At 42.7% G+C, this 288,358-nt stretch overlaps 2 protein-coding genes across 2 annotated transcripts; both read left to right on the top strand.

Moving 5' to 3' along the window:
- Positions 1–3,006: 3,006 nt before the first annotated feature.
- On the top strand, positions 3,007–20,104 carry LOC130147020 (uncharacterized). The gene is made up of 2 exons (XM_056333735.1): positions 3,007–3,164; positions 18,285–20,104. Exons 1-2 carry the CDS (start codon positions 3,123–3,125, stop codon positions 19,296–19,298), a joined length of 1,056 nt encoding a protein of 351 aa, XP_056189710.1. The 5' UTR covers positions 3,007–3,122; the 3' UTR covers positions 19,299–20,104.
- Positions 20,105–47,026: 26,922 nt separating this feature from the next.
- Positions 47,027–284,352, top strand: COL22A1 (collagen type XXII alpha 1 chain). The gene is made up of 65 exons (XM_056333390.1): positions 47,027–47,259; positions 72,778–72,945; positions 78,467–79,033; positions 117,778–117,852; positions 133,838–133,949; positions 141,650–141,773; positions 143,817–144,092; positions 145,139–145,219; positions 145,823–145,936; positions 146,531–146,575; positions 151,894–151,947; positions 152,728–152,763; positions 172,167–172,220; positions 173,916–173,969; positions 175,326–175,379; positions 182,287–182,340; positions 185,199–185,243; positions 189,877–189,930; positions 191,711–191,764; positions 193,496–193,531; positions 195,110–195,139; positions 196,001–196,054; positions 197,012–197,065; positions 208,886–208,939; positions 217,789–217,842; positions 218,217–218,270; positions 219,252–219,305; positions 220,780–220,833; positions 221,245–221,280; positions 223,721–223,783; positions 224,986–225,039; positions 226,318–226,359; positions 228,266–228,298; positions 231,853–231,906; positions 232,415–232,468; positions 233,607–233,660; positions 235,891–235,944; positions 237,474–237,527; positions 238,682–238,786; positions 239,284–239,328; positions 242,038–242,115; positions 246,549–246,584; positions 247,581–247,634; positions 254,877–254,921; positions 255,370–255,417; positions 257,450–257,563; positions 257,742–257,795; positions 260,029–260,082; positions 260,893–260,946; positions 262,453–262,506; positions 263,802–263,855; positions 264,654–264,707; positions 266,605–266,658; positions 267,257–267,301; positions 268,266–268,319; positions 269,337–269,390; positions 271,974–272,027; positions 274,572–274,643; positions 276,395–276,430; positions 276,693–276,737; positions 277,040–277,219; positions 279,464–279,530; positions 280,897–281,079; positions 281,452–281,529; positions 282,477–284,352. Exons 2-65 carry the CDS (start codon positions 72,849–72,851, stop codon positions 282,662–282,664), a joined length of 4,851 nt encoding a protein of 1,616 aa, XP_056189365.1. The 5' UTR covers positions 47,027–47,259; positions 72,778–72,848; the 3' UTR covers positions 282,665–284,352.
- The last annotated feature ends 4,006 nt before the right edge of the window (positions 284,353–288,358 follow it).

Raw genomic sequence — 288,358 nt, 5'->3', positions numbered from 1 at the left:
TGGCCACCTTGACCACTGGAAGGTCTGACGTTGATGAACTAACCTTGCATGAGCCAGCAGCTGCACATTCAGGTCCTGGAACTGTTCTTGCTCTTCACGCTGGGGTGTGTGGACTGAAGTTGTCCTTAGGAACTGGTGCTTCTGTGAAATTTTCATTCCCATTTTGTCTCATACAATGTCCACGAACAACAGTACCATTAGTCTGAATTTTCCCATATTCATAAGCAGACAGAAGAAACATGCAGTTAAGCAAGTTCCTATGCAGAGGCATAATTTGGGGAATATTAAGGGTCCTGTCTGCACTGTCCCACATTGTTTGGATGGATGTGGTTAGTCATGGTTATTGCTGGAAGTCAATGCTTATCTGCCACTACTCAGAGGTACTTGCAGCTCCCCAGCTTCCATCCCTATGGCAGGGCAATCTTGCTACCCAGTGATAGGAAATGTGGATACCAGAGCAGGAATTATGATTATTTGCTTACAGGGCAGATTTATTTACAGGGCAGATGACTAACCTTTCAGAATACTTTCAAATGACAGATCTTTCAGAATAAATAGCATAGGGGGGAAACATCATTTATCTCCTTGTAAAACACTCCTCTACAAAAACAATAAAGTCTGCAGATTAAGACCATGGACTCTTCAAACCAGAAGAGAGAGGGCGCTGGCCTGCCCAGTGACACCGGGGGCACCAGCCATCATCCTGGGTTGTATAACTCAGTTCTTTCCTGGTACAATCCCATCATGATCAGCAGTCCAGGCTGCACAGATCACACTTTGAATAGCACAGAGCTTTAATCTTCATCTTTCCAAACTCAGCACTGCTATAACCTTTGTCTCTGCTGACAGAAGAGTTTCTATCCCCAGCCCCTCTGATGATATGTCTTGCCTTACTGAATCCAACAATATGAGGAAATATTTTGGGGCACTGGCACTGGGCTGTCTGTGCTGCTGAAGTGATGGAAGGCTCCCTCACATACTTTTGGTCCATGACAACCAGCACCCTCCCAAATGATTCCTGGGCACAGGCTGGCACTTAGGACTTGCCAGGAACCACACAAATGGGTAGACTGAATGCAGTCACCCTCTTTAGCAGGCTAGTACACTTTATTATCACAGACATGGAGTGCACCATGCATGCTGGCATCAGTATGAAAGAATGTACCCAAGCATGTTTAATTTATTTGTATAGATTAAATTCCAGAATGTTCCTAGAGTTCTCAACGTTTCGTTGCTGGTTATCTGGAACTGAACTGATCTGTTCCTGTTGGTCCTGATAAAAGCCCAACCCCCCTAGCTGTTCAACGCAGAAATGAAAAATAAATAGGTTCAGAAACCATTCTGTGGCTACAGTACAGCAACTGGTTGACAGAAATTGTGAATAGTTTGCTTGCCACAGTAGAATGGCTTAGAAAAACACCAGAGGCAATACTACTGCAAACATGACATTCATCAGTACATCTGATGAGAGGCTGCAAATAAGCAGTGACGTTGCCAAGCATCTGTCAGTGGATATAGGGAGGTATTGGCCAAATGGGAAACATCTGCATCTTCTCTAGACAAGAATCAGTGGAAAAAATGAAAAAGTCTGGAAATCAGGCTTGTCTTTTAAAAAGACTCATGGGTGTGAGGGAGCATAGAGCAAAGCATCTGTGTGCTGTCAGAAGATCCATGTAATTCTGATGACCTCACCATGGGACTATATTATGGGAAAGCAAAACCTGGAGATGGCAGGCCACAGGAAGAGGACAATGCAGAAGAGCTGGGCATAAGTGACAGTGAAGGGTAGCTAAGCAGTACCAAACAAACACAGCCAAACAGTACTGCAAACTGTTGCTGGTTTAAGAACTTGTTGGAAGGAACAAGCCTAAACTCAGATACTTATCTTGCTACAGTGGTGCTATCAGGTAACAGGGATCCACATGTCATGCCTTCAATGGGTGCTTCCTTCCATAAGGGCTGTTGTCAGGCACAAGGAGCTCTTAGGATGCAATTGGAGTAAGCCAAGTACTAGGAGGCTGGTATCCTTAGCTGGGTAGTTTCAGTTGTCATGGTGGAGACATGGTGTAAATCTGTTCTCCTCTCCCTGCCTTTCACTCCTTACCTCCAGGATACCCAACCCTGCTGTTGTTTGACAGTTGGTCACAGAATCCACTCTCCACACTACATCTCTGTTAACTCAACTAATTCAGTCTGTATCTGCATTGCTGTCATCTGCCAGATCTGGTAGACTAGGCTCTCTCTTGGCTTTTGTTGCTCAGCCATTTTGCCTTGTTCCCTTTTGGCACATAGCTGGGAGTGCTGTCAGTGGACCAGGATTGGGACTGTTAAAGTCTCTGATAAGAGTGTACTAAGACTTGCTGCACTTTCAGCATGAACTTATGAAGGTTATTCTACTCTGTGCAATGAACACCTATAGTCAGTGTATCTGCCTGGGTAACACCAAAGGCTTGACATGGCTTAAAGCACCTTTTGCTCCACATACCTCACTGTAGGCTACCAGCCTTCCTTGGACTTAAGCACCCAATCATGCACTGGAATATGGACATAACATAAATGACTGGGCTTTTAGAAACCAAATATACCCAGAAACTGCATCACTGATTCTGATGAATTTCTACTTAGATGCTGAAACACAAATGTGGGGGCATTATTTTAGGAATCAACACCTTAACTGTGGAGCAAGCATGATTTGAAGATTGTGGGCCCACATTCTCCTGTGAAAAGATAGCAAAGACAAGATGAAAGACAAGCAGGGCACAGAAGAGAAGGAAAAAGAATGAAAGGATGGAAAAGGTGCATGGTAGGTGAAAGGTGGAGGAAGGGGATTCTTTAAAGATGGGTTCTTGAAGTAAGGATACTCCTCTCTTTAAAGAAACAAGAAGAATATAACACACTCACATTTGCTTTTTTTGGCATACAGAACCTGTTCAGTCCATAAGTGACTGCAGTAATGCTGACTCTAATCTCCCTCTTCTTATCTCTCTGTAGGATTTCTAAGCCTTTCAGTCGTCCTGAGCAAGCAAGGCACTGGGTCTCTGCATCTCTGCACACCCTGCCACAGCAGCTTGAACACTGCAGAGTAAACAGATCTCATCAGGAGGAGGAGACACTTCTCAGGGATGATAAAACAACGAGCAAAGCAAGAATTGCCGGGCCAGCTGGTAAGTGTGGAAGTGATGGGCTTCTTATTGATTGTACAGGAGTCTTGCTTAGACACATGGCTGGAAATTTTCACCTTTGAAAACATTACTCTGAGAAAGCTGAAAAGAGAGCAGAAGCCAGTGCTGATAAGAAGGGATCAATGCAGACCATGGATGGAATGTTATTAATAAGTGATAAGACTGAACTTGGGAGCTAATCAAATAAAAAAGACATTTTCTAGTTGGGCCATTGCACAGGCACTTGATTGCCGTAGTAATGGCAATGCAGAGATTAGAAACAATGAACTGTACAGCAAAAACTGGCTGAAAATCTCTCCTCATGGAAGCATCTATTTAAAAGAACGGTTAAAAGAGAACAATTTTCTAGAAGAGATATATTTGAGGATATTTAACAGGGGTGATGAACAGGAACCAGTGATCTTTGGAGCACTTAAAAATTGAAATTAATGCTGGCAAAAGATGCCAGATAAGCTTACACACTCAATTCTCCTAGTTACTACTAGCAGGGTGACAATTCCACGCAGCTGGAAACTGAATGTCTAGGCTCTACAAATTTCTTCACCTGCAGGGATCATCTCCCATTATGCAGTATGGTTATTCAGTCTTTGGCATCTTTCTCTGAAGCATCGCTTGATGTAAGCTTTAGAGGAAGAGGCCTGTAGCTGGGAATGAAAAGGAAGTATTTTCCCTAGCTTCATTGCATCCCCAACAATGCCTAGTCTTCCTATCCAGTCCTCTAGGATGGCTGCAAAACCTGGGAGACCTCTACTAATCTCTATGTATAAAAAAAGGATGGAAGCACAACTTTTCTGTATCCTTTCTTACTACATTTCTTAGGTTTTTTTCTATAAGTAAAGCATGTTTATAGCTTTTCATGACATATTTGTCTTTTCTGTTGAAAGCTCCAGTGTCTTCTCATAGATTAGAAAATTGCTACTACTAAAATAGACTAGCTTATACAGTCACTTAGGTAACTCTAAAGCCAAGCCAATAATAACAACCACCATCCGCTTTTCACTACTGGGGAAAGGTTACATGAGACTTTTAAGCCTGATTTGCCTAATTTCCTTAAGGAGATCTCAAAGATCCAAGAATTGAATGAGGAAATTAATGGGAGGCAGATAAGAATGCTGGTCTTATCTCTACAATAGGAAGAAGCAGCTACGGGGGGAAAATCCCACAAGAAGGGTATTAGACACAGGGAATTTGTAAGGTTGGGGTCCTACTGGGTAGTTTTCCAAATGAAGAATGTAATTCAGATGCCTGTTGGAGAAATGGGGAAAGAGCTGCCATTTCTATTCTAGTTTCAGCAGTGCTAGTCATGCTGCTTTCCCAGTGCATCGGTACTATAGAATTCGAAGAGCACACAAAAAACTATGAGAGGCCTGAGGTACAATGCTGAGAGTGAATCTGTGTTTTGCACAGGGTATAGGTCATGTCCTCTACCTGAACTATGCAAACCTTCCATAGCTCATGAGGATAAAGAAACTCATCAGGACCATGTTGTGAAATGAAACCTGCACATCCGTGATGCAGGGTGCTCGGTAGCTTTGCAGGTGTGTGGTACCATGTAACTTCTTAGATGAGTCCAGAGCAACTGGCTGTGCAATGATGACAATATTTTGGGAATCTTTCCTCACCATCTGACAGAACAGACCGTAGACCAGAACCACCACCACCACTCCCCATCCAGCCACCCACTTTCCAATCAGCACCTTATTTTTATGAGATGATGATGTGATGTCAGCCTTAAGACCATGGAGACATTTATTTAGTCCCTGTTTAACATGGGAACCACACCAAGAGAGGTTACGTTTGCTTTTGCTCCTGAGTCTGAGCACTTGGAGATTTAAGAGCTGAAATCCATGGTAATTCCCTCGGGTTTTTTGTAATCTGCCTTGAAGGACTGGACCAAATGTCCTGCAGGGACCAAGAGGGCTTGATTTGTCATTACTTCAAACAAGTAAATATATGCGACTTAAGCCCAGCTGTGGTCTGATATGGCAAGAGGAACTAAAACCCCTGTGTGATTAGTATACAGTTTATACATATCTCCAGTACCCAAGGTGTTGTTCATTGCTCTGAAATGGCTAAAGATCATCTTGAATGCTGCTGCTCACCTTCTCTGATTCCCTTTAATCCCTACACCCTTGCTTCAACCCTTCCTGGGAAGGAAATGCTTAAAAACAACCCCAACCAGGGGCTTTACTGAGGGTAATAAGACACGAATGGTACCAACTATGTAACCAAAGCAGCAACACACATACCATCCAGCTGCTAAATGAGACATGTAGACAGTATGGTGAGTTGGGCAGGATGGAAAATAAGTAATAGTTCAGACCTGAAGTAGACCCTTTAAGGAGATAGTTTATCAAGGTAATTAATGACAGTAGCCACAGAAAACATCCTTGGTCTATGACATACATCTTCTCAGGTGAGGAACCTAACCAGAGGTACAGTCCAGAGCCATGGAGGAGACAGAGAGCAGAAGTAGGACTCTTCTTTCTGCCACTTGATCAGATGATAATGTTAAGGAAAAAATCTTATTTCAGTGAAGACTCCTTTTCATATGTATGATGTACCTTTCTGACTCATTCTAGGTTTCTCCATTCCTCTATTTTTTTCCACCAGAAACAAAACTGTCAGGAAGGACAGCCAGCACATGACTCCATTGAATGTGGACCCCTTCCCCTAAAAACGTTCCTAGAGGTGGGGAATGAACAGCCAATGCTACTCTACGACCAATGCTCTGCAATGTCTGTTCACATGTATTTGCCCTTTTAGCTACCTTTCTGGGTTATTTATTAGATATGTTAATAGCACCTAAAGCCATCTGGAGAAGATGATATTTAGTTATTATTCAAGGCTATAAGGAACAAAAGAAAATGTATCAGAAGACAATTAGAGAGCTCCCTTTCTGTCCCTTGAGCTGTTAAGAAAGTGCTATGTACTAATAGGTTTAACTTCCCTTCCTATTATGCTCTGATAGGATTTACCTTTCAAAGCACCCTGACAAGATAAGACGATAGGCTGCTGAACTGTAATAAGTGACACGGGTACACAGAAAATGTGTTTGTGTTTCAAGACACACCAACCTGATGGCTAAGGTAGGCCACTGTACCTCTCATCAGAGAAAACAAAAATTGTTCCAAGTCTTACAGAAAAAGCCTCCTTCACAAGTGAATTGCAAGGATGATGAACAGAAGTTGTGGTGCGAGAGAGCAAGGGGAGCCACAGTTCTGAGGAGACGTTCAAAAGGTCCAAGAGCTAAGAGCACGCTAAGGTGCTAAGAGGTGCTAAGAGCAGGCATCTGGGTAGTCTGGGGTTTTCTGGAGATAGTGCTGTTATTGGTGACTATGCTGAACATAAAACTGTTGGTATAGACAGAGATACTTTATCAAAGACAAAAGGCTCATCCTACTGAAACTAATGAGTGCACAATTCTATTAATGAGGAAAACTTGGTATTTTTCCAGAAGATCAGGAGGAGGCAAGGCTCTACTAAGACTTGAATTTGAGGCCTTGCATGGAATTCAGAAAGGGGATAGGTTTCATATTCACACTTCCCCACTTGTGAGCAAGCTTGACGGAACTGTTTGCATGTATGTACTGACTCACATGTACAGGTGTTTGCATTGGATCCTCAGCTAAAGGACATATATAATGGCCAAGAGGTATATGGGTGGGAGGCTTCGTTGTTCTTTAGCCATACACAAAACCGTGTGAAGACTGCATGCAATTTGTAAAATTGTTGTTGCAAATTTGGAAAAGCCCCCATCTTTATTCTGCCTTTGTTGAAATCAAGGGCAGGGTCATCATTGATTGTAAAAGGTGCAGGATCAAGGCCTTTTAGGATCTGGAGGGATTTTCCAGGGTGTACCTCTGTGTTCCAGTATAGGCATCCAGCTTCCAATAATACTGAAGATTTCCTTATTGGTTTACTTGTAACACCCACTAAAGTGAACAGAAACACTCCTAATGAGAGCTGAATTTCTGAGTTCAGTGCTACAGTCCTGAAGGCAGAAAAATAATAGTTTGTTAGGAGGGTCTTCAAAACACATGGGTGGTATTCATGAACTTGACTGGTGGTACACATTATACTGGAGAAGGCTGTGTCGCCTTAGCTCTAGCTTTAGACTATGCTCTACGGTGTTGTGGTTTAACCCCAGCCAGTAATTAAGTACCACACAGCTGCTTGCTCACTCCCCCCTCACCCAGAGGGATGGGGAGGAGAATCGAGAAGCAATGTAAAACTCAAGGGCTGAGATAAAAACAATTTAATAATTGGAAATAAAATAAAAATGAAAGAGCAATAATAATAATAATAATAACAATAACAGTTATAATGAAAAAGAGAGGGAAGGGAAGGAATGAAATCCAAAGTGAAGGGACACAAGAAACCAAGTGATGCACAGTACAGCTGCTCACCGCCCACTGACTGATGCCCAGCCAGTCCCTGAGCTGAGATCCACAGGCCCTGGCTGACCCCCCCCCAGTTTATATACCAAGCATGACATCCCATGGTATGGCATACCTCTCTGGCTGGTTTGGGTCAGCTGTCCTGGCTGTGTCCCCTCCCAATTCTTTGTGCCCCTCCAGCCATCTTGCTGGCAAGGCCTGAGAAACTGAAGAGTCCTTGAGTTAATATAAACATCTCATAGCAACCACTAAAACCATCAGTGTGCTATCAGCATTATTCTCATCCTAAATCCAAAACACAGCACTAGGTACTAAGAAGAAAATTAATTCTATCACAGCCAAAACCAGGACATACAGAAAAGTTGGAATTGCCTCCATGCCCAGCTGCTCATGTAGCAGGAGAAGAGATCCTTGTGAATTTGAGGAGAACAGCTTACCTGGAGAAGCACGAGGCTGCCTTAATCCTGGCATTGTGACAGAAAGTTGCTATTTTTCCAGGCTTTGTTTGTTCTTTGGAGTGAAATGTGTTTAATTCTCAGGAGAAAAGCTATTTTCTTTTCCTTCCTAACTGGTAATGGTAATAAACAAGAGGAAAATAAATAAAACAGAGGGAGGTGAGTACAATTGTCAAAATTCTCAGGGAGCTGGCAAGACCAGATTCAGAAAGTCCACAGTGAAATGAATGGAACCCTCTCCCACGTGCACACTTGGACTAATGGGAGCATCTGCAAGTAAGGGTGTACTATTAATTGGCAGAATCACTCTAATGGCACTAATATGTAAACATTCAGATGTTCTCAGGCTTGGTAGAATAAGTACTCCTTATTCCAATAACTGTACATGGTTCCTTGTAAGTCAGGAGACAAAGGGTGGAGCCAGCGCTGTAGTTGCAATGAGCTTTTATCTGTATCAAAATTGGTTCTTTTTGTCCAGGAGTTGAGCACAGAGTCAAGGTGAAGCAAAGGGTCTATTTACATTTCCAGATTAAGTAAAGTCAAATGCTAAGTGTTGAATCAAAAAAGCAACTCTTGACTGATGGACTAGAAAATGCTCAAAAGCACACAAGTACTATGATATCATACCTCATGGTTCAGAGGAAATGAAAACTGCTGCTGGACATTCAATGGTACATTAAGTGTCTCCAGGACACTACCAGTGATCCATGTGGCCAGGAACAGCAAGTTCTGCATGAGATAATTATTCTAAGATTTCAAAACAGGACCCGCTGCAATTAATGCAGCACCAGCACTTGTGTCCTACATGTCAAAGAAAGGACACAAGAAATGCAGTGAAGGATCCATCAAGTCTTCAATGACCTTTTAGTAATGAGCTAGGTAGTGTAATACAGCTTAGCTCCCTGGGTTCCTAAGGATGGAGGGAAATTGCTTGGCACAGTTCAGTTAGAGATGTGTTGCTTTTTTTCAGACCCACAAACATTAAAGGCAAATATATCTGCAGAGGTATTTGCACCCATAAAGCTGCGTGGGAAAAACAACCCCAACAAACCAAAAAAACAACCCCGAAAAGAATAACAATAAAACCCACCACCACCTTTCTTTATGCTGGGATCAGGAAGTGATACAAGATCTTGAAACCTGACCCAAGGGGCTCTCAAAAGCCTCTGCCCTTCCCAAAAACATTGGCTGAATGTTGAGCCTGAAACAAAACCAGAAAGGCAATTAGCTCTCATGAACTCTGTATGCCACAGGGACAAAATTCCGAAAGGGTTTTTAGCTCCTCATAGCACACTGCTTGGCTTAGTACTTTGAGTTTAACAGGACCATCTGGTTGGAGCCCTGAGTGTAATGCAGTTATGTGCCTAAGTTTTATTATTACATCTTTACACCCTCCACCCCCCTCGCCAAGGAACCTACCTGCTTATATTATGGACTCTACACTGCAGGAAACACAAAATTGCCCAGCTGGCTGTAGCTAGACCGAGAGGCTGCAAGGAGGAAATGGGATAAGAATTTAATTCTCAGTAGTTCACGGATAAACTATCTCCAGTTTTCTTCAGCTGGGACAAATTGCTTGGAGAAGGTATTACAGTGTAACTTATCTGCCAAAGCTCTCCCAATATGCTTTAACCATTCCAGAACAACTCCTTTATACAAAGGCATGAAGGAATCTTTGTGTTTGGATTATCTTCTCCAAATAGGGGAATTAGTCAGAAATTGCTATTCTGGTTGATTCCATTTGAATCTTTAGAAAGCTGCTTTACCCCATAGATCCAAAGTAGAACCTGTTTCATAGTAAATATAAAGTGAAATAATGGTGAGAGCAGTGAGACCCAGTAGAGTTGTTAAATCGTTTATACCCCAGGTCAGCCTGGTTTTGAGAGGTTTAAACGATGCACAGCAGGCAATCCTACCCTTTAAGTCAAAGGAAACGAATTTGTTCACTCTAAGTCACAGTGTCTGGGAAGACTGGGATCTACCTTCTTAGTTTTTTTGAAGAGGTGTTCTCTTGCCAGAGAATGTTTTTCCTTAGTTGTGGATATTTTTCCCGTTTTTCATTCAGCAAGCAGTGGTACAGATTTTGGCAATGTCACCATGTAATCATGCTTTATTTCAATGGGTAGACTTGAATGGGCTTTGCTCCTATGGTAACAGATTTTTCGCTGCAGTTTTTCTTAGCTTTTTGAAGATGCCATTAACCACTGTTCCCATCAGCCTGGGTCTCTATGTGACTTGGGCTATCCAAGACTGGATCTCAAAAGTGTCAAGGTTACACCAGGCAAAGGAAAGGAGAGTGAGTGACTGGGAAAATGAGATCAATCTTTTTCATCTTTTCCCTAATCCTGGACTAAGCAGAGGACAAAGCAGCCCAGCAGAGCTTATAGGAGCTAAATGGCTGCTGCAAATTTTGCCAGTCTCAATGGTCCCTTGTGGAGGATCATGCGAGCGGGATCCTTTCTGCCCCATCCTGGTTCCTCTCTGTGGCAATATGCCCTTTGCTCAAAAGTGAGTAAAGGTCTCACTGTGCCAGCCGCCACAGGGATCTACAGCTGCTTCTTGAAGACATTATCTCTAGGGCTATGTCAGCAAACCAGGTGGAGTTACAGCTAAGATTTTGGCAATATCTGCAACTCTGGGCTTGTGTTTAAGGTCACATTTCTGTAGCTGTGCTTGCTTTCATTTAATCTTGTTTGCTCTGACGTCAATGCAAATGCAGCAGCAAGCCCATGCTGTTACACGCTCTATTATTATGTTTTTTCTCTCTTAAATCATGACTAGCTTCTTACGATTGAGTTAGATTTACTATGGAGAGGTGCAGGTTGTTTTAACAGTGCAGTAGCTACTGTGTTGGCATATTCTATCCAAATACCGAGTGTCTGCACTTCATAATTCTGTTCGATTGATTCTTGTTATAACAGCCAAAAAGCTGAGTTCACTGTGAGCTGTGTGTGCCTGTATCCTGGTGCAATTCAGACCTGAATGCTAATGTATTAGTCCTGCCTATTTTATACATAAACAATTTATTACCTTCATATGAATTAAATTTTCATGACATAGATTAATGCATTCTGCCTACCATCTGGAACGTCCTACAGTGGTCTCCAAATGGTGCAGGGATCCACATGTCATTGAAATGGAGCCCTTCGCAGAGCAGAGCACAGAAGCTGAGTTACACTGCACAACTTTAGGGCCATTGGGTAGCATGGAATAAATCATCGACCTGTTGAAACTAGAGGTAAACCTAGGTTGGAAGAGGATATAGTGATTTTCTTGAGCGCACAGCAAATTTAACAAACTCCCAAATCTTGCAAAATATCTAAAGGGCATCCCTTGATTGCAAGGCATAGAGATGTTCAGTGACTTGTCTGTGGCTGTGGAGCAAGTCCATAGAAATGTAGTAACAGTTCCTCCATCCCCTGCGTGCCCACTGCACTGCTCTATAAAGCAGCCTCTGTTTGAAGAGCAAAAGGGAGAAGAGTCAGATAATAGGCTTGAGGATAAAAGAAGTGACATCAAAATCTTTCAACATCCATGTCATTACTGGATCAGAGGATGGGCTGTCGTTGACTCTTCTGGCCTTAGACGCTACAGCATTCATCAAGAAAATTGTAAGTTTTCAGGGAATTGGAAAGCTGTGGACTTTCAGGTCATGTTTAATCATTTTTTACAAAGAAGCTCTATTTGTAATACCCCTGCTGTCAAAGCATCAGTGGATTAACAGGACTAGCAGGTAATTCTGCTTTAACATCAATACTGGTATAACACTATATGCTGCCTACAGCTTAATAGGAACATTTGAAAAATGTATTTGTGGAGTGACAGTATGAAGTAAGTAATAGCTGTAGAATGTGGGTAAGAAAATTATCACAAAGGGCAGAACAAATATTCAGGCCTTTTCCCAGCCATTAAAGGGATGGAGTCTTCTTTGCAGGCTCCAGTCCACTGCTGGCTCCCTAGTCTGAGTTTCCCTCCTTTACCTCTAGCCACTGGAGCCACAAATTCTTTGCAGTGAGACATGATCACCTGGAAGATGAGTCAACCCACCACCTAAAGTACTGTCTGAAGTACCTATTTTCAGAGAAGGTGAGCTGGTCATCCTCCGTTCCTATTGAGGGTGCCCTAGACATCCAGCTCAGACTGGACTCCTAACAGTTGAAGAGAGCAGAGCTTACTCCTGTCCATTGTGCACAGTCTTCAAATAGCTCAGAAATGTGTTCTTGAAGGCACTCCTACTACAGGGAATCCTCTGGTCTGATGAGACTACACCTGAATCAACCCATTGGGAGCCTGCCCTGACTAAAACATGAGGCAAGCCTGGGCAAGAAACAATCTCAACCCCTTCTGTTGGAGCTGTGGAGATGCAAATGTGCTGTAGGAAGGGGTAAGGAAGTGAGAAAGGAGCTTTTAGCCTTGTAACTGGACATTCAGGGAAATTTTAATACTGAAGCCTCTTTATATTAAATTGACTTTGTCAAAGGGCACCTCCAAGGATGCCCTTACTGCCAGCCTGTGTAGTCATGCCAGTTTTTCATTTCTGGCCTAACTGGTCTAACAAAGCAAAAAGGAATAATGCTGTGGAGAGATGGGGTATGGGGGCTTGAAGGTCTGTCTTTTAAGTAGTTAATTTCCTAGCCTATATGTTTTCAGAAAAGGTAATGGCACTGCTGACACCTTCTTTTCAGAAGACAGGGATCCTCATTCTTCCATTCTGAATGAAATATTGCAGGGGATTGCTGAGAAAACATGCTTGTCTCCCTGGGTATTTCTGAGTGCAATGGATGAGTGGCACCCAGAGAACAGGCAGATTGAATGATAGCAGAGTTGCTCGCACTGCCTCCAAGGTGCTGGTCTCTGTTATCAGTTGGGATAGTGCAGGGTACCAAATTAGTTCCTAGACACGAGCTTCCACTGTATCAGATAGCTCCATCTTTCTGGATTTTACAGTGCCAAGCTCTAAATTAAGAAAAACCAGCAAGGAAAGGGCTCAGTCTCTTTATCTTTTCAGGTTCTGCTCATGCTGCTATCTTTGTGGGCATGTAATGTAAGCAGGAGTTGGTAGTTAGCAGGGGATATTGCATTTTTCATTTCTGCTTCACTCCACTCACAGCAGTGAGAAGATTTAGGCCAGTGCTGTAAGTCACACACACACATACACCCCAGTCAACATGGGTCCAACTGCAGGTGCAGACTTTTACTTCTCATACAGTCTTGTTGAAATGGCCAGGATTTCCAGGTGCTCAGGACTTTGGGAAATCAATCTCCTTACTCTGACAGCTGAGGCTAAGATTTTTGAAGCTGAACTGAGGATTTTGAGTTATGAGTTAGATCCTTAAATAAATTGGCTGAATTTAAGAAGTGCAAAGCCAGTGCTACTGTTGAAAAACAGGTCATTTATTTATATCTTAAATCTGGATTTAGAAATCTAATATTAGTTGCTCATTGTTAACAAATCTTTGTCTTGGTCTAAGTTAGGAATGATGTCCCTATTTAGATGTGGAAGTTGGAAAAGTTAGCTTACGTGACTTTACTTGTCATCACAGACTGCCAATAGTCCAGGACTAGAGTTCTACACCTTCCCTTCCTTCTTGCATTATCGCAAAACCCTACAAGATGCTTCCCAAGACTTAGGTTGTTCCATAAAGCTTGGCAGTCATATGGGAAGTCTGGAGACTCCATGATTTGCAGATTGGGTGTGCCTGCAAGGGCAGGTCTGCTGCAGGTTTCCTAGAACTCAGGCTGCTCTCCTTGTGTATTCAGGGAGGAGCTGTTAAAGCAATGATAACATTAGGAATGAGAGTGCGCCAACTTGTATGAAATGGTGCAATTCCTCTTAAGATCCCCCAGGGTTTATGAACAAATTTTAAATATGTTTTCATGAAACATTCCTTTACATTAACGATTGCAAATACAAAGTCATGTCCAAAACCTTCTCTCACCTACAAAATAAAACCTGTAATGTAAAACCCAGTCCTCTATGAAGCAAAACTTGTAATTAGGATTTGTAAAATCCTACAAAATGTAAAGAATTTGGCAGAGCATCATTGAGAAAAATGTTGTATACATGTTTAGCATTACTTGACATAATTTTCAAGTAATTATAGATTTTTTCATGTTTATTCAACAGATATCACCTTCTGTAGAGCATTTTTTTTTCTAAAAAATAAGTTCTCTGGAATTGAACCATTTTAGGGAAATAACATAATTCCGCTTCACCTGTCACTGTGTAACTTGTACTGTATAGTATAGTTATATCTAAAATGCTCCTATGGGTTACAAGAGTGAATCAGTACCAGTTTACAGGGGGGAAACGGAGTTACAGAGAGACAAAACATCTTCCCTGCTATCACATGAATAACTTGTGGAAGATAAGGGATTTGAAATGGGTTCCCTGATACTGGGCTGGTGTTCAGGCCATTCAACTGTCTTTCCTTTGTTCTGTTTTGATACTCTTCTTGCTGTTGTTGTTTTAAGATACCAAGTAGTGCAATGGAAAGGGAATTGTGGCAGAACGACACCATCGCTGGATCCTGCTCTGAGGAGACTCAGCAGGGACTTGTGTGAAGTCCCCTCACTCACTCCACCTTGGTAGCTGGCTGTTTTGGGATCAACGACAGCTATGTGTGATGTTAGCACTGTCTTCAGTACTGCTGATTAGACACTGTTACATTTTAGCTTCACCAGCCCGATGGACCACCTGACTTCCTAGGACCCACTGACTCACAGTATTGTTTTTTTAAATTTTTTCTGGTACAGCAAATGATGATGTAAATATCTGACATTGCAGGTGTGATCTTTATGCCAGCTGACAAAAGCTGACAGGACACTGCGAGGCTGGAGGTTTAAGGAATTTCTGAGAGTTATTCGGATTTGGGGATTTGGGCTGTTTGCTGCGTTGTCCATTCACAGTGACCTGAGCTATTTAATGTATATGCAGAAGCTGCAGTGGAAGAAAAGCCATTCATTCCTGGATGTTTAAACTGAATCGTTTCTCTCCCCTGTTGAATGACAGCACGTGTAATGGATGTCCATGTGACAGAGGGCTTTTCAGTAGCAGAGTTTCAGGCATCACACAGAGAATTAAGGCACACTGAAGGCTTGGTGTTTATTTTGGAGCTGAACCCAAAAACCCTGCACTCTGGGGACAAGCTTTCAACCAGATAAGCCGAAGGATTTGATCTGTGAACTTCCTTTCTTAGGTATTTCTGTCCTCCCCTTTGAAACACAGCAATCAGTTGATACACGTGATGATGGGAAGGAAAAGCATCTGAGTTGTGTAACATCTGCTTATCACTACAGATTATCCTGTAGCAATGAGATTAAAGCTTTTCCTCATGTAGGAATAGCTTGGGATTTAGAGTTGGGTTTTGTTTTGGTTTTTATTGTTGTGGGCTTTTTTCTTCTTATGTAATGTACTATAAATTTGGTTTCATTGAGCAAGGAGAGGAAACTTCACAAGTGTGACTGAGAAAATGGGGTTCCTTAAAGGAAGTGGACATTTTTAAAGGATTCCTTTCAACCATGACATATCTATAATTATATATGCTATAATCCCAGTATTGCCTCCTGGTGGTTATGTCCACAATAGGACTGAAATGGGGAAGCATTATGGAGCCATACAGGGAAGTGACTTCCATAAAATAGTGGTTTCATCACTTGTGTAACAACAGAGGCTGAGGACCAAGACTGGAAAGGAACCTCAGCTCAATTTCTTCTCTTGACCTAGTCATCAAGTTGGTGAACAAGGTTTCAAAACGGCATAAAAATTTCCTAAGACTGTATTGCAAATCTCACTTTCTGCCTATACGCCAATTGTCTATACGCTCTGCAATGAGCAGACTCCTGAAACTGAAATGAAGTAAAAAGAGCAGAAGCACCTCTCTCTGAGGACCATCCAGTCTGAGCACTAAGACAGCTTAAGTAGAGAGCCATTGGATTGCTGTTTATGGGGGACACCAGCTTTCCTACATGTGAGGCCACTCTGTGCTAATTTGCCACTGGTCTACAGTGTATGCAATAAATTTAGTAAAATAGCAATAAAGTACTGTAACCCTTCTGTCTCTGCCCTTCCACTACTCAGCAGTTTATATCAGAAGAATCAGCAAGCTGAGACCAGGAAGGAAAGTATTTAAATTATATGAAGGTTTAGGTTTCTGAATAAAGACTGGTGGTCCCTTTGATAATACCTCTATCGTAATACTTTGATCCAGAGAGCTTGAAGCAGTCATTCTTTGTATGAGTGTCTCTTTGACTGCAAAGGGAATTTTAGGCACAGAGCAATTACCTACACAAGATTGGGCCAATTACTTAATTAATTTTTAAGTAGGAGTATATGCATAGCAGATGGACATTTTGAGAAGGTACTGAGTAATGTGTGCAGGGTAACAGAGGATGCAGCTTATCTTGCACATTAGTTTTGGATGGGTTTTAAGTGTATTAACATCAGAACTCCAATCGGATTTAGGTGGTGTGTAAAATTTCTCCACACCTTCTTAACCTGGCTGAATTTTACTGAGACGAATGCAGCACAGAATGATCCAATCACTTAATCACTCCTGTCTGAAAGTAGCATGAAAACAAAGAATAGCCACAGCTAGAAAGAGGCATTGTCTAGGCACGTTGACCTATAGGCTTGGATAGGTGGCTGGGTTTTAGCTGGATACTCACTTTTTTAAGGCAGCTAAAAGGCTTTTCAACCAAGATCTTTTCAAAAGTTATAGTTTGTAGGCACTATATTGTTCATCTTTTCTTACTTTCCATTCCCATACCTCACTTTGCATTGGAGCTTTCATTCTGTCTCATTGCTTTATGTGCCTGCATTTTAGGACAAGGGTTTATTTATGTTTATTTTTTTTCACTTCACATTTAAAGAGCTATAGGCAGCCTTAAGTGTTTTCCTGGAACACAGCAAGACACAGAAAGGGCAAGAGGAGTATCCTTTTTATTTACTAATAATGATGTAATGATACTAAGCTCAGGGGCTTAAAAAAAAAATAAAATCCCATCAATATCAGTGAACAGGAATTACCAACGCAGGTTTGGTTAGGTCAGATGAGAGGAGCTGTGAAGTAAAATAGCTCACGTTCTCTGTATGTCAGAGGAAAAACAAGGTAATACTATCATTTCAGAAAATATATTTATGATAATAAGGTCCAGAAGTCCAAGATACAGTCAGGAATATTGCTCTTGACTGTCCCATAAAATGTATAGTCTGTACAAGAAACAGAGTAGGAATGGAAAAGAAACCTTAGGGAAGAGGACTTACTCCTTTAGGCAGGAGCAGGGATACAGCCCATCTCCCGATGACACCCATGAAGCCTGTAATTGCCTACACAGCACTAGAGTTGAACAGCAAAGCTCTGTTTACAATGAGGTACTTATATTTTTGATGAAAATGAGGACTTTTTCCCAACCATGACATAAACTTTCTGTGAACAAGGTGAAGAAACGAACTCCAGGTTTGCCACATCTGCCTTTAGCAGTTCCTTTAGCACCTCAGAAGTCTTGCTTTTGAAACTGAACAATATCCACAGTATTATGAACACCATCTAGGCCTATTTAAGGGTATTTTTCTATTGACACAAGCAGAATCATCACTGGCTTAATTGTCTGTCTTTCATGGAAAAGTACCTTATGGAATCAGGCAGAATTTTGGCAGAAATTAAGGTACTTGCCCTCCCCTATCAAGCATATGTCAGTATACGCTCAGGAGTGTGCTGGATGATCACTCTCAGCAGAAATGCCCATCACTTCAAATGTCAGAGGAAAAGGGAAGGACCCACACCTGAGCCTCAGGTAGGAGCTGCCCCAAGCTAACATTAATTCTCTGGTATTTTCCATGTGTTGTGGAGGTCCTAACCTTCCTTGAAATTAATGACTGCAGGTTACAGGCTGGTGCTGCTCACTGCTTAGAAAGGACACACAGTATTTGGGACAGAGTAGGAGAAAGAATGGCAGTGCTGTTTGAGATGCACCAGTGACTCTCAGGGAGGAGACAAGCACTGATTCCTCAGTTGTCAGGCTTATTTATTCTCTAGACACGGAGACTAAATTTGCCCTTTATTTTAGATTAGCCTGGAGTAAGACAAAATATGGAGCACAGTACTTAGGATTTATAGTTATGAGGAGTATGCTTCAAGGGACACTAAGCTTGCACTTCTGTCAAACTCCTGAACATCATAATAAAACCCAACCATGATTAATACAATGTACGATAGTGATCCCCACATTTGTTTGCTTTCTTTAAGGGTGCTCCAATGGCTGAAGAAAAGCCCAAGTATAACTGCACTGTTAGTGAAGTCACCATTGTGAACCTGCAGCCTGAGAAAAATCCCATTCTCATCTTGCCGGGAGGGAAGCCAGGAAGTGAACATAGAAACCTTGGTTTCCAACCTCCTTCTCCAAGGATTTCAGAGAAAACACTATCTAAGGGAGAGAAAAAATTGTGGCCAGAAAAGGTGAAAAAAGAAGGAGCTTTGTCTCCCAGCCTGCATCGTGCAAATGAGATGTGTAGCACAGAGAACATCACCCTGAAGAGGCCAGTGAAGCTGGCCCCTCTGGAGATCCCTCTGGAAGTAAAAGAAGCCCAGCTCCAAAGGATTATGAGCATCCAGAGAGAAGCCCAAATGGCTGCTCAGAAACTGACGGTAATCAGCTCCATCAGCAATGAACCCCATGTGAAAAGGGTAAAGAATCTGACTCAGGGGGAGTTAGAAAACCTTCAAAAGATAAAGCTGAGTGAGAAGGCTTCTCTGGAGAATAAAAATGATGCCCTACCCCCTAAAAGCAGCAAACCCCTGGGAGAAATTCAAATTATTTTGCCTCCAGAGACAACCTCTAAGCTGACTAAACAACCAGGTGTTGAAGAGGCTCCCAAGACACTCCATAAGCCATTAATCCCCACTCTCCAGGTATCTGACATGCATGAAGAGTCTAACAGACCTGACAACACCCCTGATCCTTGCCCAAATGCTTCTCGGCGCCGATTCAGAGTAAGGCACATGAAAGAGCCCCAGGAAGACTATGGGAAAGCTAAACCCTTAAAAGTCATGGATGCAAGTGTGGGAGAAGGCAAGCAGAAATCTCCAGGTCAACGAACACAAAAAACCCTTAGTGATGCAAGCAAGCTCATTGAAAATGTGGCCAGAAAGCAGAAGGAACGAGGAGCAAAGCAAACAGAAATGGATGAAGCCTCTTTTATGAGGAGGCAGACTACTCGAAGGATGGCCTTGGGAGACATCGTGCAGGTGGATGAAGACTGAAATCATGCGTCATGTAATGCATAGGAGATCTAGACACAACAGCTACCCAGTAAAATATTTTAGACCGACTGCTTAGACAGCAGTCTTCAGAAGAGTGTCTGGAGATATTAGTAGACCACACAGTGAAAATAAGTTAATATTGTTGAACAACTCTGTAATTTCTGAGATGCTCAAACAAGTGGGTCATAGGGCAAATGTCCTCCAACTCACCTAACAATAGAAAGGACCCAGCTACAGTCCTGAGTCCAGCATGGAATACAACTTTATGAGATGCTTATGGACCATGCAGGAAAAATCTGGATGTGGACTGGGTGGAGAGACCAAGAGAAAACCAGGAACCTAGAAAATACTGTACCTAGGGCAAGACAAAAGGAAACAACATTATTTGCTCATGAGAATACAGCCCTCCCACTTTCAGCTGTGGCAAGTTTGTTTCAGAAGGACAAGACTAAGATATTCTTCATATCTATTGTTGGCAGAACAAAAAGTAATTAGCTTAAGATTTAGCAAGAGACATTTAAGTCAGAAAAGGAGAACTACTTTTAAGGACAATAAACACTGAAGAACGCTGTTTACAGAGATGGGAATCTCTGCTACTGAAATTTTAAATAACACATTAGACAAACACCTGTCAAGGATGATTTCAGATGAGTTAATCATTCAGACACAAGGGCCAGATGATCTGTAATGTCCCTCAACCTCTGTTTTCTTATATTGTATGGTCTGTCTTTTCAGTTGTCCACTTGCAGAGCTACTAAGCAAGCCATGTAGTACAAAAGTGTACAATAAACGCAACTTTTCACCGAGTCTTCTTCATTGTCTTACAGCTAGTGTCAAGGTGTTAACTGTATCCTTCAGAAGGCAGTATCTATTAAATGACGGCTGTTTCTTGATTTCTTCAGACCTACTTATGCTCGTTCCCTCCCAATGTCTTGGTAAAGGGAGGAACAGTTAATCCTTATATTTTCATTGTCTTGTCTCAAAAAGCTCTGTCTTTCACTTTTTACCTGTTCACCTTTGGTCACCTTTTAAAATCATCATAATCTTTTGAAAACTGAATATTATTTTTATGTATAATTGTCGTGGTTTAACCCCGGCCGGCAACCAAGCACCACACAGCCACTTGCTCACTCGCCCCGCCCCAGTGGGATGGAAAGGAGGATCGGAAAGGAATGTAAAACTCAAGGGTTGAGATAAGAACAATTTAATAGGTAAAGCAAAAGCTGCACATGCAGGCAACGCAAAGCAAAGAATTCATCACCACTCCCCATGGGCAGGCAGGAGCTCAGCCACCCCCAGGACAGCAGAGCTCCATTATGTGTAACGGTTACTCGGGAAGACAAACACCATTATGCCAAATGTCCCCCCCTTCCTTCTTCTTCCCCCAGTTTATATACTCAGCATGATGCCATATGGTATGGAATATCCTTTTGGCTAGCTTGGGTCACCTGTCCCGGCTGTGTCCCCTCCAAATTTCCTGTACCCCCCCAGCTCTCTGGCTGGCAGGGCCCAAGGAACTAGAAAAGTCCTTGATTTGGTATAAACATCACCCAGCAACCACTAAAAACATCAGCGCGGTTATCAACATTGTTCTCAGACCAGAGCCAAAACACAGCACTGTACTAGCTACTAAGAAAATTAACTCTATCCCAGCTGAAACCAGGACAATAATATGAAATAAACCAAGCATGCACAGACTCAACTTAGTCCCAGAAATCTGTTTTAGGGGGCAAAACCCTATTTTTGTGGTTTTTTAAACAGCTGTTATGACAAGCTGCCAGAGATGCTAGCACAGAGCAAATATTAGTAAGGTTAACATGTAATGCAATTTGCCTTGTACATGGCTTTTACAGCAAAAAAGTCTTCTGGTAGTTCACTTGTTTGGTTGCTTGATTTGTTTTTTCCTAACGGTAGTCTTTCTGCTTATCAAATGGTCTTGGAAGCTGGAAGTTAAAGAAACAATGGTGAGACTTGCCATAAAATTACAAGAGTTGGCAAAAATACATGGATGCCTTTCGAAAAAAAAGAAGGTGGCTAGAGACAGCAAAACTTGCCTTTAAACATACTGAGGCTGGTGCAAGAAGAGAAAAGAAGAACAAAGCACCTTACTACAGAAAAGCGGTAAGCCTACTTTGCCTTTTATTCTTTCTTCTGTGCACATAATGAAGATAGCCAAAGACAGAGCAGACAAGGTCTTGGAAACTATTTGAGTCTTTTACTGCATTCCAACAATACTAGAAAATGTGAAGCTTTTTTTTTTTTTTTGGATGACACATTCCTTGGTTGTTCTCTTAGTAAGAGAAAAGCCAGAATCCAGATATTCTTCTTTTCATTCTTGAGCGTTTCTTGCTGAAGAGAAAATAGACATTACCAGGACTGAAACTATGCCTAGGTTTGTCACAGAAGCAGAGACAGTACTTACACAAATCAGTCACCCTGTGACTTGCCAACAGCTTTATCTGTTAATTTTCTACTGTGACAGTAACTGGGGAATTGAGGGCTCAAAGCTATGCAGGCCAGGTAATTCAAGATGAATAAGGACTGTGGTAATAGTTCAACACCAAGCAAGAAATTAAAATCAGATACTAATCCAGGAATAAAAAATGCAAAAGGCTGTCCTCCTTGTGATGTCTGGGCAGTAAGGAGAAATTGTTATTTAACTCATAAACTCAACTGCATCTCTGACTTACTGCACCTACTTAATGGTGAATATGAAATTGCAACCTCAGTGTGTTTTGCTGGCATCTCACAAGTTCCCAGCCAGACAGTTCCACCCAGCGTTAATGTGATCTCCAAAGAAAATGCTACCAAGATTTGCAGTGTACAGTAGAAGAGGGATGGCATGAGAGAACAGCTGAGTTCTTGAGTTTAGCCTGGCTCAACTGAGAAGCTGTTGCCCTTTGTTAAACTATGATGTACGAAGGTCCCTCAAATGGGTGTATGAGCTCACCTAGTTGAGACTCTTGCCTTGGAAATACAGTGACAACTCGACTAGCATGAACAAACTGCAATTGTGTGGAACTGTGGGAAGGTCAGTATATGTATCAGAATGACATGGTATTGCTCTACTCTTTTACTTAGCTCTTTTAATGCAACTAAATGCATTAAACCATGTGTCCAGGAACAAATTATGAAGTGTTGCTTTAAAAATGTAAAGCGGTGAGAATGAAAAGAATTTAAAGGTCCCAACTTTCTCCTGTGGTTCCAGTGGCAAATTGTTGTTGCATGCATGGGCAGCAGACCTTTGATTAGAGGAAGGGACTAAAAAATCTCTTCTACCTCCATCATTAGCAAGATCATTGCTGAAATGGTGTCTCCAGGATCCACTGTCCAGCTTTACATGGAATTTCATGCTCTGTGTCCCATGCTTCAGAAATCATCTTAATGTATTGGAAAAGTGCTAGATGGCTGATCTGAATTCTGGGAAACACACCTTCTGTGTGACAGGGAAAAGGATTGATCTGTAGTTTATCCAAAGTTCTTTAAGAAGAGAATAAAATAAAGATATAAACAATTTAGTGGAAGCTGAATCTTAAAAATTCCTACAAGAACCGGGCGCAGCATTTTAACTCAGGCTGCTGTCCAATATAAATGCATGCTGTCCTGGTTAGACCCTCCCACCACCCCCTTATGCTGGCACTGCTTCTCAAACAGTGGTACAGTGACCTGGAAGAGGCGATTTAACATAGCAAACTCCCAAAAAAGTTTTCAACTGGGATCTGTCCCAGTCTTGATTTACTGAATGGCTTCAGCAGTGCTTGTGTCAGTATGAAGGAGGGAAGGACAGGGAAGGACACATTCATTCACTGCATGTATGCACATACTAACTGTACTTGTGTCGTGCTAAACTGTGTCTAAACTATACTCTAAAGACAATAAACTACTGCATCAAAATGCTAAGGAACACAGTGGGCTCTTGTGACATGATACAAATACTTGAAAATGCTTGGCTCTATCCTTAGACTCCTGTATACTAGAGAATAATGGTGGCTTTGGTTTAGAAATGCCTGGCCAGTGTCAGCTGGAATAGCAGTCAAGGGAATACCATACTCTGTTCTGAATCTGTGCATCCTTCTGTTCTACTATGGTTTTAAATCTATTCAGTCTGAAATGTGATGACAGTCACATGTTTTCCATAATAGAAAATTGTATCAGTGCGGGAGCATCAGGGGAGCTCATACTTACCCAAACTATTAGAGCAGGTTGCTCCCAAAATTTTGCTTTTTGCTAGTAAAATAGGTATGACTCGATGCTATCTAATGGCATGACAATGTGTGCTTGCAGCCCTGAGAGCCAAGTGTATCCTGGGCTGCATCAAAAGCAGTGTGGCCAGCAGGTCAAGGGAGGTGATTCTGCCCCTCTACTCAGCTCTTGTGAGACCTCACCTGGAGTACTGCGTTCAGCTCTGGGGCACCCCACATCAGAAGGACATGGACTTAGTGGAGCAAGTCCAGAGGAGGGGCAGAAGATGATCAGGGGACTGGAACACCTCTCCTATGAAGACAGGCTGAGAGAGTTGGGGTTGTTTAGCCTGGAGAAGAGAAGGCTTTGGGAAGACCTTATTCAGTATTTAAAGGGGGCTTACAAGAAAGACGGGGAGAGCATTTTTAGTAGGGCCTGTAGCGATAGGACAAGGGATAATGGTTTTCAACTCAAAGAGCATAGACTTAGATTAGATATTAGGACTACATTCTTCACTATGAAGGTGATGAGACACTGGCACAGGTTGCCCGGAGAAGCTGTGGATGCCTCATCCCTGGCAGTATTCAAGGCCAGGCTGGATGGGGCTTGGAGCAACCTGGTCTAGTGGAAGGTGTCCCTGCCCGTGGCAGGGGAGTTGGAACTAGATGAAGTTTAAGGTCCCTTCCAACCCAAACCATTCTATTATCCATTCTATGATTCTATGATAATGGTTGCTCGCGTATAAAGTGAGTAATGAGGAAGCAGTCCTGTGCACACATAAAATAACAATTAGAGGGCAAATGTAATTTCAGAAGAATCCCATTGAAAAAGCAAGATTAGGGCAAAGGAGGGATTTTTGCCAGAGAACTCTGGCCACATCAAGGTGGATATTGTGGAGGGGAACCGAACTCTGTTACCATTCACATGCTGTACATCTATCAGCACTCCATTCAATTGCTTCGTCTTCGGACTGACATCAGAGAAAATCTGACTCAGTAGCATGTTTGAACTGGGGATGACACAATCAGTGGAGCTGAGATCTAACTGACCTATAAAAACATTGTCATATTGAGTATAAAGGGAAAAAATCTAGCAACTGAATAATGAGGAGGATCCATTCTTACATTAAAATGTTCATAAAGGAATAAATAGTGCTTTAAGGATTCATACCCATGTATCTGTTCAGCAGACAGTTCCAAAAGAAAACCTCTTTGATTGTAAATTCAACTCTTCTGCCTTTACTTTCAATGTTTTTGCAACTCAGAAACCCAGGAGGTAATTTCTGCATTGTAAAAGCAAGCTCCATTGCTTTTCCCTACACTGTGGAAAAGCAGGACACAAAGATGGTCTCCACTCCAAAGATTTTTTAGCCTCAATGTAAAATAAAAGAACAGTCAGTGGACACAACAAACACAGAGCAAGTGGAATAGTGTGATCCTTTCCAAATCAGTTGTGAGCAAAAGTTGCAGACTAGTGGTACGATTATCTAATTTAGGAACAGTGCATACTTCATAAATAGCACCTTCCAGCCCCAGAGAGTTTTACAAGCCTCACAGCACAGCAAAATAACACTTCCTGGGATGAGGAAAAAAGGGCAAATTTTTGATTGATTCATAGACCTCTAGAGCCAGACATGGTAGCTCATTGGAAGCGTGAAGAGGACAACCCAGAGATAACTGGATCCCAGTCATGACTTGAAACAGATGGGAACTGTGAAACAGCCAAATATCTTGGCTGTCCCCTACAATGTGCAGAAACATCCCTGGAGACACTGTCTGGGTATTCGCTTGCAGTTCTTTCTCCTTTCAGCCTGCAGCAGGAAAACTCAGTCTTGGATGGAAGGCAATACAAAAAGAATCAGGGAAGCTTTTAGAATGAGGACCTATCTCAGCAGACTGAGATAATTTCTTTATCTTTATTAATATGTACTATTAGATTCACTTTGCAATTGCTCTTACATTGTCAGTGACTGCCATATGGATTTTGTGGAGAATTGTAGGAAACAACAATGCAGTCATCAACAGACTAGAGGAAGGGAAAGATTAGAACCAGAAACATGTAACCAAGAAGGGCTCCAGAGGCTCTCCTCACTCTGCCATTCATGGTTACTGTAATTTTTTCCCTGTCTCTTCAAATTGCAAGGACTGGAAGTTTTAAAAATCCTAGTCAAAGTCTCCATCCAGCAGTTCATGCAAGTCTAGAGGAGCTTGGGTCAGGTTCACTAATAATGAATCAAAGACTCTGTGCTAGACGCTGTCCTTGCACTCCTCTGGAGTAAATCACAGGGAGCAGGTCTGCGATCCCACTTTTACTGACTCACTTGGAGTTTAAAGAACCTGTAGGGCTCTTTCCAGAAGAGCTCAGCAATTAGCAACAGTAGGGAAAATACTGTTATTCTAAACTGGGATTTCTAGTTGTCAGTGTGGGGCTGGGAGACTGTAAACACTGGCTCTGGTTTCTCCTGTTCATGTAACCTGAGCACATTAAACTCTTGGAAAACAGCCTTACAACTTCAGAAATGAGCTGGCACCATGCTTGCCTTTGGCATCAATGTGCTGATGCTCTCAGACTGTTTGTACCAACAGGTTACCTTAATTTTCAGTTTGTGAGAGACATGATTTTAAACATAATCGTTTTCTCTGAATATTCACTGAGGCCCTGGGGGTGACATGCTTTCAGGCAATTGCAGCAGAAAAGTCAATAAAAGGAGCAGTGCTAGAAAATCATTAGCAGAGAGTACTTTTAACTTTGTTCCTTGAGTACTTAGGCTTCCACCCTGGGCAGGCTGCTGACACTTCTTTCTCCAGGAATTGTAGCAGCAGCACTGAAATCGGTTCAGTTAAAATAAAGGATGTGTGGAGCCCCCAGCTAAACCCAGAGGCACACCCAACTGATGATCTGTTAGAGGTACAAAACACATAGTGCATTTTTCTTCATCATACTTCTTTTCTTGTTAATTCCTGCTGGAAATAGGAACAATAGCATTGAAAGGCTTTTTGAATGTTTCTGGCCATGTAACGAACAGAAAGCAGTGTGTATGCGGCTTGTGAAAGCATCAGCCACGTTTTCAGAGCAAGAAAGATCCAAAAAGTCCAATAATGTTGAAATGAGCAAAGAGCACATGAGATCTTGGTGTGACCAAGACTTTTAATTTTGTTCTGTAGTCAATGGAAATCTATCAGCAGGACTTCAGTGAATTTCTGAGGCAATCTTTTTTTCTGAGGCCTCCTGCAGCTATACCTATCCAACTCCTGATAGACACCTGAACAGGGATTTATTCTAATAGTACTACACTGTATGTTAGAGATGAGTCAAATGCAGCGAGAGATACCTCGGCCCAGACAGGAGGCACTAAAACCACCTCAAAATCAAACCCCCAGTTGTCTGAGGTGAAATTCACGTGGGTTGTGTAAGCTAGATCTTCTTGGCAATCCTGACTTCAGATGGCTCAGCTGGTTTGTTTGGCTAGTGTTTGTTTTATTCAGGCTGCACATTTTAAAATGTAGGTGCAGCATTAGCATGAGAGTCTAGGGGTAAAATTGTTGAAAAGTAGTTGCTTGACTACAGAGCACTTAGCGGAGAAGGAAGTGTGGATTTTCTCTTGTTAAGAGAAAATCCCCAAAATGTTAAACATTTTGGGGAAGACTTTCCCCTTATATTTCCATTTCCACGCTGTGCATTGAGGTAAGGAAGATCACTTACCAATTACTGTCAAGCGCAAAACAGATTTGTAAGAGGGAAAATTATTTTTTTTATCAATCAAAATACATTCTGATAATGAAAAACAAAGACAAAAATATTAAAACACCACCTTCTCCCCTCCCAAGGGTCTTTCCCAGTCCCAGCTGCCCCCCGGGCTCCCGGCCCCTCTCCCCCCCGGGCCGGGGCCGGGGCGGGTGTGGGCCGTGTGCCGGCCCGTGTGAGCCCCTCAGCCCCGCTCCTGCCTCCTGCCCCGTCTCCCTGCTCCAGCGCGGGCCCTGCCCCGGGCTGCAGCCCTTCAGGGACCCCCTGCTCCCGCCGGGGCTCTCCAGGGCCGCAGCTCCTGCAGGAAAGAGCCCCCAGCTGCGGCCTGGGGCCCTCCCCGGGCTGCAGGCTGGGGCTCTGCCCCGGCGGGGGCTCGCCAGGGCTGCAGGGGAGCCCTGCTCCGGGCCTGCGGCACCTCCTGCCCTCCTCCTGCTGCGGCCTGGGGCTGCCTCTGCTGCTGCTCCCCCCTCGGCTGCCTCCTCCTCTGCCTGGGCCGCCTGTGGCCCTTGCGGAAACCTGTTGCCCCCCTCCCCGGCGCCCCCGGCTTGGCTGAGGGGCTCAGCTGTGCCCTGCGGGGGGGCGCTGGGGCCGGCTGGGACCGGCTGGGGCCGGACCGGGGCAGCCCCGGCCTCGCCTCACACAGGCCCCCAGCCCCGCTGCCAGCGCCTGGGCGCGGGAACTCTGTACACTCCAGAGTTGTCCCAAGATGCTCACGTGGATGGCAGGGGGCAAGCTCTGGATTTACTGTCTTTCCAGAGGCTGCTCCTCAGCTGTGAGACTATTTTGCCACCTATGAAAGGTCCACGCAGCCACATTGATGCCCAGCTGGACGCAGAGATGTGCTACCACTCTTAGGTAGACAGAAAAGCCAGTACCAGTCCCTGGTCTTGTCCTCCAACCAGCATACCGTTCTATACGTCCAGAGGCAGCAGGATGTAAAGTCACATTTAATAACCTCTTAGTCCTGACAACCTTGCTGTATTAGGAACTGAGGTGTGGAAGAGTGGTTTATTTTTCCTCTTGGAAGTGAACATCCTTTTTCATGTCTATAATTCAATTACTGTTTTTTCCATCACCAGGTTTCCTCTGCTCATCGTTTTCTCATTTTAGAGATCTGTCAGTGGAAGGTAATGAAAATGTAAGTAAACCAGTGTTGTGTGGGCGGGAAGTAAACTTTGGTGTTAAGTTAAAAAAAAAATCACCATCTGAGGTCTGGGTGCACTTCCAGTGGTAATTCACTTGGTAAATCAACGAGTTTGTCCTATCATCAAGCTGTCATTTCTAAGCAGCGCTGCACCAGGTTCCTGCCAGAGACTATTAAGCAAGTCATTATTATTTCAGCCCCATTAGCTAACGGGATACACCTCTCTACCCAAGTGAAGATGCTAATCTGCTTTTCCTTGAGGCAGTATTCAGCCTTTTGCTTCTGAGATGTGGCTTCCTACAACATTACTAAATATCAGCTCAGACCTGGTCCCTTCTTCATCTGGTTGTGGTGGCAAGTAGTGAAGACAAGCTTGGGACCAGGAGCTACAGGAAAAGAAAGAAACCCACAGTCCTAGTTTCCTAGCTGAACATGGTGGTCAGTTCATTCCACCTGCCGCCTTCCTTCGCTTATCTTTGGAAACTTAATATATGCCGTGAAGTCACTTAGGTGCCTTTGAAAATTTCTCCCCTTGATTGATCCCCAAAGGATCAGACTTGGAGTTTCACTCTCATTTTGTCAGAGCTAGCCAAACCTGCTGGGCTTCAGGACCCAGAGAGTTTCCTCCTCTCTCAGCCTGATACCTGTGAGGCTGCTGTTGTTTTGTGTTGCTCAATCCTCTCCTCCCCTCTGGCTGATCAGGACTGAAGGCTGCTATTGGAACATACACACACATGATGTGGGTCTCTCCAGCAGCTGGTCTGGCACCCTCAGTCTACCCAATACCCAGCCCCTGGACCATGGTCTCCTCTGATTGCTGGCACCCAGATGTCTTATCCCAGTCACCAGCCAGCCCACCTTACAGCTCACTAGCGTTGACACAGGCAAACTTAGAATAGAGAGGGTAGTTGGAAATATGATTTCATGGGGATCTGTCTCTCCAGTGAAACAAATGTACTCACCAGTAACATGGTAATACATCCAGATCCTTTCCCCTTTATTTCCCTGCTTTTGTTTCTCTCCAGTTCACATAAATCTCTCCCTTTCTCCACCTTCAGTTATTTCACTAAACACACCATAATACATTTTGCACATTTCCATAATCACCTTAAAACATGCCATCCTAAACTTTACACAATCCCCAAATGCTTTTCCCATGGTAAGTCCTATAGCTGTTGAGGTAATGAACTGTTCAGGTGGCAGTTTTCTGAGGCAGGAATGTCTTTTGTTGGCTCCTCCTGGGGCCTTCCACACCAGGACAACGTTCTAGTCCTTCTCCTTTGAATGTCTGAGGAGCAGCTGGTTCAGTGCTCTGGTTTTCATCAGTTAGGCTTTCACCATGCAGGTAGATGGTGAACCTGTGCTCAATGTTTTGTGCTCTATCCCCGCTCATTACAGACATTTTCATTGCTGTCAGCATTTAACACCTGTCTAATGGCCTAGTTTTAATGGGTCTCTGCACTTCTTTTCTGAGTTGCTTTGTTTTAATAAAATGTGAAGAAAATTTTGGATTTTTTCTTCAAACATCAGCAAGCAGCTCTGTCCTGCAATCCTAGGAAGGGTTATTGCAGCAGCACTCCAGCAGATGGCTGGCTTCCGTCATGAATAAAACTCTCCCAAGGAAAGCACATCATGCAGCAGCACATTTGCAGGAAAGAGCAGAGATTTATTTCCTTTGGCTATTGATTAATACAGCAGCTTTCTTTCCACTTTAGATTCATTAATGAAACTCGAAATAAAAACAACCCTGCAGTTAAAGGAAGACAATTATGACAAAGTAAATTGCTGACATGAAAAGATTCACTGTCATCTGAAGAAAAGCCACTAAACTCCATTCCTGGTTCAAGTCTCTTTCTTAAGAACTGGTACTGCTAATGAATTTAACAGTTATTCTGGATGTATTCTCTTTGGATCATGCTAAAGTAAGTGTTGTTCCCCTTCCCTAGAACTAAAGGGAAAAGGCTGAAATTACTTAAGGAAACTGATTCGATTTGTCTCAGTAGGAGAGTGAAAGATGAAACAAAAAAGGCCAGGTGAGATCATCTCACAGTTCTTGAACATTCAGATCTGTGAATTAAAGTGAATGTGTTCAACAAATACTGGGAGCTGCTGGACTCAGGCTGCTCCTTACAGAAATGTGCCCTGAAATCTTACAGCTTTCAGTCTCGTGTGCACAAGTAGGTAAATGACAATTCTTCCCAACTACTGAAGTAAAAGAGGGGAAAAGAGAGCCTTGACTCTGTGTCAGAAATTACATACACAGAAGCTTAACCATAACTGTCGCACTGGTACCATCAATGCCATCTCTTCAATAGCTACGCTGACAGACAATTTGATGTTTGCCACTGCATTCAGTAAAAGGGTGAAGTCATGGTCAGGGAACCACACTTGTGGGGTGACTACTGTAGCATAGATCACAGAAAACAGGGCTTGCAGGACTTCCAGAGACTCTCACCTACTCTATGTTCCTGTTTCATACAAATCTGTCCTAGCAGTACTTCCTCAAATTCTAAAAAAAATAAACAAAAAACAACCAACCCACCCCCCCCAAACTTTCAGAGAATAAAGATTTCACGTCTATTTCAGTAACCTTATGAATACCGTTTTTTCTCTGACAATTTATCTTTATCCCCCTAAAGACAACTGAAGTCTAATGCTTGTTGACCTAACCTAGATGGGTATGCAGAAAAATCTACTCCCTTCTCCTTTCAGCAACCTCCTACATATTTCAGGATTTCTGTCATGTCCACCCTCAATTTCCTCTCTGCTAGGCTAAACAATTTGTTCTTTTCAATCTGTTTCCTTAGGTTATGTTTTCCTGACTTTTGAGCATTCATCCAGCTCTCTGAATAGTGTCTGGTTCAGCCACTTGTAATATAGGGCCTGAAACAGAACAGAGCACTGACTGTTGTGAAAAGTTAGTGTTTAAGAGTACTGGATAAGCATCTTTTGGTCTGCAAATGAAAGCACCTGTTCTCCCATATGGCTGTTGTCAATTTAACATGCACCTTTCTTTTTTGTTAGTGTAATGCCCTCTCCAGGTGAACAGGTGAAAGGATTAAACATATATGCCCATGTTCTAAGTAACTGTATAGAAATTTATATTTGGAATGTGAACCAACCTATAAAGGTACTTTGAAAAAAATACTTTGAAAATTATTTCAAGGGTCTTCTTTTGCCACAGCACTCTCCAAACTAGCCGGCTGCAGCAAGGTCTTTTACCATCTCATACCAGCATACTCTTCATACCAGTCCCTCTGCTGCCCTCTCCTCATCTCACCTTACCCAGGACATGTGTCGTGTCTTCTCTCTGCTTCCACCTCCTCCTCTCTCTTCCTTAGCTGCTCTCCCTTCATTGCCTCTCAACCACTTAACAGAACCAGCCACGGCTGCACCTTATCGACATCGGCCAGCCTGCTGCCCCTGAAGCCAACCCGCAGCTGTATGTCATCAATATTAACCCAGCTTCTTTCCTCTACACATCCCATCTGCACCACAGGAACAAACAGACCCATAGGTACTCCAGGACAGTGTTTTCTGTCTGATGGTTGTCATCTTTGATATTTGAAGAAGGTATCATTAACCTCATAGGCAATCACTGTGGGATGCTGTGGGTATGCGAAAGTGCTTTAATTCTGTGAGAGAGATTGGCTAATGCTTTTAAGTCTGATAGTTTATGTTCTCTTTTGAAAGCATGGTATAATTCTCACTCATGAAACTTGGTCAAGTTCTCAGACTGCTAAATTGTTGGGTCCAGCGATCTGTCACATTCCATTAAATCAATTTATTCACCTTCCTTAAGAATTAATAGATACAGAGGAAGTGACATAATGGTACTTCATGACTTCTGCTGGCTTTTGGTAAGACTCAACATGACATTTGCAAATATACACAATGAGCAAAAGATGACATGTGGATGACAGATTGGAAAATCACTCCTAAAAGTATTCGGTCAGTTTGAGTGGAGATGCTGAGTAGGCTCTTGGCAGAGTCTGTACTGAATTCACAGTTACTGAGTTACCTTCAGCAAAGATTTGGGTGATGGAAGAGAGTGAATTTTAGTAAATGTACGGCTAGTACCATGACAGTGGAAAAAAAGCTGACATTACATTATTTCTCTTTATCTGGTTTTATTTATGAATAATTAAGCATGTGCAGTTACTGACATAGACTTCAATACACAAACTAAATGGAGAGGTATGAGCAAAAAGCAGCAAAGCTGGCAAAAGCTTTTGAGACTATGAAATAATCTGGCTTGTTTAGGCTGGAAAAGAGTGCTGAGGGGGAACCCAATAGCACTGTTCAACTATCTAACCAGATATTTCCTTTGTTTTAAAGAAGTAACGATTATCTTCACCCAGTTCATTCCACAAAGGCAGCATATATCTTAGTTCATGGCAAAGGACATTTAGGAAAAACTTTCTAAATGTAAGAACTGTCAAGTATTAAGAAAATAGCAATCATTTCTGAGGGCAATTATCATTGCCTAGGTTAGATGGGCTTCCACTGGGATGAGCTAAATTATCAGGTTAATTTGGTAGCTTACATGGCAAACCCAGTCCATGAGGCACGTCTATTTAGTTCACAGCCTTCCTCCTGTAGAAGACTAGAAGAGCTGATAGAGGTATAAATGTCATATGAGCAGGTTAAAGCCATTTCTTGAGCTTCCAAAACTGTGAGTCACCCGTGAAGGTGGCTGAGGCCAGATGACATGGATATAGGATTGATTAGGGAGGTCATTCTAGAGCAGGGGTCCTCAAACTTCTTAAACAGGGGGCCGGTGCACAGATTAAGTGGTAGGAAGTCATCTGCAGCTGCTTGGTTTCCCCCCTGCAACCCCAGGCGGGGGTGTTCTGTAAATACCGGGGTCCAGATTGAGGACTCCTGTTCTAGAGGAACTGTGACCTTTTATATACTAATTAGTTCTGAAATAAATCACTTGCAGAGCTAAATATTCACATTTTTCCTTATCCATGTAAACCAGGTTCACTGTTTGAACAAGCCATCAGGGGCCAGACTGTGCTGCTTTGCCATCCAAACTTCTCTTAAATGGAAGAACTTCATAGAGCTGTTTATTTGCCTCAAACCATGGTCACATTAAACCACAGGTAATCTTACCAGGGACTGAAACCCATAACTTTCAATGGAGCTGAGCAGAAGCTTTTTTCCCCAAACTGCATGTATTTTAGTCATTCATTTATGCGGGGGAATTCATAATGGTTGATAAAATACATGGAAACAGACAGTGAACACAGGAAAGGGTCAAAACCTTTAAGAATCATTGATCTCAGTGTCCTGACAACATGCATATTTTTGCACAGTGGGGTGAATTCTGTAACAGACTCGTTGGTGACACTCATGGAATGAAGCTCACTGATACACCATGTAGCATTACCACTCCTTTGAGTCTTTAAATGACACTGCAGACTCCTAAGAATGTGTTGGAGAGAATGTGACTGTGCTGCTGTGCTCACTGTTTTGCTTCATTTGTGATGGGAGTGAGACATCCTACAGTCATCACAAGCCATAACACTTAACTAGGATTTTCAGTTTAGGAGAGGAGTACTCAGCACCGACAGAAGCAGGGGAAGTTCTCAGCTCCCTTTGAGGCTGAGATAGATCCTAGAGGGAGAAATTTTTGAAATAAGTTTTGAAACTCACTAAAATTACTGAGCCAGATTTTGGCTCCATTGTAATATTTCTTTTCATCACTAGTGAGAAAACGACAAAAAGTCCACAAAGAATCTGTTGTGATGGGGCTTTTCACCAGACTCACATAACTGTTATTCCAGCAAAAGGAGCATAACAAGCTGAAAAGACTGGACAGAGATTAATGTCCTACCTGATGAAACAAGAGCAATTCTTTAACTGCTCTGGCATTTGGGAGGGCAAAGAGGTGTTAAAGGTCAAATCAGCCTTCCCATTTCTTAGCTGCGCTTGCTGAGCATGAGTGATTGTTGTGTCTGATGCTGTCACTACCAGAAAAGGGTCTGGACTTGCCCAAGCTAAGCCCCAAGTACAGAGCCTTCCTTCATGCATGTCATAACTGAGTATCCTGGGAAACCCATAGCGGAAGGTCAGACATTCATTCTGTGCATAGGGTAGTTAAAAGGACTTCATAAAAATTATATTTTGTGAGGCATACAAACAAAGATAAGATTGCTTCACAAAGTTTTGCCCTAACTAAGATTTTAGCAAAAATCCTGAAAATCAGGAATTCTAGAAAGAAAAAAGGTCATTTTTAACAGGAAATCTTTTTAGTGAGGCTTTTTACCTCACGTTGCTGCTCAGTTTTTCTTTCCTTATTTTATTATTTCTGTATCTTTCTTTCTTAGGGCAATTGACTGAATTTCCTCACACACCCCTCTGTGGGACAAAACACTAATGGCTAATCCAGAAAACTGTTGCTGTCTTATTTTCCTGTAGTCTGGCTATTTATCCTCCTCCAGAATTCCTTGGGTTTGTCTTACTGTATGTTTTTTTCCTGGTGACTTTCAATGGGGCTGTGTACATCCCTAACACAACCAACTGCCTTCCTTTTCCATGGTCTTCCTAAGGTTTGTGTTATCTCTGATTTACCGCAGTTAACTCCCAGATGCAGATTTCCTGCAAGAAGTAGCAGAATTCTACTGCAGAAAAGGGAAAATTCCATTATGGGAAGTATTAATGGGCAGGATGATCAATTGTTCCATTGCACTCAGAGCCTGTGAGGCCTCATTTGGAGCACTCGATGCAGTTTTAGGCATTCAACTCTATAAAACTTTGTCCAAGGGAGACAGTTTATATGAACAGGAAATAATCTATGAAGAAATACATCTTTGCTGTCAGTTAAGTATGGGTCTGTTTACTCCCAGGCTAAGCTCACTTACTTCTCACATCGTTTACCACAATTTGTGCTTTGAAAGAGGATTCATCAGCCTGAGTTCCAGAGCTTACCTTGACGTTCAGTGTAAGAACAACCTCAGTTGCTTAATGTAATACAGATTGAGCTGAGATGTATCTGAAGATGTCTGGGACAAATCCTCCAGTGAACATCCCAGGAATGTACCAATCATTCCTTGAGAGGCGTCATGGTAGCAAAGGACTAATTAACACCTCACCCACTCCAGCCTGGTCTTCCTGGGAACAATGTAGGTAATACCTTTCAAGTTATAAGCATACTATAGGAGGAGTAAAACTAGCAACGTAAGGAGAGGAACAGATGCCTCAATGTGCAAAAGCATGCTCTTCCAAGTATTCTGCACATTGTGGTGCAAAGAAGTCTTCTAGAGTGCAAAAGCTGCTTTGAAGCAGGCCAAGGTAAGCAGCTCTGCTGCCGGCATGATCAATTCTCATAGAGGTAAGTAGGTAGGTTAGAAGAACTGCCACAATGGACTTCAGGAGAGCAGACTTCAGCCTGTTTTGTGGCCTCGTTGACAGAATCCCTTGGGAGACAGTCCTGAAGGACAAAGGAATCCAGGAAGGCTGGACATTCTTCAAGAAGGAATTCTTAAAGCTGCAGAAGCAGGCTGTCCCTTTGAGCTGAAAGATGAGCCAGTGGGGAATAAGACCGGCCTGGCTGAACAGAGAGCTTTGGCTGGAACTCAGGGAAAAAAAGGAGAGTTTATGAGCTTTGGAAGAAGGGAAGGCAATTCAGGAGGACTATATGGATGTTGTGAGGCTATGCAAGGAGAAATTAGAAAGGCCAAGGCCCAACTAGAATTTAATTTGTCTAGTAGCTTAAGACAATAAAAAAAGTTTTTACAAATTCATTCACAGCAAAAGGAGAGCTAAGGAGAACCTCCATGCTTTATTGGATGTGAGGGGAAACATAGTGACAAAGGATGAGGAAAAGGCTGAGGTACTTAATGCCTTCTTTGCTGCAGTCTTTAATAGTAAGACCAGTTGTTCTCAGGGAACCCAGCCCTGAGCTGGAAGACAGGGACAAGGAGCAGAATGAAGCCCCCATACTCCAAAAGAAGACAGTTATTGACCTGTTACAGCACTTAAACACACACACAAGTCTATGGGGCAGGATGGGATCCACCCAAGGGTATGGCAGGAGGTGGCTTAAGTCCTCACCAAGATACTCTGCATCATTTATCAGCAGCCCTGGCTAACAGCAGACTGGAGGTTAGCCAGTGTGACACTCATCTACAAGAGGGGCAGGAAGGAGGATCTGGGGAACTACAAGCCTGTTAGCCTGACCTTGGTGCTGGGGAAGGCTATAGAGCAGATCATCCTGAGTGCCATCACACTGGACATACAGGACAACCAGGTGATCAGGTCCAGCCAACATAGGTTTATGAAAGGCAGGTTCTGCTTGACTAACCTGATCACCTTCTATGACAAGGTGACCTGCTTAGTAGATGAAGGAATGGATGTGGATATTGTCTACCTAGGCTTTAGTAAAGCTTTTGATATCATTGCCCATGGCATTCTCCTGAAGAACCCAGCTGCTCATGGCTTGGGCAGATGTACTGTTTGCTGGGTAAAAAACCTGGCTGGATGGTCAATCCCAAAGAGTTGTGGTGAATGGAGTTACATCCAGCTGGCAGTCAGTCACAAGTGGTGTTCCCCAGGGCTCAGTACTGGGGCCAGTCCTGTTTAATATCTTTATCAGTGATCTGGATGAAGGGATCGAGTGCACCCTCAGTAAGTTTCCAGATGACACCAAGTTGGGCAGGAGTGTTGATGTGCTTGAGGGCAGGCAGGCTCTGCAGAGGGACCTGGACAGGCTGGACCAATAGGCCAAGGCCAGTTGTATGAGGTTCAACAAGGCTCAGTGCCGGGTCCTGCACCTGGGTCACACCAGCCGCAGCGCTACAGGCTTGGGAAAGGTGCCTGGAAAGCTGCACAGCAGAAAAGGACCTGGGGGTGCTGGCTGATGACTGGCTGACCATGAGCCAGCAGTGTGCCCAGGTGGCCAAGAAGGCCAGTGACATCCTGGCCTGTATCAGAAACAGTGTGGCCAGCAGGACCAGGGCAGTGATTGTCCCCCTGTACTCAGCACTGGTGAGGCCGCACCTCGAATCATGTGTTCAATTTGGGGCCCCTCACTGCAAGACAGACATTGAGGTGCTGGAGCGTGTCCAGAGCAGGGCAGTGACGCTGGTGAAGGGTCTGGAGCACAAGTTTTGTGAAGAGTGGCTGAGGGACCTGGATCTGTTTAGCCTGGAGGAAAGGAGGCTCAGGAAAGAGACACCTTATTGCTCTCTACAACTACCTGAAAGGAGGTTGTATCAGGGTGGGTGTTGGTCTCTTCTCCTAAGTAAGAACTGATATACTAAGAGGAAATGGCCTCAAGTTACACCAGGGGAGGTTTTGATTGGATATCAGGAAAATTTCTTTCCCACAAAGGTTTGTCAAGCACTGGAACAGGCTGCCCAGGGAAGAGGTTGAGTCACCATCCCTGGAGGTATCTAAAAGACATGCAGATGTGGTGCTTAGGGACATGGTTTGGTGGTGGACTTGGCAGTGTTAGGTTAACAGTTGGACTTGATGATCTCAAGGGTCTTTTCCAACCTAAATAATTCTATGATGCTTCCCTGTTACTGAGGAAGGAGTAATGTTCATGTAATACAGTTTATCAGACTAGCCAAAGGAGCAAGACCTCATGATTCACTTGCTAAACTGGTGTTTTGCTTTGAACAGCACCTCTTGCTTTTTCAGCCTGTATTTTGAGGAAAAATCTTTAGTGATTTTGGGAAAATGCAAAGCTTCCCCTGAACAGCAAATGACATCAGGAATTTGACAAAGATATCTGTTTTAAATATATGCCACTTTCCCTGAAAGCAGCTACACTTGGCCGGTAAAAGTTGAAAACTTATGACAGTCTCTCAGGCTCCCCCTCCAATGCAAGTGGCAGTCTTTACCTTACAACTTCCTACAGTGTGTAGCACAGTACACAGCTTCACAGTAGTCGGAAGTCACCCAAGGAGTCTCACTGAAGTTGGTATGAGATCTTGTCCTAGAAAGAGAGCTGAATAAGGAGATAAAACTCTCTAATAATATTAAATCATTAATGTTAGAAGAGAGATAAACCAACTGCACACAGTGACAGAAAGATTTCATGGCACTGAAGGATTGGGAAGTAAATCATCAGATGAAATTCCTTATAGATAAAGATAAAAGGGTGCAAATGGGAAACCAATCCCAAATTTATACACAGAGTGATAGGTTTTGACTAAGCCTTCTTGAGATTATATTAAGTAGGTTTATGAGAGACTCAACAGCAGTCAAAGACTGTTTGCAATTGTGAGGCAAAAAGTAAAGAGCAAAGCAATAAGCATTGTCACTATATAAATCTTGGTATGAGAAAATCCTGAGTACTGACTCTGGCCCTTGTTGCTTCCCAATTACCCATCTTAATATGGATAAAATAGAATTTGAAAAGGTACAGAGAAGACTGAAAGGGATAGTTAGATATTTGAGAAGGTTTTCATATGAAGATCAAAAAAACGAGGTGCAAGTCTTCACCCTGCAAGACAAGAAGACTGAGGAGGAGTATAATAGAGGCTTATTGAATCATGGATGATATGGAGATGTTGAACAAGGAGCAATTGCACTCTAGCCTAATAAAAGTACTAAGAGTCATCAAATAAAATGAGTAGATGCCAAATACATACAAAGAGTTGGTTGTTTGCACAATATGGTAAAGTTTTGAAACTTTCTGTAGGCTAAGCTTGCATGGGTTCAAAAAGGAGTTGTACATTTCATGAGGTAGAAATCCACTCAAACCTGTTAGATACCACCCTCTCATCTAGGAACAAACTACACTGCAAATCACTGGAGCAAGGGAGATTATTCTGGGAAAGCTTCACTGTTGATTTGTCCTGGGTTTCTCTCGGCATGTCTTATTGGTTATTAGTGGAGTCAAGATCAGGGGCTAAGTGCAACTTTGGTCTGACTCATTACAGCTCTTTTTATGTTCTTGTAATTTGCTAAAACACATATGTTATCCCACAGTCTTCAGAACACGACCAGTAAAATCATTCTTCTGGCTTGCCACTCTACTAAAGTCACCCTCTCATATTGCCCTAAGCTGCCTGATGTGCAGTCTGTGAAATTCAAGCTTCTTTAGTGTTCCTTCAGGATTTCACAGTTGTTTCTCCTCCCAAATTTTCCATCTGTTCATATTTTACATGATGTCTGACGACCAAACCTGCAGCCCCTTGCATCCAGCAAGACAGTCTGTCTCACCCAGCTGTGTGCTGTATTATACACAGAGAATAATCTTCAAAGTTACTCTCCTCCTCTCTTTCACCTCAACTCATCCCACCTGTCTGATAGGACAAAACTTGTCTTCTGTCCTCTCCTCTCTAAAAATGTCTCCTTTTTTTTTTCCTCATACTTCTTATGAAATGATATGTCAGCTACTGTGTTAATATTTCTTTATTGGGACCAAAAAGAGATACAATCAACTTTTCCATTGAAAAATGTATTTTATATTCATAGGTTTGTTTTTTTTTTTTTTCCACTACCTTGCTCACTCTGTAAATATATAGCAGCTGGGTGCATTTGTTGTCATCACTGCTGGCACTGATTTTTCTTTGTATTTTGAAGTCTAATAGAAAGAAAAAAACCACCAGTAAATATCTGTCTAGTAAATATACTATGCATGAGTTATGGATATCTATGTAATACATTCATATACTATTTCCTTTTGACCTCTTCATCAGCTCAATACTCTTTAACCTTTCTTCCCAGACTAATGGTAATATTTCAAACCTAAAAAAAACTTTAGGCAGTTACCATGTAAAATAAGTTATCCTGTATGAGAATATCATCTTCCTCTCTCTAACTTACTCCTTAAAAATTTCCATCTATGTTTGTCTTGGCTTGAGGCCATGAATAACCATATCCAGTCTAAGTCATTATTTTTGGCTTCTGTATATAAAAATCTACAGAACTTTGTTTTCTGGAAGTCATGGGAGATTGAATTTGACTTTATCTTTGGTTAAAATGAGATTTCTATCTCCCAGTGGGATACCAAGTATGACTTACAGACTATGAAGGTACCAAGATACAAAATTATTCACGTTGGAAAGTTATTTCTGCACTGAGAATATTATTTTGCATTGAAAATGTATGGAGAAAAATGTTCTAGAAATACTTCTGGGTTTTGAAAATGGCTTCACAGGCCACACTTGAGTGGTGTAAGCATGGGAATCTATGGTTGGTAGGATAAACAACATCAGCCTCCAACCATTTAACATACCAGACAACAGGCTAATACAGTCAAAAAGGATGCCCAGCTCCTTTGTATATGAGTGATAGCCTCATCTCAAATGTGCATTGTGAAAGATTTTACACCCACAGTACTGGTCACCCTCAGGTATTTCCTTTGTGTATGACATACACAGTCTCTTACACCTGATTTACTGCTGGTAAGTTCAGCTGTAAATTCTCCAGCATGGTTCTAGAATTAAGCAATGATTCAGCACATGAACAAGTTTTACTGATGTGGAGCTGTTGCAGGATACATCAGCCAGCACAGGCTGGAGAACAAACCATTTCAGATCAATTGCTTGTAAAAATAAGGGTCACAATGCTGACTATAATATCAGAATAGATCTCTTTTCTTATAGGTATTGTTGCAAGCTCATGACTGACCACAAGGATGTAAAGCTGTTTAATTGTCTTATTCAAAATATAGATTGTGATATTTCATATCTATGTTGGTACCCTTAACTCTAGAGTCAGAATCATATATTTCCTTTTTTTCTTCTGGGTCTTTTTTCCAAAATAGCAAATGATAGGATGAAAGGGAACGGCCTCAAGTTGTGCCAGGATATTGGGAAAAAATTCTTCACTGAAATGGTTGTCAAGCATTGGAACATCTGCCCAGCGAAGTGGTTGAGTGACTATCCCAGGTGGTATTTAAAAGATGTGCAGATGTGGCACTTGGGGACATGATTTGGTGGTGGACTTGACAGTGTTAGGTTAATGACTTGATGATCTTAAAGGTCTTTTCCAACCTAAATGATTCTATAATTCTTTAATTCCTGCTCCTATTTTATTTGTCTCTGTTGAAAGAATGACTGATTTCAAGGCAATATTAATTTTAAAGAGATGAGAATATATGCAAAAGTAAGATTACCTAGAAGGATGGTATATAGCACTTACCTTTTCTCTCAATCCGCATTACACCCTCAAGAGGAGACTGAAAATCCCCACTATTTTCATTTTTAAAGGTGAACTACACCAAGTAATGTATTGGTGATACTCAGCATAGAGTTCTACCCTTGGTATATGTGATGCCTTTGAGTTTAGTGAGCAGGGGTGTTTGTAAATGAGTTAGGACTGTGGAATTCCGGATTCTTTTCTGATTGTAAGGATACTGAGGTGTAAGTGGAAGAGGGGGAGAGAGAGATGTCTTGTTGTCCTAACAGAGATGGAGATAATTCATTTAGGTTTTACTTTCAGCAACAACTTTGGCTCCACTGAAATGCCAGTAAAAAGGCATTGATGTTGATTTACCACACCATAAGGAAATGTGAAGTTGAAGTGTGCTCCAGATAAATCCTTGAAATGTTGTTCAATACTAAGGAAGAAAACTGTTGTTAGTCAACAGGCAATCTCCATTTTGCAATTAATTGGCTACCTGAGCCACTGAGTCATACACATATTCAGAAGAATCCTTTCCACTGTATCAGCATCATTAAAACTGTCCTGATTTCAGGTGTGAAGTGATTTATTTTCTTGCTCCAGAACTCAACACCACAGAAGTTTATCACCTATAGCTGAGGGAAAAGAAACAGCATTTAGTTATAGAACTGTACCGTCACCTACGATCAGCTATCTGATTTAAAGAAGCTATTAAATCTATTAGTAGTCTTAATTTGTAATAATTAAATCAAAACCATGTAAAATGTGATACTTTGCCCTCTTTGATATTTATATACCTGGCTAGAACTAAATTATATGTTTGGCTTTTGCATTGCTTTTGCAGACTATTGTGGAGGGAACCATGTGATTAATCACATTTATATATATAAACCATATTTTTTTTTCAGTCTTTAAGGTTTTATTCCAAGAAGTATTGTAGGATTAGTAGAAATGTTATTTGTTGTTAGAATAACTTTACAAGTCGTTTCACTAAACTGTGAGGATTCTATAATTCATGACTTTGTAACTTTTAGTACTGGACAAAATGCTGCATTCAATGCTTATCAAAGAAATTATTTATGAGTCAGAATCTGGATATTATGAATCCAGTAATTCACTAACAACAACAAAGTAAGAGAATAACAACTAAACCCAAAATAGCATAGTGTCATGATACATGTATCATATAAAACCTGCAACAAACCAAACCATGACATACTGCACAATAACGAGACAGAGAACACAATGCATAATGCAGCACAAGACAGCACATATATTCTACTGCAGAATTCAGTATTTTTCTTTCATTGCTTTTAATAGGTTTTGGCATAGAAAATTCTACACTGTGGGAAAGAAAATAAACCATTTCTATGCTAGACAGACTTTCTTTTTAAGAGAGACCATTTGAATCTGCTTCATGCCTTGAAATGTAAGCCATTTGGGACTATAACACATAATGTGTACAAGAGAATATATATAAAAATGTAAAAGGCACAGGAGTATTCCCCAGTGATGCAATTCCTTGTGTCCTAGGAATTTATGAGTTGCCAACACGCAGCTACTGCTCTGAGTCTTGCCAGCACCAGAACTTTCAGGAAATTTGTGAAAGAAACCTGTGGGAGACCTGAGACACCATTAACCAGGCAAAAGAAAAAGCAGAGTTGCAGCAAAGTTACTCAAGAAAAAACTGGCTGATGGTTATGGGGATATGGTTCTATCTGTGATCCAACTGGCAGTTTCAGGCAATGAAGGCACTGTGATCTGCAGACTGCATAATCCCTGGGAGTGAGCTATTGCAGAATACGTTGCCACAAAAGGTTTGAAACTAATATTTATACAGATTCAAATGTGGCTGGTTGAATTTACTGAAGAAGAAAGACTGTGAGCTGTTCAAGCCACACACCATGTCTTTGTAAGGAAATGCCCATGGCACAATTGCACACTGAGAAGCTATTCTGGGGGAGCATTGTGGAATGATTACTGTTTTCTTACATACCTGCTGAGGCATCCATTCCTGAAGATAAGGTATCAGGCTACACAGACTTTCCTCCTGACGTGGTACAGCCATCTCTTATATCCCTAACCTGGGGTGAAAATGGAAAACAAAGGCTCACAATCAGAACAGAGAGAACTGCAAGATGTGGGGAAATTGGGCTATGTATCCATGCATCGATGGTCGTCATAGACCTCTGAGCTGCTGGTTCAGTGTTGCTTCTAGTAGAAATCCTAGTAAGACAGCATCTTGCATTACCATCTACATTTTCTTAAAACAGTTTCTGTTTTTCCTCAGATCACTGGAAACAAAATATCTGCAAAGAGGAATGTTTTCCTTTCTGTTAATCACCTTGGTACAATGTAAAGGGAAGCAACAACCTTAACAACTGAGCTTGCCTGAAGTATGTTGACAGATGATCATTATATGCTACAGCTGAAATACTAACTGCTGCAAAATATAAATACACACTAGGCCACTGTTACAGACAGAGTGAGAATATTAGTTTTACTTCACTGTATGCAGCACTCATGTTCAATACACTGCTTGCTTTTATCTCTTACAGCTGATCAAGCTAATGTGTTGGTGAAAAGATGCCTTTCCTGTTAGAGTCACCAAATTCTTGGGAAGGTCAATCTTTAGGGAGAAAGCCACCAGCATCCCATAGACTTAATATTTTGACATTTGGTAAAGGTAGTATTTAATCAAATATTGGCTTGAAAAACAAAGCAGCCTGAAGAAAAAGGTATGCAGAAAGTTGGCATAGATACTGTAGCACTCTATTATGGGAAAAATTTTGGTTTGCTACTTTAGCCTAGAGTTGTTTTAGCCTAGAGTAGTGGCCTACTACTAGTCTACTACTAGTAGCCTAGTCTACTACTAGTACTAGTCTACTACTAGTAGCCTAGAGTTTGCTACTGTAGCCTATCTCTGTTTCTTTTGGTGCAGTTTATGAATGCTGGAAAGGGAATAGTCTGAAACAGATGATTCCTTTTCAGGTTTATAGATGCATATGCAGAATTAGATTCTGCATCTATTTTTTTGTAGACTAATGAAAGGTTGATTCTGACGGAAGATCTGTGAATAAACTCTGCATCCACTTCAAAAGCTGGGCAGAGATTACGCAGGTTGTGGGTCTTCAAGAAATCTCTCACCTTCCTGCACTCACCTACAGATGTTTTCTTTCATGCCTCTGAACAGATTTTCTAATAACCTGTGCCTAAAATGCCATCTTGCAAAGAAATTTTAAACAGCCACACTATGAAGAGTAACTTCATGTCCCAGTTCGGTAAATACATACCTAAGTGCTTTGCTGAATCAGGCTTTCACTTGGATTGAGGTAATGATCCCTGCAGGAAACCTGAAAGGCAACAGCGGAACTGATGATCCTTCTTCATTAGCAAAGTCTTTCTATACCCACACAGAAGATAAGGAATGTGTTCTGCCCAAGGAAGGGGGGAACTGATAGATTTAAAAAGTCTCTTACAAATGCAGAAGATAGCTGTGAATTGGTCTTAATAGCATGCAAGGGATAACATTATTACACCTTCTGCCATCGGCATAGCAGGGAGAAGACTGGGGCGAGTGAAAATAACAGCTATCGCTAGCAGGAAGGTCTACAGAAAGCGCTAGAGAGCTGCCACCCCAACCATCTTATGGGACAGAAATCCTCTCCAGTCAAGCACATTGCAACTGCATGCACCACAGACTTTGGTACCTGAAATAAACTGGACTCCATTTAACCCCCATGTCTGTCAAAAGATGTTTAGCTGTATGAATAAACAGAAGAAAGGGGCAGCGTGTAAAGAGGATTTTATTTTGCTGCAGGTATTATGTGGGGAGAAACCCCTTAGAGGTACCCAGTGGCCCACTGACCTCCTGAGCGCTCTGGATGCTGTGGAGCATGTGGGGGTAGTTGGTGGGCACCATACAACCTGTGTAACTCCGTCTGCTCCTCACAGCAGTCAGAGGCAAACCCCCAGAGATCCTGATCACGGGGGGCAGCTGTGGTCCTCCTGTGTATTAATTTACAGCAGACACTTGCCAGATATATACAGGCATGTGGTGAGAGAGGCCAAATGAAAAAAAACCCAGCATCTAGTTCATTTCAGTCTCCTCCTGCTGGTAACTTCTACGGAATGCTAAAGTAATTTATTGTAAAGATTTAGTTATGTTTTAAAATATTGTAAAAATTCTGCTCAGACCTTGGAATTATGCATATGTATTTTAAAATTTGAAATTATACACACATTTATATAGATCTATATGTATATGTTCCCCCACAAATTTTGCAATACTGCAAACTGAATTTGGTCAATGATTTTTCTTTGGAAAGCTGAAAACTTTGTGGAGAGGGGTCTGCAGTGCTCCTTCGGCTTGAAGGTGAGCTGTAACATACCCGAAATCCGTTTCTTCATCTGTTGATACCATGGAGCAGACAGAGCAGAGAAAATAAAACCATAATGTGCCACCAAAGTTGTGCTGACATTCGTGGAGCTGAGCAGTCTCAACCTTGCTGACATCTAAGGCCTCAGTCCTGCACTGGGGAATTTTCATAGATGCAGGAACATCTCCATAACCTGGTCTCTACATCCTGGCTCACAGACCTGCACTAGATGGAGCAGCATTTACAGCCGTGCTGGATAGCTACCTGGATAGGCAGGACACTGCTGACACCCTTTGTATGGCCTTTGGCCATTTGGGACCAGCAGTCTGGGACTGACTGGGCCACTTCGTGAGCCTCACAGCCCACTGATGGACACCAGCACCCATGAAGCAGCACGGGACTGCGATGGAAACGCTTCCTAAGGAGGAGAAGCTAGAGGATGTGTGGCAGCAGAGAAGATGGAGGGATGTGCCTGGAGGAGGGTGAAGGCCTCAGTGGCTCCAGTAGACAGGTCAGAGTTGGAACTCAAGCAAAAATATCTCAGCCGAGGGCTTTTTATTTAGACACTGAGCTCAGGGAGGAGGTAAAAGCAGAGGCCACCTGTTTGCTAAATGAGAAAGGGCATTTCCTCCCCGCACTGCTCGGTTCTCGGTCCCCTCCGGGGGGACACTGCCCCCCCTCTCGGAGGCCAGGGGGCTCGGGCTGCCCCACACGTCCCTTGGGTCGGCGCCCCCGGTCACCTTCCCTCAGACACCTCCCCCAGCCCCACGGTCTCAGCCCCCGGATCTCTCAGTCCTGTCGCTTCCCCACCCCCGCCGAGTCCCTGTCCCTGTCCCCGTCCCCGGGCCGCCCCCCGCCCCGCCGCCCTCCCCGCCCAGCCCCTTCCCCTCCCCTCGCTCCTTAAACCCGCGGCCGCCGCGGCCCAGCCCCTCTCCCGCTCCGGCGCCCGGGCCGGCTCCCGCGGCCGCCGCGTCCCGCTGCCGCCCTGCCCTGCCCTGCCGCCGGCCGGCTGCCCGCCCGCCGCTCGGATCGCCCCCCGTCCTTCCCCCCGTCCTTCCCCCCGTCCTTCCCCCTCCTTTCTCCTCTCCTCTCCTCTCTCCATTCCCCCCCGCCCCGTTTCCCCCCCCCCCAGAGGATGCAGCGTTTTGCCCATCCCCGCTCTGTCACCAGCATGTCCCCGTGAGCGCGCGTGTGCGCACGGGGGGTTCAGGAGGGGGGTGTCAGTGTGCCTGGCTGTGGCTGGCTGCGTGTCCGTGGGTCCCTGTGTGCGCTCCTGGCCCCGCACGCCCACCCCCCCCCCCCCACCGCAACCCCGTCCCGGGCGGGCTGCGGGCGGCTCCGCGTGCCCCGGCTGCGTGCTGAGCTGAGCGGGGCCCGGGCGCTGGGCACCAGCCCCCGCCTCGGTGGTGCTGTGCTTGTGCAGGTAAGAGGACATCTACGGGTTTACAAGCCTGGCACCCGGGGCACTGCGGCTGAACACAACCTTCGCTTTGTCCGTTTCTTTCCATTTTTTCCCTAGCGCAGACAGGCAGCTCAAGTTCAAAAGAAGAATTTTTTTTTTTTTTTTTTTTTTTTTAAATAAGAGGACATGCAGGAACAGGATCTGTCTTTTACAAAGAAAATCCAGAAGGAACTGTGTTACGTTATTCTGACTCTGGGTTTCTTTGTTCTTTCCTTATAGTCAACAAAGTTTTCAGCCCACAGTCTGCCTCGGCACCCGAATCAGGCCTGGCTCAGCCCTCCGGTTGTGCTTAGCAGATGCAGAGTGGGTTCACTGCAGGTGATAAAGTGGAGTCGAGGGATGTGTAATGCCTTCATTGAAGAAAGCCGCTGAAAAAGTTCAGAGCTGACAGGACGTTTTCAGATGTGAAGGTTACATTACAATTACTGGGTTTAGGGTTGCTTCTCTTAATCTTGTATGCCTTGGGATTTTGACGACCTAACACCTTCTTGTATTCTGTCTACGTGACACTTTAGTTGCTATCAGTATGTGGGAATACTATGCTGTGTTAACAGGGTAATGTTTTCTTCAGTTCATGTTTATTACAACTGTGCTGTGCATCACTTTCTACCTATAGCCTCTAAGTCTTCCTCTAAGCTGCCTAATTCAGCAATTCCTTCTTGTCTGTATTCTTACAAAGCTAGTGTTCTTTAAAAAGTGTACTGACTGCTTCACAGCTGACACTTTACAGGCATTAGTATGCACACCGTGCTGTGCCTGTTTGCACGTATTTTGATTAAGACCTTAAAATAACACAGCCCATCTGCGCAGTGTGGACACTAATGGAATCATTCTCAGGATGATGCACCTGCAAAATCTGTGTATGTAACTGTGTGCTTAATTTTCACCCAGGATTACTCTAGATGCATGCCTGAATCTCTTATTCTTTTACAATTGCCTGTTTAGAAATCTGATTTGTGGGAGTTTGTATAAATACTGAAGAATAAATATTAATTGATAAAATAGTAGGGGAAGTTTCTCAAATAGGTTAGGCAGACAATTGCAAGGTTTATTCCACTTTAAAAGCTTAATTACTTCTTTTTAAGAGTAGGTATATACTAATTTTTACTCAAGTTTCAGTCCTTCTACCAACTGTCATGCATATTTCCCAGTGTGATGCTGCTATTCTGAATATAGAAAGTTCATAGTCCACAGTTGGGATGATGCTCTGAAGTAATTTTCAGTAAGACATATCAAGTACGTGAAGATATATTGTTAGAATTTACATCATGAAGTGTTTAGGAATGCTATTACAAAAGAAAGTTCTGAGCATGTATTGCAGATTCACTGTGTATCTTCAATAAGTGTGTTGTGTTGCTTCTAAGAGGCAGTGTGCTGTTTTGGGATCCTTTCTGGTGAAACTGAGGCTCAGTGAAGTTAAGAGTCCCATTCTGAACTTAGTGGGCAGCCGACCAACTGATGAATGTCATCTGGTTTAGGTTAGGATTACTGCAAGTACTTTGCAGAAGGGCAGCTCTCAATACATTGCAAAGCGAAGGGAAGAAACCACGTCTTCTGACTTCCCAAACAGCAGGTGATGGTGCCATTCTCTTCTGGGATCAGTCTGGGGCCAAATCTTGCTTGTTGTATGAGTGCAGAGAGTATTCTCTTTAAGTGTTTGTCTCTCAAATTTGAGTGAAACCAATGCCATGAATGAGAAGAGGCTTTAAGTTGGAATAGCGCATCTGATGGAGGACTTACTGTGAGGGAAGTATCGGTATGACTCATGAATATGACTCAGTGTGATGGAAGGACAAGGTCCCCAATGAGGACCTAATAAAGGAAGAATTAGCTGGAAAAATTAGTTTGTTTCTTTGGTCTGTGGGAAGCTTTTCCTGAGCTCAGAGACCCAGACAATGTGTGGGTGAGCGTGTCTGTAGCACCTATACATACACATAAGTCTTTTCTTGCTTCTGCTGATATTTCATGTCATTTTAGGGCAAGCATCCTTGCTACATGCTGGAGCTAGCTTTTGTTTCTGGCCTTTATGATACTGAAAATAATAGGAATAAAAGAATACTTTTATTTCCAGCATGTGATAACTTTCTTGCTAAAATACATTTCTGCGATTTCTTGGTAATTACCTTGGTTTCAAAGGATATTTCAATTTGTCATACTGCAACGCTTTCTTCTAAAACCTGTTTTGATTAATCACTGCTGGGTGATTGCAATTCCTCCCTTTTAAAAGCCATTCTTAAACTCTTCCCCTTTCTCATGATGAGGAGCAAAATCTTTAAGAAAAAACCTGCATCATATCAACGTCTGTCTGTACCACCACACCTGAGTAATATGGGTGGTACTGGGCAATTTCAGTTGTTCAGGCAGTGCCAAATTCCCCAATCTTTCTTAGATAAACTTAATTATATACTGTCTCTGATGACAGTGAAGTATCCCCTTCCAGCCTTTCCAACTCTGTTTTCCCTAGTGAGGAGGACGGGACAGTGCATTTCTGCCTTTACAAGTAGCTCTTTAGAGAGCAGCCATTCCTGCAGGTCTTTCTGTGGCCAAAGGAGTCTAAAGACAGGAATACTGGGTCCGTCTTGGATGCTGCTCGCTTTATATTAGGCACTACCACCTGTTACAAAGATGTTTTGGAGCATGACAGCTCCAGTTTTGGGAATGAGGAAAGGAGGAGACAGTATCTACAGAAATCACTAAACTGTAACTGAGGAATTGGGAAAATATTTAGAAGTTTTTTTAAGAACAGGAAAAAAGTAGGAAAATAAACATATTAGAAACTATCCTGTCATATTTGGACACCAGCTCACTGTTAATTTCCTCCATCATATACTTTATTTTACTCGATGTTTTTGTAATGCTTTGTTCCAGTTACTGTTGAAGGTTTTCTGGTCCCCTTCAATAGAAGTCACATCAGGCTTTTGAAGTTGCCATGAGTTGAGATGGCTCTGTCCCAGCTCAATTAGCAGAGCCAAGCAGAAGCATGTATTTTGTAGACAGAGAAACTTCTGCAAAGACCTCCCGTTGTGCTTCTGGAAGACTACTTAGATGTTTTAAGCTTGAAGTGGTCTGCTTAAGCTGCACTCAGACTTACATTTTCCTTGGCAAGCAAGTATGCAATCTTGTGAGGTAGTAAGTGATGACATTCATTTTAAAGATTTGCATTTCAAATTTGTTTTAAAATCACTGCTAGGTTTTGGGGTGTTTTTCAGGGGAGAGGAAGTGTTAGTCCTAATGATCTTGACTTATAGATGACATCATGGGTCAGTAAATTGAAGGCAAAGTTAAGGATTTTTGCCTCAACGTTGCAGCTAAAAGCCCATTGGGCTGTAGTCAGGGGTCGTGGATAAAGGACGTTGCTCTGGCAGATGTGCTGCACAGTCTGTAGCAAGTCAATGGCTCTGTGCAGTCAGTTCTTTCACCCATGAATGACAGATAATATTAGAAGGAGGTCTTACGTTAACTGCAACATTGGGATCCTAAAAAAAAAAAAAAAAAAAAAAAAAAGGTGTTTTTTATTAGTTCAAAGCATTCTGATTTTTTATTAATTGAGCAATAGATTCTCTAATGGCCAGCAACATTTCCAGAATTCAAGCTGCAAAAAGAGACTAGCTGGATTCAGTTTTGGGGAAGTATGGTTTCATAGGATCATCTAGGTTGGAAAAGACCTTTAAGATCATTGACTCCAACTGTTAACCTAGCACTGCCAAGTCCACCACCAAACCATGTCCCTAAGCACCACATCTACATGTCTTTTAGATACCTGCAGGTACTCAACCACCTGGGCAGCCTGTTCCAGTGCTTGACAAACCTTTGTGGGAAAGAAATTTTCCTGATATCCAATCAAAACCTCCCCTGGTGTAACTTGAGGCCATTTCCTCTTAGTATATCAGTTCTTACTTAGGAGAAGAGACCAACACCCACCCTGATACAACCTCCTTTCAGGTAGCTGTAGAGAGCAATAAGGTGTCTCTTTCCTGAGCCTCCTTTCCTCCAGGCTAAACAGATCCAGGTCCCTCAGCCACTCTTCACAAAACTTGTGCTCCAGACCCTTCACCAGCGTCACTGCCCTGCTCTGGACACGCTCCAGCACCTCAATGTCTGTCTTGCAGTGATGGGCCCAAAACTGAACACAGGATTCGAGGTGCGGCCTCATCAGTGCCGAGTACAGAGGGACAATCACTGCCCTGGTCCTGCTGGCCACACTGTGTCTGATACAGGCCAGGATGTCACTGGCCTTCTTGGCCACCTGGGCACACTGCTGGCTCATGTTCAGCCAGTCATCAGCCAGCACCCCCAGGTCCTTTTCTGTCAGGCAGCTTTCCAGCCACCCTTCCCCAAACCTGTAGTTTTGTGGGGGGGCTGGTGTGACCCAGGTGCAGGACCCAGCGCTGAGCCCTGTTGAATCTTGTGTCCGCTCACAGCTCCCATGGCAGCCAGCACCAGCAAGTGCAATTGGAATGACTTGTCATCTAACATCTTGCTTTCTTTCTGTCCTGGAAAATGTCACTGGTGAAAAAATCTGACCACAGATTTTATATGGGGGAATGATGCCTTGGGAACCCAGATTTGCCCTGGCATGGCTTTAAAACCATGGAAGTGCAGGTGCTGCAGGATAGGGCAGGCAGGTCCCCCTTTTATGCCTGGGACATATGCATGAAGCTCCCTTACTGACCATCTAGCCTACTTCCATGACTCTTGCAGTGTGTCTATACTCCAGAGGCTCAACAGAGACCTTATTGCTCTCTACAACTACCTGAAGTGTTAACAAAAATGACACGTCCCTCTGTTCAGAGATAGTAATGTAACAGTGAGAACCCTACAACCCTTGTATTCCATCTCAGGACTTTTCATTTCCTTTACATGATTTCCTTTGCACTTGCTGGTGCTGGCTGCCATGGGGGCTGTATGTAATGACCCCCAGACATGATCATCACAGCAGAGGAGCTTGGCTAGGGGTGTGGGGGGAAGTCTACACTGATTTCTTCTTCCCACTCTACTCCTGATGTCCGGCTCCACTGATTAGGCTGAAATATTTTATCATGTGAATATGATCTGCAAAACAGGACCAAGAGTTCTGGTTGAGGGAAAATTTACTTATTCATTCCTAGTCTGAATATGAGGGTGGGAGGGAGCTGGTAATATTTTCAGCATCACTAAAAGGTTGATGAAGATTAAATATCTGATACTCCACCTAGCAAGGAAAAAGTATGCAAATGTTATTATTGCCTTGAGAAAACCATTTCAGGATTGGCAGTAGGTGGGTAGATGGTGGATATATTACCTGCCAGGGACTTGTGGTATAGATTAGACATCTAATCTGGAGTGTGGGGAAAAAGAAACAACCCACCCCTCTAATGAACATTATTGTTCTACAACAGATACGTTATTTCCTACTGGTTAGTGGAAAATTAATTTCACATCACAGGCGATGCAAGTAGTGAGATAGATTTTGTTTCCTTGTGCTGTTAGAAGCAATCTTGGGGGGGGGAGGGGGGGGGGGGAGGGGGGAGGGGGAGGGGGGGAAGGAGAGTTTCTTTGCTTGGGAGCCTGAAACTGGGCTGGGTTCCCATGCTTTATTATATTGAGGTTTTCATGACAGAAACCTTGTAGCTTTGTGTACAGTGACAAACAAGAGCTGAGATTTCTGGAAGTACTTTGACTTGAAAAGGCTTCTTCCTGTAAAACAGTATGAAAACTCTTTAAAAACTTCCCATTTCTTCACTAGTATGGAGGAAATTTAGCAATAAAGAGAGGGCAGGTGCCCGTGAGCCCTGGCACTTGCTTGCAAACCTTGCGCTACCGAAATAGCGAAGCAGCCCATCATGAGAGCACATTGCGGAGTTACAAGTCTCTCACCAAGGTGTATGTGGCCTCAGACCTGGCCAACAAGTGCAAAACCTGGAGATGATCTGGTTACATGTCACAAAGCTTTTCCAAGCTACGTTGGCCCTGACAATTCATTAGAAATGAATGAAATTGAGTTATGGCTCATATTTTGCAAGTGCTGTCAGTCCTGATTATGCAGCTGTCTAGATTTTCTTTGCTCAGGGAGTACTGCTATCACAGAGCTTATCTACTATGCAGTATACATATGGTATCCTTCCCCAGCTTACAGAATCTATTTACTTTGCATTGATTCAGTTCCTTAGAAATTAATCTTTGATTCTTTGCAAAATAGAAGGATCCATTGAGTTCAGTTTAAGCAACTTGATTTGATTATTGTTATGTCCTGAATATTGATTCTTAAGTGATTGTAATAAGAGATGCCAAAACTGCCATATTTCATATTGCATTTGAGGGGGATGTTTAAACCATTGACAGTTTTAAATATTTTTGGACTCTTCAATCTAAGCTTAGCCAACACTTGGTTGTGGTTTGACTGCTTATTACCCAAGTGCAATTTTTGTAGTGCTCTGTTTGTTTAACTGTGTTGAATTACGTGCCTATTGCCAGCATCCAGGTATTTCTTTCCAGAGAAACCAGATTTCTATTGATTGTCATAAAAAGAATTATTCTGCATATCGATTGCAAAGATTTTATTTGAGCTGGAAAGTTTAGAGCTGAGGGGTACCGGGTGATTTCTGTTGGCTCCACATTTAGTATAAAACTAATTACCACTTGTATGATGGAACTTCAGTAATTCTAATTTCATCAGCAGATAAAGGGTATGAATAATCTGCATGGACTTTATTGGTTACCACTGCAGTTCTTCGAAATGAAACAACAGCTGGTACCTATTTCAAAGTACTTCTTACACTGGGCATCCCTGCAACCCTTTATCCATTTCAGTGTAGGACACATTTTTTCTCCACAATAAGTGGAATGCCCTAATGAAACTATAAGGTAGAAATGCAAAGGAACGTGTTGATTTCAGTCCATTGTAGTATTTGATAAAAGAAGTGTGCTCAGTGCTGGTCGTTGCACAGGATACCAGAAAATCTTCAGCAAACCCCGTTCACTAGATCTAGACAGGGCAGTCAGGCATGGTGGTTTTAACTCCTGACTGGGAAATTAATTCTGTACCTGAGAAGAGACAGCAAGGCACAGCCCTTCTGTGGCACCCGAAATTCATCCGATCCCTGCAAGCACTGGCCAAGCTCAGATCTGCTTCATTTATACAATCTGCTGCATCGCAGCCCAGGATGTTCCCAGTCTGAACATGGGACCTGACAATGTAGTTCTGCAATGGCCAGTGACTTCACATTCCTGCAGCAGGAAGAAAAAAAAAAAAAATCATTCTTTTTGTAAAGGAGACCACTTTAGCATATGTAATAAAACTGTTCACCCACTCTGGGAGGCTGGGGCAGGAGTGAATTGCTCATTCCCAACAGATGGGTTGACAACCTTTGTTCAAGTCTGACTTTTCATAAGCCACCTTGTGCTTGAGTTTTCACAGCAATTTCCCCTGTCCTGCTTTGCTGTTTTCTTACGGTACCACCTCTAGAGTATTTCTAAGAGTGTTCTTTATGTTTTCTGGGGCCTTTTCTTAATTATACGAGTAGGTACTTTTATGATTGATTCCTGAAATTAAAATGGTTTACAAGTGGGCTTATTTTAACTTTTTCTTCTGCCATTGCTTGGGTTTATTACTGAGTGCATTTTCTGTTCTTTTTTCATTCAAGTTATTTGTGTACTTCTGAGTAGTTTCTTGGTCTTTTTAATTCACTGTTCTGTCTATTTTATTGCCACCTTTGACTTTTTTTCCCCTTTCAGAAGATATCTCTATTGTCATATTTTCTTCCCTTAGCATCCTTTCCACTTCCCTTAGCAGCTGTTCCCAGACTATGGGCCATGACCCCTCAAAGGCTGTGGCAGTTATGAGTGGGCTATAAAATTAAGTTGCTAATTTTAGATGTGGCGACACAAGGAAGTTGGAGAAATGTTGCTTTCCAAGACGCCCTCTGATCAAGCTGTATATAAAGAGAAATCACTTTTCCTTCAGCAGTTTCTGAGCTAAGACTGATAACAGCATGCAGCAAAACAGATAAAACATAAAATATCCTTATGCCAGATTCCACTGGTATGATAAATAACTTTAAAACTTTTACTGTTACTTCAAGCTCTCTGCATTTCCATATCTGTGGTTTTGCTCCCTGTCTCTCTCCCAAAGAGTATTTTTGAAGGTAATAACCCATGAAGGAGGTCCTGGCCAGTCAAGGAAGCCACAGAAGGAACTTGCAGGTACACTGAGTTTTGGTGAGTCTGTCCCCCTAGTTGAAAGACTTGCTGTCAGCTTTGTAGGTCTTCAGGATTCATAAGGAAAAAACCTCAAACCAAGCCAAGAAAAAGCACCACCAGAAATAAGCAGTAAGAACTCTGTGTTAAGCAGTGTCACTTCTTCCCTTAGCTGTACGCTTTTGCTTTTCTCTTCATCAAGGACTTGAAAATACATCATATCATGGGCTGAATTCCCTTGAAGAACTGCCATGGCAAGTGGCATGGATGGGCATAGTCATGGGGCAATGGCTGTGCCACCCATTTGTGTGGTGTTTAATCTCACCTGGGTCTGTGTGCCTCCAGCAGAGAGGCCAAGTACGTCTGGAGATGGGCCCTTTCTGCCCAGGATGGCATGATGGGTCACCTCACCTAGTTTTATGTCTCTGTTGGAAACTTTCCTGCTGAGCCAGATACCCCTCACTGCCTTTAGAAACGGTGAAGAAAAATAGGGAGGTTTTGCAGGATGATTCATCGGACCTGTTTGAAATGCATTACTCTCCTAGAAGTGTCTGTTCCTCTCTATGGATTATAAAGGGCTGGTGGGTGGTTTACTGAAGTATAGACAACTACACTGTAAATCTCTGTGCCTGGACAGATGAATCTCCATCATTTCAATAAGGCTTCAGGGCATCACCTAGCGGGACTACATTCCCCACAGGCAGGCTGCGGGGGCATGGCTGTTGGCCAACATTCAGTGGCATCTCTCTTGCAATAAATTAGCACTGCAGAAAAGTTTTGTATTGAATGAAACTAGCAGTTTAGGTGAGCAGGAGGGTCCGGAACAGCTGTAGCAGGATGATGTGGGAATTTTATCCCAGGCTCTTTCAGGAGGTCTGCAACATGACAGCAATGTGTAGCCAAGGGCTCCATCATCCATACAGATGGTATAGGAAGATATAGGCCATTGTGACAGCACGTTGTCTTAAGAAAGCTGCTCTTTCCCTCCTTTAGGGTCCGATGCAGAAGAGGGATCATGTTGGCTTTGGGGAATACTAGCTTTTGGGTTAATTTAGTTGTCCCCTGTGACCAATTTAAGACTTTACTGATATGAAGAAAGTTTTTCTCTTGCATTGAAATGAGCCAGCAAAAATAACTGCTGGAACATGGCGACAATTTTCTGTGAATCCAAAAAAAAAAATGATCGTTTCACTTATTCCTGTTATAAATGGGATAATGTTTATTAATTCTGGTTTTTCATTAAGAGGCTCCACAGAGCATGGATTTTTCCATTGTCAGTCCTACGCTGCATGCAAAAATTGCCCTTTATCTATGAAGTCTCTCAATTAAATAACAGTATTATGAACACTCTTGATCCATGCCTAGGTGGGAGGATCCATGCCACTGTGCATACAGCTTTTCTGCCTCATTACCAGCTCTTCTTGTTTAGCTAACTTGTTTGCCTGATCAGACAAGTGCTAACTCTCTCTCTGTTCTGTGACACCATGCTGTATTGGATGACAACGAAGCAGATAGGAGAGTTTTTCTCCTTCAATACCCTCTGTAAGAATGGGGAGTGTGAGGAGGCTGTTAACACCTTTGGATCTTCTACAGCTGTGTACTCATGGGATTTGTGAAATCCTGTCTATTAGATTGTAAACTAGTTTGGCACAAGGATCATGTCTGGTAAACAGGACACTCTTTGCTCCTGTCCCAGCAGAGATAACATGGGACAGGAGGGCTTTCCTTTTGGTGCAAGACCTGGACTGCTGGGCTGAGCTTAGTTCTTGCTCTGCCACAGGAATCTTATGCAAAACAAATTCTTCAGTGTCCAAGCCCCCGTCTGAAAAACTGGCATTTTAAAGACCAGCTGACAGGTGAAGAGCCTGGTTATAGCCCTTTTCTAATCCCTCCGGGACTGTTTCTAATTCAGCTCATAACAGAGACTTGCTGGGAGATGCATCCTGATGGAAGACTTGAGCCACGGTGGATTCTTGATGATCAGATGAGGGAGCATTTTATTTTAGGACTTAAAAAAACTCACTTAGGATAGAGAAAATTGGAGGAGCTACCATGGGTAATTCATGGGTATTTCTTCAGGGCAGAGCCTGACTTTGAACTGTTCCCTGTCAGAATTTCCCAAGGTGCTGTAACAGGCACCATCACTGAAACAAGTTCTGAGGTGAAGATATACACAGTTATACTTCAGGAGACAAGCAGGCTGAAAGAAGAGCTGGGGAATGGATTTGTCCACCCCATCCCCACTCGTCCCACCATGTGCTCATGTTGTTTATTCACAGGCTAACTCCCCTTTCCTCCTGAACGGCTCTTCTGACATTGCTTGGGAGCTGTGACAATGCCAGGAGCAGCACCCAGACTCCGGAGCAGGAGAAGGGTGACCAGGAGGGTCTCGTAGGTTTTACAGTAGGTTCCTGTTGTCTTTGTGGGTTTTAAAGACAGTCAGTTATCACCAGGTCATGCTTCTGGAATTACAGCTGTTTCGAGTGTGTTGCCTTCTGCCAAGAGCAGCTTTCTTCCCAGGCATCTGGTTGATCATTGGGCTTGTTTTGGCCTTTTAAAAACCACTTGTTTCCTATCGAAGCAGGACTGTCCTTTGGCCCTAGGAGTTGTGCTATCTTGTATTTTACTGGAGATGCTCCTTTTTAGCTTATGGTTTATCAAAAAAGACAAGCTTGTGGCCTTCTTGGAGAAGTCAAACGGAATCACAGAAGAGTCTCTGAATTTCATGCCCTGGGGTATAAAACCCCTCTGATATGTACCAGAAAAAGTTAAAAGAATTGGAATTAAAAGCTAAAATTTGCAGAAAGAGGTTGTCAAGTATTAGATACCAGGGGCAAATTTTCAAAAGATTTTGCTATAGTTTTCTAGGAGAAAGGAGAAATAGGGTACCCAAATCTCATTAAATGAATAAATAAATAAATAAATTAGCCTGATACGAAGGAGAATAAACACTTAAGTCTTCCATCAATGATGTCACTGAAGTGAAAGTCTTAAGATGCATTTGAAAATGTATCTTAATGGAAATGCTGCTTCCTTTGTTGAACATGTATAAGAACAGTGGCACGCACCTTTCTTTCAGTGCCTGCTTCTGTGCCATACGCTATGGGATCCCAAATCCCAAACTTTTAATGGGAAAAGTTGGTGATGAGTAGATTTTCTGATTAGGTGGGAACTCAGGGATTGCTCAGGGATTACTTTATATCCAATTCTATATTTAAGGCACAGACTTCTCTTTCTCGAGGGTTCTTCATTGTACCACCTGAGTTTGGGGAAAGGCCTCTGACCTTGTTCACACTGATGTTTTCTTAGATAGTAAGAATCAATCCCTTGAGATATGGTTTAGATGATGCCTAAACAGAATGGGAAATAGAGATAGGAAAACTAATGCCATCCTTCCTATAGGTTTAATGCTTTCTGGGAATAAATCCATGAGGTATAAGAAGGGTTCTGTCACTAGCAATAGTTATATGTGATTTAATCTTTCAACAGTGCATTTGGTGTTACACAGACTTAAGTGGAAAATGACCTGCAATTTATTGAGGCTTCTACCGTGCTGGCTTTATTTAGGGGCAGATTCTGTCATTCCAATAAAGAAATTATGGAGCGCTTTAATTTGCTAAGAGGTATGCTGAGATACCAGTGGGATTGTCTGAATATTGATCTTTTTGCAAGCTGTGTTATTAAATCAGCAGAGCTAGCAAAGACTGTAGTCATTTCTGAATCACTTACTTCGGGGTGTGGTATTTAATAAAAGAAAATTACATTGGCTTCCACTGATGTGATGAATTTAGTAGAAACACCTGACGTACTAAACTTCATAACTTTTAAAATGTGCATAACTTTTCAACATGTATAACTTTTAAAATGCTTTCAATAATTATCATAATCTGTTCGATTAAAATTATGAGCGAAATAATTTTTTAAATTTGTCTATGACAAGTTATGAAAAAATAATGCACTCAGGCTGCTTTCTACAGCAAAAGCAGGTGAGCTAGAACATTTCTGGCAATATCCTTTCTAGGCAATTGCATCAGGAAATGCCTGAAATCACAGTCTAGAAACCACTGACCTGATTGCCAGGCTGCAATCTGAACTGAATGGGTATCTGCAAACACTGGTATGTTCCGCAGTACACAGATGCCAATACTGGGACCAGCACAGAGACCGGTGTATCTGTCTGCAGGTGAACGGGGTGTTAAGCAATGCTTGTGTGATGTCCTGGGCCAGGCGGGAGGCGAGGGCAGCCATTGCCCAAGCAGTAATCACGGGAGGCACTGCGGCAGGGATAGCCCTTCCTTACCGTCCTTCTCTTCTGCATTTGTGGTGGCTGTGAGGCTACTTTGGTCCCTGGGAGGGGTAGAGTAGATCCCAAGTTCTGCCCACATCCTGCCCATCCCTGCCTGTTTACTTGCAGTGCTGTAGCCTGCAAGAAAGGCATTTCTCTGCCGCAGGACAGAGCTCAGAAATAAGGTAGGTCTTAATGTGGCTAAGAGTCACGTGCTGGGAAAAATACTTCCCCCCCCCCCCATTCTTTTCCTAAGATGAGGAACAGGCTAATATAATCCAGTCCTAGATGAAATCTTTGCATTTTCTCTAGAAATGTTCCCTTTGCTGTGAGATTCACACTATGCAAAGGCAATTCTCCTATTTATAACTTGTGGTTGAAGAGAAGTCTCTCATTCAGTGGAAGAATCATCTTAGGGTAACTGCTGAATGGATTTAAATGCTTTGGTAACATATTTATTTTAAGACCTTGTCCTCTGCAGCAAGGTGGGTCAGCCTCAGCATCAGGGTCTGTGTGGCTTTATTCATACTTTGCACTTTTGCAATTCCACTGGGACTTGGTTTGGGGTTTTTTTTTTGCTGTTGATTTTGATTTTTCTTTTTTATTTACACTAATACATAGAGTTGCATCTGCACATCAGGATAGAGCCAGGCTCTGAGACACCAGAGATTTGCTGCTATGAAAAAGTAATTGATTCCTGCTATTTGGAATCTGATGAAACTGAAATGTGTTAAGGTTGAATACTTAGCCTGCACTTGCATGATCTTTCCAATAACTCATGTTCCTTTGAAGTCGCTTCCTTGTCCTGACTTTCCTGTTCTTGAACTGTTGCCAGTCAAACTGAGTCCTCCTGGTGTAATTTATAGGCAGCAGTCATAAAGATGACATTCGTACATTGGTATGTGGGGAAGAAATCTTTTTGCCTCTAGGATGTTATTAGGAACAAGATGAGAACTTGTGAATATTTTCCAGGTATCATAATGTTTTAATATAATGGAATATTGAATAACATTGGTGATAACATCACAGCAACATGTGGCAGAAGAATTAGCATTTCTCTTACACTGAAATACAGCTATCTTTGTTCTAGCTTAAGGTAAGTTGGACTTCAAAAATCTTAATGCTGAAACCTGTATTATAGCTTTTAATATTGTTTTTTGTCTTTTAATGCTTTCAACCTCAGAGGGACTTCACCTATGAAGTACACAAAAACAGGGAAAACAGTGGTCTCGTGGCTATCTTGTGGCATTTCTGTGGATATAACTGAATGCTTCATAAAAGTAATGGACTAGCTTTAATAAAAAGCATCCCAAAGCAAAGCTTTTAGAAGAAATCTACTAGTATGCTATGGAGGATGTTTTTGTGGGTTTTGGTTTGGTTTTCATGGTGAATGCCTCATAATTAGTGAAGTCATGGGCAAGTTAGACAAGCTGCTACAGGTGAATAAATGAATCAATGCATCAAACTAATGTAGTGGTTTGGAAAAGGAAGAAACAGTCCATTGCCAGTGAGAAGAGACTCGGGGGGTGTGAGTACGGATATGCTTTGCAATTTGCTCTGACAAACATTTTTCCGCAGGCTTCAGAAACAGTTCTGTGTCAAGACTGCAAACCTGCATTATGCTTTCAATGTTGGTTTCACGCACCTCAGAGGGAAACAAAATTCTGTCTTCTCCAAGGGCAGACCAAATGTGAAGAGCTAGCGTGCTTGTCTCTCAGGCTTGAAAGTCAAAGCTATTGTTAATGCAGGTGGGAGCACCAGAGAGAAGAGTTAAGCCCACAATAGTCTTCTGATCAGGCAGTGGATCCGAATACAGGAAACCAGCAGTACTCTCATCTGGTCTCACGTAGCTGTTTCAAGGAGTGGTGGTGGTGATGGGATGGAATTCCTTTCAACAGATAAATGCCAAACATGGCTATGGTACTGTATGATGCCAATCATTTAGAGAAGCTATGCCATAGAAATGCATAGTTTATGTAAGATGAACTAAGTACAGCGGCTCTCCAAAGCTTTCATATCCCAAGTAGTGTTGAAGTTCTGTTGCTTTGCAGCACTTGCTAGTAGATAAATGTAGCAAGACCAGAATTCTGATACAGCAAATATTTCTTCAGATCTAACATGTCAGGGTTCTTAAAGAGTTTTTCTTTTCCCATCCCCTTTATAGTGTATTGGGACTTATACCAGTTATTGCTTTAAGTGTAATCCTCCTCGGATGTCCGATTTGCCTGAGCGATGTAAGTGTTTGTGCCAGCATGGTTTTTCAGTGGAAATGAAAGCCACAGTTCAGCAGTTTAGATTTAAGCCTGCTGAATTTTGGAGAGAAAATTCTTTCCCCACATTTGGAAGTCACCTCAGCAACTCACATGCCATGCATGCCAGTTGGAAGCACAAGGGTGGAAGCTGAATGGAGAGCAGGGTTGCACCGAGGGTCCTGAAAGTTAGATATGTAAATAATGGCTGAAAAATGTACTTTAAGTCGCTTTAAAAAATGATTTCCAGCAAACATACTGTGAATGCGGTTGCTATGGCTACCAGCAGTGTTTTGTGGAGAACTTCTTGAGGTACTTAGTGTTTAGTTGTACACAAATGCATAATTTTTCTTAAGTCTGAGGATTCAGCATCACCTTGTATTTGGATTCTCGAGACTAGGAAAAGCCAAAGTGCTATGTTGATCTTGAGATTATTTTTTTATTATTATTATACAAGTGAAACATTGCTAATGCAGCTGAGATAATGTGTTATTTCATTTCTTCTTTGTATGTTTGGGGTTCTTTTTAGGCTAAGGAATGCCTAATAGCATTGTGGGGTTTCATGTTTACCTTAGTAGGGAAAAAATGTAAATTCTTTAATTATTAACCACCAGCCTAGCAACTCATTCTGGGCCTAGAAGCCAGGGGAAGGTTTCAGATTAAAACATGACACTGCAAATAGAAGATGAATGCATTCATTCTAGAGATCAAGTACATCAGGCAATGGTAACTGAACACTTAAACAACTTTCTAGCTCTGGTGTGGGAATATTCTGTCACATAAATCAAGAGTGATGGCTCTCTAGAGTAGGAAAAGTACTGCAACTTTTGTACAAGATACAGATGAGATACTGCTGTTATTAAGAATAATTTTGGGTTTATGTTGACCAGGAGGTCAGACTGTACATAATCATCCCTTTCAGCTGTAATAATCTATAAATAAGAGTTGTTTCCTGAATACAACAATATGAATATGAAAAACTTTCATACATTAGATTAGGTCTTACATGGATCCATGGAAAAAAGAGTTATAACACCTGATTTTATCTAAAAAAAAAGCACAGGCTGCCAGTCTTGATATCACAGAGAAAACAGCAAAACAAGCACAATCCTATTCTTTTTTTTTTTTTTTTAATTGGCAACAAGTAGATTAAAACAGTTACTCTTCAGAGAACAACTGTGTGTGAAATATTTGCTTATCTGTATATGGGGTAAATTCATGTGCATCTCTGTCCATCTTGGTGGTATTAGTACTTTGGCATTTTCCTTGGCATCAGAAGGAAAGCAAAGTAGCTGCTTCCTGCTCAGTGGGGCAGGAAATCTAGTGATGAGAAAGATGTAGAAAAAGGCCAAGGTACTCAGTGCCTTTTTGTAGCCTTTATTTTACCGGTGGGGACTGTCCTCAGCCCTCCAGGTTCCTGAGCCTACTTGCAAAGTCAGTGATAACAAAGCTTTACCCACTGGCACTTAGGACAGATGGAAATCAGGGCTGACTCCATCCCGTGCTGTTTATGGATACAGAAAACTTAGACTGAAGTTTAACCTTTAGGCAACTGAGGATTCCATGAATGCCCCATAATTTTAGTTCCCGTATCCATTATAATTCACCCAGAAACTGGCCTAAATCCTGCACAGGATGTTCTTAAGCTCTCTTTGTGTAAACTAGTGTAAAAGTTCAAAAAAGACATTGCTTTTCCTAGCTCCATTGTGGTCCTTCTACCCAAACTGCCTTTTCAAAGCCAATTTCATTATTCAGGAAGGGTTATCTGTTTAGAAATCTAGATGCAATTCTTCTGTTCCCCATTAGGCAAAGACTTCATACTCAAGTCTTTTCACCTTCTTCGTCTGAACTTGCTAAAGTTTCCTAGTATTACCATTGTCATCTGTTTGTTGTGGCTGCTTTTGGCTGACTTTATGTCACACTGACCAGATAGACATCTGTTGAAATATCAGTATCTGCTGGAATATCAATATCTAAATCTTAGCTCTTTGTCTAGTCTTCTGTTATTGCATCTGGGGAAAATAAGCACTTCTTGTGAGTAATGAATTTATTTTACTCATCCTCCTTAGAATGAGATAAAATCAATCTGGCTATGGATTTTTTTTTTTTTCCTTTTCTCCATGAACTGGAAAGGGGACCCATCCTGAGGAGCTCAAGTATAAAACCACATACTATGTTAGTTAGACACCTACAGTCTAAACATGAGATAAATCCCAGCCAAAGCTCTGCAGTGACTTAGGAAATAGCCTAGTGTGAGACGATATCTTGAAATCATCTTTAAAGTCCAGAAAGGCACAGATGATACTTGATCTAACTTCTAGCATTGTGTCTAAGTGGGCATTTCTTTTCCATTTCTACAATTTTTCCATGACCTTTTTCTTCCACCAAAGTTTCCAATTTTGCATTTGCTGTTGTTTTCCTGGTAACTACTGTATGTCCTGCCATCTGATCCTGGCTCTCTCATTTTCAATTGTCTGTTTCCAAGGTAATACTGCTTTCCTGATGTCATCACACAGCCCTTGGCCATCTACCTGAACAGACCTCATGGATACAGATATAGTATCATACATGACCTATAAATAAAGATCAATACCCTGTTCCTGAGATAACAATTCAGTCTGCAAGGTTGTCACCAGTTCTGTTAGTCCTATGTTGATGGTGCCCATGGTGCTGGGCAGAGATGGCTGAGACATCAAGGATATGCTGCCCAACCAGTTTTATCTTCACTCAAAGCAGGTGCTGCATCAAGGCTGTGCTTCTTATTTCTGTTGTTTTAAAGGAGTCTGTGTTGATGGTGAAGGCATCCACAATGCAGACCTCTGTGGTCAGAGAAGATGAGTCCTCCTCCCTCCTCCTAGCCCCAGCTCCTTTCATAGGAGAGAGAAGTGTTTGAAGTTAGAGCTAATAAAGATTTGAGGGACTTGCTTCCAAGATTTTCAGTCTGAAATCCTCCATACAACCTCCCCGCAGACACCTAAACTGGGTAAGGTATCTAATCTTAAGAATTCTCTTGTGTCTTCCCAGAATTGCCTCTGCCTTAAATGATTTGAGTTCTGCAATTATGAGAAATTGGGACAATGCCTCCTACAAGAGCTGGGTAAAGAGGGAAAGTTTTAGAAAGGGGCAAGGCTGGGGATGTAACCCTGCTGTCTGCACCTCCCCAAGTAACAACAGGTATCTCTCCTTTTTATGGCCGGCCTTTATAGATCTTTAACCTTTGGTGGTGTTTGGTGTCCACAGTAGAGTTCTGGGTTTCATTACAAAGGCCCAGACCATGGAAATTAGGCCATAGAAAGGCTCTGCAACACTAAATCTCTTAATCAAATGTAGTTGTTGTTTCTGAACAAACTTTCATGACTTTATAAGGCCATCAACTTGTTAGAACATGTGGAGGACAAATTCACTCACATTGTGCAAGTAGGAGGCACTGATGTTACTGTATATGGGAAATTTTTTGTGAGCTGGACAGTTCAGCAGAAGTGTTGGGGAAGTGGTGGGTGAATGTTATACAGCTCAAATTAACATAGTCCTGTTAATAACCCTGAGAATGACAGACAGTTGGTATGAGCTAATTTCTGGAGCTTATAGAGATTCCAGTAATCCTTATGCAGGCCATTAGCATAAGGCATAGAGCAAAGCATCCCAAGCAATTCTTCCTTGCATTGCCCCCGTCGGAGTTCTGGGAAATGCATTCACCAGGCTCCTCGTTGTTAGAAAGTATGTTGCTTATTTTCCAAACAGATTTAGGCTGTTACCCCATCCTGATTCCTCGCTCCAGCTCTGCTAGCTGACTATATAAAACCATGACATATGGGTCTTTTTACTGACATAATCCTCTACTGTACTAAAAAAGAAAATATTGAGTTTCATTCCAAGAGCTGGAAGAACTTCCATGAGGATATAAAAAGCAGGAAATGGACCCTGTAAGAGTAGAGCACTCTCATATTGAACCGCCTCAAGGGGCTCAGCGTTAAAGGCTTCCTAATAATTGATGTGGGCTGGAACAGCTCTGCCTCTGCTTGGAGGGAAGGGGATTTGTGGGACTTTCCCCGTACAGGTTACTGGGCTTAGACCAAAGGACTGGTGTTCCGTGACCCTGTAATAAAGCAACACGCTCTGCACATACAGTGCTAAGGACAGTATGAACATGTAGTAACGGCCACAAATCTCAGAATTTCCCACTCCACAGCAAACTATTTCTACAGTTTGAACTGTTTTCTTCCTCTGTGGGCATCATTTCGACCTTTGTCTTGCTTACTTTACTCATTGATCTGGAGATCTTCCTCTTCCTATAAAGGCCAGTCAATAATGGTATCTATTACTCTAAGCAACCAGTGGACCTTGTATTACATGCAGGTGGTGGACTTTCAAGTTCTAGGACATCTGTATGCTGCAAACCCTGTTTCAGTGACGACCTGAGAGACATTTTAGCATTCTGTTAAGTTTAAAAGTAGGCCAGACCTAAAAGGTTTGGAGCACCTCTTTGTGGCATCTGTTCTAACGAGCCCAGCGACTGGGGCACTGCAGAATGGAGCACACCTATATCTTGTCCCTTCAGAGAGCTGGGATGTAGACACAGCACACAACTGGTCTCATGATGTGAGTGCAGCCTATTTGTAGAAGTGGTAACAAAATTAATTCGGAAATGTTGGTGTGGATTTGGTAGTACCCTAACCACAGACTGTAGGATTTGAGAGATTTTATCATAGAAACTTTTTATCACAGGTTAGTTTGGGGTGTTCTTAGCCAATCAATAGAAAGATTTCTAAGCTTGACACGCAGGAGAACAATTTAAATCTGGAGTTACTTCCTCTGGACAAATCACTGAAAAGTTATACTTGGGGGTATTGCATCAAGTCTTTAGCCTGCAGACGCTGTGTGGCTGCAGCAGGAAAAAATACATTGCAAAGTCCTCTTCTAGTACTTAGGGTATTTTAGAATTGCAGTGATTTGGCTGGTAACCAGTAAGAGCTTGTTTTAAAGCGTCTGTGGTAGATGAGTTTACAAGTGGTCAATTTGAGGGATGTGTGATCCAAGCTGAGGTTAAGGAGTAAAGAGTAGTGGAATTCTAATTCTGACCTTCTTGCAGGTTTCTTTGCACATGCACGTGCAACACCATAGAGGATAAAAGAACATTTCTAAGGCTGCAAAGTGGAGCACACAAAAATTAGTAAATGCCCATGCTGAGTTAATCCAGTCTTCCTTGGAGTATGCTGTATGGTTCTCTAAGACTCTTGGTTACGCTCTTCTCTATGATTTTTTTTTTTTTTTTCTCCCCATTAGATTCCTGTCTTGTTTGGTCTCCTGGACAAATACCTGTCATTTAGGAAACAGCTGTTTATTATTTTTCCCCTCCTAATTATTCAGTGTGGACTTTATTTCTTGCACAATTAAACTTCTTTCCAATTGCAGCAATATTAATCATTCACGGACCATGGTGGTTCCAGTACCAAGCACTTCAGGGCAGTAATAGAGTTCAGCTAAGGCAAACAAACTGATGGGTTTGAATGGTCCGGTGGATCTTTCCCACCACCCTATTTCATCTTCTATAAAGCTGACAGATCACTTTGGCTAGCATTCATGCTAACCATCTCTCTGCATCTGATCGGTGTTTTAAGGATTGGGGTAGAAGTTGCTCTCAAGACGTGATATTGCAAAAGAAGAGAAGAAATGTCTCAGCGCCTGCAGCCTCGCTGGCACTTAGAGCAGAAGTTGGAGAGCTGTTAACTAGGCAGGGTGCATGAATATCCCCATCCAACATACCGTGGAGCTCCTGACAGTCTTTTCCTTGATTTCAGCAGACTCTAGGTAGTTGAACAAAGTACCTTAGGAACAACTCTGGTATTAGCAGAGAATCTTCTGCTCTATTGCTCGCATGGCTTTTGAAATAATGCCCACTGAAATCAATGGTTGTCTTTTTATTAACTACAGTTGGCTTTGGATCAGGCCTGGGAAGATGCATATCTTCCAGAAATACCATCGGATGATTTCTTTAAAAGGCATCGAACAAAAATATACGGCCGCATGGACTGATCAGGAGGAAGAAAGTCCCATCCCTCTTTTATATGGTTGGCTTCCTGCTCTTATCAGCAATAATTTAGATAATTAAATTGCTTGGTTCAGTAGTTGGAAGAGGCACGATCAACAAGCTGACTCTACTAAGATGTCAGCTATATTAGTGTTCTCAGTTATTTTTTTGCTTTTCTTCTTAGTATTTGTTTTGGTATGTGAAAAGTTGTGTAATCGGACACTGTCTTTCTCATCCCAGGCTAACCTCTTCTTCAGAGAGGCATAGGAAAGACATTTAAAATCACTTTATGAATGCCAGCATAGTCAGAACATTGATATGACATATGGTGACGTTCAGTGGCAGCAGATGAATGGATGAAATTAAGCACAATAATATTAGTGTGTATCCCCCCCCCCCCCCCTTGAATTTAACAGCAAGATGTACAGTTCAGTGGTATAATTTAGAAAAATGTAAGTAAAAGCTCAGATATGTTAATGAGCAGACTACAGTCCATAACTGGACATGCTTTTAAATTCAGCCTCGAATCACTGATCTTTTCACTGTCCTTGTAGGGTCTTTGAACTTTTGCTCACATGAGGTAGAAGCAGTTTTATTAAATCACGCTCCTGAAATGCTCATCTTACTATTGACTCCAGCTTTGTTTTGTCTTATTAGTATTTGTGACTGAATCACTCCTCTGAAGGATGAAAGAGATCACAGAAAGTGTTCTGGCTTTTTTGATCTCTAACTCATATAAGTTTTGCTATTGGTGACATCTCTTAAACCAGGACAGAGCAGCAGTCTTTGGAGAGGCCTGAGATAGGGAATATCCAGTGCTTGTGCTTAAATTGCTTGTCCTAGAAAGGCCATAAAGTTTTCTTCTCTGCCACATTCTTTGTATCTGCCCATTTTTTTCCCTTCATTTTTTTTCAAAATGCCATTTCTAAACAAACAGTTTTGCTTCTGTTCTTTCGTACAAGTTTTCCCTCCTTATCCCTTGAATTATAAGGATGCAACAGCATTATCTGAGAAGCAAGGTTAGAACAAATTCACTATATGTTCCCTCAGGATCAGGCTTTGGCAGGACAAAGACAGGGCAGGATAGGAAACACCATTGGCTTACGCACAGTGAATGGAGGGGGTTGTTTTCTAAATAAACTGACGTCAGGATATTCTTTGACTTTGGCTCATTCAGGAATAAAGCCCATGATAAAATGCCCATGCTATAGTCATAGCCCAGCTATGCAGTTCCATCCTGGACATGTATGTGATTCTTTGGGAAGCAGAGCCCTAGCTCTGTTCCCAGCCTCAAGGGATAAAGCTCAAGAAGACAAGCCAGCATCCTTTAAATTGCAGGAGTGCAAGGGAAGCTCAACAGTGAGAAAAATATTAAAATACATTTAAGATGAGAAGACCCAGTTTTCCTTCAGCTTTTTTCTGATGCTGCTTTTTACGAGCATACATTTCCCAGAGTGTTTACTTACCGTTGCAAAGTAGAGAAGCCTTATCAAGGATGCTCGCTGACCTAAAACTCTGTACCGGCCCCCCCTTAAAAAGCTATACTGAAGCTGAAAGTTATATAGAGCTTGTGTCTGTCTTCTGCATATTGTTTGTTCAGCTGTGAGGCAGTATGAATAGCTTAGTACTATGCCTGTATTTCACATGTAAAGAGCTTATTTTAACATTTACCGGCATGCTTCTCAGCCTGGATGCCATTCCTACATCATGTTTGCATGTAGACAGAATTTTTCACCTCTTTTTTTCCTATTATACTATTAAAAACAGGGCCTCAGACATGGAGTCCGCAGTTTGGTAATAAACTCGGACATGATAGCATTTGTAAGTTCTTTTTGCAATATGACTTAATGCATCGCAGTGTGTCACAAGGGAATCCCAAAATGATATTTGTGAGATAAAAAGAAAAAAGGAGGTATTTTTAAAGGATGTCCATTGACTTAGGCTACTTTGATTATTCCCACATGATAGGCCGAACTAAAAATAATAGTAACAAAAAAGTCCACGTTGGACATTTGGAAATAGGGTCAACTAAACAGGATTTCTTATTCTTGGATCACTCTGAAACCTAAACTGTCCCACTTTTGGCTCCTTTTCCACCCTTTCTCCTGGAAGGCGAAATAAATGTTGATCAGCTGCTGTCATCTCAAACTGTGCTCGGTCTCACAGTGACAGACTGAGGTGGGAAAGAAACCAGTGTGGAAAACCCATCACTAAAAATGCTTGATCTCCAAGCTTTCTTCTAATACCTCTGAAGACTTCCTTGCTGTGATATGAGTGCTGTCGATGTGAATGGGGTAATTTTCTCTGACTGATATATCCATACGTAAAGTAGTTGCAAGTTAAGAGACTTGGTTCAATTCTTTGTGCTACAAAAATGGATAAAATTATGTATTTTGGCCTGAATACAAGAATAATATTGAACCACAAATGTATATTAAAGCCACCACAGATTATGATTTTAAGCAGATGTTCTGATTTGATTTGGGTTTTTCCCCCACTATTTTTAGCTTAAATGACTGTTCTGAGACATCTTTCAGCATTCATAATGCAGCAATGAGCTCTTGAAGTGTTTTGGCAAGGAGTGGAGAAGAACGACACCTTAGAAACACTCCCCTCGGACCTGGTCATGTAGGTAGTCCTGCTGGGGCAGGAGTCCTGCACGTCCCAAATGAGCCACGGCCACCAAGCTCCCTGTCACACTGTGCCCGCTGCCTGTCGAGCCAGCATCAGTCCATCCTGCCGCCGTTCTGCTGACTGACACCAGCTGGTGCTCTGCTCCTTTTATCCTGGCCTTATGTGGGTTAGCAGCTGGCAATGACTGTTTTTAATAACATATTTATAAAACTTTGCAGCCGTGCAAGCCCAGACACGGAGACAGGACCTTTTGAGCTCCCAGCGCTAGAGGTGCAGAACGCCGCATGGCAGATCTGGTTTCCCATCTCTCACTACCGCTACTAACTTGCTCTCCCATCACCAGTACCAGAAAACAATGTTTGCTAAATAATACACGGGAGGAAAAAACACTCGGGCTGAAGGCTCCCATAGCTATTTTGAGTAATGCTTGTCCTGATCCCTCGGCAGGCAGCTGCCTGATCGGTATTTCAGTAATGTACTTATTTAAAATGAAATTCTAACTACTGCAGGGCATGGTGATATTTTCATGCCCTGTTTACCCTGCAACCTTTTCCAGCTCGCTCAAACCTGAGCACCTCACTGTCTTGTAGGGACATCATCTGGCTGAGGTGTAAACTACAGCACCTGCTTGTGCCCTTTGGATTTAGGGATCGTACTTGAATAAGCATGCATTTTTTTATAAAACAATCTTTCTTGCATTTATGCTCCACTGATGGCAGATACTTCCCAATTTTATTTTCAGAGTGCAGGGTTTATTAGATGTATTGCTTTTCTTCTTGTCTGCATATGAGATGGACTTCTAAAAATAGTTGAGCCTGTATTTTGTCCTGGGAATAAAGATTTACAGCTACATCTCAGCAGCTACATAAGATTTCCCCCTTTTTATTTCCTAAAGCAGCATGACATGTACTTTATTTCTGAGATACATGGTAGAGATAGTCCCAACATTTGACTCATCAAGACTGTTTTTGAACAAATGCTGACACCACCATTCTTTTTGTCTGTGATTCCCACAGAACCCTACTGCTTTGAAAAGAAATATCCTAGAATGCATAATCAACCCTGCAGCAATGATCTACAACATACAGTATCTCCTTCAAAAAAAATCCCCTCTTTTACCCAGCTATCAACAGTGAGAAGCTGACATGCATGCTAAAAGACAGAGGAAGCAGAAATACCCTAAAAAAATGGGCAAAAATCCCTGTGCATTAGAGAGGAAAAGACAGATTCAGGAGCTGGGAGAAAGTTTTCCAAAACAATTCCTTAGGCAGTAAGAGCTACTGAGGAGAAACTGTTTCCTCCTGTGTGTGTAGACAGTAGGTAGAACTGCAGTGATGTTATGATCTAATAAAAAAATAATAAAACTGCAGCAATAAGTAAACAATAAAATAAAAAAATAAAAAAAGGGTTGATCTAGTGTTAGAAAACATAACTAAATTTTTAACACCCCAGTCACTTTGCCTGGCTTGTTATAACACTGGCTGACTTCAGTGGCTTCAGTCAAGGTAAACAAACTGATGACCTTAAAGTGATGATCATCCACCTGAGTTTTTGCACTTCTTTAAATTAAATAGTTGAAAAAAAGTGTTTTGAAACTGTTGAGTTTACTGTTACAGACAAGGGCCGATGGCAACAAACGTGTGTATGAAAACAGCCATGTATTTTTAGCATTTGTTGTTTTTGAGGCTCCAGAACTGAAAGCAGCAATGGGTGAAATGGCAACCAGTTGTGTGTGATTTACAGTGGTTTGTATCTCGGCTCAGCGTTGTGTATGTCCTAATGATGAATGTGTGGGAGGGCCAGGTCAAGAATGGTTTCCACTCCAGTGCATTGATTGTGTAGTTGGCAGTGGGCTCAATTAAAGTATAATAATCTGGTAATCTCTCTCCTGTTTCCATTCACTGCTGCACACTGAATAGAGCCAGTGAAAGACTATAGCTTTTGAAAAGTAGGTGAACTCCTGCCTCTTTGTCTGAGCGGTTTCTGTATAGTCAAGTAAAATGACAGGCAGAAGAGACAACTCTCCAAAACCTTGCTCCCATGACTTGCATCATTACTGATGTTTGTGTTTCTATGAGATAACACTTGCTTTTTATTTTCCTTTCTAGGCCACAGACTGGGTTTCTAACAAGCTTCTAGTGACCACGGAGAAAAGACAAGCTGACGTGAGAAAGGAGATATGGATATGTCCACTATGGGAAGATGCTGCGTGCCCCATCTCCTGATTCTTCTCACATTTGTGTTCAGCGGGGAGAGAACTGAGGCACAAAGAGCAGGTACGCACTGTTCAGCTTACTGCCTCGTGCTAAGTAGCTGCTGGGGCTTTTACATGCCTGAGAAGCTATCGTTGCTAGGAGTAAAACAATAAAAAAACCCAGCAAGACGTTTACTGCTGAAAAGACATAAAATAGACCTTAGGGATGGAGATAGTTTAGGGATCAAGGTTATGATTTACCTAGGGTCTCTTGTTCTGCTGCAGGCTTAGAAAGATTAGATTGGGTACCCACAGCAAAGGAAGCAGCACACAGCTTACTCCAGATATGCTTCATCTACCCCTCACGGGAATGAAGATCACTTCTTCCACGGCCTTCAGTGGGTGTCAGATTAGACCTGGTGAATCTTCTGTCTGGCTGGGACTTTCCTAGTGATCTAAACAGGGTCAGGGCACTGTTCATACCCTCTCTTGGTTCACACTGTCTAGTGGCCAGCACGGTCCCTGGTGTGGCTTTTCCCCTGTGTTGATGAGCAGTCTTCTCCAAATGCCACAGAATGTATCAGAGGATGGTGCAGCTGAGGGACTGTTCCCATAGGCACTCTTGACAAAGACAGGTTGTTGTTTTGGGGGGTAGGTAGTAGTGAGAGTTGAATTACCTGCGTGTGAGTGATGCTACACCACAGGGATAGAAAATGATTGTAGACCCACACAGTTTCTTGGTATAAAAGCCCAAAGGTACTTTGAGGCGGAGGCTTTCTGTCTCATTTTCTAGGAGAGGTGATATTCTGTAGGCTTGGGTAATTTATAAGAAAGAAAAGGTTTTTTTATACCTTCTCTCAGTCTAAGGAATAGCTGTTTAACTGTTACGGGATCTGTATAAGGTTTTTTGGGATAATTATTAGTAACAAAACAAAGTGAGATCTCACCTTTTTTTGTCATAGGAAGATTATGGTGGTACATTTATATGTTGTGTGATTTATATATTGTGTGATTGCTTTAAATAATTTTGGTCTTATGACTTGTTTGTGAACTATTTTTAATGGCAATATTGCAAAACAGTTGACTAAGCGTCTGAGTGGATGAACACAGCTCCTGGAATTACGCTTCCAGAGAATATTCCTGTAGCTACAAAACTGAAAGTTCACTTTCTATGAATTACCTCCTACATTCCCTTAACATGACCCGTTTCTGCCAGTAAACAATTTTATTATAGCATTCTTGGAAAAAAATCAATTTTGTCCAGCAGTGGACATTACTGTGCTAAAAATGCAGATTAATATTTACTAAAAGCTTTTCTGCAGCATTTCATCTCACTGCCATCAGGTCTGTAAGCAAGCAAAGAATCACTGACTCTAAGAAAATGATCCTGCAAGACCATCTTTTTCTTTCCTGCAATACTGCCTGAACAGGCATTACTTTTTAAAACCTTAAGCCTCTCTGTTTTCAGGCTCATCGCCCTTGAACACAGACAGGATTCATTCTGTCTGTTCTGTTTGTTTTTAAATTGCAGTTATCTCACCTGCTGAGAGCCGTTAAAATAAGCAACAGGAAGGTCCGTACTGTGTGGATTTTATACTCAAATCTTTATATTCTGTAGTTAGTCTCACCTAATTAATAGTCTTTCAGACAGAATAGATTAATAATGAATATTTTCTGAAGGGAGAAATAGAGATTTCTTGCTTCTATCCTTTATATTCTGCAAAAATCAAGCAGAACTACACTTGACAGTCTAGCCAATACACACAGATGTAATACAACTTACATGCCATAATATAAAATTATATATATACTGTCAACTCCACACTGATGACTTTTGAAAGAGCTTTTCCAGCCAGACCTTTCTCGCTCTGTTGCTAGAGACAAGCATTCCCTCACTCACAAAATGCCATCACAGAACATGATCCTACATGGACAGGTGTGCTGGGTTTGGCTGGGATAGAGTTAATTTTCTTCCTAGTAGCAGGTATGAGGCTGTGCTTTGGATTTGTGCTGGAACTAGTGTTGATAACACAGAGATGTTTTTATTATTGCTGAGCAGTGCTGACACAGAGCCAAGGCCTTTTCTGCTTCTCACACCACTACAACAACAGCGAATACGCTGAGGGGGCACAAGGAGTTGGGAGGGGACACAGCTGGGACAGCTGACCCCAGCTGACCCAAAGAATATGCCATACCATATGACATCATGCTCAGCAATAAAACTAGGGGGACAGTTGGCTGTGGGCCACCGCTTGGGGACTGGTTGGGCAATGGCCTGTTGGTGGGGAGCAATTGTTTTCATTTGCATCCCTTGTCTTTCTTGGGTTTTATTTATCTCTCTTTGTTATTTTCCTTGTCATTATGATTTCTGTTCTTCCTTCTTCTTCTTCTTCTTCTTCATATTAGAATTAGTATTTGATATTATTATATTTAAATTATTAAACTGTTTTTATCTCAGCCCAGAAGTTTTCTCACTTTTACCCTTCCAACTTTTACCCTTCCAATTCTCTTCCCCTGATCCCGCTGAGGAGAGGGGAGTGAGCAAGCAGTTGTGTGATGCTTGGTTTCCAGCTGGGTTTAAACCATGACAACAAGTTGTTTCCAGCGTGATCCCATGTGGATCAGTTATTCCCGATGTGATCCCAATCCCACGTGCATAGGTTGTTCCTGTAGACACTGAAGGAACAGCAATACTTGGGATGGACTCTGCTACAGAAGTTAACACAGCAACATATGATACTCATTTTTCATCTTCACCTGCAACACAACAGGTGTACACTCAACCGCTGTCCTGTCACAGCCATCATGCAATACCATGCACACTGACCCAGACTGTTATAATGCCTACCTTTATAGGTAAACTTTTACTCTTTTTTACTACTTTTACTTTTATTTGAAGGTAAATCCTCTTCATGTGGCTTAGTTACCAACATTCTCCAGTGTAGTGAGCTGTTCTGGGATTCCTGTCCCCTTTAGGGCAGGTGCACAGACCCATGATGATCAAACCTACCAGTTTATGGTGCAAAAGCACCATTAATTTATGAACCATAAGGTCAAATGTGGGTGTGGGGCAAGACTTTATGAGCTTCCTGTAGGCTCAAATGCTGGAAGTCAATGAGGAAATATGTCAACAGCATCATCCCCCCACCTTTGGGTAGCGCAATTCACATTTCTGTTCACCAAGCTGGCTGTCAAGCAAGTGCTTGACTGGATGAACACTATACGGTACCTCCATACTCTTTCGTCTGCTCCAGAGAAAAAAATCCTAGTCTCTAGCTAACATCCACATTGGGTGCATTTACGTCAGTGCTTTAACTCTGGTCAGGAGTGCAGCAGGGACAGGTGATTTCCCAAAGGACAGCAGCCAGGAGCTGGGGGTCTCCCTGGGCTGGCAGGACAGGGTCTCACCAGCCACAGCCTGTCCCACCCCCACCAGCCAGGGAGCAGGGAAGGCTGGAGGATGGCAGCCAGGCTCAACTGACAATCCAAATTCCCAGACAAGCTCATAGTGATGAAACAGGTCCAAGATCAAGCCAGGAACATGAGCCAGCAAGTCAGGGTCCAGCTCGGGTCCTAAGACAGCATCCAGGGTCAGCTACTTTCTGGACAAATACGTAGAGGTGAGGCAGGTCTGAGGTGAAGCCAGGAAGTCAGTCCATGACTCAGGCAAGGGACAAAGGTGAGACCTCACCTTGAAAGTAGCTTCCAGTGGAAGAAGAGATAGATCTTTCTGGAATGTTTCCAGCACAGCTTTCTGAGGAGTTCACCAAAGGGTAGAGAGCCATGGCAGCCAGACCCTGGAGAAGGGGCTTACTCTTAGGACCTCAATAAAGATTTCCAGTTTTCACAGTGAATCTTCCAAGCGTCTCCACTTACTGTGCTTTGGTTCATGCCATGGAGCAGTCGTGGATTGATTTCTGATGAAACTGAACAGCAAGATACACTTAAGATGCATGTATAATGGGTCTCTGTCACTGATGGACATTTAGTTGCTGAGACCTGGCTGGAACTGGTCTGACGCAAGCGCAAACATGGAAACCCTACAGTGGAAATGTCACTTTTTAATGTATGGAGAGCTAATCTGTCCTTAGTAGGCATACCCTGAGGTTATGTATTCTCAACAAATTCTCTCAGATTTTCTGACCAAGGGAGGTGGGTTGGTCAGTCCATGTCAGAGCCCAGAGGAGGTTAGCAACATGGTTGTGGTGGGAACAGTTGGAGGAATCAGGGTTCTGCAGTGAAATAGGAGTCAACAGAACAGATCTGCTATGTGGGTGTGGGTAGATGTGGGATACCAGCTCAGATCCTGGTAAAGCAGTAGGATTTAAAGGCAATTGCCAAAATTTCAGGGGCCAGGTAGACCATCTCCAGTGGGACATAGCAAAGCCCTGTTACTCTGAGAGAAATAAAGCAGCACAGTCACTGGTATGGACCAGCTCTCTTTATTGCACCATATGTGCTTTGCACTCCACATGATTGGTCAAATTAGCTTTTTGCCATTTGTTCAAACAAGCAGTTGTGCTCTGTGAGACAGGAACTACTGGAGAAACAATGGTTGGTCGTTGTAACCATAGACAAATAGACTCTGTAGAGCAGCTTTCAATCTTGAAACTCAGAATTTCTTAGGAACTATACTCCATAATAGTGAATTAAATAAACATATGTATATATATACTTTTTGTCCATTTGGGGCATTAAAGATGAATCTTTGGCATCTGCAGGACATTTATGAATTTACTGCCTCCTGACTTGCATTCAGCCATTTTTTCTAGCCAAATTCAGAAATGGCTAGAAAACATCTCCTGGGAGATCTACTTCCTTGGCAAGCAGTTGACAAATATATGACCCATCTAGCTTCATAGGGCAAGCAAGCTGCAATTAAAATACATTTGCCTTTTGGATTACACAGGCCTCAGATTACAAATATCACAGCTGGAGGCAAAAGGGTGGTTGAGGGGATAAGTGAACTTTTCCCTCAGAAAGCAACTGCCCTTTGTTGTCAAGGAAGCCATCCCAGTATTCAGTGACTTGTTCTCTAGTCAATAGTCAATGGCAGACAGCTTCATAATCAAAACAATCTTGTTATAAACTTGCTTCACCAGCATATCACACTGGGCGAAGGAACTGCTTCTAGCTAAGCATAAATCAATCATAATGTTAAAGCAAGAGGAAACATGAAAGCTTCACTACTCACAGTCAGGATTGGCATAGGCAAGGTCAGGGCAGGTCTCTTGATCTGCCAGGGTCGTTTCAGAGCATTGCCTGAGCAAAGCACTGCAATGAAGTTTCAGAAATATAGCTTCATATGCATGCAGATGGTGTGGGTGAAGGATTGAGCAGAGGCAGTTAGTACTGCAGGGAGAGAAAGGGTTTGCATTTCAAAGTGAAGTGTTTGCTGGGCTGTAGATATTCTGAAACAGATGAGGTGAATCACAAGGAACGAAGGAAGGAAGGCTGAGAATCTGTTTTTTCCCTGCGGGATAGGGAGGGGGCTTGCTACCTCCTCCAAATTGCTCACTAGGGAGCCATGCCTAGAGAATATTTGCTATGCCTGGTACTCTTCTTTTATCTTCCTTTAGCGGTATTTTCTGTTGCTCTTGCAGGTTGCAAGAATGTTCATTATGACCTTGTCTTCATCTTGGATGCCTCCTCCAGTGTCGGAAAAGAAGATTTTGAGAAAGTTCGGCAGTGGGTGTCTAATCTGGTGGAAACTTTTGAGATTGGCCCAGACAAAACCCGTGTAGGTGTGGTGCGATATAGTGACAGTCCAACCACAGAGTTTGACTTGGGAAAGTACAAAACCCGTGAGGAAATCAAAGAGGCTGCACGCAAAATTAAGTATTACGGGGGTAATACGAACACTGGAGATGCTCTTAGGTACATCAACACCTACAGTTTTTCCAGAGAAGCTGGTGGGAGACTCAGTGATCCAACTGTTAAAAAAGTGGCTATCCTTTTGACTGATGGAAGAAGCCAGGATTATGTCTTGGATCCAGCCACTGCAGCTCATCAGGCTGGGATTAGGATCTTTGCTGTGGGTGTTGGCGAAGCCTTAAAAGAGGAACTTGATGAGATTGCTTCAGAACCCAAGTCTGCTCACGTGTTTCATGTCTCCGATTATAATGCCATCGATAAAATTCGGGGGAAGCTGAGAAGACGTCTCTGTGAAAGTAAGTAGACTTCCCAGTTCTTCTACACAATTAGAATTATTATAGGTTCAATTAGCATTATAGGTATGAAAAGTTGTGATTGTTTATATCATTCTTATAATTCTATGCTGATAATTCTTTATTTTAGAGTCTTCCACTCTGTAAGAAGCCATTTTACTACCTGGAGCATGATGAAGTGATCCCTTCTGGGTCTTCTGCCCAAGTCAGTATTAACTGTAGGTCAGCTTCTAGTGGTCAACTAGAGAGCAAAATGTGAATTCCTTTTTGTTCTGATATAGTTCAATTACTTTACCGTATTTCGGACTGATGAATATGAAGAGTGACATCTTATTTATACCCAGATTTTGGTTTATTTTGTGCAGGAACTGTTTTTTTCCCCTCTTATTTTCTGGTATTTTTGCTATGAGAAGAATGCTCTGGATGCTGCTGAGAATGTGATCCTTTGGGAAGCAAAAGGACACTTGTGCTTTTCTGCCTTTCAGCATCCCAAGTCTACTCACAACTGGTGTTCTCTGTACAACTAGTGCTCTGGTTATCAACCCCATAAACCTTGCTGATGTTTTGCATGACTTTTAATGGAGAACACTGTGTGAAATTCACAGTGAACAAATGAACTTTGACTTTCCAGCACTGCGGTGAAGGGGACTGTAATGGCATTATGGCTGTTATCTTGCAGCACCTTAATAGGAACTGCAGTCACTTAAGTCCTTTCTCCTTCCACCACTGACAAATCATTCTCTCATTCTTAGTGACTACATAAAAGCTACCAGTCTTTGCTGCTTTTTGCAGTGTGTGTTGTGGTTACTGTGAGCTCTCTGTGTCAAAATCAGGAGACGCTGCTCTGGTTCCTAGGTCTGAACACGAAAGACAACAGCTGACTCCCTGTGTAATTGCTGTCATGCATTGCAGTGTTACACTGCCCACGTCTGTAGTCTGGCAAGTTGTTACTGGCAGGCAACAGTGAGTTGCCTGAAAAAAAGCAGACCTTGCAGCTGGTGTTGTGAAACTTTTTTTGCTCTCTGCGACCTCCATTTACAAGAAAAAGGTGTTAACATAACACTCTGGGCTTATGCATGCTTCTTAAAGAGTGACTAGCACAAGCAGGCATAAACCAGTTGACGCTGCCCAGCAGTATCAACCAGGTGCGACTAGGTTTTTTTGCAGATTGAATTAAAATGGGTACGGATACTGTAATATAAATACACGTGGAAGTCATGGTGGATATTGTCTGTAAGCCACACAGACTGAAGGAGCTCAGCCTTTTTCCCTGAAAATCATCCGTAATCATACACTCAACTGGGGTGTAATGAAGGGTAAACCCTTCTGGTGGGAACACTCAAGCAACTCAACTTCCTACTGCAGCTGCTGAGCTCCCAAAATGTGATTTTCTTTGAAATTCTCTTATTTTCCTTTTCTAAAGTGAGTATTTTCAGTATACTTTGTATACAGCTCAAAAAAGCTGTTTATCTGCCTGTCTGAGTACAACGCCACTTGCCTGTGGCTTTCTGAGCCCATACTATGTCCACACGTGTGTACATACCACTTCTCAGTAGATTGCCAAGGATCACTGGGAGCATCCTCCATCCTGAGCAGGATAGCAGTCACTCTTCAAGGTGTTTGCTTCCACCTGCACTAGCGGGTTCGGTGGGGAGACATAAAGCCTCCAAAAGGGTAAGTGAAAGGGAAGGGTTTACTTGTATGAGATACGGAGAACTTTTAAGGACAAAACATGCTTGTGGTGGGTTAACCTTGGCTGGATACCAGGTGTCCACCAAAGCTGCGCTCTCACTCCACTCCTCAACTGAACAGGGGAGAGAAAATATGACAAAAGGCTCTTGTCGAGATAAACCAAAAGTCGAGATAAGGACAGGGAGGTCGCTCACCAGTTACCATCATGGGCAAAACAGACTCGACTTGGGGAAATTATTACCAATCAAATCAGAGTAGGATAATGCGAAATAAAAACAAATCTTAAAAACACCTTGCCCCACCTGTCCCTTCTTCCCAGGCTCAACTTTACTCCTGATTTCACTACCTCTTCACCCCAGCAGCGCAGGGGAACAGGGATTGGGGCTGTGGTCAGTTTATCACGTGTCTGCCGCTCCTGCCCCTCAGGGGGGGCTCCTCACCCCCTGCCCTGCCCAGCCCGGGGTCCCTCCCGCGGGAGACAGCCCTCCCTGCCCTGCTCCAGCGGGAGCCCTTCCCCCCGCCGCAGCCCTTCCCCCCCTGCCGCAGCGTGTCCCCCCCCGCGGGCGCAGCCCCCCCGGCCCAGCCGGCCCCAGCCCCCCCGCCCCCGGGGGCACAGGCCCTGCCCCAGCCCGGCCCCAGCCCGGGCTCCTCCCCGCGGGGCCACAGGCCCTGCCCGGAGCTGCCCCGGCGCCGCTGCCCGCGGGTCACAGCCCCCTGCGGGCACCCCCTGCCCCGGGGGGGGCCCTGCCCGGGCTGCGGGGGGGGAGCTGCTCCCCCGGGGGCTCCGCGGGCCGGGGGCGCCGCGGGCTGGGGGGGAATCTCTGCTCCGGGCCGGGAGCGGCTCCGGCCCCTCCGGCGCTGCCCGGGGGCTGCAGGGCCGCGGCTCCCACACAGCTCGCTCCTCTCCCGCTGCAAGTTGCTGTGCGGGTTGTTCCCGCTTCTTCAATACGTTCTCTCAGAGGCGCTGCCGCCGGCGCTGATGGGCTCGGCCTGGGCCGCCGGCGGGGCCGTCCTGCAGCCGGCTGCGTCGGCTCCGTCGGACACGGGGGATGCTTCTGGCACCTTCTCACAGAAGCCACCCCTGTAGCCCACCACCACCAAAACCTTGCCACTCAAACCCAATACAAAGGTTGCTAAATGGATTGGTTTCAGTGTCAGGACAAAGGGAATCAGCCAGCCTTCAATGAATATTGATAAGGAAGGGAACAGAGGAGGGAATTAGATGAACAGCTGAGCAGTGAGTGGGTAATGTGCACATATCGAGGATCACTCAGGCAGACATGTAAGGATGTTAGCACTGACAGGGGGAATTGAGTATCCAGCTACACAGGATGTAGCACATGGAGGTGAATTTGAAGTGGATGCAGGGGAGAAAGAGGAGTTATCATCTATGGCAGCAAACACGGGTGCAATAGACTGATTTCCACAACAATAGCAGTTACAGGAGATAGGACTGCCATAGCTGTTCCTGGGCAGTGTTCTTCTGATCCAAGGACTCGGTGACATGGTCTAATATCCCTGTATCCTTCATTCTGGCCTTGATGGGGGACATCTCAGTGTCTGGCCTCAGTCCCTCTCGCTGCAACTGCAGCCCAGTTTTGTCCTGTTTTCAATGGGTATCAAAAGTAGTTTATTCTTTTCCTCTGTACGTCAGTCTTTCCTGCTTGGAAGGCTGTTACTCGTCTTCCCCAAGTTTTTTTTCCCTGGATTGAAAGTAGGAAAACTGCTTTTTGGCAGAAACAGTCTTGTCTTTTTTATTTATTTAATTTATTGCTTTGCATGCAAAATATTTTTAATAGGCATGATGTTTAGATCAGATCTAAACAAACAAGGCATTCTTGTCACCAAAGCCATCCACTGAAAGAGAGGATGAGACTGTGAGAGCACCACCAGCAGAAGCATTAACATAGAGATCAGGTAACTTTTTGTTATCTGAATATGTAAGGTGGAACTGTTCTGGGGCGTGATAGAGGGCTGGTGGAGAACAGGACCAAGTGATTTCTTGTGCATGTGCCACTTTTAAATTTCATGTTAACACAGCAGGAACAGGAAAGAAGTTCACTGTAAGGGCTCTGCCTTACACATATTTAGAAGGTAAAACTTTCAGCAGCTTTTGTAGTTAACTTTCTGTGGTTTTAATGACACCACCACATAAAACGGGAACATACAGACCATGGGGTGGGTGGAGGACGTGACAAGGGCACATGTCGGGCTGCTGTTTAGTTTGTGCACATTCTAAGACAAAAGCATATATTGCCACAGCCAACCTAGGGTTTTAATAGACATAATCCTTTGTGAGCTCCTGGGAGACACATCAATCAAAAGAGTGGAAATGGTAGAAACTTTTTTTGTTGTACTGACAGTGATGAGTCTTCCAGTCCTTGTACTGCTGTACTACCAAAACGTGAAGAGTCTTGAAGTGTTACAAATACTGGATTTCATGCCAGCAGCTGTTCAGAATTACTTGTCTCAGGTCTCACTGGATGTCTGTCCATTCCATCTTGCTATATTTGACTAAATTTTATTGCTATGAATATGTCATTAAGTGCATTAATAGCATTTTAGCTCTTGTTTTATCTTGTGAAAGTAAGCATGACAGAATCGAAAAATTACGTGTCTGCTCAGGGAGACATCATGGCAGTTGGAGATATTTTTGCCAAACATCTCCATTACATTCTGGACTATAGTTAGCAGGCAAAAATGGGTGATGCTTTCACAGGAAAGCAGGAGAGATATATTCTGCTAAAAATTCCAGAGATGCTACATGCTTCCTAAATAGGGTTTCTGCTTATATATTGTAGACATAACAACAAGCAGCTATGGAATATTCAAAAATAAACTAGCATATGCTTCTGGTAGATGAATAGTAGGATTATGCTTGTCAAAGAGATCTGATTGCTTTAATTTCAACCCAAATTTAATTTAAAGATGGATTTGATAAGTTAGTGAATGTACAAAATTTTCAACCTGGCTTGAAATCTGTAGCACTGGTGTTTTAATACTATCATCTGACATTTAAGCCTCAATGGGGGAGGTGTTCCAGTTGTGGCCTAAAACACCTGTACCTGCTCAGAGGTAATTGTTTCATAAAAAGACAGATTGCAGTGCTTTGGATGCTGTAATATTTGAGTTTATTTTGTTATCATTAAGCCAGACAGGTGATAAGGCACAGTCTGCAAAGCTCTGCAAAAACATTCTCACTCTTTACTGGCTCCATAAAGCAGAAGCCTTGGCTTGCCGAAGACTTGGCAACCTTGGAGTACATAGTGTGTATGTGTGTGCTAAGCCTCTGCTCTACTGCAAAAATCAGATTTCATAACTTGAAAATAAATTAGGCTTTAGAGGTACAGTCTCTGCTAAGATTTGGGTCTTCTTTTCTACAGCTAGCGATAGGAGAAACACAAGCAGACATTTCCTAAGGAAGTACTATAGGAGTATTTTGCTCATGTTGGCCTACATCCAGTAATGTCTTTCACATATAATGTAGCCCTTTCTACAACCAATTTTTAGTTGTCTGTGAGCTTGATGAGCTCCTTACCATGATGACTTACCTCTGCAAGTGTGTGGAATACCAAAGGACTATGTCATCGTGTGAATCTCAAATGTGCAAACACAAGGAGATGAAGCTGAAATGTTTCAATGACTGGTTGATACCAAAGGTTTTTCATTGATTTAAGTTGATAGAGTGAGGCCTGTGATAATATATCAAGAGCAGTCACATGTCCAAATGATTCATAACATTTATTTTTCTATTTGTACATGTCTTTGTTGACTTTGGGTTGGGTATGCAGTGCATAAAATATAGGTCTTATGCTACCACTGTTCCGTTTCTGATGCAAAAAGTCTTCCAGCCTTCAAGGCAACACCTTGAACACCGTTCAAAATCATAGTCTAAAAGCTTCAGGGATGTCTTTTTTTGAAGTCAGCTTTGCTCAGGTTCATGGTATAGTATGTTCACAGAAGAACAGTAAGCTTTTTTTTTTCTTGGCCTTCAATGTTAAAACTATCTCATGCATCTCAGAGACCATGACAAAGTGTAGGCATCTGAATTACCATATCTTGACTGATGTCAAGATGATACTAAGAGACTTATGAGTATAGTCAAATCTCACGTGAGTACTGAAATATTGAAACACATCAGCACCTAGAAGTATTTGCCTAACTGTTGATCTCAAAATTACACTTCTGTTGAGCTCTGAGATTTCACTGTAAAAGCATTCATTTCTAGATAGCTTTGCATTATACATCATGGAATAAGAAAGGAGGTAGAACTCAATAAGCTGGCAGGAGTGAGAATTCTGAAGTATTTTAATGAACTCGGTTGTGGTAGTAGTTTTAATTCTTTTAGTTTGTTGAGCAGAATTCAATCTTGGGAATTTGTAGACTGCTTTTACTTTCATAGTTGGAGCATGACTTTATTTAGGTTCCTCAAAAGTTCAGGTTAGCAGTAGTTCCAGTTCTTGTTTGGTCTTATTGCAAGAACTCTTTTTCATCGTTGTGATTACTTGTAAAGACTTCTTACAAATGTTAGCATAGCTTCTTGTCATCTGGCAGAACTTGGTACGTGCCACAAATGCACCTATTAATTTATCTGGAAAAATCTGTGGCACCCATCTCCATGTTGAATGCAGAGAAGGCTGAGGTATTTTGGAGTGTAACTGATGTTTAGCAGACCGGTTAGTCTGATCAGCACAGTACATCCCATGAAGATGACCTAACTCTTGTTCTTTTAGCTCATGTACACCTGCCACCAGTACCGTTCTTAGTGGAATATTCCACATTTGGCTGCTTAAGAGTATGTCCAGGCTAAGTGCAGCCACTAACATTTTGATTCTCACTTGAAAATCTAGTCACTTCCAGATGGTTTGGGAAGTCTGCTAAAAGCTCAGCAGACAACTGATGCTTTTTAAAAAGTTGCAGCTGGGCAATGACCCAGCTGATGGCACTGCTGATACCTCCTGTTACTTCTTGATGCTCTTCCACAGCTGCAGTGTGACTTTCTCAAACTGTGTAACATCTCCAACTTCTAGCAATCATTCATGTCACAGATGACAGGATCGCACATCCTTTTATCACCACATTTGCTGGCTAACTGCGGTTTCCTGCAAAGGCGTAAAAGGCCTGTGATGGAATTTCCAACTGATTTATCTTTTGCTTGAAAGAGAAGAAAAAAACCTCACTTTTCATGGGTGACATGCTGGGATGCGATAAAATATTTGATGGACTTAGCGGTGATGACAGTATGCAGCTTTCTTCTGCCATTGGGTGGGTTAAGGGGCAGCCTGGTATCTTGGATTATGGCTCCAGGAAGCTAAGATATTCTTTTTCTCTTATAGCATTTTTTTTTTTTCAAATCAAATGCCTGAAACTCTCAGATCTGATTTGCCACTTGGCCCAGTCATTACCAGCTTAGAGCAAGATGGTGGCAGAGCTGGTGTCTGACAGCAGAAATCCTTGAGCTCAGGGAGTGTGCAGTGGCTGTTGGTTGGTCCTCGGCTCTCCACAGATCACGTAGAAGCGACTGCTTTCCTAGGTCATGACTACAGTTCTGTTCTGCCACTGTGTAATCTCCATATCATTTAAATTTTGTGCATCCAAAGAAGGGCAATGAAGCTGGTAAAGGGTCTGGAGCACAAGTCTTGTGAGGAGCAGCTGAGAGACCTGGGATCGTTCTGAATCTGAGGGAACTGAGACTCAGAGAGGACCTTGTCACTCTCTACAACTACCTGAAAGGAGGCTGTGGTGAGGTGGGTGTTGGTCTCTTCTCTCAAGCAACAAGTGATAGGAAAAGATGAAATAGCCTCAAGTTGTGCCAGGGGAGGTTTAGATTGGGTATGAGGAAAAATTTCTTCACCAAAAGTGTTGTCAAGCGCTGGAACAGGCTGCCCAAGGAAGTGATTGAATCACCATTCCCGGAGGTATTTAAAAGACATGTAGATGTGGTGCTTAGCAGTGGACTTGGCATTATTAGGTTAATGGTTTGACTGGATGATCCTAAAGGTCTTTTCCAACCTAAACTGTTCTATGATTTTGTGATTCTAGTTACTACTTTGGTTGAGACTCTGAAATTTATTCTGAGATTAGCAACAGTGCTGTTTTATGACCAGTTAATACCAGACCCACTTCTAAAAGGGAAAGTCTTATTCCTCCTAAATTCCTTCTCTTATCTGCCAACACAGGCATTTATGTGGCCCCACCATGAACCACAGCAGTGAGCCAATTAATATTCTTGTTTTCTTTCCTGGATTAGTTTTTACTCAGATTTAGTTCACCATGGAGCCACATGGACGTTTGCTGTCCCAGGGGAGGAACTGGCACGAGGTGAGAACAAATCACTAGGAGTGGGAGGAAGACCTGGTCCTGTGGTACAGCGCTAGTTCATATCAGCTTGATGAACGTTAGCTAAGGACTTCAGAAAGCTGAGGAAAATCCTCTGTGTGCTCCCACCATAAATGTCAGCCTGTGCTCTGCTACCCTCTGGTTGAAGTGTGCACACAGTACATTGCTGGGCAGGTTCTTCCCATTCAAACTCCACTACTAGGCTTCAGTGCAGCTTGCTTGCCTTGAATAAACAGCTTGTTTAACAAAAATATCCCACTGCAGCCAGATCTCTTCATGATTCTGTTCCATTTTCCTTAAATACGCTTTTCAGTATGCATAACTATTGCTGCTTTACTACTGACTTAGCTTCTGGTTGCTCAGGGGTGTAGCTGTAATGACAGAGCTCTTTGTCCTTGGACACACACTGTGTCTGGCTGGAGTCCTTGGTGGGTTCGATGAGCAAGGGGGCCACCACCTTCACTTCAATACAGACTCTGTCAGTGCCTCCAGGCAGCAGCCTGATACTATTTCTGTGATCCTGCACCCAGGTCACTTCTCCCCCCCAGAATGGATTTCAACTCTGTTATAGTTTTGGGAAGTGATTGTCAATTTATTTTTCTTTCCTTGTACTTTGGAAAAAGCAAGGTCTTAGACATTGCCTTCAGGTGAGGAGGAAATTCAGCCTTGCAGCAACTGTGGCCAGATTTCTTCTTTTTGCTGAGGGAGCAAAGGTAGGAGTCCAACAGTCATCCAAACAACAGTGTTTCAGAAATATGTCTGTGGCAGAAAATGGTGTTACTTCTACTCTTTTTTGATACAGCCAAGAAAAGGAGGCTGTTCCAAATCTGCAGCTTTGTACAGACCTCTGACAACCTTAATAAGCGACTCTGAAGGTGGAAATACAATAAAATGAGATTGATTAAACCTTTTGCACTTTTACTGTTCTTATCTCTAGCTTTCTTTAACACTTACATACAAATAGTAGCATCATAAAACATGGGCAATCACTTTACATAAAGCAGTGAATCTCTGGGCTGCCAACAATGTCTTGTCCGAAATCACAGAATCTAGCTGGATGATAACATCTCCCCTAGCTTGTAATAGTTTTTCTTGCATTTCAGACAAGAAATCTCCGTGAACAATGTTTGATGTACAGTAAAACTAATTGTAAAGGCAGAGAGAAGATTAGACTCATGACAAATAAAAGTAAGTCCCAAACGTTAAAAAGAAACATTGAGACAATCAGGAAAAGTATGGGTCTCAGTGGCAGGAGAAATTACATCTTATGAAAAAGTAATGTGCTGTTTAGAGAACAAAAAGAGGAAAAATATGGTGGCTATGGGAGCCATTTCTAAATAGTGTAGGCATGAAAGAGAAATACAGAAATAGGAACAGGCGAAAAACTGGAACATATTGTCATGTGCTGAAAGTTATTAGTAGCTTGTTTTTCAACACCGCCTGCAGCCCTTATTGGTTTTGCAGGAGCTGTGGGTGCTCAGTACTTTCAAGATTAGGCCGTGGAGCCCAATACTTACCCAGGTGCAATCAGAAGGAGGCTTTCTGCCTGCTCTGGTGGAGTCCAAACGGTGGGGTGAAAGAGAGGACTTATCCTTGGGGCAGCACTGTCTGTCTTGGTGTTTGCTTGCTGATGGACTGCTTAGGAATGCTCAGTAGAAAGAATAACCTCTGAAGTGGGGCAGATGCTCAGCAGGAGACTAAGGCAATGCACACAAAAACCTGCTGAGGTTTCAGGTTTAGTTACAAGCATTTCTGTCCAAGAAAGGCAAAGAGATGGGGAAAAAACCCTCGCCACATGTCTTTCACAAAACTAAAATGTTTTCAACCTCAGCAGCTTTTGTGCAGTTAGGGCTTTCTTTCTCCTTCATGAACAGCCCCTAAACTGACTTCAGACTGAAAGGACACCACTAACAATGTTCTAGGCCTGCCTTCTTCCCTCCTCCTTTTTTCTTTGCACATTATGTGACTGTTCCCATAAAAATCCAATAGTACCTTTCAGCACAGGCTGCAAATAGAGCTAAACCATCACCTGCCCTGGATAGGTCTACCTACCTGCAAATTAAAAATTTCCTCTGCTCTCCCTCAATTTGGGGATGCACTTATGTAGTGGAATGAAGCTGGGTGAATTAGCACAGATAATATACAACTGTGGGTTGGCAGATTGGCAATGTAGATAAGGTACAGGTGTGGCTGGTTAAGTTAAGTGGGAGAGAGCCAATAAAGAGAGAGCAGCTGAGAAAGAAAAGCATAAACACACGTGTCCTGGAAGAGAGATTAGGAGATGGCAGCAGAGGGGCTGGCATGGAGAGTATGTTGGTATGTGGTGGTAAAAGACCTTGTAGCTTGATGGTCAGGAGAGTGCTGTGACAATTGGTGCCCTGTGTGAGGCCCTTTGGATTATGAAGCTGAGTGTAACAAGCAGTGACAGCGGTGGGGGATGTTTGAAACAGTAACGGCAGTGACCCAAAGTAGCAAAGACAGGTGGGGATAGCCTGTGATCCAGATCATGTTGAGATAGGTGGGAAGAGCCTGGGGATCTGGATCAGACACTGGTAAAGGTGAGCTGTTGGGATCAAAGAGAAGGAAGCCTGACTGTCGTGGAGTTAAGAGACTGAGGGTAGCGGGCAATAGCAGTGGAGTACATGGCCAGACGTGGCAGCAGCCCGCAGCGGCAGCGAGCCCAAAGCAGGTGGTAAACTCTATCTAAGGCTAAATATGGGCACGAGACCGATAACCAACAAATACTGTAAGGGAAAGTTGAAAAGAACTTGAAAGAGAGAGTTCAAGCCTTGTGATTGAGGCTGCAGCTCGCGGATGGTGTGAGGCTGGTAGTGGCCCCCTGGCACAGTGGACCCGGAGCTTCTCGGAGTTGGGTTGCATGGGAATGCAGCTGGCTAGTTTGGAGAGTGCTGCAGCACACTTATGTTTAGGATGGGGAAAACAAAGTCTGGAAAGATGCTATGGAGATATAGACCCAGTTCTGCTGATGGAGCTGGTAGAACTTATTGCAAGTGACAGTGCAATGCGAATGTTTGTCACAACATGCAAAACCCCATGTAATGCATTAAAGGTCCCATCATGACCTACTTTTCCTGAAATCCAGTGGGTTTCCTGAATCCTACAGCTTCTTACGAAATTAACGTTGCTCTAAACTCCCTATAGCAATGGTGGGCTTAGTCTCTCATGGCTGGGTTTTTTTTTTTTCTCCTGGCTCCATATATTCCAACCTCAAAATCTTGTGACTGTTAACTGCAATGAGAGCTGCAGATCCTAACATTTCAGGTAATGAGAGAGCTTGGAAGTACCACGAGGGGTGCTGGGTCTCACGGCAGGGACACAGCTGGTGCTGGTCACTGGCTGCCTGAGACACTTGGGCAAAAAAGTTTAGCACAAAAACTCTGGCCTGGGTAAATGGCTACTTTCTCATCAAATGGCTTCACTGGAAAATTTGTGACCTTTGGCAGTATTGTATCAAGGCCTCCACTGAGGCAAAGCTTGTCATTTAATGTTTAAGGGCTTATTTTGAAGCTGTAGGTAGATCTCTGGTACAGGTAAATGTTGCGTGGACAGTGCAAGAGAGATCTTCATGTTATTACTGGAGTTCAAACTCAAATGACATAACCATTTCCTTTTTCATTCTTTGGTAATATGAAGTGGTGCATCCTTTCTTCTGTGGAAGTTTGTAAAGGTTATCAGCCCTTTCTGCCACTGCATTTCAACTTCTCGTTTGGTTTTCAAATGAACTAAGTCAACAGGCAAAATTGAATTATAATATGCCAGTCTGCTGAGAATATTTTTTCCCCAGTGGTAGAGCTGCAGCATGGTTTAGCTGGTGGGCTATTTTTGGTAGTAAATTGTAGGGTTAGTGTTTCAATCCCATCAAGTTCTGTACAAGTTACAGCCAAATGCCAAATTCCTTTTCAAAACAGTAATCTTGTTTATAATGTGAAACAAAAACAGTGGGAGCATTTTGAACACCTAGGAGAACTGCTTTTTGATAAAGTACTAATTAGATTCTTTAAAATGCAAATAAGAGCTTGTAACAAGCTCTGCTGTATTAATGCAGTTACAAATGATGGAGAACAGTTCAGAGTTCTGCATAAAATGCATTTCAACATGCTCTCCATTTTGGGAACTGTGAGTACTACTGCTAATGCTGACCAGGAGTAGGGAGGGTATCTTTCAGCGAAGGTAGCTCAATTGGCTACTGTGTGTATTGCTTGCTGTAATAAATTTTTGAATAGAAGCCTTGTGTGATGTCAGGTTTCAAAACTCCGTTCATTTTCTTTCAGCTTAGTAGTCAATGTTTAGTGTCAGTTTGGCTAGAACTTGATCCGTACTCTAGGAAGCTGAGAAATTTGTATATAAAATACATATATATGTGCAGGTGTGTATAAGACATTTATTTCTGTATATATTTTTATATATATATATATAAACTCTGGAAAATAAAGCTGTGGCCTTTCAGCCTGAAGCAGCAGTTGTGGGGTTTTTTTTTGGTTGTGTGGGGGTTTTTTTTGTTTTTTTTTTTTTTCACAGTGAGGTAGATAAAAAGCCATAACATGTTAAAGCCCTAGTGAAGATGAAATACAGGACATTTTTACTGCAGTGTAACTGCACACGATCAACCCAAACCACCACCTCCGGGTGAGACTTCGTTTAGCTACACTGCAGCAGAAATCACTGTACTTTGTTCCTCCAGGGTTTTATAGCAAGATGGATAAGCATATATTAGTTATCTACTATAGAAACCTCTCATTTTTGGCAGTGAAGCATAACATCTCTGTGAGAGGCTGCAATACTAATATGACACAAGTAGGATGGTGCAGCAAAATTTTAGTCACTAGTGCTAACGCTTTCTGGCAAATGACTCTAATAACTTGGGGGTGTTTCTGAGTTTAAAACAGATGTTGGATCAGAACTAAAATCCATAAATTGAATTAAACAATATTGTGTCTTTATATTCAGGTATCTTCAGTGGGATTTGTATCCTCTTAACTGCAGTGACCTGAGAGTTATTTGTCTAGCCTCTTTGATAATCAGTGGAAAGGAATAGACACTTCCAGAGAGTGATTCATCCTTTTCGAAGAAGACTGTCCGAGGCAGGCAGCATGATTCAGCCTATCTCTTTTCATTAACTTTTAAGAGAACTTAGATAACTTGCTCACACCAGATTCCTCACTTTGACAGCCAAAAGCAGAAGTTAAATCTTTCCCCGCCATGCTCTGGGGATACAGTAATATTTGGTTCCTTATGCCAGTAAATCAGTCTGTTGGGATTTACGTTACTCATGCATGTATAGACCAGTGTGGTTGCAAGTTCAGGTGTGTGTGTTGCATTTCCCATCTAGCTACCTGATGCTGCGGTATTCGTGCAGTTGCAAGACAATGCCAGTTTAGAGAAGTATAGTCAAGTACTGCCATATGTTTTGGGTCAAACATTGTCCTGCTAATTTTACTTCATCTCTAAGGGAGTACTTCTGTGAGAAGAATGATTTCCTCTCCTTTATCCTGGGCTTCTTCCTAAACATTGGGATAAACTGGCCCTTGAAGTGAAGTGCATCGTGATACTACCTGCTGTAGTATCTGTTGACTCATTATAGCAAGAGGATAATGCTTTAAAAAACAATGGCTGAAATACAATTAAGAGTAATAGAGAAGGAGACAGCTTTTTAAATTAATGTCCTTGAAAGACACCTTTGCTGCAAATAACCTTTTTTGTTGTTGTTAATTGAAGCATGAACATTGCATCCTGAGACAGGCCTGCAGATCCACTCTTTGCTTAATGATCTTTCCGGTTTTCACTGTAACAAAGTCAGATCCCCAAACTAACTGTAGTCTACTGGAATCGAACTGGGAAAGATGCCAGCTCAGACCATCTCATATGTTAACCAAGGCTGTGTTACTGGTGCATACTGATTGTCCTCCCATACAGACAAGCTAAAAATTCACTTGTAGGACCTGGTGAAACAAACACCGTGGAAGAGCTGCTGGTGCAGCCTGTGGACTTGGGGCTATGAACGGGACTGGAAAGGTGGGAAATGACTTGGAACCAGTGGAGTTCCTAAGTATGGGTTTGGGTGATTCAAAAATCTATATCAAAGTTATTGGTGAATACCCTGTGGATGCCATTTGCAGAACTGTCTGTATGAATGGTGGCTCTGCAGTAGTCTCTGCTGGAAGACAGCATGGTTTGTTTTGGGTATTTTGACTTGTATATAAGCATGACACACTTAATAAAGCTCATGACAGAGAGGGGATGTGACTAGGGCTAACAGTCCCAGGGGATTGAAGTGATCCAGACCAGCCTTTGAGTCTCAGATTCCTGAAACCCATTCTCAGTCTTTTCTGGTGCGTGTTGCACAGCTCCAGCAGAGGTAGAAGACCTCTGCTTGGCACTTTGGAAAAGTCACTTAAGTGTCTAGACTAAGAAGCTTGGATATCCATTTTTTTCAATTCCTGCCAGTGTATTTTCCTATGTATTTTGGCAGTGCTCAGCCCCAAGAGTCTTGTTAGAGTACAGACACTGGGCACAATGCTCCTGCCCTCGTCCAGCTTACTGACAACCTGCAATCATGACTCCCCTTCCCGAGAAGCGACCTCCCTTCTAAACCTGTGGCTCTATTAATTCAGAGCTCACTGCTTTAATGAAAAGGGGAACAGAGTATAAAGCCAGAAGAAAGTCATCATTATCTTAGCTGTAATGCATAAGCCATGAGACTTACTTGAACGGTAAGTATATAACATCTCATGAAAAAAGTCAAAATGTCCTAGAAAATTTACTGTGTTAGTTGCAAATAAATATATTTAGGGAGGTATCTGTTAACAATTCCTCCAAGCTATTGAAGTTCTGTGCTGGAACAGTGAGTCATGCATGTTGAGTTTTAACAGAGCTGTTTAAGGACTTGTATAAAGTTTGCAGACCTACAAATCTTTCAAAATTCAACATAATTTCCATTAGGTTTTCCTATTTCTATTAATAAGCATAGCAGCTGATGCTTGTCTTGTTTACTTGTTTGATAAACTGTTCTTTGACTCTGTGGTAGCCTTGATAATATCCTGAAGAACTAATTTCCTGGCACTAATACTGTATTTATAATGTATTTATCAGCAAGTGAATATTTCCATGCTCACAGCTTTTTATGCTGTGAGACACTGCAGTTTCACACAATGTAAGATGGTACACAGGAATCTCTTTAATTTATGGCTGGTTCAGAATCAAGGGGTTTTGTCATCTATAATCAGCAGTTTGTCCCAGTGGGTGGGATGTTTTTTTTCACTATAAATCCTTTTGCATGTTATTATTTAGTTAAAAATACTGTCCTGGGTACTTGCTGACAGCACAGGAACACAGCGTAGGACCGCTAAACAAATGGAATTAGTGAATGGGTTGCTATACCCTGCCACCACATTCAGCTCTACAAACTAGTTTTGAGTTGATTACATCTCTCAAGTAACTGGGTTTTGAAGGTGGATATATTTATTTGTTTTAGAGCAGGGGGCCTGTAACAAAGAAAAGTCTCAGCTTTTTTTGTTGCTGTTTATGGGTGCAAGCCTTAATCATAAAATGTTACAGCCTGCTGAAATTTCCAAAGCCATCTCTTGGTCTCACAGGGACAAGAAAGTTTTTCCTATTTCAGATCCTATTTCAGATTGTTTCCTTTGTTTTAGTTCTTTTAACATGAATGGTCTTAGTTTAAATTATAACTAAAGCAGAAAGTTTTATTTTGGAACTCTCATCTGGAGCAGGGAGTAGTTTCACTCATCTGTGTTTATCCTCAGCAATATCTCACTGATGGTTATTTTCCATGAACTAGTAGTGCAGTAAGATAATTACTGTTTAATTAACCAAATATCTGAGAAAATATTAGACCCTGATTTGCCACAACTTTGTACAGCTATTTACATAATTCTGAGTTATTTCTAATGAATCCAGTGGTTTTCTTAAGCTCACCCAGCAGGGCAGTAAAATACCTTAAGAACATTTGTTTGACCCAATTTACATGTTGCATGGTTCTGTTCTTTATGGGAAACTCTGAAGATTTTCCATGAGAAGTTTGGTGCACCCAAGCATCAAGAGGATGGGTGTTGGGGCTTAGAGACCCTGGTGTTGGATCCAACCTCTTCAGTCCTGACAACTCTTGTCCTGCTAGCAGGGAAGATATGTGAAACAAATGTAGAAATTCTTCTTAGGAGATTGTTCTTCACTCCTGGCTGTATGTGGAGGTATTATGTCCCGGATGGGGTGTCCCTGCATCTTCCTAGTGTTCTCAGCACAGTCTAGCACGCGTGATGGACCTGGTCTGGCTCTATAGGTTTCTGGATAGTATTTCTGCTCATGTCTCTTCTGCTGCTGAGTGACAGGCATTGCCAGTGTTGTGCCAGGATGGTGCTATGTTGGCGCAGTTCAGGAGCGGTACATGAGCACTTGAGGCTGTAATTGTGCGAGGCTGGCCCTTTCATCTTCTGTTCTTTTCTTTTTTCTTCTCAGTAATTGTCTTCCCTTCACCACAAAACGTATAGGAGAAAAACAGTTTTTCAGAAAAAGTTTTTTTCTACCTGTAACTCTATACGGCAGTGGAATGAGAAGGAGAAGTGCCAAGAAGAGCAGATAAATTTATGCCAGTAAGTTCGTAGTCACTGAGATTGGTTTGTCCTGTGGTTTTCCTCCCCCCACCCACATTTCATTATAGCATAAGCTTCCAAGTAACCTGCTGGCACCAGAAAGGAATGGGGACTGAGGTCACCAAGGGCACTCTCCCCTTCATCTGCTTTGCCCAGGGAGCCGCTGCCTGTGACTCGATGGTTTCAAACAGAGTAGGAGATGAAGTATTGATAAAGTCACTAAGTGGAAAGAGCTGGCTGGTCATCTGATTGTGGATATGGGCCCTTCCTGGCGGTTACTAATGAAGGATTCCACATCTCCCATGGACCTGAGCCTGCTCCACAATCCTACCTTGAAATTAGCCTCTTTTGGAGTACAGACTCTATCCAGCATCCTTTGTTTTCTCCTTTTCTTTTTATAGCATACACTATTTTTTTTAAAAATGTGTATATATGCTTATATATATATTTAACTGGAAGTGAATCAAATGATTTTATTTCAGAAAATGCAAATAAAAACTAGGGAATGGAAACCACAGAGGTGGCTAAACATGCTATTCGTGCTGGGTGGATCTGTGCTCCCACAGAGGGAGTGGAGTGTCCTAATTTCAAAATAGTACAGACAGAGTTTTCAGTAAATCCGTAGATGTTTAATTATATGATTTTGTATGGGAATGTTGAGAATGTAGACATGTATCTGCAATGTATCTATAATTGTATAGTAATTTTTGTGTTTTTTGTTGGATTTTTTTGACATGTTGTGGATGCTTTTCCTAGGGTTGGTAAAGACCTATGAAGAAACAGCTGAAATCAGCAAAGAGAAAACCAGGTTGTGGATGTTTTGCTACTCTTAGGCTGAGCTTTCCCTGTCACTTTCTGTCTGAAATATGAGGCTGGATGCTATGTCTGATTCTCTCTACCCTTTTGAGTTTGTATCTGAGGAGGAACTGTGCTAGGGTGATAGCATGAAGAAGTGTTTAACGTTCTCTTTCACTGAGGAGAATGTAACACAGTGCTTACTCCCCTAAGGTTCTGCCTAGTGGCCTGCTGGATACACTCCTTCTGCTATGGTAACTCTTTTCAATGAAGGTGAAGCATAAAGAGATGAAATTCAACTGTGGGAGTTGCATACTCTCTTAGTTAAAATGGGCCAGCTCAGGCAGTGATGCTGATGCTAATTAAAAAAAATTAATTTGGAAGCAATTACATTTAGCAGTTTCTCTACAACTATAAAGTAATTACTGCAAATAATGGATTAGATCTACACGTGCAGCTTTATGTTTGCCTGGACAGATACTTTGTGATAAAAACGTGGGCTTGCTCAGTATTTGTGCAAGATGCCAAGAGACTCATGGCGCTGTGGACATGTTACTGGCACTGCCTCCAATATAGTCCTGTGAAACACTCTCCTGTCCTTAGCTGTTAATTGCCCAGCTCTCCTTTCAAATCAGGAGAAAAGACGTGCCTAAAGTCTAGTCTTGTGCCTGTTTTCAATGCATAGGTCCAGACTCATTCCTGCTCAGTAGTTACAGCACGTGTGAATCTGTGTTGTGATTCAAGACCTGTTTCTGACCAAGGATGAATCTGGCCTTTGATCAGATCTTCACTGCCCAGAGGTAATACTGCCATTCCCTTGGTATGCTCTCAACGTTTACTGAAAGGATTGTATAGCCTCTCTGGAGCTTCTCACCTTTATTACATTTGGAGACCCATGATCTCAGTAACATAGTCTGATTAAAAGAATGGACGTTGTGGGTTTTTAGTTATCCTAAGGATAACTAGGATTCCTAGTCTAAGAAAACAGTTTAAAATACCCTTCCCGTAGGACAAGACTGCTAATCTGTTTAGTGTATCACTCTTTGCTTTGGGCTGAATCCGAATTTTTCCTTTACATTGTTCTTTTATTTGGAGTTGTAAATGACCCTGCACTGACTTACAGAATTGATGCCACATTAAACACTGATGTCACTAATGATCAAAATGCCCAAACCACTTGTGGAATAATAGTAGGAGGAGTGCCCATCAGTGCCCATCATGCCTTTGGAGAAGTATGGAAACATGAAAATACCGAGTCCGTCAGCCATGTTAAAACTTGTTGCACTTACAGGAATTGTTGAGCAGACTGTAATCTCTGCACTAAAACCAGACTATAAACACTGAAAAATAGTATGGCACACTGATGGTCTGAATACCTTCAGTGAGAGAAAAGTGGGAACTAAAGGTTGTTTCTTCAGGGGCATGCATGAATCATTTTTTTCTAACTCTGAAGATAATTAATCACTGGAACAAGATTACCAAGGGTGATGGTAGTGCGTTTTCCTCTGGCTTCTTTAAAATGCAGGCTGATGTCTTTGTACAAGATGTAGTCTTGTTCAACTCAGCCTCAAACTGCTGGCTTAAACAGCATTTTCTTCTGGGAAAGGAGAGATTCATTTCCAAATGAGCTGATATTGCTGTGGGACGTGAGATGTCTGACGTCCTCTGCAAGAGGCCTTGCTGCTGGTCAGAATTTTCTGTAGCTGTAAATTCTGTGAATCTGGCAGAAAGAGCTGGAGAAAGCTCATCTGCTGAAATATCACCAATATATTTGCCTTATGCCTTCTCCCAGCAGAAGATCCACCAGAATGTGTCTCTCTCAGACTCTGAACTTGAGACCCTGGTGCAAAGGATATTTAAATCTGTGTCTATATGCATTGGGTCGTTTGTAGCATCTTGGCCCTGGCATGGGTGGAAGAGGAAAAAAATGGAAAATGTGTCCTTTGATTAGAAGGAAATCTGTGCTCTAATGAAGATGATTAGAGACAAATTGAAGACGTTGTTTGTCCATAAGGCAATAGAGTGGGGTTTTTTTGTGTGGTAGCCTGGAAAGCTGTCAAGATGTTTCTCAGTAAGTAATCCAGAGTCAGTAATGGGCACAGAAAACAATGCCACATATCTAACACTTAGCAGGTAAAGATGGTATATGCACATGCTGGTGATCACTGCAGAGAGCAAGCTCTCACTTTCCCACCAGGAGCTCTGGGTCCGTATTGCTCCCCTTGACTTACCTGCTTTCCTGAGAGGCAGTGGCGGAACAATTCAAGAGGAACTGGCCTTAGGACTGATCATTATAAAACCAGTCAGTTCTGCTATGAAGCTAATGATGTGATGGCTAGGAAAGAAAAGATCCAAGATGCATCAAGTCTAACTTTGAGAGGACTCATTCCCGCATTGTCTTACTACTTATATGAAAATTCCCTCTTTCTGTAACACCATGTGTCAGAGAAAAACACGTCCTGCCCGAAGAAGTGCCCCTGTGTAGGCCTTTGTAGGATGGAGTCACTGTCATCTAGACATGCACTTGTCTCCCTTGTGCTCCATTGTAATCAGTGCTGGAGTAACTCATCCACATCCCTGCTGGTTCTAGATAGCTGCAAGTGAGCTCTGGGATTGAGTCAATCACTTTAAATAAGGCATCATTCTCTGTGGATGACTGTGCTGAGGTAGCGAAGCCTGACTTTACACGTGCGTGCGGAGTGGAGCAAGAAGAAACGCAGCCCAGAGAGATGTGCTGTATTAACAGAGGCCCTTGAAAGCTACACCACTGCCAGTACGAAGCCTGGGCCCTGGCAATGTCCCACCATAGCCCATGAGACACTCGGTGGGATGGGTTCACTCTGTGCTAATGAGCTCTCTGTAAACAATGACGAGACATGGTTCAGGGAATGGCACAGTCCCAGGCCAGGAACCTTTCCCTAATAGGCAGTGGGAACGTGGCATCCTGGTTTTGGGTGGATGAGAGTGGGGAGAATTGTTTGGCTCTGCCTTCTTGCCCTCCTGGTCAAAGAACAAGTTTGGTTTGTATAGAAATATAGAAATGTTGAGCACTGTAAAGCAGATGGGATGTTTGAGTGTAGAAGCATTGGACCATACTACACTATTTTGGGGCATGGATGGGGGTTCCCTCAGCTAGTCCTGAGTGCTGTCATCATCTTTCCATCAGCAGCACAGCTATCGGGTTTTTAAGTAGTCCTTATGCACATCACATCCTTCATGGTGTCTTCTATGTGGATTTGGGTTTTCATACAGTGAACTGTGAAATTTAATCTGAGGTGTTGCTGGGGTGAGGATCCCAGTGAAATACAGAAGCTCTGGAACCTCACAGCCAGAGCCAAGAATGTGATGTATTGTATATAAGGGTTTCTCATTTTTTACCAAGCCAAGTCTGTCTTTCACCTCTCTACATGGGGACCTTGAGGCATGCTGCCTTTCCTGCCTCTTTCCTTTACCCCCCAATAACTCTGTGTGAGCCTTCTCTAGGTTAGTGTCTGTTCACCTGAATGTCTCCACATTCTCAGGCTGAGTTTTGGGGGCTAGCAGCTGTAACAGGACACATCGGTGGTTCATAGCAGGCCTTGGTCATTCAGGATAGAGCTTAGTTTGTGGTGTCCTACATTGCACTTTTAGCTTTGTTTCTCTGCTATCAGCAACAGCAGCAGACGGGTGTTCACAAAACAAAACACCCAGCTACATTTTGCAGTCATTTACATTGATCTAAATCCAGATTAATTTCACTTTAATGAATGAGTAACTAAGCAGAGAGTTGGCCTGTCACCACACTTAGCACTAATTAGTATTTTTCTTAGCGGTGCCTGCAGAAAAGCCAATCTGTTTTGTATTCCGAGCTGAAAAACACCCTCTGGTTTGCAGTAATTTTCATCACCAGCATGTTGTATGTCATTCCTCTGGGCTTCCACAGCTGCTTAGAAAATCCTGTTGCAGGACAAAATAATTTAGCCAAGCTGCTGGTGCTCAGCAAGTGTGGGGTGTGGAAAGCTAGACGTGCTCTGTGCCATGGGGACTTCCCTGGAATTCATGCTGCCCTTCTGTTTGCTCATAGCTGTTTCTTGTGCTAGCCACTTTCTGTGCAAATAGACCAGCTTTTGTGAAATATCAGCGCAGGCCTGTGTGAGTGGCAGCTGTGCTCTGCGTTAAGGGTAGCTTTGCCTTTGTTGGAGGGGTTGGTACTTGCTCTCAGTTATTCAGAGCCTCGGTTATTAGTTGTGCTCACTGGAGCAGAGCACAATGAGGTCGGCTTGGTGTGCGAGGGAACCCCCTGGATGGTTCAGACAGCTCAGGCTTCCGAAAGACCCGGGGGGGAAATGAGGAGGGGAAGGGGACAAAGGTCTGGGTGCGGGTGCCAGGCAGGGACACTTGGACTAAACATGTCCTACGCCATCCTGCTCTTCGGAGGGGATGTGGGGCGATGCGTGGGAATGGTGCTGGTGCCAGCAAATCCTGGCAGTGGGGCTTTTGTTCACTGGTGGTATTTGCTGAGCTGATGGATCCCATTTCCATTGCTCTGAAGTAAAAGGTGGCAAAGGGCCAATTGATCCACACTGGGACTTGTAGGGTGTGTTTTGGAGTTATTAAAAGGTTTTTTTTAAGAAATGGATTAACTTCCTTAGCTCTACTTTCCATCCTCTGCATTCCCCTCTCATGTGTATTCTGCCTAATTTTTATAATGAACTTATACTTTTTGCCACTCTAACTAATGGTGATTATACAGAATATTTATAATCTTATCAGAAAGCGCTAATGAAAAGCTTTAATGTGTCTAGCTATAACTTGTAGCAGACTTCACCACTGTTCTTTCCTTCACATATGAAGTCCCAGCCCAGTACGTGCCCTGATACACTTCTGCAAGCACAAACCCATTCTCCTGTGATCTTTGTCCAGAAGCAATTTCTTTTTCAGGTCAGCACATAAAATATCCACTCCCCAAGTCTGTAGCTCTGCAAGGTAGGTCAAGTAAACACGCACAAACCTTTGTCACATTCAGTTAAGGCTCAAGCCTTTCTTTAAGATGGGAGGAATCCAGCCTCAGAAGGTGGCTGGTACCTTCCGTAGGCAATCCTTATGATAGCATTAGCTCCTCTTCCAGATCTCCTTCTACATCGGGAATGTGTAAATGCAAGCCAAACCTCACTGAATAGGCAACTTCCCTAGTATGTAAAGCTGCAATACTGTTTTCCACAGCCCATGAGGGACAGATGCGATGATCCAGGTCAAAACCCAGCTCTGCATTAATCAGTAATTGCACAGCTGTCTAACTTTTCTGTAGCATGCACCCACACACCTTCCTCATTACTTCTGGATCTTATAGGCAACAGGGAATGACCCTCAGGGAGCTTTCTGCAAGGCTGCTTTTCTGTAGTGCTCCCTGACAAAAACCAAAGCTGATTGCCCTGTCTTTTGCCAGGTGTTTTGAGAGTCCTTCTAGCTGTGCCCCCCTTGTGTGTAGAGACATGAGAACGCACCAGCCAAGCTGTCCCTGCTCCTCACTGATTTTATTTTGCTTTGTGCCCACACACTGTGTATAAAGTGTGTGAAATAACTGCTAAATAGCTCCAAGAGTTACTTTTTCAGATATCAACTATACCAGTAATAATCTGCCTCTATGTTAATGCAGAAAAGGGGAGCAATATCTGAGATAATAGATGTGAGGGGGGGGGGGGGGGGGGAGGGTGGGAAGTAAATAAAGCAGTAGAATCTGCCCAGTTCATAGTGCCTGTGTGGCTCTTCAGTGCAAGGAGAGCATTTTTGCTTTAGCCCTCTACAAAGGCATAGACTGGTGAGGGTTCTGAGGCTGCATGATTGTGTCCACCCCCTACTGTGCTGGAGTCAATGGAGGTGAGTTGGCCTAGGGAAAGATATGGTGGGTTGTGCGAAAAGGATCTCCATGCTGGGTGGTGCAGACTGAGGATGGGGAGCTGACTGAAATCCTACTTCACAGCTACATAGCCTTACCTGATGCAGAAGTTCCCAGTACATGCTCTGCAGAAGGATCACTTAGAAAAACCAAAGGTCCAAAAAGAAGAAAAAGATTGTTGCTTGACCTAAATTTGAAGTGCAGGTTCCAGAGGTCCTTGAAAAAAAATTAGGGGTGTGCAAATTAAAAAACAAACAAACAAACAAAAAACAACAACAAAAAAACCCCAAAACACCCCCCCCCCAAACAAACAAACAAACAAAAAAACAAACCACAAAACAAAAAAAACCCAGAACACCAAATCTGTGGGAATTGGTGCTTTAAAACGTGCAGTGACTCTGCAAGGACATCTTCTGGAGATAGGTTTCACTACAGACCACTTCTGCTAAGCTGCTGCTTAGGCATTTGGATGACCGCAAATGTGGCCTTTCCTGAGTCCACAAGAGCTTTTCTGAAACTGCTTCCCGTCTCAGACTGGAGAGGAGTGTGCAAAATGAGCAATTGCTGAAAGTTGTCCTTCAGGACTCATTAGAGGCTCTTGAGCTGAAATACTGTACTTCTGCCTGCAATTCTTTGATTTCTGATTTAAATGTCAATTTCAAATATCTCTTTCCTAATTGGCAGCAGATAAAATTATCCACCTCCTGCACCATATACCCCTAGGTGCATGGGTTGTGGATGTTACATTGTGTAGGAAAATAAACCTCTCAGAATTGGTTTGGAACCTCTTAATTAAGTGCCTCTCATAGGGAAAACGCTAATTAATCAGGACTGAGACTTCCTAGGAAAAGCCAGTTTGGTTAAGTTTTTGGTGATGGAGAAGGATTGGAAAAAAGTTTTGAAGTTGTTAAAATGTCTTATTTTGATCTTTTTTTTTTTCCCCCAAAGTGAAGCAGCTGTGAAGTATCGGTTATCCAATATATTTTAAAAAAATCAATGCAAACCATGTTCCCTTCAGAGGGTCAGTGTGCTTGGCTCCCTTGAGAGGACCAGTGGGGATGGTACAATCATGCTGAGTTTGCAGGTCCTCTGGAGACTCTGACTCTCTCCTGCTGTGCTGTACCTTTTGTGGCTGTGTAGCAGAAACTTTTGCAACACTAACTCATCCTGGCATGTCTGTGTGGCAGCTTGGGTTGTATTGCTGGCGGAATAACAAAAGAATAGCACAATTTGCTTGCAAATACATGAATAAGACAGAACAGGTGTATTGCACAGTGTGGCAGTCCTATATTATGGCACAGGGCTTGACAAATGGGAGCTTTTCTGGTACAGATAGGCTCATAATGGGGAACGAAGACCTTAGCATCCAGAAGTGGCAGGGCTGGAGCTGCCAATTGATACTCCCATGCTTTCTGTCTGTTGAATTGTTTCCTTTTTGTACATTTGGTTGATTCTCTCCCTCTTCCCTTCTTGCAGAGTTGTCGTGTCTGAAGCATTGTTTCAGACCCCTTTTTAAAATGAGTGGTTGACATTTCTCAGTGGGGACAACTCGGGGTGGGGGTAGGAAGAGGAAGAATGCGTTTGAGTTCTGTGCACCTGGCTCGAGGAGCAGCGTTCAGGTCATGCCTGCTTTGATGTGTAGCCCCCAAATGCTTGCTTTCCAGGCTCCAGTTGTACCATCCTTTGTGTAGAGGAAAGGGAGCAAATGCACTCAAAAGTGCTTCCCACGTAGCTGCTTTTCTTTCAGCTGCTTTTAGGCTTTGGAGGAGAGATTCCTGCAGGTGCCCATGGGAGTAAAGTGCCCAAATCTTATGCAAACCTCCTTAGAAAGTATGGGCCTGGTGGCATGTATGGGAACTGGCAAGTGGGTAAGGCTGTTTGGATAAAATTAATATTAGACTGAAGTTGTCTTTCAAAACATAAATCAGAAGTGAACCAACCCAGTGCTTTCACCCTGGCTTTTTTTAAGTGTGTTTGAAAGCTGTAAAACCCAGATAGTCCCTTAAAGGTCTTTAAATCTGTATAGATGCCAAATGTTAATGTCAATGACCCTTTTAAATTCTTTGCATGCAAGAAAGCAGGCACTGGGCTTGATTTTGCAGTACTTCAGTCATTTTGAATAATTACTTTTTCCAGGTGGAGTCTGAAGTGTACTGGAAGGCAAAACCAGAGAGCTTACCAAGCTCTGACAGCTTGTGCTGGTACCCAGTCTGGGACAAGCCCTTGTCACACAATCAATCACTTCATCCCTACAATGTTTCCATTGGTGTTCCCAAGCTTTATCCCCATGCAGATTATCAGAGGGATGGTTTGCTTTTAAAGAATGTCTTCTGAAGAGCTCTACCACCAAAGAAGTGTCACATTGGTTTCTCTAGTTGGTGATGGGGCCTTGCACATGCCCACCATCACCTTCTGCCTCTGTGTGGCCAGTTCAGAGTCTTGCCCATGAAAGGTCAAATTCAGGCAGTGGAAGGATGTGGACTGCAACCAGGCAAACTGCTGAGTTTGCTGAGCTGCATCCAGGCCCTTCTGCCAGGGTGTTGATTTATCCTGGCTTCTTCTAAGAGGAAACTAAAGTCACTTATTTATCTTTTAAACCCCTCTATTTTGCAAAGGTGGTGTTACAATTCTTTACAAACTGAAAACAAACTCTTAACCAAAGTCAAGTCTTATATTTGTACAGAAATTTCCTTGCTTTGCTGTTGTGATATAATTACACTGCTGCTAGTTACAGTCCCAGAGCCAGAGTAGCCCCCAAAAATACCCATGTGGAAGATGATACTGTTCAATTTGCAGTTGTATAATTACACTAGAAGAGTAATGCCAGTCAGAGTCCTTCTTAAACATGTCTTTGAGGTATGTTTCTCTCCTGAAAGTTATTTGAGAACAACTGGTGTATATTTAATGAGCAGCTGAAAGGACATCAACTTTGAACAAAGTTGCTACTAATTAATTCACTTTTGGAACTACTGTGAAGTAACAGAATGCCATACCTGGATTTCTTATTTTTCTGGACAAGTAATTGATTTTGTAGCAATTTAGGAAATAATGTTTTCAGTATTGCTAGGATTTCCTTCTTTAAACTCAGTTATAAACCCTAACTTGGCATCTCACAATTTTGACAGTGCTTGGATTAGGAGACTCTATACTCTTGTCTCTGTGTGGTGGCACATGGGAGGATAATGAACAGACTGGCTTGTACCTCCAGCCAGCAGTAGGAACTAATGGCTTCGGCGTATCTGTAGCTGTACCGCTCCATTGGGCTCATCTGGGGAATGTGCCTTTCATGAATGCTGAGTGCAAGTGAGATTGATGAGGTTTTATAGCAGAAATATTGCAATGTTCCTATTCAGTGAGAGCCAACCTACCGAAGCTTTGCACTGAGTTTATTTTTAATCTCAGTTGTTTCAATTACAGGACTAACATGGAATTGCTACTTTAAAAACCAAATGAAACAAAACCACTTTCTCTCTTGTGTCAATAGTGTTTTATAACATTTGAGTCAATCTTAAAACCAGCCATTGCCTATAAGAGATTTAGCATTTTTTTTGTTACCGTTGCTACCATCTCCCTGTTGTGAAATTTGCTGCTGGCAAAATTTTGCTTCCATGGTATTTGTTTAATACTACAGGAAAAAAGATAAGAGAAATCTATTTCTGTCATTGGAGGTGCCTCTTCTCTTATTTCCACAAGCCACACTTGCACATGTTATATTGATCCTTATAAGTTTTTAAAGGAGTAAAAAGCACAGATGTTTCAGCTCAGCTTCTTACAGACCATAGAAGTCTTATTTGATGGATATTGGAATTGATCTATATCCAATGGTGCAAAATCCAGGGAGAGAAAAGCCTTATTTTATAAAACTTGGTAAGTGAGAAGGGAAGAGGGGACAATGGAGTTTTTGGATGCTTGGCAGTTCTGTAGCCGTGAGATGGTCAGCAGATTGGGCAGCCCACCTGGAGTGCTTTCTATTGCCATCCACAGGCTATTCATCCTCAGCCACATCCCTAGAGAGGTACTATGTGCTGATCTCTTCTTTCTGCACTTTTGGAATTTTGGTAGGTGGTGTAACTTTGTCTCCCCACAGCCAGGTGAGTAGTACCTTTAATCCTTGTTCTTCGTCTGGACACAGGGGCAGGCAGGAAACTTTCTTAGTCTTGTGGCACCCTGCTCTCTCCAGCCTATGAAGTACAGGCAGCAAATGCAGCTAAAATTGTCCCAGGGAGCCCGTAGCTGTGTCAGGAGTGACATCGTCCATCTATGCTCATAGAGCAGCCACTGGGGATGGGCTTGTCACTGTGACTGTTGGCTGCTGGAGGTTGTACTCCAACCCCGTACTGTCATCCTGTTGAATATTCCATAGGCCGTCAACATGAAGACGTTTTCATGGCAATTTACCTGCTAAGGCAATGATCGGCCACTCAGAAGAAACTGTGGTTCACTGGGATCAAGCACACTTTGCTCAGTGAAGCTTCACCTCTTTCCCAAGATGGAAGAGCCAGAGAGAATGAGGTGGACTCGTGCCTCAGAGTAGCAATCACCTCACAGCCTGGGTGGAAAGAGCTGCAGCTGCTAATTGCTTTCCTCAAAACCTTGTGCTGTTTGCTGACAAGCTCCTTGGCACACAGTCTGTGTATTTGTTTAGGGGCACACACAAACAAATTAGCTTGGAAGTGCTGAGGCTTGATGCTATATTCATGGTTCCCATAATGCCATTTATTCCCTGTGGGAGCATGTGCAAATTAATTCTGTATGCTGCTCACTTAAATGGTGCTAATTACATCAGTCCTCTTGGTAATATATGTCTGCTGTCATCTGTCCAACGGGTTTCTTGCATTTGTGTGGGTGCGTTAGAGAGGCAGAGGCTACCAGTGAAGCCTGCAGTGTAGGTATCTCTTGGAAAGATGAATCCCCAGCAAGACTCGGGAGCTTCTCTAGGAAATATTAAGAGACATCCGAAGATGGGCTGAGGGTTGGCGTATGGGCTTAACCTGGAGATAGGGCTGTTGGACTGTTCTGCATTCCCTGTGTTGGTGGGGTTCTGTAGTTGTGACTTCATGTGTGGGTCTTGTGGTGTGAGTACCTGTAGGAGGATGGTCCCTTTTGCAATTAAGATCCAGAGTACAGGACAGACAGAAATGAGAAATAAAAAAGGCAGTGGATGATGATAAAAGGAGAAGAGAGAGAAGCTTGGATCCAGGATGAGAAGGTGGCACAAATGTATAGCACAGCCTGCCACATTGTGGGGAAAACAATATTTTTCACATTAATATGAGCAGTTCTGATGTGAGGCAGGACAGGGAGCAAAGTATAGGAAAATAATTTAACAGTTTTTCCCCTTTTTCACCTTCAAAATTACTTCAAGTGTTTTGCAAAGGCCAGAACTCCCTGCATTTCCCCTGTCCCTACTTAAATAGGATACAACATTTCTTGGCTGTGCACTCAACCCCTTTCCCACTTGTTTGAACGGAGTGCATTTAAAAATTAGTGACCTGTGACCATAAAATGAATTTAGCATTTTTGCCCAAGAGGCTACTTTTGATCTTTATTACAGAGCTCTTAGCAAAGGATGACATTTACGGGCTGTATCTAAACTTGTAACCGTAAATGTGGCCAGAAGCATTCCTGGGCAATGCGGTGCTCTCATCTGCACTGGTGTCTGGCGCAGTTTGGCCCCGGCAAGCTAACAGGCTGTTGGAACGTTTCTAGGGCCCAGGTGGATGCTTACAACGTGCCAGACAGTATCCATGGTCAGCAGCCGCTTGTTGTGGAGACTAAGACCATTTGCTAACATAGACGTGGTCCTGAGCATGCCTTGGCCTCGTTGCCCAGGAGTGCACCCAGCCATGCTTGTTTTAACTGGATGGATGTAACTGTGGTGCCTTTGGTAGGTGTCTGACTTGGGAACCATATATCCTTAGGTTCTCCCTGTAACCAATAGGAAGAGGGTGACTTTTGCAGGGGTAAATCAGGACACCTAAATTGGGTTTCTGCTCTGAATTGCCCTCTGAAGGAGCCTTGCTTCTCCGTTCCTGTAGAAGGAGCTAAAGAAGAGACTCTTCTTGCCTGGGACCTTAAACGTATGTTGCATGGATGCTGTCTGGGGTATAATACCTATTAGTAGTTTTGATTGCCTTCTGTATAGAATATAATATCTATTGAAGAGTGCCAGGCACTGAATGCATGGTTATTCAAGGAACTACTTTTCTGGCTGCGTTGCTGAACAAAGGGGGAGGGAGCCATGCAAGTATAGGTATCTGCGTTCCCACTGCGGTCACTTGGGTCCTACTCAGCAGCCAGGGGAGTCTGGAGAGCAATTCAGCTGGGTGTTGGTGCATTTTCAGAACAATGTTTTAGTGGAAAAATGTGAGAGCATTGGTAATTATGAGGAGCAGGGTGGGCTGTAGCTGTGTTTGCTCAGTCTGTAAGTTGTGCCGTGGGTTTGTTATTCCCTTTCCATTTTATTGTGAGCATTTATGAGGCCCATCACTGTGGTGACAGAGTGCCTTGGTGTGCAAATATGGAGACGTCATCCAGGATCAATGTACGCATCATTTGAAGGGAAAAAACCAAAATCCACCTTGGCTGCAGTGGCCATTGACGGGTGGATTTCCTGGCAGTGATGGACTTCAAACTTCACAGTGTGACGATACAGTGTGATTTCAGAAAGGAAGTGAGAATTGCGTAAGGCATTAAACTGCAAGGTGGAATCACATAATTGCTGTGATGCTCTGTTTTACCTATACCTTGCTACAAATTATGATGTTAGTATAGAAGCAATTCCAGTATCATTACACTGTCAGTGCCAATACTGTAGTTGAAAAATATGCCAGTTTCTTTTCCTTATGAATTTCTTTCCAAGGGTGGGTGGCACTTTAAGGATGGATTCATTTGCCTGGAAAGAATATCTGACAATGAACGTTTGCCAAAAGTATTTAGTGAATATGGGCAGAGCGTGGAGATATTCTTTCAAAAGAAGTATTTTTAAAAGAGTGGTGGGAAAAAAGATTAATGTTGAGTCTTCATAATGATCCTTGTACAGTGTTTTATGAACAACAACAAAAAAAGAACAAATAGAGGTGGTGCTATATATAGGAGTCATTTTTGTCATCAACTGACTGCAGGGAGTTAAGTGTGTTAGAGGAACTGCTGCACAGTGGATTGTCTAAGTAATTGAAGAGCAGAGCTAATGGGGTCTGAGAAAGCTCCTCTGAGAAACTATTTTCATGAAATCTTCTTAACTTGAGGAAAAATTGTCTCACCAGGCCCTTCCCTTTTAAGTGTAAGCTTCAATGGGAAAATGTGCTTCAATGTAGAAAAAAATTGCAATATTAACTACGGAACAAATGAAGCTTGCTCTATGCAGGTGCCCAACCCCCTTCCCCTCCCACCCCCATCACCCCCATCTCTCTCTCTTGCAAGGTTATTGTTCAGCTCTGAAAAGCGCACAAGATTCAGAGTTCATCTTTGAACAGTGGCTAAAAAATAGTTATTCCTTGTAAATATTTTAAAGTCTGGTCTAGATTTTGGGGAGACAGCTATTAGTGAGTCCTGCATTTGCCAGACTGTTTCCTTATCTGTTGATAGAATTTATGGTGGGCTCAAGATCACTGTCAGAGGACAAGGCAACTCAAATGTTTAGGTTGGAAATAACATGCTTTTTGAGAGAACTTGGAGACTTTCTGCAGCGGGAATGGAATAATGATGGAGATGCAGAGAGTAGCTGAATCTCTGGCAATGCACAGGGTGCTGCTGAGATTCTGGAATCCTAAAATTCTCAGTTTGGAAAAAGTAAAAAAGAAACATGGTAATAAATAACGTTTGCTTTAACCTCCTTGTGTTTCTATTCTCACCTCTCTACTTTATTCTTGTGTAACTTGACAGCTACACATGTTCAGCATTCATTATACACAAGTCCCTGGAGGAGCCCTTGGCAGCTGAGGACTGACTTACTCTTGAAAGAATAAAATGAAAATGAAGAAACTGTTTCAGCAGAGTCCTAAGGACAAAAGGAAGGACCTCAGGCAACTGGAGTTTGTGTTTAGGGCTTCACAGGGAAGGTTTCTGAATAGAAAGCCCTAAGGGGCAGCAGGATCACACCGTTCCTGGCCAAGCTAAGGCAGGGATTGCTGGAACAGACATGATGCCGTGAATTTAACCAGATTTTCCAAGTGAGGGAGTTGCCTTCAGAAGGGTATTTTAAGAAGCAGCTACTCAGATTGGACTCATGGAGAAGGCAGTTCTTCCAATAATTATGCTTTTCCTATGGTACAAATAGAAACTGCGATCTGTAAACTTGCGTGGTGCAGGGGGAACGTGACGGTCGGTTGGTGTGAGCTCCTGCAGCGCTGCAGGCCGTGCAGTTCCCCCGCGCATTACCTGCCCCTTGGGTCTGGCTGCGTTACGGCTCAGTCCCGAGGCAGGTGTACGCGCAGGCTGGGGCTGGGGTTCCCAGCGGGGGGAGAGTCTCATGTCCCCCTCGTATAAGCCAGTGCAGAGGTGGAAAAAGGAAATATCAGAAAGGAAAAAGTGCCTTAGGATTTCAATCATCTCTCGCTTCAGTTTCAAGGGAGAGTTTGGCAGATTGACTTTGTGTCAAACTAGCCCTTTTCCTCTTGTCTTTGCCTTTACCTTGCTTTTCCTCTTTTGCTTTTCCTCTCTTCTCTCCTAATTTTCCTTCCTTGCTTCCTTCCTCCCTCCCTTCCCTCTCCCCCCCTGCTTTCTCTCTGCTCTTTTTCTATTTTGCTTTTCCTTTTTTTTTCTATCCCTCTTCCTTGACTTTCTTTTGAAATGGCTTGAAGGTAAAGAGACTTAAACTATCAGATAATTCATATTATTCTTTTCCACATTCTCAGCCCTATTATTACAGTTTCATAACAATGTTATTAATGATAATTTAATGCTAGTGAAAATTCCTGAGCTGACACGCTCTTCTGACATGTCACTTACAGTGCATATACTCTGTAAGACATACTGTCTCTTTTAATTTTAAAATATTTGACAGCTTTGGGATTTTTTTCATAGGGAATATTCTAAAGGATGATATGTAGAAGTGAGGCTTAAATCACTCATTATGATCAAACAGATCTCAGTATGATTTGCTTACAGAAAATGGTGTTACCTGCAGTTAGATCACTTTCGGAAAACTGTATTGTGCTTCCTTAAACAAACAGTTCATACTTTTGACATAAAAACGTACATACATACATACAAACTAAATCAGCTTGTTCAGTGCTGAACAGGATTCAAAGGGTTTCACACTCATACGGAGCAGGACAGAGAACCCCATATTATTCAGGTTCTTAACCATATTTATGATGGGAATTGCCTCACTTAACTTGACCTTCTTTACAGTAAAGGATCTATTGCAAAAGAGAGACTCAAGTTCTATCAACGTTCAGTGCAGAGAGAGAGTGGTATACCCCATCCTAAAACTGGCGTTCAGTACCGCTATAGATGATGCTAAAATAGCTCAGATTAGGTAAGAGTTTCTCAGTGCTCAATGTGTTGCATCAATTCTTGGTGCGTTCCCTCTGAAATAAAGCATTGCAAAGATCACAGTCTGGCTGTGACTAAGGCCATCTCCGTGACTGTATTCTTGCAGGAGAAACTAAGCCTTTTGGGGTAATTTTGAGTGTTTCTGCCTATGTTTTTCTCTAAAGCACCACTCAGAAGAGGTTATTTCTACTTCTCAACTGTAACTTTGTGAATGCTGGTTCTAAGTATTTGATTTCATCAAACCCAGTAATGACCTTCCAGGTGCACAGACAGTATGTGTGAGCATCTTTTTAAAGCATTCAGGACACATTTTCCATAAGCAAATGTCCCCAGTGCTTCAAAGTGATCGAATGCCTCTCTGAAAGATGCACACTATGTCTTTCTCTTGGAGATTCAATGGTCACTATGACTGCAGTAATTTTTCTCAATATTTTCTGTTACTCATTTGTATTTAAGTAGCTCCCACAGCAGACACAAATGCCCCTGTGTTCCAGAGGACCTTGTAGGTTACAACAAGGCAGGACAGGGATCAGGGTGGAAAAATGGAGTCCTGGATGTGAGACTCATCTTTTGTCAGTTCTACGTGCCTGTGATTATCTGTAAAGTTCACCCCAGGAGCAGGGCAGGTAGAAGACTGTTGTGCTTAAGTGAGCACCAAGGCTTGTGTAAGGCTGAACTGGATGTTCTCTTTTTCTCACTGATCTGGGATCTGCAAACAGTTCTGAACAATTTGGAGATCTGTGAAGAAAAGAGTGAAAAAGGAGGCCACAAGAATCAAAGTTATATTGAGTAAGTAATCTGCTGAGAAGTCTGTTTCTAGAGGAAGAAAATGAGGTTCCAAGTGAGAACCCTGGATGGACCTTCTGGTGATAAGAAGCGAGCAACTCTGAGAAATTCATCAGCCATCCTAATAAAACTTACAGTCATCTTTGGCAAGTCTGGATTACTAGAGAACAATAGTAAAAGAGAAGAAACGTACCTGGGAATCATAGAATCACAAAATAGTTTGCATTAGAAGGGACCATTAAAGGCCATCTAGTCCAAGCCCTGCTGCAATGAGCAGGGACATCTTCAACTAAATCAGGTTGCTCAGAGCCCTGTCCAACCTGACCGTGAATGTTTCCAAGGATGGGGCATCTACCAACTCTCTGGGAAACATGTTTCAGTATTTCACAACCCTCATTGTACGAAATGTCTTCTTTACATCTAGTCTAAATCTACCCTCTTTTAGTTGAAAACCATTATTCCTAGTCCTATCCTTACAGGCCCTTGCAAAAAGTCTGTCCCCATCTTTCTTAAAAACCTCCTTTAATCGTTCAAAGTCTGCAGTATGGTCTTCCGGGAGCCTTCTCCAGGCTGAACAACCCAAACTCTCTCAGCCTTTCTTTGTAGGAGAGGTGCTTCAGCCTTCTCATAATTTTTGTGGCCTCCTCTGGACCAGCTCCAACACGTCTTTCCTCTACTGAGGACCCCAGAGCTGGACACAGCACTCCAGGTGGGGTGTCACCAGAGCAGAGGGGCAGAATCCCCTCCCGTGACCTTCTGGCCGTCCTACTTTTGATGCAGCCCAGGATACGGTTGGCTTTCTGGGCTGCAAGTGCGCGTTGCTGACTCATGTCCAGCTTTTCATCCACCAGTATCCCCAAGTCCTTCTCCACAGGGCTGCTCTCAGCCTCTTCATCCCTCAACCTGTATTAATAGTGGGGGTTACCCTGACCCAGGTGCAGGACCTTGTACTTGGCCTTGTTGAACCGCATGATGTTCACATGGACCCACTCCTTGAGCTTGCCCAGGTCCCTCTGAATGGCACCCCATGCCTCAGGTGCATCAGCTGCACACACACAGCTTGGTGTTGTCTGCAAACTTACATATGTATAACTTTCTAGTACAACATTAATTATGGGATTTTGAAATTAGGATAATATAAAGCTATTAAAAATGAAAAATTATTCATACATATAGCTATATAGTTTGCCTGATCTCACCCACAAAAAAATAATTGACATTGAAGCCAGTGAATAAAGTACTGCAGAATGGGAATTATTGTGTATGCCTATTCAGGGATTATAATTTTATGAGAAAGAGGTCATCTCTGACAAAACTAATTTCTTTCTGTGGACAGTTACAGTTTTGTTGATATGGTAACTACCTAGGTATAATATATTTGTTCTTAGGCATTGTTATTGCATATTGAATGACATTTGCATTAAAAAGTAACACTCCACAGGGGATTAAGAGCTGACTGATCTCATATAGCAGGTGTCAGTGGAAAGTTGTCATTTCTAGTGCAACTGTAAAAGGGATATATACCAATTCTGGTGCTATTAAAAATTTCCCTGAGCCACATGGACATAAATGCAAAGTTTCTGCTGATAGAATTTGTGGATAAAGCAAAGGATTGACAGAATATTACATAAACTTGAGGACAAAGAAGTAGTTGTAAACAATATGTATTTAAAAGCATCTGCAGACTCATATAGTTTTGAATTACATGGCCAGAGGGACATAACAGTGACCAGTGGCTGAAAGCTTAGGTCAGTCGGTATCTTCTCTTCTAGCAATCTGTAAATGTTTGTAAATTACTAGAGATGTAGCTGCAGTGCAGATTTTATCACTTCTTCTGCCATTTGTGGTGGATGCTTATTGCTGCAAATCCTCCCAGCACAGTGAGTGTTTGCTCAAAGTCTGGCCTGGCAGCAGCAGAAAGAATAGGCGTAAACAACCTTCTTTGATGTTAAAACGTTCACCTGTATCAGAGGTCTCATATAAAGGCTCCATAGGAAAGGAACAGCTTTTATCTTGCTTTTCCTATCAATGGAAATTGCTGCACCCTGTCCCTGGGTGTAGCAATGAGACCTGATCGCTGGTTGGGACTGATGGATGTGCTGTCAATCGGGCACGCTGCTCCTTTGGACACAAGTAGTCATGCTGCTAACTTGGATGGTAAAGCATGAACCTCTTTTGTGCCCTTGTGAATTATGCTGTGGCTGGAAAGGGAGCATTGCAATAATTTTCTTTCCCTTGTGAACTATTTATACTTGTGTCTGAGATGCAGACAGGAAGGGAGAAACCAAAAGGAGGACAGGACATTTGTAAAATGAAGGAAAGCCAAAGTGAGGCCACAGGTCTTTAAAAGGTAATAAGAGATTTAAAGAACAGATCTGGAAGAAGAGAAAAATATTATTAACATTGACATTTCTGTTTTTTTGTGGCAACAGAGTTCTGCGTGAAGGCCAAGCACGTGAGTCTGCTGTACAATCCTGGTTCCAAACCAGGAGCTAAAACTAGGAAGATTTCACAAGCTCATACTTCCTTGCTAGGAAGCCATGGTTCTTTCTAATCGGACCTGGTGGAGGGTGTGTGATGCCATTAAAGACTGGAACGATAATTTATATGTCTGTAGCTTAGACATTACCTCCCTGTTGCATGAAGAGGTGCACTGCTGTGTCTGAGCTGTTTTATTCTTCCCTGTGTATCTCTCAGGAGGCCTGGGCAGCAGAGGTGAATGACATTCTTGTGATTTTATTCATGCTTTCCATTTGTTTACTCTTTATTTGGGGACATTTTGCTCGTTTCGATTTCTTACATTCCTTATTTTACTGCATAGCCATACATCTTCCAGTTCTGAGACTGGGGCTCAGAAGTGCTGTTTCCTGCACTGACTCGGTGCCTGTAACAAAAAGAGCATTCCTTGTGAGCAAAGCCAGAATTTAAATGATCAGTATAACATCTGCACAGGGCTTCTGACACTTCAAAGCAAATCTTTTGTCAGTACAGCTTGGTTATGGATGGGAGTAAAGGTGGCCTAACTTTGGCTCTTGCAAGTCTTAACGGTTTAAAAAAATTTCAACTTATAAAGTTCACCTCACAGAGGAGAGGTTCCCTGTTGTGTTGGGAAGTTGTGGAGAACTCTGATGGAGGTGAACCTACCACATGATTTCACATGTCTAATGTTAAGATACAGGCAGGTTTGAGTGAAGTCTCCTGGCTTTCAAACCAACAGGCATCAGGGAGCAAAAGAGACCTCTGGTGAAAATTTACACAAAGTGACCATGTGCATCAATCAGTATTGATTCCTGGTGTGGTGAAAAAAAAATAAGTGACTACTCTGAATTTTATCTGTAGAAGCAGCAGCCCTAAAGATGATCCAACCAAAATCTGAAATGCCCTAGATAACACACACTTGCATGAGTAATCAGTCTCTGGCCTCCCTCACTGCTGCAGCAAAGGGGTGGCTGCGTGTGTTTGACTGGGTTTGATTTCTGTGTTGGCTGTTGGGGCTTCTGGCAATGGCTTTTACAGTCCCCATTCTCTCCACTGAGCTAACAGTGGCTCATCTGCAGCTGATAATCTGGACCGTAAATTCATTAGCACAATAAAGCAGGAAAATTATCTGATTTTATTGTTAGGCTTAACCAAACGTTGTGGAATATTGGTTTTTTTTACTCAGAGTCAGGAAGCAGAAGAGATAAAAGACCTGCTGGCAATGTCCTCAGAAAAGTAATTTTTATCTCATAATTTTGGATGTAGCTTCACAAACAATTCAAGGTAGACCTGCTGCAGAAAGTCTTCAGAGACTCCTGTGAGATTGTGCCCAGAATCGGCGAAGGCATTGCCTGGGCTTGTCTCCCCATCCCTTAGGGAGCAGTTGGCCCTTGCTGCTCCTTTACAAGCACGACACTTAGTGATACGGAAGAAATAAGGTACTAATAAATAATAAAATAATAAATAATAATAAAAAAAAACAGGTGGAGAGGGTGCCAAATACCACATGCATCAAGATGACTATTAGAACTGCAGAGAATATGTGTATTATCATGTGTGCAACTGGTCAAATAAAGGAATGGGACTCGCCTTTCCTCACCTGGTTGTTCTTTAGATCAGAGAAAGGGCATAAATGTGGGGCTGTGCAAGTGGTGAAAAGTCAGGAGTTCATTTTTATATTCTCATTAAACTGATTCCTTGAGCTATCTGTCCCTATTGTTTACAAGTGTGCAATTACCTATTGATCTGGGAAAACAAAGCATAAATAAATGCTACTTCAAAGATATGGCAGGAAAGAGGTGGATAGGTAGACAGTTCTCTGCAGAAAAGCATTTACCTGCAATTGTGTTGACACTAATGGGGAGCATGATAAATGCCTGAAAAAGGCTGGGTATTTTCATTACTTTTTTGAAACCGGTGTGTAGGGGTGAATATTCTTCCAAGTTTTAATCATATTTAACTCTGCTTGCTGCTTGAACAGACTCAAGGAGCCGACACACAAATAGTCATGTTCCTGGAGGGGTGTTGACAGGGGGGTCACACGTAGTACAGTAAGATATAGGAGAGTGGGCTTTGCTTTTTCTCTCTGGCACTGGCTTGTGACGAGACCTGGATGTGGCTAAAGTCACTTGATCGTTCTGTGCCCTGTATTCCCTTTCCTGCCTTAGCACTTCAGGTTTGAGGTTTTTCTGAGAAGAAGCCATCCTTTCTGAAAAGTTTGGGTGGCACCGCATTGTCACCTGGGCCTTCAGGACTTCCCTTCCGACCAATCTGAAAGTGGAATCTTACTCTGTATTTTCTTAAGTTTTTGTGACTTTCATGTGTATTTACAGACTGCTGAAAGAGAAAAACCTGGAGTGATGTCCTAGCTGAGGAAGAGGCTCTGGTCACCTATTCTGTTTGTCTTCTTGACTGACCAGTCAGCAAGAAGTGGTTAAAAACCAGGCATAGTGTATTGAGTCTCTTGCCCAGCATGTGGTTAGGGGGTAGGATAGAGGAAAGGTATTTAGGACATGCAAAGACTAGGAAGAGTATTATTGCTTTGGGAACCGTGTACAAGTGTTGGATAAACCCCAGGAGATCAGCCTTTGTTAGTTCCACAGCTTCCAAAATGATGTGTTTACTTGAGATAATTTTGTACTGGTTCTTTTGCTTTTCAGATGTCCTGTGTCCGAATGTCCATGTGGAAGGAGATCGATTCAAACATACCAGTGGGGGGACTGATGAGATTCCAGGTAAAGAGACACTATTCTGCTGTATTCTGGGAACTGAAATAGTATAACTGTACATTTCTAGTCTGACGTTCTGATTCATTACACCTTTACTAGCTGGCATTTTCTTATTCCAATACATATTCGGTAATGGAGAAGTATATTGGAAACTGCAGGGCTGGAAAAGTTATCTGTTGACAGTCAACAGCAAATTAATCATGAGCTTTCTTTTGATGTGATAACAAATTAAAAAGCCATTGGAGCTTAGTGTAGTAGATAGAGGAATTCAGTAAGTCTTGGAGATTACTTTTTTTTTTACCACTCCACATCTGGTGAGATTTAAATGTCTGTTTATTTGAGCTGTGATTCTTGTGGGATGTCCAAGCACAATTGTAATTACCACTGAAGAAATGCTTATATATGTCTATCTAAGAAGAAAAAAAAGAAAAGTAGTCCCAGGAAGAAATACCTTTTTTGGAAGTGCTGGTGAAAGATCAAAAGGAAAGCCAGTCTGGTGATATCTCTGCTTTTCTCTAAGTTCTGATATATCTTTCCACCCAGCTGAAGGACTTAATCTGTCAGATACACGCATGGGCTGTGCCTCTCTTCTAGCCCCCCAAGACTGAGCTGTTGGCAGAGAAAACCTGCCCATCAAGGATGTACTGGGAATATCTGTGACTGACCCAAGAACATAAGTCACTGCAGTGGGAGGCCAGAGGCTTTTCCGCAATTTGATTATGAGTAGAAATGGTCAAGGTTTGACAGCTCTGCTACTCCCTTGTTTCACTGGGGGATTTTCACCGCCTGCACAAAATTTCGGTTCCAACTGTGCTGTCTGTAGGCAGCTTATTTTGGCTGCAGTCTGATTACATCTAGGCCTGCGATAATGCTGGGTAGTAACATCTTTTCTGGTTGTTAGACCCAAACTCATAATCCCCAAACACCCGTTTTCAATGGCTGTCTGTTGCTAGGTCTTGCATTAACCTGTTCTAACCGTCCTCCTGTCACCGGGCTGTGCGAACAGGAGTGCTATTCAGCAGATAACCCTGCTGATTCTGAATGAACCTGCTTACAGTGGAAGCTGCTGCTCAAAATGTGTAGGAGGATTGTGTCCCTCCCCAGACTATCATCTTCTATGTGATCATTTCCAGAAGAATGGAGTTGCAAAGGGCTGCCTATTTCTAGTTCACGTTTGTCTGAATTTTAATTCAAGTGTTAATTAATAGGCTCTGTGCTTTCATCTGACTTCACAAATGTATTTTCTGTTGTGTAGTGTAAAGAACAAGAATTCTACTTCAGGTCTGGCACAAAAGTTTTGAGTAGAGTGAGGTACAGATTCACATACACATGTATATTTAGATATGTGTATACATACACTTATGCTCTTCTGTAAATTTTGGACTTATTTTTCCTTTTTTTCTTCAAATCCCACTTCCCTCCTAAAAAGCCAGTCAATACTCAGTGTTTTAATTTAAAAGATTTTGCTCTCTTAGACCTGTAGACTAGTTCAAGTTGGAAGGGTCCTATGGAAATCGTCTGGTCCAACCTTGTACTCAAATCAGCTAGAACAGGTTGTTAGAACAGGTTGTTCAGAGTCTCGTATAGTTGGGTTTTGACTGTCTCAGATGGACATTCCACAGGTCCTCTGGGCGACTGTTCCAGTTTTGCCACTATCACACTGAATATTTTTTCCCCTAATATCTAAAAAGAATTTCATTTATTGCAACGTGTGTGTTCCGCTGGTTAAACAGATAGCATAGGACATTTATTTATTTGATATAGGGAACCTCTGTTCACTGTAAAGTTTAAACGTTCACTGTGCTGTGCAGTGACCTAATAACAAGATTGTTACAGCATTTAATTGAAGTGATGTGTCTGGCCCCTCTCCACCAACACAAGAGGTTTTGTAGAAGGCTCCTGATTACTCCTGTATGATGAGACAACAACAATTTCTTTCTCTTCCTGTTCCTAGTGATTAGGAAAATGTATTCCTCTTCTCTAGAAAAAAAAATTGAATGGATATTCTGGGTCTGCTAAGGGTCATTGTGCTGCTGGAGATGGATCAGTATAGGACCAAAATGCTGTTTCACTCCTTATGTACACCTTACGTAGTCTATAGCATTTTCTGAAGACTCGGGGTCCCTGGATCCAATTCCAACAGAAAATCATTTCCTTCTCCCAGCTGAAGTGACTGGAAAATTTCTGTTAGCTTAAAGCGCTGCGTTTCCTCTGCCAAAAGACTGCGTTGTGCTGGTAGCTGTTGCTGAAAGGCTTTTCTGTTCTGCCCCAAAGAGGACTGCGCTTCAGTTTTGAGGAGCAGCCTGCCTCCTGCTCCCTCACACTTGCGAGAGCAGGTCAGCTCTGGGATTTCTGTGGATTCACCGGTGACAGCACTGAGGGGGAGGCTGTTCCTCTGCTACCCAGGTGCTCATATGTTCAATTATTTGAAGTTCACACCTGTGTCTTGTACTCCACCTGGAAGCTTAATGACAACCAAAATTCCTCGTGGCCCAGCAGGCTCCTAACACAGAACTTTATAGTGAACTGCATCTTGCACAAACTTCTTTCCAGATGGAAGCAAAGTGCAGCCTTATAGAGTGGAAGCTGCAGTAAATCTCATTTTGGAGGCAGGGAAGGCTGTACTAAAAGGAAAGACAGATTAAACGCCTCTTCCCTCTCTCAGACAGGGAAAAGATGTCAGAACTGAAGGTAAGAGGGACAAAAGTCTTTCTGCAGATTTTTTTTTCTTTTTATTGGGTGAAATGCACCAAGCAATCGTTTCACACAGAACATTAGCAATGCCAGCCCTTTCCTGTATACCCTACCTGCATACAAGTTACAGCGTGACCTGCTACCTTCAAGCGTGTGTCTGTAGTTAAGTGATTGTGAATTGAGTCACTCTGGATTAGTAGAAGAAAAAACAGAAGCTAAATCATAAAATGAGCTATAAAAGGACAAACTTTGGGAGATCAAGGGAACCAATGGTGTGACTGAGAGGTGGAAGATGCGTGGGATTCCATTAAGTCACAGGCTGAGAGTAGGGGTGAGGGTAGGGAGGATGGCTTCATGCATAATCAAATGAATATCTGCATGAAAAACCACATTATGAGTTGGAGAAGAGCCAAAAGAATAAATGTGATATTTTCCTTTTAAAAGACAGGTGATTATTTTTTTTTCTTTAGGGAAAACAAATGAAGTAAATCTCATCTATCTGGACTTCAGCAGGCATTTGTTGGAGTACTGTATTGAAAGTCACAGCTAAAGTGAAAAACAATATAGATTAATAAATGTTGTAAAGTGAGCCAGAAACTGTCTAGCAGGGAGATAATGATGAATTTTCTAGGAAAGGGAATAACAAACCAGAGGACAGACAGTGGAGGACAGACAGTGGTGGACCTCCTCAGGGTCTTTGTGAGTTTCTACTATATAGATTGGGATCAGAATATCCTTGAAGGATGAACTGGTTTGCCTCAGAAACCTGGGCGTTTTCCCAACCGACTTGGGACTATTAGTTTAAAAGGTTTGTTATGGTACATACGGATTAATAACAGGACTTTGTGCTATAAACTCGTACTCTGAAAACTGATGATGTCTTAGCAGATGTTTGTGAGTCACGGTGCTGCACAGCTGGGGAAAAAGGCAAAGGTCATTAGTGGATAAGGTAAAGCAGGTCTTTTAGAGATAGGGAAGAATTCCTGAGAGTGGACAGGCCTTTAGTTACAGCTTATCTAGAAAAGTGTGCTCAGACCTCCTTAGCCCAGGAAAGACAGATTCAGCCTTGAGGAGCTATTAGTGTGTTCAGCAACCAGAGAGGCTTTTTTTAAACAGGAGATTAAAAAACTGGGTTTGGTTAATCTTTTAGTGTACAGGTGGAAAGGGGAGATACTATTGCTTTCTGCAGATAGATCAGGGGAATAGCAGGAGGGCGATAGGGGAATCACTCAAGCTAAAGGACAAAGAATGTAAGAAGAAAAGGATATCGACTGTTTAGGAGATACATTCAAGACACTACAAGAAGGTTTCAAACTGTCAGAGATGAAGTACTGGAACAAGCGGTGAAGTAGTAGAAATGGAGACAAATAAACAGCAATGGATGGTCAGAAGTCCTCTCAATAGCAGAGGACTGTAGTCTATGACCCTCTAGTATCATAGCACTTAAATAAAAAATGCCTAGCTGTAGCATTCAGTAAGGCCTGCCACAGTGAAATACCATTGTATGAGGTAGGAATATACAGGCAGCTTTACTTCTGATACAAATTTTTGGTGGTAAAGTGGCATCTGCTTAACAGGTCATAACATGTAAATTCAGAATATAAATTTTTCTGCATGCATTAGAAATCACACAGGGAATTTTGAAAGAAAGCAAAAAAGCTGGTTAGAATACCAGGATAAACACTGTTTCTCTTCCAGAAAGTCTGATATTTTAAAGCAATGCTTGATGGTACTTTAAACAAAGTTCTCACAGCATCCTTGTGGGTACCATGAAGGTTTTTTATTGAGTAGAGAAATGAAGACATAAGAGGGTTTAACTCATCTGCCCTGAAGTATTCAAAATAAAACCTCAGTTGTGATGCTTCATACCTCTTATGTTGCTGAATTGTCACTTTGGTTCCATCAGCATTTAACAAAGGATCATGGCTTACTATTAATCACGACCAGACAGGAGAACACAATGATAACATTTTGCATTGTGAAGATGTGCCCCTTGTGTATTTTTATGAACCATTATATTGCACTGAAGCAACACATGAAAGTTATTGAAAATGAATTATTATTCTTGAGGTTTTAAAACTTCACATTTAAATTATTTGTATTTTAAACTAGACCTGCAGGACATGGGATTTGATTGCAGAAATTTGGATGATCCTTAGTATTAAAAATGGGCTGAGCTCTAGTTCTCAACACTATCCACCAACGGAGATAATATTCCTCAACAGATACTGACTGCGCTTTTCAGAGGGCATCTGCCACAGGAGTAAAGAAAGACCTGCAATGGTTTCCATAAAGTGCTGAGAAAAATTAACCCTGGGAAGGGATATTTCCAACCCCCAGATCACACTATACATCCCACGCTGGATGGTGTTAAGGGAGCAAGGACGGAACATAAAAGCCCTGACACTAACTCCTAAGTAGCCACACAGGCTGTATGTATGAATAACAGCAGAAATCACATTATGGGTTGTACCACAGATTAACCTCAGCCTCTAACTCTCTTCCCTGTCTCAGAAACCTCCATGCGCAAACGAGCAAAATGCCAGTATATTTATGACCTCTGTGTTTTTCTGTAGCTCTATAAAAGATTTTGGGCACTTTACGATGGAGGCCCTGGTTGTAAAGCCAGTACCCTACAATTATAGACGGCAGTGTCTGTGTTTAACTGTCAGTATGTCTCCAGTGTCCTGCAGTTTGCAGCACAGGGTTCACATTCCAGACATGCCGGTGACTCACTAGCTAATTACAATATCCCTGGGACTATTTATATTTGCCCACTAAAACACGTGGTAGCAGGAGAAAATTGGAGTGTCCTGGCTGTTGAACCTGCAGGGCGAGCACATTAGACCAATGTCCTCCCAGGGACAACAGTGGTTTTGTGGTGCCTGTGTGATGGGCATATTGCCCTCTTTGCACTTGGCAGTCTGTATTGTCCCTCTCACAGGCTCCTTGGGAAGCCCTGAGAGGCAAGTGGAAAATCCATGAATAGCTGCAGAGATTTGTAACGGATCACTGTCTTCAGACAGTAGCTGCACAGACATGGTGCTCACCAGCAGACTGTCACAGCACTCTCCAAACTAGCCGGCTGCAACAAGGTCTTTTTACCATCTCATACCAGCACACTCTTCATGCCAGTCCCTCTGCTGCCTTCTCCTTGCCCCTCCTCACCCAGGGTAGGCTCGCACTCTCTCTGTCTTTTCTCTCTGCTTCTTCCTGCTCTCTCTTCTTTGGCTGCCCAACATCTTAACTTAATCAGCCACAGCTGTGCATTATCAACATCAGCCAACCCACCGCCCCCGAAGCCAGCCCACAGCTGGATATTATCAATGCTAATTAACCCAGCTTCATTCCTCTACAAAAGACTGCACATACACAGGGATGGTGAAGCTAGCTATTTGTGTGGGTGCCAGCTGCTCTCCTCTCCATCCTCAAGCTTATACCCATAGAGGTAGGACTGGATGCAGCTCTGACATGCATGGGACATGAGGTGGAAGGTTGAAGCTTTGCTGTGTTGTGGCACAGTCGCTTTGCTGTCATGGTTTTCACTGCCCTGTCACTAGGTAATGATAATGGTGGTAGGGGTCAGGGGTTCTCGTTGCCTCCTCCCGCACACGCTTGCCCTAGGAAGCTGCCCATACAGAATTTCATTGAGAGTAATTAGCACTGCCTTGAGTGCTAATGTTCTACATTCTCTAAGGATCTGGAGAGTTGAATTTGAAACCGGGTTCCTGAGCTACATACATCTGGCTGTAGCTGCTGTATCTCCATGAGAAATAAATAGGGAAAATAACAGCTGACCCGTGGTTGCAAGAGTCAGTTCAGTCTCCTGTGAGCTGGAGGAAATGGCTGGAACTGTGCTGTGGGGTGGATTTGTCTGGGCTGGTAGATGTGATACCTTCAGTGCAGGTGACCTTAGCAAGCTCCTTTTGACTTTGTTTTCTAGGAGTCTATGTGTTGTACACCAGCTAATCTCAGCACTATAGCCTAGATCATGGCACTTCAATGTCTCTGAAGTTTTTCAGAGGTTGCCAAACAATTCACCCATGTTCAAGGACTCCAAGAAAACCACATCAAGCAGGCAAATAGTTACTAATAAGTCACCTGTGAGTACAGATCTAAGTGTACATCTAAGTGTAGCTGCTGCAGTCCTATGGGCTGGCTTTAACCTGTGCATTAGATGTGCAATGTTGCATGCCTGGTGTCCAGCGCCCCCGGTTACCCAGTGTGGGGACCTGTGGTGGTTTCTTTTCAGTTTATGTGCCAAGGAATTTCCCTTCTACAGAAACTAAAGAATTGGGAAGTGAAAATTTACAGTCACCCCAATGGCAGGTAGGGTGTCACCAGAATGTGCATCTTATAAGACAGATGGGGACAGACTTTTTAGTAGGGTCTGTAGAGACAGGACAAGGGGTAATGATTTTAAACTGAAAGAGGGTAGATATAGATTAGACATTAAGAAGAAATTCTTTGCTATGAGGGTGGTGAGACACTGGCCCAGGCTGCCCAGAGCAGCTGTGGATGCCCCATCCCTGGAAGTATTCAAGGCCAGGCTGGACGGGGCTTTGAGCAACCCGGTCTAGTGGCAGGTGTCCCTGCCCGTGGCAGGGGGTTGGTACTAGGTGATCTTTAAGGTCCCTTTAGACTCAAACCATTCTATGATTCTATGATCTGGACTAGGAGCCTGAAAACACTCAAGTATCCAGCAAAATATGCATAACCACACTGTCACCAGCAGAGCTGGGACGAGTTCTTTGAATAAAAACTCCATGTTATAAATTAATCTTTTTCCTAATATGCTCAGAGATATAGCTAGTACCCAACATCATGGATCTCAGTGGACTTCTGACACTGTGAATAATGTGACCGATGCTAGGCATCAGGTACCTTGGAGCAGGTAGCTTAGCTGAGCTGCTCAAAGACATCAAGAAACATGGAGAAAGAATGGGGGAATTATTTTGGAATCTGCTATTGCAAGCAAAAAAATGATAACAGCTGAGCGGTCCATGTGAAAGTCTTCACCTGGTCTGAATCCCAGTGTCATGGTTTAACCCCAGGCAGTAACTAGGCACCACGCAGCCGCTCGCTCACTCCCCCTCACCCAGAGGGATGGGGAGGAGAATTGGAAAGGAATGTGAAACTCAAGGGTTGAGATAAAAACAATTGAAATAGAATAAAAATGAAAGAACAATAATAACAATAATAACAATAACGGTTATAATGAAAAGGATGGAGAAGGGGAGAGGAGTCCAATCCAAAGTGAAGGGACAAAAGAAACCAAGTGATGCACAGTACAGCTGCTCACCGCCCACTGACTGATGCCCAGCCAGTCCCTGAGCTGAGATCCACAGGCCCTGGCTGACCCCCCCCAGTTTATATACCAAGCATGACATCCCATGGTATGGCATACCTCTTTGGCTGGTTTGGGTCAGCTGTCCTGGCTCTGTCCCCTCCCAGTTTCTTGTGCCCCTCCAGCCATCTTGCTGGCAAGGCCTGAGAAACTGAAGAGTCCTTGAGTTAATATAAACATCTCATAGCAACCACTAAAACCATCAGTGTGCTATCAGCATTATTCTCATCCTAAATCCAAAACACAGCACTAGCTACTAAGAAGAAAATTAATTCTATCCCAGCCAAAACCAGGACACCCATCAGTGACAAATTTTGACTTCTGTGTTCAATTAAAAGACTTAACAAGGGTTAACCATGCAGAGAAATCTACATGAAGTATTCAGATCTACCTGCACATTAAAAGAAAAAAAAAAGAATAAAAATAAATCTATCCCTAAAGGCTTTTTTTTTAAAAAAAACCCCTACTACTGTTGGCTTTCTCCCAGAAGTTAAACAAGGCAGGATTTTTTCTTATTCCAGTGCTTTTGAGGTTGATGAAAAGGAAATGAATTCAACTTTTCACTATTCATAGCCCAAGAAGCAACCAATTTGTTGGCTGTAAAAGGACTAATAGACTGTCTGAACATGAGGTACTTCTAGATAATTCTTGGTCCAAATTTTTTAGATTAATTCTACTTCAGAAAGAGTTTACTGCAAAAAAAAGGGCCTGGAGAAACTATCCCATAGAGTCTTCATCAGTGCAAGCTTTCTGGCCATTGTGCACACATGATGGGAAGGACACGCATATACAATTTCAGTAAACTCCTCCCAATTCTTGGAGTTAAATCAGTCTGATGTGAATGCTGACGACAGATGTGGCCAGATTTTGGTACACCTGTAGGTCTAACCTGGTTTGTACTGATTATCTGGCATAAAGCAACCACCAGATCTCTTAGAGACCAGTCTCTACCTGCTTTCGTATCAGGCTTTGCTCATAGCACCTAAAATTAATAGGAATATATTTATTTTCATGAATAACATATTTGTGGGGCTTTCCTGTAGCCCAGATAGTAGCATTACAAGGAGAATATAGCAGGTTATGTTTTAGTAAGGTGTTTCTCCTCAAATACCTTTTCTTACCCTAACAATAATACTAGTCTGTTGTATGAGCAAGCAGTAGGATTTGTTTCATCAGTCCTTCCACTCTGGTCTATAAACACTTATCTGCTGTTCTTTGTGTTCTCAGCTATATGCGTAGAGTCCTCTTGGGTGCTACCAACAAAACCTTTATTCAAATAAGTGTAGGTTGCTCCCCACTGCTATCCCAAGCGATGAGTTTGCAGTTATGCCATTGTATGGCTTTCCAGAGGAACACAGAACACCTTAACACCTGAGGAACTCAAAAGAGGACTTCAAAATAGAGGAACTAATTAAAATCAGAACCTAATACAAATAGTCCTGGTACGTTCAGCTGGTGCAAGCCTATCTGGCATGTAAGGACATCAAAGGAATAATGAACTCGGTTTAATCTTGTAAATCACTGGAGCAGGAAAGGAGCTGAAAGAGGGCTCATGGCACTAAGCCAGATGTCCATCACTGAGAAAATGGAGAATGACTTCAACACAGAAAAGACTTCAGTAATGAGGCAAAGAGTTCAGTGTAAAAACCAGCTTTCAGTGTTGGTCAATATGCCACTTGCGACTGTCCAAAAACTGAGAGGGAAATGGGTAAGAGAGAATGAGCAGACTGATGCAGCTAAACAGAACATAAAGTGGAGTGTTGTTAACGTGAGATCAGGTGTTGAAAGGTGCTGCCTCAGAGGCAGCTGCTGTAGGCTTGTATTTATTTCTTGGTTTTGCAGCAGGCGGGGGGTTAGATGGCGACAGCCCTTTCCACCAGGTGGGATGGCTGTAGCTGTGTATTTGTGCATTTGCTTGTGCTTTTGTCCTCTCTCTCATACTGTCTCTTTGGCCTAATTTTTTTATTGGTTTTATAGCCTTTTTATTTTTCCTGAAGTGTTGTGTTATCTTTGCTGTGTGAGGGTACCAAATACTGTATCTGTCCCCTCTGCTTTTGACTGAAGCTTTAGGCTGATGTTTCTGACACAGAGTGGTCCCAGAGTTCAGCCTGGTGACTGCCTGCTCACCTGCCTCGCTGCCTCTCCAAGCTTCCTCCTTTTTGAGGTATAACTCTGTTACATACCTCAAGAATGGTTTCTGCTTCTCATAATCCCAAATGTGGATTCGTGCTTGAGCTGAGATCAAGCTCTTTTTGTGGTCTGCATGAGACTCTCGCGGTTTGCTCCTTCGCTGGGGCCAAGGAAAAGCAGAAATTGTCTCCCAGTGCCATGATGCAGAGGAAACAAACCAGCATCAGTAAACCAACAGCCTGAGTGGTGGCATCATGTACCAGGGGTAAATCTGGTTTACAAATTTTTAAAAATGACACCATCTAAAGTGTCCTCTAAACTACTTTATGGAATATCACCTGGAAGGTAGTAGGCTTCATGCTTGTGTAAGAGCTGTTCCTTGTGCTTCAACAAAGCCTCATTATTAACTTAAGCTCTTAGCTGTTCGCCTCACTGAAACCTGGTGGATCTGGTGAGAAGTCAGGCCAGCCTGAAGTGCTGCTTAAATCCCAACTAATAACATCTGTGGAAACCAAAGTCAATTAGTTAATAGCAAGAACCTTTTTAAAATGCTCTCAAATCTTTTTAGTCTGTAGGCTTTAGAAAATTTTTATAGCTCCAAAATCCCCTTGCAAGCTGCTTGTAAAATATAACAAATCAATATATCTGATGACTTGTGCAACCCCTTTAGTCATCCCCACCCTACTTCATGCAGGGCTTGTGAGCAACCGGTAAATCCCTCTGGTTTGTTCCTCCAGAGGTTCAGTCTTTCATGCCTTGGGAATAAGTCAGATAACCACTGCTGCCTGATGCTGCTGAATCAAACTGTTGAGCTGGGAGTGCTGGATGTGGGGTGAATTATCCATGCAGAAAATAAGCTGCTCCTTTTTTTGTCTTTGCTGGAGAGGTGAACTAGAATTGAATAAAACTGTGCAAGAAGAGAGAATTCTTATCCGTTGTGTCTTTGGAAATTACTTCTTTTGACAGCCAGAGATGGTTGAAAAAAATTAGTCCCATGAAAGATTTTCTTTCAAACTCCTTTTTACAATCATCCACAATGAGACAGGTCTAAACAGTACCTGAGCTGCAGGACTCTGACCTTCCCTGTTGTCTGGATTGCCATGAGCAAACAAGCAGCACCTGTGTGCCCCACAGGGATGCTGGAACAATATGAAGATTGTGTCTGGCTTCTTTGACATTGACCCCAGTGTTGTCATCGTAGACAGCTCACCAACCTAAGCAGCTGGCCATCAAGAAAGAGGAGAAGCACTTTCTGACTGCCTCCTGCCAGCGTGCCAGCAAGGCTAGGACACTGAAGGATGAGAGCATCAGTGTGCACCTCACCTCCTCCTAAATACTGCTTCTTGTCACCAGATGAAACTGTGGTTGGGGCAGTGATATACTGGTAGAGATGAGGGTAATCTTGATGTTGTGGAAGAGCCTTGAAGACAGAGGCTTCAGTGAGCTCTTAAAAATACCCCTAAAATCTGATACTCACACAGATTTCCTTCCCTGTGGAGAAAGGAATGTCAGGAACAGCAAAAATGCTGTAGCAGATGATGGCTACTGTAACAATAGCAGCAACATATGCTGAATAAAGTAGTAAGTCTCTCCTTCAGGATCTGGACACTTCTATCTCATCCCTGAATTGAGACATATCTTTTCTGTCCAGAAATAGCTGTTTTCAGCCTAGAGCATTGTGGAAGATAAAGATGCCAAAGGTTTAGATACAGTAGAAGAAAAATAAGCCTCATTTACACCCTGGCTTCAAGTAACTAATTGCCAGACACAGCTGGTTAAATGCACTATTTAACTTTAGGATGTGGTATTATGACATATTTTTCCTGTAATTTTTAAAGTATGTATTAGCACAGAAAGTGACTAAGGTAATAAAAATGAGGGCTCTTTATAGCAGTAATAGCCTTGCACACCGTGCTGGATGACTTGAAAGGGTTGCTGAGGACCTAGTGAGCACACAGGCTTTTCCTTGTGAACACAGGCAATCCATGAAAGCTTAACTTTCAAGACTGCAGAAGTGTTAGGCAACAAAATTGATAAGATCATGTATTTGCTGAAATGCTCTCAAGTGATACTGTTCTTCCTAGGAAATTATACACTGCACTAGTCTACCATAAAGTTTATTGCATGGACCTCTCTCCAGTAAAAGTGAAATACGTTATTTTATCACAGGCAATACAGATTGCTATTTTTAGAAGTCTCAGAGAACCGGCAGCTGATAGCAACCTCCCTGACCTTGGCTATTGGTGATACTCCATCAATGCATTGAACTGGGCTGATAATTTTAAGCAAAACTAGAGTATGGAGCGTTTCCTGCAAAAGCTGCTTTGTTTTATATTTAGTGCTTGTGTCTGGAAATCCTCCATAAGGAATATATTCTGGACACATCACTTGAGTCTCTGATGTCCAGTGCCTTTCCTGATTCCTTTCTTACCTGCTTTCCACATTCCCCTCCAGGCTGCTGTCTCACCACAGACTTTCACAATTAGAAGCAACCCAGTGGTCGGCCCTGTGAGTGTTATCTTGGGCTCCTGGGAATGCAAGGCAGGAGACTTTTCTCAGAAGGTTTCTTCAGGCTAAAGAAGTTAATGGCTTTGTCTTACTTTGAAAAGACTTTCCAAATGTGCACACTGCTGTGTTTTCTGGCTATTCAAACTTCCCTTTGTTGCTCTGGTTTTCTAGGTTTGGGTACTTTTTTATTTTCGGTTGTTTGGGGTTTTTTTTGCCCCTGAGCACAGGAAAGACAGGAAAATCTTAACACGCACACTAGCTGCCACCATGCTATCCAGATCAGATCTTTAATGGAGCCAGGCAGAAATCCAGCTCATACTCAGGGCAACCAACCATGGCCCCTTTAGTCTGGTCTTGAAATAATTATCTGGAAACAAACATCATAACACTACTGGACAAGAACAGAGCTCTTTGTTCATCCTTTGGCCACACTTTAGGGTGTGGTTGGGTGCAGTGTGGGCATCTTTCCTGGAAAAGAGAATCTGGTTGGCATATTAGTTAGATAATGTAGAAATTGTCCAGCGCCAAGTTTTGCCATCTTGTCCATGTAACAGGCAGAGTATATTTTCTGATTCTGGAAAAATGGGCTGGTTCCTGTAAGGGAGTTATTATTCGCAAGTAAAGACATTCGGCTGATTTGATCAGCAGAGCAGTGCATAAGAAATTGCTTTTCAAGCCAAGTATGCTGTTAGGAATCTGAGCTTCTCTTTCAGGTCACTATTTTAATTTTAATGTTAATGGACTAGGGTGTGCTCCTTTTCAGAAGATGTAATCATGTTAGAGTTTCAGTGGCCCCATATTGTTTTAGTAGCTATAATGAAGTAGGAGGCTTATGATCAAAGAGCATTATTCATCTTATTAATTGCCAGATTTATGACATTAGTGATTAAATAGTTTATAAGCCATTTGGGAAACCACACCTGCCCTGGTACACAAAACCCCACCTTTTAAATCAAAACAGCTGGGACCAGGAAACTCTTGCCTTTCATCCTGAGGTTCAGCATGGAGCAATAGGTAACACTAGCTCTGTCCTTGCTGATTTAGGCAGGTATGTTCTTTACCTTCACTTGTGCAAAGAATTGGGAAAGTATGTGTAGGATCTCATTTTCCCTATGGCACTGGCAATATGGTCCCTCGTTGGTGGTGGAAGACCCAGTGATCAGCCCATATTTCTGCTATCACTCCAGCCCAGAAATGTTGTATGACAAACTTAATGGCCAGTAAGGTGTTTGGGGAAAGATCTAAGTGGGCTGTGTCCACTGCACTATTAGCAGCCAGCCAGTGCCAGGTGAAAAATCCTGTTCAACTACTGAAGAAATGATTACAGCATAGCCAGTTTTTTACATTAACGTTTTGGTTCAAGACTGAATTAAAAGCATTATGCTGTCTCCCTCACAATCCCAGCTCCAGTCCTAAAGTCAACAAGGGAACATACTCCATCCAAAGTGTTTCCAGGCACATTAAATAAACAAAATAATAATAATAAATAATTAAATGCTATATGTATTTTCTTGTCATTCAGCTGAAATAGTATTAGCACAAATTAATCAGGAAGCTTCCCTAGGTTTCTTCTTTCCTGTCCACCTGGACAGTCTGCCTTGACTAATTTCTCAGCTCAAATGATAACGTTTTGGGCTTGTTTGTTTTTTTCTCCCACTTAGAAATGGAATGGTATCTGTTTAAGGAGGCTCTTACCATGAATGGTCAGGATAATAAACTTAAGATATTGCTAGTCTGAATTCAAACATCTGCAACCTTTATTCAATCCTGATGGCTAAAGAGACAATGTAAATATAAGTCATGTGTGATTAGTTAACATATTTTTCCTCTTGACTTCTGCTTCATTCACTGCACAAAATGGATGGCATGCCCTACAAGTAGAATATATCTCACCCAACTTCAGCAGTCTGAAAATTACTCTCTGTACAGCTCCCTTTCTGCTGAATGGAAGGAGGTAGGCACTGCCAAAGAGTGATTCAGCCTGTCTGTAGGTAGGTCTGAGACAGGTGTGATGAGTTGTGCTCTTCGAGACTCCTGTATTTCTCTGCTGACCCACAAGGGAAATGAAGCAACCTGTATACATCAGATGTCTCCTCTTCAGACAGCTAGAATTAGGTGAGGTGCATCTCATCCTCGGCAGAGATCTTCATTCTTGAGTGTATGGCCTGATGCCATATTTTGTGTAATGCTACTGAAATCCTTCAGCAACCAGTGTTCCATAACCTTCACAGGCTTTGCTTGGCAATGGATTATCTAAGAGTGTAGGTTATCTCACCAGCTATTAGACCTTTAGTAGGTGAGGTTGAGCATGCTTAAGCTTTCTTTATGTTAATGGAGAGAAACATGCACTTTGGCATCTGTTTTAGTATATTAATCTTTCCCTAGAAGCCACCTGTATTTGACTCCCTGTGCCTAACTGAATGAGAGTCTTTGTTATTACCCTGTCTTGAGAGCTGACATTTAGCCAGATGAAGCCTGTGTGAAATGCTGTGTGAACATTAATTAGTTTGTTTCACAGCTCCTTCTAAGGAAAGTGGAGGCAATATCTGAACTTGACACAGAAGAAATTAATAGTGTGACTAAAACAAAACAATTTGCTGATTCTGAATGTGGACTCTGACACACCTAGGGCTTAACTTTCCTCTGGACCTGCATGGCATTTCTCAAAGAACAACCCTTCTTCATCCTTAATGAAAAATATATCAAGAAATTTACAGTTTGCGAACGCATAGCCTGAATAAGAAAAAATCCTATTATGATCTACCTGTGTGCTTCATCCAATCCTGAAAGCAAATGAGGTAGTCTAAGTTGGATGCCCCATCACTGGAAGTGCTGAAGGTCAAGTTTGATGGGGATTTGAGTAACAATCTTACCCAGCGAAAGGTGTCCCTGCCTATGGCAGGGATGTTGGACTAGATGATCTCTGAAGGTCCCTTCCAACCCAAACTGTTTTATGATTCCATGATTCTATGAATAAGTTTCAGTCTGCACCGGGGCATTTTTCTACATGTGGATTAATGAATTATACAGCATTTTCAAGGTGTTGTGGCAGTGCGACCAATAACTATTGATTTCTGGAGAACTCTGTTCTAGTCTTTCCAGGACTTGTTACAGTTTGAATTTATGCTTAGTTTTGAGATTTTGGACTAAGCAGATTAGACCATGCTGGAATTTTGTTCTGCCTTTTCCCAACAAGAGCAAGGTTAATCTCTGAAGTGTAGTGTTTGTGTGCTAAGATAGATAGCTAAGTACATTGAAGACATGGCCCACTGCCTGATCAATGTCTGGTATTTACACTTCCATTATGGACAGGATTTGACCTGATGGATTCGTTCAGCGTGAAACAGATTTTTGGAATGAAAGAAAATGGAATTCAGAGCGCCTATGTACGACTTGGAAGCTTCCCTGTTGTTCAAAAAACTGAGTGAGTACCCTGATTTTTCACTTTACTTCCATCCGAGCCTCTGCTTTATGTTATTTGGTTCCTCTAGGCTAACCTTGTAGTAGTTATTTAGTACCTGGACATATATTGCTGCTTTGATCAGCTCTTTCAGTTCTGCTGGCACAGAATTTATACGTGGTCAGAAGCCTCCTCACCAGCTACAGGCTCCATACTGGTAGAGCCTGAGCTGCTTTTGGTGTATCTCAATGGCTGTGAAAAGCAGTATCAAGAAATTCATAGAACTTAGGACTTGATAAATAGCTTCTAAAAGGAATATTTGGTAGTACTCCCACTGAGATACATATTTGCTAATCACAAGAGACCAGTTAATAGCAGATGTTGTTATCAGTTAGCTAATATGGATTTTAGCCTTGTAAAAGAATGAGCAATTTTTAGTCCTGTGTCAACGTGGATTCAGTCCTTGGAGCCTTTTATGACCTAAGGCTGCCAGCTGTGTCGTAGACTATCACAGCAGTTTGTCTTCGGGTTGTCACCTGAGTCCTGCTAGCATCAGGCTTGAAAAAAGCAAGTGCATAATTTCCCTGAGTAACCATGAGCCATTGATTGAATTGTCAATATTAACATTTTTACAGTAAATTTATCTATGCTGGTTTGAACTTCAGCTTAAGAAATCGATAGTAATTCTTTTCCTTCTTACAGATGAGGGGTTGTTATTTTTTATTCTGTTTTAGCTCTTTTACTCAGCTCACTGAATCTTTGAGACTGTCCTGTGACTTGCGTTTGCTTGATTTGACAATATTTTTTTTCATCCTGGAGCCAATCTGCATTGATTTGCCCTTCTCTGCTCCCCCTCTTTCTCCATATAAACACAGTCTTAAAAAAAATAAATATTAAAAATATGATGTACTACAAGGAAAACTGTTTGCTCTAAAGTCTGTAAATTATGTCAAATCTCAGGGTAAATAAATTCATGACCTGGGAGAAGGCCAGCCAACTAAAGACACCTGGTCTTGATAAGTAGTATATGTGTAACTGCTGCATGTGGGAAGGGGAATAAACCTATTTTGTTTGGCTCACAGCAGTCTCAGGGTAGAATCTCTGCTTGCTACAGCTTGTATCAGCTAGTGGTAGTGTGCTGCATCACTGTAAAGCATTACCACCAAGGCTACACAGAAAGAGGCCCTTGAAGTGTGGAGGTCCAGTTTGCACTTAAATTCTGGGCATGATGATCTACTGGATCTGAGTTCTGGGTGGTACTATGACAAATAGGACTAGTGCAATCATTGGGTGTATAAGCAGGATCTGTCAAGAGTGATATGACTGTCTCCATATCAGGCAACTCGGTCACCACTGCTGGGATGCTATGGCCAGTCCTTGTCTCCATAATTCAGTAGGTAGAAATGAAGTGAATGAAAGTTTAAAGAACTGTGAAGCAAGTCTAATAGTGAGAAGTTCAAGAAGTGCAGTGTAGTCACATAAGATTAAGAAGGGGCTAACAACTGAGGTGATCAATCTTTGCAAGAACCTTTGTGAAATCAGAGTTTAGTAAAGGGTCTTTGGTGCTAAGGGTAGTGGTAGACTGAAAGACTGGCTACTTGTTAATGACATCAAACCCAGCGTTCTTTTAACAATGAACATAATTAACCACCTGGAACAAGTTATCACAGATTACAGAGAGCTGCCCATTTGCACTCCTTTTTCAAATTAAGGGTTAAGTACTTTGTTGTTTCTGTTGTTGTTTACCCAGAAAGACTGCGGGAGCGAAGCCAGACCAACCAGCTATGATGACTTTCCATCAGCTCAGACTGCACCCATTTATTTGTTTTTGTTTTTAAAATAAGTGGAATATTTTATTGCCCGGGAAAATTAGAAGTAAAACATTCTTAATTAGTAGACTGAAATGACTAAACTTCCTTTTGAATGATTTTCTGAAACATGGAATTAAAGAAGAATTTTTATATTTTCAGCCTTTTGTATATTAACTTCCATATTCCTGTGGTTTGGGAATGAACCCAAATGGCTGTAACACCATGGAAGGTGTCTGCATATTTGGTTCATTTTAGCCTTTGGATACCAGGGTTCTGAGGTGGTGCGTATAGGGTCATTGCTCACAGAAAATGAAATCTTGTAAAGCTGCACAAAACTGATAACTGGAATAATAAACAAAACAAAAACATCTGTCCTGTCTTGAAGATAACCTCAAGCAACGTTTAGCAACTGATAATAGCATCTCATGATTAGATGCAAAATCATTAACTGAGTAATATATGTATTTCACTTTATTATCTGCATAAAGGATTTGTATCCTTTAAGCACTAGTACTTTTACAAAGTGCCAGCTTAACTGCCTGGGAAATGTGCCTACTCATCTTCCAACCTAGAGCCTACAACTATGAACTTTCTTTGTCTTTGTGGTGAGGCATCCTGTGATGGTTCTTGTGAGCAAGCAGACACAACAGCCAGGAACTTGGCCACAGTCAATGTCCTGGTTACTGAGGGACTTACAAGTCTTTCTAGCTGGCTGAGGACTGGTCCATAAACCTGGCTGGTGCTGCTCCTCACTCCTCAGGTAACTGGAGCTGTCCTACTGTTTGCTCATGGCTTCTCTGTGGATCTTCTGGCCAAAGCTGTGCCCCAGATTTCTGGTTCTGGGTACTCAGGCTTGTTTCTCATTTCTGTTGCCTTAGCTAATGCCAAGCTTTTATCTCACTATCTTGTTCTGTCCTCCGCCTATTTCTGCTAGTCCTGAATTCAAGGTCTTCCTCCTGGCCATGTGCATCCTTCAGTTTTCTCTTGCCTGGTCTGGTACCATCCTGGCTTGTTCCTCATCTCAGCTGCCACCTCACAGAACTTCCTGGTGCTTGGCCTAGCTTCTAGGCATAATCTCTTTACTCTTTATATTGGCACCATGTTGTCTTCCCCAGCTTCTGAGTCTTGGGTTGTTTTGGGCAGGTTTGGGTGTGTTTGTCTGGGGACTTTGTCTCCTGACATCATCTTGAACTTCAGTTACCTGCCTTGTGTTTCTCCATGAGCTCTTCCCCTGGTGTCATCGTTTGTTCTGCTCCGCAGAGAGGAAAATTCTACACAAAGCTCTCAAACCCTCCTACACTAAACACGAAACCTGTTGAATGCTTTCTTGTTCCTTACTTCTTCTCGAGCATGTATTTCATATGAGGAACAGCAGAGACAACTGTGATTATTCAGCTTGGAGAAGAGAAGGCTCAGGGGAGGATCTTATCCATGTGTATAAATACCTCATGGGAAGGAAGCTAAGAAGATGGAACCAGCATCTTCTCAGTGGTATCCATTCCCAGGACAAGAAGCAATGGGAACAAATTAAAACACTGAAATTCAGTCTAAACACAAAATCCCCCTTCTTTAGACTAGGTGATCTCAAGAGGTCCCTTACACTCTCAGCGATTCTGGGATTTGTAATTCAATGCTGTACCCTCTCCCACTCTCTGCCAGTCTTGTGTTTCCCTTTCCCACTCTCTTCCCAAAACAACAGCAAATGAGATTTAGGATAGACTTCTTCTGCAGCATGGAGGAGAGTGAAACACAGGAAGAAATTACCTGGAGGTTATATCCACTCCATAACTGAAGTTTCTGAAGTATGACCAAAAAACCATCTGTCAAGGATGGATGGGTGGATAAATGGGGTTGACTCTGTATTGTGACAATCCTTCTATAGCCTTTTCTTTCCCTTTTTCCCTTTTTTTTTTTTTTTTTTCCTTTGTCATTCTAAAAGCCTCTGGTGATGTGATGTGTATGGAAATGAACTGGCTTTCTCCAACCTTGTTTTGCAGACCTTAGTGAGTTACGTTTCGTATTAGTGGTTTTTCACTGTTGTAAAAGTGGTCAATTTTCCCAAATACACTAATTATGCCTTTCCTCACCAAATGCAGACACCCCATTAATTGTAACATTCAGCGTCTGAAATGAGAGCTGATAATCTTATTTTTCTCCATTGTGTTATTATTATAGATGTAGACCTTCATGCTGATTGTTACAGATGTAGACTCTTTTGCCAAACAAAAGTGTGTAAGAAGGACACTGTATATTGAAAATGGGCAATGGCTAAAAGAGTATTCTTCCTGGTTATTATCATTATTTCTTTGTAGAAGTTGTGATTCGCCTGACCTTGTAGCTGGGTTAATTAACTCTTAGACTAACCTGCAGCACTGGGGGATTCTCTTGTCTTGGAGTTTTATAAGGCCGCTTCTGCAATCTATCCTGTTGTCAGAATTATAGACCAAGGAGCTGGCAGAGTGCTCCCTGTAGGTACCAGGCATCCAGCAAAGCTCCATAATATGGATCATCAGTTCAATTCAGCCTTGAGTGAAAGAAGGAAATAAAACATTTCTAGGGACAGCAGTTCCTGCCCTTGGATTCCTAAGTAAAGCTGAACTTCTAGGTGAAAATCACTGTTTAGTGAGGAAATAAATGAAAACTCATAAGCAAAGTTTTTGTTATTTATGCAGTAATGCATCTTTTAAAAATGCAGGAACCAAGGACTTCAGAAACAGCTTTTATCATATCTTCAGAGCAGTGAGAGTGTCTTTAGATTTGCTTTTGGCATGAAGCCTTTCTCTGTCAGGAACTTACAGCCAGTTCTTCAGCACCTTTAAAAATCAGTTGAAGGTGACACATAATACGTCATTATAGCTTTCTATCAGTTTAAATCTACCTGATGGGCCATTTGTCAGCCTGTATGTGATGACGTGTGGCCAGACTCACAACGATATTTAGGTACCTAACTCCCAGTTACTTCTGTGGGCGTTAAGCCTCTGAAAAGCCTTTCTAAATTTAAGTTCACATGGTGATACTCCTGCTCCCAACTCAAAGGTATCAAGAAAGACCATCTTAGCACAGAGACCAGCAGCTGGCTCGTCCAGATTTGGTTGTAGATTGTCAGGCCTAAGGCTCAGTGGGGTATCTTGGGGGGATTAATTTCAACCACATGCTCCTATAGCTCCCTGCTCAGCAAAGCAGTGATGCCGCAGTTACAGCCACTGCCTTCAGTTCGTACTTGGAACCAAGCACACCTGCATATCCAGAGTTGAAGAAACATTAGGGACAGGCAGCATTAAAAGCCTGTGTCCTGCTGCTGTTGGTGTGATGTGATGACAGCAAATGTACTATGGATCAGGAAGAAAGTAAAGCACCCCCAGAGCTGTAACTCCACTGTCTTGTGCCGCCACTGGATTAAGTGAGGAACCATTTTTCTGCTTGATTTTTATTCATTAGGAGATGGTAGTTGGGGGTGGGCTGTAGCTGGGAGAGTAGTTCAGTAAGGCTGTCTGTGCCCAAAATTGAAATCTTAAAGGGTACGACAGAGAGAGAACTCATTAAATGCAGTTGTGATGGTGAAAATCGGTCGTGAGGGGTGAGTAACAGTAAATGCGCTAGGCATGTATGCTGAAATGACAGAATGTGAGGAGCTGAGCCACAGGGAAATGACCCCACTGGCAGCACTTTCATGTAGAAGTGTCCATGTTGTTTTTTTTTTTTTTTTTTTTCCCAGAGGATGGAGCACTAAGCAGTGCCTTTTAACTGTCAGCATTGCTATCTTGCTGGGGTTTCCTGGACAGCTGGAGGAAAATAGCCCAAACTGTCACTGATGTTAAAGGCTGAGGCATGCATCCTCTTCTTTGACAAACATGGACACGAGGAGTGTCCAAAGCCATTTTGACAGGAAATTTGCACTAAGGCACGTCAGTGGTGAAGGAGACCTGCTGGGGTGCCTTGTTGGGAGCACTGATGTGGCTGAGCTGAGTCTCTCTTGCCAAACACCCTGTAGGCTTTCTTGGTGGCTTTCAGTGCCCTAGGCATGCCAGTTGTGTACTGCATGGTGACTGCCACAAGAGTGACGATTGTGCTGTATGTGCCACGTGATGGCTCTCAAGATGATCTGTTCCATCACCTTCCCCGGCCCCGAGGTCGGGCTGACAGACCTGTAGTTCCCCGGATCCTCCTTCCTGCCCTTCTTGTAGGTGGGTGTCACACTGGCTAACCTCCAGTCTGCTGGGACCTCGCCTGTTAGAACAGCTAGTACCGAGAAGTGTGACAGCATTGTCTGCTCTCCTAGGGGAAGGATTTTGGAAAGGAGCTAGTGGGACCTTGGCTCAGTTTTCTCTTGTGTTGGAAGATTTCAGAAAGCACCTGTGTCCCCAATGTAAAAACCAGTTTATACTGGTGCGTAGCCTGCACAGGCATCTTGTACAGCAAAAGCCACAGTAGTGGATGAAACCACAGTGTTCTGAATTTTTAACTTGGCTAAAAAGATAAGAAATTCAAAGCACAGGTTAAAAGATGACTGAATATTTTGGCATTAGGAAAGACTGACTTTCAACCTGTGCTGTTATTGCTAAACAAAGTGTTCTGGAAATTCTGAGGGTTTTTTGCTTTAAACGCCATTAAAAGTCTCTAGTTTTGTGTGCCTTTGGCTGTGCCAGTTTCTGCGTAGTGATGGATTATGTCAAGTCTTCCTTAAAAGAATCTGTCTTCATTGTTTTGTTCTTCATTAATTGCTGCTGTTATGTTTTGTCTTCTAATGGGTGCTTATGCCTGACTGCTCAGATGTCTGGAAGCAAAGACATGATATTTAGGAAGGGTCTACTTAGGAACGATCAGAGGAGCGGGCTAGCTTGGGCAGGGGGAACAATGAAGGTAACTGGGATTCTTCAGCTGGGAAAAGAGAAGGGTTAGAGGCATTACAAACAAAGCTTGCAAAATCACGAATGGCGTAAACCCCAGAAAAATAATAGGTTTATTGTGCTGTCCCTTATAAGAACTGAGCTAGGTCCTAAACAAAAGGAGGCTCATTATACAGGGGGTAGAAGATCTATGTGATTCCTTGCCAAAGGACGTTGTGAAGGTACTAAGTTTACCTGAGTTCAAGGGGAGACTGAAGAAGTCCATGCCAGATAAATCCATAATAAATTATTAATATAGAAGTTGTAGTTCTCTCTGATTTGCTCCATGGATCCCAAAGAGTTGGAGGTAGGAGGAATATGTTTGTTCTGTTCATTCTCATTCTTAGGTATCCAGTGACAAAATAATAATGATACTGGATTAGTTATCCCCTCTGTCTAGCCCTGCATACTCATGTTATAGTAGGTTCTTATGTCGAGGTCAGTCAAACAGTGCTGGTTTCGGTTACTTCAGACTTACACATGGATCACAGTGGAAATTTCTGCCTGATGTGTTTGCAGTGTTTGATTTGAGAAGGTTCTTCCGTTCTCCCAGGCCAAAGAACATCTTCCTGGACAGGCATGAGGTGTAGAGCCTGGTTTGGGGCAAATATTACAATATTTGTTGCTATAACTTGGTATGTTTATAGTGAGTTTCAGGTGTGCCTGCCCATTCTCATATGTCACAGGTCTCCAGTGCATCTGGAGAACACATTTACAGACTGCATGAACAGAAGCATCAAGTGAAATATAACTGTTTTGACATGATGGATACTAGACTGCAGATTTTCTCTGTTTCTTATTTAATATGAGAGCTTCACCACTGGAATGAAAAAGGGCTCCTCAAGGACAAAACCACCTGGAGGGCACAAGCTCATGTTCATCTCTCTACAGGCTGCCAAACACAGCAGATTTTGTAGGAACTATATGATACTTCTGGGAGGCATTGCTGGGACATGCACAGTTTTAGAAGTTCTGCTCTTTACTGCTAAGCCTGATACATTGCCCTTTTTTCTCCTCCCCATTCCAGGGATGTATTTCCACAAGGTCTCCCTGATGAATATGCCTTTGTAACTACCTTCAAATTCCGGAAGGCTTCCAGGAAAGAAGACTGGTATATTTGGCAGATTATTGACAAGTATGGCATCCCACAGGTATGAGGCCCTTTGCAGCCAGCAAGAACAGCCTTGTTTCTGTTTCGTTGCATGAACTAGCTTTCTTGCCTTAACCTCCCACTCTTCCCTTGTGGAGCAGTAAAAATCCCTTTATCTGTCTTTCAGGTCATTTTGCTGAAAATCCTTTATCTCTAATTCAAACCACAAAGGAAGTTTCACATAGACCTTGACTGTTGTTAGCATGCAGATAGATGTGTTAGTTGGAAAGGGGGAGAAAAATATACCGTCCTTGCTCTTGAAACCACTCGGGTTTTTGGTTGTTTTGTTCAGGTAGTTCTGTTTAGGGTAAATATTTTTTGCCTGTTTGGAAAAAGATTGCCACACAGAGGTAGTGTAGAGCAGTGAGCTAGGTCAAGTTTTCGCACAGACTTCTAGCTATCATGCAAAGACATCATGTGTTCCCTGCTTAGGACATGGATGTAGCACCTATCATTGCTCCACAGTCCTGAGTCCTGGCTGCTTCAGAATTTGATCTAATTATTTTTTGTCAAGTACTCTTAGGTTCTCAGAGGAAAAATACCGTAAGACCATAGCAAAGGGCTGTCTGTTCCTATATAGCATGTTCTTTGCAGCATGCTATAGTTTAGGGGTTCGAGTGTGCTTGAAGAGGGATGGATTGGATGGGCTGTATGTTTTTCTGCTCAGTACAAACAAGTGGCTGATGGCATTACCCATGACTCTAAACTGGGCTGTTGGTATGGGGTCAGGTACCTGTGTAACACAGTACTGTTGCTTTGGGACTGGTATTCAAAAAGTTTTAGGGAACTCACAGTGAAGGATAGATGCAGTTTGAAGACTTAGCCAACTGAGTTTCAGACAGTGGCAAAAGGTATATAGGAAATTATCAGCTGCACTTTATTAAATGAAACATGATTTCCTGTGCCACATGCATTCCTGATTCCTGCAGGGTGAAAATGTGTGTATCAGTATGTCTTGGAGACAGCTGAAAACTTGAACTGCTTGGGAATGGAGAGGAAAAAGTGCTCAAAATTCCTAATAATATTTTCAAAAGTGCCTTAAATGTGGTGCCAGAAGTGCCTTAGAGCCTCATGAGCCTTGTTTCATGTAAAGTCAGTAGTGGTTTGGCCAATACATTGCAGACCTGCATAGCTTATAGGCTGCAAACACTTCTGAGCTAATGCTGATCTGAGCGTGCATTTCCAGCCAGCACAGTGCTCAGCTGTGTGGCAATGCTGGGTCAGACCTGGAGTTAGCCTGCCCTAAGCTGCTTACATCAGATATGGCTCAGTGGTGTAGTGGCCAAACTTCCAGTTCTGCAGCTTGTGGACACACCGTTTGTTCCCCTGGCCCTGTGCTTTGCTCCGTTCCCTGCTGCTTGCTGATAACTGCCTGATGTTGGTAAAAAAAGAAATCAATTTGTAAATGAACTAAAATATAATGTCTTCAAAAGCCTGTTTTTGCCTGCTCCATAGCTTGCAACACAGTGGGTGAGTGTAGCTTTAGTTTTCTGTTCAAAACATCTGAAATAAAGCGCAAGCAGTGCTACAGCTCAGAAGACTGGTTTCATACCAGGCAACGAGGCATTTGTTCCTGCCCCATGGGATGGCTGAGGACGTGTGATGGTACTAAGGAGCACAGAGCCAGCTAGGAAGTAGTGGAGGAGTACACAGGACAGAGGAATCCAAAACAGGTTCAGCTTTGTCTGTCTGCCTTTGGGGAGGTGCCCCTGATGTGCTACCGCCCAACCATGCCCAAGCATTGCCTAGGAGGCATCAAGGATGGCATGTCCTGAAACCATGTCAAGCATTGTACTCGCAAGAGAAGGCATTAGATGGTCACAGATCTGCACCTGAGCCTCTGCCCTGCTCTGTCTTATTTTCTAGTAGAGGTGTAAGCTCCCTGTCTGTATCTCGCACAAATCTGTCCTCTGCTCTTTGCTTGGGCTTCTCACCTCATGCTGTACCATCCCCGACTCTGTGGTGTCAGTCATGACGGAAAGCAGCTGGGAGGAAGGAGAAGACTTTGCACTTTCTTAGCAAAATCACTTTTGTCGGCTTGCAGGTCTCTATCCGTCTGGACGGAGAGAACAAAGCTTTAGAGTACAATGCCATTGGGCTCACCAAGGACGCTGTGAGAGTTGTCTTCCGAAATGCACGAGTCAGTGATCTTTTTGACCGCAGCTGGCACAAAATTGCCCTCAGCATACAGTCCAAGGCTGTCTCGCTTTACATAGACTGCAGACTGGTGCAGATGCTGCCGATTGAAGACAGGGAAAATATTGACATTCAAGGAAAAACTGTGATTGGCAAACGCTTGTATGATAGCGTCCCCGTTGATGTGAGTATTACGTGTGTTGATTAGAGCTGGGGTGACATTCAGCACTGGGGTTGCAGCATGTGAATGGAGTTTTGGGGGTTATGTTGCAATTGAGCCTTTTCCTGAAGCAGCATCACTGAAATGTTATCTGTGTTCCATAGCTAAGACAGATTGGCATCTCATGATGTACAGGACTCGCTGTCTTTTTATGTGAGACTGTCAGTATCGCATAATAGGGATTAAAAATGACAAATCCATTTCATCTTTGTTTCTAGTCCCAGAATGTGCTATAGTTAAAATCAGACATAAAATCATCCACAAATACCATCAAACTGGCGACTGAACTACACACGTAAAGGTCTTCTGCTGTCTGATCTTGACATTATGAATCTTTCCACCTGTGATGGGAAGAGACGGGGGGAAAAAGAAAGCTTGTTAAAGTCACCATATATTCTCAGTTCCTCAGAAAAGATACCTGACTTGCTCCAATTGAACTAAAGTTGAGATGTGCAGGTTGGATCTGATTGTCCAAGTAGCAATGTTAACCTGGTGTAACTTACGCATAATTTTTTGGTGTTTTGAGACTTGTGTAATCTTTCTTAGCTGTGCAAAATGGATGGAATGTGCATATTAAATGTGCTAATAGCATTTCTCACCCAGGGGTAAATGGTCAGAAGATGCAAGGCACAACAGGAGAAAACCAAACTTTATGTCTAGATGAAATTCTGGGAAGGATAGGGGTGGTCAGAATATATCTTCTCAGACAGAAATTTGGCCAGGACATGCGGATTAGCATGCGTCCTTATTTGCATGAAAACCTGCACAAGAATTTTAATAGACATATTCAAGGTCTCATTAGCTCAGCACCTTTGGAGCACGCTGAGGCATTGGTCCATTATTGAGAGAAAGAGAGAGAGATTGACTACAGGATCCATAGAATCAGCGGTGAAGTTTGCCCCATCTGGTTTCTATTTGTATTCATCTGCACTGTTTGTATCCAAGGAAAAGGACATGGAGTCTTTAGCAATTCACTGTCTCTGAGATTAATGCCTCACTTTGTCTTCTAGTTTGATCTTCAGCGGATGGTTATTTACTGTGATTCTCGGCATGCTGAGCTGGAGACCTGCTGTGACATTCCCTCTGGACCAGTATGCTTCTCTTTGTCATTTATCCCTTTTCACATGAACTCTCTTTGTTGAAGTCTATTACATAAATCAGGGAATATATGGCAGTGTGGGATTATAATTTTTTTAATGATGGTGAATGAAACTTAACTATATAATTGATAACGTAGCAGTGCCAGAAGAAGACCACTGCAGAGTGATGAGTATGAGGAGTTTGAAGTTTCCAGGTTTCTCTTTCCTTGTCAAACTGTCAGGGGAAACAAAAATCTGAAGTGATGATGGAAGAAATGCAGCATGAAATATGCAACTTGTTTCCCGCTGGTTTTATTTGGGAAGAGCTAAAACGGTGCCAGTTGCTTCTTAGTTTCCTGTGCCCAACTCTCATTAGAAACTTCCACCCTCCTTTCACTCTTCTCCCCTTGAACTTGGTTAAAAAGATTCATTGTTCATTTTGCCACATTTTTCCCTGTTGCTTGAATGAACGGCTTTTGTGGGATTTTGTTTCTCGCTAGGCCTCATTTAGCTGTATGTTATCCAGGAATGCCTACGTGGTTTCTTTAAAGTGGGTGGAAGAGGGAGCTTTCTAGCACTGAAGGCTTTGTCATGTCCTTGGGTATTTGGGTGTAGTGCCGGGTCACGGTCCTGACGGAAGCACCTCCCGTGGAAGTGAGGCCCACCGTTGGCAACGAGCAGGTTGGCCACCTCAAGACTCTCAACTGCTCCTGTCCTGCTGGACAAAAGGTGAGTGTTGAGATGAGTGTGTTTCATTTGAGGCATGCTGGATAGGTTTGGAAAGAGGGGTATGACACCACGCAAGTGAGCTTTAAGAAAGACTGGATTTGTTTGTGAAGCACTTTAAGACCTAGAGGTGGAAAGCGCTTCACAGAAAGAGCCAGGCATGTGTTATTCACAGGTGGGATGTCTGCAGAGGTAATGACAGTCTTCCCAGGTGTTTCTTTTTATCTAATTCAGTGCTTTTGATCATGCTGGTAGTCCTGGTAACAAATTTGTAAACAAAGTGGTTATTCTTATCCAGCCCAGTTACGTGCATCCTTCTTCAAGTAAAAAGGAAGAGATCCTGAAGGTAAATATAGCCATATTTTAAAAAAATCTCAGCTTTTAAAAGCAGTGTGCTTGCTTATTTTTGCTGTAACTGGGACCTCTGAGAAGCCAGCTTCGTTGTTACTGCTTTTTGAGGGCACATCAGTTTTAGTCTGTTCTCCACTAAAACTTGAAAATGTTTTTATTGTCCTCAGGTGTTGTAGGATTGGGCCCCTTGCTTTGATATACAATAAGATTGGTCTAAGCAATCATGTTGTTTTCTTCTTGTTTTAGGGGGAGAGAGGGCCAATTGGCCCTGAAGGTCCTAAAGGTCAAAAGGTCAGTAATATGTGCTAGTTCATTTGTTTAATACAAACAACCGAAAAACAGTTTCAGAGTAAGTTGTGGAGTTGACAGTTTTAAGGAAATAGGAGTCAATTTGTCATACAACTGACTTCAGATAGTTTTGGATGAGCATGGGACTGCAGGAGACACTGGTCATCTTGTATCTTTGCTCTAGGCTTGCCTTTGAGCTTCTCTGTTGCTGCTTTATGTCATCCTTAGAGTAAGCATGTTCCAAAATCTTTTCCTGTAGCTTCTAAACCGGCATTTTTGCAAGTTAGTGTTACTCACTAGGTCACACACAGCTTTTGTGATCAGTCACTTGGAAAACCACATGCTGCTTCTGTGCTGTGCCTTGCTCAGCAGTATTAGATATCCATAGGCTAGGCAGCAGCCTCCCAGTTACACTCTACTGAAGTTCCTAAGACTAGGATAAAGGATTAGCCACAGACTGTTATCCTGAGCAAGATTGTCTGAGTAATGATGTTAAATATAGGACACTTTCCTCAGTAATCTTCCTAGATAAAAGGGTAGGAGCATGGTTGTGATGTCTGCTTCAAGTTTCACAGTGCAGCCTCTATATTATCCTGCATATTCTGCAAGCTTCTTTGATATACACATGTACAGTCAACATACCCACATCTTCCTTCTGTTCTGCCTTACAAATAGAGCTGTGAGACAATTGACTTAAAGGGAGCACGTATACTGGCAGAAAACAAAGATTCACAACCTTGCTGGAGAGGTGAAAGTTGGTGGTGTTGGTTCCCAATTTCACTACATGTGTGATTAAAATTATGTTTGGGAACACTTTATATTCAAAACTATTTTCATTTGAATTACTTCCACAAATTCAGTCACTGAATTTGTACCTGTTTGGTGAATAAATGAGTTATACCCCACCAAAAGTTACTCAGTTATTATAAAACAGTATGGGAGGGGAAAGGAGAAATCTCTGGGTCTTGGAAGGTCAGACATCCTCAGAAATATGTTGGGGGGGGGGTTTGGCAAGGTTTAGTCTGTTGTCTGCAGGGAGAAGTTTTGGATGACGACGATGTGTTTTGGAGTATGTTTTCTACTGGCATGAAAGAACAGGGGCACATTAATGCTCAGATGTGCCTGACTGAAACTGCAGAAAATGTTTCTTTATGCTTCCACACGTATATAAATAGCAACTTTCTATTTTAATCTGTGACAGCTTAAATAATCATGGGCTGTTTTGAAGAATGACAGAGCCATGACTGTTGTAAGGAGGTTGCAGAAGGACAATGCTGATAATAAAAGCACCCTGCAGCAACATCCCGTTGTCTTTCACTGCTTTGACAAGGTCTATCGCTGGTGAGGATGTCTATACTGTGTAACATGGCACACTGCTGGGGTGCAGGAGATACTAGTTGAATACAAAATAGTACATATACAAGCACAGCATCAGCAGGTTTTCTGTAACAGATCCCAGAATGGCTGTCCCACTTCTGCAGGTGGGTTGCTGAAGAGCTCTGCAGATGCGTGTGACTTTTCCCTGGCTGCAGTGGTCCGAGGCTTGTATGCAGCCAAGGCAGGACTGTGTCAGTCTCAGGGAGCTGGGGAGGATGCCATTTAAATCCAGGCTCTGACAACAATTTGCTACAAATGTGATGATTTCAGACGAATGACTTTGCTTCTCTATCTGCTAAATAAGGCAAGTAATAGCTTTTGCTCCTGACTTGCAAAGATGTGATTAAATAACGTATACCGCCCTTGACAGCAGTTCTTGCATTGCTATTGCCAAGGACCAGCTTGTCACAGTCCCTGCTTTATGTGCAGGAACTAATATCGCCGCCTCCTCTCTTTCTCTGCAACATTACTGAGCTACCCAGGCTAAAATGCTGGCCATGGGGAAGAAAGTCAATGCTGTTTGCAACCCCCCAATATTATCACCTGCTATTTTATTAAGGAAAGATTAAGGCCCCGCAAAAATGTGAGTGGCTTCTGCATTATGGGGTTATAAATGTCTGTAATATGTTTTAGGATCATTCAACTTGGCTCCTCATTTCTAAGTTGCAAGGGTTTTAAAGCTTTGTTGTGTAATGAGGAGAGCTGTAAAGGGTTTTTTTTAAAGTAATGAATATCAAAGATTTCAATTTTCTACTTGAGTCCAAGAGCTGGGCCTTCAAGAAACAGTAAAAAAATTAAAATCATAAGTTCTCTACTGTACTTTTAGGTTTAATTAAAAGAGGCTAATGTGCAAATGCAGCATAAGAAAAGACCAAGCTTTAATTGACTAAACAGGGAGGTGGGAGTAAACAAATAAGGAAAGAAATCATCAGGAAAAGGTGGAAACAGGGTGACATTGGGACTCTGAGTCAAAATTAATAATTTTCTCTGTAGACATCCCTACTGAGCATCTCTTATTTGGGATTGATTGCAAAGATGAAAACTACCCATAAATAACTGAGGCCCAAGAAATATTTAGGTAGGCTGCAGGTGCTTGAGCATTATCCAAAAATATTTTATAGGCTTATAATGAGAAATGCCCTGTGAGATACTATATGGCCATATAAGAACCTAGCAAAGTGGCTGGTTCAGCTGTATCAGAAAAAACAGCACACAGCTGATGGGAGTCACATGAAAAATGCGTCTCAGCAGGGGACGTGGGAATCACCTGAGATGAATCTCACCAGGAGATACTAGTAAGGAGAGAGGTCAGTGTTAAAAAAACCAAAACACCTCCTTTCCTCCAAAACAAGAATCTTTGGTAGGAGGATTGTGAGGCTCCTTCTCGAAGGTAAGAGGGTTTGGTTTGTTTTTTCCTGGACCAGTAGTAGCTGCTGGCTTTTTCATTCTTTATCCAAAGAAGGAATAATGGCTATGTGGTTATTTTTCTTTTTCTTTTTCTTTTTTTTTTTTTAAGAAAAGGGTTAGTTTGAGGGCCTGTTAAGTAAAGAAAATGTGGTTCTTTCCATCTGAGTTGAAGACTGGTGTTTGGGTTCTGCTATCCTGAGCTCTTGTAACATATTACTTCTTTTAAGGGAGGAGGTCTGGACAACCTTTTCTTACTGTACCATCTGACCAGTAGAAATATTACAAGTGTATAACCAGTGTGGGAAGATAATGAGTTTCTATTCTTCTCTAATGTAAGTCTCCAAAGGCAGGGCAAAACAGAGGCATTTGTAGTTATTAGAAAAAGTGAAAAAAATCTCTCGGAGATGAACGCCTCTGCCTCAATCACCTGTGCTGCCACACTAAGTGTAATGCATGGAGACACAGCGTACGTGCTTTGGAAGGCGATACAGTAAAGGATGATACTGGGGAAGAGTGAGGTAGGAAATGGCTTTGGAGGAATTGGCTGACATGCCTGAAGCTGGGTCCCATTGATAACTTTTAGGTGCCAATGACAGTCCAGTCTAATTTGTTTTCCTTCCATACTCACTCTGTATTCTGCGTTGTCTGCAGGCGGCCAGGCTGGCTGGTTGGGGTACTGGGCTGGTGGTCAACAGGCTTGTGCTCTCTTCCAGCACTGCTATTGATCCAAGTTTAGAGAAAATCACTTCTCTCTGAGATCTTTTTTTGTCCACATCATAGAAATGGATTGCTTACCTGCCTATGGGGAGTTTGTGAAGTCTAGTGAATTAGACATGCTCTAGCAGGATGTATTTTTTCCTCCAAATTAAAAAAGAATTTAAGTGTACTTTGAGTTAAAATAAATGGTTGCATAAAAACTTCTGTGAATTTTGCCACAGCCTACTTGAATTGACTATGACATTGGTTTTGCATATATGCTACTTGCTCTGTGATGTTTCATTCTTTTGCCAAAAAATTGATAAAGGTTAGAGAAAGAAACTGTCTTATTCCCTGTGCTTTTGAAAGCCTGTCTTCGTGTGGGGAAAAGAAAGTGTGAGCGCAGCAAATGTTTCAGTGTCTGGTGCAGCTAAGCACGTTCTTTTGAGGCATAGATCAGGACAAATTGAATAGAGCCACAAAATTAAATCCTACTGTGGTCCACCTGGGGAGATTTGGGGAGTGCAGGGGTTATTTGACTTATTGCTGCTGTGGTAACGGAGGGTCCTAGCCCAGGTCTGAGACTTTTGCAGCTTGATACCATGTCTACACTGAAGTCCAAGCTGCCTAAACTCTCCGCAAGCAAAAGACATTGGGAGGTACAAATAGGTGAGGAAATTGTATTTGTTAGTGGTGGATGGGGAGTTTAGCACAGCGTATTTGTGGTCTATACCTTTTGGGTAAGAACCAGGCAGGAGCTAGATAGAGGTGTGTGGTCAGAGCCCTCTGCTCTCCAGCAGCTCCTGGTGCTAGAGGAATGGAAGGAGCTGGTGGTAATACTTCATGTGGCCTTAAATTAGTCTTAGTAATGGGTATAGCCTCATCTGGTCCTTCTTCCTGTTTTGTCACTGCAGAGCAGTATGTGACAATGATTTGCAGGTATTTTTCCTACACTTGCAGCTTTTGGCACCGCTTTTAGTTCTGTATTTGATTAATATTTATGAAACAATGTGTTGTCTTTGATTCTTTATCCCTTTACCCCTGTTCCTCTTAGAAGTGAAGAAAAAGTTTTGCTTGGTTTTTGCTTGACCATTTTTCTCTTTTCCTCCCTATGTATTTGCTTTTCCAGTTTTTGTTCCTCTACCTATCAGAATTCATATGTTTTCAACTGTCTTTTTTTCTGTGTTCCCTTCCCTCTCTTCCATTGGAGCAAGTAGGGAGAATGACTGTGTGCTGCACATGCCTAGGAGTTAGCTGATCGTGAAAACTTGGTGTGAATGAAAACAATGGGTTTTGAATAGCTAAAAAAAAAGGCTCTAAAATCTTGACATTATTTACAGGTGTATTTTTTCCGTATTTTAGCTGTGCACCCTCTAGGTCTTATGCAAACCATGTTTCCAAGTCCTTCCTCGCTTTATAGAAAGTAAGGACTTTTGATTTACCTCAAGACAGAAAGTTTTCTGCCTTGCTAGTGCACTCTGAAGGCTTCTAGCAGTATTTTCATATGAAAAATAGAATATAAAACCAATCTGAGAACTCGGACATTCAAGTCGGTATAGATGCAATGAGGTACACCCAGTCCTTATGGCAGGAGCTCAAATCTTGGCTATTAGAGACTGGTAGGAACAGAAATGTCCACCATCTCAGTCAAACCGTTGTTGCATTGCTTCCCAAAAAATCAAAGCAATGGAAAACTGACCACAAAATACACAGACTGTTGTAGTACGCTTCATAAATGAGTCTAACAGGAAGTTTTATGAGGAAATATCATCTGTTATTTTTAAGACTGTCAAGAAAGGAATGAATTAACTCCATGGTATTAAGACCCTTTCTTTTTCAAGGGAGAAAGTGGCAGCCAAGGGCTTCCTGGTCTCAGAGGAGAAAAAGGAGAGTCGGTAAGTAAGAAATACCAGAATGATTTTATATAAGGAGATGGAAATGCAAGTAGTTGTTTTCTCTTTTATGGTGAGGATTTGCTTACCATGTCAATGTGCCTGGTTGAATATATTCTCTCTGCTGGGCCTTAGTCCCAGGGGAAAGCTGATCTTTCTGGCACCCACTGTCATTTCTTGGAGGGGGGAAATGGATGGGTTCAGCCCTGAATACAGCTAATAACTGACTTAGTATTGGCCTTCTAATTAAAATATGTAACTTGGGTGTACTTGATTGTAGCACAGCTGCACATCTAATGGGGACAGTATGAGGCAACTGAACACAAAGAAGATGCAAATCTCTCTCTACTCTTTTGCATTCAGATGACCAAGATATAGCTTTCCTCAGCTGCAATTAATGCAAATGCCAGACTGATTTTTTAGATGAGAAAATCTTTAACCCTATGTAAAATTCATTCTAATAAAGGCTGTTGGCATCTTTGATTTTGGAAATGTAATATCAGACTCTGCCCTGAATAGAAAATAAGATGTTTTCCTGGCTGCAGTAGGAGAATTTGGGATAGGTTTTCTATTTTAATTTGTCACTGAATTATTATCAAGGAATTATGCCCAACGAGGAATACTTTCCCTATAGTAGCTGCCCTGTGACTTGTGTCTCTCCCTATATATGGATGGATAGGTATATCTCAGATATATCACAAGGAAACATGAAATATATATTTATAGTGTCATTTGACATTCTAGCTATCAAATATACCTTTTCCCCTCTTCTTTCATTTCTAGGGCAGAGCCTATGGCAGAGGAGAAAAAGGAGAAAAGGTAAGATCTAATCTTTCACTGGACTAATTAAATGAGAGTTGCTTGCTGTTGCCTTCCATAGCTTGGAGGTCGCTTTTGGAGTGTGGAGGGTGCAAATGATCTGATGCAGCTGGATCTTTGTGGGGAACTTTTATATTGTGTTATGCTTCCTTCTGCAGAAAAGCTTCTGAGAGTTCATTGCTTTTTCCCCTTTGTGTTCTTTGAATTTCCTTTGTGCATTAGCCATGTAAAATGCTATCAAATTGAAATCATAATCTTTGCTTTGTGCAAGCAGCAGTGAGTTCGTGGAGGTTAATGCAGTAAAGCAACTGGCTGGAAGGATGAAAAACAAAGGGAAAGTATAGTTTCGAGTTTATTGAATTTTCAACAGGATTAAATCTGGGTCATGATGAGACTGCCACACTTTCTTTTCATTGGCTATTTTCATTAATAACTTGAAGGACAAAAGCAGGCGTATTTTCTTGTTGCAAATATTGTGCAGGACAGAATAGTAAGACTTGGAGGTTAAAACTGAGGATACAGAATAACTGCTGAAAGTTGCTAGGTTGTCTGTCTTGAAAAACCTGTTCAATAGTGATCAGCAATGGGAAACAAATAGCATGACGGGACTAATTTGCATTAAAAAAGACGGTAGTTTCCAGGCAATTCTGGCTGCAAACTTCCCATTCCCCAAATGGGAACAAAATGAGGCTGCAGACCTAGACTGCAGAGAAGTAGCTCTTTCTCTCTAGCTCCATATCACACCTGGTTGTGGGTGTTTTCCTTATCACCAAAATGAAATTTCAAGTTGTGGGGAGCAATGGGAAAAGATTGATAGGAGGGTCTAGAAGATAGATGGATGTGTTAAGGAAGAAGTCATGGTTCATACTGAAAATGGGATTAAGAATCTTGTGGAGCTGTTTTCCAGGAGGTCTGTGGCTACCTGATTGCTCAGGGAATTTAAAATAATATTGGATTGTGGTCTGAAAGGAAGAATGCCATGCTAGCAAGAACATGGCATTTATGGCTATTGCATCTTCTTATTTGTTCTTTCTGTGATTATGATATATTGATTGTATATAGTGGTAATGTATCATGTGAAAATGCAATCTAAATGAGGGTTGCTCATGGCAGGAAATATTATTGAGCCAGGCTAGAAACATGGGGGCTATAAAGCACATGCCTCTGCATCCATCTTCCTGCAGTCCTCCCACTGACAGCCACTATTTAGCCTTTGAGACTCAGAATTCAGCCTTTGGAAAGCAACTTGTGTTTGGCAGGTGGTGAGAGTCAGCAGTCTGATGGGAAACATGATGTTTACAGTATGAGTTGTGCTACAGTTGAAGCAAGTTCTTGTTTTCTTATGTTTTGATCTATGCAGAAAAGTGTCAGAAAACATCACTCAGTCTGTATTATTGTCATGTCTAGAAAAATAAGTCTGCGAGTCTGGATTGAAGGGGAAAAAATAAAAAGACCCCACACTATGTGCAGAACTTCTTTGACTAGGATAGCCAAATAACATTGACTGGTCCAAATGAATGTGTAGGTGTGGAGATCGCGGAGTTTATGGCCAGCTTGAATTGTTTGTTCGGTGCTCCTGCCATCCAAGGCAGCTTGTCTTTATCTGTGGAGGAAGTGTATTTGGGACCCGGTGTGTTTGTGCCCCATGTCTGCCCAGTGGCTGAGTGTCAGTGCTGTTGCTGATGGAGAGCAGAGATATCGGCTGTACATTTCTGGCTTGATTAGAAAGGGAGGCTGGGGGTACAGAATCATAGAATATCTCAAGTTGGAAGATAACATCATCGAGTCCCACTCCCTGCTCTTCACAGGACTACCTAAAACTAAACCATATGACTACGAGCATTGTCCAGATGCTGCTTGAACTCTGACAGGCTTGGTGCTGTGACAACTTCCCTGGGGGAGCCTGTGCAAGTGACCAAGCACCCTCTCAGTGAAGAACCTGTTCCTAATGTCCAATGTGAACTTCCCCTGATGCGACTTCATGCCGTTCCCTCATGTCCTATCACTGGCCACCAGAGAGAGGAGATCAGCACCTGCCCCTCTGCTGCCTCCCTTGAGGAAGCTGCAGGCTGCGCTGAGGTCACCTGTCAGCCTTCTCTTCTCCAAGCTGAACAAACCAGGTGACCTCAGCCATTCCTCGTAAGTCTTGCCTTCAAGGCCTTTCACCATCTTGGTCACACTCTCACATAGTTTGATGTCCCTCTTCTGTTGGTATGCCCAAGACTGCACACAGTGCAGAGGTGGGACTGCACCAGTGCAGCGTAGAGCGGGACAGTCACCTCCCTCCACCAGCTCACAGTGCTGTGCTTGATGCGCCCCAGGACACCGTCGGCCCTTTTGGCTGCCAGGGCAGCTGTTGACACATATTCAACTCTCCATCAACCCAACCCCCCAGATCCCTTTCCGTGGGGCTGCTCTCCGGCCTCTCATCCCCCCATCCGTGTGTATAACCAGGATTACCTTGATCCAGGTGGAGAATCCTGCACTCGTTCTTGTTGAATGTCATATGGTTGGTGACTGCCCAGCTCTCTAGTCTACCCTAATCTGTCTGTGAGGCCTCTCGACCCTCGAGGGAGTCCACAGCTCCTCCTAGTTTAGTACCATTGGCAAACTTACTTAATGTACACTAAATTCCTGTGTCCCGATCGTTTGTAAAAACATTGAAGAGTGCTGGCCCTAAAATTGAGCCCTGGGGAACCCCACTGGTGACTGGCCACCAGCCTGATGTAACCCCATTTACACAAGCCTTTGAGCCTGACCCGTGAGCCAGTTGCTCACCCCACGTATTATGGACACGTCTAGCTGAGTGCGGGACATTTTGTCCAGGAGGAGACTGTGAGAGTATCAAAAGCTTTGCTTAAAGTCCAAAACCAACTACATCTACTGGCTTCCCTTGGTCAGCTACCTGGGTGACCTTGTCATAAAAGGCAATTAATCTGTTTAAGCGGACTTTCTCCTCGTGAACCTATGCTGGCTATGACCAATGGTTGCATTTGCTGTCAAGTGTTTCTCAAGAACTGCCAGAATAACCTTCTCCATAGTTTTAGCAGGCATTGATCTGAGACTGAGAGGTCTGTACTTACCAGGGTCTTCCTTCTTACCCTTCTTGAAAATTGGGATGTTTGCCAAATTCCACTTGACTGTGGCCTCTCCAGGCTCCCAAAATCTTGCTGCTGTGCTATAGCCTGTTTGCTTACCCTGGTGCTAGTGCTCCCCAGAGGCTTTTTTGATAGGTGTGGGGGTTTGGCTGCCATTGCTCCTGGCCCCATCCATGTCTCCTTAGCTGCTGTTGCACAATCTGCGGGCTCCTGGTGGGTCTCTCTACTCCCCTGAGATTCCCCCCGTTCAGAAAACCCCACTGTGCACCATGCTGCAGTGCTCTGCTGCTGATCCTGCTGGCACTGGAACTGCTCGCCTCGGCAGTGTGTTTGTGTGTATAATTTTTCTCCAAACACAAAAGGTCTTCTTCAGGGTCAGCCTTCAGGTGCAAAGGTGAGCCTTCAGCAGGAAAAAGGGGTAGGACTGTAAGTGGGGGAGGTCAGCCGTACGTACAATGGATCGCTGTTGCACGTAGGGGCAGAGGAGCGTGTCTGTGTCTTGGCGTCAGAAATGCCGATGAGAGGGAAGTAGTCAGAACCACGGGGAGCAGGAAGGCAAGTGCCTGCAATGCTGCTTGCTGTCTATATTCCTGGAAAAAAAAAAAAAAAAAAAAAAAGAGGAGAGCCTATAAAATGAAACCCTTCCCAAGTAGGAGAACACCTGGAAGGAGAGGATTTGCATGGCTCCTTTCTGTTTGCCTGCTGTGCTGCAAAGTCTGCATGAGCCTGAATTCTTGGTTTTTACTCTGGCTGTGACAGCTTATGTTTCCTTGATTTTTATGGGTATGGGCCGGTGCTGGGAAGCTGAATCAGAGGTGCTGGCCTTCAAACAGCTGCAGTCTGTGCAACTGTTGCTGTACCAGTGCTGTGGGCTCCTTTGTAAGAACAAGACTCACCTCCTCAGTATTGATAAAATAAAGTTATCTCACCTTTGAAAAGACTGAGATGACAAGATTAAAATAATCTCCTTATTATAGTATTACTCTCCAGCTGTGCCAGACACCTGCCAGATCATGCTGTTGTCAAGTATTGTGTGTAGGGCATTTGTTAGAGGGCAAATCCAATGCTTTTCCAGGACGACAGCAGAGGCATAAGCCTTGCTTTTCCAGGCAGTTAGCTCAGTTATATCAGTAAGTTAAAGCCAAAATGATGCTTATATTAGAATACATAACATGCCAAGCACATCGTTAGTGGGAAACCAAAAGATAATAGCAGCTGTGGCTAAAAACCTAACTTGTGGTGATGTGAGGTCTTGTGTGACTTTGAAAACCAGGAAATATACTGTGATGGCTCAAGCAACAGCCCAGCATGTTCTGCCAGACCTAAACATCTCAACCTGGTAGAGGATGCTTTTTATGTACAGAAACGTGCATGTGCAGACCTAGTAATTGTACAGATATATAAAAAACCCAATATGCATCTACAAGTGCTCTCCAGCAGGTTAGGTATGATTCAGCTGCCACTGCTCTGTATTAAATCTTAAATTTCCACTGTAGACTGCCATCTTTCAGCCCTTTGGGTGTTTAATCCCTATGGCATTAGGTGTAGCCTGCCATATTTCTGCTCATAAATCTGTGTCCCTTTGCTGTGTGTTCGTTCGCTTGTTTGGCACACAGTGATGTTACTGAACTGATTATTATACATGAGCAAATACCCAATTCTATAACATGCTCACCATGAAAGGCAATGGTTTGGCTTTCTTCTGTGGGTTATTCAGATGGATTCTGCTAGACCAGATGGAATGATCCTACAAGGGTTATAACTCAAGTCTTCAAACCTCTGTTGATTCAAGTGGAGTAGGTGCAGGAAAGGAATGAGGGCAGAAGGAACAGCCGTAGAGCATTTTTGAAGATAATTCAAGCAAGATAGGGTTTCAGTGACTTCTGATCAAAGTTAGGGAAATCACGTCTGACAAGAGAGGTTCTGTAGAGTATGAGGTCTGCATTCCTGGGCCACAGCCATCCACATCATGAGCCAGCCTGCCCTTCTAATGTGTCCATACAAGTTTTAACTTAGAGGCTTTCCAAAACTTATGCCCTTGTCTTGCAAAGTACAGAATATCATGCAATCATGCTGAGACACCGTTGTAACATCCTAAAAACCAAGAGTAGTGAGAAGGCTTTGCAGGTGGGAAGGTGCTTGGAAAAGTGATGACATCGGAAAGGATATGATAAAAATCTGTGAAGATTTGAGTGGTATGAAGATATCAGTAGGAAACTATTTTTCATTGTTTCTTCTATTGTAAAAATTAAGGGGAAGCAAATCAAACTAGCTGATGGAAAGTTTAAAATGAACAAAAGGAAGCTGCTTTTCATGCAGTAGGTATTGGAGTTCTTCGCAGTATGCTCTGATGGTTAATTTTTTTTTTTGTTTTAAAAAAATGCGTGTGAGTTGGAGAGACACTGTAAACTTCTAGTCAGTACGAAGACTTTCTGCTTCAGGACATCAGTGAGTCTCTGCAAACTGTGAACAGTGGGAGCAGGACAGTAGGCTAGACAAGTCTCTCTTAAAGGCCACAGCTGCAGGTGGGATAGGAGCTAGCTAGACCTTTGGCCTGACTGCTAGGAGCTGTTTCTAGACATCTGTACAACTCTTGAATATCCCTAATAACCTCACTGCCCAGAAGGGGACAGAAGCTTCCACAGTCCATTCAGGGCTTGGGCCAACAATGTTTATAGCTGTTGAAGAAGGGTAGGAAACATGAGAAATTGGGTCAAGTGATTGTTCCTGTGATTTTCCATGGGAAACCAATCAGAATAGAAAGCTCTAACCAGGAGCACCCACCTTCTGCAGAAGTGGTGGATGAAGGCTTCATTATGGCTTACATTGAGACTTCCCTCACTAATGTGTCTCCAAGAATATCAGAGCTTTTCCTTTGTGCTTTGTCTGTTTCCCTTCATGCTAATAATCACACGTGCAGCAAAGAATATGAGAAACAACTTTAGTAGATTAAGTCTATATTCTCCTAACAATGTTTTTTTCTTCATGGTAATGACTTGTTCTGATAAAAATGCAGAAGGATTATTATAGGATTTCTAACAGGAATAAAAGCTCTGAAGTGGCTTGGCTTATTAGAAATGCAGCGACTGCAAGACCAGGCATAGAAAAGAAAAGCAGGCAGATAGCTGAGGCTCTGGGCTAGGCTGCAGGAGACCCAGGCTTAAAACTTGGCTCTAAGATTTGCTGACCTTGGGCAAAGCAGCTAGTCTTTGTTCCTGTAAAATGAAGCTGGGGGACCTTTCTCCCTCCAGGCTTTGTATATTTTGTCTGCTAGATGCTTCGAACAAAGGCTTTGCTTCCCCTTTCCTCACTTGTCTTACAAATTGGAGTTATTGCCATTTTTAGGGCTTCTGGAAAAGCTGTGGAAATCTACCCTGTTAGATACAGTCTATCCATACAGAGCCGTGTGCTCTTTGTCTTTGCTCTGAGGCAGCTGAATACAAGACAGGTCTGACCTGAAAGCCACGTAACTTTTTTTACCCCAATGTTGTGCTGTCAGCAGGGCTTTCCTAATTAGCATGAGTGCAATGCCAATGGGTCAGGGCTGGCTAGCATCCAGCAACTTGGGGCACAAGAAAATTAGCGCAGCTCTGCCGGCAAAAAGTGCCACAGAAGCATCTCTGATATGTCTGAGTCTCATATTGCATGCTGGTTTGGTGGCAAAGGAGAATTTTTGCTTGGGTATTCTTAAGGGATATATATTGGAACCAGAAGGGCTGTGTGTGACTTGGTTGCAGGTAAGACTTAGGCTGGAAGTAGTATTTTAGACACACGGAGCTATGATGATGTTTGAGAGTCTGTTCCCTAGGTGTCAGGTGCAGCAAGGACCAGCTGTGCCCCAAGGGAGATGGAGCTGGGAGAAATACCACAATTGGCAGGGCAGGGACCTTACCAGCTAGGGTTTGTCACATGGCACCCCAGCAAGGGAGCAGGATGGGTCAGTGATATTAGCCAGGTTCAACCGAGAGTCCCGATCACCAGACTGGTAGCCTGCAGTTGATGAAGCAAGTCTGTGCCCAAGCCAGGGTCTAGATTAGCAGGGTGCATTGCCATGCTGCTGCAGTATAGTTCAAGCAGTAGCCAAAGGCAAGAGCTTAAAACCAGCTTCAATACAAAGAAACCATCTGAACTTCTAGAAGAAGGATGTGCTCTCTGAGCACTTACATGGTGTGGAGCTTGAGCATGCATGAACGAAGAATTAGTCCTTATTCCTGCAGCTTCCAAATAAAACTAATTGTTGCTCCAAGAGATGATGTGTGTCCTTTACGCTGCTGAAACCTTGAGCCTGGTGCAAGAAGAGTGCTCCAGTGAGGTTACAGGCCTTGTTTAGGCTGCTGTGGTATTCAGACGTTGTCACCAAGTCCCAAAACTCTTAAATCCCACCCGGTTTAGCCAGGGCTGGTGAGATGAAGGGTGACTCTGAGAGCCTAAGGAAGCGTCAGGCAGCAGAAGCCTTTGCACAGCAGGAGCCTTTGCGCATCAGCATCCAGGTCCCTGGGCAGTGCTCTTTCAGTGAGCACATATTGACAGTAACAAGATGGAAAAACATCTCCAAGTTCAGAGATACTGTTGGGTTTGAAATGTGAAAACTAAACAAACCCCCAACTGCCTGGTAATTGGTGTTCCCTGGAGACAGTGGCTGTGGAAACATTAGCTCCTCGGGGTTTGGTTCTCAGCACTCAGTTTTTCTTACTTTATTGCAGAATAAAAAAAATAATGCGAGCATAACTCAAACTGACCTGGTAATGAAAAGTGAAAGTGCAATATCTGCAGGTTTTTTTTCTTATTATTTTTTGAGCTGGGAATCATCTCCTGCAGGAACTATTCTTGGCTACTGACTTCATTGGGTTAAGGTCACTCAGCACTTAACCTCTCAGTCCAGCACTTAAACATCTGTATAATAACACCTTATCTACTTTATAAGGCTGTCACGCAGCTCACTGGAGTCATTCGTATCTCTGATTTCTTTTCTGCATCTGCTAAGAGGTAACGTGTTAATGTTAGTATTGGCCTTAATACTCCAAATATATTCTGACTCCTCTTGTGTATGTGGGCAATTTCAGTCTGCATGTTGAGTATTTTTTAGTCCTCTTAGCCATGCAGAATGTACTTTACAGTTAAATAACTGTGGTTTGATGGAGTTCTTTTTCTTAACAATAATTAGAGGGTTTTAGATAAATTCAGTGGTTTTCTGTGACCCAGAATAACAGCTGCAGATTGTAATCAACATCTTGAAGCCAGATCACATACTAATTGTGCATTGTGACAGCTTAATTCTCAGCAGTGCGAGATTGCTTGTAACTTGGGGTTTTTTCTTTACATAAACTTAGAAAACATTTCTTTTTTTAGATTGGCCCCTGGCTGGCAGGTACATTGCTGGTATATAATGACATCTACTGGCAAGCAGGATTTTGCGAAGTCTCCAGCACTTGTTTCTTTAGAGGGTTTCTCTGCCAAGATCCGCTGGCAGCATGGAAAGGATGCATATGAGAAAGATCTGCCAGCCTTGTGCTCCTTCTGATAAAAGAGCTCGGGGGGGAAACAAATTTCCTTGATTTGGTCATTGATAACTCTTGTTCAAATGTGTGATGCTGCTGAGAGGAATATTGCAGTGGATAGGTATGGATTAGCTGCCTGTTAGGTAGAAAATGAGAAAAGCTTTCCTAGCAGTCTGGAGCATACGCTCTGAAGTGGATCTCATAGCCTAATGAATCGTGGAGAGCTGCAGCACTACATGAAGCAAGTTGTTATCACTGGTCTATCAAAGTCATCTTACATGTTCCCTGCCTCTCTCCCTGCTACATGTTTTCACATCTATCTAGTTAAGCAGCCAGATTTTCTCCTTCCTGCTGATCAAAGCTGGTGCCAGGCTGAGTTCTGTTGCTCGTGGCTGGGAAGGTGCCGGTGCCTTGCTCTGGGGCTCTCTGAAGGTGAGGGCAGGTGAGACCACGACAACACTGTGTTTTCTGTTATTCTTTACTTGCCTGGATATATCCTGGACGTCTTCAATTTGCCCTTTTGGGTGTCTCACCCTTTTTCTTAAGCGCTACCTAGAGATTTTACGTCTCCCAAAGTCCACGAGGCCTATTGTGTCTAGCTTTGACAGAAGGGTGGCGATTTGTGTCTCAGACCTGCTGGGTAATGAACATGCACATAGTAGCAAGTTCCAGATGAGGAAAATGTGGGCTTTTTTCATGGCAAACATTTATTTTCCTGGTGAAATGGTGTGTGGACCATTAGTGGCTGTTATTTCAAGAGAATCCAATACATTTGATGCTGTGAGTGGCTTTGGGTCTCTGGAAACTCAGTTTCTGTTACTGGCTCTATATCACTGGCTTCAAAGGGGATCTTGGCCTTAGCTTTTCCCGTTCTTGTTCAAGTAAAATGGGATGAGCAATCATGTAATGCACTCTTGAGAAGAAAAAGACCTAGGGAGCAGCATCACTTTATAAACAAATACGTCTGGTTGCACCAAAATTATCATTTTGGCAAAGACTTGGCTGAGCAGCCTCTCGGGTATATTTGCTGGTCAACAGAGGTATACCGCTGCAAGCTGTAAGTGGTAATAAGACTTAAGGCAGGATGCTGTCTCTGGTTTGGACATGACATCTAAAGAGACATGTGGGGAGATGTTGCTCATTGCAGAGAACAATGAGAATGATGATCAGTGATTTTTTTTCAGATTTAACCAGCAGGAAGACATTGAAAAGAATGGGCTCTGCAAGGAGGGGAGAAATCATGGACCAGACAGTGTGGGTTAATCTTTAGGAAAAGCTTTCTACTGGAATAAGCACTAAGGGGCGAATGTGGAATATCAGCACCATTAGGTGTTTAAGAGCAGATTGGCACTGAAGTCTGGAGCGCTCTGACACAGTATTCCTCTACCCTAATGTGACCATGTTAGAGCTGCTGAAATTTTTGAGGAGCATGTGGAGATCTGAAGCATCAGGAACTTCCCAGAAGCAGACCAAAAGTAATTAACAGATTTTTTTTTCTTGCAAGGCAAAACATCAACCAGTACATGGCAAATCACCCACAAGACCAGAACTATTTTCTGTATGCTGTTTTTGTATTTAAGGACATAAGTTAGCCAATGTCATGATACATGACTAGGTTATTTTTCTGCTTCAGTGAACACTTCCCTTAGCACTTGGCAAGCTGTTTATTTGGTCCTGAGTAGCAGCATATGCCAGCAAGAAGCATCAGCCTGTACTTTGAGACAAGGAAGTTTTCAGAGCAGAGCTGTTATGTTTCTCAAATTTCAAAGTGTCTGACAAACCTATCTTTAACTGAGGACCTTCTTACCCCAACCATGCAAACAAGAAAAACTGGAATTTCAGGAACTTCTGGTCTTGTTTCTGGGAATCCAATCCTTTATAGTAGTCCAGTCTATTTCTCAGGTTATTCCTGTGTAGTGGGATTGTGGTACCAACAGATTCCAATTATCTTCTATCTCCTATTCAGTGCATTCATACATCCATAGGTCTGCAAACCATTTGACTGTTTCTTAATTTGAACATTTCAGCAATTGATTGAACAACTGTTGTAGCTGTTGAACAGAAGTATTTCAAACACAACAGCTCCCTTTTGCACTCTCTTGTGCCCTCTCTGTTGCAGAGGTGGATGCTTTCTTCACATCATTACTCCACTTGGGGCAGTCCTGATTATAGGTGAACCAGCAGTTCAACAGCTGTCAAAGGTGTAGGACCACCCCAATCTCTCAGCAATTACTTACGTAGTGAGCGAAGGAGTGTCACAGTGGGGATGCAGCTAATATGAAGTTACTGAATAAGATCTTGTGTGCCAAACACAGCTTTGAAGTCTTTAGGATGTTTTCAGGCTATTCTGAACTCTACAGTAACCTTGGTAAGGGTCTGGCTGTTTACCACATCACTAAGCATCTTTTCTCCTGCAGTGCCAAGTTTATTGGTGTCAAATTAACAGCTATACAGTTGTTGTTTTGCCTATTTTGATGCAAAGGTGGAGTATCAGGTTACTTCAGAGAAAGATATCTGTTGGTATCCCTGAAAAACGATGCACGTACTCTCCCCAGAGAGACAATGACTGGGATCGTATGATGAAGGGTCAGAAGGACCCTTCCAGTCTCATGGCAGGGTCCATGATGTTCATGATAAGGTTCAAGGGTTCAGAGACCCTTGGAAGGCAAGGTCTCCTGAGGAAGTATTTTTAGGGACAATTGACTTCTATGCAATACATTAAATAAAACCTTTTGCAGTACAAAAAGTGCCTGTAACTATTATTTAACCAGCTGACTGCATACTGGGTTAGGTTTCCTGATACACTAGCCAAACCTGCAACTTCTATTGACCCTTGTGCATCTTGTCCACATGACCTTTCGGTTTTATTAGATCAGAATATAATACAGAGATCCAGTGGAGAGGATTTTTCTTCATCCGTCAGAATGATCTAAAGTGAACTCCAAGTTGAGATTAATGTCTTATTTCTTGTGGAAGCAGGAGATAATGCCAATCTTGGTGTCAAATTTGCCAAGGTATTAATAGTGTTTTGGCATCATTAAACTAATAGAATCCTGCATCTGTGCATTGGAGAATGGCAGTCATTTGTGCTGCCTGTCTGGTCAGCAGCTTTTTAAAATGGAGCTGGGTGACATATATCTACTGTAGCTCTGGCTTTCAGTTGATCTGCAGATCATCCCTGGCTCTTAATGAAACTTTTTGTATTTGCTTCACCAGTAAGAAAAGACAAACCCAAACCCTACAATATTTTTTTACGTGAGTATTTAATTTGTATGGCTGCTGGAGACAAAGTGGTTTCATTTCAGCCTCTTCAAGCTGGTGGCTCCGGACCATGCAGTCTCTTGGAAGCATTCTCAGACACTTGAACCTGAAGACCACACTCAACTTATGACATCTCTTCTGTTGTCCTCCTCTACTTTTCTCATCAAACAGAGAAAACAGTTTAGTGTGTAACCATGGATCAGCAGTAGGCCACTTACACATGGTCTTCTAGCTTATTCTTTGTGAATATCAATTTGCCAAGTTAAATGCAAACCAAATAACCAGGAGAGAGAAAGAATAAACTTGTGGTTAGGGCACTGACCTGGGACGCAGGAAATCTGGAGTGATTTTCTGTCTTTGTCCCAGACTGTGAACTTCCATATGTGTTCTGCTCAGTTGTCCCTCTGACTTGTCACCCTCGTGAGATGAAAGCAACATTACAGTTGCTATGGCTTCCTTCTCATTTCACAGGCATGCTGTGAAGTTAATTAATGAAGGGGAGCGGGGTGTGTTAATGGTGAAGTAACACTGCACAGCTCAACTCTGCTTCTGTTTCCATTTCATCTACCCATTTTGTTCTGGTTGTCTTGAACTCCTGCTATTCTGTCTCCTACCTTGGCTATAGAATCCCCAGTCTGTGCAGCTGTCAGTATGCCGAGTGTGTGATTCATGGGGTTCTGCTTGGCACATTGTTGAAGGTCTCCCAATGTCACCTTTATTGATGTTTTGTGACAAGGTTAGAAATTTTTATTTCATTTTAGGATTAGAAAAGTGGCACTTTTGTGTTAGATGTAGACCAGTTTGGAAAGAAGATAAAAAAAAATTTGTGGAATTGACCTTAGAATGATCTGTCTTCTGTTGTCTGCTTTGTAAACTGAAAGAAAAGTCCAGTGATGATTTACTTGAATTTGACAGGCAAATGAGAATCTAACCATGTGTTTTGTACTGATTTTTCCCTCCATTATTTTCTTGTTTAGTTTGCTCTCATTTCCATTAACGTAGGCCACAACCCAGAGTTTGAAATAAAATATATGATTATAGGCCACAGCTGTTCTCGAGTTGGAAGAAATATTTGTAAACTTGGCAGCTGCTTGAGGAGCTGCAAGTGGAGGAAAGAAAAGCAGTTAAACTTGAGTAGACTGCTTAAAAACATCACTGAGGGATTATTCCTTTGTGTGTTTCTGATGTCTCTCTAGGATCAGGTAATACTGAATTGTTCTATCTCATATCTTTCCATATATGTGCAGATCCCTTCTTTCTCCTTTTTAGGTCTATTTCTTTTCAGAGAAATTCTGCAATGAGGCTACATATGGCAAAATCCATGTATTAGTTGTTTCCGCTCTGAGGAAATATAACCTTCATTGCTAGATGATATCTTCTTCTTAATTTTATAGTTAAGTCCACTTAACCACATAAGGATCTACATGGGATCTAGCCATCATATGGTCACAGACCATATGCATAACGTTCAGGTGATTCTGTGGGGTAGTGAGGCTTGCTGTAACCCAATTGAGGTGAACCATCGGATGATATACAACAAATCAGTCTGTCTGTGCATATGGTGGGCATGTAATGGAAGGTTTAAAAAAAAAAAAATCCAACCTTCATGATCATGGAGGGTTCACTAACCTAGAGCCAGCATAATTTGGTAAATCCATGTGATGCTGGTGTATCAGGAAGACATCCTTGCTCAAATGTAGAAGTGGGATAACTTTGCTGATGTACACAAACTAATAAAGGAACCTGTCTGGATGTGTCTATGCTTCCCCAGCTCACCTCTCTATGTTGAATAGATGATGTGCTTGAAGCCAAGGGAAGTATCTTTATTCTTCATCACCCCAATATTCTGTCTGCAGCAGCTGAGTTGCCTGTGCTCTTAATTTCCTCATGATGTGGCATTTCCTTTTGTCCATTGGGTCTCAAAAAACCATGTCCCCGTGTAAGCCGGGCTTTAACCTCCCCCGAGGCAGGACAGAAGTAGTTCTTAGGCTTTGTTCTGTATCTGTTGTGTGGCTCTGAACACTTCCATTATAAAATAAATAGAAGCAAATTCAAAATTCAATCCTTTTTATGGGATTCTGCAATAATTTATTGTTTCAGTATGACTCAGAAAACTTTCCTAATTTGCTTGCAGAATTTGTATCAGTTCTTTGAGGAATGAGAGATGGAGTTTTCAGAGTGATTTGTCTAGTGCTACATCTGCAGAGCTTGCAGTATTCAGTATTTTAGGAGCTTTTTAATATTTAAAATAACAGAGTCACAGAAAGGTCAGGATTGCAAGGGACCTTTGGTGATCATCTAGTCCAGCTCCCTGCTAAAGCAGGTTCACCTAGAGAAGGTTGCACAAAATGCCATCCAGGCGCATTTTGAATATCTCCAGAGGATGCTGCACAGCCTCTCTGGGCAGCCTGTGCCAGGGCTTTGTCACCCTCAAGGGAAAGAGGTTCTTCCTCATAGGGAGCTGCCTGTGCTGTGGTTTGTGCCCGTTGCCCCTTGTCCTGTCGCTGGGCACCACTGAAAAGAGCCTGGCCCCGACCTCTTCACACTCGCCCTCAAGATACTTGTAGACACTGATAAGACCCCCCCCCCTTCAGTCTTCTCTTTTCCAGCATAAACAGGCCCAGCTCTCTCAGCCCTCCCTCAGACGGGAGATGCTCCAGTCCCCTCACCATCCCTGTAGCCTCTGCCGGACCCTCCCCAGCAGTTCCCTGTCTCTGGAACTGGGGAGCCCAGCACTGGGCACAGCACTCCAGGCGCAGCCTCACCAGGGCAGAGCAGAGGGGCAGGATCACCTCCCTCCACCTGCTGGCCACGCTCCTCCTGGTGCCCCCCAGGGTCCCACTGACCTTCTTGGCCACGAGGACACACTGCTGGCCCATGGGCAACCTGCTGCCCACCAGCACCCCCAGGCCCCTCTCCGCAGAGGTGCCCCCCAGCAGGTCACCCCCAGGCTGTACTGGTGCGCGGGGCTGTCCCTCCCCAGGGCAGGACCTTACACTGGCTGACCTTCACCAGGCTCCTCTCTGCCCAGCTCTCCAGCCTGCCCAGGTCTCGCTGAACGGCAGCGCAGCCTCTTGGGGTATCAGCTGCTCCCCTCAGTGTTGTGTCATTAGCAAACTTCCTAAGCCCAGCTGCCATTTGTGTTGATGTGCTTCCTCACTGGTACTACTACCTACACATTCAAGTTTTTGTCCGCAAATCTATTGACCAAAGAAGTAATAGGTCATGCCATCTAGAGTGTAAAACTACTCCAGAAAATGTAGGCTACGTTTAAGGGAATCTGTGCTCTGTTCCCCTCCTAATCAGTAGTCCCTTCTGCTTTTGCTGCTTCTTCCTGTTTTCCTGGTCCTTATTACCTCTTTAGTTTGGTCCAGATGTTCCCCCAGGAAGGGACAGCCTTTGAAGTTCAGATATCCATAAAGTAGCTGGGTGGTGATAGAACTGTATGGGGTAAGGAGATAGGTGTGGTTTACACGGTGCCACAAGGTCCTTATTGTGCTGAAGCTGCGAGTGCAGCCAGCCTGTGGGTATAAAGCATTACTTTTATCCCTCTTGGTGGCACAACCAAAGTTTGGCCTTGGTGTGAGGAATGTGATGGACTTTTCTTCCCCAGGGCTCAGTGCCAGCTGCCTAAGCCTGCCTGTTTTTCTAGTGGGATGCCTGGATCCTTCAGCCCAGGGCACTTGCAGGCTGTGTCTGCTTGGCAGCTGTTTCACTGGCCTGTGCTCTCTGTCTCTGCTATTTCTTTATTATATTTACACATTGCTTACAATTTTAAACCGAGCTGTGGAGCGCAGTGACTGTCATTTAATATTTATTCATAGCGTCCAGCAGAGTGACCCAAGCGGGGAACAAATGAGGCATTGCTGTAATTCAAGTCAATAATCTTAGAGTAAGTGCTGAAAAGCAAAAAAATGGCACTTGTAGAAATGTGTAGCTACCTGTGCGCTACACAACCTCTGTGTACTCACACTCTGTGCTAGTATATGACTTCAGTACTTGCAGTGCCTGCCTGCCCTCTCTTGCTCAGCAGTATCTGCTTCTATCTGACTGCTGCACTTCACAGCTGTACGGCAAGAGAAGTCTTCTGGTTGCTTTTGATCAGATGGCAGTTTGCCAAATCTAGGCTCTTTTAACAGGTATTTTGTCAACAGTGAGCTAATGAATGTGTTTATTCTCTTGCTAACTTTGGTGGCAACGTTTGATTAAAGGCCACTGGCTGTGTAGCACAGAGGATGAAAACTAAACATGAATGGCTGGCTTTCCAGTGGGTAAGAGAAGGACAGCGTTCTCCTGAGCCTGGAAAAGGGGAAGTACTCAGGAAAAAACTGCTGCCTGCCTTTGGAGGCTAATTCCTGAAGGTGTAACCTGCCCAGCAAGAACTCCTCTTGAACAATGTTATTTCAGGCCTCTTTGATTTATTTTTCAGCCCAGTTTGTCATTCTCTAACTGCATTTTTCCCTGGTTTTAGAAAGTGGTTTCCAGGGTAAATGCCGTGGCAGAGCCTTTTAATCCACAAGTGCTGGAGAGAGAGGCAAGCTCTTTTGCCAGACCAGCGACCTAACTGGAGGGGCTGAGGGGAGGGAACGGTACCTTTTGGGTACCAGCACTTCCCTAGGTCTTAGCAGCATGCTGAACACAGTGCTTGGGATTTTACCTGCTTAAAAAAATCTGGTGGACAAGTGAAAAGAAAAGGTGTTTGTTCTGCAATGCAGTATGTTAAGTTAGTTAGTTGTGTTTTTTTTTTTTATTAAAAGGGGGTGGGGAGTGGGGAGAGAGGATAATAATAATAATAATAAAAAACCCAGAGCTGCTTAGTGAAGTAAATTGCTGTGGCAACATGACTCTGTTCCAGTTAGCTGCATCCTCAGTGGGGATTTTGGCAGCTGACTGTGAGATAAGGGTGCAGGCTGTTGGTTGCTTTCCTACCCCTGCCTGTCACAGCTACTTTGGCACTGTGCAAGCACAGCAGCACAGATGCTTCTCTTGTTTCCTGCACTTCTCCACTTCTTGCTCCTGTCGTTCACGCAGTTTACTCTGTGAACGTCAGTGTTTCCACGTAGGCAACGTGATCTCTTCTTGTGCTTTTATTAAGGTTCAGGCATCTGCTGAACCCTTAGCCTGACAGCTTTTCCTGCTTCGTGCGGGATACAAAGCAGCGAGCCAGGGTTAATGGGGGGGTCAGTGGAAGGGGCAGAAGTGGGAGCCCTTTCTGCTCTGTGATGGGGTTCAGTGGTGGCTCCTCAGGGGACATTAAACCTCTCTTGAGTGTCTGAGTTGCTTCTGTGCAGTTTTCTCCTTGGGGAGGAACTGGTGAAGCTGGTGGATGCCCAAAGATTTCTCCTGCAGACTGGTAAAGTCCTCTAGTTATTTCCAGTAAAGAGTCAGCTCTGTGCCAGGCTGGCTGATGTATAGCATGCGGTGCTTCCATTTATGCATCAAAAAAGAGGCAGTGGCAGTAAACACAAGTGAAGAAAGAAAAAAGAAAGTGGGTTTTGCTGGATCACATGTTCCCTGAGCATGGTGCATCCCTGAGGTCCTTCTTTCCTGCTTGGTGAACCCTGGTCTGTGAGTAGCAGTTCAGGCTGACCAGCTGTGTCTGCTGTGCATGGTCATGAAGTGGGAGAGAGTCTGCAGTGCAAATGCCCATGGAGCCTCTTGGTTGTAAGGGCCGATAGATTTGCTATGGGCTTCACATCTTAGTAGGTAGCTGCTTGAGATATGTTAAAATTCAAAAGAACAAAATTGTGCTGCTTTAGTTAAAAAAAAAAAAAAAAAAAAAAAGTCTTTTTCTTCCTGGGATGCTATTGGCTTAAGAGGTAAGTCACCATTTCAATCTGGGAAGAGGAACAACCTTATTTTTGGAGGTTTACAACACCAGATTGGATAAACCCTGAACAACTTGGTCTGAACTCACCGTCGATGGTGCTTTGACTGGGAGGTTGAACTAGAAACCTCACGAGGTCCTGTCCAGCACGAATGGCTCTATGAACATCATGCATTAAAATGATTGACTGATGCTTTCATTAATTTTGTTCAGCTGTGCCAAAGAGTTCCTAATTCATGGGGGGGGGGGGGGGGGGGGGAGCAAGAGAAGATGCTAATTAACCATATTCCTTTACTTTGCACAGAGAAGACAAATCATTCTCCTACCTACACTGCACACTGCCATGCAACAGCAACTCCTCCAAGTTATATTGACCTCTTAGAGCAAATGATTTCCTTAAAAATCACATTTGCTATTTGATGGATTCCCTCTCTCATTAGGAAGCCATTAAAATACAGATCTGATTTTTTACCACTAGCTGCACAGCAAATTCTAGACAGAGTGCTTCATGAAGGTTCAGTTAGCAACAGATGTGATTACAGAAGTATCTAATGGCATTAATTTGCATATCCAGCACAGATACTTTTCAGATAGTATCTTTTATTAAACTTTAAGTGTCAAATACACCTATTAATAAATAAGGCCTGATTTTGTCACTCTGCCTGACGTTGACTGGAAACTCGCCTTAGGAATACATCCATCTAAGTCTGCTGGACTACTCATGCAGGAAAAAAAAATTCACAAATAGGACTGTGTGGCAGAATTTGGCCTGAATTTATCTGCATGTGTAGGTAGTCCTTATGTATATACAGGCAACTTAGAAACATATGCGTCAAATGCTTACCACTTTAATGCTCTTTCAAAAGGGTTCTTCTATGTTTTTGGGTTTTTACCAAAAACAAAAAAGCAAACAAACTTTTTTCCCAGGTGGGAAAAAGGTCTGAGTTGCTTAGCTCTGCTTTGTGGCATGTCATTTGCCAGCAGTGCTAGTGACTTTACATCCCATGTATGTGTGATTGCTGTTTCAGGTAGAAGAGACACTGCTAGCAGTCCATTAAAGGACTCATGCCAACATCTTTTGTAAAATCCAGCAGTACTGGTGCCATCAGTCTGAGCACAAACATGCAGGACGAATGTAGGCAGACTGCTGGATCACAGCCAGCTACCTCAAGACAGCAGGCATAATCCTGCTCCGTTCATAAAGCCTAACAGAGCTGTTGACTATGAGAAATACAAGGCCTAAATGGAGTGGCTTCCAAGGTTACATTTTGGCCTAATGTGAGCAGGTAAATGGGAAAAAATCCCCGTATTTGGGTTTTTCCAAAAATTTTCATGCCATTGGAAATTTGGCATGGCAGTAAGTTGACTTTGTGCTTTGAAAAGTGGCAGCAGAGTTTCTCAGTGAAATGATTCTATGCTTCAAAAACTTTTAACAAGGCTAGGTCTCTAATCTTTTCTTGGAGAAAGACTCGTTCTGGGTGGTATTTACAAAAAGGAGGGTAGGGATGGATCAGCCCAGAGGAAGACACTGTGATAGAGAGTTGAAAGTGAATCTTTTCAAATATGGGCAACTTACAGGTGACTGAGAACAGCATTGTTACAGCGAGGTGGAGAAGCTGGCCTCAACTCTCAACAGATGATAATTGTGCTGTCTAAAATATACTATAGGATGGTATGGCATTTCATATTTTTTCAGTATTTTTTCCATCGGTGTTGTAGGGTGAAGAAGGGTCCCCTGGCTTTCCTGGGCTGAAAGGGGATAAAGGAGAAAAAGTAAGTCCAAATCCTTCTTATACTGTGAAAAGTTTGAGTCTATAAAGGTATTGCGGAAGGTTAATGAAAACAGACCCTCTTCTAAGTCTTTAGTTTTACCTCTGTGTTTTCGTGTTTCATGTTAGCAAGGTGCTAAGAAAAGGAGACTACACTGAAGCATTATTTTTCAGCAAAGTGTACCCTTAAAATCTTTAAACCTCTTGATGATGCTTAGCACTATTTGACAAATGTGTGGAGATATCAAGGGCATGAATTTTGCTTAAATTTTGTAAAATTCTGAAACAGAAGACTGAAACAAAACAGAAGCTTGGTGCTAATGGCTCCACATCCAGAAACATCAGTGTTTCTTCAGTTTGAGACATGGAAGGCCAAAAATGATGATGTCCTTCCTTGTACTGAACATAATAAGTTTTGGACTGAGATGGCCTTTAGCTCACTGTGTTGTCATCTTAAAAAAGAAAAAAAAAAAAAGGAATTATCCTATACTGAGCTTGCTCTGTCAACTTTTTGTATTTTGCATATGTAAATACATATACATTTTATATATGTATATGTAATATATAAAAATATATATACATATATAATAAAATATATGAATATATAAAAATTGAGTATTTTATACATGTAAAATTTATACATGTAAAAAAAAAGTATTTACTTTGGATGCATTAGTCTGAAATGCCTTAAACATCATTTGCAGGAGGGATTTAAACTTTTTTCACCTCTTGTAAACTAGCAAATGTTCAGGATTGCAAGGCAAACCCTCCACCAAATAATACACAACAAACCAGCTCAGTATAATCACAGCCCAGCGTGGCAGTTTTCAGTGCCCATGTCTGTTTCTCTTTCAAACCTTTTTTTGCAATACATCTAAAAAGAAATTCCTGCAGTACCTAGAAGTAAAAACACTGTGCCAGTTCCTTGCCATGTACGTCGGCAAGCCTATTATCTTTCCATTCTCCATTTGTTCTTTAAATTGCCAGCTGCACACAGCAAAACTTGCCTTTTCCCATTTGTTGCAGTCCCGGTTAGCAGTGGTGCTGCCAACCACAACATACTTAGTTCCATTCATTTTGGTGCATAGGAAAATTTAAAAAGTGGTGCCTGGATTTCTGTCTTTGTTTTCTATGGCTTTCCATGTTCACCACTCTAGGACTTGCTTCCCAGTGGCTAGGGTCGTTCCTGAGGACTGCTTGAAGTTTTCAAGGTTTCTTTTCTGTTTGCTTTTAGGCTCATTACTTATGTGCGTTATAGCTGTATCTAGAAGCTTCTGAACTTTGGGACGGGTGCTGTATGAGCAAGGAGTTAAAAAAAAAAATATTTAAAAAATTATCAGTATTTAGTTACATAACAGCAGTATTTTGAGACAATGGAGTGGTGGACAGAGGCTGAGGGGAGATGGTATTAGAGATGACTCAATGGTATGTGTCTAATTAGCTGCAAAGCTTTTATATTAATTTATTCTTAAATGAGTTAAGTGGCCAAGAGTGCTTAGTTGCTCATTAACAGCTCATCAATCGGCCATAACATAGTGTGTTAATGTCAGCAGCAGCTCCTCCAAAGACTGTAAATAATAAATGTTTGCATTGAAGTGATTCTCCTCATTCCTTATTTTTGTCTTGATGCGTTACTCATGTCCTTCTCCTTGCAACGGGTGTTAATATTGTGCTGATGATAATTCTGTTGTTGTTACAGGGATCTCTGGGCTCACCTGGCCCCCCTGGGAAGGATGGAGCAAAAGGAGAAGCCGTAAGACTTTTTGTTCCTTTCATGTAATCCTCGCCTTTCAGTGCTGGGCAGGCAGTGGAAATCAATCTGTATTGAACAGACCACGTCTTGGGGTTTTGTATGGGCATTGTAGGAGCAGCAGAAACAAATGGCAGGAGGTTAATAGCCTCAGCACTCTCCCTCGCACGTTTGCAGCGATGGCAGGTGGTGTATGGATTAGCCGTCCCGAGGGGCTCCCGGGGCAGCTCTGTTACCATTCATTAAGACGGGAAAGGGGGCGTTCATGGCAGCCTGTGGTTTGGGACCCGCTTCTGCGGCTGTGCTGGTTAATGGCTGCAGCTGCAGAGCCTGGCCATTTGTTTTAAGTCTGGCAAAGAGTCATAGGCTAGCGGAGATGGCAGGGGATGCAGGGTGCTGTCTTACGCTTCCCCAACAGACGGGGGTTAGAGAAATCCATGTCGCAGCCACAGAAGCAGGCACCTGAACACATCTCGTGCACTGCTAAAAGCTAAGAGCAAAGGAAGAGTTTCAGGGTTAGTGCAAAAAAGGATGCAGCGTACCAAATATTGTCTTTAAAAGTACTATAGTTGAAGCATAAAATCACAAACACATTTTCCAGTATCTTATATAGGTGTATTTTAGTGCTTTCCCCCTTTTCCACTGCTTGATCACCGTCCCTTTGAATTATCTTCATCCTGATGGTGGACTTTTACCATCTCATTCACTGTCCCTTTGTGGCAGTCATGTGGTGGTGACTGGAGGAAGTTGGGTAAAGGACTTTTTGGAAGGGCAGGCATACACAGAAGTAGTGATACGCAGCAGAAAAGCTCTATTATTTTTTTTCCTGTTACTTACATCCTGTTTCTGCTTTGTGCTGCACCTGTCCCACTTCAGAAAAACTGCAGTAATTTTTTCCAGTACAGCTTGCAGAACTGATGCAATTTCATCACATCACACGTGGCACGGTCTGGGTTTGGACAGTGACATGCTTGGACTTGCAGAAATCCTTATAGGATGTGTTTATTGCACTGAAAGGTCACCATTCCAGAACAAATGCGTCTCCAAGGAATCCATATTTGCAGATTGTAGTCGATGCAAGCTGTTCATGACTTAGGGAACTCATTTCTTCCTACTGGGGTGGGTGTGTTTGAAGAGTAGTTGAAGAGCTGCTTCCGTTTTCTGTTTGTCTCTTTCTGCTTTTATTTTTGCAAAGAAAGCACATCGTAAACTTTTAGATCTCTAGATAATGGTACTCAGGACTGCAGATATGGCTAGAGCTCCCATTTCTAAGGCTGTATATAATGAGTGTTTCAAGCCATCCTTGCCTTTATATATAAAAGGCTTAGCATTTACCACTGATGTTGCTGTTACTTGCAGGGTGAGCCAGGACAGCCAGGTGCATTTGGACTGCCTGGGCCAGCAGGTCCAAAGGTAAGCTTTCCATTTCTTCTTTATATGGGCAGGCATTTTTTTTCACTGCCTTTTTATATGTGTGAATTGCTTGGACTACTTTTTGTTTATGACTTTTGATATTCTCACTGGTGAAATGAAGAAACTCAAAATGCTCATTTTCATCAGGCATCTGTTAAGGTATCAGCAATTAGGCAAAGTACGTAAAAAGAAGAAATTCCTTTTGTTCAATGAACAGCATAGCTGAAGAAGATGAAAATAATATGTTTTGGGGGACATAAGCTTTGCTTCATGCCTTCAGTAAGCATTCCCATCTCTCACAAAGATGCAGGTGAGAATTATTATCCCTACTGTATGACTATGAGAAAAAAAAATAAATAATGGGGAGATCCTACCCTGGATGTTTCTGCCTATTTTGGGAGCTTCTGGTTTGCACCATTAGACAGTGGCAGAGTGATACAGAACTTGAGCTGATGCTTATATCACTGTGTTTGCTTCAAACAAGGTGCTTCTGAATGGAGATCTGGTGAGACTCATCTGAGTGTCAGAAATATGCCTAAAATTTGAAGCCCTTCTCATAAGCAATTCCTTAACCTCCTTTTACAACCTCAGCTCTCCTTGCCTTGTTCCCTGGTTACTGAAGGGATCACCATCCCTCAGATCAGTTTTGTTATAACACAAGAAGAAGATGGTGCACTAGATTGACAAGTATGTTTTGAGGAGCATCTTGCACAGCAAGTTCAGCTCAGCCTACGAAAGGTGGTGTAGGTACAACAGTTTGATTGCCCAGATTTACTTCACCCAGTTCTGTTTCTGTACAAGCAAAGACCTTTGAGCATCACATCTTTCTGGAAGAGCCATATCTAGTCTAAACCTCCCACTGAGTTCACTGATGCCTTTGTCCTCAAATAGGAGTTATTTCAGGTACTGGAAAGTACCTGAACAGCTTTCCACATGTAGCCTTGTCACTTGGCTCTGTCTGAGAGGACTCTACGAAGCAGTTAATTTCTATAGGTCCTTCTGGCTTCTGCAGCTATAGAGAGGCCCTTTCTCCACAATGTCTTTTTTTCATAGAGGGAAATGTTCATCATTTCCTAAAGTCTCATCAGGAGGGTATCGGAACTAATGGTCTGTTTGTGGATTAGCGGAAATACTTGGCAGCCATCCCACGGTTCTCGGCGGGAGGCATATTGCCTTCAGCAACGTGAAGGGGTTGGTTGTGGAAGCTGTGTGGCAGCATGTTCAGCAGGGGATAAATGACAGCTGCAAAGCAGGGTTGGGCTGAGCTGAGTGGAGGCACTCTGGATATTATTTTGTCCTTCAGTGGGATTTGGGAATGGATGAAATGAACTGAATTCATCACCCATAAATGCCTGTCAGCTGCATCTCTCCTATCACGCAAATAAGTACATATTTTCTCTCTGTCCTGCATATTTCCCATAGTGCAATTACAAACCAGTAGTGTATACAATGCTCCTTGTGGTATGAATTTCTTCACCCTTGCTTTGCAAAGCTTTTACAGACCAAGCAAAACTGAGGCACCTACATCTACCTCCGGAAGGACTTTATTCTTGAAAATGTTCCATATTTCCCACTGAGATTATCAGGCACATATACTTCTGCCAAGTAACAAGGCAATGCTGAACAGAACTTCAGCGCTACGGGATGGGCAGGATAGGTGCTGGTGGGGCTGAACCTAGAGACAACTGACTAGACAGTGCCAAGTACTCCCAGGGAAGAGGTGATCTTGGCTAATCCCAGCCTCTCAGGTCCAGTGGCTAAATAAAAATGATAGTGTGCTTTCACAGTGACTTTTATTTACCTCAGTGGATGCTCTGGATATATGCAGTGTCCTTAAGTAGGATTCTGACCTGAGCTATTTTAAGAAATAAACCTGAATTTGCTGGTGGGGGGTTTAAAATCTAAAATATGAATCCACACGCCTTTAATCCTTGGCATAAAGCTCGGCTGCCTAGCTGGTGTGGAAAAAGGTGTATAGAGATGGGTGGAGCTGGCAGAGAGGTCACATCTCCAATTACAGCTGTAACGATTGGGGTTTTTTTGCCAGATCACTTATTTTTATTGTCAGTGTCAGTACAGTGGCTTTGGGCTCTACCCCAGGCTCCCTGGAGAGCTACCTTGCAGTTTCTCTGGTCAGTTGGGATGTGGTCCTTCCTGCCTCAATCCATCTTCATTTGCGTTGAGCCAGGCAAGTGCAGTGCACACTCAGCAGCTGTACGTGCACCCCAGGAAATTCAGCCCCCTGTTTATCTGCTTGGCTGAGGGATCAATACCTAAAACCCAACACACTGGGTTTATGAAAGGCAGGTCCTGCTTGATGAACCTTATCTCCTGCAACATGATGACCCACCTAGTGGATGAGGGAAAGGCTGTGGATGTTGTCTACCTGGACCTTATTAAAGCCTTTGACGCTGTCTCCCACAACATTCTCCTGGAGAAACTGGCTGTTTATGGTTTCGACAGATTTACTCTTTGCTGGGTGAAAAAAAATGGTTGGATGGCTGAGCCCAAAGACTGGTGGTGAATAGTGACGAGTCATAGGTGCTGTTCCCCAGGGCTCAGTACTGGGGCCAGTCCTGTTTAATATCTTTATCGATGATCTGGATGAGGGGATTGAGTGCACCCTCAGGAAGATTGCAGGTGACACCAAGTTGGGCAGGAGTGTTGGTCTGCTTGAGGGTTGGAAAGCTCTGCAGAGGGACCTGGACAGGCTGCACCGATGGGCCAAGGCCAGTTGTATGAGGTTCAACAAGGCTCAGTGCCGGGTCCTGCACTTGGGTCACACCAGCCCCACGCAGCACTACAGGCTTGGGGCAGAGTGGCTGGGAAGCACCTGGGGGTACTGGCTGACAGCTGGCTGAACATGAGCCAGCAGTGTGCCCAGGTGGCCAAGAAGGCCAGTGACATCCTGGCCTGTATCCAAAACCGTGTGGCCAGCAGGACCAGGGCAGTGATTGTCCCTCTGTACTCGGCACTGATGAGGCTGCACCTTGAATGCCGTGTTCAGTTTTGGGCCCCTCACTGCAAGACAGACATTGAGGTGCTGGAGCGTGTCCAGAGCTGGGCAACAGAGCTGGTGAAGGGTCTGGAGCACAAGTCTTGTGAGAAGCAGCTGAGGGACCTGGGGATGTTTAGCCTGGAGAAGAGGAGGCTCAGGGGAGACACGTTATCACTCTCTACAACTACCTGAAAGGAGGCTGTAGACAGGTTGGGTCAGTGCCAAAGACAGAGTGACCCACTTCACTCATAAGAGAGAATCAGCAATATGTTTATTGGTATAAAGCAGCAATGTAATGAAGCTTAATAGTAAATGCGACAGTGGTTAAAGATTCAATGGCAAGGTACACCTGCTTACTGCACAGAGGACAGGGTCAGACAAAACTGTCAGGGAGACCCTCCTGTTGAGTCATGAGGTTCAGAAAGGACCCACTTGCCTTCTGAACTCTTTCTCAGGGGGGAATTTAGGCATGGCTGGAATCAGACTTAGTCTCAGACTTGGTCACCAATTTATGTCTAAATGATTATATGTGCACAATTGATCCTTGATAGTACTTAGCAAAGTTTTCAAAGTTTAACATGCTATCAAATTGCTTTCTGAGAATCTATTGCTGCAAGGAATCTCTCACCCTTGAGCACTAACCTTGCGCGGTGGCCCTGCTCAAGGGGAGGTTCTGGTGTGCAGCCCACTGCCCTGCAGGAGAGCCCAATGGGCTCTGGGGCTGTCCGCTATTTATGGAATAAGATAACACTCATATTTGCATACTGACTACAGAAATTAGTTTCTTTCAGACAGATTGAGTCTGACCTTGACCAGCACTGGTAAGTGGGTTCATTGCTCAAATTAACCCTTGGCTGTCATGTTGTTATCTGTCTCCCCCGAGTGCACTGAGTCAGAAACAGCCATCACGACCAGCCACTGGCAGTTATCACTTGGGCATTGCTGTGGAAACAATGGTCAGGATGGAGGGGGGTGGGGTGGAGCACAGTGCCACAGTTGGTCTCTTCTCCCAGGTGATAGGATAGGAGGAAACGGCCTGATGTTGCACCAGGGGAGGTTTAAATTGGATATTAGGAAAAATTGCTTCACCAAAAGGGTTGTCAGGCATTGGAAAAGGCTGCCCAGAGAAGTGGTTGTCACAAACCCTGGAGGTGTTTAAAAGATGTGTAGATGTGGCACCTAGGGACATTGTTTAGTGGTGGACTTGACAGTGGGTTGGACTTGATAATCTTAAAGGTCTTTTCTAACTTAAATGATTTTCAGTCTTTTGCCTCAGTGGGAGTTGTCAGCACTTTCTTTTAAGGTGGTGTCTCACAGCTTTTATAGACCTCATTGATTGTGTGAAGCTTCCAGTAACACAGATAAGGGTCCTGCATATTTCTGGTAATAGGACTTCAATCCACAGATGTGGCATAATGGACGATAAGCCCGTTAGTGTACATGTATGGGTGCAAGAATGATATGGCCTCAGTATGTCATCTCTGGTTTTACTGCTTTTGCTGCTCGGTGAAGTCTCCAGGGGAGGGTGTTCCTAGTTCAGTGTCTTCATTGTAAAAATTTGTGGGGGTTTTGGTGGTTGTTTTTTTTTTTTTTCCTTTTCATCAAACTTGGTGGGTAAACTTCATTACTTACCAAGAAGACCGTACGATCTTGCTGGGTATTAGCTGGTGGAAGCAAAGAAGAGCGCTCAAAGTCAGCCTTGTGCTAATCACTGTTGGAGCTTCTAGAAGGTGCCACAGTGGTCTGAGACACCAAGAAATATCCCCTGGTTAGTGGAGAAAGGTCCCACAGAGATGTGGGATTTGGAAGATTAAATGGAGTAAGTGGGTCCAGAGAAAAAAGGCTATAGCTCAGGTCCCTCACTGGGGTCATAATATTGTAGCAGTGAAACAAAGCTTGAATTTTTGAGCCCAGGCCCTTTAGCCTGTAATATCCTGCAGCAGCTGTTCAACCTTTTCTTTTTTTTCCCCCTGTATCTTTAATAAAATGTTAAAAAGATTTTTTGTGGCTGTCATTGCCATGGCACTGACATAGCTATAGCGTTCCCATCTGAACTGACAGTTATCTGCACTTGATAGAAAAAACAGAGAGGGGGGGGGGGGGGGGGGAGGGAATCAAGCCTTTGAAATATAAAGTATTAGGTAAGAGTTTTATTTTGACAAATTTCCTTTTTCTTGTTTGCTTCGGCTGTTGAAGGTCTCACACTTCTCTGGTTTACCAGACATGATCTCAGCACAGGCCTTGAGTGGGATCAGCAAGTCTCATCCAGACAAACTCAGTTTCTCTATCCATAACTTTTGCTGAGTGTTAGAACCACACTTTATGTAACAGTACTGAGTTGGACTGATAATTTGGACAACACGGAGCAGGCCTCTATTTCTGTAAAGGGTTTTGCCTAGACTTTGATAGCAGTATTTTTCTGCAGGCTGAAGGGAGAGATTTAAGTGCATGCCTGATGCTTTCCCTCTGCCATTAGAGGAGCTGAAGCGCTTCCTGACCTTGCAGAGGTCCTCACGTACCTGATGTTGTAGAGATCCCAGAGCCACCTTTGCTCGTGCTTAAACCCAGCTCTTGTTAACCAGTCTGTGAATCTCCCTGCCTGAGTTTGCCATGTGGTTTGCCTCCATACTGAACACAGGTTCAGCCACTTTACAGCTGGGCTGATGAACTGCTCACAACCCTCAGGACACAGCTTCATCTGCTTTACCAAGTCCAGTCCTCTCTGGAAGAAGGAGGGGGCAGTTTTGGCAATTCATTCCTTACAGCAGTGGTGCAACACTGGCTAAGCACAGTCCTGCCAGGTCTGTGCTTAACGACTGCTCCAAATGAGATTGCCATTTGTGCTAAGGCAAGTGTAAACATTGGTGTGACATGACCAGCCTCCTGGGTGCTTGCACTGGTACAAAACCCCCTCAGTTCTGCTAATAATTCATTGCAAACACAACTTGTATCTTTGATTTTATTTTTTTAGTAGGAAACATCTATTAATATGAAGTGTAGAAATTATTTTAAAATAAGTCTTGATCTGTTTTGAAACCTTATCCGCTACAGCCACCCAATACATGAGTTAACCAGATGGAGGCGGGGAGAGGGAAGTGAGATAAGTAAGAAAATAATCAGTTAAATAGGTGATCTAAGATGCCAAACCAGTTCTCATGGTCAACTTGTCAGGCCCAGGCTGTCTCCATAGCATGGCTCTGAGGGCTGAGCCTGTTCAGCTGAGGATCCAGACCTTTTGCAGGCAGTGTAGGACGTACAAAAGCACACAGTGAGAGTGCTTTCTGTTTCACTTTACCTTTCCCAGGGAGAGAGTCATGTGAAGGACTGCTGAAATGTACCTGATCCTCTTGCATTTCTCCCATTGATGCTGAAAATAAACATTGGAGAATATAATTCTGATCTGATTCTTTCAACTGACTTTTCAAAATAACGTTTTGAAGTCTGTGGTTTGTTTATGCTGGGATACGGCCTTTGCTGCAGCTTTTGCAGCAATGTATGTCTGTGCTTTGTTCCACCAATGCTCTGTTCAGGAGCTGACGGAGCTCAATCACCCTGCCCACAACAGGCAGGCAACAACTGACGTTGCTTAAACTTCTTAACCTGTTGCTTAACCTGTAGAGGGACTTGCATGGGACAGTTTGCCTTCCTAGGGCAAGACTGAAGGCAAGAGGATAAAACTTGCTAAAGTCTGAGTGCTGGGGGGGAGAAAAGGACATTGAGGTATCACTTTGGGTAGGTAGCTGAAAAATCAGACACTGCTCCCTGAATTAGTGCTAAGACAGTTGAGAAGCCTCAACAGCCCACCGTAAGCCCAGGAGTGCAACTTATATTTCTGAATAACTGATATTATTCTTGATCTTTTATGTGAAACGGTTTCTGGTGTTTTACTGTATCTCAATTCCTTCCCAGGGAGCTGAGGGAAAACAGGGTCCTCCAGGAATTAAAGGCTACGTAGGTGCACCGGTAAGTCGTGGCTCTTGTTAAATTTTTAACACTCTAGAAACTTTCTCTATTTTTTCAGTGTGCTCTGCCCAGCTATGTGGGGTTTTTATTATTATTGTTGTTGTTGTTATTATTACTATTATTATTATTAAGCATTGAAGGGCATGTCTGACCTCTTACTTGTAGTGTTCAAATGGTGACATTTTCTCGACTTCATTGAGTTTCTTCTGACTTCTTTAAATGAGAACAGACCTGTAGCCAGTAGAGAGATGACGGCAGAAATGTCTTGATTACGGAGATAACAGCTGGTGATTTTGTGATGCTTCCACTGTAATGCAATTTCTTTGGTTTGTGTTGATGCACCATTTATATGGTACTTGAAAATTTCATCATAATGAGAAAAAATACTACTTCTCAGCAAGTTTCCAATCACATTTTCCAAACTGTCAGGGAATAGCCTTTGGGCTCAGGGGGGAAACCTGCCTTGAATGAACAGACAGCAAGACCAGAGTAAATCGGATTCTATCAAGTAAACATTTCTGTCTTGTGGTCTCACCTTGGTAATTATGGAGGCAGCCTTTGAGAGGGTGTTCTAAAGGCTGATAGGGTTTTCTGAGATTTGAGGACATGACTGCATCAGGACAACCCCCAGTATCAGTACAGGCTGGGGGATAAAGGGATTAAGAGCAGCCCTGCAGAGAAGGACTTGGGGGCACTAGAGGATGAAAAGCTGGACATGAGCCAGCAATGTGCCCTCGCAGCCCAGAAAGCCAACTGTATCCTGGGCTGCACCAGGGCGAGGGAGGTGGTTCTGCCCCTCTACTCCACTCTCATGAGACCCCACCTGCAGTACTGCATTCAGCTCTGGAACCCTCAGTACAGGAAAAGACGTGGACCTGTTGGAGCATGGAGAAGGACCACCAAAACAACCATAGAGATGGAGCACCTCTCCTGTGAAGACAGGCTGAGAGACTTGGGGTTGTTCAGCCTGGAGAAGAGAAGGCTCCAGGGAGACCTTATTGCAGCCTGCCAGCACCTAAAGGGGACTTATGAGGAAGATAGGGCGTTTTAGTAGGGCCTGTTGCAACAGGATAAGGGGTAATGATTTTGAACTAAAAGAGAGTAGATTTAGACTACATATAAAGAAGATGTTTTTTATGATGAGGGTGGTGAAACACTGGCACAGATTGCCTAGAGAGGTGGTAGATGTCCCATCCCTTGAGACATTCAAGGTCAGGTTGGACGGGGCTCTGAGCAACCTGATCTAGTGGAAGGTGTCCCTGCTCATTGCAGGGGGTTTGGACTAGATGGCCTTCAAAGGTTCTTTCCAGCCCAAACCATTCTATAATATTATGACTGTATATCACTGCTCTTTAGTGGCATAACAGATGTCCTCATGTGCTGAAAGATTTCCCTGTGTCAGCCAAGGATTTGCTTTGCAGCTCACTACAAACGGGTTCAATGTGCTCAAAAGAGCTCGAGCACTCAGGTGCATGTTTCCCTGTGTGGTCAAAGGTTCAATGGTACTGGGCTTGAAGATGATGAAATAAACATGGGGGTGACATTACCTGTCCATGTGATAGATTTGCAATATTAATGAGATAAACGGACAAAGCTATGTGAACACTTCCTTCCTGCTCTTTGAGTCACCTTTTTGTGTGAGAAGTAGAACACTCATGTGGTGCACCATTACTGTAGGTCCTATCCTTTTCTGTCATAAGATTGAAGTTTGGCTTGGGCTGCTGGGGAGGAGCAAGGCAATGATCATCTACACAGTCTACATGAAAGCCCCGTAGTCATTAGTGCATTACAGGAGTCATATTTTAAAATATCCTGCCATTTGCTTTCTGGAAATAGCAGGGTTACTTCTTTGCAGCATGGGAAGCTGTGGAGGCTCAGTTCAGATTGTTAGAGGTGGACAGGAGTGTACAGTTTGCTCACAGTCAACCGTGGCCTGAAATCTAAAAATCTTAATTATGTAAATAATCCTAAGGGCCAAATAAATCCAGACATGTCACTCTGATTAGCATGGAGGTAGCCTCCACTAGTGTAAAGTAAATTAATGTGTAAGTGTGAATGGATTATTAGAATAAGAAGCATTTTAAGCTTTGGTAGTTTTAGAGAGATCACTACTGACTGAACATATTCATCTGCCTGGAGATATTAGTTGGTTGCTCTGTTGCTACAGTAAAGGTAAAATACAGGGTATTTGCCATGTCAAGAGAAGGTGAAATCTATTCCTGCCCATTGAGACGATTGCCTGTGTTAGTGTCTCTGTCTTTCATCAAAATAAGCCTCAGCAAATGCTTCTGGTGTACCTGGGAGGAGATAAATTATGCAGTCCAGATGAACACTGGCATTGAACTCACAGTGAAAAAATGTGCTTGGGCCTCCAGGACAGGGATTATCTAACATTCGCCAGTTCTCAGAGGTACCTGCTGTCTGCCTAGCTACGGCATCCAAAACCACCAGGAGCAGGCATTCTTGCTTATTGATGCGATAGGTTTTTCCATCAGTATTGTCCCCTACCTAAGTCCTCGTTGTTTACCAGCAACATGAAAAATGCAGAGCATTGGTTGTTTTCCAGACCATCTGCAGCTGTGGGGTGTTGCCTGTCCCTCCACACTGCTGTTGGCAGAAGGGTCGTGTGTCTGCAGGCAACATAATATTACAGACGTTCTTGGGCCCACAGGTCATCCTTGCTCTGTAGGTCTGCTTATATCATGCTTGTGGCCAGCTTGGAGGGTTGGCAACACAGAAAACATCCTTGAGGTTCACTTGAATAGATTATGCAGATGTGCACAGTGGTTTGGTGGCTACTTAGAGGACATAACTATGTCTCTACTTGGACTGAGCTTTATAATCTTTTTCTTTTTTAGGGTCTACAAGGAGAAAGAGGAGAAAAGGGAACACGAGGAGACAAGGTATTCCTGCTGCATGGTAGGAAAAGCCGGGCTGCTCTTTGCTTTTGCCCATTAGGTGAGGCGGTCTGCCAGGCCAGCAGCTCTGCAGGGTGATGGATGATGGAGTTTCCTCACTGCGCTGTACCTCCTGGTGCTGTCTGGGAACGACCTGCCATGGGAGTGCAGGAGGGCTTTGTGGATCTCTGCTGTCTGCTAAGTGACTTCTTGTCTGTGTGTAGCCAGGGATGGGGGGGAGAGGAAGGGAGTGGAGTGAAGGTCTACAATTGGGGAGATCTAGTGGGGTGTCCACATTCTGTGCACCACCTCAGAGCTTTGAATGACTACTGACCGCTGCTGACCGTTTCTGCATCCAGCATTTTCCCATTGCACTGCAGTTGCTCAGATTATCCAACTTCCTATGTTTCTGTCTTCTCCCATCACCATAAGCTTGGTAGTAGTAAGTACCAGGTAGTTTCTGTGTTAAAGAATCCAACCAGCTGGTGCTGCTTCCCGGTTTTCTGCTCTCTCCTGTCTGGGAGTAGCTGTTTTACAGAGTGCAGGACATGCTGGGATTTGAACCATGTTTATAGTTCAAGAAAGAGACCAAATGCCTGTTATACCTGGACTAAGCATTTAAAAGGAGAACTGGGCAGACACAAAGTCTTTGTTATTTCAGTTTGCTTGTTGTGTTTGGAGAGACCTCAGATGTGCAGACACTTCAGCTGCGGACCTGTCAGGCGGTGCTCGAGGCTGCCCAGAAATGCCACCAAAAATGTGTTTTGCCATCCCTGCCAGGAGAAGCGAGTGCTGGCCCACTCCTGCGCCCCAGCAAGCGGCTGGAGATGGGGCATCACCAGACTCTTGGTCAGACCCAAGTCACTCCTTTTGTCATGTTGGCAAAACAGGCAGCATGGCCTTTCTCGTCAGCTCCGAGTGGCTTGCTGCCCTGAGCGATGTACTGGCCTGCTTGTCTCAAGCTGGTCCTGAGACAGGAATATCTCAGTGTTGGTCAGGCAGCTTTGCCTCTGTTCAAGCCGTCTTTAGTCATATCCAGCTACATGTTTGTGCAGAGGAGGGAGTTGTTAGCATGGTCTTGTTCCCATTTCTCACTTTCCATCTCATTCTGGAGAAGAAACCCCAGTGATTTACACCAAGCCTACTGGGAAAAATGATCAATAGACCTTTAGTGTGAGATACTGTGTTTTGCTTTACCATGTGTTAAGGTGTCTGTTCCCAGTGTCCATTTTGTTGTTCGTGATGAAGTAGCCATGACCGTGTTTCTTATTATCTATCCCCAACATTGTAGCTAAAGCAAAAGGCTGGATCATACTTTTATCTTCCTTGTGCTTTTGCCTCAGCCCTGGCTCAGTGTGCTGTGTCTAGCCAGTGCCTTTGCTGCTTTTCCGGAGGTGAGGTTCTCTAATCTGCTGGAATATTTGGCTCCTGGAAGAAAATCCATCTTTCTGACATCACCGTGATGGGAGAAGAAGCTGGAGCTGTGTGTGGGCAGGCAGCTGACTAAGCTAGAGGAAGATTAAAGTGGGGAAGAAATGAATTAGGTTTTGTTTCGTTAAAAGGATATGCACAATTAGAGCTCCCACCCACCCACCCCCTTTTTTTTTTCTGGAGCAGCCAGATCTCTGCTACAACAATTGTACTCTGATTTTTTTCCAGGCCTTAATGATGGTCTCAGAGCACCTACTGCCATCGCTTTAATTTCTACCAGTCAGTACTAGTGTGAAAACAGTGGGCGTAAATTCGGCGGGCCAAATATTTTCTTGTCTGCTCTTCAGTCTGTAACTCGAATACTGACACCTACGCAACCTGTGTTTCTTTGTGCCTAGGAAGAGAAATGTTTATTATATCAGATGAGAGCATTAGCCCAGGCACTGAGTATTGGTCTATTGAACCTGTACCCTAGTATCATAAAAACCCTAAAGATCCCATAATACATCTTGCTGCTCTATTCTTATATCCTGGGACCTCAGATGTAACTATTGAGGTTTTAGGGGGATTTTTCCAAATCCAGTAGTAGTATTGGTTACACGTGCGCTTTAGGAAAGCCACTGCACAATATGAGTGATCTGTCATGTCCTTTTGTATCCGCTGTGCTCACCATAGACGCTGGGACAGACTTTGCAGAGATATGCATGATGCACTTACCTGCCAACATCAGCCATATATGTATGTGATACTTGGCATGTTAATTTAGGCATGTACAGCAGTTCAGCACGACACGGGGCATTGCTTTTGCTGCGTATGCCTATGTCCATCCTGTAAATCCTTGTCTGCTGTATTGGAGAAGAGCTCATGTAAGGAGGCAGCTGCTGCTGCCAGGTTCCTTGTGCAGTGGGTTTGCTCTCTTTCAGTCTTTCTCAGGGCTCTGCAGACTTGTAGGGAATCATTTTTCCAACAAATCATTACACTTTCTAACTGGTAGGGGTCAGAAAACAGCACTAAAGTTTCTGTGGAATTGACGTTTCCCCAAGTTGCTTATGACTCTTCACTATTTTGTTCCAGTGGTTAAAAGCAGAAAAAACAGTAGAGCACAGGAGAAAGAAATTGGGGTCTTAAAGTGAAAATTTTAGAATCAGATTTTTATTGTGTTTGTTCTTTCTTCTGGGGGGAAAAAAAATCCTGACAAAACACCTTTTCCTAAATAGCCCTTTTTAAAGAATGTAAAAATAAGAAAAAAAATACTTATAATGAGAGATTTTTCTGAAGAAACAACTAAAACCACAATTATTTGGAGTGTTTTCAAACAGGTTTATTCTATATATTTGTATAAATAATAAATTCACCTTTCCCAGCCCCCATTACTAGCAGTAAGAACATTGACACTTTTCTGTTTTGGCAGCTAAAATAGCGTGTGTGAAGTACTCATTGCTGCAGTGTATTGATGTTAAAAATTCTTCTGAGAATACACTGCACATTTTTTCAGCAATCTACCAGACTGTTGCTTATTGAAAGTCTCTCAAGTTCAGGATACTGGTAGTTCAGTCAGTGCAAAGAAAACCATTAATGTGGAAACAATCGCCCAAAAGGAAGTACGTATGGATGTCTGATGTACTCTATAGGGTACAGAGCTCTCTAATTTCATTCCTCAGATACATAATTTTGAAATAACATTTATGTTGCAAGATGTCTTTCTAAAGGGGAAAAATAAATAAATTGATTTCCCAAGCCGTTTCTGACTTGCTGAATCAATGTAGTTTTCAAAAGGAGCTAATTAAATCCAGTGCCATCAGTGTGGGTTTGCAGATAATAACAGAGGTCTAACAGGGATCCTGTGGGATAGTAATCAGAATTTACTTCATTTCAAAAAATGAAGTAAAACTAATATTTTACTCTGTTTGTAGTTGTAGAATTTGCTTTTACATGCACATTTATGTTAGCAGTGGCACTGTGTGTGTATATTTGATGATTTATATTCAGCTGTGTGTGCAGGATCCAAGCAAAATCAGTGTTTCATTTTACAGAGCAAGAGAAAGCCTCTGTTCCAAAGAGTTTTAGACTAAAGAGGCAGAAATAGATAAGGGCCACAATTTGTAAGAGAGAAGTGAAGTTCAGCGGGAGTATGTCATTGATCTGATCATCATTTCTATTGAGGATCTGGATTATAAAATATGAAATACGTTAAGCTTGAACGTGGAAGTACGGTGGAGGTTAGGGTCAGAATTCAGAATGATCTTGAAACCACAATCTCCCAAAGCAGAGGGTGATGTTGTGAAAGGGCAGCTGCAGGATGCTTAATACACAGGTTGGGAACATCTGATTAAGGAGCTGTCCTGCAGAAGAGAGTTTGGGGTGAAGTAAACATTATTCTGGGCTTTAAACAAAAGAAGACTCTCTAAAATGTGAAATAATCTTTCTACTCCAAGTTAGCCTCAGCTGCATCCAGTTTTGGGCATGTAGCTACAGTGGAGACATGGGACAATTGGACAGTGCACAAATGGGAGCAACAAAAATGATCAGAGGTCTGAAAGACATGCCCATGAAGAGTATTGAGGTTGTTTAGTCTAGAGAAGGGGGGGGAGTTTTGTAAGTCTTCAAATACATAAAAGGCCGTTGTAAAGATGAAGAGAACAGTCTGTTCTCTGTCGGGAGTTACGGAAAGGCATACTGGTCTGAAACTGTACAAGAATAAAACAGGTTTAGGTACAGGAGAAAAAAAACCAAACAACCATATCTTCAGGTATTAAAAATATAGTAGTGGAATAGATTGCCTGTGGACTTTGTGGACTGTCCAGCTCTGAAGACATACTGGAATAGATTAATTGTTCCCCTAGGTTACAGAAAGCAAAGGTGAAAAATGAAAGGTTTTTCTTAACTGAGTAAAAATGAACTATTGCTGCATTGTGGCTTCATTATTTTTTGTAAGAGCTGGTGTTCTCCTGGTGTACTTTGTCCAGTTTGCATGAACCCACCTCAGCAGGCAGAGGAAGGGTGCCGATGTGGAAAGCTAGCACACAACTTCTTCTGGTCACAGCGGCTTTTCACAGTACAGATGTGGGGACTTCAGCCATTTTCTTTGTTAGTCTGGCTTGAATTTCTCTCCTTACTCTTGGAGCAGCTAACACAGCCATCTCTTGCGGAATGGTGGTGTAAACACCATGGATTTGAGTTATAGTGGTTCTTTCTCTTCTTTTTCCAGGGAGAACGAGGCCTAGATGGGTTCCCTGGAAAGCCAGGTGTGGAGGGGAAACAGGTACGTGCCACATACTTAACAAATGGAGGCTTTTCTTTGGAACAAGTGCAAATTGACTGTAAAACTGGGGCTTATCCTGGGTGGTACTGAGCTATGGAAGGACCCCACTGCATCAGCTGTTTTCATACTCCTTATTCTAGGGATCTGTGTTGGCATAGTATTCTTGTTTTGTTTGATTGCTTTTAGAATTAAATTGTAATGCAATATACACTTAAAAGAAATGCCATTCTTTTCAACATGGTAGGTTAGATGTTTGTCTTAGTTTTCGTTAAAGACATAAGAAAGCACATATAAAAGTTCAGCTGTTTACGCCTGATTTTTATAAACTTCTTTTTCCCCCTCCCACAACATGAAAGGGAGATAACTGGATTTAATATATTTGGTTTGTTTTCTATAAGAAAGGCTTGGAACTGTTTACATTTTTAAGACAAGATGAAACCAGAAAATAGTCTAAAAGTCAGTATATTTCTGCTGATTAGACAGATAATGCTTTTCTGAAGCTACTATCTGTAGATCCCACAAGACTGTTTTCATTACTCAGGGTATGATACCTAATGAGAGGCATCCTTTATTCTCAAGGATCTTCTGGTCTAAATACCAAAAGACAGAGTAAGAAGCAGAGGCTAAAAAGTGATTTGCCAAATGCCTGCAGCTAATCATTGCCACCCTTGAGCCTCAAGCCTCTAGGATGCTGCGTCTGCATTCTATTCACTAGCCCTTGCTGTTTCCCTCTCTGGAAAACATAATTTGGAGGCATGTTTTTGCAGTTAGAGAGGAGTTGCACCTCAAATCCTCAGGGTGGTTCAACTTCAGGTGGTTGATCCCGCAGCTCACACAGACAAAGCGGCTGATGGGGTCTGACCTGAACATGCTTTACAAGCATGGCAGCCACGTGCTGCCCAAGGGCCTTGCTCTCACTCTTTTAGCAGCTAGAGTTTCAATTTGATTTTGTTGGGAATTTTTTTTTGTTTTCATATTAGGCACTCTTTTTGTATTTAGATGGCAAGGTGTTGTGTCATTAGCAGTCTTAATCTTTGTTAAATCTGTATCTTTCTTTCTGTAAGGTGATAGACATTTTTGCACCAAATGTTCTTCTGCTTCTTCGTGGTGGTTTGGATGATGAATTGTCACTCTGCTCTGTTCCTCAGCCACAGTTTACCCTATACTGAGAATTATTTGTCTAGTTAGTGTTTATCACTATCCTTATAAGACGGAAATGTTTTCTGGTGCTAGATGCAGCACTGGAATCACGATGCACTATATTCACTATGCCCATTACATTCTTTACAGACCTGGTTTATACTTGCAGCAAATGTAGATGAAGTGAGAAATTGCAGAGAGATGTGAAAGTGGATGCTGATTGTTTACTGCTTCTAAGGAACAATTCCTCCCAGTGACATCTATTACAGAAGCTGGGTTTTTCTGAAGCTTTTTTTGCCTTTATCCTGTCTAGACACCTAGCAGTGGGCAAATCTTCACGCCTGAATTTTATCCTATATTTTGTGTCTGACACTGATGTACTCCCTGAACTGCAATCCTTCTAAACCAGCTGAAATTGGATTGCTGTTATCGTGGCTGCTGTGGCATCTCCATCCTTATTCCTCCTCCCTCTCCATGCACCAGAGCCAAGCTGTGTGTTGTATTAGCACCTACCCCAGTGCAATGTGCTGCCGATACCCAAACCTACAGCCTTATGTTTCTCCTGCACTTCAAGGGAATAGCAACTGATGACCTGCAGTATGTAACCAAAGATTTTTCTCTTTGTTTTACCTGTTTATAGGGCCCTGCTGGCAGCCCAGGCCCTCCAGGTGCCAGTGGGACCAAAGGAGAAAAGGTGAGTTGGGATGGGATGCACAGGAGGGATCTGGACACACGTTTGTTGATTCTTCCTTGGGCCCTTGGCAATAGAAATATCAGGGCTGTTGGCCTAACATTTATATCATTTGTGTACAAGTGAAGCTTATATGCATTTCAATGTTTCACTTTCCTGATATTGCTTCAGTCTGAAATGGGTAAAAGTGTCTAGTTATAGCTCCTCTGCTCTTAGTTTAACCCTTGTAGTGGGACAGAGGGAAGTAGGGAGTAGTTTTCTACTGAGGAAGAGGAAATCTTCCTCACCTAAGAAAGGTGAATAGAAATGTCAATATGTTTGTGTCAATGCCGGTTTTCTGACCCAGGAGATGTAGAATGGACTTAGAAAGTGCCGATCAACTGAGCCCAACCCCCTTACCTGCAAAATAATTATTCACTGCTCTCAGCAGCAATTTTGACCTCATTAATTTACCGAGTTGATAGAGTTTCCAGGACAGCCATATGTTTCCCTCTCAGGTAGAGGTGATGCTGTGGTTTTGGTATTTCCTACCCAGTTCTTCGGCATGAGTGGAAAGGCATGCCCAGTTCTGAATTTTCTTTCTCCTTTTCTCCTCCAGATAAGGCAGTGAGCCTTATCCAAGAATGCAGAGATCAGAAGTAAATCTCTATCTCCCATTACTTTCCCACTCAGTTGCAACAGTTATAGGTGAGGTTTAAGAAGTACCTACAAGCAGTGTACTTCCACTGAGGTGATAAGCAGCAAGAAATTCTTTGTGCTTCAGCATGTGTGGAGTAGAGAGCAGTCTTGAGTTCATAACACTTCATCCGTATCTCTTGAAATGGCTGAATTTAGGGGTTCCAGAAGATGTTGAGCTCCTTTCTCCATTATTTTCAATGCAGCTGATGTGTGTCTCTTCAGTCCTTCTGGCATAGTATGGTCTCTCTTTAGAATAAATAACAAATAGCAATTAAACATGTCTTAAGAGGAAGAGTATGAATGATATGCTGGGTCGTTCAGAGACCTACATAAGTAATGAACAAATAGAGTATGAAAGGAAGCTATATAATAATTTTTGCATGTCTGTATATAAAGCAAAGGATATACCTTCTGGGTGCTTAGTCTTAAAACATAATAATGATGGACACTGCTGGAGAAAAATGGGCTGGAACAAACTGATAGCCTAGATGGCAAAAAATCATGTAAAGAGGATGTAGCATCTCAGTGTCCTGCAAACTTTCATAACATGATTCTTCTCTATAAAATGACTTTGGCAAAACTGTACCATTTCTCACATATTTTCTATTTGTGAAGATTTTTTGCTCATTAACAAACAAAAACATTTTGGCCCCTTAATTCCATCCTGCAGACTCTGTTAGGGATCTAAGAATAAATCAGGTTTATTTGTGTGGTATGCATACACCAATTACAAGATTTTTGAAGCTCAGATTTAATCTTATGATGCATCCAGTGCATCATTCATTTTAAGTCACTAAATGTCATTAAAATCAATGTATAACAACACAGTAAAAGAGAACACAACCAGTTCCTACATGTATTCATCTGCAGGACAGAGAAAACAGAGTTAATTGGGATTGCATGTTCATATCTATTAATTACAGCATGGTATTGAAAATAAGAATGTACTACAGTAGTTGGAAAATGTACTCAGAGGTTTGATTTTGGTTTATGTTATGTATTGTGCTATATTCTGTGTTGTTTTTTTTTTTTTATTTCTTTCATGTTTCCCTGCAGGGTGAACCAGGGCTTCCAGGACTGCCTGGCTCTTTAGTAAGATTTCTTTTTTAGATTTCTCAAACTCTGTAGGCATTATTGCATATGAGAAGAGAAGGTGGAAGCTGGAGGTGGGAGGACTTGATTGAGAGATGTTCTTAAATGTCTTTTCAAAAAAAAGTGAAGTTTAAGACAGTGAAGATTTTTTAAGAAGGCAAGTGATGGGTTCCAACTGCCACAATTTTGGGAAATTTTGAAATGTGAAGATCAGGACTTGAAGAGGCAATGAAAACATTGCCTCACATGCATCAGAGGGAGCAATACTGTGACAAGAATGTGTGGTTTCCAGGACAGTTGCCGAGCTGATTCCTAGTGGCCTTTGGAAAATAGAGCCTGTAAAAGTTATAAAAGCAAATGATATTTCAGAATTTAGTTGAATTAATGAGTGCCTTTGTCATGGGCTGGATGTGAAAGTTGGGATGGGAGACAAAAAAAATGAATTTCTGATGAAAGGGGATGAGCTTCCCTCGACTTTTATCAGAAAACGTCCTGGTGGAATATGAGACAAGTAAGACCTGTTGTGCTGAAATCAGGAAAGCAGTGATAAAAAAGAAAACTGAGAAAATAGGAAAGGGGCATTGGTCTTTCCTGTGGCACTAGATTTACATGCCTTTGTGCATCTCTCTGCCTTCAGCAATGCCAGAGAAATCACTAGCAGAGATGTAAAGATGTCCAGAGGTTAGTATTGTCTGTATAAAGAGATCATTTCCAAGTGAATGGAGAAAGAAGATTTACTACAGTGTATGCAAAGGAGAGGTCTAGAACCCAGGTCTGCAGGGGCTGGTAACAAAACAGTTGGGGAGTATCCCTTTTACTTTCCAAAAAGTAGGATTAAAATTAGGAAACAGCACTCTCGGACTATTGGTAGAAAGCATTAAAGGGCTGGTAATACCATGACGTTAACTGTAGCCCTGTGCCAAAGAAGGACTGGGTGCTAAAGGCAAGAATGAAAGCTGCCTGGTAATCATGAGAAAGGCAACAGGCAATTTCCTTGCTCAGAATGTAGTAGAAAGCAAAGGAGGGAGAACGAGAGAGCTCTGAAATAAACCTGTTTGGGTAAGAGATTTTTACTGTCCTGTTTAAATGTGAAATTAGTGACATGGCAGTAGTTGCCAAGAGATTTTGAAAGACACACATAAAACCTGAAAATGAGCTTAAAGTTCCAGGAGGTGGGTGGAGAACTGGTTGAACACGCACCATATCCAAAGTCAGCCTGCTATTTATATGATGCCTTCTGCATCCAATAGATCTTTGTAATTTAAAGTAAGACATGAGCTGGGCAATTTACTAACTTATTTATACCAACGAGATAATGAATTAAGTTCTTACTCTTTATACAGCCACACAAATCGCTTCATAGGTAACTGGGTGAGCAAACCTTGTGGCAAGCTGAGCTGTTTAAATAGAAACTATCCCCCAGCCTGCAAAAGGATTTGAGGAGCTGTAGCAGTTAGTGTGCATCTTGAGGGAACGGCGAGGGGAGAGAAATACACTGTGGGGAACTGTCATACCTCTGGCACCTTCTGCGCTGTCTTTCCTCTTCTTATCCTTTATGACTCTACATTTTTATTGCAGGTGCCTACTGAAGGCCTAAAAGGAGAGCAAGTAAGAGAGATTCAATATCTATTCTTCTGTTGCAAGGATACTTCACGTAGCTCTGTTGCCTGATAGGTTAGATTTTGCTTTAAAATAATACATTAAATTAAAGTGGATAGAACCATTGTCAGGCCATCAAGAATTAAGTTTTCTTATTTACAGTGGATAAAATTAATAAGAAAGGAAAAAGGGCAATGTCCTTTTCAGATTCAGTGAATCTAACATGAATGAGAAGTATAAACTGAGGTGTCAGCTATACGTTTCTTTACGTCCAGAGAAGTGTTAATATGAAACTTGAACTAATGCTGAGTTTGTCACTGAACCTGGGCACTCAAATAGGATAGACACCTGTTGCTTCAGTCTGTTAGTCCTACATATAAATAAAATATATTTTAATTTTGATTTTGTGTTGGTAGGCATATAATTCGTATGTAACTCTTATTTCACATAATGATATGCATCATATAAGTGATACTTTACAGCCCTTTGCAGCTGTGCTGGCTTGAGGGAAATGCCTGTGGAAGCCATTTTTGCAAGAATTGCTTTTCTCCACCACTGAACTCCAACCCACAGTGTTTTGTTGGAAAATCTGTGATAGCCCAATGTCTTCGGATGAGTTACTACCTTTGAAAAATAAAGAGCTAGTTACAGATAAATGCCTGCTGAGCGTGGGTGGATCCGTCTGTGTGCAGTCTAATGAGTGCTGATTATTCAAGTAACCAAAGGATTAAAGAGAAAACCAGCTGGTCTCTGCACTGGTTCTTCAGGACCTATGAGGAAAGGGGTTGTATAGGTCCTGTAAAGATGTCCAACATGACTAATGTTATTTTTCATACAGATATTTTAACATTAAAAAAAATATTTCTGTAGGGAAAGCCGGGGCCACGAGGACCACAAGGCCAACCTGGATTTCCTGGACCTCCGGTAAGTTGTTTTTTTCACTCCTTGCCATTTCCAGAAACAGATACTCAGACTGGTATGAGGCATACAGGCAAAATTTTATATATTATTCAGGCACTAAGATTTTAGATTGCCCCCGTCCTCCTGCTTTCTTCACTGTTGAGAGAAGGCCTCCTGCTGTGGATGGCCACTCTGGGCACATGGAGGTGACACCCAGGACATGGGCAGTCATTGCACAGAGACAGACTTTGCCTCAAGGCTGTTGTCATGAAGAACCTGATTGTCTTTCTGTTTCTAATGTCCTGAAGAGCTGTATGGGCGTTCAAGCATCTCAGAGAGACACTCACTGTTAACTTGTAAGTTGTCCTAATGGATGTAAGGGAATGGTTGCTTTAAAACGGGTTGGCTTTATGCCCCAGTGTCGTGGCTAAAATATTTTGTGGGTGAAAAATGAGAATTGGGTATGCGTGTTTCTGCTTCGACACCATTTTTGCAACAATTTAGACATATCAGCATTGTCACTTTTGACTTAATTGTAGCTTATTCTAGTTATATTTTTATATATGTAATATATATAAAATATATTTTATAACCCAGCTCTGCAGGAAATCTCTGTTCAGACTGTCACTGCTGTCTCATTTGCAAATATTCTTACTTCCTCCTTTTTGAATTGTTTGTTGCGTTCCACTGTTGATTGGGTTTTGTAAAATTGATGGTGTTGTGAAACTGCATTACTTAGGTAAATCTGGTTTAAATTATGTAATTTAGATATACTTGTGTGCCCTGTATTTAATCAGGGAGTTGTCGCTTTTCTCTGTCCTGTTTTCTTACTCTCTTCTGCTCACAGGACAACATAATTATCAGCTAGGAGTTGTCTAGGTAGCCATGCAGTAATGGTAGCATAAGCCAGCTGGGAAATGGTTATACAGTTCATTAGCTTTTCCTACTCAGTTAACTTTCTAAAACTTTTCTCTTTTAAAGGGAGAGGCTGGTCCAGAAGGCAAACCTGGAGTCCCTGGTTTACCAGGTCAAAGGGTGAGTTGCCGTTTTTATTTAATGTAAGTCTCAAGAGGCTGGGCACAACTTTGTTCAATAAGGTTTGGTACTTTGACCCACTTTACATATACTTTTCTACTTATTTAAGGATTCTGGAGGCCCAGATCCTTTCCTCTCTTCCTTCTTTATGGTCCAGCAACGTTCAGTACCTCTTGGAGTCCACAGGTTGTATGCAATGCCCTGTGGGACCCTAGGAAAATTTCTTTCTTGTCATTTGCTCTCCTGTCTTTATATCTGCTCATTGCCGCCAAGAGGATTCTTGATATGACTCTGAGTGTGTAGAACCACTAGTAATATGGACAGGTTGAAAGTTCAGAGAAATGCTGTTGTCCTGGAAGTCAAATAAATGTAAAGACACTTGCATTACTTATTATTTTTGGTTCTGTTTGGTCTGTACTCAAACAGAAGGTCCCACAAAATGAGAGATAGTATACCATTCTCTGCCAGAAGTTTAGATAGTTTCCTCTTGTTAAAAAAAAAAAAAAAAAGAATACTGGATTTTCTCTGACTCAGAGTTACATTTGGAATATTTGAGTACTGATAAAAAGTGAAATTTATAGTGGGCCTGATATTATTACATGCATACTCTGAACCTGCCTTTCCTTGCTTCAGACCATTTGTATGAAGAACATCTCACTAGACGACAGTTAAACAGGTGTCTCACTTCCACCCTTAACTGTTGTGGAGGCAGTCACTTCAGTCTCAGTACTGTGGTTTGATGGGTTACTTTTTAAACTACTTACAGAGACTTGGTCATAGTTGAATCCATTGAGGAGATCATGGGGGTTGCCTGTAATGCTTTTTGCAGTTGAGTCAGCACCGGTGCTGTTAGAAGACTGGGTGTGCAAGTGCTACTTGTGAGCATGGGAGGGTTATGGAGAGAGGACAGCACAGGGAAGGGATATATACCTTGGTAGGTGGTTCTCCACAGACTTGACATTGAATTGCATGACATTAAATTGAGCTGTATGTGACTTCTATGAATCTTCTCCTTGGGAAGATGGGGCACACAGTCTTGTGTTAATCCCACAGTGAAAAAGGGCATTTACTTGCTTTCTTGTACTTTTTCAGTCTTTAGAAAATACCACCTTATCGCTTTAGCCACTAACTGTGCTGTGCTTTACTTAGGAGTTGACAAGTTTTGAATTGTCCTGGTTTTAAAGCCTGCTATGAAACATTGTTTCTTCAATAAGATTAACAGAGCACGTTAGCTGGGTGAAGGACAGCGATCCCTCAGGTTCTGCAACAGGGCACAAAATGCTCCTGCTAATGATCATTTGATTAGAGATGTCATTTGATCCATACTGTCTTTGAATGTTTCCCTAGACTTTTTTGTGCCTAGCTAGTTAGACTACTTCTCCTAAGGGTCTTTATTAGGCACCAGGCATCTTAGGTAGAGAGATATATATATATTTTAAATAAAGGCCATTATTCACTGACTGAATGTGAGATGAATCAAAGTCCTGGCCTTGGTGGATCTACATGGATAACCTACATGTGGGAGAGAGAACGGATTAGCAGATACTACTGATTCACCATTAATGCAGTTCTTGACAAAGTACAAACATAAATCCAGGCATTGATTACCATCTTACATAAATTTGGCTGCAGAAAGCAAGTATCTCTCTAGACAGGCTTAGAAGTTAAAATGCCAAGAACAGTAATGTCAAATATCTGTTTGAGCCTAGCTTTGAATGACTGGCTTTGAGGTGAGGGCATGCTCTGAAGGCACAGCTCAGAGTTGTAATGAGCCCTGAATGCTGCTCTCCAGCAGCATAGCCTGGTGTTGAGGACATGATGCCTCAGTATCATTTGTGGCTCCTGCCCTGGCTTGTTGTAAGACTTGACTTGCTGGCTGGATATTAGGAAAAATTTCTCCACTGAAAAATTTCTTCTGGCTCCCCAGGGAAGTGGTGGAGTCACCATCCCTGGAGGTATTTAAAAGATGTGTAGATGTGGCATTTATGGACATGGTTTAGTGGTGGACTTGGCAACGCCGATTAACGGTTGGACCTAATCTTAAGGGTTTTTTTCAACCTAGATGATTCTATGATTCTAAACTATTCTATGATTTTATTCTAAGACACACTCATTGCTTCTGCACCTCCTGTGAGCAGGAGTGTAAGACTGTACAGGTATGTGATCAAACCAAACAGCCAGAGCAGCAGTGTGAGCATCAAGTTGTTTAACACTGAGCATTTTCTGCAGCACACCTTTGGGTCATGCCAGCTAATTGTCTCCTACAAATGTCCCTGCAGTGCAAGGTGACTGTATTTGGCAGGTTGGGTAACAAAGGCAATCCTTATTTGTGAGGAAGGTTTACTGGCATGCTAAGGCCAGAAAAATCAGACATAGCTAGAGGCAGATTTGGGATTCCTTTTTAGCAGACCTGTGTAGAACAGATGAAATTCACTGTCTGCTTGCCTGGTCCCTCTACTCTTATACTGGTGAGGTTTCAAGATATGATGCTGCACCAGTTTATATCGCCTGAAAATTTGGTTCCTCAGGTACTTTTTAAATATTCTGCACTACTGTCTTGTAACAAAAGGGATAGATTACGGTGCAACATTGACTTCAAGACACTTTCCAAGTAGCATGCTCCAAAGGGACTGATGTGTTTTGCAGTATGATTCGACCTCAGTTTTGCATTATGGTCCTCAACCAAGATGTAAATGAAGTCAGCACACGCACAGAGTCCCTGTCATGACTCAGGGTTGCAGACATGACCATTTCTTGGAGTTCTTAGAAGTGTGCAGTGCTTTAGTTAGCTGTAACACAGCTGGAACAAACCACTAATGGACTAAAGGCATGTTTGGAACCATTTCATAGAGGAATTCATGTCTCATAACACGGTTCACTGGAAATGAAGGACTCTGATCTGTGCAAAGGCAGAGGCAATGTTGGCTGGTGTAAGAAATATAATGCAAGAGCCACCTACACAGTGTGTAGATTTCATAGAAGATTACATACTGTGCCAAATACTCCAGTGACAGTTTGGCTGACAGGAATAGGGTCATACATCTTGGAAAGATTTCTAGGAAAAGAGGAAGTATGATGTTCTTTAGGCCTGAAGTTGCTGTTCCTGTTATTGCTGAAGAAATAAAAAAATACATGTGATAATACAGTTGCCAATAAACAAGACATAATCTTTAGAGTCACCATTTTAGAGTAAAGAAAGTGTCAGTTTCATTTTTTTTAAGATGGCTACTGCAAGCTTAATCTTTCATTTAAATGTGTTCATCATGCTTGCATAAATGTTTTACCATCACCGTTGCTTAGACTGCACATTTCTTGGAGCAGTTGCAAAGTCTTCTGTGGATGTGTGATACTGGTATGCTTGAATAAGTAACTGGGGTGAAGAAGCCCTCTCACCATGGCTTCTGATGGTCCAAGGCTTCTTCTGGACTTGGTATTACAGATTGCTTGAGACCATGCTTAAGACCAAGAACCAGTATTAGCTCAGTACTGGGGCCGGTCCTGTTTAATATCTTTATTGATGATCTGGATGAGGGGTTTGAGTGCACCCTCAGGAAGATTGCAGGTGACACCAAGTTGGGCAGGAGTGGTGATCTGTTTGAGGGCAGGAAGGCTCTGCAGAGGGACCTGAACAGGCTGTACTGATGGGCCAAGGCCAATTGTATGAGGTTCAACAAGGCTCAGTGCTGGGTCCTGCACTTGGGTCACAACAACCCCAGGCAATGCTACAGGTTTGGGCAGAGCAGCTGGAAAGCTGCACAGCAATAAAGGACCTGGGGGTGCTGGTTGACAGCTGGATGAACATGAGCCAGCAGTGTGCCCAGGTGGCCAAGGAGGCCAAAGGCATCCTGGCTTGTATCAGACACAGTGTGGCCAGCAGGACAGGGCAGTGATTGTCCCCCTGTACTGGGCACTGATGAGGCTGCCCCTTGAATCCTGTGTTCAGTTTTGGGCCCCTCACTGCAAGACAGACATTTTGGTGCTGGAGCATGTCTGGAGAAGGGCGACAGAGCTGGTGAAAGGTCTAGAGTCTTATGAGGAGCAGCTGAGGGACCTGGGGTCGTTTAGCCTGGAGGAAAGGAGGCCCAGGGGAGACCTTATTGCTCTCTACAACTACCTGAAAGGAGGCTGTAAACAGGTGAAGGTAGGTCAGTTCTCCCAGATAACAAGTGATAGGACAAGAGAAAACAGCCTCAAGTTGCCAGGGGAGGTTTAGACTGGATATTAGGAAAAATGTCTTCCCTGAAAGGGTTGTCAAGTGCTGGAACAGGCTGCCCAGGGAAGTGGTTGAGTCATCATCACTGGAGATACTTAAAAGACATAGATGTAGCACTTGGGGACATGGTTTAGTGGTGGACTTGCAGTGTTAGGTTAACGGTTGGACTCGATGATCTCAAGGGTCTTTTCCAACCTAAATGAGTCTATGATTCTGTTCTCTGTCTCTGTTGCCTTTTGAGGGCTTGCCACCAAATCAGTCGTGTTATCTGCAAGCATTAAGAACTTTAGATATAGTCCAGCCATACCCAGGAGGTCACCTCCAAATCATTTAGAGCAACATGGTGTTGCTCTCAGACAAACTTTCAAGCAGTTATGGACAAGAGAGGAGCACACTCACAGCTGTTCTCAAAAGCAGAAGGGTCACTGGTGAGTCATGAAAAGTGTGTCTGAATGCTGGGATTTGCAGCTTTGCAGGAGGATGGGATCTGAGGGATCAGAGGACAGTCTGAAGAAGATACTACAGGACTTTAATTGGCATTAGAAAAAGAAAGGCCCCTGAGCTGGCTGGAGGATGTGGTAGAGCATGTTTCTAATGTTTTGTTTAGAAAAAAAAAAAAGGAAAGTAGGCATGTTTGCAGACAGAGAGTGAAGGGAATGTTGTGCTCTAAAAAAAGCTGATGGTATTATAGAGATCTTTTCCCCAAATTTATCATAAGTTGAGCTTGCTGTATATGAACCTCTTCCTCCTGCAGCCCATTCCCAGGAGCTCTGATATGGACCATGTGTTTTTGGTCCATATAATAATGCACGCTCACAGCCATAGCTCTTTAACTTGGAAAGCTAATTGGAAGGCTGCTTACGTTTTGTGGAGTAGCCCACTAGTGGAAGCACACTAAGGGGAGCATAAGCTGGGAAGACAGATTGTCTTTTGGACATTTAAAAGCACTTCTCTGTTAGCCTGCTTTAATTGCAGGTCTTGAAGTGGTTTATAGACACAGAAAAAAATGTGCTGTCTCCCTGGTACATCTGCTGGACTGCTAATCTGACGATTCACATCCATCGTTTGATCCTGATGGGGGACAGGAGATAACAACTACAACTGGAACCAAACAACTGGGTTATGTTCATTTTACTAGGCAGCTGCTTCTTCTAAGTGTCTGGCACCTGACGTCTCTATTTTGACAATGATACCCTCATATCAAAAGCATACAGTGGGAAGAAAGAAGTTTTGCTGGTTTTATGTGTCCCATAAGACCTTTGAGTGATAGGCAGTACTGTCTCCCTGATTTTACTAAAACTGCCTGAAAAAGAGTAGAAATCTGAGAGTCTAGTTTAGTTTTAGGGTGGTTTTGTGGTTTTTTTCTCTCTTTCTGTCCTCTTCTTTCTTCTGTGAAACTGAAGAGAACTGAAGTACTTTGCTTCCACATTGAAGTTTTTTGACACCTGATCTGCTGAAATATTTGTTGGAAATAAACCCAACTTTTTTTGCTTGATGGACACAAAAGATGCAGATGTATGGCATGTTCCTGGAAAGCATGCAGATCTTTGGGTAATCCATCCTAAACACAGAGTTCTTCTGAAGCATGCTCAATAACTTAGTTTTCAAGGATTTGCGTCTTATTGACACAAATTCATTCAAGGGATTGAAATTTCAGAAGAACACCAAGAGAAAATGTTTATTCTATAGCAGAACTTTCTACACATGCATGAGGTGGCAGCTGCCCAAACCCATTTTGGGTTTGACGTGCTGTACTGCAGCCTAGCTTTCTAAATTCGCTTTTTCAAAATTTTCCCATGTTCCAAGAACAGTCAGTACAAAAGAAAAGAAAAACCCAGGGTATCGTAGGATATTAAAAACACGCATGGGAAAAAGTTTTAAAGGAAATTGTCTTTTTTAAAAAGGTAACCTTTAATGAATGTCCATCCCCATGTTTAAGACTTCAATGTACATGAGTCAGGCAGATAAGTAATAGTAATTCCCCATTTTTCAAGTTACTTCATGCACAAAATAATTTATATGAAGCATGGAATGAGAGCAAATTGGATGTAGAAACAGAGATAACTTTGAAAAAATTTACTTTTTCAGGACCCTTTTTTTGTGAGTTAATTGCAAAGTTCAGTGTCATGGTCCAGCAGGTTGGAGGCCAGAGGAGGCCAGCTCTAGCAGTGAATTACAAAGGGGTGTCTTCTGCATCTTTAATTCAGCTGTCATGTTTCAGCAGGTTTTCATGTTCATGTGTCCACATCCCCTGAATGTTTATTGCTGAAGTCAGAGCAGCACAAAAAGCTTAACAGACCTTTCTTGACTCTTTATAACTAGATTACAAGGCTATGGGTCTATGTAAATGGTGCATAGTTGTTTCACAATAGTCCGTAAAGGATCCTGTTAAAATTGGGGACTACTGGTTTCAGGGCACACCCTCCACCCAGAAAAAATGTGTTAAAGAGCACTTGCCAACACAGGAAAGGTTAATCCCTCTTAGTTGCCATGGGGAAGATGAATTTATCACACCTCTGGAGAGCTGCTGAGCTCTTCTTTGTGCTTTTGATAGAGGAACAGGAATACGTGTATTTGACTGTCCCCTTCCTGATCCACCTCTCTCCTGTCTAAGAGGGTTGTTGCATAGGTGTTCCTGTTCTGGCCAGTCACAATTTGAAATGGGCAGTCAACACTGTTTCAACTCTTATTTCTCTGTGTATGAACTCCCCTTGATTTGAACTAACTTAGACTTGCAGGGTCCAAGGGAAAGAGCTTGGTCTCTCCAGGGAGAGACACATACATAATCCAGGAGAGAAAGGAGAATGTTTGCCCAGCAAATTGAGCAGACTTTTTGGAAGGAGCCAGTCCCAAAGTGCAATCTCTCTCAATGTCCAGAAGTCCTTACAGGCCTTTTTTTCCTGTGTCACAGTAGTCCCAATAATCACCCATAAGCTGGCCAGCCCTCATGGTATTTGCATCCTCAGGATAAGGAGATTTTCTCACTCTGTAATTTATTGTCATTGCTTGATACATATGGAGACTAAAAGGCTAAGGGGCCTCAAACTGATTATCATTGCTGTGTTTGTTCTGGCTTCTCTAGTAACGTAGAGGTAAAAGGACAGGGCTGAAAGGGGTAATCCTAACATCCCATATAGTTTACAGAGGAAATAGTTGGCATTTATACTAGCAGTCATATTCATTCACAATTAAGGATGCTTCCTATGCACTTGGTACCAAATCCACACCTGTTCCTGGGGCCAAACCTCAAAGAAAAACATGCTATGAAAATATATGGCCACTCTGGCTATTGAACAGCAAGATGAGATATGTTCTTGGGCTATGATACCTTTCAAAATTTTCCCTCTCGCAGAGTGGGGCCCACATTTTTACTTGGTTCCCTCTGTTCCATATAGTAGACACCTTTCTGATGGATGGTTGTGTTTGTATGTATTTGCGGGTGCTTGAAATATTCAGATGATGTTGCCTGCCCTGGCAAAGTTCAATCATGCAGAAATCGAAACGTAAGCAAAGCAACAGAAAGAAGTAAAAAGGGATTGATGGCATACTTTAAATCCAGAGTGATGCTGTAATTGTCAGTGAGGCAAATATATCTATTTCCAATAAAACACACATTTTTAAGTGTACTATTTTTCAAATTGCTGATGAAAGCAAATGACATATTTCATATAGTCAAAGAATACACATTCTTACATGCTTACCTGATTCTTGCTATAAGTAACAGAGCATAATTGCTGGTTTTCTCTGTCATATTATTAGGCGGTGTGACATTTTGCTGAGCTTTGCTCTCATAGGTATAATTTCTCCCAGCAAGTATTTCCGTACTTTATAGACAGGCTGTAATGTTGTGGAGAGAACCTGTTGTAGTTTGATTTTGGCTAACTTCTGCACGATCAAAATGTTCCCTTCACAATGGGAAATTACACTCTCACCCTCTCTGTCGGTATAATTACATGCTGCTTTAAGGAATCTGTGTGTTTTGAAAAGCACCAAAGCTTCTCAGCATTATACCCAAGGAAAGGATAGGCTCCTCTCACATCTCTCATTGCTGCCTTGGATTAGCATGCCTGGTCATCAGCGTGGAGACAGAGCAATGGGGGTATACTTGTAACAGGAGGCAAAACATGTCAGTCCTCTGCTTTCTTGGCTTTTGAGATTGATATCGGGAGGAGGTGGTGCTGCTACAAACTTCCTCAGGTTCCCCAAGTAATATTTTACAGTTGAGACGAAGTTTCCAAAAAGCAGCAGTTCAGCAAACTGTAACGAGATAATCCCTCTAAGATTTAAAGCTGCTAAAGCTACACTCCTACGGACCTCCAAAATAAAGTCTACACATACTACTCGCATCTCTTCACTTGTGATGTTACAAGGCTTATTGGGATTTTGTTGACCTGAACACCAATGCATGTATCGCCCATTGTGGTATTGTATAAAGTACATAACAAGGTATGTTCATGCTCTCCAACTTGTGATATCTCATTTAGAGTGAAGCCAATTCTGTTATGCTCCTTTAAGGGCTTATAAGCATTTTTGATATCAGGTTCCTGCCTCTAATGCAGTCTCTGAATTAGAGTCTGAGGAGATGTATAAACATTGCAAGGGGAGGTGTAAAGTGGGTGCTAATTATACCCAATGACAACCTAGGTTGATGGGACATGGATAAATCACAGAATGGTCAGGGTTGGAAGGGACTTTGCACAGTCACATCCAGGTGGGTTTTGAATATCTCCAGAGGAGACCCCACAGCCTTTCTGGGCAGCCTGTGCCAAGGCTCTGTCACCATCAAAGGAAAGGATTTTTTCCTCATGTTCAGATGGAACTTCCTGTGCTGCAGTTTGTGCCCGTTGTCCCTTGTCCTGTCGCTGGGCACCACTGAAAAAATCCTAGCCCCATCTTCTTGATGATCACCCTTAAGGTATTTGTAGACACTGATAAGACCCCCCCCTCAGTCTTCTCTTTTCCAGCATAAACAGGCCCAGCTCTCTCAGCCCTCCCTCAGACGGGAGATGCTCCGGTCCCCTCACCATCCCTGTAGCCTCCGCCGGACCCTCCCCAGCAGTTCCCTGTCTCTGGAACTGGGGAGCCCAGCACTGGGCACAGCACTCCAGGCGCAGCCTCACCAGGGCAGAGCAGAGGGGCAGGATCACCTCCCTCCACCTGCTGGCCACGCTCCTCCTGGTGCCCCCCAGGGTCCCACTGACCTTCTTGGCCACGAGGACACACTGCTGGCCCATGGGCAACCTGCTGCCCACCAGCACCCCCAGGCCCCTCTCCGCAGAGGTGCCCCCCAGCAGGTCACCCCCAGGCTGTACTGGTGCGCGGGGCTGTCCCTCCCCAGGGCAGGACCTTACACTGGCTGACCTTCACCAGGCTCCTCTCTGCCCAGCTCTCCAGCCTGCCCAGGTCTCGCTGAACGGCAGCGCAGCCTCTGGGGTACCAGCCGCTCCTGCCAGGGCTGTATCACCAGCAAAGCTGCTGAGGGTGCCTCTGTCCCTTCCTCCAGGTCACTGATGGATGAGTTGGACAGGACTGGACCCAGCAGTGGCCCCTGGGGAACACCGCTGGCTACAGGCCCCCAGCCAGGCTGTGCCGCTGGTCACAGCCCCCTGAGCTCTGCCCTTCAGCCAGTTCTCAATGCCCCTCACTGTCCGCTCACCTCACCCAGCTTCCTGAGCTTGCCCATGCGATGCTGTGGGAGGCAGTGTCAAAAGCCTTGCTGAGGCCAAGGTAGAGAACATCTACTGCTTGCCCCTCGTCTACTCAGCCAGCTCTTTACTGAATCAGTTACACTGTGTTGTGTGCTGGCCTCAGCGCTGTAGCTGTGAAATCAGCCACTTTAATGTGTAGCTCCTGCTTTGATAAAAGCTGGAGGCGGCATGCAGGCATACTCACCCCCCATGCCTGGCTCCACACGCTGCATCCTGTATGCTCTATCCATAAGCTTATATACTTCTATTAGTATTTTAACAGTGTCCTTTGCATGGTCACCTTGGCAGCTGCCAAAATGAACATCTTTAACTAGAAAACATATGTGGAATTATGCGGTGATGTGAGTCCTTCAGGTTAAAAATGGGATCTTTTTTACTCTGACAAGCAATAAAATGATGGATCTTGAAACAGTAGAAGGAATACTCATGAACAGTGCATGTACTTGAGTATATAATATAGATTTTTGTTGGTGTTAGGGTCCTGGAAATGACTACAAACTCTGATGCCCAAGGACCTCATAATCACTCCTTTAATTTTCTTCTTAAATTCTTCTTCTGTATATGACAGCTGCTTTTTTTGTTATGAGAACAATAAGGAAAAGATTAGATTCTGACACTCCAGCTGATTAATCTCAGTCAAAACTGGGGAAAATGTCATGAAATTTTTTTTTTGTTTGTGATGTTTTAGCTTTTTCATTCAAGTCAGCGGGAAGCTGTTGGTTATAGATGTTGTTCCTGGACATATTTCAATAAAGAAAAATAAAAAGAAAATTATATATGTGACTCTTACACATCTGTATGACCAATCACATAATCAGTGACATGAAACTTGCTTAATTATAGTATCCTTCTGAAAAGAAAAACAGTTTAGATAAGAAGCAGAAGTGAGGGAGAAAAAAAATATCACTTCTCTCTATCTCTTGGGTATTTACGTGACTCCTTTTGTACCCTCCTAGTATATTACTAACAACCTCAGAAGTATTAATGATTCACTTTACACATTAGGAGACGGATGGATTATTTTTACAAGAAAGCCGAGTCAAAAAAATATGTGACTTGTCCGAATTAACACAGCAAGTCAACTGTTGAGTTGAGAAACAAATCCAACCTCTGCTTAACTCTGCTTAACTCCAGTGCTTCATGCATCCTTATTCCAGCCTTTCTTCCTCATGTTCTCATATAGGACTTTTCCCCCTGTGAATTATTTGAGGTCAGACTCATGGGGAACACAGGTACTGCAGCATCCATATAGGTAAACTTGTCTCGGGGTGCATTCTAGGTCCTGGCTTATCCTTCCTTTGCACCGGCGAAGCTCTCTGGTTCCTCTGGAGGAAACGTCTTTTGCTTGCAGAGGAGGCAGTGAGCTCTGCTCCTTGGTGGTAATGGCAACCCTAGTTAGAAATGTTTCCTGGCTTAGAGATTTTGAATCTAGTAGCACTAGAGTTGCTACTTTCTTTCTTAACGCATGAAACAGTGCAAGGAACACAAGGGACACTGCTTGGCTTTGTTGCGGAGGGGTGAAGGGCTGGGCTGCAGCAAGGAAAGTGCCTTTCAGCATGTGTCCACACTTGGTACCTCCCTTGACTGCATCTCAGCACTGTGACATCTCTGACCCTCTGTTGGGAGCGCCCAGGTGAGATGGGAGAGTCTAGGAGATGCCGTGACGTGCATGAGAGCAACCCTCATCTTTGGGGCTGTTGTCACAGTCTGGGAGATACAGACCTGTCAAAGACAACTGGAGTTTGACATCCAAATGGTGTCTGCTGCCTTCATTTCTAGCTTTTGGGTTTTGTGTAAGCACAAGATGGTGATTTACCAGTTTTGGGATGAAAGACTTTTGAAAGTCAACAGCAGTCTTTGCCCTAGTGTCTAATATTTGCTTCTCTGTTGAACATACAGGGTAAAAAGGGAGAACCAGGATTCCCAGGAATCAATGGTCTGATCGGCCCTCAGGTAAACGATGGTTTCTTCATTTTTGTATAATACGTGGAAAAATATGCTTTGTGGCACCAGGTGACCTGAAGCCACAATGGTAGCGTGCTCTGACCTTGTTTTCTTCTTATCTGCACCATCTTGGAAGTTGGTGTTTCTTCTTTGCGAGCCAGATTAATTTACCCTGTTGTGATTGAGAGAAGTCTGCCTGTCTGGCAGCAATTACTTTTACCTTTCATGGTTTTTCAGCATCTTTAAACAGGAACATAAGAAAGTGTTTGGTATATGGTTTCCCCATTGTTTGTACATAGAGCAGTATCGTTCCAGAGGAAAAGCAGTGATTTGCCGTTTGCAATATTTAGGACAGTGTCTCAGCTAATTTTCAGCTGTGTGAATTAGCAATTGCAGATATACCTCTGTGCTGCAGTCTTGAAGGAAGAAGCAGTTTAAAAGATACTTGCTATTCAGAAAAGCACACTTTGAGCACAAGACTTTCTGTGGTTTTGATTCTCACACTTCTACTTCCGGAGGGATGGGTGTTGGATTGAGGGGACAAAGACAGAAGCTTAAAACGAAATGTTTATTCTCCCCATGAGGAAGGATGTCTTAAGTTAATGACCCCTTAGCTCCTTTTTTTTAAAGCTTTTGGCAAGTTAGTGCTCCAGTTGCACCATCTGTAGCATCATAAGGGCAAAATAGTGCTGTGTATGTTAAGAATCGTTAGAGAGGATTTGGCTTCATCTTGGGTCAACCCATTCTGCCCTGTATTACAACACTGACATTTGCCTCTGGGTTGGTTTCTTGCTGATTTTGTAGCCAAATTCAGCTGACCTGAGTCACTTTGTAGAGTCACCCCTGCAAGAAGAAAAATATCTGTGGGAATGTCCTCAAGCAGGGAAGATGCAACCTCACTTTAAGCTGACCACTCAAGATAAAACTGAACGTTTCATTTATTCCCATTTCAATAATAAATTAATAAACTGGGTCTTTGCTTTGAGATTTTGTTTCAATAATTGCTTACGTTTTGTGCAGGAGTAAAGACCCTCCATTACTACAGCTGTTGGTGCTGTATTGCAACAAACAGCACACTTCTAGGCAGAAGATGCTGATTTTTCATTTATTTCCATTGGCAATCTATGCCCTTGTAACCAGGAAACATGAGCTAGAAATGGTTTCTGTGGCAGATGTTTTGTAATGAGCTGTTCACGTGCCTGTAGAGGATGTCAGAGAGGCAATCCAAGGGCTTGTGACCCTGTGCGGTGATGCCCCTTCTGTCCAGCCAGGAGACTTGCCCTGAAAAATACTACTTGGCACTGGTTTACATATTTTTAAGACTTTTTCTTTGGTACAGTATCTGGTTTGCAAGTATTTCGCCAGCAGCGTTCAACAGGAATGAAGACAGTATTTCTAATGGATTTAAAAGATTTTGTTGGGTTTGTCGTGTGGTTTTTTTTTTCCGTTGGATGCCATTAAAAGGTCCCCCCAAGCCTTCTGAAGTTTTGGGAGAGGATTTTCCTTGCTTTTGGGGAAAGATTTTTCTCTGTGCCTTATTTCTAAGGTATCTGACACTATCCATCCAAACAATATCACACTTGCTCAGCTTAAGTTCCCTGCAACTTAAAATAAATATTATGCATGTGTTAGCAATTTTATAAATGTATCTGAGAAAATTACTGACATAGCATTAAGTAATTTTCCTTTCTGCACAGGCTAAATAAAGTTAGCAAATTTTATGTTAATTAAAACCACATATAATGCTAGCCCCATTGAGGGATACTTAAATTGACTGTTCCTCTAAGCTAACTGTAAGAATGGAATAATATTGTTCTTATTCCTGCAGTGGCACCCTGTTCTGGACATGTTATTGTAGATTTCCATATTTCTGTTTGGAGAAAGTGCTTACGTTCAGTTTGTGACAAAACTACTTTTCAACTTCACAGCACTTCTCATGACATTAGATTTTTTTAAGCACTTTATCGGCATTTTTGTTTTCTTAATCAGACTATGCTCCAAAAATACCCAAGAAGAAAAGTGATTTCCTTATGCTTTAATTACATCGATATTCATCCAAGTCATGTACAGGAGTCTGTGTCACTTGTTCCTGTGCTATCTCCATGGTGCTGAGGGCCAACCGATTTGAGCTGGCCATATGCAAACTAGATTAAGACACTAAAATAACCTCCCTTTCCTCTGCTATTTTATATTTAAATACACTTTTGTTTTCTGACCTGATTCCCCCCACTGGTAGTTGTATGGGCAAAAGGAAGGAGCGAATATAGGAGCTGTAGAAGGTACATTGTGGCTGGAGAACTGCAGAAAAGACCATCTGAAGTTATTGCTGGGCTTTGTTAAAAAAAAAATAGTTGCTGTCATGCTCAGTCTGATGAGAAGCTACAGAAGGATCAGGCAGCTGTGCAAGGGAACCAACCTGAGGGCTGCTCTGGAGCTGGGTCAACAGCTCCAGTGATGAACCGCAGCTGGGATGATGTCAGTCTGACTCTCAAGGGCCACTGACTGGGTGTGCTCACATTGAAGAATTAATTTAAGCATCAAACCCTGAAGCAGCGGCTAGGAGGCAACTTCTCAGCTAGCCTGGGGACGTTTTGTTGCAATAAGGCAGTTTGCTAGTTTTGCCTCTCTCCTTGCACACACCAACTCAAACTGAACTTTAATCCCAAAAGATTTTTGATTGCTTTTTCCTTCTAAGTCATCTGTGGTTGTGAACCAGTCCATGTGCTTATTTGCTTCATGTTGTCCAGTCAGCACCACCAAAAATGAGCATTTATTTTGTAGTGACCTTTAAAAACAGTGCATCTTGCAACATAATCAAGCCATGGAGTAGATACTCTGGGTCTTATTTCCCCTCTGGATATGAATGATTTTCCTGCAGCAAGGACACAGACTTCTGAACTCATAATATGTTTATGTTGTTATTATTTATTTGTATTATTTTAGTTTCCAGGAACCTTGATCATGGGTCAAACTTCAATTGCAGTAGACTGTTCAAATACAGACTGAAAAATGAGCATTTCTGTAAAACGCTTTCAGTTGAAATAGTTGGACGGGTATCAAGCACTGGAAACAATGAGGCTATGCATTTCTGCATGGTCATCTGAGATCTCTGTGTACCTTGTCTATCCCATCATCTCTTGATAGGAAGAGTTCAGAGAAAGGGTTGAACGCAGCTGATGAGGTACGTTTGCAAGTGCTTTTCTAGGCATGAGGGGTATCCTGAGGAGGAAGATCTGCAGTTAGGCCGTGTGTGCTAAGGGAGCCACGAAGGCTGTGTTCACAGGTCCAACAGAGACAGGAGCTGATGCCCCAGTGATAACGGAGAGCTCAGACACTCTGAGCTGTATCATTGAATTACCGGAGCTGAGATTCGGCTCCAAATGCAAGCACTTATTGGGTTAATGATGATGCAGGTGTCTGAGCTTCTCTTGATGAAGATTCAGTTAATATCATCAGTGGACCCTGAAGCCCTCCTAAAGCAGGTACCTGCAAATGGTCCACTGAGCCACTGTCTAGATTCCCTGAGCTGAGCAGGTACGTGCCGTCTGCCTGTGAGATAAAAACAAGTCAAAACTCTGAGATTTAAACACAAATGCCATACCTCACACTTGCACTATCTCTGGGCCGTTACTGAGGTTTGCCTTTTTCTAGATGACCTGGTGGTATAACTAAGATCTGCAAGGAAGACCAGTACAAGCTGTACTGTTTATGGTTGTGGCTGGCAGTGATTTAATTAGCATAGACTTGTCTGTAGAGTGTAAACTCAAGATCAGCTTTTAAGTAATTCAGGAAATAAATTATATCCTCTGAAATGCAGGGTGTCCTTAATGTCCTTTCTATAATGCAAGGTAATAGTGCAAAATCTAAGGAAAGGATACGGGCCCCAGCTGCAAAGCTCTGACTGAATTCAAACTATGCCAGTGCTGCTTGAAATTGGAAGATAACTGCTCAGAGCTATCTTTAATAACCTATACCTTTAATACAGGTTACTAATAGGTTTAAAACCCTCTACCTTTAATGAAAATAAAGAAGAAAAAAAAGTCTTCACCTGTGCTGTTCCCTAATAGTACTGAAACAAAATACCATAACGGAGTTTGTTATTGTTTTTCTCATTTGCTGCACCGACTCAGGAAACCAAGTAAAAATTAACACCTAGGGAAATAAATATTCCTCTGTAGACAAAAGAGATCATGTCCATATCTTACTCTAAGTGATGGAATTAAACAAATACAGCCTTTCACTGGAAGCAAGAAATTCTCCTGGAAAGACTGCTACGTACAAAGTAAAGTTTATTCAGTACTTTTACAGAGCTAAAAAGACAGTTCCAATATTTTTTTTTGAAAAAAACCCAACAAAACAACAAACTTTATTTTTTAAAATAATCTTGGGACGCCAATTACAATGCCACCTGGTGATATAACTGGAGACCTCATCAGCTTATGAATGATGGCAGTATCACTGAAGCTGACTGTAGAGCGTGCATCATGGGTAAATGCTCAGATCTGTTGGCTCTTTAGGTTTTTGGTTTTCAGTGTCATCATCAGTGCCTTTTTCCATGTCCTCTTACCTTTGCCTTGGTTTGTATGGCAGCATTTAAGCAGAGGAAGGAGCAATACGGTGCTCTAATGCAGCATTACTGAAAATAATTCACAGTAGTTTTGCAGGTGGATACTGTAGTGCCTGGGGTGAGAAATGAAGAGCAGATTTGAGGAGCTGATCCCAGAACCCACTCAGATGCAGCAGAGGAGAAATGGAGAGCTGGAGTAGCAAGGGGCATAGTGAGACACGTGTGCTGTTCCGCACAGCTATCTGCAACAGCCTTATTTCTGATGGGAGAGAAGTGGAAATACAGGGGAGTCAGCACAAAGCCAACAGGAAGGGTCTGTGGGAATTTTCTGAGAGGTGAAATTCAAAGAGTAATTGGTTTGTGGCAGCAGACAGAATGCTCTTGCATGTCCCAGAGGTTCTTCTCATTCATAAAGCTGTCACACGGCCTAAAAAGCCCAGACCACGCTCTGTTTTGATGTGGGGTAAGGTCTCGCCTAAGCCTTTCTCATAGTGTAAAAGAACACAGCCATCAGCATGGAATAATATACAGAAAACATGTCTGCAAGCTTTGCCTCCAGAGACAGGTATCTGGAAAAGCCATCAGACTTCAGTTTCAATCGTGGAATGACATTTGTTCACCTCTGTCTAGAACATAACCATCCCTTCTTTCATGGAAAAGAGATTTTGGCCAAGCAGCCTAGTGATGTAGTCACAGGAAATGTTTTTTGTTCCTTTACAGAGCTTCCTTAGGGAGTGCAGAACCTAAATCTTAATCACTCTGCCTTTCCCAGCCTGCCTTTCAGCAAGGTACACGCTGGAAGAAGAGCGCATCCTTTAGTGGATCCTGGAGGACAGACACAGCTGTTCCTCCAGTATGGAGAGTATTGGATTTCTTTCCTGAGAACTGTCCCTGTATTGCATTGTCTAAGGAACTGAGCTGGATGAAACACAAGCCTGAAAAAATCCACAACCCCCAATGTTTTTAAAGATGTCCTACTCCATGACACACACCCTCACCTCTACACACTATTTGGATTTTAATTAACATTTGAAACCTTTTTGTTTCAAAACAACAGTTTGAAAATACTTTGGTTTAAACACTTTGATAGAAGATCCATGTTTTACATTTGTTTTCCAAACTGAGTTTGCACAGTCCTGTTTAAGAATAAAGTTTTCATATAAAATTTTTTGCTTCAGCGTGTAGGAAGCACACATCAGGGTCTTTGCCATCCAGAAAAAAAAACCACTCCATGATTATTTTCTTCTAGATCAGTTTTAAAGGGACAACACTGGGGACTGGATTTGGGACAGGGACTCTCATCTGTATAATTCATCAAATGATCTCTGAAAAAGGTAATGACTTAAATCAGGTAGTTTAATCTGGGTTCAGTTTCAAAAAAGAAGTAAAGAAAACAGATGGCATGAGATTTTGGGGTCAAGCATTACAAGATGTCTGCTGCTGCTGTTTTATGGGGGTTTTTTAATCACAGATAAATGCTTTGCTTGGTTCTTTCTAAATAGTTAAAAATAGTCCTTGCTCTGAAGTATGCTCAGAAGTCAGGAGAAAGGGCTACGGTAACAGAAATTTATATACAAGTGAAACTGATTTGCTCTGGACAGTGGCAGAAGGGAGGTCTCACTGAAGGATAGCCATGATGTATTTATGCAATTTCCATGCGATTGTGCCATTAGATTTCTCTGTGCAACATTTTTCAGTGCGACATGTGGTGAAGCTACATGAGTAAACCAGTCTTGGGCATGACGTCCTGGATGATTGCTTGCATGGAGAGCAATGAAATGGAATTATTAGTGGCAGTTTAGACTAAGGATCAGTGTGCTTCCATTTCAAGAGTTATAGTTACATGAGGTTATTGTGGTCCAGAATATAGAAAGTTTAAGAGAATAATTAGAAAGTGTCTTGTATAATGAGAATATCCAGAGTTACTAGGAGAAATAGGACAGATGAGAAGGCGGTAGCATCTCATGTTTCAGGGATTAAGTTGGCTGCTGAGAGATGTTTGAGGGAGACTCTGCTTTTAGGCCAGATTGATGCCTGTCTGTACTGTGCGGGTAACTTGTATCATACCTGGGATTGCTTGGGCTGAGGCTGGGTCCTGGCTGGGTTTTTTCACCACCTTCTCGATAGAAGCTCCCTGTTGTAGGGCTATGGAGAATATGTATTTTGTGGTGGGAGTTGGTTCAGTTATTGGCAGAGAGAAAGAGAACAAAATTAGGCTATTAAGGAGGAATCAATGGAATTGGTAAGGGAAGCCTGCAAAGGTAAACTTTGCACTTTCTTTCCTGCACTTACGCATAGTCCCCTATGCTGCTGAATCATTTGTTGCTGTTTATCTAAAGGTACCTTTGCCTTCTTTCCCGGGACTGCACCCAGACTTCATGGAAAACCCTTCTTGGAGCCCATATCTTCTGCAGGGCCTCTCAGCAGTACCATGCAGAGGTAGAGTAAGGCCAAGCAGAACTTCCATGTCCCTGGCACCTGAGGTCACTCCATCCAGTTGTGTCTACAGTGGTCTTTTCTCTTGTGCTGGGCTAATTTTTACTATTGATTATTTTCTTTGAATGGAGAAACCTTTTTTAAGTGATAGATGGTCTTGGCCAGATGTCTCCTGATATGTCTAGAGCTCCTTAACTGCAGGACCCTCCTGCAATAGCAGCTGAACCAGCATCCTCAGAAGCCAGTGCAGGGTTCCTCAGGAATTATGTCAGCAGCATCAGTGCACCCCGAGGCACATCTTTCTGGGGATTTTTTAGTTGTGCTCACAGCTGAGGCACTCTACAAAGCTTAATGTTGGTGGTGGGACGGTGCCATGTCCGTTGTGAGTTGCAATGAAAGCAGATGTGGGAGGCAAGTGCATCTGCAGGTCCCTTTTTTGGTCTCTTTGCCCCATCTATTGGTGAGAGACCGTCTTCTTTTCTGGCTGAATTTTAGAAGTGTCTTTGAAAAAAAACACTTATCTGCTACCTCCTCTGTCAAGCCATGCCACAAATAATTCCTTGTCCTCAGTTTTTGACACTATTTTCTTCTCTTCAGCTACATTTTTCCTTAAATGTGAAATGCTAATATTGATCCATGACTCGTAATACCTTAATGATAAAACCTGTGCTTTGTGATATTGAATGGTGACAGGGAAAATGCTGGCTGCCCTTTTTCTGTCTTGTATCGGTTTCAGTTCTTTACATAGGGTTTGGGGCAGGGAGGGTTGTTTGTTATTTTAAGTACAAACACACCAGAACTCCCCCTATGCTGAAAACTGTAGATGAATGAAATCATCATGTTAGAAAGGCAGAAAGAGCCAGGGTAAAATTTCAGTTCAGCCATATACCCATTTCTCACATCCATCCTCATGTTGTTAGGTCCTGATCCAAAAATGACACAAACACTTGCTTCATTCTGAGCACAGGAGAAATCCTATCTTGTCTACCGTGAAAGCTGGAAGTAACAAACACCTCTGCATCTCAAGCAACCTGTTGAGATCTGTCGAGTATGGAGACAAATTTCTCAGCTAGGAAGGCAAGTTTAACAGTTTGTCCAATACACAAAAGTAAATCCCTCCAAAAATCGAATGGCTATTGAAAGAATATTTTCCCTGAGAGAAACAGCTGTTGCAGGGAGATGAGTAAGAAAGGCTGTCAGGACATTTCCAACAGGAATGTATGCATTGAAGTATGAGTTTGTGAGGATCTTTTACTATCAATGAGATTAGTGTAGAGCACTAGAAGAGTGGTGCATTAGTTTTAAAACACTCGATTCATTACATTGTTTCTCCATACAGTTGTATTCATATTTTTACATCACACCATCCCCACATCGCTCCCTGGACCACCACCCCCACCCCTCCCTGCAAAAAACCCCAAGCCAATACCACAAGCCTGTTCCATTCATTAATTACTTAATTAATCTTTTTGCAGAGGTAAATTGCTCACTTTGAAACAACATTAGTCAAAAATAAATTAGGCTGGATGCTACAAGGAACCCTTCTGGACAAGCTCCGTGTTGTACGTTACCATCGATGGCCTTCAACTCCTCCATCTCTTGTATGGGAGCGGAGGGTGGAGCTCACCTTGTAGCAACAGTAATTAGTGGCTGGCAGGAGATCCTGTTCTGCTCCTGAGCATGGGTCTCCTGGAGCTCAGTTTGGCATCTTGCTTTTTTTGGACAGAATTTAATGAAAACGAAGCTCAGTGCCTTTGCCTGTTTCAAATAGGGCTGCTAATGCACAGGGGAGGACCTGAGGCTTTCAGACACTACCAGAGAGTTTGGTAAACTGGTTTTGCTTCCTTTCTCATAGGGACCTCCAGGGCCCCCGGGCATAGCTGGACCCCCTGGACCGCCTGGAGCACCAGTAAGAAAAAAAGCTTGGGATTTTTTTTGTTTGTTTATATCAAGAAGTAAAAACAGCTTGGGGAGAATTTTAGGTCATGGGTTTCGGTGGGAACTGAGTTGGGACCACTGGCAACGTGTGTTTTCTTCTGTATTTTCTCCCTGGAAAGCCACAGCTGGTCCTAGAAGACAGCTTCTCTGTGCTGAGAGTTGGAACCACGTTGTTGCTACCTGGGGATAAGTCAATGTCTACAGGAGTCCTCACAGCAGAGACCTGACTGCCATGGAAGGGAAAATTGCATTTAAATTGAAAGCAGTGACTTCCAGTGAGGTTTCTGCAAAAGACAGAAATACTGATTTTTTTTTTTTTTCTTTTCTTCTGATTTCATTTTTCAGGGACTTCCAGGAGAAATCGGAGTTTCTGGTAAAACTGGACCACCAGGACCAGCTGTAAGCATCAAGGAACTGCTGCTCTTGTCTCCATGCTCTCCATGACTTCAGATACTTTAATACTCAAGTCTTTGCTTCATTTCCTGTAGCTTGTCTGCATGCAAGGTTTTATCGTGGGCTCCAACACCGTTGTCTTTAATGTAGACGTTAGCCTGTGATGCCTTTTGTGAATAAGAATTTTATCAGATGCAGCTCCACTTTTCCTACATGCTGGGACCATGATGTTTTCTTTATATGATACTTTTCAAAAGTAATTTTGCATTTGGCAAGATATTGTTCTTTGAAACCTGGAGTTTCCTGAATCAGGCCAAAGAACTCAGAATTAAAATCTCAGATTTAGCAGAGCATAGCAATTTCTGTTGGCTGTTAAGTCAAGAAAGGTGAGTTATGAAATACTTAGTATTAAGAAGTGCCACCTACGGCTTGCAGTGTTTATGGATTTACTGACACTCCAAAACAGGACAAAACTTTTTCTCATCATGTTAAATGCATTACAGGAAGACATTTTAGTTCTTATCTTGCTGAACGACTCTGTCACTACGTGTCGTATAATTTAATTTTAGGAGTCTATGTATTGTATAAGAAATGACCGACATTTAGAAAGAGAAATAGACTTAAAAAAGCTTTATAGCTACAGATAAGAGACTTTTATAGAGAACGATAAGTAATTTTTAAAGTTATTTAAGAATCCACGTTGCAAAAAAGCGCTATCCTGTTGTTTCTCTGTAACAACGCTGACATCCAGTGGTCATTCACCAAAACTGGGATACTGGGAAAAGCTGAGCAAATAAGCGTTGTGAGAACTGCTGTGTATTTTGAGTCACAGTAGTGAAGAAGTCAAAACAAAATGCATGAGGTAGTTCTTCTTTTTCTTAAGCTTACCTGAGTGGCAAGAGGGACAAACTGAGCATTCTCATGGTGAGCTTGCTGTTAATGATTTAACGAACAGGCATGCAGAGCTTATGATTTTCTCTTGTTTAGGGGTTGCCTGGCAAAGATGGATTCAATGGGCTTCCTGGGCTTCCAGGTCAAAAGGCAAGTGACACCACCTACACTGGTATTAAGCTACTTAGCTGGGCAGCTTAGCTGGGTGACCGGGAAAGGGGGGAACACCTCCAGAGCCAAACACAGCCTCATCAATCATACATCACTGAGCTACTGGTGAAGCTCCAGAGACAAGTCAGCTGGTGTGATCGCACTGTACTGAGTCATTGTGAAGATCGAGCTGGTTGTAAATACAGCAGGGATGAGAGATCCTCTTCCAGTCTTCAACCACTGCATCCGATTTGGCAAACCCAGTTGAGCGTTGCCAACAGAGAAGCTTCTACTGTCACTCAGGAAAGCCATTGACACTGGTAAGTCAAGGCATGTGTCCAAGGCACAAAAAAGAAGAGAGAACTGTGGCAGAATCCAAAGATGATTCTTTCGTTCCTCCCTGAAGAGCTGGGAAGAAGAGATGCCATCCTGCTAAGGCTTCTGTAGGTCTCTGTGCAAGAAAGATGGTTCATTATTTCCTACTTCTTATGCCCCATTTGAAAGCTTCTCCAAATAACGGTCTAGGAAGCATTGTCTCCTCTTCTGTCTCTGCAGTGGGAGAAGGGAGATAGGAGATTTAGAGGTAAGAGACACTCTGGTTGACTTGCCACCACTGTGTAAATAAGTATCAAAGAAATGTGCCATATTTTGACTAAAAAGGCCAAGTTAGGCTTTGGGGATGATGTCACTATATTGGAATAAGGACAGCAGCTCTTAACCATATGCTGCCTTGGATTGCATTGGCAGTTGTTGCCTTGCCTCTGATACATACATGTGCTATGACCTCTACGTGTTCCAATAACACACTACAGTTATACTTGCCTCTCTCAGCTGAGTGCACTGAGTGCCTGAGCCCAGGTCTAGCAGAGTCCCCAGCTCCCATTTGTTGATGAATAAAGGTGAGGATTTTGGACCCTATAACAATTTTCTGAGGCTAAATAAACTTTGGATTTTATCTACAGCCCTGCGTAGTACCTACTGCACTTCCCAGCTATGTAGCTATGTAGCACATTTCAGTTTTTAATCCACTGCAGTCTCTGGTCTCCTGGCTGACACCACCTACACTGAAAGTTCCGTTTCCAAGTATTTACCCAAGAGGCCCAGTGGCCAAGGTTCCGATCCCACAATTATTTCTTTTTCTTAACAGAAATAACATAGGCTTTCTAACCACATATAGTTTGAAGAAACTGAACGGAGGTTTTGTTTTTCAGGTAATTCGCTGTGGACGTCTTTATGTAACTGTGGTTGACTTTGTGTTATTCCAGAAATATTCCAGCGGGGTCATTGGTGCTGGAGACGTGATTGCAAACAACACTAGAATGGAAAAACATTCTAGGATACATATTCTCACATGGCTCCATTTACATCCTCAGGCTGACACTGAGAATCTGAGTCAAAATACTCCTCACTGTTGCCTGCAAACATGCTGCACTACCAGAGGAGTTTGTATCTTAACTTCTCGTGTTCCCTGCAGGGGGAACAAGGGGAGAAGGGTGAGGAAGGCTTTCCTGGAAAAGCCGGCCCTAAGGTAAGGAATTTTATTTCATAGTTTGCTGTAGACATTGAATCAATCAAGGTGTGACTTAGGAAGGTCTTATACTGAAGTCAGGAGGGTAAGGCTTCTCTAAAGTTGGAGGCGTACAAGGATGAGCAGATGTAGCTCATTGCCTTTCAGAGTTCATGGTGTTCCAAAATACCAAACCCTGTTTGATGCTCCTCTCTCAAGTCTACATGTGTAGGGTGATGTGACCTGGCCCTTGCATTGCCTCCCTGTGGGCTGGATTCTCAAGCCATCCAGAAGGCAGTTTCAGTGCCTTATGGGGAAATAGGTAGAACAATATAAGCCAGGACAATAGGGGACACACTTTACTAATGAGGAAGTGTTCTTACAAAAGGGTCAGGTCCTTGCAATGTCAAAGCCTTGCTTTTGTTTTTCCAGGGTGAACCAGGGAGCCGTGGCCAACCTGGTGAGCAGGTGAGCAGGAAAAACAGTCTTAGCAGCAAGGCCTACCTGTCAGAGCAATGTAAGACATCTGTGCATGTCATTTGCATCTGCAATTGAAGATGCTACAGATGAGTGGGTGAGACTCCTGGTTGGACAGAGAAATGCAAAAACTCCAGAAGAAAAATGTGCTGAATCCAGCTTTTCATTGCATCCTGGAAGATTAGGTCATCTACTTCCTGGTGGATAGGGAGGAAAAGGCAGTCCAAGTGGCTTGAAAGTGCTTGTTTGCCTTCACACCTCAAATTAACCCAGGATACTGGTTCTAGAAGATTAGGAACTTATAATAACTATGCGATGCAAGCGATGATGCTGTCTTTCCTAAGTTGTAAATGCTTGCTGGGAAATACCACCAGATGACTGTTAGAAGTTACACACTCGTCTTAGTCTTTTTGTATTGGGATTCGGGTTTCAGCAGACAACTGCTGAAAAGTCCTGCAATTTTCTAAAGCACACAGCTGTCTACAAAGTCCAGTCAGGACCACTAACCGTAGACGTTAACATTGTCATCCACATGCCAACTTTCCAACTATAGTATTAAAAACTGTAGAAAAGGAACAGCCCAGTGCAACGAAGGGTTAGACCCCCAACCAAAGCACTGCCACGCAGTCTGGACCGTCTCCCCACACAGGGCTGTTTTGAATTCTAATATCACCTTCCAAAACACTTGCCTCTCGCTGTAGTGTGGTGGTCTCCACACGTTTCATAAATGTTCTCTTTTCTGTCACCCCAGTCATAAATTACAATATTGAACACTGCAGACCCTCAGAGGACTTTGTATATCTTCCGAATTTGACAGGAAACAGCTAATAACAGGGGTGTGAGTGTAGTTTCTTCAGGCAGTCGTACTGTGCTGCATTTCTGTAGTTTGCTAACGAGAATGTCATGTTGACCCATGTCAGATGTCTTATTAAAGTCAGGATGCATCACACAAATCCTTCCTTCTTGTCTGCTTCATTATCATATCAAGGGAGGGAACTGGGTGGGTTTGTTATAATCAGTTTTTAACAAATCCATATTGGCTGTTTTGTATTATCTTTCTGTCCTTGAGCTCATACAAACTCATTGATGATTTGCTTCAGTACCTTTCCAGAGGCCAAAGTTACACCACATGTTTTTTATTTTCCTCCAAATTGTCCTTCCTTTCTTCTTTAACGTTAGGCCCTCTGTTTGTCCTTATGATCTCTGGGGTCTCATCATCAGCCAAGATCCTGCAGTAGCTCATAAAGCACCACTCCCTCTGTCACCAACTGTCACTTTCTTTAGCATTCTCCAAACATTACCTTGATGTTCCTAGTCATACTTGGTCACTGCAGCATCTTGTTCCTCACCTGATTTCTTCTACAGACTTATTGTACCTATATCATGATAATGTTTGGAGTCTTCCCATATTTCAGTGATAATTTCATTAAAGCGGGGATCACCTTTTCTTGTTCAGTATCTGTACAGCGCTTAGTGCATTTGGGTCCTGTCCGTGACTGCGATCCTTTGTGATACTGCACTACAAGCGCAGATAGCAGAGTAATTATAAATAGGAAAACATGTATTTTCAGATGACAAACTGGGTCAATTTGCAGCTAAATTTGAGAATTCTTCATATATTTAGAACAAGCCACATAACACAGAGATCATAATTGCTCCAACCAACAGCAATATTACGAAGAAGAAACTCAAATGTAAGGTTCAAACAGAAAGAGATCCAGATGTGCAGTTACTGCATCCAGAAATTTCTAAATCTGTTCATCAGGTAACACCTGTACCATTCAGATAAATACAGTGCATTTTTTGCATTTCCAGACTACATAAAGAAATAAAAATTAAAGTTAGATTTAATTCTTTTAGCTGCTTTTATTTGCTTGCTTGGTCTTTCTACAGAGCAGCATGAAGAAAACTGGTCCTAAATTTCATGGTGTCAATTACCTGTCTAATGGCAAAATAGCAGAGATCATAGCTGCTGTTTCAAGTAATGATTTTCCAAGAATAACAGATTATTTGATAAACAAACTGATCTCATTCTCTCTCAAAAAATGACTTCTATAATCAATCCCATGAAAAAACTGGGCCAGGTTCTGGCCTACAGCATAGATGGTACATATTGTGGTCTGACTAGATATCAAGAAGAAACCATCTGCAGACATGAATTCTGAACAATTCACAGCCTAATATCAGACATACAAAGAGAGATGGCTAAATCAAGGCCTCGTCCTCCACAGCCTAAGGGCACTGTGGCTAGATCAGCCTACCCTGAGGACCAGGCTTGATGCATTTTTAACTGACAGGAGTGAGCGAAGACTTTGGCCCCCCATTCTGCCTTTTCATTCTCGATTATATTTGAGAGTAACGGGATTTATTAATAGAAGCCATGCTTGACACCTCTTCTTAGATTTCACACACGTCTTTGTCTTACTTTCAGGGTGAAGCAGGTTTTCCTGGTCCTCGGGGTTTACCTGGACTGAGAGGAGAAAAAGGAGACCAGGTGAGTGACTTGGAGCCACAGCATGACATTTTTTTGGCCATTTGGTGCCAAGAAGACTTCTTGTGAGTGTCCCTAGATGGTGGTGTCTCTTGTGTGATTTCTGTGGTGAGCAGCTGATTGGAGTCCAGCCAAGTCACCAAGTACCCCTTCCAAAAAGGTACTTGACTGCCTAGTGACTGTTCTTAATTGTGGCAGAGGTGCTAATGACCAGTGTCTATGCTCAGTGCAGAAGCTTATGACTGATGCCACGCTGCTTGTGAGGCGGCAGAAGAGGTACAGTGCTCTTTAGGCCTCACTTTCAGAAATACCTGCCTGATTTGGGAACATTAAAAAACTGTAATAACAACAAAAATTCAGAAATCCCCCTTGTCAGTGAGCCCTGGAGAAGGCTCCAAATGGCTGGATCATTTTCTGATGGCCTAACTTCCACCCAAGTCCTAGTGTCCACTGTTCCAGACCTCCAGGGGCATCTGCATACTGGGAAATAATTGATCAGGGGTCTGACAATAAAAGTAGCCATGTAAATGAGACCCATGCTCCTGGTAACTGACTACATGCTTGAATGGGATCAAGAAGGGTCTAAAATCAGCTGGGGTCTTATTGTTCAGTTTGCTATCTTATTTGTATTGTAGAACATAGGATATAGCCTATATTCTCTCTATATATAAAATCATAGAAGTGTAGGTCAGCTAGCTCCTATCTGAATGCAAGATAAATATATTTTGTGTATGCATTTGGAGAAGTACTCACATCATCCTTGTTAAGCATCTCCCGTTCAGATGACCACGTTACCTGTGCAAAATAAGAGAGGCAAGCACCAGTGAATGGATGATTCAGAAATCTTTTATATAAACAAAGCTGATAGTATGAATGTCCACTTTGGGTCTTAAGTCCTTTTCTGGTGCCTCTTTGTTCAACTAGAAAAAAATCTGGCTTTTATAAGTGCATCAGGCAGTAGGATTTTCCACATGCAAGTTATTTTAGGGTTGGTACTTTCCTTTCCATAATCTTAATTGCTATTCATTGGATTTTTAAAATAGTGTGGACATTTTGAAGCCACCTCCAAAATGTTACATTTTTAATTGCTTGCATTGCATGTTGGGGTCAAGGTAAGATCAACTGACAGTGTAAAATATTCTAGGGGGACTGATGCAATCAAGTCAAAATTTGCATATTTCATGCTTTTCTTTCCCTGCCTTTAGGGAGAAAAAGGAAAAGATGGTCTCCCAGGATTCAAAGGTGAAAGAGGAGAAAAGGTAAGTCTTGAAATGAGCATGATATTTCTTAGACAAGAAAGGAAAAGAGACAAAGGGTCAGAGACAAGCAATAAAGGAGAATATCTGAGGAAGGTTAGGACCATTGGAAGTCTTTTACCTGAGCTTTACAGACAAGCGGCAGAAAAAGGTGTGTGTGGGACAGAGACAATCATAATGCAAGAAATAGTAAGCAGCTGATGAAATCTAAGGACAATTTCTTTAATTCAAGGAAACTTTTCTTTGTTTTAGATATTTAGGCTGATAAAAATAAGCCTGGAATTAAATTCTAAAGAAGTTTTCTGTGCCTGCCTGTGATGTGCTAGAACAATAATTTAAGGAACTGTCAGGGCTTTTGCCATCACAACACTATTAATTTTAGTGAAAATGAGAGAACTAGACAAAGGTGATGTCCACCAATATTTACATTCAACCCCTGTGAGCATGAAGATGAAGCACTGACCTTGCAGATGCCTATGGTTATAGAGTGAAAAATTTGCCCTCATTAAAGTGGTGATAGCCATCAGGAAGTGGGTACCACTTTGTTCTTCTTCCTAGGATGTATCAGTCTTCAGTTTACTAGTGACATTCACTATCTGTGGAGGTGGTAATTCTTTCATGAGTGGTCAAATGACATCTCCAATGAAGCACCTGAATTTCATTTATCTGGGAGGTTTGCAAGTGTTGTTCATAGTTCTTGGCTTTGAAGTGTCAGGGGGACTGACGTTTGTGGAGCCCAGCCCAGAGGAAGGTCAATGGCAACTAAGACACACAGACTATAACTCTCATGAGATACCCCAACAACAGTATAGTTTTAACTCAAAAATTAGGGGGAAAACTGGATTTAGAAACTTATATTTTAAACATGGGATTTTTTTTTCCATCCATAAAAGAAGTTCAGCTCAAACATGTTTTTTGATCCAGAATTTTGATCAACTTTAACTAAAAATGCAAATTAAAGTCCATATCACTCCTGCACTGGAGTAACATTAGAAATTCATTGACCTGTGAAGTTAGGTCAGTAAAAAAGTCATAAAGTGATAAAGACAAGAAAGTAAGAGCCCTGCGTGCAACAAAGCAAGGACTGCAGAAATTCTGGCCAGAGCAATGGAGTAAATTTCACCCATCAGAGAAGTGCTGTGGGATTTTCAGTGTCACTGAGCTGGCAGGTTGCCATTGGGTTACATCTCATCTGGTAGTGTTGCATCTTCTAACTGATAATGGTGAGGGGTTTTGGGGCATCTTTTTATATCCTTAGTTTTATTTTTCTCCTCTCTGTAGGGTGACACAGGTTCCCCTGGACCCCCAGGCTTACCTGGAACAGTAAGTAAGATTGTGTTCTGTGCTGTAACTATATTCAAGGCATCATTGCACTTCCTCCACACAAATTCCTCAGAAACAAAGCTTTTCAAGATCCTTACTTCTCTGCAGAAACCTTAGGACCCATTTGCTCTGAGATATCTCTCTTTGCTTTAGAGAAGCAATATCAAGGTCTATTTGGTCTTTTTATTTCTGGGGGAAGTTGTGCCCTCCTCTGCCTCTTTGCAAACAGGATTTTTATATGCCCTTGCCTTGTAGTAACACTTAAATTGAATTTGTGATTTGTTTAGCAGCTGTGGGAGCTGTGTGAAGGTCATGACTGAAAGCGGGGATTACATTTGTACAGATTTTCCAGGGGAAGCTAGATTTTTCCTACTGGGATCTCAGGATAAAACTGGCTTGCTCTCAACAGATGACAGTGAACAACAGCTTGTCTTCTCAGGGATGAATTCACCTTTTTCTAGGATGAGCAGAGCATTCCACTTCTCATTGACATGAACTTATGGGGTGGAGCACTCAGCTTCAGTGATGCTGCAGCCTCCCAGAGCCTCCATTGTATACAGTGCCATGCTGTGCTGGAACCCCAGCAAGACCCTCTCATCCCAGAGCTCATTCTGGGTTCAACACTGAATCCAACACACCAACTAGTCATACCTGATTGCATGTAACCTTTCTGCCAATTAAAAAAAAAACCAAAAACAAAAAACAAAACAAACAAACAAAAAAAAAAAACGCGAAAAAAAAGACCATGATAACATTAATTTATCTTTTTTTAAAATTAACCTGCAAATTTCTTTGGGAGCATGAGTATAATTACAATGAAGTTCACTAGTGATTAAACGAGCATCCACTGAATGTAAATACATAAACCTCAGCATTCAGTTCAGCAAAATCTGAGTAAGCAGCTTGTAGTAAGCACTAGGAACTGGCCTGTCATTGCAACAGGAGGGCTGATTCCAGTCACAGATTCTCCAAAAATTAGCAGATATCCACTTGTCAGCTTTGCTCACCGCAGCTGCTTACAGCTGCCACATTCACAGATGATGGAGAGAATTTGAATCAAGGTCTGTTAGCAAAAATCAACTGCCTAAAGACCTTCATGCAGCCATGAAAGCATTATAATTTATTCCTGCCATTAGTTGAGCCTCTTTAGTCTGTGCCAAAGGGTGCTCCATGGTATTGTGTAGGAAGACTTCATGTGTCACAAGAATGACCCAGTCACACAACCAAGGATAAATCTGTTTTAGTAAAGGTGGAGAAGGCAGCTTACATGCACAGTACAACGTGGCTAAATATAGAGAAGATACGCCCAGCTGCTCAAGCTTCTTGTGTTTGCAGGCAGAAATAATTTCTATTTCAGCTGTAAAAGCAGGTGATTTTGACATATCCTCATTTCATCAAGGACTAGTTTTTTCTTCTTAATTTTATCAGTTTTGATAAAAGAGACCGCCCCTTTACAAAACTTTATCCTTTCTTTGTGGCTAGTTCTTCAGAATGACTATGTAATTCCTAAGACAACCATATTGTGATACATATGTCTTGTACATGACACAAAGCAGAGAGAGAACACACGTGGAATCAAGAAATTTAATAATACTGAAGACGTCTCCAAGTGCAAAAGTCAGCTGGAGACTGCTAACTGTAAACTTGCTAACAAGGTTAAAGATTGTTTGGCTTTTCTTAGCAGTGGGACATACAGAATGTTTTTGAGATTTATGTTTATATTTCAAATATTGTAGGAAATGTCTGATATTTCTAGACAGCCAGATGTTACAATGAGTTGCTCATTCGTAAGCCTCCTGATGGATATATGGATTGTGTAATCTCTAATGACAAGGAGAACACATAAATTACTGCATTTCAAAGAAAATAGGTAATGCTTATTTTAACACTCTGGTTTCTCTTCCAGACAGCCTTCTTCACCCCACACCCTAGGATTCCTGTAAGTAACATCTCTAATAAGCATGGCTTCTGGCTTGTTGCCTCTTGTATCTGATTAAACACACAGCACCTTAGTAATTTCCATGTTATCTAAATGCTTTCAGTTAAAAACTCAGCTTGAGTTTGGGTCTGGGCAACTTCACCTTTGTAACCAGCCATGGTAAGAAGTCCACATCTGTCCTGGTAACAGCAGCATCCAAGCCAAGTGTGGCTGGGGCATAGCTGTAGGCTGTCCCAGCCTCTTCAGTGTAGTTGAAAATTAAGTTTTATTTGCCACTTGCAGCCCATAGTGGGAAATATCTGGTGTTACATAGGATCGCACCGTTGCTATGTGAATAAGCTTAAGGATCAGGAGGTTTTACGGAATGTATAAATGGCAGAGGTAGGCCGTGAGAGTGCCATTAGAAAAGAAAGTGCATATGCCAGGTTCTTCAGAGGCTGAGAAAGGAAATAGGAATGTAAGGTAGTACTGGAAATAGGACAAAATTTCTTTGGTTTACTTTTCCCCTTGGCTTGTAATTTGCTAATATATATACTAAGGAAACAGGCAGAACAATGACATCTTTTGTGGTCTCCGTAGTGCTACAATCACAGGAGTTCTCTCTTTTACTTTGAGTGCATTAGTCTTGTAAATGAGCTGCAAGATAGTAAAGAATAAAAGGCTTGCAACGTGTCAGCAGGTCAGGCTGCTGGGATTTCTCCATGTGCAAAATGAATGTGATGATTCATACCACACACAGGTATCATCACATCACTACGGATGTAGCACAGGTCTGCACATAGCATTGCAGGCTTTGGGAGGAGAAGGGGAGGTAAGGATAGTTACCTTTAATTAACAGCTCTACAAATTAAGGTGTCAGAAGCTGGTGATAAGCGTTAGTAGCATGCCATGGGTTATGTTACGGAGGCCGCAGGACCAGCAGGGTGCTGAAAGTTGTCATGCACTCTCCAAAACACGCTTGCCATTGCCTTCCATTGAGTGTGTGGTGTATAGTGCCAGGGAGCAACTTACACAGGTGGAGACAGGGAAACACAGCCTGGAGAGAAGGCAGCAGTACCATTACTCTATTTACTTATTATTAGTTAAAATAAGTTTAATTTAAAACACACCTTAGTAATTTTCAGAAATAAAACATCCGTGACCAAGTGAGTTTGAGCTCCTATTTACCCACCAGCACAGCTCCACCATGTGTTTTGGGTGCAGCCTGTGCTGTGAGTTCTCCAGAAGCTTGCTGATGCATTAAAGCAGTGGAGCAGGGATCAGTTTCTTCCATGGGATGCAGGGAATTTTTTCATGTTTATTTAGGCTAGTCAGTTAAAATCAGTAATCACTCTTGGAGCTGGAGTATGTGAGAACCACAGTGATGGTCAGGTACAATGGCTGGAGAGAAGCAAAAGCAGTAAAATGGGAGATGGCTCCTCACTTTGCTTTCTATCTCCCACTGAAGCTGGACACAGCTGAGCCCCCACTGCATTTGCTCTCCTTTAAGTGGCACAAAAATTACTAACATGCTAATTGAGACTATGGGAGGACACTGTTGAGAGCAGGTCGAGGAAGCTGTAAGCACTGATCTGGCCCAGGTTGGTAGCAGCTGTTAGCTGTCACCACACCATTTCTGTTCACTGAGCTGTAGGAAGGAAGTGGGTAGCAGTCGATTAAGTCCAGCTGCCAGGGGCAGAGGTCTCCACAATGTGCAGCACTAGCGGACAGTGTTAACGTTCTCGGCAGATAGGTGTGGGTTCAGCAAATTTGAAAGGGCTTGCAGGCAGATTTGCTGGCAGGTTAGGTTAAGAAGTGCTGCCTTTACCCATGTTTGTGACTGTGCAAGGACATTAGATGGGAATTTTGCAGATTTTGCACAAGTCAAGTAACAAGGGAAAAGTGGGAGAAAGGACAATATTTAAAAAAATCTCCCTCCCTGTTATTTCTTCCCTTTATAGTCTTGTGTTCCCTGGTAGTATGTGCTCTTGTTCCCATTCAGTAGTACCATCCCTGTCGACAAATTTACTGCCCATGAAGGTGGTGAAATCACCATCCTTGGAAGTGTTCAAAAAACATGTAGTTTTTAGAGGCATGGTTTAATGGTGGCCTTGTCAGTCCTGGCTTAACAGTTGGACTTGATGATTTTAAAGGTCTTTTCCAACCTAAATGATTTTGTGATTCTACGATTCTATGCTCTTTGTCTGTGCTTTGTGTCTCTGCTCTCTCAAAAAGGTTTCAGAGCTTGAAATGTCTTTATGCAAAAAAAAATAATCCAGGCACAATTATACAGGCTGGTTGCGTAGGACCCTTTGCTTGAATCGCTGTAGAGGGTCCCGTTATCTTTCTGGCGGCCACTAGATGGCAGCAGGGACTGCCTGATTAAAAATGGAACTCGCAGGTTGCTATTTGTAGACTAAAATTCCTCCTATTATTTATCACAGATGATAATATTTATTCATAATGCATAATAAATACAGACATAAGTAATATTTATGCAGTTACATTTATTTGGTCTGTTAGAGAATCATTTGCAAATGGACTTTGAATTCCCAGGTGTTGCAGAAATGATTGGCAAATAGCTGATGTGAATAAAATTCAAGCTGATTTGTCTTGGGCTCTGCATTTTGACTGATCACTATTCCTTGCGTGTGTTTGTAGCTTAAATTACTGATGTTCTTACTCTTCGTTGATTGCATAATTGAAACACTTCGTATGATAAATAATGAATAAGTAATGATTGCTGTCGCCTGAATACATATGTTCATATAAATACACAAATGTAAGTATTCATATAATGCCTGCTTTTTCCAGCTACTTCCATAACTGTGTGCTGTTCCTTTTCAATCTATAAAAAACCAGAAATATGGACTTATTGATTATTGCTCTAGAGCTCAGAACAAAGCTGATAACTTGCCGGAAAGCATCTTCGATTTACGTAAGGAGAAAGAACAGGAATACATTAATCCTATTAGTCAGTGATGGTGGTGCATGAAATAATATACTGACATTGCAGGAGGAAGCAGAAGTTTTATGAATGTATGGGGATGTTAACAGAACTAGAGATCAGGAAAAGCTGCGCAGTACACATCTCTGGAAGTGCCCAAGATGAGATCCTGAACACCCCTCTGTTATAGGTGGAGTAGGGAACTGTCTGCAGTGTGGGGTAATTTCTCCAGTTGTAGGATAACATGAGGTCTGTGGTCCTACAGAGAGGTAATTCAGTGCTTTTGCTGTTGGTCATATCATCAGGCCTTTTTAGTACATTGGAGCTGAATTGATCAAATTTTGGAATAGTAAATTCTTTACTGTTCTCTATGAGGGAAAAGTGTTCTCTTTTTAAATTGAACATTTTTGCAATTATCGTAACAGTCCAAGAAGTCTAGACAATGATCTCCAAGTCTCAGTGTATGATAGCAGTTTTGGTTCATTGACCTCCAAGTCCTCTGAAGAAGGTACTCTATGTCAGATATGGATAACTGATTGAAAAAGCTCTCTTACCAAACATGACTAGTGTGGCTTCCAGCCATGGAAATAACTTTTACTTCTTTCTTTTTCTTATTGTTTTATATCAGGGTGAACCTGGACCAAAAGGGGAGAAAGGAGATCAAGGAAGAAGTGGCGAACCTGTAAGCACAGCCAAGTGTTTCTTCAGTTGGTTTTGAACTTTAGCAAGGAGAGGACATGAGAGCTGCCTGTTTTGGAGGGGAGACAGTGGGACATCCTCCTTCCATAGCTGGGATGCTTTTCTCATTGGAAATGGCCACAGTGGTGCTTGGCGTTGTACTGACTGTAGAGGAAGCTACATGACTACATGAATTTAAACACCCAATTTATAGCTCTGGGCCTTAGTAGCTGAAAAAAGGATTATGGGATTTGCTAGACAGAGCTTGGCTGACAGCAAGGTTGTACAGGATTTATTCAGGCTTTTGAAGTGATGTGGCCCGGCTAAATCATGCACTTGGCTACTCCATTTGTGTTCTGGACTGCTTTTGTTCTGGGTGGAATTACCAGGAAAGACAGAGTTCTGTAAAAACCACCCTTTCTTCTCCCAGTAGGAGGAAGGAGGAACATCTGTTCAGGAGAGGAAAGGATCAGTTTCCTTCAGTTCCTCCACCTCTCCCTCTGTTTTTGCAGGGGTTACCTGGGGCCCCAGGTGAGCAAGGTGTCCCAGGACCTGCAGGAGTACAGGTAAGAGGGCCCAGCCTTGAAGAAAATCTTTGATATGACCAGAAAGGGGTGGCTTCAAGATCTATATCAATGTAAATAATTCTTTCCCTACACACTATGACCCCATTTCTCCTTCCTCATTGTTGTAAGCTCAGGGACTTCTGTAGAGGTATGGTGGCTTATGCTGGCCATCAGGGTAACATGAGGAAAATCAAAGCAGAAACATGGCATCTCTGTAGCATAATCAATATTGTCTGAAAGACTCCTTCCAACTTCAGGGTCCTTCAAGAGAGCATCTTGCATTGATGCCACTGAGCTACAGGCATCACAGATAAGTTACCGCAGTACATCGCCAAAACGTTGCAGAACATTCAGATTCGATCCCAGCTCATTTGACCTTGAATGCATTATGGCTCATATGAAATGGTTTTATAGTCTCAATTATCTTCTGACAATTTCTTGGCTCATGCGTATTATTTCCAGTCATCACAGAGGTAAGTTTTCATGTCAGCATGGGTAGGCGTTCACTCTGCCATGGTATGTGCTGTGCCCAAGCCATATAATCAGCGCTTGCTCGGGCATCAACAGCTTTGACAGGTTGACAGCAGTTTTAGAATTGTGAAAAAAAAAGTAATACCATGCAAGTTTGAACTAACATCTGCTAAGTGGGGGACTGTTTGGTGTGTAGGCTCTGTTCTGGCAAAATCCTCAAGAAAGGGCTACGTGGTATGCAGGACTGGGCCAAACACTGTGATCTGTTTTGACCATTTCTAAATGACTGGTGTTTGTATTTGAGAACTGCAGGCAAAATGTTCTCTGTGAAGGGACACCACCAGAGTTCAGGTGGAAGTAGCTGGAAGGCCTGAGGGTAGGAGTTTTGCCCAGGTGAATGCCTGCAAGTTTCAGCATCCTATGCTGAGAAACAGCTTCTGAGCTGATCAGTCATTAGTAATTCTTCTTATGTCTCAGGCTTTTCTTTTTGTATTTCATTTTCTTGCTGCAGAGAGAACCGGGAGCCATTTCCTCAGCCATTAAACTCCTCTGCGTATTGATTAATGAAAACCATTGCCTAGTGCACGTTCAGGAATCTTGAAGTTTTTTATCTGGCAGGCATTCCTGTCCCATCTCTAATCCGCTGCTATCTATTCTTTCCACACAGGGCGTAAAGGGGCAGAAAGGAGCCCAAGGAGAAGCTGGAGCCCCTGGAGAGACTGTGAGTAGCTGCTTCCCTTGCAGCTTTTTTCCCTGACAGTAACACACCTGAAGGGACACTGAAGTCAAAGCCTTGCAGTTTCGCAGTTCCAGGCTGCTTGGGCACAGAGCACATCTTAAGCTGCAGCTGGAAGAGTCGCTGCTTTTGGGCAAACAGGCACAGCTGCATGAAACGGATCAGTGCCTGCGCAGCCCAGCACCTTCTGTGTGGGAGCAGCAGCCAGATATTTCCAACGTGGCCGACAGGCTCCGTTAGAGTGACAAAGTGTGGGGACCATTTCCTTGGCTCAGAAAGCAGGTAGCTCAAGTTTTGTTACTGCAGTTCCGTAGCTGCAAAGGGAAGGTGAGGGAAAGCAACAGAACTGCAACGGAATTGTGCATCTTCTGTTGGCTCTCTCTAATACAATGCCCTCTTTTCTGGGTGAGGTGCCGGCAGAGCTTGTTATTGCATTGTGATATCAGCCAAGGCAAGGCAGCCAGTTGGTGCAGGGACCTCACTTCTCATCAGCAGCCTGATTTAGTTTTTGATCACCATTGGTTTTAGGCTTCTTAGTCAATTCTGCTTTCTTTGATACAGGCTCATCACCAGAGGCATCATCACATACCACTCTTTGAGTCGTGTGTTGTAGGGAGTGCTGCTATTGCCTGACTGGGCACTAAAGAACAGCAAAGGATTCAAGTCCTGTTTTATTGTTGTGAGAGTTTATAAGCCCTTTGTAGCTGAATAAAAGGCCACATACTTTCTTTGCAAGCAGAGAAGAAAGACTGAAAGACTCTTCGAAATAATGATTGAGAGAGATGATGTTTGTCTGGGAGAAGGAGGGAATAGGAAATCCAAATGAACCGTCCTGGAGAACTGAAATTTCTTCTTCCACCTTTGTGTTCATGGTTTTCCGTCTTGGGCTTGTGCTTAGGTGTTGTCTCTAGCAGTGCTTTGATGCTAAACTCTGAACTGCCTGTTCCCAGCTCTCTTTCACTTTTTGTGGAAGGACTCCTTAATTTTTTTTTTTTTTTTTTTGGGGGGTGGGGGGGGAAGTCAAAACAAAAGAAAAGTTCCCCTTCCACCAAACCTGTCCATTGATTTGTTGGTTTTATTCCTTTGTACAACTTGGTGGCTTGGAGGATATTATATGGAAATGCAGGTATATGCTGGCGTCTTTTTTTCTTGCCATCCTTTCACAGATTTGCCGCTGCTCCAAATATTTCTGTTGGCTCGTAGACAGGGACTATAAATAACGCAGAACTGAGGAAACATTTAATTCTTTTTTAGTGAGCTAAGGCAATGGATAGGCATTCATTTTGTGAAGAGCTGTGCTTTGGAAGATTTTCATCGTCTCCCAATTGTTTGTGTTGTCCTTCTGGAAGATATTACTGCCCAGCCCTTCCAGCAGGAGGGGTTTCTTTGTACTCCAAGTCACACTGATTATTTCAGTTTGGTGATGCAAATATTTTTAGATAGACTGTCTGGTTTGGCCCTAAATGGATTAGGTACGCTAATAGAGAGCCTTTTCCTTGCCAAGCTGTAATGACAGGTGAATCCTGGCCAGTGCAGGGTGATGAGCAACTACAGAGGTAGCAACTTTAACCTGATACAGCCAAGCATAGGGGAAAATGTCTAAATATAGCTAGGTAACCCCAAACATACATCTCTGTGGGGTCATAAGTCCCCAAGTACATGTCCTCTCATGTTCCCCATGCATTTTTAGGGACATAGATGGGCCTTTCCTACCCTAAAAAGCTTTCATTTGCAGACAGAAAAGAGCTGTGATTTAGAACAAGAACAGTCTGAATGGTTTGTCCTGTTCATCTATTTATTGCAAATAAGTGTTTTTAGGTTCTGTTCCCCAGAGTAGAGAAAGGTAGAATTGTCAACAAAGAGTATTTTGTTGACCTAGATTTTTATTTTGATGATAAATCAACATACTTTACTCTGTTCTTTTGATGTTTCAGGCCCAGACTTTTCTTCCTGTATCTCAGCTAGACTTAAGATTTATGGGTTTTGGAAGATATTGCTGGGCTCCCAAATTGAGTCTTCATCCATTTTGTATTGTTTCCTGCTTCTTTACACTACAAACTGTTTCCCAAAAATGCTGGGTTTTGCTTTGTTCTTGTACAACATGACATGTACAACATCTCTGACATGAAATCCAATCCTACTTGGGACATCTTGTTTCTATGATGGTACAAGTTGTGAATTACACATTCACATACATTTCATTTTCTTAAAATAGGGTGTGACTGGACCAGCGGGGCCCCCAGGTCCAAGAGGCTTGCCGGGAAATGTGGTATGTATGCACCACTGTATTTGTTTTCCCATCTGTGCCCCGATTTCTTCATTTAATATATTTAGTTTTCCCTTCCACAGGTTTTACTATCAGGTTCAAAAGGCTGTGTTTCATTATACTTTTTAAATGGTTGAATTAAAAGATCTGAAAGCACCTGGGAATGATATATCCATGAAACATATTCTTATATTCATTTGGAGCAAGAAGAAGGCATGGAGCCGCTTCATTCTTCACTAAATTGTCAAAAGCAATATTTGCTGCCAGCTTTTCGAAAGAAAAATGGCAATATTTATTTTGTCGCTGGTTTTGTTTCCTTTCCCTTGTTTTCATTTGTCCTTTCCTTTTGAAAACATGTCTTCTTGATATAAAAATTGCATGTAAGGATTTGATCCTGCAGTCAGAGCCTTGAAACCAATATGGTGTCCTCCTTACCTCAGTAGATGTTCATCACCATTTTTAAGTTGTGCATGATAGAGTTTTTCATGTGTGCAGAAAAGTCTACTCCCTGCTTCACCAGTGTGTTTTCTTTCTAGTGCCTGGGGTTTCTCTGGGTTTACACCAGAGTAAGTGAAAACCAGCTGTTAGACCCCATGTTACAATGGATTCAGGCACAGTGGTTTAACACAGAGGGATCTTTTTTATTACCTGGGCAATCCAAGAAATCTAAAATTGCTTTTCTACTAATTGTTAAGATACATTTGATTTAATTGTATTAATGTAGTGATTTAATTTCAAACTGAAAGGTGACATTGAAAATGAAGACCTTTTTCAGTTTCATATTCCTTTATGCAAACTTCTATACCAGTAATACAAATATATTACCTACAAAAGCTATTATATTTGGAAATAATTTTTACTGGTGCAGAAAGGAAAATAATTATGGCATATATTCTGTGGGGAGGTCAATCCAATCTTACTGGTGCCAAGACATCATTTCACATCTTAAAATGAAGTACCACTCCAAAATGTGTTTTGGTGAGTTAGGAAGTTACGGTATTTAATTTGGAGCTCTAAATCATCTATATCTTGACAAGAAATCCTTTGAGATCTGCCAAGATGTGAAAAGGATTGAAAACTGAAATAGAAGGTAAAATGAACATAGCTATGTTTTTCAGTGTATAGCTTCGGAGAGCAGTAGCCATAAAAAATTAATATTGTGAGACTACTGGCTTCTCTGATACAGAGATGGTGATTGGGGGCTTGTTGGTAATGGATTAGGAACTGCTGAGGATTTCACAGAATGAAAAAAAAAATAGTTATTTGTAGAAGGAGAATGCACAAATCTGGGATTAGCTCAATTTCTGGTCTTGCTGTTCAGCTCTTTTTATACTGAAAAAAATAACTCCTTTAAGGATCTGGTACACAGCTCTTCTGTGGTATTCTCTGGATTACAGGTTGTACTGGGAAATGTAAAACTGCTGCTAATCCTTGAGATAGATTGTACTGAACCCACAGGTCTATCCATTCACTTCAGGATCAAGTACTGCCTAAAAAGAAAGTTTTAAGCTTTAAAGTTCTTTTCTCTCCAGGGTGTGCCTGGAGACCCTGGACTACCAGGAAAGGAGGGAGCAAAGGGGGAAAAGGTATGTTTGTTCTTTCATGGATCTGTTGCTTTTCTTCTTGGGCATTTTAAGTAACCTGGGACAAAAGCAGTCTGAACTGGGAAATTATTTCATAGGTTCATAGATGGTTAACACCTTAGTTCATTAGATCATTTGGGCTGGAAAAGACCTTTAAGATTATCAAGTCCAACCCTAAACCCAGCTCTGCCAAGTCCACTGCTAAACCATGTCCCTAAGTGCCACATCTACACATCTTTTAAATACCTCCAGGGGTGGTGACTCAACCACTTCCCTGCGCAGCCTGTTCATATGCCTTTCAGTGAAGACATTTTTCCTAATATCCAATGTAAACTCCCCTGGTGCAACTCCTTGTTTTCAAGGTTTTCACCCTGTTGCAAGCTTTTTAATTTACCTAATAAAACCAGTGAGGTACAACTGAAGACAGTAAAGTTGCTGCTACACATATTGCAATTATGATCTTCTGCTGTCCTCATCAGCTGACGAGAGGGGATTTGGTGTTTTAAGAACTTCCTGTTCACCACTGTAAATCCAAAGCTGGAAGAAAAATTGGCTTTCATGGTTAGGAAACTGAGATTTCTGCTTTCATGATAAGCTGTTGTACCTGGACCATTAGCTCAGCTTTCCAGTGCATCTTCTTTTACCTTTTGCCTGCCTTGCCTACCTGTTATGTCCCATCTTACAGGTGGGCAGTGAGCCTTCTGAGGTCAGGGGTTGTAATTTGTTTATATGTTGTACAGTGCCCAGCAGGGTGTAGTCCAGATCTTTGTTTGTTGGAGTAGGAATGATTAATGAGAAACATGGCCCCATATATATGCATATATATCGGGTTTAAAATGGGATGAATCCTAGCCCCTTCAGTCAAATCAAATTGCAGGTTACTGAGATCTCCCTCAGGGTCATGTGTGGACTAAGGGTTCCCTCATGCAGCTGGCTCACAAAAATTTTGAAGTCTCCTTTTATTTTTCTTAAATTTACAAATGCTGTGAGTTGACTGAAGGAAAAAACTTCCTGTAGAAGAGGGTTTCGTATGATACTGAGAGAAATTCAGTGGAGAAGGCTAGAAAAAACACCTATCTCTCAGTCCCAGTGAAAGACTTGAGACAGGAATGGTCTTTAGTATGTTACTAAAAGTTTTGCTGGATTGTCCTCTGCAGGGTGATCCTGGAAAAGAAGGAGAAGTAGGTTTACCTGGGCCAGCTGGTAAGCCAGGGCCTGCTGGAGAGCCAGGATTGCCTGGTAAGGGTAAAGATGGAGAACAGGTAAGTACTGCTGGCAAGCTTTGCGCTTGAGTAGGTCAATGTGAGACAGACGAGCTTGACTTCTGCAGGAGCACAGTGGGTGTGCGGCAGTTGGGATGCATTGTTACAAGCACTGGCAGGCTGGCTAACTGAATGCAGAACACTGCAGAGCACAGTGCTGCATCCAAGAAGGCAGAGACAACTCAAGCTGTATTTCTGAAAATTAAACTCCCCTGCAGTGTGCCATGGTGGCCATTGAAAATGTAGGCCTCTGCGAGGAGTAGCTGTTCTTGTGACCAGGACAAAAATTACTAGCTTGATGGAAGTTCCCTAAAAGCATTTAATTCTAGCAAATTTAGCAGATTTAATTGGCTTAGGCTTTGTCAGCAAAATAATGCCAGAGCTGTGTGAGGCAAGGAATGCGGTGGGGGGGATACTTGCTACCTTGACTGTCTCAAAGTTCAGGCTCCTGTTTGGCTGCATGGTGACTGTTTTCTGGTTTTGCTCTGTCACTTTAGGGGCAAAGAGGCCCACCAGGTTTGCCAGGACCTTTTGGACATAAGGTGAGCATGGACTATATTGTGGACTGCTACTCTTAATCCTGGGACGGAGGAAAAAGTTATGGTGAAAACATGGTCTGTTTTTCACTGGAAAATAAGAGTTTGTGAAGCTGTCACTCAAAAAATGCACTTTAGCCTTTTAGGAGGTTCCTATCTTCATTCTTTATTATTCTTTACATCATTTCTGTAGATGTAAATATTAAGATAATAATTAGGTGTGTTCACCTTCCACGTTTACAATTACTTCCAGCATATTTAAAATACCTTTTCTGACTTCAGCAAGGCTTTTGACACTGCCTCCCACAGCATCGCATGGGCAAGCTCAGGAAGCTGGGTGAGGTGAGCGGACAGTGAGGGGCATTGAGAACTGGCTGAAGGGCAGAGCTCAGGGGGCTGTGACCAGCGGCACAGCCTGGCTGGGGGCCTGTAGCCAGCGGTGTTCCCCAGGGGCCACTGCTGGGTCCAGTCCTGTCCAACTCATCCATCAGTGACCTGGAGGAAGGGACAGAGGCACCCTCAGCAGCTTTGCTGGTGATACAGCCCTGGCAGGAGCGGCTGGTACCCCAGAGGCTGCGCTGCCGTTCAGCGAGACCTGGGCAGGCTGGAGAGCTGGGCAGAGAGGAGCCTGGTGAAGGTCAGCCAGTGTAAGGTCCTGCCCTGGGGAGGGACAGCCCCGCGCACCAGTACAGCCTGGGGGTGACCTGCTGGGGGGCACCTCTGCGGAGAGGGGCCTGGGGGTGCTGGTGGGCAGCAGGTTGCCCATGGGCCAGCAGTGTGTCCTCGTGGCCAAGAAGGTCAGTGGGACCCTGGGGGGCACCAGGAGGAGCGTGGCCAGCAGGTGGAGGGAGGTGATCCTGCCCCTCTGCTCTGCCCTGGTGAGGCTGCGCCTGGAGTGCTGTGCCCAGTGCTGGGCTCCCCAGTTCCAGAGACAGGGAACTGCTGGGGAGGGTCCGGCGGAGGCTACAGGGATGGTGAGGGGACCGGAGCATCTCCCGTCTGAGGGAGGGCTGAGAGAGCTGGGCCTGTTTATGCTGGAGAAGAGAAGACTGAGGGGGGGGTCTTATCAGTGTCTACAAGTATCTTGAGGGCGAGTGTGAAGAGGACGGGGCCAGGCTCTTTTCAGTGGTGCCCAGCGACAGGACAAGGGGCAACGGGCACAAACCGCAGCACAGGCAGCTCCCTATAAGTATGAGGAAAAACCTCTTTCCCTTGAGGGTGACAGAGCCCTGGCACAGGCTGCCCAGAGAGGCTGTGGGGTCTCCTTCTCCATGTCCTGATCTGGACTGGAAGAAGAATAAGATGTTGAAATAGATTGTTTAATATTATATGAATAGGAATATAGCAGTATGAGACTAGATCCATCTAGGTCCCATATTTTTGAAATAACCAAACTTCTATGAAATGTTTTCTTTTTGTTTTGCTGCATTCTGTATAAATGTATTGCAGTCTGTTGTATATATATCTTTGACAGTTCAGAACACACACAGAATAATAGACTGAGAATTAATATAAAAGAAAAAAACACTAAATGAAATCTGATTAAATATTCTATTCAACATCAACACAAGAAGCTAAGAATCGTAATTGTGCATGGGAAAATACTATTGAAGTTTTTGTATGAAATTATGTTCTTGAATAAAATAACAGATAAGGGATCTGCTGGATTGTTTGAACTAATCAGAAACATTTTCTTTCACTGTCCTTGCAGTATTGTTTCTTTGTAATATAAGATTAGTTTAAGAATAAGTAAAGGGAAAAAAATAATGAGATATTGCAGACTGAATTTGGGTGGGCAGAATCCATGGGTAACAATTTTTCTATCATGCTTCTATATAGCTGGAAATAATGTAATAATAAATAACATAAATAAGCTTCATTGTTTTAAGTCTACTGCCAATGTGAGATCGCATCTCACAACTCCAATACAATCCATAAAAATCTTATTTAATTTCTCCCTGTAACAAAAGAATAGACGTTAAATTTAAGTGTTGCAGCTGAATTCTTTTTTAACTGTGTCTACTATGTGCATGAAACAGTGTCGAGTAGCTTTCTGTGCTCTTCAGGTTTTATTATTGAGAATCCTGTTTTCTAGAAGGGAGGGCTCTCCTGTTGTCGTATAGTCCTCTAGAAAGAGTGGTAGAGCTGTTGACATATTTTTACAAAAAAAATAATTCACCTGTGTAAGGAGGCCTATGTTGGTAAAGCAGAACATTAAGATGTAACCAAACCATCCCCAATTCTTTGTTCCCCAGATAAATAATCTGTATTTAGCAATGTTTGCAGGTTAGCTATCTACCATAGAAACACAGAGAAAAAAATGCGTATTATGGTGCTTAGAGTTTCCCCAAGCCAAGGAGAATGCCTAATATGCTGCACAGAATTGCAAAGGTTGGAAACTGGATGCTGTGCACTAAAATAAATTAAAATACTTGTTGAAGCTGTGCTCCCACTCAGTTATGTGATGTGGCACACATGGACGTTGTGTGACTCCTCACAGAGGTGGGCTGCAGCTCGTGTGAAGGGGACAGTTTTCTTGTCATGATGTGACAGTAACGGTGCCATATCCCCATCCTGCCACGACCTCATACTGTCCCTCTGTGGGCAGGACCAGGTCAGGATGTATCAATGTTACGTTCGGTTGTAAAAGCTGATTGTATTTCAGCACATTTTCTCAACAGCGTCCAAAGACCTTAACTTCTTCCTTTGTTTCAGGGTGAGAGGGGAGCTCCCGGCCTCCCTGGACAGCCAGGAGACAGAGGCGTGCCAGGAATCGGGCTGGCTGGACCCCCTGTAAGTAGCCGGTCCTGCTACAACCTGTAGCAAGGTGAAAACTTACACATCGCCCTCTGGGGAATGTGTTACCTGTGCACAGCTGTGCCAAGAGCCAGTGGGACATTGCACCCTCTGAAGGTGCAAACCACAAACTAGTCCAGAGGCTGCCGTTCAGGGCTCAGATGTCTGCATGTCTGTTGAGAAGGCTTTTGATGCATTTGGGTTTAATTGAAAAAGAAAGGTGGAAAAACGCTATAGGAGTGATTGGTACCATGGGCTGTTCCTCCTGACTTTTCTACATCATCTTGATGCATTGGCTGTGGATGTGAGTTGAGATCTGTGCTGAACCAGCAGGCCTAGTATACCATCCAGATGTAATCTTGCGGTCACCCTATTAGAAGAGATGAGTGTGACACTCATGCCCACATCAGTGACAGTCAGCACTCTGATAGGGAAATACAAAATCAGATTGCTTAAATTGCTGCATTCCAAGGCAGCCATTGTCCTCCTAATTTCCCACAAATATTTAGTTGGACATCATCCAGCTCTGCCCTCATGTCCTACTTATCAGTAGGCCGCAAGGTGTATCTGGGAGTCTGCTCTGGAAAGCTGGGATTTTCATATCACTGGGGTTCGATCATTCCAGTACTTGTCATGTACAACTCCTTGAGATGAGGGGGATTTGGGAGAGCTCTGACTGTAATCCTGCTCAGAGTCCTCCAGAGAGGCACTGAATTTGCAAGTGAAATATGTTTAGGAGGAACAAAACTTTATTCCTAGCCGTAATTGCTAGAGGACATCTGAGACCTTGCATTCTTTTGCAACCCCTTGTACATGTCATGGTATTGTACCAATCACAGTCAATGTTTTCATGCTCTGATTATCTTAAGTTTCCCAATTAGTATAGGAAATTACCTTGAGCTGACCAGTCATATTGCTGTTTAATACTGGTTGACAAATCCAGCTTTCTGAGGTGTACCTCCACTTAAATATTTGCTTTCACCATGCTGAATACTGTGTAAGATAAAACAGACTGGGTCAGTCATGTTTCACTTTGTGACTGTCATGGCCTTGATGGTCCTCACAGGGTTACTGATGACTGAAGATTTGCTGGGTATTATTTGTTATCATTTATCTAAGTAACAGTGGTGTTCTTGCAGTTCTTAATGTGCAGCCATTAACATTAAAATTAAAATGAAATTAGCAAATGAGTGTCTGGCTTGTTTGAAAGTCACTAGGCTGTGGCTAGTTTTTAATTACTGATTTTTAGATTCAGTACAGGGGTAGATGAATTCACTTCTGCATCCTGATGTACTCCAGATGACAAAGCTATTCTTTACTGGGGCTTTAGCTTCTGCATATCTGTGAACACAAACAACTAAGAACTTGACTCCAAATGTAGACATCATTTGTCTCACATCAGAAGACTACTTTTTTCTGTGTTATGATTGCTTGACCACTGTCAGGAGGAGTAGTCATCTACATACCACACTATTCCCGATTGATTTGATTTATTTAATCTGCTTCACTATTATTTTAATATTTTTTTTTGGCCAGCTATTATGACTATTTTCTCCACTGTAGACTCATCGTAACCTCAGCTCCAGTGCAAAGACTCTGGAATTTGTAAAACAGTGTATAACCTTGAATCCACCAGGTTTTCACAAAGACTGAGTCCCACAGAAAAAAACAGAATAAAGTTTGTGGAGCTGCTTCAGTGCCTATAACACACTGAATTAAAGGTGTCAGCCTATACCCTTTTTAGCAATGTGACAAAACTGTGTGTATAATACTTTCAGCTTCAGAGCTGAGAGCCAGCAACTCTTTTTAATTGGAGTCCTCACCCTGTTTCCTTCTGCGCCCTTAGCCTTTCCCAGGCTTTGCTCCCTGCAAAAAAAGGTATATAGAGATGAGGATTTTTTCACTTTGTCTGCAAAAGAACACAGAGCCATAAAATGAGTATTAGCAGAATGTGTTCTTCCCAACTGAACCATAAGCAGAAGAGGGGACTGCTTGGAGAAATGGGGCGATTCACATACTTAGGCTGAAGTTGCCTAAAGAACGTGTGTGCTGCGTAAGTAGAAGGGTTTTGCTTTTGCTCTGCTTTGCCCTGTTCATATTGCTATGGGTTCAGAATTATGTATTTAGCCTTTGCTTGAGCAGAGCATTAAAGCGTCTTGCATGGAGGACTGTACAAGGATTTGCGAATTAATGTGCCTGAAATAGAAACCAAAGGGAGAGGAGTCATAGTGCGCAAGCCAATTTATTCAAACACAGCCCCAGAGATGTGAGTTCAAGCCTTGTTTTAGGTGTGTTTGGAAAGCCAGCTTGACTCATCCGTGCTGGATATGGGTACTGCATCACTTCTGTGGTGTTCCTGTAGAAGTGGATACTTTCTAGCAGCTCACCAAGTTGCACATTTTTAAGTTGCATCCCCCCAAAAATAGCATATGCAAGCCCACTAGACTCCCTGCTTTAACGTCTTTTAAAGAGCACACAGGTCCCATGAGATGCTTTTCCTTGTGTTACAGTTAGCTGAATACAGTGGTCTTCAGAACCTGGGGGAATTTTCCAGTCCGGGCCAACAGATGCGAGGGTGCTGTGGTTCTGTGTCCCCAGGTCCAGGCAGGAGCCAGGCTGAGCACATATTACCAATGGGCATATGTGTACTCAGTGCACACACATACACACATGTGTACGGCCACACAGACCAATGCAGTGAATAATGCCTTTATCAACACTTAACAAAAACCTTAACAGCATTCAGAAATATGAGCAAGAATGTCTCGATCCCTCTCCTCCTCTCTGGCTGATGAGGTTTGAAGGCCACTGTTGGAATTTATACATGAAATATGGATCTTTCCAGCAGCTGGTCTTGGAAAACTACTCTGCCCAGTACCCAGGCCTCTGCACCCCAGTGTCCTCCAGCTGCTGGCACCCCAGACCTGCAAGCCCCCTGGGTTCATAGTCTCACAACCCCGCAGCTGCTGGCACTCAGACCTCTCCAACTCACCAACTCATCTGGCTTGAAACTCACTAAGATTCAACCACACAAGCTCAGATTCATCAGCTCACCCATGCTGAAGAGCGTTACAAACATGATTTAATAAGAATGTAGTAAATGGGGTTACATCAGGCTGGTGGCCAGTCACCAGTGGGGTTCCCTAGGGCTCAGTTTTAGGGCCAGCGCTCTTCAATGTTTTTATAAGTGATCTGGACACAGGAATTGAATGTACATTAAGTAAGTTTGCCAATGGTACTAAACTAGGAGGAGCTGTGGACTCCCTCGAGGGTCGAGAGGCCTCACAGACAGATTAGGGTAGACTAGAGAGCTGGGCAGTCACCAACCATATGACATTCAACAAGAACGAGTGCAGGATTCTCCACCTGGATCAAGGTAATCCTGGTTATACACACGGATGGGGGGATGAGAGGCCGGAGAGCAGCCCCACGGAAAGGGATCTGGGGGGTTGGGTTGATGGAGAGTTGAATATGTGTCAACAGCTGCCCTGGCAGCCAAAAGGGCCGACGGTGTCCTGGGGCGCATCAAGCACAGCACTGTGAGCTGGTGGAGGGAGGTGACTGTCCCGCTCTACGCTGCACTGGTGCAGTCCCACCTCTGCACTGTGTGCAGTCTTGGGCATACCAACAGAAGAGGGACATCAAACTATGTGAGAGTGTGACCAAGATGGTGAAAGGCCTTGAAGGCAAGACTTACGAGGAATGGCTGAGGTCACCTGGTTTGTTCAGCTTGGAGAAGAGAAGGCTGACAGGTGACCTCAGCGCAGCCTGCAGCTTCCTCAAGGGAGGCAGCAGAGGGGCAGGTGCTGATCTCCTCTCTCCGGTGGCCAGTGATAGGACATGAGGGAACGGCATGAAGTCGCATCAGGGGAAGTTCACATTGGACATTAGGAACAGGTTCTTCACTGAGAGGGTGCTTGGTCACTTGCACAGGCTCCCCCAGGGAAGTTGTCACAGCACCAAGCCTGTCAGAGTTCAAGCAGCACCTGGACAATGCTCGTAGTCATATGGTTTAGTTTTAGGTAGTCCTGTGAAGAGCAGGGAGTGGGACTCGATGATGTTATCTTCCAACTTGAGATATTCTATGATTCTATGACTGGTGATGAAGTGCAGGGCTCAGTCAGACAAGCATCATGTTAGTATACAGCTGGCCCCTCTGATCCTCTTTTCTTTCTTTTTTTCTGACACTTTTCCCTCCATGATCCACCTCAATTTCTTCCTTACTCTGCTTTTGATCCTTCCCCTAAACATCCTGCTGAGTACTGCGCACTGCAACAGCGTTTGTGTGAGCAGCATGTCAGACTTTCTCCTTTTCCTTGACCTTCCTCCTCCAATTTGTTTTATCTTGGTGCTTCAGGACCCACCCTGATCAGACAAGGGAGGGTGTTAAATTTAACTTGTTTTGATTGCTGTGTCTTTTCTGTTTGCAGGGCCCTATGGGACCCCCAGGAGACAAAGGGTCATTGGTACAGTATGTCTTTCTAACTACACACAGATTTTATAAGGAGGGCACAACCGCGTTAATTGTGTTTTTACTGGTGATTTCATGAAGGCATGTTTAATTAGTTTCTTTTTTTCCAAGGCTGGTACGGTCACAGGGTGGCTAACCATCCAAAGGGGACTTCTCTTTTCCATTACTAGCTACTTTTCTGTTGTATTAAATTGTGAGAAAGAGCTGGTTGAGACTCTTGGCATGGTGACAACTTTTCCTTACCTATCAATAGCCCTACAAAAGAAAGATTGAGTTACTTGTTTAACCCTTAATTCAAAAAAGTATTTCAAGGTACACTATGCTTTATAGCCAAGGCCTCAAAGGTTTAAAATAAACAATTTTTAAGCATTTTTCTTACTTATATCTTACTTATATGCATATAAGTATATATGCAAATGATATATACATATATAATTTGCATTTCAGTATTTGTTCAATGCAAATGAATGCATTTCAGTATTGACCAAATACATTTAGTTCCTCAACATGCAGTTTTAAAAGGACGCAATCCATTGGTGTGAAAAAAAATAATTGTGTACAGTGGTCTCAGTATACACTGCCACGAATTTCCAGCACAACAGCCAGTCCTACCCAGTCTGTTAGCTTGGCACTGAGGGAATGGGCCTTCTTTTCTCCTCTGCAGTCCTGTGCGCAGTCATATTTTCTCTGTGATCATAAAATTAACATAATGACTCCTATAAAGAGTCATTATTACCTTTCCAATCAAGGTATGTGAGGCTTGACTTTAGTGATGCATGTGAAGTACCTTGAGGCACAGTAATGACTGATACTGTGATAGTGCAATATGAGATTTAATTTTTTTTCTTAAACTCTCTCATAGTTGTTTAATTTCTAGTCAGTTTTTTTTTCCCCAGTAACTGTTGGGTTGAGGATTTTTTTTCTCTTCAGCTAAGAAGCGCCTTATAAGTACTGTTCCTGTTATTGGGTATGTCTGTTCTCTCCCTACCAGGGTCCCCGTGGTGTACCTGGTATCCCTGGACCACAGGGGCCTCCTGGCCAGGATGTAAGTAAAACAAAAGTGTAAGTGCTCAAGATTTGCCAATTTGCCAATGCTCGAATCTAATTTCCCTGAAAATTGTGTTCATGCTCAACCACAGCCATTGAGTGTTACTAGGATGGTCCAAGGTTTTGAAAATCATTGTCTAGTTTTACAGTAGAGATGTGCTGGTTTAGTTTTGTTCTGTTCCTCTTAGCCTTTTGGCTTGGTGTTCATCCTCTGGAGTTCATTATGTCCATAAATCCCTTCTTCTGTTGTCTTCTGTTGGGACAAAGCTGAGACATATTGTCTTGTACCATATACATTATTTTCTTGTGTTTAGATTAAATTTTAAATTTTTTCTGATAACAAAAGCTCCAATTCTTAAAGCCTGAAGAGTGCTTTCTCTAGGGTTTTTTGTGGTCTTTGTTTTTTGCGTAGCAGGACTAATTTGTTCCATAACAGGAGTACTACGTATTGTGCCTACTTTCATGCTCTCAATTACTTCAACATTACTTACACTTGCTTTTGTGAAGAAAAAAAAAATACTATCCAGATCACATTTTAAGCTGGTAGTATTCCTGTACTGAGTATTAAAAAAAGATAATCAGAGAAACTGGTGATTCTTATATTCTGAGAGTTACAAAAAAATATTTCTACATGTTGAGTGATGTTATGTGCATGGCCGCCTCCTCCAGCTGCTCCAGACCAGGTCCCTCCTGCATGGCCTGTGGTGCCCAGGACCAGGGGTAGGGGGATGCAGCTGCTGCTTTCCCATTTGCAGGTTCAACCAGTAATGAAGCTGTGCATGAATCCCAGAGATACAGCCATGGACACACAGACACAGAGGACACTGACGTGGCTGATCACATAAGTTGCCACAGATGAGGCACGTCTTCAACAGCATCTACATACAGGATTCACATGCAGCATAAACACAGCCAGCCAGGTCCCTTCCTCCTTTTCTGCCAGCAGAGACAGAAAGTCACTAGTGGTGGCACACACACACACACACACACGTCTGCGGATCCTTCAAGCATTGGCACAGCCCTCTGTCCTCACACCCCTGCCCAGATCCCAGACCCCCTTACCCACCCACAGGTCCTCTACTTGCTTGCTGGTCCAGCCCGATGGCCACTGCAAACATGCAACATTCAACTTGTCCCTTGTGCACCTCACACTCATGTTTCCCCCTGGGCTTATTGGTATGGACCCCTCACCCACCTGATACCCTGGCCTGGACCCAAGTCCCCCTTCTTGCCAGCTGGTCCAGCTTGAAGTATGCTGATGAATACACACCCCCTACACACACACACGCCAGGACTGGGGAAAACACAGATACTCGCCTCATCCCAGCTAGCACCAGGCACATCAGCTGTGACCTGTAGTTGCATGCCAGCCACCGGCATGGAGCCCCTCACTCACCTTGCTCATGCTGGTCCCCCCAGTAGGTGGTTTTGGCAACACACACCGTTCCCACCCCAGTGGCCGGGGGTTAGAGACCCCTGCACTCACTCCAGTAGCTGACAACAACGGAGGCTGGGGCAGCCCGTACCCCCGGTCTGACTCCAGTAGCTGGCACCAGTTTCCCCGTGCATACAGGTCTCACCAGTAGATGGCACTTAGTCCTTGCAGCACACATACATTATGCAGAGAGGTAGTTAAGAAAAGCTTTGCTAAGAAGATAGTGAGATGATAGAACAAACCATGGTGATCAGGTGCAGGGACCAGCCAGACAACTGCACTGACCAGCCCCGTTTTACGTATGACAGGCCCCTTCTACACCTTTTTCTGTCTCCCCCCGTTTGTTCCTCTCTGCTCCCTCTTCCCCTGCATGTCCTCCCTGTCCTCCCATGCATCATGCATCTCCATCACTCTATCAGTTCCTGCACCCCTCCCTGTTCAGCGCCCCCCCCCGCCCCGCCCCGTCTTGCAATCTTATCCCTTGCAAAGTCCAGGTTGATCTTCCTGGAAGTGCAGCCTGTGGTTTCTTGATAGCCCATCAATTAGTGTGAGTGGCATGATTTGTTTCTTCTTAGGTCTGTGTCTTGGTATATTTTGTTTCTGATTTTCTCCTTTTCCTTTAGTTTCCAAATTGACAAGCTCCCAGGACAGATAACCTTGCTGGAATAAACATTCTCACACTCCCGCATGCCTTCATCGATTAGTGTGACTGTCCAGGTTTGGTTCCCATCACTGCCTGCCTTATTTGTTGGCCAGGTTTATGTCCCTGTATGTTCTTATTTATGGCTTCCTCTTTATTTTCCCTTGTCGCACTGAAAAATGTCCTTGACCACATACCCCTAAAGGAATTGACACTCTCTGGCCAAATATCCTTACACGACATGTTTTTTGGGAAGCATCCATTCTCCTCTGTCTGTCTGCTGGGAAATAAAATGTTTCTGTTCAACAGACCTACTCAGTTCCTCTAGATTAGAAAACAATCTGAATGAGACAGTCTCTTGTCCTGCTATTAGCAGTGAGGGCACCCATTTAATAGGGTCTTTCTATATTTTGATTGAGCTAATTTTAATTAACATAAACATTTAATTAACCACTTTTAATTATGTTAATTAATTATGATAACTAAGTTCCAGTATTACCAGGAAGTTAATCTTCCCCTGCATTTGTTTTCATAATTACAAAAACTTTGTGGATGCATACATTACTGCCATTGGATCTGAAAAGCAAAGTTTTCTGTTCTGGGGTTGATTTTCCTATACAGTTCGAAGGGCAGTTCCAAGGAACCTTTGTGTTCATTTTAGGGTACATACACCCCAAACCAGAGCACATTTATTAAACCTCCTATTGGCTTTTTATTCCTGTGACTTATAACCTATTTAAACTACTGCATTTCAAGTTTTATTTTCAGTCTTGCAATAGAATTAGCCCACCATAAGCCTATGTGACTGGTTTCCTTATACACTTTTTTATTTTCACTTACATCACTTACCTGAGCATCGTTTTTCAGCATGTCATCTGCACAGCTTCCATCAGTTCCATGTTAGAGACCATTCCTGTGTGTCACATTTTGCAGACTGACAGAGTACTCTGTATCCTGTGCACCATGCCTCCTCATTGCTGACATCTTTTTCCAGCACTGCTATGCTGTACCAGCCATTGGATATTCCACTTTGTGCCAGCTGCTGTTGGCTGCAAACTCCTGAAAGTGTTCAAACTTAATGAGCTTTCCAATACTGGTTGTTATTTGGGTCTGTGCATGCTCCCACATTGCATTAGCAGCGTCTCTTTTCAGTGCCATGCAGGGGGTTTTTTGGCAGAGTCTTTTAAGTACTTTTTTAATTTTCTGGCTTTCTCTTTTCCAGTTCCCTCCCTGTTAGTCAGCTTGTCAGATGCAGTTATACCCTCCAGGCCTTCCTTCTAGCATTTTCATGTTGTTCTGAGCAATGTTTGCAGCTTGGCCCTTGTTGTCAGCCTTTTCTAATTCCAGGCCTCTGTAGTCCAGCAAACTTTCCTCTACTTTGGACTCTGCTTCCAGTTGCCTGTTCTCTGAGAATACAATGTGTCAGAGTGCCATCATCCTACAGCCGCTTTGTTCATTTCAGCTCAGATAAGCATTCTTGAAAGAACACTCTCTTTTTGCAGTCCTGTGCCTTTCAACTGTTTGGCTTTTCTCGGGATACAGTAGTTTTCAGATTTGTCAGTGTCATGGTTTAACCCCAGTCAGCAACTACCATGCAGCTGTTTGCTCACTCCCCATCCACCCCCAGAGGGATGGGGAGGAGATTTGGGAAAGAGGTAAAACTCATGGGTTGTGATAAGAACAACTTCATAATTAAATATTTAAAATAAAATATAGTAATGAAAATTAATATAATAAACATATATATATAAATGAAAATTAATAACAATAAAAATTGTAATGAGAAGGAGAGTGAGGGAGAGGAATAAAATCCAAAATGGGAAAAAAACCCAAATGATGCTCAGTACAGTTGCTCACCACCTGCTGACCAGTCCCCCAGCAGCCATCACAAAGCCTTACCCAACTCCACCTAGCTCATACACTCAGCGTGGCATTCTGTGGTATGGAATATCCCCGTGGCTAGTTCAGGTCAGCTGTCCTGGCGGTGTCCCTCCTAATTTCTTGTGTCCCTTCACCCTTCTCACTGGCAGGGCCTGAAAAACTGAAAAGTCCTTGACTTAGTATAAAGATCACCTAGCAACAACTAAAAATATCAGTGTGTTATCAACATTATTCTCATCCTAAATCCACAACACAGCACTGTTCCAGCTACTAGGAAGAAAATTAACTCTATCCTAGCCAAAACCAGGACAGTCAGCCGTGGCACATAGCTTAATTTCTTACCCTGGCTTATTTGGACCCTATTAAAGACATCACCAGCTCCACATCATACACTGTTCAAGAAAACAGGCCCATCCCTTTTCATCTCGGTGCAGTCTGATACCATATGGATATCACAGCCACGCTTAAATCTTTCCTAGGATTTCAGTTTCAGTCACTCCCTTCTGTATCTTTTTTAATAAAAAAGAAGTCTTTTCCTATATTCTTCTTTAAACGCTCAAATTCCACTGCTAGTACCATGTCACGTTCCAGATCCAGAAGCAAAAGGCTGTCAGCAAGCCCTGTGGTAGAAATAGCTTATTTATAGCTACGTTATTAGTCAGCATGAAAGACATTTCTGAATTTTCTGTGTTGCTTTCTGATCCAAGATGATTGTCATGGCTCAAGTCTTTGCGTTGCTTTGCACTCCTTAAAGCAAGTGCTGTGTGTCTTCCTGAACAAAGTAGGTCTGGGAATGCACAATCTGTGTAACTGTTATTTAGGCAGCCCTCCTTCCACTTACAGAAGTGGTTGAGAACCACAGTGCAGAGGGTGCCAGAAGCATGACCTGAGGGTTAGCATCTGTGAGAGAGAAGGGACTTTGGGAACATCCCACAATCTTCTACATTCACATAGCTGCTCTGTGGAAAAAGCAAAACTATAAATTGGTATAATGTTTCCTTATATTTACTCAATTCCTCAGAAGGACACTTGTGGGGAATTATGAGCTAAGAATCTCCTTCAGGCCGTATCTTCTCTTGGTTCCCACCTGTAGAAGGTTTAGTTCCTCAGGAAACAAGCTTTCATCCATGGAGTTCAGTACTACTTCAGTTCCACTTCAGCTCCACTTCAGTTTGTGTTTAATTTTAAGCTTTTAAAGTCAAGGTAACTGAAGGGTTGTTGTTCACCCTGAAGTGTTTAATGTGGACATAGGAAAAGAAGAATCAATGTATTTTCCCATTTTCTCTCTCCTCTAGCAAGAGGTACGAGATTTCAGTTATAAGTGAGATACAAGGATGTTGTGGTTTAACCCCGGCCGGCAACCAAGCCCCACACAGCTGCTTGCTCACTCCCCCCACCCAGAGGGATGAGGAGGAGGATTGGAAACGAATGTAAAACTCAAGGGTTGAGATAAGAACAATTTAATAGGTAAAGCAAAAGTTGTGCACACAAGCAAAGCAAAGCAAGGAATTCATTCCCCACTCCCCATGGGCAGGCAGGAGCTCAGCCACCCCCAGGACAGCAGGGCTCCAGCACGTGTAACGGGTACTCGGGAAGACAAACGCCGTAATGCCACATGTCCCCCCCTTCCTTCTTCTTCCCCCAGTTTATATACTCAGCATGACGCCATATGGTATGGAATATCTCTTTGGCTAGTTTGGGTCACCTGTCCTGGACATGTTCCCCTCTGGCTGGCAGGGCCCAAGGAACTGAAAAGTCCTTGATTCAGTAAAACATCACCCAGCAACAACTAAAGACATCAGTGTCCTATCAACATTGCTCTCACATCAGAGCCAAAACACAGCACTGCACCAACTACTAAGAAGAAAATTAACTCTATCCCAGCTGAAACCAGGACAACAGATGAAATTCAGGTTTGCTTTATAGCTATAATCATGGCGTAGCAGGGTATCCCAGCTTCACCTGTGTGCACACACAGTGCACTTAAATGTTTAATCCCCAGGTAGCCAAGTAACTCCCCATCTGGTCGTCTGCATAAATAATACAGTGAACTGATTGGAGAGAACGGACCAGCCTGATGAACAGAATACCAGTCTCCTTCCTGGCAAAGAATTTGGCCAAGTTTTAAAGCAGCTTTCCAGGTGGAAATTTTGGATAGTCTCAGAGTCACCTAAACAGCCCCTGCTGGGCCTAGACCTGTTGAAAACCACTACTCGGATTAACATCCTCACTGGGGAATCTGGCACCATGCCAGAGACCTCTCCAGGTGCATCCTCCTTGCAGAATCAACAAAACTGAACACAGATAAGATGTGTTAAAATGGTCAGTAGAAACCGTTCCTGCAGATGCAAAAATGGTCACGTAGGGCAGCCTTCTGTATCTGGTTAAGATACAAGATATTTTGTATGTTCTTTAAGATACTCAGTATGGATAGAACACACATATGCTTGAGTGATGACACAGAGTGACAGCCAGGTGGATACAGGAATTTAACAGAGAATGGTCTGGGGAAATCTCACCGAGTCCAACTTAAAACACCACTGCAAGGATGTTTGCAATGCAGATTTCTGTCACAATCTGGACAGTGACCAACTATCCTGTTCAAAAGATTTGGTTTCCCATTTGAGAATTACTTTATGAAAGATTCAAAAATAACCTTTCGTTTTGTTTGGTTTGTTGTCGGTTTGTTTTTCTTTTCACAAACTAATGACTTGCTAATGACAGGCAAGAGATGCTCATTCAGGGGTGTGTGGGAGTGTCCTTTTTCCAAACCATGACTTCCTGGACCTTAAATTCTAAGGAATTTATCATCATGTCTACGCCTTCACCTCAGGGAAACTGATACCAATACAACCCCACAAACAAGCAAAAAGGCTCATTGCTATTTCAGGTGCAAGGGATTTGTTTGCAAAGCTTGTGCAAAGCAAGGTCTTGATTTTGAATGTTACAGGTGTCTTAAGGGATTTAAAGCTTCATCCTTCACACTATTGCAGTTCATAGTGTTTCCTGTGACCAGAAGACAAGTTAAAGCAATTCCAGTCTTCGTGTGACTCAAATGAATTTAACAAAATCACATGGTAGATAAATGAGATTTAGGAGGGATTCAGACGATGTTAAAGTTGCAGATATTTAAAGGAGTTTACTGTTTGTCATGTGCAAGAAGCAGTGGTGCTTAGTGGAAAAAAGTAAAATATGTGCTAGTCCAGAGCAGTCAGCATAGTGTGGGAGCAACCAGGGGGTTATTTAATGATCATTTATAATTTTTTCTTTCTCTTGATCTGTAGGGTGTACCTGGAAACCCAGGGGAGAGAGGACCTCCTGGAAAACCAGTATGTAACTTAACTTCTGTATTATATCTTCCTTTTAACTCAGTTTTCACCCCTACACCTCACCTCAGAAGTGCACTTCAGTGCATTTCCACTGCTGCTTTTCCCAGCAGAGCAACTGGAAAAACCCTAGGAACCACTAAGGGGTTATGATAAAAATACCTGTGATGGCTTTGGAATAGTATGAAAATAACTGGATATCCTGCATGTAAATGAGAGCTAAAATTCTAAAGGCACTTTCGTAGCACCACTATGCAGTGCCCTCAGCAAGAACTCATCTCAGGTGTGATGAAGTGCATTGATGATAGAGGGCAGGAAGTACATTTTCGGTCCAGTGAGTTCTAGGCAGGGCAAAGGAAACTAACGAGAGTCCATAAGCTCGTTCAGGAAAATTTCTTATACATTGATGCCTTTTAAAATTGCGTAAGCTAATGAATTTCTCATTCCACAGGGTTCATCACCCCTGCTCTCACCAGAGGACATAAATCTCTTAGTAAAGGTAATCTCCTTTTGATGATGGTGGGATTTTAAGTGTACGTTTGATTCACATCTGACTAGCATTCTGTGATGGGAAAGTGTCTGAGCTACAAGTGCAAAAGGTGCCTTTAAACACTCTGTCAAACCTTGAGGCTTGCAGGTCTCCTACTTACACTGATATTGGGACACTAGATCACATACCGGAGATCAAAACCCAATGCCTTTTGATTATCCCTAGCAGTGAAATGACCTACAAAGATCTTTATAACTTTGTGTATCTTGCAAAAGCTGTTATTTTCAGCTCTTTCTGAGAGGCATGCGTTCCCAAGGAGAAATAAACTTTGTCCAGTTGCTTTACCTAAACCAGACAATTGAACACATTTTAATAAAATGTCTGATTTTTCACATGTACCTTCAACAGTGACTGAGTAGTCTTGAACTCTGGGTGCAAAGTTAGGTTGCATGGCGCATCTAAAAGAATGCAGGTAATTAACCCCCGATGCACCCATGTTCCAAAACGATGATCTGTCGGTCTGCTTTTAGTGTCCATGAGAGAGTTGTCTGGGAAATGTCTGTGTTTGATAGGTGTTGACTGCAAAATCTTTACAGATTTACATGGGCTGAGGTGGGAGATTTTTAAGCAGTCTTGGGACATGGCAAGAAATCCTGCCTTATTGATTAAAAGAAACTAAAACCTCCAGCTTTTTATACCAATCCCATTAACAAAAGGACCCTTTTAAGATTGCTACTGTAAAATGCCTTCATCAAAGAGCTGTCTTATAGAGCCAAATATTTTACTGGAGATTTTACTGTAGGGTATTTTGGGGGATTTCTGATCAGGATAATAGCAAGAGACTGATTCTTGGGCGTATGAGGTCATTTTAAGGTTCCTGTGTTTTCCTCTTTTGATTATGTTCTGATTAAACATACTAGTATGCCTTGCATATTCTTTCTCCTTGGTATTTTTTCACTCCACACTTGGTACAGATCTATATAAAGCAGCACCTTGAAATCCCAGATGAAATTAGGGCTCTGTTGTTTGGAGCATTTCTCGAGCACATATAAGTAGATAAATATGCATTTAGGGACTGAGACTTAGAAAGACAGTTTACCCCACAATTTTACAACAGATCATTGACCGAGCTGGATGTTGGAGCAAGGCCTCCTAACTCTCAGCCTGATGAGCTGCCTGTTGCGCTATGCTGTCTCTTACAGGCAGGATTCACTCCCCTTTTGCTAAAGGGTGTCTGCTTTTGAAATGGAAATGCCATACCCATGGTATATAATTTCCTGAGGATAGCAGAAATGTGAAGACTACTGAGATAATGCTTCAAGAAGTTTTGGAAGGAGGGAGGTAGTAATTCTCTGTGACAGAATTTGGCCAGGACACTGACATTCACTTGATCTTCACAAACTCCATAGGATGAGTTCTCCTTGACCATGCTAGGTGCTGAATACAGTTTCAGTTCTTAAAACAGAGCCCTAATTTCATCTGGGATTTCAAGGTGCTGCTTTATATAGATCTGCACCAAGCGTGGAGTGAAAAAATACCAAGCAGAAACATGCAGAACACCCTTTCTGACATTGCACTCCACCTGGGTTTTCCCTAGCAATCTGCCCTCTGAGCAGTAACCCAGCTTTTGCAAACTGGTGTAGACAGTTTTCTAGTAGTCTTGTAGCTTCAGAATGAGGTTGTTCTTCGTCGTCTTGCTTTGTGGTTCTCTGACCTTCCCATTAGGAGAAGCTTTTCCTTGGTTTCCTGATCATGGATGGTCAGTTAGGATCTGTCCAACTAGAACTGATAGGGAACTTCCCATGGGAGCACGTGTGAGCTCAGATGCTGACCCTCTTTCTGCTCCACACTGCCCTAATTTCGGTTCTGTAAGGCCAAGTGATCCAGATCGTACCCAGCGTGGTCAAACTGTATTATAGCTTGTATACAAGCTATGTATTATTATACTGGCACCACACTGCTGCATTCATAATGGGTGTCTGTAGGGTCTGCTAAGTGCCTTCCATCTATGGCTAATTTATTTCTCCATCTTCCTTCCTAGGATGTGTGCAGTGAATGCCCTCCTGGCCCACCAGGACTAACAGGCATCCCAGGTTTCAAAGGTGATAAAGGTCTCCGAGGACCACCAGGTAGAGATGGCCAAGATGGGAAAATGGTAAGAGAGCTGGGGAAGTGACCATGCCTTGGATGTGCTATAAACTTGGTTTTCTTATAACATTTTTGGATGGTCGATTTTTTTTTTTTTTTCATCAGCAACCTACTGAATCTTTTTTAGATGTCTGTGGAGTCAATGGTCTAAACTAGTGTTTACTTCTACCTTTCCTGCGTTGCAGGGGAATCCTGGTCCCAGAGGTCCTGCAGGCCCACCTGGGCTTGATGGCCCAAAGGTTGGTTGGTTTTCTTTAGTTGTTTAAAAAACTTATTTGTGACTAGTTAGTACACTGGCTAACACAAGATCTTGGTGGTATCTATCTATGTGTAAAGAGGTAGGACTGGCCTGCTGGGTGGGCACTGTACTGGCAATTCATTGGGTGCCACACGCGAGCAGAACTGCACAGCTCCCCACATGAACACTGCATTACCTAAATAATGTCTGCTACCGTCCAGTTGTTCTCACACGCACACGCATACACACACATGCACAGAGTGAAGGGCCTGATTTTTGATGTTGAATTCCATTACATTGGTGTTTTGATGACAGATAAGGACTTGAGAGTAAGTTTAAATTCAAATCAGTTGAGGAAGAAATTAAAGCCTCAGCAATAGCCACCCTGCCTGTCCCTCTCTTCTTTGAATACTGTATGCTTGAATCATTTAAATTAAGGATGATGCATTGGCCTACCGGACTCTATATGCACTATCTGCCATAGTGGTTTTATCCACGGACTGAATATTTCCTGAAACATGCTATAGGAATTTTATATAAATATATAAATAATAAAGGAAAAATCCTTTCAACTATATAGTTCTGCCTAACAGTCTAGGGACACAGGCCAACTTCCAGTGTCTGAAGGATTCTAATAATGTCACATTTCAAGCATTTCCCATGAAGAGGTCTGGCATCAGTCTGCTCACAATGCCGGTGTCTGGTCACAATCAAAACCTTTACAACTGCCTAATCTGAAATAAATCAGAACAAATCAATGAAGGAAGAGATAAGATGATTTCATGATGGAGCACAGTTTCCTCCAGACTTGCCCACATTACTGACCTACTGTCTTAAAATAGCTTCTACTGTTTTAACATCTTTGTATTTGCACTTATGAGTGTACGACAAGTTAATAGAGAGTCATGAATTAATCTTATATCTTGCAATTAAAAGTGTGGTAGGGAAGGCAGTAGAGTCTCAAAAGTAAGTATAGGGTTGATCAAAATGAAAGTATGTTCCAGGATAAAATTTGCAAAGGAATCAGTAACCCATAAAGATAATAACTAGCAGAAATGTGAGGTAGTCTGAGATACACCATGTCAGCAGCTTTCTTATATGCTATGAGAAATCAGAGATTTGGGCAGCAAGATTGAATGTTTAGGTGAAGTAACAGGACCAATTTTAAACTGTACATGTGCATGTAAAGTAAAATCAAGTAATTGATTAATAGTCTAACTTGCATTCAGTAAAAAGGCAGATACACAGAGTTTGCAAATGTTAAAAGAAAATACGTAAGACCCCTAAGAAGGCACAAAGACAGTCTTTGCGATTCCTTTCTAACATTAAGAGGATCCTTTCAGAGGAAGACTGAAAGAGCTCTGCACTTCTGAAGATGTAGTATATTTTTCTTAACACCATCCAAACTAGTGTTAGGTCCTATTTTGAAATAGAGCAGTAGAACTGCACATCTTTGCTCATGAGCAGCTTCATGCCTTCTGGCAATATGAATTAGGCCTCTTTTAATTAAGAAATAGCAGCCTTCCCTCCCCCCACTTGTCTCCTAGCTCCCATGTTCTAACCAGAATATTATTTCCACGGCCAGTAATTCATTAGTGCATTGTTCATAATTTGTTCTTCATCATCTCAGTATTTTTCACTGTATGAGACTCATTTTGCCTTACTTTAAGCATTGGTAATACAGGCACCTACACTTGCGTTAGCTGTCTCTGTTCTGTCATCGCTAGGAAAGAAGAGAGAAAGAGAAAGAGAAAAAGAGAAAGAGAAAGAGAAAGAGGCACTTTCTGGGTATGAATTTTCTCACTGGGCCTTAGAAATGCAAATTTTATTGCAGCTCTCTCTGAAGGGAGAGCAGATTACTAGCTCATAGTGTGGACAACTTTGTTGGGCCAAATGATTCCTTAGCGATATCCGATTTAGTGAAGTTCCTAACAACCTGTCTACTTTCTAACGAGGTGTAAGTCCTCTTCATGTACATGAGACTACATCACCAAAAAAATGTGCTATGCTGGGACTGTTCAAAGGCCATTCTTCACATATATTCCTGGCTCCAACATTAGTAGTGAAAGTCTAGGGAAGAATTGAAGAGGAGGGCAAGCAGGACTCAGTCCTAATTTGTGATTTTAATGCTCAAATCTCCAAGTGCTTTATGAAATAGGTCTAAAAGCTGATACAATAGTGAATCTAAGTGACTTTCAGTGGCTTTTTTTTTTTTTTTTTTTTTTCATTATCAGGGTGCTAAAGGAGACCGTGGTATGACTGGGGATGCAGGAGAAAAAGGTGAACAGGTAAAAACAGTGTGTGCTTTCCAGCAGTGCCATCACTGTGATTGTTCCTTCAATAACTCATGTGACATCTGTAAAGGAATATCCTTGTCAAAGGCAGAGGAGGAAGGTGGGAGCTCTTCATCACTGATAAACCTCAAATGGGCTATGCTGAACAGTGGAACTATAGCAGTCTTCCACAGGCTTCCATCCCTATCTCCAATAAAACCCTTCCCGTATGATTGGTTTCCTCACCTCTAGATCGAATGCGGTCTATTCTCTACAATACCTGACTGGATAATGCCTAGATGAGATCTGGGAGGTCAGATGTCTTTGGGTTGAAAAAGCCAGTGTTTCTGTCTGACTTAGAAGATGAATGTAAGGATGACTTCTTTTAGGAGAGACTGAGATGCCACAGGAAAGAGGAGGATGGTCTAAATTAGAGCAAACTTTCATAGTCAATTTTGCCAAAGGCTGAGTCAATAGCTTAAGGTGCAAATAAGCACTTCAATGAGATTTGTAGACTCTTTTAAAGAGGTTTCCTGCCTGACCTCCTGCCTTGTACAATTCCACAGTATCTGTTGTCATCTTCCATTAGCTTAGACTGAAGTACACATTAGAAAAAGTACACCTTAAATTTTACTATGTTTATTTCTGAAATACATGCTTTAAGAAATAAGGTTTTGCTTTAAAAAGCCATGGTTCTTTACTTCCTTATAACCAGATTTCTGTGTATTGTCTCATTTTGATGTTGCCTCACAATGTTCAATCACCAGTTAACTTTTATACAACTAGAAATGTGCATAATGCATAAAGAAACTCTTTTTTCTGCAGGGCCACCCTGGAATGCCCGGCTTCTCGGGGGCTCCTGGAAACCCTGGTCCACCTGTAAGTTCCTCTGTTGCAAAGATAGTCCTGTACTTTCCTTATTAATAAAGGTTGTTGCAAGCTCCACGGGGAAGAAGACCGTTCCCATCTGTATGTGCATTGTATTTGCCTTTTCCAGTGGGTTCCAAATGGTCCCCTGGGTGTCTTAGAGTTCTCCTCTCATGATAATTACTATTTAATACATTAGCCACTTCTCACTGCTGGCTTCAACTCACTCTGTAAATTGATGCTAAGCTTCAGTCACCCTCTTTATACAAGGCAATGATGATGCAAACTCTTCCACAGAGACTACTTAGTAGTGTGTATATAGCTGTTTTCTTTTATGTGAAATAAGTTGTCATTCTAGAACCAGCAGATCTAAGAGTGTTGTAATTCTCAATTTTATGTGGTGGTATGAGACTGGATTTTCCCCAGTTTTCATATCCTATGGGTTACTTTTGAATGTAAAAGCCTCTTACACATGTCCCTCTCCATCACTGTCCTTCTCATTCCTGATTTTACTGTCTCTGCAAATACAGAGGTGACAGTGCAGAAGCAGGGCTGAAATAACTTGGCTCTCCTGCTTGTGATAACATTGCTTACGCCCTCCAAGAGATGGGACTTTTCCTGAGTGAAGGCCTTTTCTTTCCAAACCACCTTTCTTTGCCCAGTCATCACTACTCATATTGCTGCTTACAGTGCAGTTTGGCTCTGCCATGCTGAGGGTGTGCAGCCTTTGTCTGTTCTGGGGATCAGCACAGTCTCTTCAAAGCTGAATTTACATTGCACTGACTAAATGACAAGAGGTACCAGAAAAGAGGATTAGGTTAGAATTCTGTTTTCAGATGGTAGCAGTGCCTAAAGGATGCTGAATGCTTTGTCACTGGGACAACATGTGGGCTTGCTTTGTGGGTCATTCGCTGTCCCAAGAGCATTATTTAAGCAGTTAATAACACAGACACATTTACCGTGTCTGTATTAACCTCATACTGCCACAGCCATAGGGCTATTCCAGTAGGATTAAAACTCTTAAAATTTTCCTATGAGACCCTCTGAATAGACTCACAGTCAAAGGAAATGTGCAAAGTAAAACTGAGCCTGTCAAAGCAGAGCACTATGTGATGTTATCCAAGATACTTTTTCTTCAACTTTTGCTGACTTTTTCCTCTGTCTGCGTTGACTTGTGGCTCCAGGAGTTTGTCTGCCACAGCATGTGCTTCAAACTGGTCCCATAATTTCTGTTCTTTAGAGTTATTTTTGTCACAAGATTGGGTTTTTCCTATTTCCCCCCTATTTTCAGAAGGAAGAGCCGGGACCAAACTCAAATATCAGACTATTTTTGGCTTTGGAGACTGATTGCATGCAGAGGTTGGCACTGCTTTTCTGTGATGAATGAAGAAATGATGGAATAAATACTGAACTGAGTGACTGAAGAAAACGTCAGTGTTGCCAGCTGTGGTAGGGAGTGTGTTGACAAATGTACAAATGCGTTAATTACTCATGTAGTTTCTGCTTTATTTTGTTCAGGGACCAGATGGGGCACCAGGACCAATGGGACCAGCAGGAAGCCCAGGAGACATAGTAAGTTCTGAGCTGTGTGTTTCACCTACATTTAGATCTGTGAAGTAAAGCTGAGCTGGAACCCATGTAATGTCCTTTGAAATCTTTCCAAAATATCCAGCCTGAATCAACTCTACATCTGCAAGTAGGACCTCCACAAATAACCACAGATGACTCTGTTCTTGCAGATTTGTTTACGCACCAAATGAAACTCTGAATTAGCCAAAATATAATCCAGTCCATGGGACTTCTGAGGAGGTTTTTGCACCTCTCATCTGTCTGTCCTTGTTATTAACATCTCTTAGCCTCTAGAACGGGATGACTAAATCTGTTGGGATGCTTCGTGACTCAGGCTAACACCTGAATGGTGCATGGGGACTGTCAAAATGAAACTAGCAACTTGTTGAAGGATGTCATGGCACAGACTGCTCAGAAGCCAGAACCTGAGACCATTCCCTAGCACCAAAGTACTAATACAGATGTAATTTTTGAGAAGTCCGTGAAGAATTTTGCTACAGCTGTTCCATTTGAAGGGTGTTCAGATGCTATGTTATAGTAATACATCAGAAAACCCTGGGGGGGACAGGTAATCTGATTGATGCTAACTTCAGGCTGAAGAGGAAAAAGTGAACCTTTCCTGAGTAATGCATGCTGTTGAGCTGGAACAGTTTAAGATTGTGTAATTCTGTGATTAATTTCTAGAGCAGGGTTTCCTAATGAGCAACGTGCCTTTTTCGGATCTATTTCAACCAGAACTTCATCACAAGTGAACAGTGATGGTCCTTCTGATTATGAAATCAGTGAGCAATCACAGCATAGACAGGCTGGCTTAAATTCCCTTTCAAATGGATGATCGAGGTTGAGACACTGAAAGACCTGGGACGCTATTGTCCAGTCCTATGAACTAAGGAGATTTCTTGGGACTGAGGGCAAGGCACTAGTCAAAATTACTCATTTGATAGGTATAAAAAACAGATCTTCTACTTCCCGGCTAGATATCACATGCAGGAAGTTTAGGACTAAAAACAATTAAACTTCAGAAAAAAATTACCAGTGATTTCAGTGGTTTCTCTATCTGTAACAACTTATAGCTAATACTGGATATTGTATACAAAAAGAAAGCCTCCAGTTTAATTGAGAAGGAATTCAAGGAAACCTTGTACACTGTGTGACATGGGCTACAAGACCAGCTTCCCACAGTTGTCCCTTGTCAGACTACATATTTGATAATGTGGAGTCTATCTATCTTCTATCTTCAGCTGACAGAAGCATCTGAGGAGCTTGTCTGACCCACGGTGTTTCTGCTTTATTTCCAGGGTAAAGATGGCCCTCCAGGTCCACAGGGCCCACCAGGGTTGCCTGGACTGCCAGTGAGTGCAATTCAGCTCCTTCTAATTCAATACATCAAACTGTTAATAAACACATAGGTGTGTAAAACAAGAGGTGACATTTCTGAGGTGTTTTGAAGGCTATGCACGATCTGTTATGGTATCTGTTATGTTGATGTTGTGTCCTTGGCTGTATTTGATCACTTTAAAGCTAAGTGTTAATCACCAGGCTGAATCAGGTCTGTTCCTTATCTGTCTCCTCACTGGAAGAAATACTATTATGCAAAGCACAAAAACCAGCTAATAGCTCTAGTTTAAGGGCACAAAAATTCATTGAATGAAATACTGTCTTTATCTCAATCCACAGTCAAAATAGTCCCTTTGCACTGACTCAAGTTCAAGTGCATCTTGGACATAGACTCTTCTCTTCTGGAAAATGTATTAGTATAAAATTTGGGGTTTTTTAAATCTGTCATGAGGATGGGCCAGAACTATTTCCAGTGTAAAGCAGCACAGTTGAATGAAGATAATGGCATTATAATGTTATATAACAGCTGTTTTCAGAATCCTGTTTTAAGACTGTTGGGGTGCTTGCCTTGCTGCAAAGGAGAAAACCCCTTGGACTTGCCATGCTGGAAAATGGAAGTTTATGTTGTTGTGGTGTGGCCAGGAAAGGTTTATGGCTGAGCTATAGTAATAGGGAAGTTTTTGGAGGATTATGCAAATTCAAGTATGCCACAATGAAGCAGAGCTGTCACCGTGAAACTCGCACTGACAAAACCCACGCCAATCTTCCCTGTTGACTCCTTCCTTACACCCTGTTTTGCATTTCATTTACAGGGCATTGCTGGGAATGATGGCAAAGATGGCAAGCCAGGATCTCTTGGTGAACCGGTAATGTAATTTAAAATTGTTTTGCTCAGGCAATCAGAGCCTGCTTCCAGTTATTGTTTTTGGATCTGTGGGTGCCTTGAGGGAGCGTGGAGCCTGTTTGCACATCTGTTTTTTAACACCAGAAGGACTATATTGTCTCAAGCAATTTATAAGAGTTACACACTAGCGATCTTGAAAAGAAACTGGGTTCTTTTACAGCTACCATAAATACACTAAAACTTAGTGATTCCACTTTTACAGCTATCGTAAATATCGCCGAGAAAGAAGGTTGTCTTGTAACATTAAACCTAGTGATCCATTTTTTACGTAGAAGATTATGGGGCATAAAAAGTTTAGAGGAGGTGTCTTTAAAAAAGCCTTTTCTGGATTGCTCTGTGACAGTTCTGTTGTCCAGGATTAGAGGTTTTATATTTGATTTTCTCTACTTAGTTTACACTTGCATTTGCTGAGGGGGGAAAAAGCTGAGCCATGAAGTTGTCAGCCAAAAGGAAACGTTAATAAATTGGGCAGTGAAGGCCATTCCTTGCAGCTGTGTTTGTTGTATGAACAATGTGCTTCCAGTATCTGCCATTGCCAGCCTTTCTGTACCTTGTAAATGGAACTTAGTGGTTCCGGAAGGAACCACCAGTTGTGGTGGTCTGACCCTGGCTGGGATGCCAGGAGCCCACCAAAGCTGCTCTATTACTTCCCCCTTCAATTGGACAGGAAAGAGAAAAATATAATGAAAAGCTCATGGGTTGAGATAAGGACAGGAAGACATCACTCAGCAATTACCATCACGGGCAAACCAGACTCAAATTGGGGAAATCAGTTAATTTATTACCAATCAAATCAGAGTAGGATAATGAGAAATAAACCCAAAACTTAAAAACACCTTCCTCCCACCCACACCTTCTTCCCAGGCTCAGCTTTACTCCTGATTACCTTCTCATCCCTAGCAGTGCAGGGGACTGGGAATGGGGTTGCAGTCTGTTCATCACATGCTGTCTCTGCCATCCTCACACTCTGCTCCAGCCCGGGGTCCCTGCCACGAGAGACAGCCCTCCATGAACTGCTCCAGCGGGAGCCCTTCCCATGGGCTGCAGTTCTTCACCCCCTGCCCCGGGGGAGGGGGCTGCTCCCCCGGGGGCCTCATGGGCCGTGGGCGCCGTGGGCTGGGGGGGAATCTCTGCTCCAGGCCTGGAGCAGCTCCAGCCCCTCCTGCACTGGCCAGGGGGGCTACAGAGATGTTGCTCTCACATACTCTCACTCCTTTCTTTCTGGCTGCGATTTGTTGCACAGGGTTTTTTTCCCCTTCTTAAGTATTTTACCCCCAAGGCGCTACCAGTGTTGCTGATGGGCTCAGCCTCGGCGAGCATGGGTCTGTCTTGGAGCTGGCTGGCATGGCCTCTATGGGACATGGGGGAAGCTTCTGTCAGCTTCTCACAGAAGCCACCCCCTGCTACCAAAACCTTGCCAGGCAAACCCAATATACTAGTCATTAGGACAGCTGGTGTGGGGAGCAGCACTTGTCACAGCAGCTGCAGGCAGTTGTGTAGTTGCATCAAAACACCTGGTTCCTATGTGCAGTTGCTGATTTTGTATATGCTGACTAGGTGTTGGTGCAGTTCTGTGCATTACCCCTCTGACATTAAAGCCTGTAAAGGTGCAGCAGTCCAAAGGTGTAAGCTGCCTTTGAACCTGAAAGGCTGTGTTCCTGGCAGTGCAGGTAGCGGTATGTATGGGCCTGTCTGTCACTACTGTCCTCTTTGCACGCTCACACTCCGGCATTGCGGGAGGAACCCTGGGCAATCACAGCTCTCAGTGCTGTTACACCCAAGGGAGAAGAGCATGAAGTCTTCAACAGCAGAGAGATGGACCTAAGACTAACAAACATGAACATGATTGTTTCTCATAGGGAAAGCCTGGAGAACCAGGGCTCCCAGGCCAGGAGGGTGCCAGAGGCTTACCGGTAAGTGCTGCTCTAAAGGGTTCCATCCAGTCACTCTTCTGTACTGTAGCTTTTGTTGGGCAGATGAGGTACGTTACTGATGCAGACATATACCAAGGAGCTGGCCTGGTTGAGAATAGTCATGGCATTGTGAGTAAATAAATAACTAAATAAATAATTTAACAAAAATTGAACACAGACATTTCCAAATCCTTCACACTTGGAGTGGGTCCCTTATCTAGAAGTTAAAGCCACAACCTCATGACACCCCTTCTACCAGAAGGCATAGTCACATCTGTAGCACTTGGGTTCTGTTACATGTCCTCTGAAAGGATGGGGACAATGAAATTTAGGGTTAAATAATTTATTAGCTAGTCACAACAGGAATACACACACTACAGTCTTGGTCTTGCAGTGTAAGGAGCTATGGAAAGCTCTTCCTGTGATGTGACCTTTCCTAATCGCTCCCTGGGACATGGCAACTCTATGCTGACCAGTCCCCAGTAATCTTAGGCAAAACTAGGACGGAAGGTTTTTAAGTAAACGTTCAAGCTAGACTTTTCTTAGTGTTTTGTGCATCATAGTAATAGATAATTATTGACTTCATTCTCATTTGTAGGGTTTCAAAGGTCAGAGAGGAGATACAGGTCCCCCAGGTCCCCGGGTAAGTAATGTGTACCTCCCATATGATCCGCTGGAGAAAGACTGTGTGAATTGAAGTTGACCTTTCTGAGGCAATAGGTTAAAATGATGCCTGATCTGTTTTTAACTTGTCTGTTTTCAACTACAACTCCATGGGCCACACCTATGGCATAAAATCACAGCAGCTGCCTTCATTCCCTCTGCTGAAGTTCTGGTTCTGAGCAAGGTGAAGCAGGTGGTAGAGCTGAGTGCTCTGATGCTCTGCTTGAGAGAGCCCCTTGTGAGGAAGTTCAAAGGATGCCTCCATACCACATCCCTCGGGTATGAATGCTGACATACAAGATAAGGAACCCTACTGCACTTGTTGGACAAGCATCTATCAGCTCTCCTTCAAAAATGTCTAAGAAGGGCAAAATAAGTTCAGGAACAAAATTTACAGAGGAGAGAATAGAAATGTCTCTAGCCGTTCGACTTGGTTTCCTGTGGATCATAAAACCCAAAACTCAAGTCCTGCATGAAAAGTTGGTCTTCTTTCTGTTCTGAGCCATACAGTACATTCAATAATCTCCTTGGTATAGAGAGTGGAATACAAAACTGTGAATATCCTTTTGCCTAATTCTGGCTTTTCACAGGGAGATAAAATGCTCTGCCTGCAGGAGAGTAGCTGAAAAATGTAGTTCTGGAGTTCCTCATCTCTTCCTCATGGTAGTTTCTGTATCATGAATAGGTTGGCAGCTTTCAGTGACCGCACTAGCCATAGCAAATATTCTGCTGGAAAGGAGTGTACTGTCTTGTGCACCACTTACAGAAGATGCTGTATATGTTTATAGGCTGTGTGTCATGTATGATGAACAATGCTCTTGTTGGCTTGAAAAAAGTTTTCACTGAGCTCAGTCCAATATTGCAGAAATCCCATACTGCTTATGGTGTTTCTGGTCTGTCTTTGACCTTGAGCTGATCTTTTTTTTCTTTTTGCTGAATTGCAGGGGGAGCCAGGTGTGACAGGCCCTGCTGGGCGTGAGGGGCCACCAGGGAAGGATGTAAGTGTACTATTTTGAGCAGAAACTAATCTCCTTCTCCCTGACAAATGAAGTTTTTAATTCACAGCAGCCCTGACCTAACAGCTGCAGAAACTGCAATAAAGGGTGAATTACTGCAGCAGTGCACAGGGAATGATTTGTGCAAAGGTCGTTAGGGTAACAAAGAATTTGAGGGCTTTGTCACTGCTCAGCTGCTGACGCTAAAATGTCAGCTATATCTTTGGAAAAGCAGAGAAAGCTGTGTTGTTTGAGTCCCAGGCTGTGCTGCATAGCCACGGACCTGCTTTCTGCCACCCCATTCCAAGCAGCACTTCAATTTGCAGGTCCCACTGGGCCAGGTTCTGCCGTGCTTCCTCTGCCAAAGCTGTACCTTACTGAGTGCGTAGCTGCACTGAGATCTGGGAAACGCCTGTGGAATAAGATGCTGCTGCTCAGAGGAAAAAGAGGCAGTATGAACAGATCCTCTGACACTATTAGTGTCACATGCAGTCAGGTAACAAAGTCCTGGGAGAGTGCAGCTGATGTGGGATCCTGCTGCAGCTGCTGAGCAGTGTACCCAGAGGCTGATGGGCCACTGCCGTGGGACTTGGGGAAGTGGTTTCTCATTTGCTCACTCCTTGTATCACTGGAAAACTGTTGTGCTGTAAATGGTCCCCTACAAAGGAAAATGGAAGATAGAACTAAGGGAACCCCTCAAAGAAGAAAGAAGCAGGTCTGAAGTTGCCCTCAAGAGAGAACAAAGTAGTCAGTTCTTGAGAAATACTAGAGAAATCCATCTTTAAGATAACCTGATAATAATGGTTTCTGCCTGTAATCTGCCTGTAAAGTGATAGATGTTTAAAATTCAAAAGACTGGTCTTCCTCATGCATAACTGAAAAGGGATAGTGAGCCTCCTTGAATGCTGTTTCCCCCTAATATATGAACAGTGTAATTTAGTAGGGACATTTTAAAATTCCCGTTTGCTCATCTTTATGTCAGATCTTTCTCACTCACCAGAATATGGTTCTTCATTTCAGGGTGATACTGGTCCCATAGGACCACAGGGCCCTCGAGGACTCAGAGGTCCGCCGGTGAGTTTTCTGTCCTGACAAGCCATTTTTGGAGGTACATTGTGTATAGTGGGAATGTCCTGCAGTCCAGAACTCTGGTTTGGAAGGAGAGTCTTAAGCAAGATTCAGGTGATGTTTGATTAAAATATTTTGCCTACTTCGAGAAAGACAAATCAGAATGATTGCTAGAAACTGGTGAAGACTTCTGATACTGCAGTGGGATGATGGTTGCTGACTGAGTGGGAAGAATGGTTTAATGGATTCTGCCAGGACTGCAGTGTCAGAACTGTTCATATTCCACTCCTGCCTCTGGCATCTCCCTCGTTTCTTACAGTGCCTCAGTTTTCAAAAGTAGAGACTAACTGTGGGTGCCCAGTTAGAGATATGTGGGGTCCAGTTGTCATACTATTCATTTTTCTCACGCTTTCTGTAAACTATTCTTTTTTCGGGGGAGGGGGGAAGCATAATTTTAGGAAAATATTTGTTTAACTGTAGAGTTTTATTACAACTTCAGTGGAGAAATGGCAATTCAGTTGACATTTCAGAAAGTGTCATTTGGAATGGTTGAGAAATTACTTTTATTAATTTCATGGTTTTTTCAATTCTCTCTTGAAAATCAACCCTTTCCAAATTTGAATGCAGGTCTCTCTTGCTGAACCTAGGCACATCTTTAATATGTTGCAGTGAGTGATTTTGTTTCCTATTTGGAAGACCTGCTAGTGAAACAGATTCTACAACACGTCTCATAATCAGAGCAAAATGCTGATTCAACTAGCAATGCCAGGAGCTGGAGCGGCAGGTCCCTCTGAGCTGGGAGGGTAGGGGTTTAAATTAGAGTGCAGGAACATATGGAGAGCTCCTGTATCTACCTTGTAATTTACCTCATTATTCCTGTACTGCTGGCATCGCTCACTAATGCGTCATGCCCCTGCACAACACTATCAATGAATAAAAAGATTTGAGAAATCAGAAATTATCATAACTCCAGGCCATATTGTTCTTTGGAGAAGAGATGCTTGGGGTTTTGCATGTTGGGGGGCAAAGTATCAATTTCTCTTGTTCTTCCTCTGCTTTGTTTCTTCTCTAATAAGGAGTGTGAGGCATGATTTTTGGAAATTGCCAGCAAAAGGGCTGCTCTTTATGGTCAACTCTAATGCAGGGAAAAACATCACTGCTTGGCGAGTTGGGAGGAAAGAGGAACAGGGTGTAGAATTTCATCTCACCCAAATTTAGTTGGTGTAGATGGTCAGCTTAGGTACTTCGATAAGAAATGGTGAGAAACAGGTCCTTTTAAAGGATGATTTGGCTTATTCTGAGTTGTCTGGTGTCAGGCAAGGATCAAGTGCCTCAAGGCTTTAAAACAAGGGTTTTTCTCCATTTCACAAAAAAAGGGGAAGCCTGAGATGATTAGAAAATAGATGCCTAGCCTCTGGACCCTGATTCAGATGGTAGCCCTGAGAAGATGATAGTAGACATAATTTGCTGGACCTACCTCAATTGTGGGAGAGAGGAAGTGCGGTAACACAGGAAGGTGTGGGGGAAGCTGCAGATATCTGCCAGCTAGTGCAGAGCAGTTTAACCTTGACCAGTGAGTTGCCAAGAGGTGCTTCAAACATGGACTAAAGGGGCCAGTCTGAACACTGGTGACTTGGAGCAGCTCCATCCATCCAGGAGGATGCTGCATATGATAAGGATAAAAGTGAGGAAAAGGAGGAGAAGAAAGAGTGCTGCCTTGGTCGTCTTCAGACTAGGGGATTTGGGTCCACATCTCTCAGTTTTTGTCCTGAGATGGGGTCAGCCATGCAATCAGGGATGCAGAAATTGTGGGGTCAATTGAAAATAAGAGATCCTTACTCTGCAGTCTGCCAAGAGAGGAGACTGGACAACACTAAAGAAATCCCTGCTGGTGCAGCAGTAGGTGGATATTTTTAACTGTTGCATGTTGTGGTTTAACCCCAGCCAGCAATTAAGTACCATGCAGCTGTTTGCTCACTCTTCCCCTCCCCCTGCCCCCAGCCCCAGTGGGATGGGGAGGAGAATTAGAAAAAGGTAAAACCCATGAGTTGAGATAAGAACATTTTAACAATTGCAATAAGTTTAAAAAACCCCAACCAATAACAATAACAACAACAACAATAACTATAATTAAAAGGAGAGAGAAAAAGAGAGGAATAAAACCAAGGGGGGAGGGAAAACCCAAACAAGCGATGCACAATGCAGTTGCTCACCACCCACTGACGGATGCCCAGCCAGTCCTTGAGCAAAAATTGCCCCTCCAGCCAACTCCCCCCAGTTTATATACTGAGCAGGATATTCCATAGTATGGAATATCCCTTTGGCTAGTTGGGTCAGATGTCCTGGCTACACTCTCTCCCAGCTTCTTGTGCACATCTCACTGGCAGAACATGGGAAGCTGAAAAGTCACTGACTTAGGCTAAGCACTACTGAGCAAGGATTGAAACATCAGTATGTTAACAACATTGTTCTCATGCTAAATCCAAAACATAGCACTGAACCAGCTAATAAGAAGAAAATTAACTCTGTCCTAGCTGAAACCAGAACATAGTATACATTACTTCACTAATCTTTTTCCTTTTGACACAGGGCAAGAATGGATTGCCTGGATCTGCAGGAGAACCTGGCCCAGCAGGTAACCCTGTAAGTACCACAAAGGGAAACTCATGCACCAAGTAGTTATGTCAAGGAGAAGTGACTGATGAAGTACAGATGGGGTGGATTATGTGTAGCTACTTACCATCCCTGAAGTTGCCATGTGTGAAGGTCGCTGATCTGAAAATCAGTGGCTGGCCATGACATTGAAGGGGGGTTTGGCTATGTTCCTGAAACTGAGCTGCTAGCTGGGTCATCATTTTTCCCAGCAGAATTTAAGTGTTCGTGGAAAAAAAACAAAATGAATGATTAACTGGTATGGAAAAAAGATTGGCATGCCTCAATTTCACCAGTAGCTTTAATTTTGCCAAGCATAGAGTGTGCAGCCAGCAGACGCTTGTCACAAGGAAGGAGAGGGCCTCAGGGAGTTGGCAGACTGCCATCGAGGAATAGCAGCAGCAGAAAAATCCTCCCCAGGCACTTGGGGAAAGAGCAGACAGTGGGCAGTAAACCAAGATCACTAAGCAGAATGAAACACCCCTGGGGGCATCCTGTGTAGAAGAACAGCATGGTAATGAAGAGCTGTAAGGAGGACAGTGAGGAGCTGGTTGGGTTTTTTGTGGGTTTTTTTTTTTTCTCTGTTTTGCTGCTGCAAATTATTCAGGATTCAGCAAATCCATGCAAATGTAGCTTTGTGTCCAGTAGCATCTATTCCAATGCATGGCTCTTCCCCCTCCTTGTCCACCTAGGCATTACAGCTTGCTGGGCTGTTAGATTCAGATAGAAACAAAGGCACAGCAGGAGAAATCTGAAAAACCTAAACAGCACTTTATTCTTCTTTATGGCCTTTGCAATGCCATAAAGCAACCTCAGCCTCACCACAGACTTGTGCCCTGAGCATCTGTTGCTTTGCTGCAGGGATGTCTTCTAAGTGGCCGTAGAGAAGCAAACACCACCATTCTGCATGGGGAGGTGATAGCTCACAGATTACAGGTGGGGCAGGGGTGGTGCAGTCTCTCAGCCTTTCTGCAGCCAAGAATAAGTGTTACAGTTTTTTTCTCCTTGACATAATTTCTTCTTACCTTCCTGGGACTACTGCCATTGCTTCTTACCCCATAGATCCCTGCTGTTACCTTTTCAACTCTCATTTCTTCTTCTCATCATGCCCACACTTGTTCCCAATTCCTGTTACTGATTTTTTTACTTTCTGCTTCTTCACTGGTCCACTGTGGCTTTGGGATGCCTTGTGAGTGCAAAATGGGGGTTATTTTTTCATCATCTTCTTGTTATCACATTGCCTGGACAGTCAGCCAGTGACCCCGGTACTCAGAGGAAGCTTCCTGCACAAACACAGAACTACAGCTGTCTCTGCTCCAGAGGATTTAGAGTCCAAAAATAACATACGAGACTGAAAAATTATAAATTCAGATCGATGAGAAAGGGGAAACAATGAGACAGTGTCGGTCAGCAGAACAGACAGTCGTCTCATCAGTACACTTCTCAGTCATTAAAATGAATCCTCTCCCTTTCGTAAAGGTTATTATGGGAAGTATTTCCTTGTGCTGTACACAAATCCATTTATTTCCAGCCTTGTCTGGAAATGCATTAATTTCCTTCACAATGTGGGGCGACAACCCGATATATTATATTTCTATTTTGAAAAAAAGGAGAAGCGAGAAAGGTTATCATGGCAATAAGGCTTTCTTTTCCACCTTCACCATTGCTGACTCGTAATTACAAGGTAAAACCTGCCAGGAGCCTTCCCCTTTTGCATCTGCTCTTTGACAGTGCCCGTCCCAATTCACAGGGCTTATGCTTAAGCCTGCACACAGCAATGCAGCCCAGCCCCTGAAATCTGCAGGGCTGATTGCATACCTGAAAGCCATGTGCTTTGTGCCTGTCAGGTTCATTGGTGATCATTTCATCATTGCATGAGACCAGCTTAAAATGAAGACAAGTTTTACTCTAAGGAGAAAAAGCGGTATGTGCTGAATGAGAAGGTAGGGGACAAAGTTGTGAAAGAAAAGCTTAAAAGAAGGTAGGAAAAAATACCAGAAGTGTTTTTGAGACGGCTCTGTGTCATGAACTACCATTTAAGCTGCCCTGATCTGTAAGAAAAAGGGATAGTTTAGCAGAATATCACAAGAGATAAGTAAAAGGCTGACATTTTTTAAATTGAACCTGGAAATAAAGGCAAAATAAATAGCTGTCTGTTGATTGTATTCTCAGATTTGAGCGGTATGACCACCTGCACCATTTCCCTGTCATTGCCCGTCACAGAATTTCCACTCTGCGACATCACCCTATAAACCCTGCAGTGCCAGGAGAGCCACTGAACACACCTCCGGACACTCCCATAATCATTACTTCCTTTTCATCTTTTCACAGGGACCCCACATAGCTTATTAATAATGCAAGCATGGTGTTTGCAGTCTGCTTTTCTAAATTGCTTTATTCTTCCTTTCCTTGTCAGTTTTGGGAGTCCTGCTGCTACGGTGAAATTTCCCACTTCCAATGTATCTGTTAATGCATGCTCTGGAAAAGAGATGTTGGAGAAAGGGCTGCTAGTTACTGTCTCATTTCTGCCCTAAGGGTCCTAAAGGCAATAAAGGAGAAAGTGGCAGCCCAGGACTCCCTGGCTTCATAGGACCCCGAGGACCACCTGTAAGTATATCTGGAGATGCATCACACCCACTCATAACCTGTTTTTAAAGTTTGGACTGATGAAGATGGGATACCATCATCTTTAATTAGATTAAAAAAAAAAAAAAAAAACAAAAAAACAAACCACAAACATAAGCAGGAGACCTGACAGATCTAGAAGCTATAAACTTTTTCTTCCAAAGGAAACAACTGCAAAAATAGCATTTTTGATATGGATGTAACATCCATAATCTCATTTACTGAGCTAATACCTCAGTAATCAGTCAGCCCTGATAACATGCGCATTAATCGGACTGGTTCAATAGTCTTCTTAATATGGGTATAGGGTATTTAGGTTCTCAGCTGCTGTCTCTGCATGAGCCCCGGAAAGATTAAATAGGGAAGTTTTAAGTGCTGATAATAATATAGGTATTTATGATATTTGCTGTTCTAAGGCAAATTCCTTTGTTACCAGCAACAGAGGTACATTGCAATTAAGGAGTTCATGTACCTCCCAAAGTGATCTAAATTATAACTATACATGTGAGAACATCGCAGCCTTGAAATCCAGTATCTTTAGCCTTTCCAAGGCAAGTAAAATATGTTACATTCCACTGGAAGAATGGAAAAGGTGAATGTTAGGTAAATATTTTTGTTTCTTGCTCTGTTGTGACTTAAAATGAGATTTTAAAGGTTTTCATATGATTGTAGCACAGCTGAATCTTCCACAGGATGATTTTTTTTTTTTTTTAAATGATTGGAAAGGGAGTTTCATGATGAAGAGAGGAGAAAGAAATATTTCTCTGGAAAATTAATTTAAAGCAGCAAACGTGGTGGCCATTTAAAAGTGCAGTGGCCCTAAGGAATACTCAAGTGAGCCTGATGTTGCCTAATTTGAGTTTGATGTGAACACACATTGCTCCTGTGTGCATGTATAGATGCTAGCACTGACAAAGATGTGTTTCCCTGTTGTGGTAAAAACACCACCTGCATGCGCACATTATAGATATTATCAAGATTGTGGATTATGAATGGACTATAAAGAGGAATCTTTCACAGAACTTTAGCAATAACTAGTTTAATGTTTGTTTTGCTTAATCAATGCACTTCAGGACTGCGGTGATATTTTTTTCGTTGAAATGCAAAAATGCAAATTTGTATTGCCTAATTATCACATTAGCAATGCAGAATACAGGAGAAACAATCCTAATAGGGTGTTCAAACGGAGGTTAATTAATGTAATTCTGAAATACACACAAGCTTTCAGGCTCAAACTTGCTTTATCGCTGGCTCTGTATGCGTTATCTTGGCTGGTGTAATACATGATGGTACCTCTACTTACAAAATTTACTTCCATTACAACTTTAGATTATTATGGGTATAATATTGACACTGCTTCAGCTAAAACAACCCAAGTAAAGTGTATGAAGATTTGTGAAATGTTTGTCAGTGAAAGAAATAAAATGTATTGAAAGCAGGAATGTAGTTTCATGGAAACATCTGTCCTGCTCTCATCTGGTTTGTTAGAAATTAATTACTGTTATTTACATTTACATGATATGCAGCTTCACTAAAAAGTGCTTTCTAAATAGTGGGATGTATCTTTCCAGGAATGACCTATAGCAGTAATATAAGGATAAATCATCCAATCCCGCTGCTGTGTCGCAGAAAACTTGGGCTCTAAACAGAAAGTAAGACTTGGGGTTATTAGGTAGGGTCTTTTTTCTAAGTCCTCACAGTGTGGTGCTAAAATCACTCTCTGTATCTCTCAGGGAGAACCAGGAGAGAAGGGTCCTCCCGGAAAAGAGGTAAGTTAACTTCCCAGTTGTTTCAAAGTAGGGCTGGTGTCTTAGGAAAAAACATCAAAGATGCTGTATCAGTTGCAACAAACTGATATTTTTTTTCTCAAATTGTTGATATTTGAGAGCAAACAGGAAACTGTCAAGAATCTGTGGGATTTCCAGGGAAATAAATTTTCCTCAAGTCACAAGAATCATTGCAAAGGCATGTGCTTTTTAATTTACTCTTACTATGGATAGCTCTTTAATGCTTACTCCTATTTTGTTGCAGGGTGCACCAGGGAAACCGGGTGAAATTGGCTCCAAAGGAGAGAGGGTAAGTTGGAGAATATTATTAGTTATTTCATTACAAGGAAATAAAGAGAGCTATTTTGCACTAAGGGCTAGGGAGAGGGGTCATTCAAGAGCGAAGAGTGGCCTGTAGAGATCTGCCATGCTTCCCACCCTCCCGGTCCTGTTTAATCATTCTCCGTCAGTAATAATTTGTGGATCATTTGTAATGCACCAGATGTTGTATTCAGTAACTTTGCCAGCTCAGCTATTTGTGTTTCGCTGTGCTTGGAAATCAGAAGTTTGCCTCTTATTCTGTGGTGGTAATATAGGGTTTTTTTCACTTAGGGAGAGCCTGGCATCAAAGGCGAAAAAGGCCCTCAAGGAGAAAAGGGTCCTCCAGGTGATCCTGGGATACCTGGTCATAAAGGCCATCCAGGACTGATGGGTCCCCACGGACCCCCAGGAGACACTGGGCAAGTTGGACCTCCTGGTCCTCCAGGACAGCCAGGATTTCCAGGACCAAGGGTAAGATGGCCAGAGAAGGGCTTTGTACAGTAATTTTACTGCCACATGGTGTGATCAGAAAAGTGCCTAAGATTACAGTAAGGCTGATAGGAATGAAAGCAAGTGTGTGTTATAATGGGGAGGCAGTGTTTTTATCTCTTGATCCATAGAAAGAGCTATAACATATCTTCAGGGAATTGTTGTGGGGATGTTGGATTGAACTTCAGGAGAGCTGAGCAATTCAGACCTATAGCCAGGGCAGCCAGTCCCTGACGCCTTATACCCCTAAAAGCCTAAATCAGGTCATATGGCTATAGCCATGGGTCTGGGGTCTGAAAAAGCTTCTTTCTCCAAGGGCGTTAATGCGTAGCATTTCATACAGAGGTCTTACCCCTTCCTCTGCTGCTGGTTGTTATGAGACACAAAATGCTGAGCTGTGGAAAGGTCACTGCTCTATTCCTGGAAATCCTGGAGTCAGCTCATCAGACTTCACAAAATCCTATTTTAGTTTAATATTCTCTCTCTTCTTTCTCTTCTTTCTTTTTCTTTTTTTCTCTCTCTCTTTTTTTTTTTTTTTTTTTTTTTTCCTAACGGGAAACAACTTCACTACTGAGAGTACCTGAGGGTACTGTATGTAGCAGAATGAAAAGAACCTACCAACCCTAGTGAAGGCACTATGCCCATTCTGAGGATGATTTTCAGATTACCTTGGAGGGGAATAGACAGTGAAATAATCTCTGATGTAAAAGCTGGAAAAATTTTAGACAAAGCATTTCTTTGTGTGTCTCAACAACATCGAGATTCGATGAAATCAAATAATTATTATGAAGATTTAATGCAACTAATAGGATGAAAACTTGAAAAGATAATTTGTAAGGCTTTCAAAGGAAGTTCTGCAATTGCATTTACTACTGGGATATTCACTACAAACTATCACAAATAGTTACTATTTAATGAGAAAATTGTTTCTTTTGTCGCCAACAAACACATCTTTTTCTCATGCAAAATTTGTGTTGGGAAGAAGCCAGCAAATAGACCAACTCTACTTATCAGCAATGTTATAGGTTAAAATTGAAACGTCTCTTAGCTACTTAATGAAATCTACATTTCTTATTGAAGAGTAACTTGTGATTTAGAAGACCACACTAGGTGTTTACAAACAGAGGTCACAGACTGCATCCTTGTATGTTAAAGGATGGGTGTGAGGGAGAAGCAACACTTTCATGCAAATAGCTCATACACAAAAGAATGCAGTATTTAGGTTGACCAGAAGTTTTTTCAAAACTGGCAGAAATTCAAAGAATAGTTTGAGCCAAAAAATGAAAAGTGCTTTTCAAGTGAAACGTCTCACTTTGTGATTTATAAAGGAAAACATTTTATCTTGCTGGTTCAAAATGGTTTATTTTTTAAATATAGCTACATTTTTTTTAAATTTTTTTTTTTAGTTTACACAAAGACAAGTGTATGGTTACCCTAAAATCACTTTTTTTTCATTTCCTTGGAAAGCCACAACCTACAGAATTCTCCTTCCACCTACTAAAAATGCTTTCATCATTTTTTCAGTTGCATCATCCAGAGCTGTTGTCCACATAGCTTTGAGTTTTGACAGCTATTACAGCTGTTCAACAGCAATGTCGCACAAAAGAGCAAAGAGAATTGATGAAATATACTGCCCTTGAAGACTGGGTAGGGGACCAAGGCCAGGCAGCCACATCCTCTGTCTCCCTTCAACAGCCTGAAATCAGACAGAATCTTGTGCTTGTTTGGAAGAATGAGTATTATACGCGTAGACTGGCTTCTGTTCCCTGAGATAAGGCCTGTTGGCAGGCAGTGCACCCAGTATGAGTGTTTATAGCAAGTCTAGATACCCACCTAACTGCTCTGGGGGCGTGCATACTTCTTTCTGCAAGGAAACATGCAATGCTGAAAAAGGAGGTAAGCTTTCCACTATGATCTCATAGGGCAGAGGATGTCTTCTGATTAAATTTCTACTACTTCTCCTATGAGTGTATAGGAGGAAGATTTTCTCTAGGAAGGAGACAATGTCCCAGCAAAGGCTTCCTGCTCATACCGTTGAGCCCATGGCTTGCCAGGAAGTTGGGAATTGTGGATTTTTTGAGTCCCTTTACACTCTTCTTTCAGGCAGTTCCAGTATGCTGTGGGTGGTGAAATGCAAACCACTAAACCCTTTGTGGAGGGTTTAATTTGCACATCCCCTGGCTGTGATTATTATGTTTTGTTATTGCTGTGATTATTACCCTCTAGGGCGAACCCCCATCTCTAGAGACTTTGAGAAGGCTCATCCAAGAGGAGCTAGCCAAGCAGCTAGATGGTAAGTAATCAGTTTTGTGAAGCCAGAAGATTTATCTGAGAGTGTGAAAGACACCTTCCATAGCTGTGGCGGCACCTGCTTATGGAAGGCAATATTGCAATAAGCCTGCCTGAAAGGAGGAACGTTTGAAATGAAATGTGCTTAGCAAGCTTTACCATTCCCCAAGGTTGAAGTTCCAGGCAATAGCAGAGGGGCTTACTCTCTTCATCAGCTGAAGAACGTCTGTGCTAAGCATCTCATGGCTTTTCTACCAAACCAGCTCTGCTGCAGACTCCTTCCTGCAGATGTCTGGGCTGAGATGGTAGAACAAGAGAAGATCAAATTCAAAGAGATTAATTTGGGGCTCTTAAAGAGAAAGTAATCAGAGAAGGATGTAAACTTGCTTTTGAGGTCCCAGCTGGAGGAGAAAGGTTCCTAATTTTTGACTATGACATTTGATACTCACCAGTATAAGAGGGGGTGGATGTAGGCTGCTGCTTCGCTCAAAGTACATGAATTGCAGACCACTACTGACCCCATTTACAGTGAGATGCAGAACTGTAGTGCTACTTCTCAAACGGCTCTTGGAGCAGCTGACACCTAGCTGCAGGCATTTTCCTCCATGCTAAAGATCACAGTTCAAAGGAGTGATTTATTTGAAGGATTTTATTCACACACTCTCAGAGTTCCAATTCCACACCAATCTAAAAGCACTCAAGATTTTGCATCAATGAAGAGAAGATAGAAAACCCTTCTCACTCTATTCTGTAGGGTGTTTTTGTGATGCTGAGTAAGTCTTAAGAGCTCTCTAGGCTGTTCAGGGTCTTAATATGGAAGTGGCAAGCAATGTGCCTGCTTGGCAATTGGAGAATATGCTGCTTTAGTTTCAGACCTCACAGCCAGAGATAGGTACATTAGCTTTAACTCCACATGCGTAACAACCCAGAAGAAGAAAAGTAAGTTTTCTGCCTACAGAGCAGTCATGTAGCATCGCACTCTGTGTAGCAGAAGCAGTGGAAACAGGCTTTTCTTTTCAGAGCAGCAATGTTTCCAATCTGACAGAAATCCACCAGCTGCACAGCTAAAGGAAGGGACATTTCAGCTCTGTGGTGGACAAGGAGCAGAGGATGATATAAATGTTTAGGATTAAGTATGAAATTTGGAGGAAGTATAAAGCTACTGAGAAATGAGGATTAAATAATTTAGAGAGGGTCAGGGAGGCACCATCGTGGCTTACAGGGAAGGATTATGTAGGGACAACAAATCGGTGGCCCTGAAAAATTGATCTGTGGCACTATTTGGACTTCACTGGGCCACTGGTTCTGGCTCTTCATCTCTTGGAATACTGACCTTCTAGTCTAACAAAACCATTTCCCTCTCTTTACAGCAAAGTTAGCCTATCTCCTGGCACAGATACAGCCTGCACAAGTAAAAGCATCCCATGGCAGACCAGGACCTCCTGGTCCCCCCGGGAAGGAAGGACTCCCAGGAAGAACTGGCCCTCCAGGAGAACCTGGCCGGCCTGGACAGACTGGGTCTGAAGGGCCACCTGGACCAATTGGTCCCAAAGGCGAGTGAAACCTGGTGTGTTTGGGCAGGCAGATAAATGGGTGTGTCCACCGCACTTGGGCATCCACCTCTCCTGTTAGTAGCATCTAAGTGGTCCTCAAAATGCATGTGTTAGAAGCAGCCTTATTCTGTTGAATCAGAGATGGTGAATGTGACCATCATGTTGCTCATGTTCTCATGTGTTCCACCTCTGGCCAGAATTGTGGTTGGGTGAGTCTACATTCCCACTTAACCTCCCATCTCAGAGGACTAGCCACAGCTAGGAACTATTTTTAGCAGATATGTTGCCTTCAGTGTGGAAGACCTATGGTAGTATTCTTTAGCTCTGTCAATCATGATCATCAGTTCATTATTTTTCTTTGCCTCTCTACAGGAGAAAGAGGAGAAAAGGGTGAGAAAGGAGACACTGGCATTGGCCAACGAGGGGAAATAGGTCCTCCAGGAATTCCAGGTGTGTTTATTGAGGACATTCCACAAAACACATCACTCAGAACTGCTACAAGGACACAGATCTCTGCCATATTAGATAGATGATCAGGATAACATAAATACAGCTTACAGAATTCCTGTAGAAAATGGCTCAAAGGGAAGAAATATACCACTGGCATCATATCTGGCCACCTTTGTTTACTCATCCTGATCGACAGGTATAATGATTCATCTCGGTAGCAGCTAGGTTAACTGACCTTTGGGACAAATCCAAGTGAAGCTTTAATTACTGGATACACTGTGAAGTGTCCTATCTGCCCTTGCCAGAATCTTGTTATGACCAAGCTGAACCCAGAGACTCAGGCAGTTTCAGATGTTATAAAAGGTCATATCCAACACCTGTGCCTCAGGCATACAGCTCGTGCTTTACCTTTGCTGGCACAGGAGCAGCAAATACATTTTGTTTTTTTAGGAGCCGTTGATCAGTTTTGCCTTCACCCTGTTTAGTTGGGGGAGGAGACTACGGGAAGCCTTCATAACTCCATGGTCTGCGTTTGGCAAACTGACCCTGCATTGCCTTAAATTCACAATGGACCCACTATCCTTTGTACAAATGAGTTATATCCCAAAGTTGCCTCTTGCCTCCAGCTTTCCCATCCTCACCTCCTCTCTGTGAGGACTCTATGTCATGAGCTGGCCTGTGAAGCTGCACAACTTCAGTGTGGTGATAGAGGAAGAGCAGCCATAGCAGGGTTGTGCAGCCCAGGGATGCCGTAAGGGGTGGAAATCTTCCTTTCAGAGCAGACACACTTGTCACATCCTTGTAGATACCTGCTAGCCATACCCAGATCTGTCGAAGCTGATGGCTGCATCCCAGTTTGGCAGCAAAGCCATCTCCTGTGATTTTACACTGCTGAGTACTGCACCCTGGGGGTGTCACTCATCAAAGTCATTTTGTTTTTATTTTAGGCCTCCCAGGGGAGCCTGGTTATGCCAAAGATGGGGTGCCAGGACCGCCCGGCCCTCAAGGGGAAGCTGGTTTGCCTGGTCTCTTGGGTCCACAGGGACCTCCAGGAGCCAACGGACAGTGTGACCCTGCTCAGTGTGCTTACTATGCAAGCCTGGCTGCCAGACCTGCCAATGTCAAAGGGCCCTAGCATGCCAGGAGTATCCTCAGACTTGTTTTTGAAACTTGAATTCATCACGTCTGCCAAGAGCTCTCAGATGTCTTCAACTGTGTTTCTTTCGTGGGAGGCCTTCTAAAGGCCACAAATGCTGCCGGTCGGTCAGAATATTTTTATGAATTATAATATTATTATTATTATCTTTGATGTGATATGTGAATTTGGTTTTGGTTTCTCTAACATCAGGGCATATTAAAATATTAAAAATAAGTGTTTTTTCCTCTTTTGAAGAGCATATAATATCAATGCATTGTGTAGCCTTTTACGCAAAACCATTCTAATGCCAAAATTTTGTATGCTATCTGGTTAATTCTTTCCAAAGCTTTACCTGTCACCCTTGAAATGGGAATCAAATCCTGCAGCCTGGGGTATTAACTGTGAGAAGCAGGCTTTTTACAAGATTGTTGGTGCTATCTGCCATCCCTGTGGAAGGGAGGGAGTTAAAGCCATGCCAAAGCTGGAAAGGAGGCCTCCAGTACATTCAACTCACAATGGACAGAGAGTTACGAACAGCCAGTGTTTGTTTCCAAGAAGATCCCTGTTAAACGTAAAGTTCTGCCCACAGGTGAATCTGTATCCTATAGGAGCAACTTTTTATGGGACCATGTGGGATCTCACAGTAAGGCCTGAAGAAGCCACAGAGATGATCTAAGCCTCCTCACGGCTCCTTGTGCAAGAACTTCAGTACTCAGAGGGTTTGGTTCTACCAGATGGAGCTTATCTTCCTTCCGTCAGGGAGATGCCTCCACAAAAAGCTTTGATGCTGTCCTCTGTCAGCTCAGGGATGCCAAATCCCTGTTCATTGTCAGTGCACACACAGCTCCCTACCGCTTCTTCACCCAAAAGTCAGCCAGAGAACACAGAAAGTCACCTGGTGTTAAAAATCTCAGGAAGCCAAGTGTGACTTCACCATTTTGGATGAACCACTATGACAATAACTTGGCAAGGCTGTGTTTTAGATGGTAGGTGAGAAGTTGCAGGTTGGTTGTTCAGAAACCTGGAGGAAATTATCTTTGAGAGCAAAAGCAAAAAGTCAGATGCTGGCCCTTTTCTCCTATCAGCTAATTGCCAAAATCAACCTGAGAATGCAAAGAGAAAGTAAAGAGGGGATAGAGTCTGAAAAAGACCTTCATGATACAACATTCATGAGTTTAACCCTCTGACCAAGACGTGCCCGCCCACCCACAAAGGTGAGGATCTGAGAGGTGATCGAGCCTTGGATATATGTGCCAGCCAGCAAAGCAGCTGCATTTTCTAAACTCTTCTGCACAAAGCAGTTTGTAGTGGGAGACTGGAGTAATGAACCTGACACAGGCACTAAGTGCTGAATGTGTTTGGAAATCTCATCCGGTCTTTTGGAGATGGAAAAGAGGCACCCTGCCCTGCTGGCATGTTCACCATATGGCATGGTGCTTCCAAGCTGGCTAAGCCAGACACAAGCCACAGCTGCGTATAACCACCCCGGGATCAGACCCTGAGGCTAAATCCCAGAGATTGGAGCCACCCTCTCACCCAACAGCAGATACAATTTGCCTCTGCTTTACTGAAAAATGAAATTAAATAACATGTTCACGTGCCAGGGTTAAACAGTTTTTACTGTGTAGCTCTCAGTGGTGCTATTTTTGCTATTTCTTATGCAAATAAACTCTGATTTGATTTTACTGTGTTTCTTGCTATGGAAAGAGCAATCAAAGTGAAAATATTGTGAAGTGAAAAGCTTACGACTTTTAAGTAACTCTCAGTGGTATATCTGTTACTGTACTACATCTTAGGTCAGCTTGCCCTATTTCTGTATTAAGCAAGCATGTCGATCACATTGTATTTAACCATTTTTCCCAGTCCAGGCTAAGTGAGATTTGACCCCCCAGTGGTGAGGCAGAACAGGGTTCCTACTCAAGAGTTACCTCCCAACATGGCACAAGACATCGTTTTGAATAAATGTGATGGCAATGAGCAGGTTTTATGGAGGTCAAACATGTTAGCTGGACCATGTTAGTATGACATTTAATTCCTGTCGTGACAGTGACTCAGCCTCTGGAGATTGTCTCTCATCATCTGTGTATGCATGTACTATGTGTGACGTAGACTTCAATATATTCCAGTGCACCAAGTGAAGGGTAGATACTTAATGATGTTCTGTTAAACAAATCTCAGGGTCTTTGACCCCTGTGACATCATAGAATCATAGAATAGTTTAGGTTGGAAGGGACTTTTAAAGGTCAGCTATTCCAACCCCCAGTGGGTGAGATGGTATCTAGCTGATGAAGATCTAGGTTGTGGTTTTTTTGATAACCCTTTTCATTTGAATGTCTGTTACAGCTGTTGTGAGAAGTCTGTGTTAGGAACATGAGGGACTCACCTGTATGTTTAATAGCAGTTAAAAGGTCTGCATGGGTCAGGCACAGACCATGGCTCTGCAACTTCTCTACCCAGAAAAGGGGACACAGCCCGATTCCCTTTGCTCCAGCACACTCCCTAGCGTTACGGCTTTCTGTTCAGTCTGGTCCTGGAGACTGCCCAGACTGTTTGTGCCCTCACTTCAGTAGGTGCCATTTCCCTGCTTTTTCTTAAACCTTGTTTTCTCTCTGGTCAGTGGAATGGCATTTCCCAAGCAGAATCTGTTGCTAGTGAGAGGAGTACAAGACACATGCTCCAGACCCGGATCAAGACCTGTGCTTATAGCCACCCAGTTTCTATGGGTATAGTCATCAAACGGAGGTTTCTATGGCTGCCACCTCTTTCAGAAGCAAGCTCTACAGGAATGTACCTAGGAAGTCACCTACAATAAAAGGTAAGAAGAGAGGGTGTTTTTGCAGGATTTCAAAAACTGCAAGTTTTTGCCTCAGTCTGTTCGCAAGTGTTTGCAATCTGGCCTGAGATTACCTTCCAAATTAGGGCTGCCATCTGGACAGCCAGTAAACCTACAAATACAGCCCTGGGCATGGTCAGAAGATGCCCTCCAGAAAATGCAGATGCCTCTGTGCCTGAGCAGGTGATGGTGTGTGCTGGAAGGTGACAAGCAGACATGTATTGTCTGTCCAGCATCTTGCAAGGTGACCATACACGCAAGCGTATGGTGGCAGGTAGGGCAGATGTGGTGCTGATGGCCTCTCCCCTAACTGCTCTTGAATGAGAGAAAGCTTTTGCATTTCAGTGCTCCTGTCTCTGCAACAAAGTGTTTGGGACATTGTCATAAAGTCTGTTCAGGGAGTCTGAGGTTTAAACCCAGGAATACGTTGATGGTTTTGTGGGGTTTTGTTTTGGCTGGTTCTGTGGTAAGAGAGGATATACTGTTAAAATTGCATTAGAGGGCCAGAAAACGTATTATTTGCATATTTAAAAGGTGATAATGACACATGGGGTTTATGGCATCACTGTGGGTTGTTCCTTTTTTTTTTTTTCTTTTTGTTTTAAATCAAGTGTGTAAATTATTGCAATTCTAGCAAACAGACCGCTGTTCCATTAATTTTTTTACCTATCAAACAAATTAAAAAAACAAACCAAAACAACAGGATCATTTGGGGGAAATATTTTTGCATGGTAAATTATTTAATTTATAGTTGTTTTCTGAATGGTTTTGAATTAGCTGCTTCTTGGAGGCTGTAGCAGGGAATGGATTATTTCCCTTTGCCACTTGTGAGTGGCTCTTCTCAATACAGTTTTATGATGCTGTTTTCCTGAGCTGTCCTTTTCCCACCCCTAGTTAATGTGGGCTAGTTAAACTGTGTAAGGCTGAACTCTGTTCTATGTTTATTTGGAAATGTGTAAACAAAGCAAGGCTACTACTCTGTTCAGGACAAACCCAAATGTATGTGGGGTTTTTTCACAAAGACAATAAAAATGCAGTAGCAGCTAAGCCCGAGCTCTGTGCTCTGACCACAGAACTTGCTGGGAGATGAACACAGATTTTACATTCTGGGCAATTAAAAAAGGAATAATGTTATTTTTTAAGAGATAAATTAGAGTTTACTGATGGTCCAGTCTTTTAATGTGGAAACTGGCCAAGCTCTGCCTTGCTATAGATTGCATTTTGACAGCTTCTGGAGCAGGATAAGATGCCTAGGCATGGCTGAGTGTCACCGTCTGACAATGTCTTGGGTGCCAGAGACAGGGGACTGATAGATGTGATGATGTGACCTAGGGGGGTCTTTCCAGATGTGCAATGAGTGACCCTAGGGGAGATTATGTATCACGTCAAGTGATGTAAGATGCTTATGTCTAGGTATCTGAATCCCATGCTTAGTCTCTCACAGTGGGATTCAGAGTCAAGCCATGGCACCTGCACTTTGGTGGCTCCAGTGTGAGCTGGGGAGCCTGGAAAACAATTCAGCTCATCCTAAAGGAGGCAGCTGAAGCACTCTGGGCTCTATTGCCTACTGTAATGAGGTCTTAGTGGAAAAAAGATCTTCTGGTAGCTGTCCTTATCCTCCATCATTACTGGGTTGGTGTCAGAATATACATGTTGCAGATGATGAGGTGTTGGGTGCTATGTGACTAGCAGCCAGGCAGCTTAGAGGGAGAGGGACAAGGTTAAAGCATGAATCTGTGCTGTCCTTGTACCAGGGAATAACAGGATAATTTTTTCTTAAAATGACTGCACTAACTCAACAGGAACATTATAGACTGAAAAAAAAAAATCCACTACCACCTCTTTCAGCCTCCATGAGCTGGAGGCCGGTGCTGATGAGGGTTAAGGCTTCTGCTCCATGGCACAGGGGGTAAGAGCAGCACAGGGACAAAGTCAGTCTGGCAGTGAAGGCAGGCTCCTTCCCCAGTCTGCAGCCCTGTAAGGGGTGAGCATGCAGCAGGGACCAGGAGTCCTCCTTATTGCTGTTTCTACAGACCCAGCACTGCTGGGGGAAGATCATCTGCATCAGCAACCCAGTTGCCTCTTACGTCCCATTTTGGCACCTGAGGTCCTTAAGGTAATGAGTCCATCAGAGTCTGGACTTTTCTTTCAACACCTTTGTAAATGGTGAAGTTGAATTAAGAAAAGGAAGCTTTATCAATTTGGTTTAAACCAGGGAGTCACAGTTTTTCTCTCCGGACTTGTGAAATGAGAACAGCTCATTTAAAAAATCATGAAGACATGATGAACAGGAGGTGGTTTTCAGAGCTGCTTTACAAAGGAGATTTTTGCTGTAAGGGCTAACTTCTGAATACCTTGAGTAGCTTGACTCAAAAATACTGATGCTGGCATAATTCTTGTTGGAGTTTGTCTGAACTGAGAATGAGAATACCCTGCTGGGTCTCTGGGGAGGTCATGTGTTGAAAATATGGACTCTTTTTTGTTTTACATTTTGGTTCATGAACCTCATGTAGAAACCACAAGGGAGCAATTTGACAGAGGGACATCAATCATACTCTGACATTCTCAATGAGCCACTGATCAGCATCAGGAAGAAGGATGTCCTGTAAGGTGAACCAGGAAAGAACTGGCCACCCTGGTAAAGGAAAATCCAGGGTCAAACTCCAGGTGTGAAAAAATGCAACAAGAGAACAGTGACCAACATCACAAAAACCTCTCTCTGACCACACTTTTGGCTCTGCATGACACACTGTCTGAAAGACTTGGGTTTTGATTTGAAGGGATCATAGAATCATAAAATGATTTGGATTGGAAGGGACCTTAAAGACCATCTAGTTCCAACCCCACTGCCACGGGCA

Source organism: Falco biarmicus, chromosome 3 (genome assembly GCF_023638135.1).
Source record: "Falco biarmicus isolate bFalBia1 chromosome 3, bFalBia1.pri, whole genome shotgun sequence".
Classification (NCBI taxonomy): Eukaryota; Metazoa; Chordata; class Aves; order Falconiformes; family Falconidae; genus Falco; species Falco biarmicus.
Note: the sequence above shows the minus strand (reverse complement) of the source record. Positions and strands in the feature narration are given on the sequence as shown.

Coding starts and splice junctions, on each gene's coding strand:
- LOC130147020 (XM_056333735.1), top strand. CDS start 3,123: ATGATAAAACAACGAGCAAAGCAAGAATTGCCGGGCCAGCTG. Junction 3,165..18,284: donor AAGAATTGCCGGGCCAGCTG/GTAAGTGTGGAA, acceptor GCTTTCTTTAAG/GGTGCTCCAATGGCTGAAGA.
- COL22A1 (XM_056333390.1), top strand. CDS start 72,849: ATGGATATGTCCACTATGGGAAGATGCTGCGTGCCCCATCTCCTGATT. Junction 144,093..145,138: donor ATGATAGCGTCCCCGTTGAT/GTGAGTATTACG, acceptor TTTGTCTTCTAG/TTTGATCTTCAGCGGATGGT. Junction 225,040..226,317: donor AAGGTGAAAGAGGAGAAAAG/GTAAGTCTTGAA, acceptor TCCTCTCTGTAG/GGTGACACAGGTTCCCCTGG.